A 214,981-nucleotide genomic window follows, 5' to 3' on the forward strand; every position below is an offset into this window, starting at 1 on the left:
TGCCATAAGGGTGGTATCATCTACATCTCTGAGGTTATTGATATTTCTCCTGGCAATCTTGATTCCAGCTTATTCTTCATCCAGCCCAGCATTTCTTATGATGTACTCTGCATATAAGTTCAATAAGCAGGGTGACAATATCCAGCCTTGACGTACTCCTTTTCCTATTTGGAACCAGTCTGTAGTGAGTTTTTTTTCTCTCAACACTTTAAATATTTCAATCCACTAATTGTATGGTTTCTGAGAAGTCAGATATAATTCTTATCTTTGTTCTTCCATAGGTAAGGTATTCTTCTGACTTTTTGGCATTTTTAAAAAATCTTTTATTTTCTGTAGCTTGAAAATGATATGCCTGTGGGTAGTTTTTTACCATTTATCCTGTTTGGTGTTCTCTAAGCCTCCTGTCTGGGGTTTGGTGTATGACATGAATTTGGGGAAATTCTCAGCCATTGTTATTGCTTTAGATAGTTCTTCTGCTTCTTTCTCCCTTTATTATCCTTCTCATATCCATGTCAGATGTATTGCACCTCTTGTAATAGTTTCACAGACCTTTATTTTGCAGTCATTTGTTCTTTTTGCTTTTCTGTTTTTTTGAAGTGTATTGATATATCCTCTAGCCCATAGACACTTTCCTCAGCTGCGTCTAGTCTATTAATAAGCCTGTTGAAGGCATTTTAAAATTTCCTTTATGATTTTTTTCTATTATCTAGGATTTATTTTTGGTTCTTTCTTAATATTTCCATCTCTCTGCCTACATCGCCCATCTGTTCTTGCATCCTGTCTGCTTCATCCATTAGAACCAATGGCATATTAATTGCAGTAGTTTTAAATTCCCAGTCTGATAATTCCAAAATCTCTGCTGTATCTGGTTCTAATGCATATCTGATTCTTCATATTGTGTTTTTTTGCCTTTTGGTATGCCTTCTAATTTTTTGTTGATAAGCTGGACATGACGTACCAGGTAAAAGGAATAGCTGTAAACAGACATCTAGGTATGTGGTGGTGAGGTGTGGGAGAGGGGAGCATTCTTTAGTCCTATGATTAGGTCTCAGTCTTAAAGTTTATGCCTTTGAACTGCAAACTTTACAACTATTTGGATTTTTTTTTCTACCCATGTAAGTGGGACAGAATAGCTAGAGTTGGCTGGAGCTCGGTATTCCCTTCTCCAGGTCAGTTAGGCTCATGAAAATAATCCAGCAGGTTAGGCTCTAGTTTACTAGTTTTTCCTGATGGTGGGCCTTGTTAAGAATGAGTTCTCTGGTATATTTCAACATGATTCCTTTTTTCTTCCTGCCAGAAGCAAAAGGGGATTTTTCCTCCACTATTTACTATGGGAATGAGGTCAAACACCTGAAAGTTAATCTCACAATATTATGGGGCTACCTATAACTGGGTCCCTCTGGAGTTTTCAACTCTCTGAGTTGTCCACACAGAGTCTTCAGCAGTTTGGTGGCTACAGTTCAGGTTTTCCTAAACCAGCACCTGTTTCAGGGGTAGTTTCTGCTCATGAATCTCTGCTCCAGTAAAACATGACTCCCTCTGTTCACCTGTCTGACTCTCCAATCTTGGGGGCAGTGGTTTGCTTTGTGTTCTCCCCTCTCTTAGGATTCCAAGAAGACCTGTTGCTTTTTCAGTGTATTCAGATATTTACTTGTTAGGTTTGAATGTTGGCTCTGTACATGTAGAACTGGAAAACCAGAAGTCTCTATTGTTTCATATTCTCAGTTCCATTCATTTCTGCCCATTTATTATTTCCTTCCTTCTGCTTGATTCTTTTTTTTTTTTTTTTTTCTGGCCATACCTCGAGGCTTGTGGGATCTTAGTTCCTCAACCAGGAATTGAACCTGGGCCCTTGGCAGTGAAAGCATGGAGTCCTAACCATTGGACCGCCGGGGCATTCCTTGCTTATTGTTTCTTAAGATGGAAGCTTACATAATTGATCTGAGATCTTTCTTCTCATCTATTATAACCTTTACGGGTTTCTCCTGTGGCTCAGCAGGTAAAGAATCCACCTGTAATGCAGGAGATACAGGAGTTGTGGGTTCGATCCCTGGGTTGGGAAGATCCACTGGAGGAGGGTATGGCAACCCACTTCAGTGTTCTTGCCTGGCGAATCCCATGGACAGAGGAGCCTGGCAGGCTGTAGTCCATGGGTCACAAAGAGTTGGACACCACTGAAGTGACTGAGCATACACACACATTACATTATAATGTGTAATATAAACACTACTGCTAAATATTCTAAGTATGTACAGTCTCCCACAAATTTTGATGTATTGTTTTCATTTTAAGACATCTTTTAATTTCCCTTGTGACTTCCTTTTTGACATAAGAGTAATTTAATTTTAAAATATTTGGGGGATTTTCCAAATAGTTTCCATTATTAATTTCTAGTTTTATTACATTGTGGTCAGAGAACATACTTGGTATGACTGCAGTTCCCTTAAATTTGTTGAGGTTTGTTTTACGCCCTGGAAAACAGTCTTCCTTTATTAATGTTTCATACGCAGTTGGGAAAGAAAGGCTTTGAAACTGATTAAAATTTTTACCTGAATTTTTCTTAACCTCATTGTAAGATGACTTGGGTCTTTCTGTGTGTCCTGCTATAGATGACCAGTACTTGCGTTCTGTGTCCTGGGAAAAGGCCTGCTACTGCTGCTGCTGCTGCTAAGTCGCCTCAGTTGTGTCCGACTCTGTGCGACCCCATAGATGGCAGCCCACCAGGCTCCCCCGTTCCTGGGATTCTCCAGGCAAGAACACTGGAGTGGGTTGCCATTTCCTTCTCCAATGTATGAAAATGAAAAGTGAAAGTGAAGTCGCTCAGTTGTGTCTGACCCTCAGCGACCCCATGGAGTGCAGCCTACCAGGCTCCTCCGTCCATGGGATTTTCCAGGCAAGAGTACTGGAGTGGGGTGCCATTGCCTTCTCCGGGGTAAAAGCCTGCTTTTCCTTAATTACAGGCTGCTTGATTGTCCTGCAAACTCAGTGCTCTCCTGGGCTGAAGGGAATTATGATTTTATATTTCATCTGGATTTTTATTGCTGTTAATGTGGGAGCAATGAGCATTTCAGTTTTTTTCCCCCCAGTTCCTATATTCTAGGAACATGTGAAAATCCTAAAATTACAAAAAAAAAGGGGAGTGGGACTTTTAGGACACCAAGATACTTAGGCAATCAAAGTGTTTTTCCATTGCTCCTTTATTATCTTCCTAATACAATATTTAAAATCATTCAAATTTTTCCTCATATGTCTTTTAGCTCCTGGCTAGTGAGATTTCTTCTTGGTTGGCCTAGACATTCTGGAATACCAACTTTTTGACTAGGAGCAGATGCACTGGGTTTTGCCTTCTGAGTTATTTTATTACCATTCTTATGGCAGAAATAATTGGCAGAGATGATACCTAACCATAACTTCTGTGATCTCATTTGAGACTGGGTCAGTGGGCAGATTTCTGCTTTTTTTTTTTTTTTCCAGTAGCAACATTAACTAATAAAAAAACAACACATGGTATTATATTTGTTGAAATATTTGAGACCTGTCCTCTCGGAAAGATGCACACACAGGTTAGGGCGACTTACTTCAGAACTATTCATTTCATTTTTTCCCCATGGGGGATATACAAATCATTAATAATGTGGTGTTAATGTCCTAAAGAGAGGAGTGGAGCAAGGATTTCCAGAAGTGGGCAGTACATAGGGTTATTATCATAGCTCTGTGCACTGCACACTGTCAACTGAGAATATATTATGTTTTAGTGGTCATAGTAGCTGGTTCCCTGTTTCTTTCTCAAACTTCATCTTAATCCATTGCTCTTGTTAGTGGTGAATCTGTCGGAGGAAACATGACCCATCCCTGGCCTTTAGTACATGAAGAAATCTGTCCAGGGACTTTTAAGAAAGGCTTATTGCTTCAAAGGAGACAAAAAGAGATAGCCCTTTTCTTTTTCAGGATATTGTTATCTGGATGTGATACGAACTACTAAAAAACACTGTAGTCACAAGAGTCAGATCTCTACTGCTGCTGCTGCTAAGTCACTTCAGTCGTGTCCGACTCTGTGCGACCCCATAGACGGCAGCCCACCAGGTTCCTCCGTTCCTGGGATTCTCCAGGCAAGAACACTGGAGTGGGTTGCCATTTCCTTCTCCAATGCATGAAAGTAAAAAGTGACAGTGAAGTTGCTCAGTCATGTCCTACCCTTAGCGACCCCACGGACTGCAGCCTTCCAGGCTCCTCCGTCCATGGGATTTTCCAGGCAAGAGTACTGGAGTGGGGTGCCATTGCCTTCTCCACAGATCTCTACAGTGAGGGGAAAAGAACTGAAAACATCCTTGCTTCTCAGTGCCAACACTTGAGCACCTGAATAAACAGTCCTGAGGCCACCCTACCTCTGGATCCCTTGCATGTGCAAGCATAGACTTCCTTATCATTTAAGCCAATATGGTTATTGGTGTTGAAAGCATCCTCACTGATACCTAAAAATAAATAATAGTTTTCTTCAAATATAGATACATAATAAGTAATAGCATTCTCTAAATATATGTAAATGCTATCATGAATAAAAAAATACAAATTCATTTTTAACATTATCAGAGTCAACGTAGCCCTCTGGCATAGCCTAATTTTCCAACCAGTTGATTTCAAAAGTACAAGTATCATGATATAAAACTCTACAAAATATTCTGACCTTCAGAGGAGATATTTATATCTCCAAGAGTTGAGAGTGACTCACGTAAATGTAAAGGCTCAAATGTACCTCCCTCATTGTGAAGGCCACACAGACACCTAGTTTTCACAAGTACCATGAAGAGATTAAACAGTCTCAGAAGAACGCTAGACTCTGAGATTAATTTTAGTTAAAAATGGGCATGGTTCTAATATTCATATCATAAAATCTTGGAGCTCAAAGAGGTCTTAGAGATCAACCAACAATGATGCAAGTGAAAAAATTGATAATCAAATAGACTGAATAAGTTGCTGAAGGTAATTAATGGTAGAATCAAGACTAGAATACAGATCTTTTGTTTGCTTCTTCATGCTATGGCATTTGAGAAAATTGTTTAAGATGCTTTTAAGTATCCTAAATACTGAGGAACTTCAAGAATCACCCCCAAATTTGTGGCCCAAATCTATGCTATTAAAATCCTGTGAAAGTTCTAACAATTCTCAATTATGAGGTTAAACAGAATAATCCTGCTTTTGCTAACTTTTTCCACCCACTATTTTCTCTGGGAAGAAATGGGCTCAGATCTCCTTCATACTAACAGGTTATTTGAAAGGGCAGGATAACTAGTGTGGCATAAAATCAAATGTGTTGTATAAGGTAATGTTTTTGCAACTTACATGTATCAGACTTGTATGCATTTCATCTATATTAAAATAACTGCTGCAGGAAGAGTACCTGAAATGGGGTACTAAAATTTAATAATTTCTGATTATCTCAAATACTCAACCTCTCTGGAATAGCTAAAGAACTCAATTAAACTTTTCAATGGCAAAAAGGTAAAAATCCAGAAGCAGTCCTTCTTTTTCCCTAGAAGCAACAAGAAGCAACATTAACTTCAATATAAGTTTTTCATAATAATCCTATGTAACTTGCAAGAGTATTATGAGGTTCAAGAAGTAATCAATTAACAATATATCATCATAACTTAAACAACATTTTTTTAAAATAACATTTTAATAGGTAGTTTTGAAAGGAAGTCACCAATCTAAACTGAAAACCTGGGAAAACAAACCCAGACTGAAAAGAAATATCCCAGTTGATGGCTTGCCATATTGATTTACTATATATAGAAGCCTTGCCAATATTCAAGCCTGTCTGCTTTCTTAGGGATAATTCATGGGTAGAGGATAAGGTTCTTGGCACAGGAAAAGCACAAAAGGGGACTTTTCCTTAAAGGGATAAAAATGTAGCAGGTATGTGACCTTTGAGTTTCCACTCTTGGTTTGTCTGGGTTAACTCAGGCATCTGAGAAACGATTGAGTGAGTTAAGTTGTTTACATGAAACTTAACTTATTCAATCAACCTCTGAAGATTTTTTAGGTGAGGAGAGAGACTCGAATGGAAGACAGAAGAAAAGAGGAGAGTTTTCTCTGATGCTCAGACAAATGGGGCTGGGGGTGGAACAGGGTGGGAGGGAACTTGCATTAGTTTCAAGATCTGATAAGTTAATACTCAAAGGGGATTTTATCATAAAAGCTGGAAAGTCTGAAACAGAAAGTTAATTTCATTTGATCTCACACCACACAAAAGCTCCACAGTAATGATCTACTTGTACTCCCAGTTCTTACAGCCCATCGGATTGCCAGCTTTATCATCCCAGAATAGCCTCAGGCTTGTTCTAGGGCCCAGAAAACTCATGGGAAGAGATGTAAAGATATCATTGGCTATTTTGCAAAATCAGTATAGTGTTAAGCCTGACAATAAAGCTAAAGAACCTAAGCTTCTTTAAACTACTTGGAGAGAAGGTGTTACAGGTAGCCATGGATTTCCTCTCCCCATATAAAGGTGGAAACTGTTCTGCCACTCCGAGATCAGTACCCAGTTAGAGAAAGAACACAAATCAGAAAAGCTAACATCCCATGGGTGAGACTGGGGAAAACAATTTGATATCGATTGAGCCTCAAGGGCCAACCTCAAAGTTTAATGTCTATGGACACCATTCTGGCTGTTCTGCTTATTGAAACTGAGAGTCTTGACTTGACCCTGTTCCCCTATGTGGGGTACCTCTGGCCACTTGTCCTGTGTGTGTCTTCAGCATCTGCCCATTTTTTTTCTCTCTGTCTCGTAACAGTTGGATTTTCTTAAAATACTTTGTTTTTTTAAAGTCCTTGGAGAAATGGGCCAAGTTTTATCTTTTCACTGTGTTCCTAATATTGAACGCGGTGCCTGTAGTATAAGGGGCATTGAATAAAACCCCTCTCTCTCTCTCCCTCTCTTGCTCCCGATTAGTATTCACAATGACTCCTACTTACCTCCACAGAAGCCCTGCTGCATTTAAACTCACCGTATTAAAAGCCAGACTTGTTACTTCCCCTTCTCTCTCCTCAGTCATAGTCGTGGTCTACAGGGCAGGCCCCCTGTGACTGTTCAGAAAATATTTAAAATGGAATGAGGAATGAAACAGGAAAAAGAGAACAGAAAGCAAGTATGAGGGAAAAGTAGTAAAATAAAGAGGGGGTTCATGAAGTTAACAAAGAAAACGAAAGAGGGAAGAGGAGAGGAGGACAGTGGATGGGATGATGATAAGTGTATTTTAGATTGTTTTTCCTCAAATTGGGAGGGAGTGGATGCATCTAGAGCCCTCCACGGAAAAGTCAGAACACGTTTCCAGCTTAATCCTCTTCCCTTCCAATGTTGTATTAACAGCTTCCAATTTGGGTTAGACTCTGAGACATACTCTGAGCGTGATGAGAGAAGCGACTGAGGGGCATGTTTCCATCTTTTAGCCATTCCTGTACATGCAGATAATAGGAGTGGTCAGGCCATTTTCCACTATGGAGCATGATTCTGTATACCAGCTGACAAAAATAGAAAAGGTGCTTGTTCCTAACCTCCTAGTTCTCAAGATGAAGCTCTGAAATGAAGCTCTGGGGTTGAAGTTCATTTGTTTTTCCCATGGGGAGTGCTTCCCTATTTTCTCTTAAGTAGGTAAAGGGACAAGATCTTGCTTGCTCTCTGGTCCTGGAGTTTTTACAATCTTGTAACTTTTTGTGTGTTTTCTTTTTGGGTTCTGTTGCCAGCTTATTTTAAGTCTGATGCTCTAATCTCTTTGAATGATGACATGTCATAACTGTAACCCCAAGACATTTTCAGGTAAAGGCAAGATGCAGGCACTCCTTGATTTTATTTGTGGGAGGTACATTCTAGCCTACAGGGAAATGTGTAAGAAATATTGTTATTGTTAGGGGCTTGGTAAAATCATGCTGACATCAGGTAGTTTTGAAGGGTGCTTAGAGCTATGAAAAGAACATTTTCCAGAAAAATTGTTTTCAACAGTTGTTCCAAAAAGAGGCTTAAAGGACATCTGTGATTTTTTTTTTAAACTAGTGAAAGCACCTGTCATAGCTTTCTTGGCAGGAAAGCCATTAAAAATCTAGACAGTGTGTTGAAAAGCAGAGACATTACTCTGCCAACAAAGGTCCATGTAGTCAAGGCTATGGTCTTCCCAGCGGTCACGTATGGTTGTGAGAGCTGGTAAAGAAGGTGGAGTACTGAAGAATTGATGTCTTTAAACTGTGTGCTGCAGAAGACTCCTGAGAGTCCCTTGGACAGCAAGAGGATCAAACCAGTCAATCTTAAGGGAAATCAACCCTGAATACTCATTGGAAAGATTGATGCTGAAGCTGAAACTCCAGTATTTTGGTTATCTGATGCGAACTGACTCATTGGAAAAGTCTCTGATGCTGGGAAAGACTGAGGGCAGAAGGAGAAGAGGGCATTAGAGAATGAGATGGCTGGATGGCATCACCAAAGCAATGGACATGAACTTGGGTGAACTTCAGGAGATGGTGAGGGACAGGGAAGCCTGGCGTGCTGCAGTCCATGGGGCCACAAAGAGTTGGAAATGATTGGACAACTGAACAACAACATTTCTAAGGCAGCTGCCTTCACATGCTGAGTTTCAATCTGTACACCCCAGATTCTTGGCATCCCTGGCAGAGGTTTTTCTATTGGAATAGAGAATTTCAAGATGTTGTGAACTAACTCCCTCAGTCAGCAATGAAGCAGGATGTGAACATTAAAGGTGGTCCCTTTCAGGTGAGACCCTGGCCCAGAAACTTGAGGCATATTCTTTTTTGCAATCTTTTAAACAAAACAGTATGAGCACTCAGAGTTGCTTATTCACATGCTATAGACTGTATTAAGAATTTTCTGTGGGTTTCTAATATCAGTGAATACTGAAAACACAATTCAGCTTATTGCCTTCAGGGATGCTGCTCACAAGGCAATTAGGCAACATTATTGACTAGGGCTCAGTACCTCCCCATACAACTCAAAAAGTTGTCCTAAAAATTTAGAGTTCAGAGCCAACAGTTATTTTCATGTGAGAAGAACAGTGCATTCATTCTTAAGGCAGATGACATCCACCACACAGTAAATGAAATGAGCACACAGTTTATTTTGAGATGAATGTGATATTCCACAGGTCATTAACTCTGTGGATGGACCCTGTTTACCTTCGTGCAGTTTTAGTCACCTAAAGACAATCGGGAAAGATGTTCCCATTCAAATGCAGAGTTCCAAAGAATAGCAACACGAGATAAGAAAGCTCAGTGATCAGTGCAAAGAAACAGAGAAAAACAATAGAATGGGAAAGCCTAGAGATCTCTTCAAGAAAATTAGAGATACCAAGGGAACATATCATGCAAAGATGGGTACAAACAACGCTAGTGGAGGTGATGGGATTCTAGTGGAGCTGTTTCAAATCCTAAAAGATGATGCTGTGGAAGTGCTGCACTCAATATGCCAGCAAATTTGGAAAATTCAGCAGTGGCCACAGGACTGGAAAAGGTCGGTTTTCATTCCAAACCCAAAGAAAAGGAAAAGCCAAAGAATGCTCAAACTACCGCACAATTGCATTCATCTCATCTGCTAGCAAAGTTCATCCTTGCTCAAAATTCTCCAAGTGAGGCTTCAACAGTATGTGAACCATGAACTTCCAGATGTTCAAAATGGATTTAGAAAAGGCAGAGGAACCAGAGATCAAATTGCCAATATCCGCTGGATCATTGAAAAAGCAAGAGAGTTCCAGAAAAACATCTACTTCTGCTTTACTGACTATGCCAAAGCATTTTTCTGTGTGGATCCCAACAAACTGTAGAAAATTCTGAAAGAGATGGGAATACCAGACCACCTTACCTGCCTCCTGAGAAATCTTTATGCAGGTCAAGAAGCAACAGTTAGAACTGTACATGGAACAACAGAGTGGTTCCAAATTGGGAAAGGAGTATGTCTAGGCTGTACATTGTCACCCTGCTTATTGAACTTTTATGCAGAGTACATCATGCAAAATGCTGGGCTGGATGAAGCACAAGCTGGAATCAAGATTGCCAGGAAAAATATCAATAACCTCAGATATGCAGATGACACCACCCTTATGGCAAAAAGTGAAGAAGAACTAAAGAGCCTCTTAATGAAAGTGAAAGAGGAGAGTGAAAAAGTTGGCTTAAAACTTAACATTCAGATAACGAAGATCACGGCATCTGGTCCCACCACTTCATGGCAAATAGATGGGGAAACAGTGACACACTTTATTTTTTTGGGCTCCAAAATCACTGCAGATGGTGACTGCAGCCATGAAATTAAAAGACACTCCTTGGAAGGAAAGCTGTGACCAACCTAGACAGCATATTAAGAAGTAGAGACATTATTTTGCCAACAAAGGTCCGTCTAGTCAAAGCTATGTATGGATGTGAGAGATGGACTATAAAGAAAGCCGAGTGCCAAAGAACTGATGTTTTTGAACTGTGGTGTTGGAGATGACTCTTGAGAGTCCCTTGGACTGCAAGGAGATCCAGCCAGTCACTCCTGAAGGAAATCAGTTCTGAATATTCCGTGGAAGGACTGATGCTGAAGCTGAAACACCAATAGTTTGGCCACCTGCTGTGAAGAACTGACTCATTGGAAAAGACCCTGATTCTGGGAAAAACTGAAGGCAAGAGGAGAAGGGGAAGATAGAGGATGAGATGGTTGGATGGCATCACCGGCTCAATGGACTTGAGTTTGAGCAGGCTCTGGGAGTTGGTGATGGACAGGGAACCCTGGCATGCTGCAGTCCATGGGGTCACAATGAGTTGACACCACTAAGCGACTGAACTGAACTGAATTGAAACACATCTGAGAACCTTGCTGTTCATAAAGCAGCTAATGCCATTCACTAGAGGACAGATTTGACCTCAGAATGGGGAAGCCTACTGGTATCTCAGTGACTTTCTCAGCCATACCTGAACCAACAGGTCATGGTGTATCACTAGGCAAGAATTTTGTCAGTAAAGAAAGAGATGTCTATATATGTGCTGTTTCTAAATAACATTTATGATCTGGTGGATAGAAACAACAAAGATGAGTAACAGAGGAAAAACATATAATTCATGATATTTTGAGAACTCACATAAGCTTGAAGTAAACAAGTATAATATAGGAGACAATCCAAATGAATGAATGTAAAAAGTTCACCCTTGCTTTGCTGCACCTCAAATTCCAGTAACACACTGCTTGGTCGTAGTGGTTGAAGACACTATGTTATTGAATAGGTAATTATCATCATGCTTGTAGGTATACAAGTAGATTAAAAAGTGTTGAAAATGGTTTTATTTTTTCCAAATAATTCCCCATAATTTTCTCATTTTAATATTTCCCATGAAGAAAAGTTTCATTAAACCTCAGGTCATTGCATATCTATCCATTCCTTCCTAAAGTTCTAATTTAGAAAAATTAGTGTTATAATGAGACTGTACCAGTGTAATTTTGGTATTATCTGATTTAAAATGTTAGTGAACCCATCCATCTCATGACAATGAGTTGCCTTGGATGTGACCTTTGACTTTCATTATTTCTATTTGGGTTTCATTAGTTCTATCTGGGGATTGTGTTTATGTGACAAGTTTTTTGGTTGTTTCTGAACACCTGTGAGTATATCTGCTTTCTCTTCTTTCAGGAAATAATCAACACTCCCAGTATGTTGTTCTTTTCAATGACTAAAAAAGTGGATGTTTTTCTAATCCAGTATCCATAATTACATATCCAACAAAGTTCACTCTAAGGCCAAAATGAAGTCTTTAGATTTCCCCATTGTCCTGCATACCTGCTAGAAGCTACCACTATACTGCTTATCCTTAGTAAACTAAGGCAGGAAAGAACAGTTCTCTTCCCTTCCTGACATAACATTAGTCATTTCTGAGGCTCTGCCCTGGGGAATGTACAGGGAGGAGAGGAGAAGAAATCTGCTGTCCAGATCCTCTCCAGGTGAGTATGATTTATGTTCATATGGTAACATGTACTAAGCTTTTTGAGATGACTGTTCCAGGAGCAAGAGCTGACACATCCTGTCCCAAGTCTTGTGTTGATTCAGAGTGTGACTCAGTGAACCTCACTGTGGGGACTGAGGGTAGAATGGCCTATGGCAAGTCTTCCTTGAAACACTATAATAGAATCTTTCACCAGAATGTTGACACATCTAGCTGCCAAGGACAAGTGGAAGGTAGGCTATCCCTAAAATTGTGGGCCTGGGAAGCAACTTCTTTTGCCCAAGTTCTTAACCCTAAAACCTTAACGTGATATTACCTAATTCAAACCAATGGCTAATGGCATAAAAATACATTTACATCCTATCAGGAAAACAGCTGTAATTAATAAAGAAGACAAAATCAGTCAGCAAGGGGAAAGAATAATTATTACAGAAACTACATGAAGCTAAGAAACCAAATATCAACTTAAACTAAAATTAAATTTAAAAATCCATTCAACTGTAGTGGTGGATATACTTCATTACACATTTGTCAAAGCTCATGGAATGTACACCCCAAAGAATGAACCCTCATGTAAACTGCAACTTTAATAATAATGTTTCAATACTCTTGCACCAATTGTAACAAATGCACCACATCAATGACACTAGCTACTAATAGTAGAGGAAAATATGTTGTTGGTGGGAAGAGGAAGTGAGCAGGTATCTGAGATCTCTTTGTAATTTGTGCTCAATATCTCTGTAAACCTAAAAGTGCTCTAAAAATAAAGTCTATTCATACAAGGATTTTAAAAAATTATATATAGTATTATACCTTCCCTGGTGGCTCAGATGGTAAAGAGTCTGCTTGCAATGCTGGGGACCCAGATACAATCCCTGAGTCAGGAAGATCCCTTGGAGAAGGAAATGGCAACCCACTCCAGTATTCTGGCCTGGAAAATCCCATGGATAGATGAGCCTGGCAGGCTACAGTTCATGGGTTGCCAGGAGTCAGACATGACTGAGCGACTATCACACACATGTAGTATATAAAATTTAGCTAAGACATAGAAGTGCTTGTTACCTTAACACTTAAGCTTTTCTTATAAATCCAACTGAGGTCTGGGTACAGAAACCTTGGTAAGAGAGATTGGTATTCCTCATTTTTTTCTTAGCATTTCAGATTCCACTTCACAGCAATGAAGTCAATCCTTGAGATAAGCAGTTAGCAAAATAACAATTAATTAAAATTATAATCATGACACATCCTTGAACGTGAAGCATTACTTGCAAAATGCAGCTTGACTTGAACTGAAGTGTTTCTCCAGGGCTTGCTTCAATAGTATGAGTCTATGTGGAGAAACCTAGACTTGGGTCCCAAAATTCATGCCATGTTCTTTGAGCCATTTTATCTTTGAATAATGAGATTTTCAAATACTTTTCTTCTATGCCTCTGGATAAACATGGTAGGGTCAGCAGGATAAACGTGCAAGAAGTAACCCTGCAGCCCCACCAAAAGATGAGGGCTGCTCAAGGCTACTCAGCAGACTGGCTTCCTGCAGTTCTCAGCAATCAGTCATGCCAGTCAGTGCCTAGAAATGTGCTAGACTCACCTACTTGTCAAGAGTAAGCAACAGACAAGTTACTCTGAGACTCAGAGGAGTTCTGAGAGGAAGATGAGTCAAGATTTACTCATCTGTGTTTTCCAAATTTGAGCACCCACCTATTCAATCATTAACTGTGAGCTTCACAGTTCTCTCCACTTGAGGATGACTGATAAAGAGCACAGGCTAAAATAGGACATGCTTCTTTGACATTTCCCATTTCCTAATCTAAATCCTTGGGATATCCTCCTATACAGTGACTCCAGGAGGTAGAGATGTACTTATTCATTCACAGCCTTTACCATAAGTAACAGAAATGTGTAACAGAACTTTTAAATTCTGTATTTATAAGGTAGTGTTTCTCTAATATAAAAGAGAGTTAGGAGATGAATGGTTGGGTTCTCCTTGGGTACTTTAGTAAAGTCTAAATTGTGCCCTAATAACCAGGACTCTAGAGCTTCAGACAAAGGGATGCTGGCAATAACAGACCATGTGCTTCTGCAAGTGGTGCAGCAGGGGGATGCCATGGTGGTTTGCAGATTTCATGCTTTTTGCAGAATAGCATGAAATAAAATCACATTTAATTTTGGCACTAGGAGCAATAATATCAGCAAGAAAGTGACCAAACTACATGTTTACAAGTCTTTAAAAAACTTATGAAACAATCATTTGTTAAATATTGAAGGAACATGTAAAACAAATCAATTTACTGATGTTTTTTCTTAATATGAATTTTCTACCTATCCATCCTGATATCTGTCATCCATTAACAGATGCTGAAATTTTAAGATGAGTATACAGAAAAAAAGAAACTGGAAGCATTCAATTCCTTATTTTAATTTTTCCTACATATTTAAAAAAGATTACCCTAATTTTGATTTTACCTGTGAAACACCTCAGACCAGCTCATAGAACACTAATGTTCTACTGGAGCACAGTGTGAGAAATTCTGGCTAAATGAAACAGATGAGGAAAGTTCCCTTATCAAGCATCTCTCTTGTGCTGCCCCTGCCAGCTGCTTCCATCCTCAGCTTTCAAGTGGTGACTTCAGGCCATCACCACCTCCACCGCCAGCACTACCACCTCCATCCTTGTGTTCAGGGTTCCTGTCTGCCACATTCCATATTAAGCACTTCATCCACCTCACTAGATTTAATGGCATAGTTGTTGTTACCCCATTTTATACAGTATGAGGAAACACTTTTAATGAGAGCATGAGTTAACATGGATTATAAAGGCAGAGTTGAGATTTAAGCCCTGGTATGTCTGACTCTACTATCCATTCTCTTTTTAACTGCTACCTATGCTTCCTTCATGACTTGATATACAGCAACAAGGGTGGAAAACAACAATCCATTGTATTTATAAGCCTGTCAATAAGCCCTTACATCAGGTATTCAAAAGTTTCTCAGTCACAATCTATCACTATATTATTACCCAAGGTGTCTCTGTGTCCTGTAATTGGGTTTATACACTTACAGAATATATTTAACAGAATTAGTTACAAAAAAAAGATGTTGATTGAAAAGTAGGAAGGAAGATCTATCTGGATTGTTGTGAAGACAATAACATATAGCTAAAATACCATTTTTCCCCGTGAAGGTTTCCTTGACTCAACCTTCTGGGAACTCCTTAAACACTTTCCCTGTACCCTTAGCATTTTATCTCCCAGTTGAACCCCCCCAAAGTCTGCTAAGTCTTCTGTGCAGGTGCTGGGGATATAGAGATCAAAGACACGGTCCCTGATCTGAAATTCTTGTGATGATATATGTATTATGAAACCTACTGGGTGCTGTAAAAGAGGAAAAACATTTAACTTTAGCTAGATGACTTGGGCAGAGGAGGAGAACGTGGGTTAATGGGAAGTGAGACAGAAAGGAGATTTCGACTCTGATCCTAGTGAGGTGGGAGGAGAAATCAAACAGAAGGAGGTGCATATGTGTTCATAGGCGTGCTTGTGTGCATGCATACACACATGCCTGTGTTTTCCAGGCAGAAGAACCAAGTTAGATGAAAAGCAGGAGAGGAGCCTGGCCTGTTATGGTAACTGTAAGCACATGATTCAAGAAGGCTTGTGTACAGGGTGTGCGCTGAGAAATGGTACCAGCTCAAATCGGAAAGGTATGTTTGAGTGATTTAGTGAGGAATTTGGATTTTTATCCAGAAGAGGTCTGGGTGTCACTGGAAAATTTAAACATCTCTGGAACAATCATCCTGGCAGTAATGTAGAGAACAGATGGACCTGGTAAGTGAGATGCACAGAGAAAGCAGGGTGCAAGTCTAGGAGTCGGATGTGCAGGCACCCAGGCTAGAGCTTGGGCAGCGCTATTGACGCTGAGGAAGAGGAGTGAGAGACAAAATATATTTAGGCAAATAAAATGAATAAATGGGACAAAATAAAAGCAATCTCAGTTTTTCAGATAAATAAAACTTACTTACCTTCTTCTGTTGTCCCTGAAATGACTCACATTTCTTCACTTTTTCCAGAGGTTGTACTATTGGTAAAAAGCACAGTTAGCAGAATGAATAGAATTAGTGTTCTTTGAAGCAGCCCAACATATATCCAAGCCAGGCTTCAGCAATACATGAACCGTGAACTTCCACATGGTCAAGCTGGTTTCAGAAAAGGCAGAGGAACCAGAGATCAAATTGCCAACATCCACTGGGTCATCGAAAAAGCAAGACAGCTCCAGAAAAAACATCTATTTCTGCTTTATTGACTATGCCAAAGCCTTTGACTGTGTCAGTTCAGTTCAGTCGCTCAGTCGTGTCCAACTTTTTGTGACCCCATGAATTGCAGCACACCAGGCCTCCCTGTCCATCACCAACTCCTGGAGTTCACCCAAACTCATGTGCATCGAGTCGGTGATGCCATCCAGCCATCTCATCCTGGGTCGTCCCCTTCTCCTCCTGCCCCCAATCCCTCCCAGCATCGGAGTCTTTTCCAATGAGTCAACTCTTCGCATGAGGTGACCAAAGTATTGGAGTTTCAGCTTTAGCATCATTCCTTCCAAAGAACACTCAGGACTGATCTCCTTTACAATGGACTGGTTGGATCTCCTTGCAGTCCAAGGAACTCTCAAGAGTCTTCTCCAACACCACAGTTCAAAAGCATCAATTCTTCAGTGCTCAGCTTTCTTCACAGTCCAACTCTCACATCCATATATGACCACTGGAAAAACCATAGCCTTGACTAGATGGACTTTTGTTGGCAAAGTAATGTCTCTGCTTTTGAATATGTTTCTAGGTTGGTCATAACTTTTCTTCCAAGGAGTAAGTGTCTTTCAATTTTATGGGTGCAATCACCATCTGCAGTGATTTTGGAGCCCCTAAAAATAAAGTCTGACACTGTTTCCACTGTTTCCCCATCTATTTCCCATGAAGTGGTGGGACCAGATGCTATGATCTTCGTTTTCTGAATGTTAAGCTTTAAGCCAACTTTTTCACTCTCCTCTTTCACTTTTGTCAAGAGGTTTTTTAGTTCCTCTTCACTTTCTGCCATAAGGGTGGTGTCATCTGCATATCTGAGGTTATTGACGTTTCTCCCGGCAATCTTGATTCCAGCTTGTGCTTCTTCCAGCCCAGTGTTTCTCATGATGTACTCTGCATAGAAGTTAAATAAGCAGGGTGATGATATACAGCCTTGACGTACTCTTTTTCCTATTTGGAACCAGTCTGTTTTTCCATGTCCAGTTCTAACTGTTGCTTCCTGACCTGCATATAGGTTTCTCAAGAGGATCACAATAAACTGTGGAAAATTCTGAAAGAGATGGGAATACCAGACCACCTGACCTGCCTCTTGAGAAACCTATAATAGAAAGAGTTGTAAACATCAACGTATGTCATTTGCATTCACTAAAACTTGTGTTCAGACAAAAATCCCAAATGCTTCCCCATTTTTCCCAATTTAAACTGACAACCCAAGATTATATCATGTTTAGTACAGATGCAAGCAACCTCTCCTTCACAGTTTGTGACCACAGCCCATTTCACTTGCAATTCACTGCATACAGCAACAAAAATCAGCAAATAAAAGATTTGGAAGGCCAAAGAAAAATCCAAGTAGGTGAGGTCTGTGGCTTAACAGCTTTACTAATTTAAAACTTCACCTATGGTAAAATGTGGCTTATCTCACTTATAATATACAATCAAGTTTAACATGATTATTAGGATACTATATCAGCCCTAAGAAAGTACACGTATATCTACTAAATTCATGTTTACATCATAAAATGTTAATCATAAAATCATGAACTTCCAAATCCTTTTTAGTCAGTTATATCAAAGGCTCTGAAGAACACGAAGGATGCTTTTCTCGTTAAGGAGGAAATCATGATTTTCTCAGAATTTTGCCCTAATTAAGTGGGCTCAGGTCTCATGGTGTTTGATCTGCTATTTTGATCTCAAAACCCAGGTTAAATCTGCAGAATAATTTGTAGTATGGAGTAAACAAGCCTAGGAATTGGTAATCTGTTATAAAAAATTGTGTTTTAAAATACAGTTTTGTTTTGCTTTTTTTTAAGGGCAAGAAACACATAGTAAAAATATCTCACTGCCTTCCCTTTCTCCTTCCCTCTCCTCCTACATAATTCTTGGCAGTCAATTTTGAGCTCTTGAGGACAGCTTCAGTTACCAGCATAGTGGTCCAGAAGAGCTTCCTGTAATATTAGCTTGAGTATTGATTGAAAGGTGATGCATTTGGAAGGTTTGCCTTGAGAACTGCTAATTAGTATTTGTAAATTTGAGTCTCATAGGTATTCTCAATAGTCCACGTGTAATTCTTACCAGTAGTCTTTCAAACCTGTGGTAACATGCTACTTTCACTCCTTAAAATCAAGTGACTTCAGGTACTGGCTCACCATATCTTGATATCATTGATATTCATGAACTTCTTTTTCTGAAATGGATTCTCTTCCTAGAGTTTACTTTGGGGACTTAATCCCATTCTGAGTGCAGAAGAATCTACCTAGATGAGGGGAACAGTAAATCTGATTCTTTCAAACTATAAAAATAGAAAGTATTTATAGGGTTGTATTGGTGGGTAAAACTGGTTGATTGATTCATCCTAAAACCTAGTGAATGAAAATAAATTGCTATCCTTGTAGACAGTTATTGGAATGAAATAAAGTCAGGTTTACATACCTTCAGAACCTCAGGAAAATAGATCTGAGTGAAAATAATATGCACTGGGAAACTGCTTTTTTTTAAAAAGAGGAGCATCTTGCCAAAGATTCAAACTCATTACTTTTGGGGTAGCTTAATTGCACAAGCTTTATGCTAATTATTGTTATATTAAAATATTTGGCAGCTTAACAAAAATCTTAAACTTGTACATGCACGTTCAAAATACCCTGTTTCAATGGCCCAGAGTTAGACTAGGAAAGCGTTTCAGAGAATGCCAACCCATAGTAATGTTGTTGTTGTTGTTTTTCCTTTAAAACTGCAGTTTATAATTTATAATTTCTTAGGAACTTGCTTAACAAATATGTACGTGATTAGTTGCTTACCCTCCAAAACCCAGCTCCATGTTCTTTGGTATCAAGGGATGCTTCCTGCCAAATGACAGGCTTTCAAAAGTCAAGAAGACCATCTTTGCTGGTGAGTGTTTTCCTACACTTGGTATGAATTTCACTCTCAGCACATCTTTGGCAGCATAAAGGTTGAGTTATCAATATCCAGCATTTATAAAAAGGTACAGATTCACAAGTTATAAACAAGTATGAGGAAGAGAGTAAAAACAGTACAATGGAGTACTGTGGAGTATTGACAAGAATTTAGGTAACTTTCTCAATGATTTAAAAAGAAGATAAAAGTTGGAAAGTGGCTACAAAGAAAAGGATAATTTGACTCAGAATTCGTAACTTACAAAAAGTGAAAAATAACTGAGGTGATATAGGCACTTGATAGCTGCTATAATAATAACCATAGTGACATATGGGGAAATTTTGGGAGGTGGAAAGTTGGGAAGACCTTGAGCTAAAAGTGTACACTGTTGAATGAAAAGCATTACCTGTCTTAATCTTCTGTTAATAAAGTTTAAATAGCTGAATGAAGTCTTGGAGAAACATGTGAGGGTGAATATAGGCTCTATTCTATGCTCTTTTTCCAAGATCCTTTCTATGGGAGGGATATTTTTTTACTACAAAATATAGTGATATCGTTTGCCAAATGTGGGTCATCAACATCATCACTAAACTTCATACATTATTTTTTGGAGAGCCACAGATGTGTGATAGAGGTGGAGAGCTGGGCAATGTTGATATCACTGGCAAGCAGTGTAATTTAGACACAGTGTGGGATTAGTGAGCACTAGCCATGATTTTGGAGGTGGAAGGGAGAGGATCAGGAAGAGGTGCTTTTGTCAAGTTGTCTTCCTCACCTTTGACCATGCTTCTCCAAGGGATCCTCCCTGGGGAGTCAGACCTCATGGTCAGAGGTTCTGGCATTCAGTGGGTTTTTTATTGCTCATAAACGTCCATGATGAAAATAGAAGACATCTTATGTTGCCTTTGGGAGCAGTGGCAAAGGGATCAAGTTTCAGTCTAGCTCTTAGATCCTGAAAGAAAGTGAAAGTGTTAGTCACTCAGTCATATCTGACTCTTTGTGACCCCACGGACTGCAGCCCACCAGGCTCCTCTGTCCATGGAATTCTCCAGGCAAGAATACTGGAGTGGATGGCCGTATCCTTCTCCAGGGGATCTTACTGACCCAGGGATTGAACCCGGGTCTCCTGCATTGCAGGCAGATTATTTACTGTCTGAGCCACCAGGGAAGCCCTTAGATCTTGAGCTGAACCAGAAAATTCCTGGTTATACACTAATTCACAGATTTACTCTACTGCTACAGATAGCGCTAGTGGTAAAGAACCCACCTACCAATGCTGGAGACAGGGGTTCCATCCCTGGGTTGGTAAGATCCCCTGGAGGAGGGCATGGCAACCCATTCCAGTATTCTTGCCTGGAGAATCCCATGGACAGAGGAGCCTAGTGGGCTACGGTCCACAGGGTCACAAAGAGTTGGACACAACTGAAGCAACTTACCATGCATATGTACCATCAAAGTTTGGCAAGATGTGGAAAAGCAGAAGCCAAAAGGTCGACAGTGTCCTAGAACATGGTAGAATGGTCTCTTAACTCCTTATTTTCCTGGTACTAACATAGATTCTTAAGGCATCCCAGGAGGCTCAGTGGTAAAGAATCCACCTGCCAATGCAGGAGATACAGAAGATGCAAATCAATCCCTGGGTCAAGAAGATCCCCTGAAGGAGGAAATGACAACCCACTCCAGTGTTCTTACCTGGGAAATCCTGTGGACAGAGGAACCTGGAGGGCTACAGTCCATGGGGTCCCAAAGAGTTGGATACAACTTAGCGACTGAGCAATGGACATTCTTACTCCTCCATCTTAAAAAAGCATCACCAAAAAGAAATCTTTTATATTCTCAAGACTAAAACTGTAATAAGAGGTGAGAGTAGAAAAGTGAGTTGACTTCTTTGTCAGCACTTCAAACAGATTTCAATACTGTGAAATTATCTTGGGAGTTGTTATCTCTCAAACTTCAGGTGGTTGAAGATGATTATAAGACATGTTCTGTTGCTTGAGGATTTGCTGACATCTATTGCCTTTTTTTCCCCTCTGAATAGGTGTAGGGGTGACATTTCTGAGTTAATAAAGGATTTGAGAAAGATGTGGCCTTGAGCAATACTTTTATTACCATTACTTTTCCACAATCTAGCTCCTCTGCCATGACCCTCCCACTCACCCACACCCTACCCCCTTCCTCACAGGTATTAATCTAACCTGAATCACTCTATTCTTCTCCAAGAGAACACACCCCACTAATAGCAGTGAATCAGAGACTCTTACTTCTCTAGTCTCTAATGCACTTGACAAATGCCAGATCTAATAGAATAAAAGGACAGGAACTTCATGTGAAAGGATCTCTTTAGGTTCTTGTTCAGTATACTACCCTCAACATTACTTACCAGATCAATTTTCTGGTTGCCTGGTGGTAAACAGGTTTTTATCATTGATCTTCCACATATCTCCATGCTTGAAGTAGTCATTCTACTCAGTGAGGCAACCATTCAGGCATGCCTAATATCTAATTCAAGGGCTCTTCCATCTTGAAGCTGAAAACAAAATCCTCTCTTTTTAACCTGATGAAAAAATATTAAAGAGTTTACTCTCAAAGAACACCCTTTGATAACAGTCTTCAGTGGTCTCTGCAAGTAAATCAATTAAACATTACAGAATTCCATTTAAGATATCTAAGCAATAGCAAAAAGAAATAGAATTAGTTTCAAAAAAGAAATAGTCTGTCAATTATATAAAGGGAAATTTATAACGGCACACTAAAACACCTATCTTCATCATGGATAGGTCTGTAGGATGAGACTTGAATTCATGGCAGGAGAAACCTAGAGTGTTTTAAGTCAATTTTTATTGGAGTATAGTTGCCTTGCAATGTTGTATTAGTTTCTGCTATTCAGCAAAGTGAATCAGTTATATGTATACATATATTCCCCCTTTTTTGGATTCCTTCCCACTTGGGTCAGCACAGAGCACTGGGTAGAGGGGTAGAGCTCCCTGTGCTCAGTAGGTTCTCGTTAGTTAGTTATTTTATACATGGCAGTGTACATAGGTCAATTCCAATCTTCCAGTTCTTCCCACCCTCACTTCCCCCCTTGTAGCCATATGTCTGTTTTCTATGTCTGTGTCTCTATTTCTGCTTTGCAAATAAGTTCATCTCTATCATTTTTCTAGATTCCACATATAAGCGACATTGTATGATATCTGTTTTTCTCTTTCTGACTTACTTCACTCTGTATGACAGTCCCTAGAGGAGAGTCTTTCAACTTATATACCAGTGTCATAAGAAATATTGAACACTAGTTGAGAGAATTTAGTAGACCTTCTTGTGAGTGTTATACAGTTTAACTTGTTCTAATGTACTTTACAAATCAACTTAATCATGTGGATTATATACATTTCTTCACCCAAGTGAATCTGAATTCTGGTTTTAAAAGTGTGTATTTATATTTTAATTGTTAAAAAATACCTATGGATACTAACTGTGTCTACATGATGTGAACTTTGTTGTCAATAAGAAAAGTCAATGGAATGGAATCTAGGTCATCCAGAGGTGACTGTTAAGATTATTATTAATGTTAAAAATTACAAAAAAATAGTATAATAAAATTTTAAATCGTAGCTTAAAAGAGTGTGAGTGTATGTATGTGTGCTTTGCTGTACGGAGAGACAGAGAGACTATTCATTATTCTCTTTTTGCTATTAAAAAAGAAAAAACCCACATAAAGGTTTTTAGGTTTATGTCATTATCTCACCAACAATAATCATAGACAAGAATGGACAGAAGCATTTTACCACACCCTGATGAATAACAAAGTGGTGAACAGTAGCCTTGGGTATGAAATTTAAAAACACACAGAGAAAGCCTGCCTTAGGTTAATATTAATTACTATCATCACTGAATTCTATTGCTCAAATTGTTCTCTATGGTGGAGTAGGAGCCTTGCCTTCTGGTTCTCTAGGGCAGGATTTTTCCTTGCCTGAAGTTTGAATACAATAAAACATACTATGTCTGAAACATACTATGAAACATACAATGTCATGTGTGGGAAACAACTACTTACAGGCCAGTAAACTTCAGGCTCTCAAAGACATGGAAATGATTGCTAGGCCTTATCTCAAGATACAATGAAAACTATAGAGGCTATATTCCAGATCCCTTACAGTAAATTGAGAGTGAAAGTTCTATTTCCACTTTGGTATGTAATGGGAGTAAGTAAAACTTGTGCATGGGAAGATCGTTCAGTTCTAACAACACTGGAAATCAGAGATGTAGGTCAACAAATGCACATTTCTGAAATACAGGTTCTTCTGAGTACTCCTTCTAAAGTTCTTTGAAAATCTGGCCAAAACAATCCCATTTAATATACAGGTTCATATAGTAAGCAAGTCAGAACATTTGCTAGGCAAGATGTTTTCATTTATGGAGCCAGCAAAAACACAGTTCTAAGCTTAGGTTATAATGATAAAAGGGTTTTGGAGCAGCTGATTTTAGGGAATCATAAAAACAACCCAATGTTATGCCCCAAGGTGTAAAGAATATGCAGAGTGTGCATTGTGCTTTTAGTGTCAGGACAAATCACTCTGCTTTTTTCAGTGTAACTGATGCCAATGGATGAGTAAAGGGAGAAATAAACGTACAGACTTGGATCTGTGGCTTAGCAAGCCAAAATCACAAGTTCTCACTTTCATTTTGTAAATTCCTTGAGATTTATATAATTTTTGAAAATTTTAAAAGAATCATAATACATTATTTAACTATATGTGGCAGCTCCAAGTTTTCTGCTATTTATGGCTTACGTCCTACAAATCATTGCATCTTTTAAAAATCTGCGGCCTTTTGAGGGGAGATAAGGGATGGATGAAAGGATTACATGATGCGTTCCTTTAGATCAATTAGAGAGTGATGACTATATTGTAGTTCCTTATATAACAACTTTTGAGTGCTTCCTAGATACCTATTGCCGCTTTTCACTGCCTATCCTGAACTCTCATTTAATTCTTCAAATCCTAGGAGGATTGATACTAGTATCCCTTTTATGGATGAGGAAGCTGAGACACAGACACATTCCATTACAAACAACACAAAGGCGCTGGGATCTGAACCTAAGCAATTTGACTCCAACATTTATGTTCTTAATCACTGCATTAGGTGGTCTTCAAGTTCTGTAGATACATTCCACTGTTTAGCACTCAGTTATTCCTTCTGGGTCCTTGCTACTTTTAAGCCATTTATATCAGATATTAGTAAAAAGACAGTGTCAACGTTTAAAATGGATATTCCTTAGAATTCAAAACACTGCCCCGCTAAAATTCCCAACTTCCACGTGACTCAGAAATTACTCAACTGTCTTTTCCCAAACTCAGTGCTCCACCCAATTAGTTCACTTTGTTGTTGCACAGCAACGGAACCTCGCTACACAGGAAACGAGGAGGGTTATTTTAGACCGAGGATGCCACTGCCCAGTATTCAGCCAGGGTTTGGACCAACCTAATCTTAGTCATTGTTCTGCTTCCTGTATTGCACCCCAACGACTTTCCTTGGGCTACATTTTCTTTCAGGTTTGACGAAAAGATTCGGAGCCAAGCTAAGAAATCTAAATTTTCAGATAGATTCGCCAAAAGAAGGAAGAGGAAAACAAACAAACAAACCACCCGTGGCGGGACCGCAGACTTTGAGGCAGCAGTCTAAAAGAAGCTCTACTGCTTCCGCTGGGGTTCTTACATTTCTAATGTGTCTGACTGTCAACGGGCCATTGACCCATCTTTTTGTAGTCTTTGCCTTTGGAGTTTACAAGCTGTAAATATAACACACAGCAGGCCCGGAGTCTCTGGGTCCCGTGGAGTCTGAGAAAAGGCCTTTGCTGTGGGGAGCGCGAAGAGACTGACGGGAGCTAGGAGAACAGGAGGGGCATTCTCAGGCGTCCTTTAGAAACACAAAAACCAGGAAGCAGCAAAGGAAGGCGGTATAAAAAAGAGCGAGAAGAAGCCGCGAAGAAAAGCGCGCACCTCATGGGAACCGTTAGTTGCTTTAAAGCTCTTCCCAGCAAACGGCCGCGCGCGCAGTGCCGCGACTCTCGGGCGCTGGGCGGAGCAGAGCCGCGCGTATCGGTCAACTCGGCCAATCACGCGTCACGACCCCTCCGTTTCGTCCTGCCCCCTTGCGGAATCTCGAGGCCGCGCGCGCGCAGTCCCGCCTCTCCGGGCGCTGGGCGGAGAGGAGCTGTGTGTCAATCAATCTGGCCAACCGCGCGTCTCTTCCTCCTCCGGCGCGGCCCGGCCTCTGAAACGGCGCAGCGGCTAGCGCGCTCTTTGTGCAGTGTGGGGATGGCTGAGGGAGGTACCGTGCGGGGTGTGGAGTGGCTGTCTGACAGCTGAACTTCTTCGGGGTTCGGATGGGGAATTGAATAATGCTCCCTTTCCGCGGTCAAGGCACCTCTCAGCTCCACCTCAGGTTTTGGGTGTCTCAAGGGCTCGTGTGGGCCTTCTGTAGTGGCTGCAGGGGAGGGAGGGCTCCTCTGGTATTTTACCTTGTAAAGTTGATGGCCTTTGAGAAACTTCAGTCTCTCCTTTTCACGGTCTCTTCGCTATTTAATTGAAAACGTTGCAGACAGGAGTAAACTTACCTGTGCTTGTGCTCCTTATTCCTCACCCCCGGGGGTCGTTAGTTTTAGGCACACAGCTTCTAGGATTTAGGGTAGTGTAACAGGTCTGATTATGTTTATTCAAGTGGGATAGTGGTGGGAAATAGGAGAATGTGATCCGTAATCAAGAGGAAGAGTAATCAATAGATAAAGGCATAAGATGAACTCAGTTTAAACACCGACAGGCACTTTAAAGAAGTTATAAATATATATTTTTAAATTTTAAAATATTGGGCTTCCCTTGTGGCTCAGCTGGTAAAGAATCCGCCTGCAATACGGGAGACCTGGGTTCGATCCCTGGGTTGGGAAGATCCCCTGGAGAAGGGACCGGCTACCCACTCCAGTATTCTGGCCTGGAGAACGCCCTGGACTGTATAGACCATGGGGTCGCAAAGAGTCGGACACGACTGAGCGATTTTCACTTAAAGCGCTAAAGGATTTCAATTACATTTTCCTTCATTGTGAAACTGGCTTAATGAGATTAAAGAATTCCTGAATGTTATTCTCCTCCCCGCCTACCCTGCCCCACCACCATATGGCAGGTTTTGAGACTTTTATCATTATTTTATCAGTCAGTAAAAACGCATGGAGAGTTCTTTATATGAGATGCTAGCTGGGTAACTTGTCATGAAAAAACTAGTAGTCACCATAATGACCAACAATCTAATTTAGGGAAGTAAACAGAAAATTGCACACAAAAAAGCAAGAATGAATCACAGCTAAGTGAAAGGAAGTTGTTTAAAATTGAATATATAGAGGTGTGGGTGAATTTGATTTCTGTCTTGTCATTATTTTTTGTTTTTTAGAAGTAAAGCAAGATTTCAAGATGGAAAGTCCATCAAACTCGGCTTTGATGTTACCTAGCACTCCACAAGCTGGTGCCAGTCCACCATCTCCCCATTCAAGTAGTTCAAGAAAACAAGTATGAAAATCTTAGTTCTTTCATTGGATGTATATTTCTAAGTATTTCAGTAATGGTGGTTTTAAGTCTACTGAACATTGTTAATAGTGTGTAGGTTAATAAGTAAAATTTTTGTTAACATCATTTTAGGTGTTTCCTTTTAGAAAATGTATTGGACCTTCCCCTTAGATTTTCATCCTGACTCAATTATTTTCATTTATTTTCAGTTCAGGTTATTACAGCATTCCAAACAAAAAGTTTGATGTCATGGAGGTCTCTGGTGGAAAGATCTTTTTCCTTAATTTGTAACTAAGCACCTAACCATATCAGGCTTGGACTAATTGCTGAACAAATGTTTGTGATTACTGAGATAAGTGTCTCAGTGACATTTTAGAAGAGTGCTGGCTTAAAAAGAGAATAAAACTTAGTGGAGCTTCCAGAAATTGAAAGATATTTTGTGATGGTTACTTTAGATACATGGAGACAGAAAGCCATCTAGTGGTGTCTGCCACAGAAATGTAGTCTTGATTCCTAGTAGATTTATTTATAACAAGAATGTTTTTCTTGATTGACATTATTAACATTTGATGCCTTTTTCAGCCTATGAGTGCAATCCTTAGAGAACGATTAAGGAAAACCAGATCTTCATTTAATTCCTGTTACAGTGTGGTAAAACGGCTTAAAGTAGAGAGTGAGGAAAATGATCAGACTTTTTCACAGAAATCAGCACCTTCGACAGAAGAAAACTGTTTGGAATTTCACGAAAAATTTAAACACATAGATAGTGAATTTGAAGAAAGTACATATTTGAAAGATACCTTCAAGAATATCAATGTTTGTGAATCTAAATCACTTGATACTGAGCCATGCAGTGATCTCCAAAATGACTTTATGAATGAGAATCTTGCCAAACATGAACTAAACAAAGAAAAAGCAAAATTGATGAAGCAGATTCACGAGAAAGAAGACCTTCTTCGGAGGCTGAAGCTAGTCAAAATGTATAGATCAAAGGTGAGAAGAATTTCAGAGCCATTGCCTAATAATTTTTTTGTTTGTTTGTTTTTAGATAAATGGTAGGAAAGTATTTCAAAAAGAAAATACAACTTTATTTTACAATACTTAGAAATAAGCCAATTACCAAGAGACCTGGCTTCCAACAACTTTAACTCAAATATAAGTCATAGATTTAGAGAAGAGGCCTTAAACACCAGGTATACATTTTTGAAAGCCCCAGCCCACATTTAATATGCAGTTGAAGCTTTTCTCTCTAGTTTCCATCCCACAGCAGTATTAGAAGTTTCAAATGTTAGCTGCAAATTGCAGTGAGAACAGAAGCAACAGTGACAGTGAAGAGAAAAAGGCTAAAAATGGGCCACAAAGTACAATAAAAAGTATTAGTAATGATTTTGTGTAATTAAATTATTACCAACAAATTATTTAAATGTTTCATGCATTTTCTTTAAGAAAACAACAAAAATATAATAAATTTTAGATCTCGATCCAGGTAGGTTGAAATGAATAGAATTTGGGCACTTGGAAGATGACCCTTATTTATCTGCATTATTCATTTATATTGTAATTGCTCTTTTGCAGTGTGTAATCAGTGATGGAATGCTATACCTTATTTGCTCTTTTGAATTTTTAGGATTTCTCTAAATACAACTACTTGAGTTTTATGAGATTGTGACACTGAAAAATATTAATTTGAATATAAGTTTTAAAGTATAGCTATAGTAGAAAAAGTAGATATTTTTAACCTATATTGTAGCTTCTTTACATAGTTTTGCCTTATTTTTTTCTCTGAAGGTAAGGTTTTTACTTAAAACCATTTTTCTTTTTTTCTGGGTAGACGTCCCGTTCATGTCCAAATATGTTACCCTTTAAACCTACTATGCATTGACTGATTTAACAACTTTCATTACGTAAGTTAAAATAGGATGACATACATTCATGCCTTTGTTTTGTTTCTGTTTCAGAATGACCTGTCTCAGTTACAGTTGTTAATAGAGAAGTGGAGAAGCTGTAGCCAGCAGTTGCTTTATGAGTTGCAGTCAGCTATGTCTGAGGAGAACAAGAAACTAAGCCTTACTCAGCTGATAGACCATTATGGGTTAGATGATAAATTGCTACACTATAACAGAAATGAAGAAGAATTTATAGGTGTTTAATTCATAATTTTATTCTCCAGAATATCTTTGTGAATGACAACTTAATTAAAAGATACTTATACATTTTAAAGGGAAGATATAAACCATTAGGGCTTGGAGAAAGGTATCCTGGTGAACCTGGATCAATTTAGGGCCTATATTATATAAATATAAACAAGTTTCAAAAATGAAAATTTAGTGTTTTGAATAAATTTCCCAAAGAAAACTTGCCAGTTAAAGAAAGGTGAAAAAAATTTTTAATTAAATCATGTTAAGATTTGGAGAACTGTGGAAGTGAGTTTTAATACATTGTTTTATTTATTGTGGTAAAACATTTTGTTTTAAATGTTCACTAGTCCATCTAGTGAATGTCTAAATGTAAACTTGTCTAAAAATACTTGCTTCCCCTAAGTTTATGCCTCTGCTTTGTTTTCACCCATTTACCTCATGTTTATCTGGATGGTATAGCAGGTATTTAAACTCATGTTCAAAATTATATTAGTTTCTGTCTCTTCAAATTTGTCACTTGTATTCTGTATCTCATTTAGTGAAATGATCATCTATTCTTTATAAAACCACATATGCTCATTTCCCACTTCAAGGCATGGTATACAGTTTCTTTTACATTCATCTGCCTTTCCAATCATATCTGTGAAAAAGGTTAAAGTTGGCATATCTATTCCATTAATAGGCTTCCCTGTGGCTCAGCTGGTAAAGAATCTGCCTGCAATGCTGGAGACCTGGGTTCGATCCCTGGGTTGGGAAGATCCCCTGGAGAAGGGAATGGCTACCCACTCCAGTATTCTGGCCTAGAGAATTCCAGGGACTGTATAGTCCATGGGGTCGCAAAGAGTCAGGCACTACTGACTTTCACTTTCACTCCATTAACAGTGACTCAGCCGAAACCCACCTTCACTGGGGGTGGTACCTAATCTGTTATCCTGGCCATAGGTAGACATATGACCCAACCTGGCCCAGTCCTTGAGAATCTGAAACTAAAGAAAAGAAAGCCCATCTCTTTTTGTGACCAGAGCAGTTGTATGTGAGCTTGGAAGCAGAAAAGCTTGTGTGTTTTAAGTGTGCCCTTACAGGGAAAGGCAGAGAGAGAACTTTGTGAGTCAGTGGTTTCTTGGTTCAGTCTTCCTGAGGACTTTCTGGGATTTCTGTTCTTGGGTCGTTTTAAGGGCTAACACAGCTTTGCTTGGGTTTTTTTGGTTTTAGTTTCCCCCTACCCCCAACCAAAAAAAAAAAATTCTTAAAAAAAAAAGTACTTCCCCTGCTACTTGGTAAATAGCTGTTACCCTAAGCTCCCCCTGCCCTCTACGCCCAAGTGCTCCTTTTTTCAGTCCAGTCCTTCCCCATGAGCCAACAAACTATTAATGTTGGCATATCAGGATTCTGCTCTTGTATGCATTCTGTTAGTGCCCATGTTCCTTACCCTCCCCACCCCCTCCCCAGTTCTTACCTTCTAGACATTGCCATTGTCACTGGCTTCTGTGAATCCAAGAGGACTGGCCCAGTCCTCACATGAGCCTTCCCTGGCTCTAGTATTCCCAGATGGGCATCCCTGGGAAGCTATGTTGCCTAGCCTCCACTGCTTCTTACTGCTCAGCCTGAGGTTCTAAGTGGGGCTGGGGAAGTGGCTTCCCTGGTGGTGCTGGCATTTGACTGCAGCTGCCCCACTGCTGATTAGCACATCTGGAGTCACCCTCAGATATTCACTTGGAAGAAGTACAGCATCAGTGAGACTCTGGTTTGGGAGAGTTGGGGAGGAGGTGGGGGTACAGTAAGGGGGATTTTTAAGGCCTTGGCTGAGGGCTCCAGCAGCTCAGTGGGCATTTCTACAAGCGGAGGGAGATCATGGAGTATGGATGGGGCTTATGGGAGAGGTTGGGGCCTAGGGATGCCCTTGAAGCAGTCCCCTTTTAAATAACTTGTTAATTTCACCTCCATTTAATAGGATATCTATTTTTAAAGAACTAGTGAATAAGAACTATTTTTATCCATTAAGATGAAAACTAACACTTAGCACTTGCTTAGACCATATTTCTAAATATATGTTAACTCACTTGAGTATTATAATTACCAAACACTCCAGTTTTAAAGATGAGGAAATTTTAAGATCAAGTGGTTATTTATCCCAAGGAACCCAGCAACAGACTCGTACTCTTAAGTCCTATCCTCAAAACCATGTTATGTTTGACCCAGTTAATTATATTACTACTTGATAAAATAGATAATATTTTAAAGGGCTATAAAGATATGAATATAACTGCTGTTAGTTCAGCAGAAGCTGAGAAGAATCAGAGAGCATTGGGTTGCACGACCCATGTGCCTTTCCAAAGCACCTACCAACACCCTCAAACCAGAAGATGCCTCCTGTTCCAAGTGCTGCTATGCTACTAGAATTCATCCTGGGGGCAAGAGACTTGCTAATTTCCATTCTATCTATGCCTCAAAGATGAGGCATTTAAGCAAGGAGCATTGCAAGATCACTCAGGGTGGACATTAAGAAAGAGAAACCACACAGGTTGTGTTAAGTCCCAGCAATCCAAAGAGCACTGTCCAGTGATATTTGTGGCCTTGACTAGTAACAAATGGAGGCTCCAACAGTTAATTTAGGTGACATGGAAACGTTACTAATGGACACTACCATGCTTAATAAGCCAAACTGACTAGGACTCATTCTAGGTCTAAGAAGGGGAGTTGTCAAAATGATACTGACTCTTATTTTTCTTACTATTCCCACTAAACTGGTGATCACTGAACAGGTGATCAATTATGGTACTATCCTGGCAGTTTTTAAACAGAACTTTTTAAAACTTCTAGAAAAATTTTTTTTCTAAATATAATATTTTATAATTCCTCTCTTGGCTTTACCTACACCAGTGTACACTGGATATGGTATTGCAGATTAAACAACAATTAATTCACGAATTGCAGAACGATGAGACATTGATTCCATTTGGAGATTGTGGTCAATGATCCTTCTGATTATCATCCTGGAATGCAGTCAGTCCATAGGCTATGGAAAGGCAAAGCGGTTTTCTGAACAGTTAATCTCATTACTTATCATCATCTACATGAATAAAGTGATAAACTATTTCATGGAAGTATAAGAATTCTTATCACCAAAGTCCTTCGCTTGTGGCTGTGTTTCTCCACACCAAACAATTCTCAAACACTATGTGGATGTCCTATAATACAATTCAACTCAGTTCTGACATCTATCTGGAGATAGCATCAGATTCCACAAGTTAAGGTCTTAGTCCCATAAGACTGCCCTCCACTTTAGATGTCAACTGAAAGCCTACATTGTCAACTCTGCTTCTGACCCACTGGCAATAAATAGGTTCCCGAGACTCTCCTTCCTTGGGTTCAATTAATTTGCTAGAATGGCTCACAAAACTCAGAGAAACATTTACCAAATTACCATATAAAAGGATCTGACTCAGGAACCTCCAGATGGAAGAAATGCATAAGTCAAGGTATGGGAAAAGACTCAGAGCTTACTTGCTCTCAGCACTCTCTCCAAACCCTGCCCTTGTGGGGTTTTATGGAGACCTCATTACATAGGCATGATCGATTAAATCACTGGTCATTGGTGATCAGTTCAACTTCCAGTTCCTTTACCTTCCCTGGAGGTGGGGGTGAGGGTGGGAGTGTGGGGAGGGTGGGTAGGTGGATTGGAGGTTGGGACACAGCGTTGGTTCGGGCAACCAGCCCCTATCCTTACGTGTAGTCCAAAAGTCACCTCATTAACAAGATACCTGTACCTCTCTCATCACTTAGGAAATTCCAAGTGTTTTAGGACCTCTGTGCCAGGAATGGGGTCGAAGACCAAATATGTATTTCTTCTTATAAATCACAATGTCACAAAATGAGAAGGCGTGTTTTTTCTGTTTACTAAACTCTGTTGAGTGGGACACAAAGTTAAGTTCTGTTGTAATAAATATGAGATAAAGATGATTATGTCATGTTTATGTAGAATGCTTACGTAGAAAATATCTTGTAATTTACAAATGATTTAGGGCTTTTAAAAAGTAAGCCACTTTGTTCACATTGACAGCAGAGGGAATAATCTTTAACATTCTATGAATTTTTTTCCAATTATAGAGAAGTGCTTACTGAAGAAAATGGGAAATACAGAAAAATATAAAAGATAAAAATCATAAGCATAATGTTTCTGGTAATTTTATAAAATTAGAAATGGCAGTAGTGGCTAAGAATAATTTTTTGTCTTTAAGACTGTCTATACTACTACTGTGAAAATATTTTTGATTAAGACAAAATAGATCTTGAATATATTCTAAGATAAAATCTTGTTCATTCTTGAATAAAAATAATTCATGTTATTTTAGACATTTATTCATGCAGGACAAACATTTTTATAATGATTAAGACTAAAATCAAAATTTGCTATCAAAAATATGACACTAAGAGAAGATTCTACTTAAATATTCTGATATAAGAGAAACAAATCATTTTAACCAAATGAAATTATTTTTAAAATGATTGATTTGGTCTTACGTTTTCCACAGTATTTTTACATTTGAACAAGAGCAGGAAATGTTTTCATTCTTAATCTTTCAACTTCAGCCTGTAGTATTGAAATCTGCTCAGCTTGTTGTTTTGAAATTTTTGTTAACTTTTGTTGTCGCATCATGTTTTCGTATCGTTCTTTGGCAATCTTTTCACAAGTCAGTTTAGACCCTATCCCCAAAATGAAGAAGATGGAATTAGTTGAATTATTATCTACATTTTAAAATACAGAAACAGCACTCTGAAATAGTTAAACATATGGAACATATACTGGTAGCTTTATAAACACTGTACAGATTTTAGGAATTCTGACTACTTTTAAACAAACGGACAGTTAATTAAAGAAAAAAAAAATCTCACCCATTGCATTACAGATGTCTTTTCTCTCTGAGACAGCCACCAGCTCTTCTCGTAAGTTGCAACCTAGGGTATAATTTGCTATATCTTTTTGATTGCTGTACCTTCTCAGTTTTTTAAGCAGCTTTTTGCAGTTCTCCACATTCTTTTTGTGTGTCTGAAATTTTTGTTGCCAGGACATCCCACAAAAATAATTTTGAAAGAAAATGTTTTATAAAGATATTCTTAAATTTTAAATACATTGTCATCATTAAGATATCTTACCACCATACCCCTAGTGCTTAGCATAATGGCCACACACAGTAGGTACTTAAATTATTTGTTGAAAGATAGAATGGTCTGTTAATATACATTTTAGAAGAAACTTTATATATTCTTAGAAATGAGAGATTTTAAGAACACAGCCTGGAGAGTACTTTGTTTCCATCTTATATATGTTAAACACTCAAAACTGAGTGCTCAGGCAGTTAGGGTAAAACAAAGCCTTTACAATGCCAAGGAAAGACTATCAACACTTCTACTACATAAAATCATAACCAAATGTGAAACAGGAAATTCACCTACACTCCAATAGCCCCAAAGGATGTTGAAGTGCTTCACAACCTAAATGTCCCTTAACAGATGAATGGATGAAGATGTGGTACATATATGTATAATGGAATATTGCTCAGTCATTAAAAAGAATGAAATAATGGCATTTGCAGCAATATGAACAGATCTGGAGATTATCATACTAAGTGAAGTAAGTCAGACAAAGACATATCATATGATCTTGTTTACACCTGGAATCTAAAGAAAATGATACAAATGAACTTATTTATAAAACAGAAACATACACATTTAGAGGACAAACTTATGGTTGCAGAGCTGGGGAATGATGGGAAAAAACAGAATGGAAGGTTGGGATTGAGATATACACACTTCTATATTTAAAATAGATAACCAACAAGTGAAGTCACTCAGTTGTGTCCAACTCTTTGTGACCTCATGGATTGTAGCCTGCCAGGCTCCTCCGTCCATGGAATTTTCCAGGCTAGAATAATGGAGTGGGCTGCCATTTCCTTCTCCAGGGGATCTTCCCAACCCAGGGACTGAACCCAGGTCTTCTGCATTGCAGGCAGACTCTTTACTATCTGAGCCACCAGGGAAACCAAGAGGATAACCAACAAGGACCTACTGTATAGCACAAAAAACTTCACTTAGTATTCTGTAATAACCTAAATAGGAAAAGAACTTGAAAAAGAATGGATACACATATATGTATAACTGAATCACTTTGCTGTACACCTGAAACTAACACATTATTCATCAATAATACTCCAATATAAAATTAAAATATTTTTTTAAAGTCCTTCTGGCTATCACAATGGTTATGGGTGCAAAGATGCTATTTAGGGACCTCTAATTACATCCATCCTAAAGGAAATCACTCCTGAATGTTCACTGGAAGAACCAATGTTGAAGCTGAAACTCCAATTCTTTGGCCACCTGATGCGAAGAACTGACTCATTTGAAAAGACCCTAATGCTGGGAAGGTTTGAAGGCAGGAGGAGAAGGTGACGACAGAGGAAGAGATGGTTGGATGGCATCACCGACTCAGTGGACATGAGTTTGAGTAAACTCTGGGAGTTGGTGATGGATAGTGAGGCCTGGCGTGCTGCAGTCCATGGGGTTGCAAAGAGTCGGACATGAATGAGCAACTGAACTGAATTACATCCTGAATATCATTATAAAAGACCAAGTTTTGGTAGGTTCTATTTGAATTCATGGTTTGAAAACTATTACTTTGTTCATATCATTCACAGATACTGGAAATATAATGATCAATATCTTTGATTCCTACCTTATCTAAAACAGCAATAGTCTGCTCCATTATTCCAATCTGAATGGCAATCAGAGTCTCATAGTTTGGTTCATTTAGGTACTTTGAGAGGAAAAAAGAAACCACAAAGTAAGTATATTTTTCTCTATTTTTTCCAAGAGATAATTTTATAAAGATTATCTTAGTTTTGGAAGTTCCTGTTTCTCATAAAAAATGTCTATCCAAGTGAGGATTGATTTGACTTTGTGCCATAATATTTACTCATGTTTAATTACTGATGCACTCACCTATATACTAATAACTACCAATGCCTACTTTATTTTCTCATTCATTCATTTATTCAACTCACCAGATATTTACTGTGTTTTACTTGACAGTGTCTCATGAGTTCCATATTAACAACATCCTACTAATAGTTAAAGATACTGAGGGAGATAACAAAGATAGATAACATGACCTAGACATCAAGAAGAAGAGAATAAGTAATATGATTAGTTGCCAGAAGATACATAAGTGACATGCAAATTAAAAGGTGGTTTGAGATGGGCTATGATTTCTCTGAGCTTGGGAAATCAAAAGGCTTTATGGATTAGGTGGCATTTGAACCAGACCTTCAAAAGTAGATAGATTCGGGATGTGAAAAAAATTGAGGAAAAATATTCCAGGTAGAAGAACCAGTATTGCAAAGGCACAGAGACAGAATCCTAGAAAATAGAATCTGTTTGGTTTGAAAATATTGATGTGTAAAAGACTAACAGGGGGAATGAATCTGAGAAAGATTGAAGGACACTCAGCACCACTTAAGAACTTGAAAATTCATTGGCCAGGTAAGAAGAGGAAGTTTAAAATGGAGCAGAGTAGGAATGTTATTAGAGCTGAATAGGAATGTGAATCTATAGATGAGATAGAGAAAAACCCAAAGTCAAGAGACTTGTTAGAAGATTGTTATAAAATACTAGAAACCATTGAAAGGGAAGAACTGAAGCAAGGTAAAGGCTAGGGGCACAAAGGATGAGGGAATATATGGATACACTAGATAAGGCTTGGAAGACAAGGGAAGGAGAGGAATCAGAGGACAGCAACTTTAATCCCAAGTGAATGGCTGAAAGAACAGAAATAAGCAAAATAAGAAGAGGACATGGAAAGAAACACAGAGCTGAGGGCAGAATCTTAATCACTATCCTTAAGAGGTGGAAATAAAGAGAAGTCAGGAAAAGAGGCAGAGTGGTTTGACATGTTGGAAGAAATACAGGAGAAAGGAGGGATGATTAAAACCAAAACAACAGGCAATATTAAAAATGAAGATGGACCTCCCAGGAGAGGTCCAGTGGTTAAAACTCTGCTTCCACTGTGGGGGGCGGGGGAGTTTGTGGGGAAATGTACGTATGATCCCTGGTTGGGGAATTGAGATCTCACATGCTCCTGGCCAGAAAGAAAAGAAAAAAGAGAGAATGAAGACGGTCAATGGTCAAATACTACAGGGATGGTGATGACTGGGAAAGGGATCACTAGATTTGACAATTGGGAAATTCCCGGTGAATTGCAAGATAGAACTATACTACTGACTGGGTCACAAAGAACCAGAGGCAGCAAATATAAACTAAAGAAGAAACAGAATCCACAGTCACATTATGAAATACTATGCACAGGATATGCTTGACACCACAGAGCATCTTATTAAATATTGGTTGAATGAGTGAATACATTAATGACTGAAATTAAAATTATATAGTGGGGCACAGGGAGAACTTACCTTTTGACGATCTTTTGAAAAAAACAGCATCTGAATATCCCAAGCCTTCTGATTTAGATCTTCCATTTCCATCTCCATCTTCTTATGTTCCCACTCAATCTGAAATATTCCTTTATGGACTTCTTTACTTTCCATCATGCTAGCAACCTTCTTTTGTCCTTGAGTCTTAAAAAAAAAATCACACACACTACTGGCATTCATATAACATTCTGCATTCAGAATAGTTGAAGCTGAATGCTTTTCTTAGAAAACACTTGGAATGCAGAGATAATTCTATCTTCTTTTAAAAATGTAGCAGATATTAGAAATTACTTCATGGGCACAATCTGATCATGATATAAAGCAAGATAGTTACTAAACAGAAAGGATTATAAGATAATTTGAATGGCATAGCCAGTTTACTTTTATGTCAATGATTAGGCAGAAATTCCTTCGACCATCATCAATCTGTAAGTGTTTGTACCCCTATTCTCCCCTGCTTCTTGACACTAAAGATAAAGGATTGTAGTTTAACACACTAGGCACAATAGTATCTGGTTGGTAGCTAGTGAGAAAACAAGAAAACTGAATGGGTTAAATATGATATTTAATAATTTGGATGTTCTATACTTCATTTCAAATGGACTACGTGAAGTTCAGTAATATTTTCATGAAACTGTTCCCCCAGATTGCTAACTGAAACTACTAAGATTCTACAATAAATTTGTATGTGAGTTTCATCAGTTAACATTTTATATTTTTCCTCTCTTCTCCTTAGAGAACTTAGCTTTTTCAAGATCATGCCATTAGACTATGCCAACTGCTACTCTCTTTAAAAATTATTTTTATCTTTTGATCATTGCTTGGCCTCAATTCCTCGAATTTCTCACTTTCAATGATATTTTCTCTGTTTGCTCAGCCACCCAGCTCCCATGACCATACCCTTGATCTTGTCAACACCAGCTCCCAAATCTTAAGGTCAAACATTTCTCTGCAGCAGTACCTCTCAAATGGGCATAACATTGCCCCACCAGCGGACATTCAACTACATTGGGAGGTATTTTGGCTGACAACCGGAAGGGGAGGCATTGCTAATAGTAGGTAGAGGCCAGGGGTGCTTCTAAACTCCACATAATACATAGCACATGAGCTCTCTCCAACAAATAACCATCCAGCTCAAAAGTCAGTAGTCCTGAGGTTGAGAAACACTTCTGTCAAACTACTACATCTCCTCTCTGCTTTCCTTTCAGTCAACTTTTTCATAAGATTTATTAATAGTCCCAGTCTCAACTTCCTCACTTCATGTTATTTCTTCAGCCATCGCCATTTGAGCTCCTGAACCAACACTCCGAGTGTTGACAACCATGCTCTTGTCAAGTAATTGATATAGTGCATGGTTCCCTCTTCTGTGGAACTGTTTATTTCATGGTTTTTAAGTATATAGAAGATCAATATGGAAATAAAGGATTTGAACGAGACCTAAGAGACATACACAGAATGCCTCACTCAGTACCAGCAGAATACACACTATTCTGTATTCTCAAATACAGACCATATGTTTGGCCATAAAATGAATCCAAATACATTTTAAAAGATGAAAATCATACAAAGTGTCTGATATGACCACAAGGGAATGAAATTAGAAATCAATAACAGAAAGAAAACCGGAATATTTGCAAATATGTGGAGATTCAGTCATATATTATTAAATAATCAATGGGGGCAAAGAAGAAATCATAAGCAGTATTAGAAAACACTTTGAAATGAATGTAAGTGAAAATAGAACATACCAGAACTTATATAAATCCTTCTCAAACACTTAAGAAAAAAATTGAAAAGAAGGGGATACGTCCAAACATTTTATGAGGGCAATATTTCCCTGTTATCAAATCCAGAAAAAGACACCACAATAAGAGCAAATTATAGGTCAATATCCTTGATAAATATGGATGCAAGAATCCTGGACAAAATATAATATCAAGCCAAAGTCAAGAATACATTAAAAGGATCATACACACACACACACACACACACACACACACACACACACCCCTAGACATACGTTCAGACTGCTGAAAATCAAAGATAAAGAGAAAATCTCAAAGGCAGACACACTACATTAAGAGGTACAAAGATTAAAAAGATACAGTAGGCATCTTGTCAGAAGTTCTGTAAGCCAGAATAAGACGAACAACTTTAAAGTGAAAAGACTGAGAGACAGAGACAGAGTCTGTCAATCCAGGGAACCCAGCGAAATATCTTAATAATAGAGGTGAACCAAAGACAATTTCAGACAAAGGAAAACAGATTTCATTACCAGCAGACAATTCAGTTAAGTTAAAAGAAGTTCTTTAAGCAGAAGGTATATAATACAAAACAGAAACTTCAATCCACACAAGGAAGGATCTCTTGAAATAGTGAAATTGAAGGGAAATAGAAAATCATTTCTTCTTTATTTTTAATCACTCTTAAAGACAACCGACTGCCTAAAGGAACAATAGTAATGCAACGTGGGTTACGAGCAAGTAATACGTGTAGCAACATTAGCACATAATTTCCAAATAGCCCCAAGTCCCCAAATATTTGGAAATTAAACAACATACTTCTAAATAACCTATAGTAACTTCTAATAGGAAGTTACATGGGGAATTAGATAATATTTTAAATGGAAAGAAAATAAAAATACGAACTATCAAAATTTGTAGAGTGTAGCTAAAATAGTGCTTAGAAGGAAAATTTTAACATTAGACGTTTATATTAAAAAACAAGCAAGATCTGAAATTAATTATCTAAGCTTATCAAACTTATCATTAGGTGAGGAAATTGACTCTAATGAAATGATGGTATATTAGAATGAACATTTAACTCTATGGTCTTGAACTTCTTTTTACCTTAAAAGTATCTGGCAAGCTTTTAAAAAATATATCCATGTCTAGAGGTGGGGCCTGGACACATGTGTGAACTTCTTCAGGGTAGGAAACACCTACCCCAACTGAATGACAATGATTTCCCATAGAAATGGGGGAACATGAAAACTATTTGGCACAGCAGGTGACATGTTGTTTTTTTCTTTTTTAAAATGCTAATTACCCGAATCACAGAATTCAAGTCTTCAATTATTATCTTGTTGATGAGGATTGCATCAGAATAATCCAGCATTAACTGGAAATTCTCCAGTTCAACCTGTCCTTGTTTAAGGAGGATTTGGATCGTCAAATTCAACTGGAATTTCACTTTGTCTTCCTGTAATCTAAATTGAAAAAGACTTCAAAATAAGTAGTTGTGACATATTTACATTCCAAAGTTCACCTATCATTTGATATATACATTCAATAAAATATGTATGATATAAAAATTGAATATAAAATTCAAAATTAATTTTACTTAAGCTGAAGGGAAACACACTGGAGATTAATGTGGAAAATATTTTTCCAATGACAAGCTTTCCTAGAGATCTCTGTGATACTTCTTTTCTTGAGGATATGGAATTACACTTGGGCTGCTTACAGAATGGTATGCACAGAAACACATTCATAAAGTGTTACTTCATGATTAAGAAAAGATCAATATGCTTTTGAACATAAGTGGAAAAAAACAGAGACACTACCAAATAACAAATCTTTAGGTAGATTTGTTCTGACTTCATGTATTGATCTCTGATATTATATTAACAATGTTTAATCTGCATGCTACTTATCAAATCTATTTTTAGGTAATCCATATTCTTGCTTATTACCTAGATCTGAAAATGATGTTTAATGATGAATTTGGAGACATCAGAGAAGTATTTATCAATGTGGCTATAATATGGCCAAAAGTGAAGCAAGGACAGAAGACAGTATCTTAGTCACTCAGGAAAATGCAACAAGCTCCCCTGAAGAAAAATATTAGCTTATCAGGCATATAGATGGAAATTTCTTGGATATCTGCTTAAATTTCCACACTGTTTGCTTCTGTGGCTTGAGCCTAAAAGTACTTACTAGCAGAAACATATTCTTTATATTTTTATGTGGAAGGAGATTAAAATAAAAGCCTTTCCCCAAACTTACATGTTTGTTAAGTAAGTCACAGGGATATAAGGTATACCATAGGGAATATAAATATAGTCAATAATATTATCAGAATTTTGTATGATGACAAATGCTAACAAGGCTTATCATGGAGATCACTGAGTAATGTATAGCAATATCAGATCACTATTGGTGCATCTGAAACTAATATAAGTAAATTACACTTCAAATTCTGAAAAGGATTCTAAAAAGGAAAAACATTGAAAAGTAAAAAAAGAAAAACTTGATGGTTTGCAGTAAGAACAGGGAGCATGAAGGTAAATTTCATTCTGCAATAAGGTCTTACATAACAAAATACACTTCTCAAAGAGAAGCTATAAAGCATGAATAGGTAAAGTCAGTGCCAGCTGTAAACCAGTGAGTCAGCACTCTTCCCCCATGATAACACAACTTAATTTAGCCCTAGCTTAGATTTTGAAAACATGAACGTGAATGAAAGGTTCAAATTACAGGATGAGCTCATGGAACACTTTTTCAATTTCATGTTGCACCTTCTCATCATCCTCAGTTCTTCTTCGGAGGAAAGCCACCATTTCTATTAAGCCAGCAGCTTTCTGCTTTACCTGAAGAAATCAAACCACAAACATCTCAGAACATACAGAGCTTTAGAAATAAAAGCAAACTAATTTTAAAGAACTTGAGAAATATACATCTTTTAAGTTTGTTACAAAACCTTAAGTCCAACTTCCTAACAAATTAGCAAAAATTTAAATCCCTGCCATTATGTAATACAAGAAACTTGAAACTTACATGGCACATCCCATGAATAATTAGAAAAGTATCCCCCAAAAGTGTCAAAATTGCTTCTCACTGAAAGACAATATGCATGCAGCTAGGATTTTTCTGATATCTTATTATCTTAGACAACATTTTACAGTCATAGATACTTCAACAAAAATATGACAGCCTCATACATGTGGCACCCAATTTAGGGAATCTGGGGGAGTGGAGGCAGGGTGTGGTCAAGAAGCAACAACAGGAAGGAGTTTTTCCCCAATTAAACACACTCTCAAATTCCTACTGTTTTTTTACATTAACAAAACATTCTAGCAAAACTATAAAGTTTGTTCTGGTTGGTTCGGGTGAAATATAATTCTAGTCTATGCAAAAGGAGATTAACACTACTCAAGACCAGAGCAGACAGAAAAAGCTGTGTCTACAACAGTGTCGTCCAAGAGAAATGTCATGTGAGCCACCAATGCCAGCTGCATACATAATTTTAAATTTTGTAGGAGCCACGTTACAAAAGTGAAATGAAACAGGTGAAATTACTGCTTTATTTAACACAATATATCCAAAACATTATCATTTCAACCTGTAAAGAATATAAAAAATATTGGGACATTTTCCATTCTTTTTTTCATACTAAGTCTTCTAACTCTGCCCATATTTTCCAGTAACAGCATGTCTCAATTAGAACTGCCCACATTTATTTCACACAAAAAAATAACCGTGTCTGGCTAATGGCCGTCATTTTGGACAGTGGGTCTACAAGTAGGCCTGTACTTAGCCCTCAATCAGACTAAGGTTAATATTTTATTTCTTTATCATTATTATTAATATTACTAACTGCTAGCCTAGTGGGAAACCTAAATAATTAGATTTTCTTAGAAGGACTGACCACCATAAACTATATATTTGACACTAGCATACTAAGTGAAATGAAATAAAATAGAATGATAAAATGTTATATACTTTCTGTTCATTTTCCACTTTTGCTCTTCTGGCCATGCAGAAATGTTCCCAGATGGAGGTGTCCAAGCCTTCTGGCATATTATTAATACTGTCCAAGTCATCCATGGCTTTCATTAACTGGGCAAAGGCATCCTGATTCAATTTCCCAGATCCTGGTCGCTCTCCGAAAGGCACAAGACTGGTCGTTTCTGCGTGAATTTTGTGTTTGTGAATCCTGGTATTATCAATAAAAGCCCATCAATGTTTCATATTTTCACATACAAAACAATCACTGTTAAATAATATAACCTTTAGCAGAGGTGTGACACTGCATGGCACTTCCCTGTGGTTAGTGGGTGGATTACCCCAAAGAGAAAAGCACCTGCTGGGACCTTTCAACATCTCTGGGATCCTCAGACATGACCTTAAGTGGACTACAGATGTCCCCCAACTGCAATCAGCACTGGGAGCTTTAACTGCATGAGAAAATGTCTCCGTTCTGGGCATTTTAAGCAGGCAAGTTAAATGCCTGAGAGAAGTACGGGTATTCCCTGGTTCTGACCCACACACCCTCTGCTGATGTCCTTGCTGCAGGTGAGTAGCCTGGAATATGTTCAGCTAAATGTGCACCTGGAGAAGTGCCTCTTTTTTTAATCTACATTATGGATTGGTTTTTTTGCCTGGGCTGCAGCTGGGAAGAGAAGGGTACTGAGATTTGTACCAGCACTCACTCTCAAGGTGCCTCACAATATGCTGTGAAGTTACTATGCTAAGTCGCTTCAGTCGTGTCCAACTCTGTGCGACCCCATAGACAGCAGCCCACCAGGCTCCCCCGTCCCTGGGATTCTCCAGGCAAGAACACTGGAGTGGGATGCCACTTCCTTCTCCAGTGCAGGAAAGTGAGAAGTGAAAGTGAAGTCACTCAGTCATGTCCAACTCTTCGCGATCCCATGGACTGCAGCCTACCAGGCTCCTTCGTCCATGGGATTTTCCAGGCAAGAGTACTGCAGTGGGGTGCCATTGCCTTCTCCGTGAAGTTACTATAGTTATCGTCTTTTTCTAGAAGGAAGTGAGTCTCTGAGAGAAGTGACTGACCAAGGCCACAGGTCTGATAGGTGTGGAGTCAGTATTTAAAGCTAATGCTGCTGGACAATACAGCTTGTACTTTTTCCACTACTGCCTTTTGATAGGTCTCACTTCTTTCTTCATAGGCATATATAACTCACTCCTTTAAAAACAGGGAAACCAAGATACAAGATTTGTTCTAGGCTGAATTTCTCAGGTTGCATATAATCTGTCAAAAGTGAGAGAATCAGTTTGTATCTTAGACACAGATAAGCCTACACCTTTGTGACAAACTCCCTGATTACATTATGTTTGATTAAAAATTATGGAAATCTATATAGGTAAAAATTTGGAAATCTGTGAAATTAATTGTTTGGTACTCTCAAGTATCAAAATCAGATGTTTTAGAACTATTTTGATAATGGTTATTGTCAGTCATTCATACTGGCATTTTTCAAACTTTGTCTTGAACACAATCACATGAGATGCTCTGAGGAAAGGGTCTGGAAAACACGCCCTACTCTATTTCTCACATGGGATGCAAAGGCTACAGAAAGTTCTGAAATGTTCTTCAGTAAAGAAAATTATGTATCTTTTTCAACCCTGTATTTCCTTACACTTATTTTGTCCTGGAAGCCTTTTATGTGTAATTCCAATTCACACCGCAAGGGATGCATATGTGTTAGAACACATCTTGGGAAAAACAGTTTATAAATCTGTCTGCCATCTATATCTTGTCAGGAGCTACTTTCATGTATAAAACAGAACCTATAATAGCACTATGATTACCTAGACACTTAATTTTTAAATAATGAAGTTATCAGTCTTCATTGCCTACTGTTAAGATAAAATAATCTTTAAAAAACTGAGTTAAGATCAAAATACTTGGACATTTTCATGTAAATGATGTTACACTGAATATTGTGAAATAATTGGGAGAAAAAGCTGAAATCTAATAACAATTGTTTTTTCTCAGAAACATGATAACAAAGGAGAAACAAACCTTGGTCGGCGTTTAAAAAGTTTGTAGAGTATATCCACCTGATGACTGGGAATTTCAGAAAATTCCTTTTTAAAGCTGCGATCCAGAACCTAAAGAAAAACATATCATTCCCAGGATTGCAACTTTGTTCAGAAGGCTTTTATCTGTGACAATACTCTCTAAAATATTAATTGTATCACTTTGATTTTTTAAAAATCCATGAATACTTGGTTTATAACATAGACTTGTTAAAGGGTGACCACTCACTGTGCAAGGATTTCATAAAGATTTACCTTAAAGAAGAAGCACCTCAGTAAACTAAAAATATTATTTCATATAAGAGGTCTTAGAAATCACTTAGAACTGAAGTGAAGTGAAAGTGAAGCGTTCGTCACTCAGTAGTGTCCGACTCTTTGCAGCCGTATAGACTGTAGCCTTCCAGGCTCCTCTGTCCATGGGATTCTAAAGGCAAGAAACTGGTGTGTGTTGCCATTCCCTTCTCTAGGAAATCTTCCTGACCCAGGGTTTGAACCCAGGTCTCCTGCATTGCAGGCAGATTCTTTACTGTCTGAGCCACTAGGGTTTTATTTAGAACTGAACTTTCACAAAATAATATTTATAAAACAGACAAGGTACCTCTATTTTGTTACATTCCATTCTATTCTTCTGTTTGCTTTTCTATCTTAGTCTTTTCCATTTATAAATCTGCTGGTCATAGCCTACTTAATTGATTTCATAACCAACTAAGGGAGATTGCAACCTGAAGTTTGAAAGGCTCTAAAGTCTAGATGAGCTCTCTCCTTTTTTGTGCAAGAGAAAGCTTAAACCAGAGAAGTTTACAAAAATTTATTTTACACAGTGATTTTTAGAAATACACAATGACATAGAATGGAGTTTACCCATAACTGAGAATTACAGTAGGAGAAAATTCTATGAGAAGATTAGACTGTATCCCTTTTAATCTTCCCCAAATCCAGGCAGCAGCAATGCTATCACACTGGGAAGTGACTGAGGCAACAGCTCTCACTTTGTCTTCCGCCAGTAAGTTGTCATAGTGTTCCTTGTACATATCCAGGTCTTCTCTAGACTTCCGGATGGCCTCCGTGGTCTGGTTCTAGAATAACATCAGGAATAGAAGATCAGAACAGGATAAATACAAATATTGAGCATACTAAAAAGAACAAGGAATTCCCTAGTACAAGATTAATGTAAATTGAAGTATCAATTATAGATAACATTCATAGAAGAAAGTAAACCGACTGGAGGCTTTGAAAGGACAAACATCCCAATCACCTGTTTCAAAGTGTAGCCAGCTCTGTACATGAGTGTGTAAGTGACCAGGGAGCATACTACACCCCTGGCAGAGCAGTATGGGTGGTGAAATTGTACAGGCTTGGGAGTCATGTGGGCCTGGGTTCTGAGAGACTGGATATATATTAGTAAATGGAGGATGGCCAGGCCATATATAAAAATAGAACTGACTCACAGTCTGCAACCAGCCAGGAATTGAAACCACAACCTCTGCAGTGATTGGCCCCTAAACTATCAGAACTTGGTCAATAACTTTCAGCTTTCCTAATTTTTGCCACCATTTTCAACTGAGGACCAATCAGGGAACCCCAAATCTGCTTCCCAAACCAAACACATAGGTAGCCCAGCTTCTAAGTAACTTGCCCCAGGCTTCCCCATGCCAACAACTCCTAGTCAGGATACAGCTGAAGCCCTTTCTTATTTTCATTAAATGGCTTTCTCATCCCCCTGCTAGCTTTTGAGTGTCTGGCAAACACAAATGAATGTCATATGATACTTTAAATCATTCATTCATAAATGTCACTTATTAATACTATTAATAAAACCTGACATCTTTTGAAAATTCTGTGACAAGCATTTTGTATTCATTGTCTCTTTCATGAAACATATCTATTAGCATTTTTAAAAATATTACAGCTTTTCATTCTATAAGCTAACCCATTACTTACATATTTAGTGAAACAGAGTGCCAAATGGTCCAGAGAGAACAATACACCCTAGAGAAGAGCTTGAAAATAGCTTTAATGGTTATGTCTTGTCCAAGGTCCCATAGCCAGTCAGTGGTTAAAAGTCCCAGACAGGGAGCCAAGGAACACACACACATTTGAGAAGGAATGTAGAAAGAAAGAAGGGGCCAGGCAGGAGTGTGGACTCTTGTCAAGTGGGAGCAGTTGGTCAGAAACTGCTGATACTCAGATATCAGACACTGTATTTACCCTCTCCTCCTGCTTCCTTGCAAGGTAGTTGTTCAGGAATGTTTCTCTGGAGCTTATTTCTTCATCCAACAGCAAAGAGAAAATAAGGTTGTTTATTTTCAATTCCTCCTGCAGAAATATTTTAAAAGGGGAAAAACGATCAATGTGCCCACCTGGGAAAGGATTTTCTATTGAGGGTCACAGTCTTGGCACTCACCAAGCAAGTTTATGACACACAAGAAAGAGAAATTCTTTTCAAGAAAAAGGGAATATAAACTTGCAATAACGACTCAGTTGTTTTTACCTTTTTTCAATTTTCATTGCAAGATACAACATATACATAGGAAAACACATAAAACAAATGTATAGTTTAATGAGTTATTATTAAGGCAAAACACTGTTGTAATCACCACTCAGTTCAAGAACTGGAACTTAACCAGAGCCCTTCCATATGTCCCCATCCTAATCTCAACTCCAATAATAACCACTGTCTGGACTTTTACAGTAATCACTTCCTTGTGTTTCTTTACAGTATCATTACCCAAATACACATCTTCTGAGCACTACTGTATAACTTGTCTGTTGAAAAAACTGTCACATTTTGAAAGCCTATTATTATCCACAGGTTCTCGTTCAGCCCTTTCTTTCCCTCACATTTATTTGTAGTTATCTGTAGTTTCACCTAGTCTGATTTTTGCTCATTGCTTACTTATGGTGAGTTCAACAGAATCCTTTACCCCATGTGTTTCTTGAAAATTTGCAGCTGGGTCAGGGGACAGATCAGACCTATGTCTGATCCTTTTAAAAGACCATAGGGGACATGGTGTTTTTTGATCAGGAAACACGTAGTGTCAAATTGTCTTTCTTTCTGAGACGTTAGCAGCTATAGATCTCAGGGCTTAGGTTCATTAATCCTTTGAGAGCTGCAAAATGGTGATACGATATTTCTATCATTCCTTCTTCACTTATTAATTGAAATCCTTTCATAAAGGCATGCTTCTCCCTATCTGCTATATGGTTACCTGGTGGTGTAGTTCATACAGAAAAGCAGAGTAAATTCTTGACACTTTATTAGTTTTTAGATAGTAAACTGGTTTTTATCCTTTGAAGGCATTTTTATTTTTAAAACATCACAAATTCATTAACCTAATAAATTTGATTGGCTTCAATTAATTGCAATTGTTATCATTGTTGAATCTTAAATTGTCCCATTTAGGGGATCTTTTAAAGTGGACTTCTTTTGATAGTAGCCTTTAATAATTTCCTCATTGTCTTGTATGAAAATCTTCCCTGGTGGCTCAGATGGTAAAGCATCTGCCTACAATGCGAGAGATGCGGGTTCAATCCCTGGGTCTGGAAGATCTCCTGGAGAAGGAAATGGCAACCCACGCCAGTATTCTTGCCTGGAAAAACCCATGGACGGAGGAGCCTGATAGGCTATAGTCCATGGGGTCACAAAGGGTTGGACATGACTGAGTGACTTCACTTGTATGAAAGGATGTTTTAAGTATGTCTTTAAAAAAATAACAGCTTTATTAAGATGTCTTTCACAATCCATACAATTCGGTTCTTTAAAGTCTGTAGTTCGATGGTTTTTTAAAGTTATATTCTCAGTTGTGCAACAACACCACAATTTTAGAATATTTCAGCACTTCGAAAAAAAATCTGTTAGCAGTCATTTCCCATTTCTCCCCACACCTTCCAGAGGTCTTCCTGCCTCCACCCCAAGGCAACCGCTAATTAACTTTGTCTCTATGGATTTGCCTCTTCTGGACATTTCCTACAAATAGAATCACTCAACATGTGGCCCAGAGTGTCTGGCTTCTTTCACTTAGCATGCTTTCCAGGTTCATCCATGTTGTAGAATGTACTAGTACTTTTTATTGTTGAATAATATGCCATTACATGAATAAACAACATTTTATTTATTCATTCATAGTTGGACATTTGGGTTATTCCACTTTGGGGCCATTATGATTAACGCACTCTTATGACTAATGCTGGAGCACTCATTCTCAATCTCCCTCACCAACTACTCTATGCACACATTCCCTCCCTCCTGGGCCTGTGACCATGTTCTCTTTGTGGCCACAACTCCCGAGGAACAGCCCCTCTCCCATGGCTACAGGTCTTACTGGGTCCTGGGAATAGTGCCCTTCCCTTAGCCATACTGGCTTCACGTTACCTCTAGTCTCTGGGAGTTTTGCCACTCTTTGCTGTTTCCCTTAACCCTGCCCATACCTCAGTTAGGAGTCCCTGCATCCCCCGCTCTTATATGTAACCCTTTCAGGGTATTTTTCCTGTTGGGACCCTGACAGTACAGACACCATCCAGGAGCTTTCTTAACTCCTCTCATCTTTCTTGGTCGATACCCTTTGCTTTGGTGAGATTCATCTTCCATTAACTTGCAGAGAATGGGTGCTCAAAAATTTTTGAGACCTTGCATTTCTCAAAATATCAGCACTCTCTTTTTATATTCAGTTAATAGTTTGGTCTGACATAGAATCTGTTAGGAATAATTTTCCCTCAGAATTTAAAGGCTTCATTCTTTGTCTTCTTGTTTTTAAGTTATTGTATACTTCATTTACATTCTTATTGCTGAATCAAAGTAAGTCAGATTTTTCATCTGATTTTTTGGAGCATGTAGACTATTCGGTCATTCCACATATAGGATGAGCCCAACCCTTTACCAGTTTCTGGTATACCAATGAGTATAAGGATGAACAGGAGAGACTCAGTCCCTACCCTCATGGAGCTTAGTCTTGGGAACATTAAAAAGTAACTCAATAAATTAAAATTCAGTTGTATTAAGTGATAGAAAGTAAAAGAACAGAGTATATAACAGGAAGATCTAACCTAGTTGGGACCTGACAGATGGGTAAATATAGTGCAGGAAGCAAAGAGGTTGGAAGAGAGTATTATTGGCAGAGTTGGGAGCAAGGAAGTGTGAACCAGGTGGCAGAGAGCGGAGCATGGCAAGTGAGGGGGAGGGTGGCACAGATGAGGCTGGAACAGGATGCAGGGCCAGCAAGTACAGGGCCTTCCTGCCAGACAGGGTGTTGCTCTTTATCCTGAGAAGAGTGAAAGGCCTTGGAGGCTCCTTAAAAGAATGTCATATAAGTGAAGCTTTTATTTACCTGGTTGACAACCATCTCTGCCTTCACTCTCCTTTCAAACAGTCTTTTCAAATGTTCATCAAAATTCTGTGTGCTTTCTTGAATAGAATTTTGAAGTTTCTTCATTTCTGTTTCTAAAGACTAAAAGGAAATCAGCACCAAAGTTAACATGTAGGAACATCAGATGTTCCTAGGGAGTGATTGTTTACATTTTGCCAAAAGGAAGGGGCAGGTGGAGGGCAGGCCTTGTGAAGTATTCTGGGCTTCCCCTTCAGCCACAGATGTTACTCCTGGGTCTGTTATATTGTCTCTCTACTTTTACATATGTTTGACATTTTCCATAATACAAAGGTTTGTTTTTTTTTTTTACAAACCTTCAAAGGAGTCTTTTTTCTTTTGTAAATATAAGAGATGTATACAACATGTAAGACTACAGCATGCATCTATGGAAAAATCCAGTAGAGAGGGGCAAACTTATGCTGCAGGGAAATGGGGCAGATGGCTGGAGCGACAGCATTAAACAGATGGATGGGACGGGACCCAGTGCATGGAGTGAAACATGAGGTATGGGTGGCTACAAGGCCATTTTATCCGAGAAAGGCAAGAAGGATCTATGGATTCAAGGTGGATGGGTGGTAGATGTGGTGGGAGAAGGGTAAGGAAAAGCTCTTCTAGTTGCTCCTCTTCTCTGAGCGAAACTAAGGGGAGAGTTGAGGGTCAGGTGTCAGAAGTCTGAGGACAGAGGAGAGCACACAGCATGGTCCTCTAGGATCTTGCCACTTAAAGTGTAGATCACCGACCAGCAGCAGCAGCTGAACCATGTGGCTTCTCAATAGAAAAGTAGACTCTCAGGGGCCTTCTCTATCCTCAGAATGAAAGAATCTGAATCTGCATTTTAAAAAAGATCCACCAGGTTAAACCAAGGGGAAATTGAAACCTGGGGGGAGAGGGGATAGCATCGTTGAGCAACTTTAAGAACCCAATAAGGACTAATGTCATCAGAGTGAAACCATGGAGCATTTTTTCTTTTCTTTTTTTTAATGATCTCACGGTGATTTAATTTTTAAATTTTTTTAATACTATGATTGTGAACTATTATTTTGATTCTTTAAATATAGCTAACATGGGGTCATTTCCTGAGTTTGGGGGCAATGCTAAGAAAACTACAGGTATTGCCTTCTTGCATTCCCACAACAGTACAGAAAGAAGGTTCCAGAATGCCCATTTTACAGATGAGGAGACTGAGGTTTTCAGAGATAATAACATTTCCATGAGCCACACTGGATTCAAACTGTCCAACTCCAAAAGCAAAACATATAGTCACTTAATTATATTTCTTCACCCACTGCATGGTGTGAATGCAGAGAAAGTTGAGTGCTGGTTTAATCAAGGCTGACTTTTTACCAGGTGAGCATGGTCAAGGGGCAGGGGGTGAAGGTGTAGGCAAGAGAGTATTTTACTGTGCAAGACCATGAAGTAAATGCCACCACTTTAGGCATCTGAATTCTGTTAACTTCTTGACATCTTTACTGCACTCAGAACTACTCATTTTGGATAAAACGCAAGGGCACTGTTAGAGGATGCAGTGAATAAAAACAGGGACAAGTTAACAATAGGTTCAAAGGAGTTGTTCATAAAATACAGCCTCTATAAAGCTGACAAACTGTCCTGCCTTGAATGATAGTATGATTTTACTTTCTTCACAGAAGGAGAAATATTAACTTGGTTGTATACCATCAACTTTTACATCTCTATTATAATGGTAAGCAATTCCAATGTTGGAATGTTTCTTTACGATGGAAGGAGAAAAGTAGGAGTCGGGCATTTCAGAAATCTCAAATTAGAATTCTGTTGATTGCGTCATTCTTCTTTCAAGTCTTTTCCTTGAAAGTGAGAGCAAATACAGCAAGAGCATGCAGCTTAAATTGATGGAGGCAAGAGACAGCAGTACCTTGAACATACTGTCATAGGTGTTCATTAAACATCTGAAGAATGAATGAAGGACCAAATGAATTGTAATGATGTAACATGGGAAATCAATAAGAACCTTCAATTTTGCTGTGTGTCCTTATTGTTTAAAATTGTTCTAAGTCTTTATATTTATCTGTACTCACTTCCTAAAATTCTCTTGAGAATTTAAGCTGAAACAACATCCTGAGGATACTAAAGGCACTTGAGAGAATGCCTTTTGAAATGTCATTTAAAAAGATACTGAAACAAAACCCTTGGTAAGGTAGGCCATAGTCTCTGCTCTTCTGACCTTTCTATACTTATCTCTTTCTTCATTTAACTCCTTGACTTTTTTCTCATACTCTTTGAAGAGTTTCCTTTCCTCTTCAGACCACAAAGCATCAGGTTTTACCATGAATGGAGGCTGAGGAATCACCTGAAGAAATAAAGAAAAGCATCTAGGTTAAATATAAATGTAAAAATAGAGTAAAACTGAGTTACTGATACAGTTTTTAAAAAGAGCCCTTTAAAAGGGTATAGTTCTTCACATTGGCAAGATAATGACCTAAGATTTTGACCAAAGGATGTGAAAAAATGTTACAACTGTTTTTCTGTGACTTAAGCCAGGGTGAATAGTTTGGTGAATAGTTTGGGATGAACCCAGACTCTGAGCTGACAAGTTCAGACATGCAAGTTGATATCCTCATAGCTAGAACTATGTCAGTGCTCCAGGATACCTATGTCAGGTATCAAAGGGCATACTCCTCGGTATATCTGGAGAATTACAGGTGAAGTTTTATCCCTGCTTTCTGTAGAGACCAAAACCACTGTAGTTGCTTTTTTAGTTGTTCATTTGTTGGCTTTTTTTCAGGTTGGAGGACAAGCCTGTGGTTTCAAACTTATTTGCCTGATACATGTTTATAAGCTACTGAGTGAAGTCAAAGTGTTAGTCACTCCGTCATGTCCGTCTCTATGCTGCCCCATGGACTACAGCCCGCCAGGCTCCTCTGTCCATAGAATTCTCCAGGCAAGATTACTGGAGTGGGCTGCCATTCCCTTCTCCAGGGGATCTTCCTGACTTAGGAATCGAACCCAGGTATCCTGCATTGCAGGCAGATTCTTTACTGTCTGAGCCACCGGGGAAGCCCTTATGATGCACTGGGGGCGGTATATTTATTGTTGTAGAATTTCTAAAATTTAGGTTCACATAGGAAAAAATGGTCATGGTTAAGTAGCTTGCTCCATCCCATTCCACATTCCATAAGGATGGCCAGGAATCTCACCATTCTCAAAATGTCTTCCTTCTTGACTTCCAGAACTCCTCCCATCATGTCCATGAGGGCTCGGCGTCTTGAGTCAGGGCCCTTGGGAAAGAGCCAGAGTCAGAGAGGGTCACTGAGACAGAGACCACTCCAGTGGCACCAGGGACAGCCCCACCCCAATATTAGACTGACTGTATTTAGGATTGGGGAGGGCGGGCAGTGGCATGCATGGAGGGGAGAAGAGGCCACTGAGATTCCAGTGACCTCTGACCACGACAAATGCTCTAATGTCTGTCTCTGCTGAAGTACAAGTACAAGACTATTCAGCCAAGTTAGGAACAAGCATACCTAAAAGGAAAAAGGGTCTTAGGCACCACCAGAGGAAAACTGCATACCCGTGTCAGAAGCAATCGCTCCATTTCACGGGTCACAAGCAAGTCTGTTTTGGCTTTTTGCCACGGTTTAATATGTCTTTGAGCTGAAATCTGAAAGAGAAAATGTAGTTTCCTGCTGTTATTCTTACAAAACCCAAACTTTCCTTCTACACACTGGGACGGGGTTAGACAGAATTAGGGGGATAGAGGGAACACCCAGGTTTTGCTACCAATTTCCTATTTTGGAATGAAGATGCGATCCAAAATGAGAGAGTTAGAAAAATAGATGATTACTTTCAACAGGGACTGTTAGTGTTACTATTACCTCTAAGCAACACTTTTATCTTTTGCCCTGAAGTAATCAGGATCGTTTCATGAGAGCAAGGGTATTCTCTTTGAATCACTTCTTATAAATGAAATATGGTTATATTTGAAATGTTCTCTTTAAGTATTTAATTGTAACTGTCTCAGTGCCAAACAGATTTTAAGAAGGCTGTCCAGTGAGCCCCTTCCTCTGGAACCCATACTGTTGTAATGGCTACATAACTAATGGAGCTCCATCAGTCTCATTCCCATGATGTGATCCAACCTCTACGGCTATAGGTGCTGGGCCCAAGTTGGCCCAAGGAGCCCCTTTCCAGGCAAATCTGGACCTATGACTAAGAGATTATAGTTTGGACCAGATGCTCCCTAGAATATAGGAGATATAACACAGAAACTACTAGAGGCTGCTGAAATGCAGACAGAAGTGAATCAAAAGATGAAGAAAGGGCACTTCTGGTCTCCTCACAAGGCTCTGGTATGTGGTTCCTGCTTCTTTCTAGGCTTGGCGTCCAAATCTTCTCTGGACTCCATGGGATTCATAAAAGAAATCCTCATTATTTCTGGGGCTATGTTAGCTGATTTTGTTACTTGTAACCAAGATTTCTACCTTATACAGTTGCTTCTAGCAGCAAAAAGAAGAAGAATAAATAAGAGCCTGGAAAATGTCATGAGAAAGAAGGTGAGAGATGATACACAGAGAATCATACCTCACTACTTTCCACAACAAGGGTTCTCTCTGGCTTTTCACAGTCGTCAAATTCTGGTTGCCAGACTGATTCTTCCAACTCCAGATCTAAAATAATTTCTTTAATCCTTACATTTTTTTCCTTCACACGTGCAATTTCAATCTCTTTTTGTTTATATGCAGCATCAAACTCACTATTGAAAACTGTTTTTACCTTGTAAATAATATCCTGAAATATCAATGTTATAAACACATCCTGTATTATACCCTTACTGGCAACATGGGCCCACATTTTTACTTTTTCTCCAAAATCATTTTACAAATTATACACAAGTTAATCTAAAATACTGTTTGCATTAAGTCATTTCTTGGTTCAGTAATCTATAGCGGCATGTGACCATGAGCAGGATTAAGGCAACAGCATAACTGTTACACCACAGTGTATATCCAGAAATGTACATTGTAATTCAGTGTGCAGGTATGTTAACAAATGCTGAAGTGGATAATGGATACGTGGAGGCTCTTTGGACTTTTTTATCTCCTTTTGGGTATGGTTTTTTTTTAAATCCATCGTAAGAACATTTGAAAAGCAACATTCAGGATTTGGGCTTCCCTGGTGGCTCAGATGGTAAAGAATCTGCCTTCAATGCAGGAAACCGGGGTTTGATCTCTGGGTCAGGAAGATCAACTGGAGATGGGAATAGCTACCCACTTCAGTATTCTTGCCTGGAGAATTCCATGGACAGAGGAGCCTGGTGGGCTACGGTCCATGGGGTTGCAAAGAGACAGACACGATTGAGCGACTAACACTTTCATTCAGTATTTAAGTTGGAAAATGTCTTTTTTTTGGAATCATGTTTGGGTAGATGAGGTGAAGAGAAGATGCACTGTAGAGGTTGTTTGGAGAAGCTCCCACAGAAGTACAACCATGTACAATATTCTTCCTCTGTACAGACAGGTCATTTTTAACTAGAAAGGGAGCCCAATCTAGCTAGTTGGATCAGCCAATTACTAAGGTATCTCTGGTTTGGCAACTGCTCTGCCCCTAGCTCTACTAATGAGTAGAATGATGGGTCAAACTAAAAGTAGACTTTATTTTATCATCAGAGTTCAATCTACATATCTATTCTACTGAAGATGAAACCATTAAAGCAGGGTGGAAAATGGTCTTAACAGCTGGCACCAGAATTTCTCCTAGCCTGAAAATACTTTCTGTAGGGAAAAGGTTTTAATAAAGTGGCAGGAAGGTGGGACACTGAGGGCATAAGTCAGCAGAAGCTAAGCAACCAAAGAGATAACTAAACAGTTCTCAGAATAAATGTGTAGGAATTTCAGGTATTGGAGGAGATGAAGGAGAGAAAAAGATAGGAAGAGACAGCAGAATAACATAGTAGGAAGTTAGAACTCAAATTGCAGACAGGGCTGAAAGATTTTCAAGAACAGGGATGAGCAAACATTAAATATCAAACCATCTGCATTGGTGCAATCTCAAGTTACTGGGTTTTCAAAAACCTTCAGTTGGCTTGTATAGGTGGTGTGTTCTGAAGCTGACTTGTTGGGTTGAAAGCAAGGAGGAGCTTAGAGCTTGAAGGACACCATACCTTATCACTGAGCCCCAGAACTTATAGAAATCTTAGAAAGGAAATTGTATTTCCCCAGGTTAAGAAGATAGATAAGCAATCACATCTTGATCTTACAAGGAGTTCCTAACTGACATCTGGGTTACCTAGAAGGTGGCATTCAAGGATTTCTTTTATCTTTGAGCTTCCCGAAGACCTTTGTAGAAAGATGGTTTGTGATGTTAGCCAGTGGAGGGCGCTCTTTACAAAATCTGGTATCAAAGAACCCACTCCACATTGATGAAAACAACTCTTGTCCATAAGCTCTGTTTAAAGACAATGGAGCTAGCCATCTGCATGTTTCTCTGTGTACTTTAAAGACATCATTTGATTGGCATTAGATTTCAGTTTGAGCCTTTGCAGGACACTTCACGGAAAGTTTGAGGTTTTCAAAGATAAAGAAAAAATTCACCCACTTTCAGCAATATAATTTGGTTGATTTTCTCCTCTCTGGAATGAAGTTCCAATTGGCTTGACAGTAAAGAGGTATGTACCCTAAAATCAGTACTCAGACTGCCAAGCATGTAATTGGGCAAGCTGGTATCTTTCATTGTCCCATCTTCTTCCTCTTCTTCATCTTCCTCTTCATGATGCTTTTTAACCATGGGAATTGCAGACTGAACCTCTACAATTTCTTTCCGTAGCTAAATATTGAAAAAGATGAGATGAGAGTTATGCAATAAGAAGAATTCTCTAAAGAGCAAGTTTGAGACAACCTAATTATTTCAACAAGTGTTTTAAAATGTTAATTGTCTTGCCAGCAACTGAATTTAAAGTGATGGATAGTTCTTGAACCTGCTGAAGAGAAAGCTTCAGAAACTGATAAAGTGTGGATAAATCATGAAACTAAAAAATGTTCTTGATAGTGTATAATATTCATATTCTTCTGTCAGGATGACAGCTGCTTATAAATATTTTCAGTCTTTCTTGGTACTTAAGCATTAAAAAATATACCTTCTCTTCATGTTTTACAGGAACTTATTCCCATAGGACTGTTATGCGTAGGCAAGAAGAATTAAGCATGCCTTCAATTTATGTGTCAGAAAAAGAATGAATGCAAGGTTCTGGCCGAAATGAAACTATACCAATTGGACAGTATTTTTAAGTGGTTTGACAGAGATTGTTGGGAGGGAAATGCTAGGATTACTTTAGGAAAACCATAAATCCCATCAAAACAGATTCTACTTCATCCCTGGCCAACTATCTTAAAATATAATCCCCAGCGATAAGAGATGATAAAAATGAGTTATGAGTGGATGAAGAACTCATGACCAGAACAAGAACAAACTCCCAAATATAATTTTTAAAAGTATATCATCATATTTGAGGGATAGGCAAAGTTGTTAGGATATAGGTTCTAGACTTACTATTTAGATATAGGCCTACAAATATAAACAATATATACAAATATAAACAAACATACAAATATATACAAATATAAACAAACAATATCTAGACTTATCTTAAGTAGTATTCTGACTCAAATCTGTATGAAGGAAATACTGAAAGAGAAAACATCATAAATAAACACACATATATATTTAAAATTGTACTTTAAGACACTCTGTTTCAATCTTCTTTTGCTGCACAACTCTCTTCAATTCTTTCAACTCTTCATCAGTGCGTTCTTTCATTGGGAAGTTCTCAACCACATAGGGGATGTGAAAGCACTTGGGGGTAAAAAAAGCAAAATGAAAAAAATACATTGTCAGTACAATTATGTGTATCTGGGGCACTGCGGGAGATGTTTTCTCTGATTAAAACTAATTCATAGGCTACCATCATGCATGAGCAAAATGGCTGATGGAAGTTTTTTAAAAAGAACAATGCATGCCATCAGTATTGGTGTAAACTTTGTAAGAAAATACTGTCCTTCTGTGAAAGATCTATTTCTAGAGCAGTGCTTCTCAACTAGAAGTGATTTTGCTTGCCCCTGTCCCCATCTTCTTCAGGCCCCCAGGGATGTTTGGCAAAGTCTGGAGACAGTTTGGACTGTCACTAATAGGCGTGGTGGATACTACTGGGGCCTAGTAGACAGAGGCTAGGAATGTTGCAAAAATCCTCCAATCCATAGGACAGCACCCATAACAAAGAATTATCCAGCCCCAAATGTGCTGTTCTCAAGAAATCCTGTTTTAGAGCAATACTCAAGCTCATAGATGTAGGGTGACCAATACTTCATGACCTAAACAGATGGCATATTTGAAAGTGAAAAAGGTGCCGTTAATAGTTACTCCAGGATCACAGGCATAAATTGGGACTTTCGGTTACCCTAGACAAAGAGGGAAACTGCATTGGGAGGAATCTTAATAAAAAGGCACAAAAACAGCCCTTTAGAAAATGTGAAGCTAGATACAGGTAGAAATGTGAACATTATTAGATCTAGTTTTTAATCTGTGTGGAATGTGAGTGAGGTGGCTTTTTTGGAATAGACAGATATTGAGACTTGGATGCAGGTGGTGTCATAGAGGAAAGAGAGAAAGAGGTGTAAGACAAATCTTGAGAGATGCTGGTTTAGAAGCACATGGGGACCGAGCAGAGAGGGAAAATAAGACCCAGAGAAAGTGACACATGGAGGTGGAATTCAGCACAGGAAGGGCCAAGGCATGGTTTGCTTTCCTATATATGGACTTTCCTGCACTTTTTCTTTTTTTTAATTTAATTTTTTAAATTTTTAAATATAAATTTATTTATTTTAATTGGAGGTTAATTACTTTACAATATTGTATTGGTTTTGCCATACCTCAACATGAATCCGCCACAGGTATACACGTGTTCCCCATCCTGAACCCCCCTTCCTCCTCCCTCCCTGTACCCTCCCTCTGGGTCATCCCAGTGCACCAGCCCCAAGCATCCAGTATCATGCATCAAACCTGGACTGGTGATTCATTTCATATATGATATTACACATGTTTCAATGCCATTCTCCCAAATCATCCCACCCTCTCCCTCTCCCACAGAGTCCAAAAGACTGTTTTATACATCTGTGTCTCTTTTGCTATCTTGCATACAAGGTTATCATTACCATCTTTCTAAATTCCATATATATGCGTTAGTATACTGTTTTGGTGTTTTTCTTTCTGGCTTGCTTCACTCTGTATAATAGGCTCCAGTTTCATCCACCTCATTAGAACTGATTCAAATGCATTCTTTTTAATGGCTGAGTAATACTCCATTGTGTATATGTACTACAGCTTTCTTATCCATTCATCTGCTGATGGACATCTAGGTTGCTTCCATGTCCTGGCTGCACTTTTTCTTTTTTAAATTTTCTGCCATGAGACTTTCAATGAAAATTTTCATTGGCTAAGATGTACTTGAGGTTATATCTGTTACCTTAAGAGCTCGGCCTTTCACAGCCATTGAATTCCAGCATTCTTCTTTGATGATTTCAGCCAAATATCTCTTGGCTAGGTTTTGCATCTCAACATCCTTTCTTATCTTAAAGAACACAGAAGGGAAAAATAATGTTGAAAATGTGGCCTCAAAGAAAATAGCTTGACTGTATAAATTCCTTAATCAGATGCACTTGGAGGGGGTATTCCCCTATCTTTGAGAACCTAAGGTTTAGTCTACAGGCTTAGGATTTCCTTCCTTGAGGACCAGGGTGTCAACATGAACACCACTAAGGGCAGGCAGGTCCTACACAGGAGCCAAGGCAGGTGTACGGGCCGTTGCACAGCTGTGTTAGCTAAATAGCCATACACACTTCACAGAGCTGGCTGGCTGGTGCAAGGTGGTGAAGCAAACCCACCGTGCCAAGTATTCTTATTTTATTAGAAAAGTTTGAAACAGCTAAAAATGTTGGCTTAATTCTTGTCAATGTATATCCGAAGCGCCAGTTTGTGACCTCTCCCTTGGGGTCTTTACTCTACTAAAGTCTTCTTTTCTTTACATCTACCATGAAATGAATGTTCTACTACTCCTGGGGATGTACTTTTTCCCATTTAGGAACATATGTTACCTCAATTAGTTTTTATCTCCTTAACTGATTCTATTACCTAATATTTAAGTGATGAAGTATTCTTATTTCAATAAAATTTACCAAGAGCTAGCCTGAAAGTGACACCCAACAATCTTTAGTTGTTAGGGTCCTCTTCAGAATCTGTTTTCAAAAATTTTTTTTTACTGAAGTGTAGTTGATTTACAATGTTGTACAGACCTTTTTTTTTTTTTTTTTAATTTCACTTTGTTGGAAGAATTATTAGAAAACTAGCTGAGAATAGTATCTCTCAGATTCATTCATTTATTTCCATTTTATTCATTGTCTGAACAAATATCATGTTTAATTTGTATTTTGTTTTTGATTTTGTTCATTGAGTTAATGGCTAAAACAGTTTAAAATTACTTTTTGTTAAATAAACAGCTCTTTTGGCATATCAGTTGTCAGAATCTGACTGATTTCTAGGGCCCTTCAGGCTTTCCCTTTACTACTTCTGAGGCTACTTGATCAACCCTTTCAGAAAAATATTAATACTGTGGGACAGTATTACTATTACACATTAATTAATATTAATTAAATGTCCAGGTGGTCATTATTGGGCTTTGGTCTCTTCCTTATTGGTGGGATCCTGGCCAGAGCTGGCTAGTAGCGTGGTTTCTTTAGCACAAGGATCCCTTGCTCTCCCCAGGGACAAATATTCTGCTCCCAGGTGGATTAATGGTGCCATCTGCTAACAGCATTCTGTCCTGGACTGTCGGGTTCTACTATCACATCCAGTGTAGGGCTGATATCTCCTCAAAAGCCCAGAGTTCAGGAAAAATAAACAACATGAGGGAAATGAGCATGTGAGGAGCTTATCTGTGTACCAAAGTCTGAGTCAGAGGATCAAGGAAGCTCCTCGAGGGAGGCACAGGAATTTGATAAGAAACAAGGAGTGGGGCCTCTGGGGCAGAGGCATGGGTTGGAGTCGAGTGAGCACAGTGGCTGCATCAGTGATCGGGCGTCCAGAGGGGCAGGTTCATGGGGCTGAGCGGTCAGACGTGAGCTTAAAGAAAGAAGCAATGAGAGGATGAGGACGGGAGCAGGCATCTAAGCCAACTCATTTTAGGGTGGTCAAGATGAACGGCCTGGGAGAAGCTGGTGGTATCCCAGGCCTGAGCGAGGCCAGGGCCAAGGAGGATGAGCCAGAAGCACAGAGGGCAAGACCAGGACTGCTTCCTGGCTCTGCCTCAAGTTGTATTCTCTTAACCAAGTGAATACAGTGACTTAACCAAGTGACTGAGGCTCTATGACTTAGTTTCCTTAAGTGAGGAAAACAATAACCTACCTTTTTGGGTTGCTACAACAATCAAATAACATTCAAAAAGGCCCTAGATTGGTTCCTATCTGTTGTAAAAAGAAAAGGGGATACGTTGCTAGTCTTCTCCAACCACTTTCACAGTGGCTATCGTGTAGATGGTGCTCAAAGATTAGAAGAATCAGTGAGTACAGCGAGAATGATTTCAGCTCGAATTAAGAAAGGGCTTACTAAACAAAAAATGTTTGAAGTTGGTTTCAGGTGGCTGAGGAGACTTTCAAAAATGTTCAAATATATGGCAGAAGATGGTGGGCATAATGTCATGGTGAAGAGACAACAGGCGTCTGGCTGGACTAGATGCTTCTCTTCCCCATAACTTCTCTGACTCATTCCATTTATATGCACTAAGTCTGCTCTATTCACGTTATGGTAGAAAAGTTTTATTTTATTTGCATTATTCTGGAAAAGTTCTCCTTCCCATTTTCTTTTTACTTTCTTTATTAAATCTTTATGGTGCTTAAATAAAGGTTTTCGTTACCTTTTCGACTTCTTGCTCATTTTCATTATGCAGCCTCTCCAGTTCTTCAAGATCCAGGCCAAATTCTTGTTGCTCTAATTTTGCAATATCATCTACTGCTTCATTTTCTTCCATCATGTCAAGAACCTGAATTTTCAAGTAGGAAAGCTTGGAGATGAGTAAACAATTAAACTTTAAAGAGACGTTTCCTTGAGTCTCTTCAGACAGCAACCAATAAAAGATAGATATTCTGTTTATCTAAATGTAACTGTCAAGCAAACAATTAGGTTAGAGGGTTAATTCATAAACAACAAAAATATGTACTGATATTAAGAAATTACAGATATTTAGGTATGCTAATGGTATTCTTCTTAAGTATTTTCAGAGTTCTTATCTTGTAGATACATACACTTAAATAATTAAAGGTGAAATGATATGAAATCCAGGATAGTTTTCAAAAAAAATGTCCTGGAGATATTGTATATGTGCATGGTGAGAGGGGCATGGGAGAGGATGGTGTATATGCATGCTCAGTCCCTCAGTCACGTCCAACTCTGTGCAACCCCATCACTCCTCTGTCCATGGGATTCTCCAGGGAAGAATACTGGAGTGGGCCACCATTCCCTGCTCCAGAGGATCTTCCCGAGTCAGGGATCAAACCCAAGTCTCCTGCGTCTCCAGCACTGGCAGGCGAGCTCTTTACCACTGAGCCGCCAGGGAAGCCCTAGTAGACGGGTATAGGAAACACTATTGGTGATCAGATTAGATTATTATTCCCTCTATTTATACACATATTTGAATATTTGTATAATAAAAATATCTTTAGAAGTTTATAGCTTCAAAAGATTCAGAGACAAAGGACACATCAGTTCGTTCAGTTCAGTCGCTCAGTCGTGTCCGACTCTTTGCGACCCCATGAATCGCAGCACACCAGGCCTCCCTGTCCATCACCAACTCCCGGAGTTCACTCAGACTCACGTCCATCAAGTCAGTGATGCCATCCAGCCATCTCATCCTCTGTCGTCCCCTTCTCCTCCTGCCCTCAATCTTTCCCAGCATCAGGGTCTTTTCAAATGAGTCAGCTCTTCTCATCAGGTGGCCAAATTATTGGAGTTTCATCTTCAACATCAGTCCTTCCAATGAACACCCAGGACTGATCTCCTTTAGGATGGACTGGTTGGATCTCCTTACAGTTCAAGGGATTCTCAAGAGTCTTCTCCAACAACACAGTTCAAAAGCATCAATTCTTTGGTGCTCAGCTTTCTTTATAGTCCAACTCTCACATCCATACATGACCACTGGAAAAACCATAGCCTTGACTAGACAGACCTTTGTTAGCAAAGTAATGTCTCTGCTTTTGAATATGCTGTCTAGGTTGGTCATAACTTTCCTTCCAAGGGGTAAGTGTCTTTTAATTTCATGGCTGCAGTCAACATCTGCAGTGATTTTGGAGCCAAGAAAAATAAAGTCAGCCACTGTTTCCACTGTTTCCCCATCTATTTCCCACGGAGTGATGGGACTGGATGCCATGATCTTCGTTTTCTGAATGTTGAGCTTTAAGCCAACTTTTTCACTCTCCTCTTTCACTTGCATCAAGAGGTTCTTTAGTTCTTCTTCGCTTTCTGCCATAAAGTTGGTGTCATCTGCATATTTGAAGTTATTGATATTTCTCCTGGCAATCTTGATTCCAGCTTGTGCTTCCTCCAGCCTAGCATTTCTCATGATGTACTCTGCATATAAGTTAAATAAGCAGGGTGACAATATACAGCCTTGACGTACTCTTTTTCCTATTTGGAACCAGTCTGTTGTTCCATGTCCAGTTCTAACTGTTGCTTCCTAACCTGCATACAGGTTTCTCAAGAGGCACATCAGGTGGTCTTGTATGCCCATCTCTTTCAAATTTTCCACAGTTTCTTGTGATCCACACAGTCAAAGGCTTTGGCATAGTCAATAAAGCAGAAATAGATGTTTTTCTTGAACTCTCTTGCTTTTCCCATGATCCAGCGGATGTTGGCAATTTGATCTCAGGTTCCTCTGCCTTTTCTAAAACCAGCTTGAACATCTGGAAGTTCACGGTTCACGTATTGCTGAAGCCTGGCTTGGAGAATTTTAAGCATCACTTTACTAGCATGTGAGATGAGTGCAATTGTGCAGTAGTTTGAGCATTCTTTTGCATTGCCTTTCTTTGGGATTGGAATGAAAACTGACCTTTCCCAGTCCTGTGGCCACTGCTGAGTTTTCCAAATTTGCTGGCATGTTGAGTGCAGCACTTTCACATCATCGTCTTTCAGGATTTGAAATAGTTCAACTGGAATTCCATCACCTCCACTAGCTTTGTTCATAGTGATGCTTCCTAAGGCCCACTTGACTTCACATTCCGGATGTCTGGCTCTAGGTGAGTGATCACACCATCGTGATTATCTGGGTCATGAAGATCTTTTTTGTACAGTTCTTCTATGTATTCTTAACACCTCTTCTTAATATCTTCTACTTCTGTTAGGTCCATACCATTTCTGTCCTTTATTGAGACCATCTTTGCATGAAATGGTCCCTTGGTATCTCTAATTTTCTTGAAGAGATCTCTAGTCTTTCCCATTCTATTGTTTTCCTTTATTTCTTTGCATTGATCACTGAGGAAGGCTTTCTTATCTCTCCTTGCTGTTCTTTGGAACTCTGCATACAAATGGGTATATCTTTTCTTTTCTCCTTTGCTTTTCACTTCCCCTCTTTTCACAGCTATTTGTAAGGCCTCCTCAGACAGCCATTTTACTTTTTTGCGGACACATATTACAACATATATGACAAAGTATTAATATCTTCAAGATGTAAAGAGCCATTACAAATCAACCAAAACAACAAAGACAATATAATAGAAAAAAATGACTTCAGTTTCAAAATGGACTGAGAATGGGCTTTGCAATCTTCCTTTCTTGCCCAATACATAAAATCAAGAGAAAGAAGTGTGTAATAAATCAATAAATCCAATACTGCGATCAAAAGAGGAAGAAAGAATCCTTCACAGAATGGGAATTGGTTCTAAAATATGAAAATCAGTTGGATCTGAATGGTGCAGCATAGCCCAAGGGTCCATGAGACAGTATTCCGGCAAAAGGTAGACTGGAATTATCTGCTGAAGTTAGATCTCCTACACATCTTCCCAAGCTTGCTACACTGTTGTGATGAAATTATAACAGGGAATTTCAATTATAAAGATGAGCATGCAATAATCAAAAAAATAGATCTCTAAATATTTGGGGTATAACAAAACCACTGAAGAGAGACAATAAATTTAGTAAGCAGAAAACTTGTTATGCAAAGAAAAAGAGTTCATCGAGCAAGAAGAGCAGAATTTCACAGTAACTAGGGATGTAAAATATTGCATCATCAAAATAATTAAGAGGTCATGGAATTGAACAGTTTAATCTTCAAAACAAACAGAAAATTCAATAGATGGGCTGAATAGTGAAATGGACACAGTTGAAGATCGGTAAAAGTCAGCTAAGAATCCCTGTGTATAACAAAGGATAAAAAGATGAAAGTGTAAAAGGAAAATCAATCAATGTGTGTGACATATCTAGAAGTACCTGTTACTAATATGACTTTAAGAAGAAGAGAATAGGAGAACTGGGGCCACAATGTTTAAAGAAACAATACGGAGAATTTTTTTAAGACACAATGAAGCATGAAAACTCAAGATTTAACAAACAATCCAGGACTAGAAACAGATTGTATGGAAACAAGAAACAAATCCTAAACATTTCCAAAGAGGAAAAAGAGTATCACAAAAATTGAAGAATAAGACCAAGAGAAGAACCCATATCAGTGACACTGCATTCAAGAATACAACGGATCAATAGTTTTGGGTCAAAGTTTTAAGAGGAAGAAAAACTTTGAATCTCTAATTTTATAGTCAACAAACCATCATTCAAGTGTGAGGTCAAAACAGAGTCATTTGTAAAAATTCAGGGACCCAGAAAGTTCACTAATACCTACCCCTCTGAAAGGATTATTAAGGATATACTGAAGTCAGAGGAAATTCTCACTAAGTCTAAACAAGAGTTACACATTTTTAAGAGTTAAAAAAAAATACCAATTTAAACTATAATTCTAACTGATACCAGTGAGACAAAGTGGGAGAAGCATAAGGAGCTGAGAAAGTAAAAAGTAAGAGCAAAGTAAGCACACTGGACTCTAATCTGGAGGGCAGGTATGATATGACATGGGCTTCCTGGATGGCGCTAGTGGTAAAGGACCTGCCTGCCAATGCAGGAGATGTAAGAGACATGGATTTAATTGGAGGATGGCATTCATGGCAATCCACTCCAGTATTCTTGCATGCAGAATCCCATGGTCTGAGGAGCCTGGCGGGCTGCAGTTCATAGGGTCACAAAGGGTTGGACACGACTGCAATGACAGCATGCACACTGTGTGACACACACTAAACCAGAGTTTCTCCAACTCAATGTGCCTGTGAATCACCTGGGGATCGTGTCAAAATAGCAGATTCTTATTCAGGATATCTGGGATGGGGTTGAGATTCTAGGCAGTGTCAATGCCTCTGTGCTCTATACTATTGAGCAGGGAGGCACCAGGTAATGTTACAAAAAAAAAAAGTAAGTCAAGCACGTGGGCTAGAACTTGATTTTTTTTTTTTTTTGGCCACATGATGCAGCATGTGGGATCTTAGTTCCCCAACCAAGGATTGAACCCTTGTCCTTTGCATTGGAAGCGAGGAGTCTTTAACCACTAGACACCAGGGAAGTTCCATAGAATTGAAAAAAAATAGAATTATGAAAAAAATAGAAAAGTCCCAAAATGGTAAAAAAAAAAAAAAAGAAGAAGAAGAAGAAGAAAGAAAGAAAAGAACAACAATAACAAAAAATGCACAAGCAATCCAAACAGATAGGGAAGAAGGAAAAAGAAAAAAACTTGGAGATTAACAGAAAACCCAAAGTAAAATGGCAGGGATTAAGTTAAACATATCAATAATTATAGTAAATGTGGCTAACCTCACCCATTAAAACTCTTAGATAGGATTTAAAGAAAGTAGTCCAACTCTATACTAATTAGGGGACATAATAAAGTTGGAAATAAAGCAGTTGAAAAAGATATATAAATAAGAGCTAACAAAAGGAAAGAGAGCAAAAATATTAATATAAAAATCAAAGTGTACAGTCAAAAACATCCAAAGAGGCAAATATAAATATTTCACAAGGATAAAAGGAGCAATCTATCAAGGCAATCTGTCATGCACGTTTTTTCATCTAACATAAATATGATAGAAATACGGGGATAAATTGACAAACTGCTTATCACCTAGAAATCAGTTTAAATAGCAAAAACATAAACTTTACTAACACCATTAGATTGATCTAATAGAAATTTAAAGAACATTTTACCCATCTTGCCCCCAAAACCCAGAAAACAAAATATTCTTTACTAACACATGAAACATTCACAAAAAGGGACTAGGTACAAGGTCACAGAGATAATCTCAACAAGCTTTATTTACTGAGCATAGTGAAATAAAGTTCAAAGTTAGCAACAGAAAGATATGCAATACAATCTATAAATAAATAAAAGACAAAACAATCTGGAAATAAAAAACAGGAAAATACATACATTTTTGTAGAAAACCCTTTGGTTGATATGTTCAAAATGGAACTAGAAATATTTACAACTAAGCAATAATGAGAAAGTTGTATATAAAAATCAATGCAATGTAGTCAAAGTGGTACACAGTGGAATATTTATGGTCAAATGCACAGTATAATGGAAAAAACTAGGAAATAAACCACACTTCCAACTAAAAAAAGTAAAAGAGGAAAAATAAAACTGAATGAAGCAAGGAGGAATGAATAAAATTCTAAATTGATCAAATCCTAAATTTATAAAAGGTGTAGGTATAAAGTATAATGTTATCTCAAAATAAGAGAGTCAAATCAATACAACCATACCTGATTCTTTGGAAATGTTAATAAAATGGAAATTCTGCTGGATAGGGTGATCAAGAAAAAAGATGAAAGTCACAAACATACAGCATTAGGAATAAAACAGGACTATAATGCAAAAATCAGAAGAGACTTAAAAAGTAGACTATTACATAATTTTATGCATTTAGACAGTTTTCTAAGAAAATATAATTTATTAAATCTATACGTGAAAAGAAATAGAAAACCTGGTAAGACTGATAACCATAGAAGAACTTGAAACAATGGGAAAGAATCAACTCTGCAACAGACATCAGACCCAGATAGTTTTACATGTATGTGGGGGAGGGGAGGAGGGGGTTGTTTATCAAATCCTTTTTAAGGAAATGGAGAATCTCCATTTTATATAAACTATTCCAGAGAATGGGAAAAAAAGTAGAAAGCTACTCAAATCACTTGATAATGCTGTTCTAACTCCAATATCATAATTAGACCAAGAAAGTATATGAAAAATAGACCAATATTATTTATGACTAGAAATACAAAAATACTAATAAAACATTAGTAGCAAGTTGAATCTGGTGTACTACTTAAAATGACCAAAGTCTATCTGAGGAATACAAAGAATACAAAACATCTGATAAATTTCACAATAAAATTAACAATAAAGACTCCTATAAAACAAGGCATAGGAAGGGATTTCTTTTAATTTGTAAAAGGATATCTAACAGAAAAATAGCAGGCATTGCACTTAAAAGTTAGAAATGTTCCCATTAAGGTTAGTAGACAAGCATGTTCTCATACTATTACATTAGAAGCCCTTACCATAAGATAAGAAAAATAAAGTAATATAAAGGTTGATAAGAGACACATGATTTTCAGGAGATATTGATAGTCTACTTACACAATCTAAGAGATTCAATTGACAAAGCAACAGAACTAAAAAGAGAATTCAGAAAGGTAGTCATATACGAAATTAGAAACATTCACATCCAGTAGTATCCAGTCAGAAAATGTAATACAAAATATTCTACCCACAAAGGATCTAATAAGAAACATACACAAAGTCACTTATAGACTATGAAACTTCACTAAAGAACTTGTTAAAAATTTGGAAATATATATATATTTATTGATATGTTATATATTATATAAAAGATTTACAACATTTATAACATAAATCTTAATATATATAAATATATACATAAAATTTCAAAGATGGCAAAGAAATTCTTCTCCAAATCAAACTGTAAGCAGTTATTCTCAATTAAGATGGGGAACACATGTACACCCATGGCAGATTCATGTCAATGTATGGCAAAACCAGTACAATACTGTAAAGTAATTAGCCTCCAATTAAAATAAATAAATTTATATTAATAAATGAAAATAAAATAAATCAGAGTTTTTTACAGAGCTTGACAAGGTGATTTTAAAATTCAAATAAAAAAGTGTGCATAAAGAGGCCAACATTTTCCGAAAATGAAGAGCAAAGGGAGAATTACTTTTAAGATATAACCACACTTTATAAATCTATAGCAATCAAAATAGTTTGGAATTGGCTAAGGAAAAGATCAGTGCTCAATTTCAGAATACAGACTGTCTAGAAACAATTCCATATTCATGGGAATCCGGGGAGGCACTGCAAATCAGCAGGAAAAGGATGGCCACATTCAATAAAATGAATTGGTAAAATGCGGTGTTTATTTTTTTAAAAAGTTAGATCTATGCCTTAGACAAAACAGAAAAATATTTGGAGTATATTTGGCTGAATTTGATTGCTATAAAATAGCAATCTCTGTGGTTCAGTCTAACAATAGTAAGGGCCACCTCTAGATTTGCCCAGTGCATGCCTCCATGCTGTTTCCCTATTCCAGCTGAGTGGGATGAAATCAAGCAAGGCAACCTTAGAAGCCATGTGCTAGAAATAGCAGAGTCTCTGTCAGCCTGGGTTTCTGAATGACTGCATGGAACAGAGTAGCCACCGGCCTAAACACCCACCCAGAACCATTATATAGGGAAAGAAAGAAACACTTCATCCCTATGCCATTATGTTTTTGGAGTCTGTCATCACAGCTTAGCTGTGATATCACAACACTTACAGTTTTAGCGAGTGCTTTGATTCCTCTTTTTATCTCTTTCCTTTTGTTGGAAAACAATTTAACCTCATTTTTGATGGCCTGGAACGGAACAAGTCCATCATTTAGGTAAGTAAGAGATCAGAGATACATGTGTATGTATATAGATACACAGATAGCACTTCTCTAGAAAAATAAGGGAAAAAATTAAAGACTAATAATATAAAGTATACATGGAATAGTAATAATACCACTGCAATACTTATGCTTAAGTCTGAACTGTTGCTATGTAAGCACTTGGAACTGAAGCAAGTTGGAACTGAAGCAACTTGGAACTGAGGTCGATGATAAGGCCAACAGTAAGAAAACAGTGAAAAATTAAACAGAGTAGCTGATAAAGGAAAACCAGTCTGCTATTTCCTTGGGTCTTGCGCAAGAGCAGACTAAATCCAGACATGGCTGCCACCTTTGCCAGCTTTCTGCACGTCTAAAGCCACAGTGTCTCTTCTGTTCCTGATCCACCCCTTTCATGTAAGTCAACCTTGCAGCATCCTCACAAACGTACTGCAACATGAGGAGTCACAGTTCACTCTTTGCTTTGGCACACCTGGACACTTTTCTTTGGTTTCACATTAGCCTAGGTACAGTGCTTAAAGCACATATAACTTAATCTAGAAAGACTGAGCTGTGTTTGGTGTGCTTGCTTACTTTCAGGAAAGTTACACTTATACAATGTAATGCTCTGCCAAGCAGTATCTCTACTTTCTAACTTTCCAATGGGTTTTCATAGGAAATGAATCTACCTGGCACACCTACAAAGCATTATTTCAAACCTCTTTTATATTTTATGAATACCTCTTGGCTTTTTTGTTGTATCCATGGAATTTCTTCTATCTTATTAACTTTGACTAATTCCTCTTGTGATGAGTCAGTGCTTAACTGCATATTCTCAGTTACCTTAGAAGAAGACAGATATTTCTTAAATTAAAAATTCATCAAGTTCTCCTCCTACCCTACTTCATTTCATTGCTTGAATCCCTCTGCACTTGTTGCATTAAAAAAAAAATGTTAATAAGCACTTTGCCTGCTCAAGATGTAATGCTTAATTTTATTCCTTCCAATCTGTTCTTATATCAGCCATGCTTCTTACCGAGAAAGCAACAGTGATCACCAAATCACTTTTGGCCTTCTTCCTCTTCCTGTAGACCAGATGCTATGGCCTGTTAAGGCCTGCCCCACCATTTGTGCTTAGGATCTTAATATTTTCTTCCTTTTCGAGGCCTCTGCATCACCCTTCTGCATCATCCATTTCCGCCTTCTACTGAATCTTTCCCAACAGTATCTAAACATACTCTGGAACCTCCTGTCCCAAGAAAGCTACTCTTCACTGGCCACCAGATTCCCTTTTAGTTGCCACACGATTTTTGTGCTCCCTTTTGTGGCAAAAAGTCTTGAGAGAGTTTGGGATGTCACAGTCTGTTGGTTCTCCTCACTGGCCGCTCCTCACTGGTTCTTCTCAATCTCCTTTGCCTCCCTGAACTCTTCTCCTGGTCTCTAGAAGTCGCTCTGTCTTAGTCCCCCTTGTATTCTCACCATCCACTCTTCCATGATGATCTTACCTAGTTACCCTCTACTCTCAGATGAACATCTCGCATCCTGGACTCTCCCCAGAACATCTATACAGTGGCCTACTTGGTATCTCACTTGGCTATGTTCTCATGCGAACAGTGTTCTAACAGTGTCCTCATGCTCAGTCTGGGGATTTTCTTCTTTCTCCCTACAGTGGCTCCCCCACCATAGTCTCTCGCTTCTCCGTGCGTGGTACCCTCAAGTAAAAGATCTAGGCTTCATCCTTGAGTCCTTTCTTTCCCTTTCCCTCTAGGCCCAACTCATCGGAAGTTCTGTTACCTCTAGCTGTGCAACCTGCCTGGAATCTACCCCTTCTCCACAACACTCTTCCCCCTCTGCTGCTGTTACCTGAGCCTTCTAACTCCTCGCTCTGTCTGCTTCCACTCTTAGGCCTATCTGCTGCCTATCAAAGCAGGCAGAATCATATTCCACACAGCAGAAGCAATCATTTAAAAAAGTGTAAATAAGACCCTGTAAATCCTTTGCTCAGAACACTTTAATAGGTTCTCACTACATGTAAAATTATGTCCAAATGCTACCTGGTTTACAAAGCCCTTCTTTGCCTGTTCTATTTCCCATCTCAAGGACCTCAGCTCCTATCACTTTCCCTTGCTCACTTCAACTGCACAGGTCTTTTTTATTTTTAGGTCTTCAAATGTACTAAGCTCTTTCTCCCTCTGCCCTGAGTACTTGCCCTCCCCCACCCATCTGCACTTTTTTTTAAGTCAAGTCACAGACCTTCTCCTTGGAGGGGCTATTCCAGCCAGTACTATCACACCAACCCCTTTGTATTCAGTAAATAGATCTTGTTACTATTTAGTTTTTCTTATGTATTTGATTATTCATTTGTCTTTCTCTGCTCACCCCCAAACCCCAACTGGAATGTAGTTTCCATGAACGCAGAAATTCCCCCAACTGTTTATGGCTATATCACCATAGCTTAGCACTCTGTAGGCCCTCAATAAACATTTATTAAATGACTGAGTGAATAAATGTCCTCTGGGTAGACACATTCTAAATAATGCCCATGATGCAAAAAAAAAAAAAAAAAAGTACAGAGAGACTAGTTTGAACAAGCACCAGAATTGTAACAGATTTCTTTTTCCAGATAGACCTTGTACTATGGTCTTAAATAAGGTCTGAAATGTAATATTTGTGATTTTGCTTTGAGAAAATGTAGAATATTTTTCTCTTAAATGTAGTGCATGCTGTTTTTGAAAATCATGGGATATCTGGATAAAGAGGAATGTTACTAAAATATCTGCTAAAAGAAAACTATAACCTGAAAACTTACCAATTTAGGAAGGAAGGAAAGGAAGGAGGGAGGGAGGAAGGAGAAAGAAAGCTATATTGAAACTCAACTGCATGTTCAGATTCTGATTCCAAATCCAAGGATTCTCTTCTTGTTATACTTAAATAATCATTCTCTTCATCCATGATGGTCTTTAGGTAAGTTGTAAGTTGCTGGCTATATTCAAGAATATCATTGGCTAAGATTCCTCCAAACCGCCTATATTAATAAAAAGGAAAACACATAGGCTACAACATGACAATTTGTAAAAGACACATTTAGCAGTGTTCCTTACAGGCACCTATCCATTTCTACACAGAGAAATATGCGGTCAATTCTCCACAGTGTCCTGAAGCTATTAGGACTCTGTTTCTTAGAGGACAGCACTCTCATGGGTTGCAGGACACAACAAGCTTCTTGACCTTCCTGGGGTCAGCTCTCCCCAGGCTGACCCCATCCCTTACCCTACAGGTCCTCTCTGCTCACCCAGCCTGGCCACTGCTCTGGTTGAACCTTCGGAATATGCTAGGTGCTGTGCTGCTTCACGCTGTATATAATCACCTTCCCCTGTTCAGTCCTCATAGTCCCTGCCCCACACTGAAGCATTATTACTTCCACTCAGTACACCAGAGCATCTCAAACTTCAGGCATATCAGCATGGCCTGGAGGGCTTGTTAAAACAGATTCCAGGGCCCACCTATAAAGATTCTGACTCAAAAAGTTCGATGAGGCCCAAGAATATGCATTTCTAACAAGCTCACAGGTGCTGCAGATCCCACCTTGAATAACATGGTTGTAGATGATTTAGAGGGGTTGTCAGGTGCCTAAGTAAGTTTTATTACTGTCTTGCTTACAGGACGCACTATGAAATAGTATTTTTGTGGAAACAAATTGCACATTGCTAAGCGGTATCCGCTGGCAGATCAAATAAGGTGACATTTCAAGTCCAGGGCATTACCTGCATGATCTCTATGCCCTGGCCATTATCTGTATGTTTGGCGATTATTTGTTTATTTAGAATTTTAGTTTTAGTCTAAGCAAAGTCTAAATTAATTTAACATTGTCTGATTAAGAAAGCAAAGTCTAATTAGGAAAGTAAATCTGTATGCATGTACAGAAACGCACATACCTATGTCAGGTTTTTTAGGGATAAATAGGAGTTTTAAAAATGATCTACTGTTCAGAGTTGTCCTCATTCCTTGTGTTCTTCCAACAGATGTTATGATAGGGAGGACAGAACACGTCATAGGTCTTAACTGTGTCTTTTTACCTTTTGTATTTTGATACTCTGACATCTGGGGTCTTGTCCCTTCCAGGACCACCAAGTCATAGAGATAGTAAACAACCTACCTGGAGCTCACCTTTCAAATGCAGACCCATAAGCCCACAGCCCCAAGCAAATCCTCTATTGGTCTTTCAAACTTGGGGCCATTATTTTCCTTTCCTAGTAATCCCTAGGTCAAGTATTGGACAACCAGCAGCAGCTCCTATGGCCCAGAACCCACTGAAGTTATCCAAACTAGCCAATCCTAAGCCCGGCTGCTCCTCACCATGGAAACCAAAATGAAGACTCTTGCCCATATTTTCCCTGCTCCCTCTGTCTCCTAGCCCTCCCTGGTGCCTCCCTATATGGCCCTCACATAGCATGGCATCTTTCCCTCTCTTGGGATCGTTAGTACAACAGTTATTTCAATGGTAGTTGTCTCCAGTTATGTTGGCCCTGCCATTACCTAAATAATACCATCTACATTTTAAAACACCATATTATGTGAGATTGCTTACTGCAACCTGTACTTACCTCCATCGTAGGTTAACCAGTGTGTTGTCATCTCTTCCATTCACCAGAATGCTTTGTCCATCCATTGAAATTCTCACCGATTGAATCCCGTGCCCCTGGTGAGAATGACTCCGACACCGAGTAAATGTTTCCTTAATAGTTTTAGGAAAAAAGTGCAGAAATTACAAGTGCAACTTTACCACAGGGTTTTTTTCTAAGGGGGTTACATGCACTTTTGCTTATGGATAAACCTTTTCCTATTTGTTAACAGCATTTTAGTTGGTATGGAGTAGCCTCTTAGTACTACATAGAACTGAAAATTACTAATACAAAATACATTCAACAGTACTGATTTGTTCTCCTTTCTAGGTAATATGGAAAAAGAGGAATTATTGTCACCGATAGGGAAATCAGATATGGAAAGGAGAACAGACTTGCTGAGAATGGACAGTGCAGGCAAATTCAGATGTCTTCAAGGATTAAGCAAATCCCCTTGCTGTGCAGAGGCTGAGTGTCATGAGAGGAGGCGATGGGCACTGAGTGAAGAATGATGGAGGAGGCCAATTAAATCAGTTTAATTAGAACCCATACACATCATTAGTTGGTACACAGTGCAATGGTTTAAATTATTTGACCAAAAATGGATTTCTTTGTTACACTAGTTATCAACCATGATAGTTTAAAAAAATTTTTTTTAAATTTTTGAATAGGAAATACATTCAAATGTTTCAAAATTAAAAAAAAAAAACTATAAAAGAGTATGCAGTGAAATCTCCTTCCTTCCCCTTCCCCAATACTTCCCAAAGGCAATCAATATAATTATACCTTAAATATCCTTTCAGAGGATTTTAATGTATATAAATAAATTTTTATACAAACAATTTTTAATATGAAGTATAACATGTGTATTACACACTTTGCCTTTCTTACTTATTATAATAATATGTCTTGGGATTCTTTCCATATTGTTGCATAAAGATTTCCTTATGCTATTACAGCATAATATTCCATACTTTATTTATGCACTGTTTCTGCATGATTATTTATTTATCCAGTCCTCTGTTAATGGATATTAGGTTGCTTTTACAAGCAGTACTGCCATGAATAACCTCCCATACGAGGCACGTTGCACAGAATCATCCAGAAAAACTCTGACATCTTGCCATCGTGCCACTATCAGTTGTAGCATACATTTACAAATCATTGAATAAGAGAAAATGTACCAGTTTGCAAACTATTCATTTAAAGATGATTCGTAAGACATTTAAGGTCTTTCCCTATATAATATGAAAGAATTAAATTGTACTGATAACCAGTACAACTTGAGCTCAAAACCTAGAAAAGGATCTTTCACTTGGGGAGAAGAAACTATTTTCATTTAAACAGAGATCTGAGAACAATGGAAATCAGAAGTGGTGGTAGGACGGGTGGTCCTGAAGTCTGCAGGGGTGGGGGAGGGCTCGTGCGGGCCACACCCTTTGTATTCTTCCAGCGTCACAGGAAGACGCAGCCTGGGGGTGGGGGAGGGTGGCAGCAAGCAGGCTAGAGGCTCTCCAGGCCGGGGAGCTAGCAGCAATCATCCCAGATTTGCACAGCAATGCACTGTTTCCAAAGAAGTTTTGCATATACCCTCTCCTTGGCTCTCACCAGAATCTCACAGGGTGAGAATAAGCAAGGCCTTCCTAATATCGCAGAGGAGCAGTTCAGTGAATTTTCTCGGCACACAGTAAGTGGTGATGGAGATGGACTGGAGCTCACCTACTGCCCCAGGTTCCTTCTTTGCAGATCTCAGTCTAGTGGCCTGCATTTCCTCCCTTAGAGACTCAAACCTTGGCACATAAATACAGCTAACATTGAAGTCAATAACACCATCAGTGGTAAATAAGTTATGACTCGATTTACTTAACAGTTCCAATTCCTTTCCTAAGAGCTTTTGTTCCTTATATGAGATCAAGATGCAAATCCCATGAATAGAGGAAAAAAAAGGAGTTTACCAAAGTATGAATATCTCGGATATACAGAATTCCACATTTAGCTATTGTTATGAGCCACAATCCATGTGGAGACAGAGAGAGCATTCCAGGTCCATATAGTTTGCTTTGTATTTTTTGGTATGGCTTAAGAATGTGAACACCACTATGTTCCTGCCGATCAAAGAAAATGACCATATTATAGAAAAGATCAGGGGAGTGGCACCTTGCAGTTATGCATATATAGTCAGATGCAAATCCATAAACATTGTCATTGGAAATAAACTGATACATGATAAAGTGGACACCTGTATTTGCACCACATTTTAAAATCTTTGATTGCAAATAAATGTTCGTTTCAGCTGACTAAGAAAAGTCCCCTCTGTATATCAGCTACCATTAAAAATCCTAGCCTACAATTGACTATCTTGATTTTTTACTAATCGTTTCCAAATACTCCTATCCTCAAGTCAACATAAATGAGTCAATTTCCACCACCACCATCACCGCTCCCCCCTCCCCGCCACACACACACATTTCTCGCGTATTCCCACCTTCAAACTTCTGCATGTGTTGTGACTTTTACCTGGAATGCTCTTCCCCATCCCATGCCCACCTATCTGGCTTCCCTCCCTACTTCAGGAACCCCACCTCCCTGCCAAGATTATACACAATATTTCTCATGTCTAAATCTGAACTATTCTTCAAAGTCCAGTTCAACTATGACTTCTACCAGGAAGCTTTTCTTAAATCCTCCTTACTACAAACCATTCCTTCCTTCTTTGAATGTCTTTGTTTCAGACCTTGCTGATATTGGCTGCTCTGAGAGAGAAGGCTTTTGATTGCAGGATTTAGAAAAAGAAGGGTGATATAATCTGGGTCAGTGTGTATAGCAGGAAATGATGCAATATGGAAGAAGTCTGAAGAGTATGATGAAAGGATACTAGAAGCATAGAGGCATTTTGTTTGCAACTTTCTTTAAGACTCAAGTATAAAGTTCCACTGAAAATCATCAACGCTGTAGCTCCTGAGCCCTGTAGAATAGACTTTCTAATGATAGATTTTAAAAAAATAGTCTTGAAAGTCACTAAACTAATATTGTGTCATCTGCATGTTTATCTGACAAGTATTAGGTTGCTCAAAAATATTTTATGATGAATTAACAAATCATGCTAATATATTTAATTCAAAGAAGTTATTTTACTATAATAAAGACATTTTTTAACTGGACTAGATTGTTAAAGCGTGGATCATGTCTAATGAATACAATGTACCAATCTTGAGTGCTGAGAAAAATGACAGAATGCTTAAGTTTCGGCATACTTTTTCAGGAAGAAGATAGCTGCAGATGTATGGCACTTGGTTACAGAAGCCATATACTCGGTTACTATGCAAGTTCAAGACCGCAGAGGACAGAGTGTGCTCTGTCTCATACACAAACTTATGAATGAATTCATCTCTCAGCCTCCCTCGTTCATCAGCAAAGCTTGCAGAAACTGTAATATTTGGGGAAGAAGATAGATAATTTGTACCATTTATTGATTTAATTTTTTTAACTGTTATGACAACTATGAAAAGCAAAATAAAAAATTAAATGCTCAGTTAATGTATAGACTATTACGGGATAAAAATGATTGGAAAACAACTTGGCTCCATTAGGAATACTTGAGCATTAAATGACTAACAGTAAGTAAATTATATTTTATAAGACTTTTGTTAATTTTATCAGTTAAGTAGAGACATGATGAAACTCATGATGATCTAAACAGTCTTAATTAAGACATAAAAGTACCTTGAGGTTTTTTACTTTCTTATACTCTATAATTAAATAATTGCAAAATAGCTACCCAGATATACTTGTTATTTAAAACAAAGTGCCTATTTTATCAGACCTTTTTATCCAGAAAGCTTTCTTATGATTTTATCAATGAAAGTAACTACATAATAACATATATGAATTTGACTCTATATTTAAAGCTACAAAAAAGAGTGGAGAAGGAAATAGCAAGCCACTCTAGGATTTTTGTCTGGGAAATCGCATGGACAGAGGAGCCTGGTGGACTCAGTCCATGGGGTCACAAGAGTTGGACACAACAACAACAAAAAGAGACATCACAAACTGACAAATCAACTCAAAAAAGTGACAGTTGATCCTTTTTTTCCTCTGATAATAAGATTTGTATGAATGACAGGATCTAGTGACAAATAGATTCAAGGGATTAGATCTGATAGACAGAGTGCCTGAAGAATTATGAATGGAGGTTTGTAACATTGTATAGGAGGCAGTGATCAAGACCATCCCCAAGAAAAAGAAATGCAAAAAGGCAAAATGGTTGTCTCAGGAGGCCTTACAAATAGCTGTGAAAAGAGGAGAAGCGAAAGGCAAAGGAGAAAAGGAAAGATATACCCATTTGAACGCAGAGTTCCAAAAAATAGCAAAGACAGATAAGAAAGCCTTCCTCAGTGAGCAATGCAAAGAAACAGAGGAAAACAACAGAATAGGAAAGACTAGAGATCTTTTCAAGAAAATTAGAGATACCAGGGGAACATTCATGCAAAGATGGGCATAGTAAAGGACAGAAATGGTATGGACCTAACAGAAGAGAAGATATTAAGAAGAGGTGGCAAGAATACACAGAAGAACTATACAAAAAAGATCTTCATGGCCCAGATAATCATGATGGTGTGATCACTCACCTAGAGCCAGACATCCTGGAATGTGAAGTCAAGTGGGCCTTAGGAAGCATCACTATGAACAAAGCTAGTGGAGGTGATGGAATTCCAGTTGAGCTGTTTCAAATCCTGAAAGACGATGATGTGAAAGTGCTGCACTCAACATGCCAGCAAATTTGGAAAACTCAGCAGTGGCCACAGGACAGGAAAAGGTGTTTTCATTCCAATCCCAAAGAAAGGCAATGCTAAAGAATGTTCAAACTACCACACAATTATACTCATCTCACACACTAGTAAAGTAATGCTCAAAATTCTCCAAGCCAGGCTTCAACAGTACGTGAACTGTGAATTTCCAGATGTTCAAGCTGGATTTAGAAAAGGCAGAGGAACCAGAGATCAAATTGCCAACATCCACTGGATCATCAAAAAAGCAAGAGAGTTCCAGAAAAACATCTACTTCTGCCTTACTGACTATGCCAAACCCTTTGACGGTATGGATCACCACAAACTGTGGAAAATTCTTCAAGAGATGGGAATACCAGACCACCTTACCTGCCTCCTGAGAAATTTGAATGCAGGTCAAGAAGCAACAGTTAGAACTGGACATGGAACAACAGACTGGTTCCAAATTGGGAAAGGAATATGTCAAGGCTGTACATTGTCACCTTGCTTATTTAACTTATATACAGAGTACATCATGAGAAATGCTGGACTGGATGAAGCACAAGCTGGAATCAAGATTGCCGGGAGAAGTATCAATAACCTCATATATGCAGATGATACCACACTTATGGCAGAAAGGGAAGAACTAAAGAGCCTCTTAATGAAAGTGTAAGAGGAGAGTGAAAAAGTTGGCTTAAAACTCAACATGCAGAAGACTAAGATCGTGGCATCCGGTCCCATTACTTTATGGGAAATAGATGGGGAAACAGTGGAAACAGTGACAGACTTTATTTTGGGGGGCTCTGAAATCACTGCAGATGGAGACTGTAGCCATGAAATTAAAAGACACTTACTCCTTGGAAGAAAAGCTATGACCAACCTAGACAGCATATTAAAAAGCAGAGACATTACTTTGCCAAGGTCCATCTAGTCAAAGCTATGGTTTTTCCAGTAGTCTTGTATGAATGTGAGAGTTGGACTATAAAGAAAGCTGAGCTCCGAAGAATTGATGCTTTTGAACTTCGGTGTTGGAGAAGACTCCTGAGAGTCCCTTGGACTGCAAGGAGATCCAATCAGTCTGTCCTAAAGGAAATCAATCTTGAATGTTCATTGGAAGGACTGATGCTGAAGCTGAAACTCCAATACTTTGGCCACCTGATGCGAAGAACTGACTCCTTGGAAAAGACCCCAATGGTGGGAAAGATTGAAGGCAGGAGGAGAAGGGGACAACAGAGGATGAGATAGTTGGATAGTATCACCGACTCAATGGACATGAGTTTGAGCAACCTCTGGGAGTTGGTGATGGACAGGGAAACCTGGCATGCTACAGTCCATGGGATCACAAAAAGTCGGACATGACTGAGTGACTGAACTGAACTGAGAGGAAAGTCCACATTTCACATTATTTAGCAGTCACATCACCTTTACTTTGTAAGACACAGAAAAGGTTTTGGCCATTTTACCTCTTCACATTAGAATTAAAAAAAAATGCTATCACTGGAAAAGAAAAATAAAAAGAAAAGAAAGCTATAGCAACTATTCAACTGGGTGCCCAGGACAGAATTGCTTGCTCACTTTTCTTTACCTTCTGGTAGTATTTTAGGCAGAGAAAATATTTCCAGCCTGCTTCTTCTTGTTTCTGGAAGTGAGGAAAGCACCATCACTTCTACTATGTCTGTTTCCAAAGGAGACACAGTGGATATTTGTAAAATGCCGTTGCCCATCTCTGAAAGCAAATGGAAATCAACACAAGTCATTATTGATATGCTTATAGAAGCTTTCATATTTCCAGGTAAGATATCACATTATAGGCCTGTCTTAACTAAATCTTTTGATCCAAATTTACTTATCGGATATTTAAGTGATCTTTGAACATAAGTGGTAGAAACATTTTTTGATGAACAGATGGGGGATTCTCCCCATGAGTCGTCTCAGTGGGCAGATTCAATGCAGCTGGGTGGGACTCAGCCAGAGGGGCCTCCAGAGTCCGCTGGCTCTACCCTACCCAGCAGCGCCCACAAGCTCCGGCCTCTTGAATGTCCACTCCAGCCATTTGCCCATTCCCAGTACTGAATAAACATTTTTGCCACAGTCAAGGTATCGCAGGTGTGGTAGGAATACACTTGCTGTTATGAGTTTGTCCTACAGTAAGCCAGCGAATCCCACTTCTGCAAGGGGCCTTGCCTGCAGCCCACCTTGGAATCTCTCCAGCTCCACTACTGCCACTCCACACAGCTGCTCTGTGTGTGTCCACCATCCTGGGCCCCATCTCAGCCCCTCCCCTCAGGTGTCTACAGGGTATCCTTTCCTCTCACTAAACAAGGAAGACAGAGAACATCTGACATAAACTTGACTTCACCTTCCTCGTCCTGAATCTCACATTTTCTGTTCTTAGCTTCCCTCTTCATTTCTTGACATTTTTAGGAATAAAATGCAACCCTTTCCATCTGTGATTTTGAGCCTACGCCTCCAATATATTATTACACCATGTGCTATTAATTACCTCTTTTAATTTCCTTGGGTCTTTTATGTCTTCTCCTACTGAGGCCTCAAGACTCCCCTATCTTCAGATTAGAATGTTCCTTCAACCCTATTTCCCCACCAGTTACAAATTCTCTTTTTTCCACTGCAAACATCTGAGAGCAGAAACTGCTGGTTACCAACTTCCTTTTCTGACTGCCGTTCCCACCTGAAACTCTGTCTCTCTCTCCCAAAGGAGTAGCTCTCCCTGGCCTCACACAGTGACTGCCTCATCCTCACCCTAGTGCCACTGACACTTCGGCCACAGTCCACCATTCATACAGCCTTCCTTCTTCAAGCTCTTCCTGGTGCGGGTGACTCCCAGTCCTCTCGCCCATCTTCAGTTTTCTTCACTGCCTTGTCCTCTCTGCCTACAACTTCAGAGTAAGTAGCTTTTCCCATCCTATACTCTGAATGACAAGATATGTTGAAAAATGGAACATTTAGGCAGGACTGGTACCCATTCTGAGGTCAGCCATCAGTCCTATCACACTCCATGCCATCTAATTTACATATATAAGTTACCTGTTTGACCTCATTACACAGTTGGGTTTGCTTCAACTCTGTCTTAAACCGTCTCATGAGCTTCCGTGATTTCAAGATCAGAATTCCATCGTTAAACTTTGAACTACGAATCTTCATTTCTGAATTAATGGTAAATATCTCCAAATGAAGATCATATTGGCTTCAACTCTACAGAGCTTGTCGGCTCACCCTATCCCTCAGCCTCCATAACTTTCTTTTCCCTTGAGTTTTTACTTCAGCTGATGACAGCACACACTTCCACCATCTGGGTTAGAAACTTCAGAGTCGTTGCTGATCCCCTCCCTTCACATACAATCACTTATCAAGCTCTACCAATCCCATCATTCGTAGCTGTCCACTCCTTCCCCTTTCCATGACTGCTGCGTGATCTTGTACACTGTGGATAAGAGCACAAGCTCTAAAGCCAGACTTCCTGAGCTTGAGTCCTGGCTACCTGCGTGGCTTTGGACAAATACTTCACTTCATCGTGCCTCAACTGCCTTATTTTTAAACTGGGCATAACAGTGGTCTCTCCCTCACAAAAGTTGCCTATAAGAATTAAATGAATTAACACACGCCAAGTACTTAGAATACTGGATATTACATGATAAGGACTCCTTCAATAAATGTTGGCTTTTGTTATGACTAACAACATTTCTTGTGTGAGTTACTATAATGTTTTTCTGAATTTTTTTATTCCGTTCTCTTGCCTTTCTTCTCCAGCCTTCACACTGATGCCAGAGTCGTCCTCTAAAAACCAAATCAAATCACACTAGTCCCATCTTGAAAACGTCTGATGATGTGTCATTAACTACAGAACAAAGTCCAGACTCCTTGGGATGATGTTCAAGACCCTCCACTTTGTTTCAAACCTTGTCATCATGGTCATAATCTGGTAAACTCATATACTTGTTATGCCAGACTTCTTACCATTCCAAGTGCCATTGCTCAAACTTCTGTCCTGAGCTAGAACGTCGACAAGCCCCATCCTCCACTACTTTAAATCCTTGGAAAATTCTCCTGCTCTGTATTCTCTGCCTGCTCTTCACCTCCACTCCTTTCTTCACACCTGAGAATTAATTACTTCTTTTCCTGAGCCTACACAGCACGCTGCTATTCCTCCTCCACTAAATTTCTTCCTTGACATTTTCATGCTTCCACAGGGCCTAGGTTCCACATTTTACACTTAATAAACTCAATTTTTAAAAATCAGTACATAGGGGCCTGGGGCGGGATGAACATGGCGGCGCGTCGGGGCCAGGGGTTCCCAGTTGTGCTCTCAGGGCTCGCCATTGCAGCTGGGAATGCTCGTTTCGTGGGCTCCTGGGTCCCCGTCAGTTGGCATCCAGTGAGCAGAGCGGAGGGCTGTGGACCACAGAACTTGGGCTCTGGAGCATGCAAACTTCAAGAGTTGTTCAAGGGCTTCGTTGCCTCTGGGCGTGTGGAATCTTCTACACAGGAATTGAACCCGTGTTCCCTGCATCGTAGGTCATCCAGAGGACCCAAGACATGGTGGTTACTAATAGACTTCCCACAGTACTGCTTCATTCCACGTGGACTCCTTCAAGGGCAGTGAGCATCGCAGCTTCCCTTGAACTTCGTCTGGATTGAATGACAACAGGCTCAACTTTTCATTCACTTGTATGACTATGAGCAGTTTGACCAAGTTGAAGAAGATGACTTGTTTGTAGTCTTCCTCATTAGCTCATTCCATCTACTGGCTTTAAAATCGTTTAGTACAGAGCTCACCGTCTAGGTGTTCATCCAGTGTTTTGTTTGCTTATCATGCAGGATCATTTTAAAAGGAAAAGTATGTGTGTATGAGTTAGAGCTCTGATCCCAAGAGTCCATGTAGAAGCTTCCCCTGAGAAATGTATCGTTTTTGCACCAATGCTACTGAAATGTGTGAATGTGGTATACCACGCATCCCAATAAGTGTAAACAGCTTCACATGCTACTTATTTGAAACGACCAGTACTCATGACATTCCATTCATCTGAGGACTAAATATAGCCAACTTAGGCTGTGTTTGCCAAACAGACTTTGAAGCATTCTTCACACAGTCCTTCATCGACGCCAGTTTTCAGATCGAAGAAACCCTTGCTCCATGAAGTTTGTGAACACATATACTCATGTTTTGTTTGAGATTTTAAAGTCATTCTTCAGTTTTGTTGGAGGAATGGTTCTGTATATGCCCCGTGGATCCCCAAATCCACTGATGTTCATGTGTCTTGGGGCTTCCCAGGTGGTTCTAGTGGTAAAGAACATGCAGAACATACCCATGCAGGAGACATAGGAGATATGGATTCGATCCCTGGGGCAGGAAGATCTCCTGAGGGAGAGCATGGCAACCCATTCCAGTATCCTTGCCTAGAGAATCTCATGGAGAGAGGAGCCTGGTGGGGCCTAGTCCATATGATCCCAAAGAGTTGGACACAATGTAAGTGACTTAGCACAGCACATGATTCATTGTCATAGCTAATATAATGGAGATGACATAAAAAGAAGCACCAGCGGGCGAAAGTCAATATCCATCACTTTTAAACTTTGGAATGTATTGTGATATTTTACATCCATATTTGTATGACTTGATAGTTGGAGAATCGATGCATATGAAGGCCTGATTGTGTTATATGTATGTTGAGGGAAGATATATTTTTATGTGGTTTGACATATGGTCCCATTTCATTTGTAGACATGCATACTCATCACTTATCATCATTTTTTTTTGAAAAGGCCATTGTTTGGAAAGGTTGTTGTCTAACCATGAAAGATGCTTGAATTCTTGGGCTCCTTAGAGGAAGAATTCAACCCGGGGCCAGTGATGAGGCTTGATCACTCAGAGCTTTTGTGTCCCAACGTTTTATTAAAGTATAAAAGAGAGAAAGCTTCTGACATAGACATCAGAAGGGGGCAGAAAGAGTGCCCCCCTACTCATCTTTAGCTGGATGTTATCTAGCTACTAGCAGTCTACTCATTAGAGAAAGGAATGGCAGCAGACCCCTCACCCACAAGATATATGGAGATCACCGTGGCACCAGGTGAGTCATCCTGGGCCATAAAACGATTGATATGAGCAAATAGATAGCTTCATTCACATAGATCAGGAGAACCACGTATGAGTAAAGCATATTGGTTTGTCAAGTCAGTTCTGAGCCTTTAGGCAGAACCTACTTGAAGATAGAGTCTAGGGTAAATACATAGTACATTCACATAGCTTAAGGCAAACCTTTCCATAAGAAAAATGCCTTGGTCAGCTCAAAGTATGAGAAAAGTGAAGTTCAGGTGGAACCAGGTGTCATTATAGCAACACAGAATTGTAAGAGAAAACCTCTTTTTAAATTTGTATCGAGAAGGGGGAAAAAGAGAACAGCTTGTTTCCTCCTGCCTCGGAAGTGACAGATAACAACTGTCTGACACTTGCACCCCGTTTCCTCCCTTTGGAGACCCCTGGCCTTCCTGGCTGTTACCCTCTCAGTTTCATTCATTGAGTGTTTTCTGCCTTGTGAAACATTGGGCATAGAAGTATGTGTTTATTTAGGGGTATTTCATCCAATTTCATTTAAATGCATATGTGAATTAGAAAGTTTGACATGCTGTTGCTTTGTATACCGATTGGGAAATGTGAGTCTCCAAGTTTAATTTAGTTTTTCATGTTCATTTTTCTTTTTAGGGGTACAAAGAAAAATAATATGACTGTTAAGATCAGCTTTTGTATTTTTTGCCAAATATGAATTGAGATCACATCGATCGGAGATGAGTCTGTGCATGAAAGCCCTAATAACTAAGGTTAATTGACTTCACTACCATGGGATGTTTTCATATCTATTGAGGATTTACTTCATGTATTTCGATTTTAACTTTCTGTCTTACAGCCTTGTTTGTAGATCAAAGCTATTTGAAACTGTCATCTGGTTTTCAATGGCTTGTGAGGTTATTCATGAGTGGTTTATAAAACCGAATGGATTGTACGTAGCCATACTTTGTTGTCATTCTATGAATTTGAAGAATGTCTGAAGAATGTCTGCAGTTATGCCTTAAAGATTCATACAATTGATGTCCAATATTTATCTCAATAGACTTGCTTTCAATTTGTAAAAAAAAAAAAAAAATCAGTACATAGATTTGAAAATTTACATTTACATTTGGTATATAAAGCCAGACAGAAAAGTGTTGGTTATTATTATTTATCACCAAAGTGCTATCTTGCCTGTCAGTTCTGTGGTTTACATGGGCATTTGGACACACATTACTGAAAAAGCTGAATGTCATTAAAAAAAAATTTTTATTCATTTATTTATTTTTGGCCACACCACATGGTTTGTGGGATCTTAGTTCCCCAACCAGAGATTGAACCTGAGCCCTCGGTTGTGAAAGCACGGAGTAAAGATGCATGTGACAAAACATTCTTTAGATATCTTAATTAAATAGAGATCAAATGCTATTTAAAAAGTTATTTCAGGACTTCCCTGGTGGTTCAGTGGCCAAGACTCCACACTCCCAACGCAGGGGGCCTGGTTCAATCTCTGGTCGGGGAGCTGGATTCCACATGCTGCAGCTACAGATCCTGCACGCCACAGCTAAAGATTCTGGCAGCACAGCCAAATACATAAATAAATTTTTTTTTAAAAAGTATTTCAGGGATAAACCAACTCAACTTCCGTTTGCAGTAACATTAGAAACATTTAGCCATTTCATTAATTCATCAACTGATTCAAGAAGAGTTATTTAATATCAACTGTATACCAAGTAGATGTACCAAAACCTCTAAATATGATATGGGAATTCTCCTTAGTAACTTTGAATAGCTATTTAAATGTTTTAGAAAACATGCTACAAGTAATTGCTTCACCATGGCCCCATTTTCACAACTTTAAATTCTTTAGAATAAATTGACCAATATCTTAAGTTAATAAGCATTCTATGGCAACTTTCCTGGCGATCCGGTGGTTAAGACTCCGTGTTCCCAGGGTAGGGGGCCTGCGTTTGATCCCTGGTCAAGGAACTAAGATCCCACATGCTGCCCAGATTGGGGGAAAAAAAAATTCAGTGTAAGTACCTATGAATCCAAGAATCTCAAATAAACTTGAGGGTTTGGCATTGATAACAAAGATGTGTCCTTCTGATGTTCCAACTAATACATACATTCCTCTTTGGTCATACCTAGAAAAAAAGAAATCTGATTATCAGATTCTACTTGTTTCACTAATAAGATGGTAAACAAATTTATTGAAAGACATCATGGATATACATCCCAAACAAATTATTCTTATGGTTTATGATTTTTAATATTATCAGATCTTATAAAAGGTAAGTGATTATACATAAATGTAATCATTACATTTTAGGCTAATATTGTTTCTAAATTGTAATTTATAAGTATATGGTCAAGAAGATTCACTAAAAACAGTCAACTATGTCATCATAAGTGAACAAAACATGACAGCAAAGCTTTCTGGTATTTCAGGTGTACATAAGCAATTCTCAAATTAGAGATGAGTGGAGCAGTCCAATGCCCCTCAGTAAAGTCCTGGCAGAAAGAAGAAGAATGCAGCAAAATGTTTCTATAACTTTGATCAAATTAGAAAAAGTGGGAAATGCAAATTAGGATAAGAGACAAACATCTAAGAAAGGAGAGGTGCCAAAAAAAAAAAAATGATACAGAGGAGTGGAACGTAAACGGAGAGAGATTACAGATCCTTCCCTACAGAGGCACAGAGCTCGTAGGAACAGCTGTGAAGCAGGGTAAAAATGTAATTTCTTGTTAATATTTAGTATTATGATAAATTAATCAAAGATATAATAATAACAATATAATAAGTTTAAACTCAGTGTCTCTATGCCGTCTCCTAAAAAGTACTGTTTCAAAAAATTTGAAATCATCTAAATGTCTATCAATATACTGTATTAAAAATTATGGAATATATTTCATGTGATGGAATACTATGTAGCCGTAAAAAAGAATGAAGGTCTTCATGTGTGGATAGAAGACTTTCTCTAAGATATACCATTAAGTAAAAAAAATTGTGGTGCAGAACATTATATATGGTTTGCTACCCTATAAGAGCAAAAGCAAGGACTCTGGAGCCCAATTGCCTGGGTTCAACTCTCAACATTTGCCATTCACAACATGTGTGATATTGATTGTTATTTAAATTATTTGTGTATCATCTGCCTTATCTTTAAAAGGGAGACAATAAGGATACCTATCTCACGAGGTTAATACAACAGAAGTTCCTGGTACACTCTAAGTGCTTGATACACATTCATGCAATTAAAAGGAAGTACTTATTTTTCTGCTTGTTTGTGAATAAAATATGTTCAGTAAAAAGACACAAGAAACTAGTAACAAGCTGTCTCCAAGGAGGAGAACTGGGTATTTGGGGATAACAGTGGGAAAGTGTATTGAACTATATACATCTCTGTATTTCTTGAATGTAGAACTGAGCCAATGTACTAATTTTCAAAACAACCCATGTAAAACCTAAAAAAAGTTAAAACTTCAGTGGAATTCTCAACAGACAGGCCTGACAAATTTGCTGCCAGAAACAGGCGGTACTTACAGGAGGTGCTGCACGGGTGATTCGGAGAGAAAGGACTTATGAACCTCATGAGGGGATTCGACATCTCGGACGTCGAGGAAGTAGACATGGCCAGTCTCGGTCCCCACGGCCGCAGACAGGGAGGATGGAGAGCAAGCCAGAACTGTTGCCTGTTTAAGATAGATGCAAAAAGAAATAGACTCACAGATATGGAAAAGCAAAGGAGAGAGAGGGGGGCAGGGTGAAATAGGGGCATGGGATTAGCAGACATCAACTACTAGATATAAAACACATTAGCAAAAGGGTACGCTGTATAGCTCAGGGAGTTATACCCACTAATCTTATAATGAGCTGAATTGAGTACACTCCACAAAAATACTGAATCACTATGCTGTTCACCTGAAAAATTAATGCAATACTGTAAACCAATTAACTTCAATAAAAAATAAAATAAACCCCAGGTTCACTGCACCAGAAAATGAAGCCTGCTTTCCTACACTTAAGAGTTCTACAGTTTATTTGAAAAACCCGCAGAACGAGAAGAGTGGCAAGTGTCGTGTGGTATTACAAATTATACACTCAACATTCTTCAGCTAATCAATCACATAAGAAGTCATAGGAATCTATATATCACACTCTTTTATCCTATAATTGGAATGAGAAAAATATGAGAAAGTTGCCTGAACTTTAAACCATGGCTTCATTTTTATCCTTAATTGATTAGAAAATGATTATACCTGATAATAATGAAAAATAAAATAGGAAATTTAAAACATATTCCTAGCATCTTTTGGACATCTTTATTGAATGTTAGTGATTTTTTAAAATCAGCATTCATCTGCTGGATAATAGTAGATCCTGGGATGCTGGTATAACTGAGGAAGACTTCAAAAAATAACTGTATCATGGAGCACGTGGCCTGTCACCAAAGAAACGCATCACAGATTCCTGCTTATCCAACAGTCATTTACAGAAGATAATATCTAAGAGAACAAATTTGTGGTCATGTTAGTTAAGGAATCGGATTCATTTCTCTATAGTTTTCACTGACAAAGCCCACTGGGGTGCCCCAGAAGAGTCAGATGAAAACTAGGTGATAAGGTTGAAACTCTTCATTTGTGCTTCAGTCTAATTTCACCTGCTCACAGGGTACATATGCAGCAGTCTTGTCCTCAGCACTTGAGACCAGAGTTAGTGTGAGACCGCTGCAGCACCTCAACTCTGTGGCTGTGTGGAGACGTGCTGCCAGTAACACCTCAGTTCAAGACTTAGGATGGCAGCAGGGGTGGCTGTGCACAGAGATGCTGCACCCAGAATTTGGATCTCAAGGGGAGCAGCACGGCTGGACTGGCCCCATGACAACTCTGCCCTCCCCCAAGGAGAACTCTATAGAGCAGCCTAAGCCACTCCCTGTGACAAAAGCATGCGCTCTAGAAGGAGAGCTCCCACCTCTCCACCCTCTGATCAGAAAATAAGATTTTCCTTTGCTGTTGAACTGAACTCAGTATTGCTCTATTGGCACAAGAAACACCAGAGAGGGGGAACCCCTGTAGGTAACATAATTACAATCTGGAGGTTGTTTTGAATAAAATAACAGAATGTTAGAAATGGAAAAGATCTTGAGGTCATCCTTTTGCAGGTTAGAAAGCAAGGGCAAAGGAAAATATAGCAATTTGCCCCCAGGATCCCAAAGATGATAACAAAGCTCAGAGGAAAACTCAGGGGTCCTGCCTCATCCAGTTTCTCCATTGAGCAGGTTTTTATTTTTTAAAGTGAATTTTCTGAGGCTTAACCAGGTTGAGTATATTGGTATCTCAGTATGAACTGGGAACAAAATGGTGAGGGTTTGGGGGTTTTTTAGCTGAAAACCTTTATGGGAGCTCTTAGTGTGTGTGTGTATCTGTGTTTCTTCAACACAATCAGTTGAAATTACCCTCCGTTCCAGGGCAATAGTTGACTAGGCTAAAAATATATAGCAATATTTGGAGAGATCTTAGTTACCCTGGCAGGTAACATCAAATGAAAGTATTAGTGTTTGGGCATCTTGCCATCATCCTGCTAAGCAAGGTTCTCTGAGGACCACTACCTAAAACGTTCATGGAGAATACAGTCCTGGGCATAGGCAGGGCGGTCTAGCCTCTGTACTGCTGGATCAACCCACTTATCAGTTCTCCAGAGGGTGGCAGTAATCTTCAGTAAGGAAAGATCACTGATTCTCCCCACAAAGGCTGATCTACATGAATGTACCATGCTTGGTTTTGAGCTCAATGAAAGGATGTCTGCTTAACTGTGACAGTTGCCCAAATCTCTCCCTTCTGGTCAGGGGAAAGGAAGATATCTGAAGCAGAAAGAGGGTCTTTTGATGGTAACTATATCCCTCCCTGGACTTCCCCTGCTCATTTGGTACAGAATCCACCTGCAATGCAGGAGACCCTGGTTTGATTCCTGTGTCGGGAAGATCCGCTGGAGAAGGGATAGTCTACGCAGTCCAGTATTCTTGGGCTTCCCCTGTGGCTCAGTTGGTAAAGAATCTGCCTGCAATGTGGGAGACCTGGGTTCGATCCCTGGGTTGGGAAGATCCCCTGGAGAAGGGAAAGGCTACCCACTCCAGTATTTTGGACTGGAGAATTCCAAGGACTGTATAGCCCAAGGTATTGTATTGGTATACGGGAAAGAACAAACTTTTCCTTGGTGGCAATTATTTCTGAAACCCTAGTGATTTGTATCTCACTCATGCTGCAAATTCATTGTGGATTGACAGGATCTCTTTTCCCCCAGGGTCTTTCAGGGAACAAAGCTGACAGAGGCTCCACCAATTAACAGGGGCTCGCAAAGAGTCGGACATGACTGAGCGACTTTCCTATCCCTCCTTAGCCAGGAAGTGCAAGGTAAGTTCTGATTATACAAACCCTTAGGTTTGTATGTATCTCATCTGTAAAAAGAGGTGTGATCAGATGAACTTTTAAGATTTTTCTAGTTCTAGTAATTCTAACAGAAATGAATACATGTAAACCTTTGCCACACTGATTATGGAGTCTACACATATTCTTTTAGGTAAGAATTTTTATCTTTACTTTTTAGGATGAGTTTACCTATCTCATTGAATTATATATCTTTTGCATCTTGTATCCTCTTATATGAAGTATGATGCTTCATCTTACATTATTAATTGAGATTTTAATTTATAATAGAGAAGGATTGTAACTTTTCTCACTACTATCTAGAGCCATATCTCATTGAGAATTATGAAATACAGAAAAAAAAGATAATTTAAGAAAAAATAGCCTTACCATTATTTTGATCTTTTTATACTTTTAAAATATTATTTTATGTGCACCATGACCATGGTGGAAAGAATGGTATCACCTTATGGTAGGTTATGCTTAGGTTTAAGTGAGCAACTGTAGTTTGCCACCCAGCCTACATGTACCTTCCTTCTGGAAAATTTCTTGAATATCCTTTAAGAAACCATCTCTCTTCTATTGTCAGTTGAGTGGAATAGATCTAAGTCTCATTTCCAAGGCTGATTTTAAGCCAACTAGCATTTCTCATGCCCCTGTCCACAGTGATTAGTTCAGGGGTGTTATTAGGATATTAGGATATATTTAATAAGCCTTCTGAAAAGGAGAAACTTCTTTTCTCCTCCTCCTCCCATTGTAGGAGGTTTTCTTCCCTGATGATCTGATGTGAGGTTGGTATTTGTGGCATTTGGGAATCACACGAAGTCTTAGATGAAATTAAGACGTAGTACACAGACAGCAAGAAAGACGAGATCCTTGGTAATACCATTTGAGTTGCTGGATAAAGCCACAGCTGAGCCCAGAGAAGCTCTATTCTTTATAGTTAATTGAGTCAGTAGCCCACACTTTTTCATTTTTGGCTCAAGCTAGTTAGAGTGGCACCTTTCTTTCATTTCTAACTGATCCCCTTGAGGTTAGATGGGGCCATTCACCTAGTCACGGCCAAGGAATGTTTAGTTTTTTATTAAAAGCACTTAATCGCTAGTTCAAGACTCTCCAGAACTCTTCCCATCCCATGGTGTGCGTGCATGGTCAGTGGCTCATTCGCTCAGTTGTGTCTGACTCTTCGTGACCCCGTGGACTGTAGCCTGCCAGGCTCCTCTATGCATGGAATTTTTCAGGCAAGAATACTGGAGTGGGTTGCCATTTCCTCCTCCAGGGGATCTTCCCAACCCAGAGATCGAACCCTCCTGCATCTTCTGCGTTGTCAGGCGGATTCTTTACCACTGAGCCATGTGGGAAGCCCATCCCATGGTACTGAGGAGCTATTAATTGGTGGAGCCTCTGTTGGCTTTGTTCCCTGAAAGACCATGGGGGAAAAGAGATCCTGTCAATCCACAATGAATTTGCAGCATGAGTGAGATATAAATCACTAGGGTTTCAGAAATAATTGCCACCAAGGAAAAGTTTGTTCTTTCCTATATACCAATACAATACCTTATGTTCTACACTCTGGGCTGTGGAACATACTTTATACACAAGAATTATTCTAAACATATAAGGTAAAATACATTAACATCTCTGTAACAAGTATTTCCACAGACTGTTGACATGTGAACACAAGAAGGTAGGTTGGATTAGAATTCAATATTTTTTAAAAATCCATTTATAAGGCACACTTACTTGGATATTCAGATAAATCCTGCTAACACAAGCACCATCCTCTATACCCCAAACACAAACTTCTCCTGACTGTGTGAGTGTCTGTAAAAGAAAGAAAAATAAAACTCAAATGGAAAATAAGACTGTTACGGGACCATGTTCTAAATTTCTTTCTAGTATGTCAATCACTGATGATTGAAAATAAAATTTCATTTTATTTATGTGGATTAAAATCACTTTACAATCTCAATGTTAATACTTCTGAACAAATATTAATACCTTTCAGTTCAGCTCAGTTCAGTTGCTCAGTCATGTCTGACTCTGCAACCCCATGAACTGCAGCACTCCAGGTCTCCCTGTCTATTACCAACTCCCAGAATTTACTCAAACTCATGTCCATTGAGTCGGTGATGCCATCCAACCAGCTCATCCTCTGTCGTCCCCTTCTCCTCCCACCTTCAATCTTTCCTAGCATGAGGATCTTTTCAAATGAGTCAGTTCTTCGCATAAGGTGGCCAAAGTGTTAGAGCTTCAGCTTCAGTATCAGACATTCCAATGAATATTCAGGAGTGATTTCCTTCAGGAGTGACTGACTGGATCTCCTTGCAGTCCAGGGAGATCTTCTCAAGAGTCTTCTCCAACACCACAGTTCAAAAGCATCAATTCTTTGGTGCTCAACTTTCTTTATAGTCCAACTCTCACATCCGTAATGACTACTGGAAAAACCATAGCTTTAACTACACAGACCTTTGTTGTAATGTCTCTGCTTTTTAATATGTAAAGTAATATGTAAATATGTATTTAACATGTATTAAATGCATATTAAATAATATTTAATATTTATTAAATGCATATTTAATATGTAAAGTAATGTCTCTGCTTTTTAATATGCTGTCTAGGTTGGTCATAACTTTTCTTCCAAGGAGTAAGTGTCTTTTAATTTCATGGCTGCAGTCACCATCTGCAGTGATTTTGGAGCCCAAGAAAATAAAGTCTGTCACTGTTTCCATTGTTTCCCCATCTACTTGCCATGAAGTGATGGGACCGGATGCCATGATCTTAGTTTTCTGAATGTTGAGTTTTAAGCCAACTTTTTCACTCTCCTCTTCCACTTTCATCAAGAGACTCTTTAGTTCTTCTTCGCTTAATATGTGTTGGTGTAAATTTTTTTGGTATTTATCCTTCTAGTGCTCTCTCAGCTTCCCAGATCTGTAGTTAGGGATCTGACATGAATTTTGAAAACTTCTCAGCCATTATTACATCACACATTTCCTCTGTTCGTTCCTTCCTTTCTCTATTATGTGTATGCTAAACCTTCTAAAATTGTCCCGTGTTCTTGGATATTCTGTTCTTTTTTATTCTTTTTTTCTTTCTGAATTTCAGTGTTGAAGGTTCTACTGACATTTCTTCAAGCTTATTGATTCTCTCTTCTGCAATATTCAGTCTACTGATGAGCCCACCAAAGGCATTCTTCATTTCTGTTACAGTGTTTTATATTTCTAATATTTATTTTCATTCTTCAGGTTTCCATGTCTCTACTTATATTTTCCAATCATTCTTTCATGTTGCCCACTGTTTTCATAAGACCCCTTAGTATATTAATCATAGTTGTTTTAAATTTCTGGCCTGATAAATTACAATATCTTTGTAATTATTTTCAGATACAACAATATCTGAGTCTGGTTCTGATGCTGTCTCTGTATCTTCTAACTGTTACTGTCTTTTAGTATGCCATATAATTTTTGTTAAAAGTTGGACATAATGTACTGGGTAAAAGGATATGAATTAAGTAGGCTGTAATATGGGGTTTTATGCTTATCTGGCTAGGAGTTAGACTGTGTTTATTGTCTGCTGCAGCTGAACATGTCAGAAACTAAAACTGCCTCTAGTGTCCTTGTTTTTGGTCTGAGATGTGCAGATTCTCCCATTGTAATCCCCCTGGGTACTGGCTCCAGGCCTGGTTTCTGCTTCTGGGTATCTGCTCCAGTAAGCTATGATTCTTTGCATCTGCCTGTCTGTCTCTATAATTTTGGGGGCAGTGGTTTCCCCTATGACCCCAATTCTCTGATGGGTCTGAGAGGAATGGTTGATTTTAAGTTTATTCAGCTTTTCTTTCCCCCTGATGTAAGGTTCTTTACATGATAGACTGGAAACCCAGAATTCGTCTTGTTCATTTTTCTTCTTTCACAGGATCAAGACTGAAAGCATTTTAAAGTAACTGCAACGTGATAGTTTAAATTCTGTTTCTTGAATAGGAGGGAGTGAGTACATGATGTTGTGGATCAAGTATCTAATTCTAAACGTGAAAATCTTGTATTAAATTTTTAAATTTAATTCTTATCAGAGAATATCTGAAAGAAAAAGCATATAATCAGAATCTGACAACTGGAAGAACTTTTAAGTGTTACCTATTCCATAGTTTATGTATCTTTTTATTAATATTTGCTAGAACTCCCAAAATCTTAATGGATTTGTTGATGAATCATATGGAAAGTGAATTATATTTCTTGAGATCAACTAAGGGTAAGCAGTTAATCATCAAAAAAATTTTTCTTTTCTAAATGTAGAGGGTGGTTTTTTTTTTTTTTAAGTAGTTTGAATACATGTTTTATGCATGGCAACTATTTCATTTTCATTTTCAGATGGGGCTGGATCACTCTGAAAAAGGGTAAACACTAACAGTTTAATGAGCGTTGACAACTCAGCAATGAATGTGTTTAAAGATATGGCTTGGAAAGCTTGGATGGTGAATACAAACAGGATGGCTGTTAAGATTTTAATTGCTTTGGTCATGTTCAGAGACTTAATGTTATGAAGTCACAACGTGATGATGTCATTTTAACTGGGGAGTAGATCTAACGATGGAACTGGCCGGCATTCCTACTGAATCTTCGAGTACACTCTGCTTCCTATTTGCAACAGGTTGCATGTGAATTTCCAAATCTCATCCTTAAATCCTATTGTGGAACAAAGACAATATTCCTTACCATGCAGTATTCATTTCCAGGTGTGATAAAGTCTGTCGCCTGAAATTTCCCATCACAAGCCTCTAGGACTTTTTCAAAGGTTGGCTCCTCACCAAAAGTATAAATAAAAATAGACCCCTGTAAATATACCAAAAAGAAAAAAATAATGCAATTGTTGTGTGTTCTGTTGAACAAATAGTTATTAAATGTTCACTGTAAGTAATAAGACACTGTGTGGGAAAATGTGATGGGAAAGTAGAGATAAACTCAGTAAGGCCCTGACCTTGAGGAGCTTAAAATCTAAACACTTGTTTTACTGATTCTTGCATTCACTCATCAATTAAAATATTCAATAAATAAGACTTCTTTCCGCCATTTCCAGGCATTTGTTTTTTAGATTATAAAACATAATGAAGCACTTTTTCCTGACTTCAAAAATTATGTTTATTTATGCAGAAAGTTTGAAGAATGTGGAAAACCAAAAAAGTTGTTGCTGCTGCTGCTGCTAAGTTGCTTCAGTCGTGTCCGACTCTGTGCGACCCCATAGACAGCAGCCCACCAGGCTCCTCCATCTCTGGGATTCTCCAGGCAAGAACACTGGAGTGGGTTGCCATTTCCTTCTCCAAGGCATGAAAGTGAAAAGTGAAAGTGAAGTCGCTCCGTTGTGTCCAACCCTTAGCGACCCCATAGACTGCAGCCCACCAGGCTCCTCTGTCCATGGGATTTTCCAGGCAAGAGTACTGGAGTGGCTTGCCATTGCCTTCTCCAAAAAAGTTGTTAAGATGAACTAAATTCTATCACATACTAGACCATGATGGGTACTAATGAAACTTAAAAATAAAATTTTGTGAAACTTGTAGAGGTGTGTCTGAAGCTGTTACTTTAAAACTTGTTTATCATTCTCAGGTTCCAAATTCACCTCTCCAAAAAGAAAAAAAAAATCTATCCTGTACCTTATGCATCTCTGCCAAGTAACTATACTACGGTATGGTTACTAGCAATAAGAAGTCTGTTTTAAACTGATCACAAGTTCTTCACGTTTACTTGAGTTAAACATGAATGTTTTTATTCTTGTTTATGTAAAAAAACACAACTCTGTAAAGTCTAAACTTTGGTAGGTATTTACTGATTTTATCTTTCATTCATTCCTTCAACAAATATGGAGTGGACACACTGTGCCAGACACAGCTCTGGATGCGGGGGCTACATCAGAGGACAGAACAGACAAAAATTCCCTGCCTTCATGGAGCTTACATTCTACTGGGGGATTCAGTCAATAAATAAGATATCTAAATAATATATATTATAAGTTAAAGAGCAATAATTATAGAAAGAAAAAAATTAAGCAGGGAAAGAGCATATGACATGGCAAAATAAGAGGGTAGAATTCAAACCTGTGTGTCCAAGAAACACTTTACTGAGAAGGTGAGTTTAGGGAAAAGACCTGAAGGACATGAAGAAGGTATTCATGTGGACTCTGTGGGGAATGCATTCCAGACAGAAGGAACAGCCAATGCACTCTGAGGGAGGAGCAAGCCTGGTGAGCACAAAAAGCTTACATGATGGCCAGCATGACTGAAGCAGGGTGAACAGGAAGACCAGTGGGAGATAAGGCCAGGGTGGGGAGTGGAGTCCACATCATGAAGAACCTTGTAAAGCATAGTGAAGATTTTGGCTTTTACTCAGAATAACATAGGCAATCACTGGAGGGCTCTGAGTAGTAGAGATGCTTTTCTCACCTTGGCTACTGTGTTAAATAGACACATTTATTCTATTAAGTACTGAGAAAAGTATATTAAAATCTGTTGAGATTATGACTTTGCTTTTCCTTGTCATTTTGTCATATTTTGCTTTATATATTTTGAAGTTATTTTATTTGGTACATATATATCTTAAAAGTTTATAGACTTCTAGTGAATTTAACCTTTTACTATTCTAAAATATTAATAAACTCATTTATCCTTAGGAATGATTTTTGCCCAAAAGTCTATTTTGTCTAATATTAATATATCTCCCAAGACTTTCTTTTGGTTAGTGTCTGCATGATATATCTTTTCCTATCTTTTTATTTACTTTCAATCTTTAATTTGCTTTCAATGTTACTATATTTTTAAAAATTTACTTTCAATCTTATGCTTTAGATATTTCACTTGAAAACAGTGCATAGTTAGGTTTGGCTTTTTTATTTTTTTTATTTTTTTTATTTTTTTTTTTATTTTATTTTTATTTTTTTTTAATTTTAAAATCTTTAATTCTTACATGTGTTCCCAAACATGAACCCCCCTCCCACCTCCCTCCCCATAACATCTCTGTGGGTCATCCCCATGCACCAGCCCCAAGCATGCTGTATCCTGCATCAGACATAGACTAGCGATTCAATTCTTACATGATAGTATACATGATAGAATGCCACTCTCCCATATCATATGGAGGTTTGGCTTTTTTAAATCAAATATGCTAATATTTGCCTTTTAACTAGATCAACTATTCTGTTTTGCTTTAATTGTAATTACTAGTATATTTGAGATTAAACATTACACTTTAATTTATGCTTCCTGTTTTCTTCTCAGTTGTTTGTATATCTTTATTTCTCTTTTCTTTTCTTCTTTTGGGTGGCTTTTTTGAACGCTTCCACTTTGCCCCTCTATTATGTGGAAATTTCATCTGATGTTTCAGTTCTTTTATGGTTACCTTACAGGTCAGAACATGTATACTTAATTTATAAACATCAGAAGAACTTAAAACCTTTCCTCTCTCAGCGGGTGAAAGAACCTACCTGCCAGTGCAGGAGACTCAGTTTTGATCCCCGAGTCTGGGTGATCCCCTGGAGAAGGAGATGGCAACCTGCTCTAGTATTCTTGTCTGAAAAATCCCATGGACAGAGGAGACTGGCGGGCTGCAGCCAAAGGGTTGCAAAGACTCAGACACAGCTGAGCGGCTGAGCACACAGCACACGCCTTTCCCTCCAGCTTCACATTATTGTTGTTGTTTTATACAGTCAGTCTTCACTTACATTTCTCCACACATTTACTACTGTTTTTCATTCTTTTTGCATCACAGTCTTTCCTTCTGGGATCATTTTCCTTCTGCCTGAAGAACATTCTTTAGAATTTTCTCTAGTGATGACGTACTAACAAATGCTCATTTCTAAAAATGTCATTTTTCATCCCTATACTGTAAAGTATTTTCCCTGGGTATAAAATTCAGTGATAGCAACCTTTTTTCACTAAATCAGGGGTCAGCAAACTTTTTCTATAAAGGGACAACCAATAAATATTTTAGGCTTTGCAGGCCGTGTAGTCTCTCACAACTACTTAATACTATCATTGCAGCGTCAAAGCAGCAGTAGACGATACATAAACAAGTGGGGCTGATTGTGTTCCAGTAAAATTTTATTAACAGAAACAAGCAGGAGGCTGGTTTTGACCCAAGGGTCCACAGTTTGCTGACCCCTGAACTACATGGAGGATATCATTCTATTCTTTCTTTCTTATGTTATTGCCAAAGAAGTCAGCTGTTAGCCTAATTGAAAGTCCCTTGAAATAATCTGGTTTTCTCTCTGACTACTTTTAAGATTTTCTCTTTGTCTTTAGTTTGCAACAATTTCACACTGGTAAGTCTGGGTGTGTATATCTTTTTATGTATCCTGCTTGGGATTCACTGCACCTCCTGAAGCTGTAAATTCATATCTTTAATCAGTTCTGGAAAATATCTCCTTAAATATTGCTTCTGTCTGACTCTCCTCTTTGGAATTCCAATCAAGTACATGTTAGATCTTTTCACTATATCATTCATTTCTTTTACCCTCCCTTCTATATTTCGTATACTTTCATCTCTTGGGTACGTTCTGAGTAACATCTTCCAATCTATCTTCATCTGTTCTCTCTTTGGCTGCGTCCAGTCTTCTGTCAGACATATTCATTTCATTTTTACTTTGTAAGTATATTTTTCTTTTGTATGATTTCTATTTGTGTCTTTCTCCCTTCTCTTAGGTTACATTTTTTATTGTTTTCTGTCCTCCATAGATACTTCAAGTTTTTCATTTATTAAAACATCATTAACACAGTTGTTTTAACTTCTGGTAATCACAGAAACTTAAGTCTTCCCATATTTTAGTTTCAATTTCTTTTAGGCAAAAAATCATTCAATTTTACTTGTAATTTATCTAAAATCATTGCCCAACAATATAAACTGCTATTCCCGACTTAGGAGTCTTCCTAACAGTATAATTCATGTGGGCATTTGATTTTATCCTGCATTTATTTCCCTCCCTTCTTCTCTTACAGAACCTATACTCTTCTTAGTGAACCACCCATTACCACAATCTCAGTTTATGTTTGAGTAGATGACAGAGGATGAGATCGTTGGATGGCATCACCGACTCAATGGACATGAGAATGAGTGAACTCTGGGAGTTGGTGATGAACAGGGAGGCCTGGTGTGCTGCAGTCCATGGGGTCACAAAGAGTTGGACATGACTGAGCAACTGAACTGAACTAAACTGAGATGACCCTACCTAGGCTCCAAGGTTAGACGTGTGACCTAAGCCTGGTCAATGAGAGTTTAGAATCCCTCTGGACATAGTAATTGACCGAGGGGTAGAAAGGTGACCCAAGTTAGTACAGTAAGTCCAGGTTACAGGACATTTTTTTCCCAACTGGTATCTTTCTACTAAGGTCACCAAGACATTTTTTTTCCCAACTGGTATCTTTCTACTAAGGTCACCAAGAGGATAAAAATATAAAACTGGAGTTTCAGGACGTTCTTTTGACACTATCTTCATAGAAAGGGAGGAAGTAGAGAGGAAACAGAGCTAAGATATGGCAGAAAAACAAGGCTAATAGCAACACGGGAGTGCCCAGATTTATATCAATTCCTTGCTTGCTTTCAGTTATATATACACAAAAAGCAGAAACAAACACTCACGTGTTTCCTGGACTTTTAAATTGGCTGATTTTTCATTCGCAAGCTAAAGAGTCCTGACTAGTAATGGATCATTATGCAGCACATTCTGCCCTTCATTCCTATCATGCAATGATAATAATAATATCTGAAAACTTATCAAGAAATCACCATCTAGCATACCTTGTCTGTCTGAATCAGCAACATGCTGTAACTAGGAGAAAACATCAAATGTTCCACTGGCCTTTCAACCTCAAGAAAATCCTCTACTTTGTAATTTGTATCTTTAATAAGTAAAGAATACACAAAGCCATCCTAGAAACCAAAAACAATGAGATAAATGAAAATTAGTCTCAGTCCATGCATAGTATACTTTCCTCATCAAATCAGCTAAGATTTATTGATTAGTATCTACTGTTCATTTTTGGAAACATCATCTATGTTTACATTATCTAGAATGTTCTGTCTTCATACCTTTATTTAGCCAATTTTTAACCATGTTTCCTGGTCAGTTTTTAATTTTATCTTTTTTTCTGACTCATTTTCATTTACCTAAAATTTTACTAATCTCCCCTTTCTTTGAACTTCTTTAGTATTTATCACCTTACCACATTCTTCTTGATAAAGGACTTGGGGTAGATGAGGCAGGGTTTACTGTGTGGCTAGTATCCAGCAGTCTCCTTACTTCAAAGGACCTTAGCCTTAATGTATGTTCTTTAATCATTATTGTGTGCATTTCTTAAATCTCTAAATGACTCAAAGGTAGGGAGTGTGGTGTTTATTTCCTTTGTATTCTCCTTTCAAGTTTTTCACACAGTGCTAGAAACAGGGCAAGTATCCAGTGAAAATGGGTTGGTTAAATGTTGATCAGTAAGTTGTAAACAGTTTTAGGTTAATTTAACTACTTTCAAGAAGAACTTAAGTTATTTTTACAGTAATGAAAAGATTTTGGGCAAACTCAGGCATCATTTCTAGGTTAGATCCCCTAATGACTAAGAGGTATTTGTGAGATGGCTTGGTTCAGACTTGGGACCTGGGGAAAAACGTGCAAGGTGCTTTCTCCAAGATCATCATCACTCTCCATCCCTCACCAGAACAGATGCTCCAAGCTTTCCTTTAAACTAGATTAAAAACAAAAACAAAAACAAAAAACCCACCAAGGGTGACTTGAAAAGGACAAATGCAGACTAAGTGTAGAAGGAGGTAGTCCATCGCAAGGTTGGGGAGCGGAGATTGTGAACTAGATGTAGGTTTATGTGCTCCAGACTGCTTCCTGTTGGTGGGGCTTTCATTCTGACAGCATTTTGCAGCTGCCCTTAGGTTCCTAGAGGTGTGATTTGTGGCAAAGGAAGAGACGAAGCTAACAGTGGTTTGGGACAGCTACCAGTAGACCAGAGATTTTACTGTAGGTCAAACCTTGATTACAACCACATGGAAAAGTAACATGGTCTGGCCCCTTTTCTTACTTAATGAAGCTGTGTGCCCTAAAAAATGAGAAAGGACTTTGGAGTTTACCATGCTTGGGTTCAATTTCCAGCTTCTCCACTTACTGGTTGGTAAACTCTGGAAGACTTGACTCCTTTGAGTGTGTGTGTGTACGTATGTTTTGGGGTGGTAGATTTTTAAGTTTTATTTATTTGCAATAAGACAGACATATGATAGTTCACTATAATGTTTTCTATAATTTTGTATATATATGTATATATATATAAAATTTGTAATAAAAGGTTTTACAATAGCATCCCCTGAAAAAACAATTTTAATTAATAAACTGACAGAACTTGATATCACATATTATGGTTCATCATAGTAAATGGCAGTAAATAGAAATTTTGTATATTTTATTTTTCCATTTGACATATTTTTTAACCATTTTAAACTGAAGTATAGTTAATTTACAACATTGTGTTAGCTTCATGGGTTTATATATTTTTCTTGAAAGCAATTAATTTTGAAGAAAAAAATACATTACAATTCCAGAAGCAAGCACGCCTCCCTTCTGATATGCCATGGTGACTGGACTGAGGAGATTTCTTTCAACTTTGGGAAAGAAAAACAAAGTGAAACAGGTGACAGATAATTAAAAGTGCCATATAGAGTGATTAGTCTCACTTGCTTTCCTAGGGCTATTGATTTCTTTGTAATTCCTTTTTCTACAGATCAACTTCCTATCAGAATACATGCTATGATGCCTCTCAAACAATAAAGAATAAAAGCTACTTTGCAATGGTTATTGATGATAATGATAAATTAATAATTAATGATAAATCACACAAGTTTTTTTTTTTTAATGTTCTGTATCATCAGATCTATGGGAGTAACATTGTGGAATTATATAGTAAATATATTTCCTTTTTTAAGGAAAGAAATTATCAGAGATTTTAAGAGGCTGGGGGAAAAAAGACAAAAATGATATTATTATTAAACTGTATACTTAAGATTTGCATATTTTATGGCGTGTAAATTTGTACCTCAATAAATAAAACATGGTGGATTTTTAAAAGTAAAAATAAAAAAAGATTTATAAGATCTTTGTTATTAATAAAATATTGTCCTGGGGGAATGTCATAAAAAGCACACTAGCTTTTATGTAGATAAACTGCAAGAACTACAAGATCAAAGGCTCAGAGACACCTGCCAGACTTTTATTTATCGCATACTACCTGCTCAGCATTTTGCCAGATGCTAAGACACATAGTGCCCTTTCCTCCAAAGACTGTTCACCTCCCAGTAGCTTCTTCTCTTTAATCCACCTGCCACCAGAATCCATTGCTATGAACCTGGCCTAGTCTAGATGCCTGCTGCTTATAGCTGCTCCTTTCCTAAACTATGGATAATTTATGTCTGCAAGCACAGTTCCAGTTGGGGTACATCTCCACTCAGCAGTTGATGTCATTCTACTGTCAGATAGATTAGGTATAAACACCTTAGTCAGATTCAAGGTCAGATGTGGTATCACTTAGATGTCCCTTTATCACCACTATTTCTGCATAACACCTGATGCTCCAGACAAACTGAACAACTTCTTGTTTCTCAACCTTCCCCATGTTTTCTCGTTTACATGGATACCATTGTCCAAAATTTCACCTGCCCTCATCTCTGCCTGTGAACCTATCCTTTAAGGGCTATTTCAAATGCCACCTACAACAGGACTTAATTTGGCATTTTTCCCTCATCTGAATTCCCACAGAGCTTTATGACACTTTCCTCACATCTTGATTTTTCTGGCTGCAATTATCTGTCAACTTGTCTTATTCTCTTTAATAAAATATAAATACCTTGAGGCTATTGATTACGAGTTTATATATTTGCCACCTATATCAACTCAAAGGTAGCAGTGTCCTCCACATTGTAGAAGACAGAAAACATTTATTTGGAAGTATTTTAATATATGTATCATGAAAATGATAAGAAATAGTATATAGGATGGAATTAGTGAGCAATAAAAGACTACATACAGGGACTTCCCTGGAAGTCCAGTAGTTAAGACTCTCAACTTTCACTGCAAGGGGTGCAGGTTTGATCTTTGATTGGGGAACTAACATCCCATATGCTGTGCAGTATGGCTAAAAAAAAGACTATATACAACTAAGTCCTAAACTGTATAAAATATCGTAAAATAGGAATTTGGAAATGAGAAATACTGTTTATAATTCACTTTACAAACACAAAGAGGTGCCAATTTACCCTCTAGCAATCTCTGGGATTAAACTATAGAGCCAAAGTTGAAGTCACTGTTCCTAACTTCAGAGTTGATGACTAGTGGGAAAGACAGTCTTATTTAACTTATATGCAGAGTATATCATGCAAAATGCTGTGCTGGATGAAGCACAAGCTGGAATCAAGATTGCTGGGAGAAGTATCAGTAACCTCAGATATGCAGATGATACCACCCTTAAAAAGTGAAGAAGAACTAAAAAGCCTCTTGATGAAAGTGAAAGAGAGTGAAAAAGCTGGCTTAAAAATCAATATTCAGAAAACTAAGATCATGGCATCCAGTCCCATCACTTCATCGCAAAGAGATGGGGAAACAATGGAAACAGTGACACACTTTATTTGGGGGGGCTCCAAAATTACTGCAGATGGTGACTGGTAGCCATGAAATTAAAAGATGCTTGCTCCTTGGAAGAAAAGCTATGACCAAACTAGACAGTATATTAAAAAGCAGAGGCATTACTTTGCCAGCAAAAGTCCATCTAGTCAAAGCTATGGTTTTCCCAGTAGTCATGTATGGATGTGAGAGTTGGACTATAAAGAAAGTTGAGCGCCAAAGAACTGATGATTTTGAACTGTGGTGTTGGAGAAGACTCTTGAGAGTCCCTTGGACTGCAAGGAGATCCAACCAGTCCATCCTAAAGGAGATCAGTCCTGAATATTCATTGGAAGGACTGATGCTGAAGCTGAAACTCCAATACTTTGGCAACCTGATGCAAAGAGCTGACTCATTTGAAAAGACCCTGATGCTGGGAAAGATTGAAGGCAGGAGGAGAAGGGGATGACAGAGGATGATATGTTTGGATGGCATCACCAACTCGATGGACATGAGGAGTTTGAGCAAGCTCTGGGAGTTGGTGATGGACAAGGAGGCCTGGCGTGCTGCAGTCCATGGGGTCGTAAAGAGTCAGACACAAATGAGCAAATCAACTGACTGACTGGGAAGGACAGTCAGGCACAGGAGGCATTATATTTTGATAACAGCAGAGGATGAGGCTCTAACAAAGATGTGAATCTGATGGAACCCCAGATGGGGCACCTGAGTTTGCCTGTAAGTTGGAGTGAGGACACAGAGGCTCCACAATGGATAATTTCACTAGGTAGAGAGGAAGACATGGCATCCTAGACAAAGGTAACTCCCAATGCCTGCAGGCAGAATTTAGAGAGAGTACAGGAGATGAGAACTTCTATGAGGCTCAAGTGGGAGAGCTGAAACTGGAATGACAGGCCAGAAGAGAGACTTATTCTTTAGAGAGCTGAGGGATGGCATTGTGAACATAAGACCAGAGGGTGGCCCAGGCCCGGAGAGTCCAGATGAGAGTAATGGGAAGAGTGAGGTGGGGGGAGTGTGGCAGGCTGGGGTAGGAAAACTGAACCTAATGGCTTTACTTTCACAGTGGAGGGTGAGTCAGGAAACGGGAGAGGGAGTATGTGAAGACGTGTAGATGGGGAAGACTTGCTGTAGGATGTGGTGTTTGAGCTGCAAACTGGAGGATTCAGAGTGAAAGGTGACAAGGGAATGAGCTGGCTGTGAAATGTCTGTGAAATGATGGGAAGAAATGACTGGCTAGATCAGAAAACTCATACTGGGGAGTAGTCAGAAATAATATTAATGGTACAGGTAAGAAAAGATCAGAGAGGGCTTGAAATTAAGCCATAGTCATCCTTGAGTTGTTCCATGCCCAGTTCTAACTGTTGCTTCCTGGCCTGCATACAGATTTCTCAAGATGCAGGTCAGGTGGTCTGGTATTTCCATCTCTTTCAGAATTTTCCACAGTGTATTGTGATCCACACAGTCAAAGGCTTTGGCATGGTCAGTAAAGCAGAAATAGATGTTTTTCTGGAACTCTCTTGCTTTTTCCATGATCCAGCGGATGTTGGCAATTTGATCTCTAGTTCCTCTGCCTTTTCTAAAACCAGCTTGAACATCAGGAAGTTCATGGTTCACGTATTTGCCGGGAGCCAGCGTGAGGAATTCCACCTGTGACAAGGTCATGCGGCAAGAGCTCTGATGGCAAGGCTAATCAGACCTCAGGTTTTCCCCCTGGAATTTCCTGAACATCCACCCCCCCCAAAATAAGAATCTGCCGGCTTTTGTGCTCTGCTTCTCCACTTTTGTAATATTCTCTGGAAAAAGTCCACTCAGGGTTTTAGTCTTCTGCATTTGAAAGGGATGTTTCAGTTAACCCCCCTCTGCTCTCTAGCTTGCCTAACAGGTTCCCCGGACCTCTTACAGCTTGTGAATTGCTTACAGCCCCTCAACCGCGAGAGGCACAAAGCTTGAAAGCATCTGAAAGATACAGAGCCTTTTCTAAAGAGTTAAAAATTATATTGGTAGAGGGTTTTCACTGTTGACTCAATGACTGCTGCCAGGCCTCCATATTCTTGATCTTTTAGGCACCTGGAAGGATGTTACTCAATGTAAGCAGGATGTAGAAAAAGATACATAGTAGTTTTGATGTTAGCAACACTAGACTTTTGAGTTAATTGCTCCTCTTCTGCTGTAAAGCGCCGTACTCCCTCTACTTGTTATAAGTTGCTATATCTTTGCTGTGTAAGAATGTAACTTTATTTAGTGCTTTCTGAGAGTGGCACCAGACCTTGGGAAGATCAACACAAATAAGTCTTCTGGTTGACAAATCCTTATCAGAAAAAAGGCTGTAAAATGTTAATTGGCCCTTTTGGCTGGAAGATGATGTAAATTACCTAAGACTTGTGTATACAATTAGGTATACAGAGAGAAAAGCCTGGTTTTGATAAGAGTTTGGACTGCTAACGCTGCACAGCTTTGTGTTACCCATTGATCTCCATGTTTTATCTAAAGTACAAAAGGCCTTCTGAACAATAGAGGACGGAGCCAGCCGCTGGACTGGTTTCCCCTGTGTCTCTCTCTTTCCTCTCCTCTTCACTCTAATTTCAGGCTGAATTCCCATCTGGGGCGTGGAGGCTCGCCAAGTCTACTTACTTGCCCTGGCTGTTAAGACCCGCGCGAAAGGGAGCCTAAGGCAAGGCACCCTTAGATATTCAAGCGAGCACCGGTGGCCCAACGTAGATGGTGCAAATTCCTTGTCTGGAATTTTATTGGCCTTCCATGTAATCCAAGTTATTCAGCCCTCTTCCTCCACTTAATTCTCCTACTACACTATTTCTTCCTAATCTAATCTTATATTAATAAATAAGTTTTCCTCGCCGACTCCATCTACCCTTCGAATTCCCTGGATCCACCGGGGCTGGACCCCGGCATGTATTGCTGAAGCCTGGCTTGGAGAATTTTGAGCATTACTTTACTAGCGTGTGAGATGAGTGCAATTGTGTGGTAGTTTGAGCATTATTTGGCATTGCCTTTCTTTGGGATTGGAGTGAAAACTGACCTTTTCCAGTCCTGTGGCCACTGCTGAGTTTTCCAAATTTGTTGGCATATTGAGGCCATATGCAGGCCAGGAAGCAACAGTTAGAACTGGACATGGAACAACAGACTGGTTCCAAATAGGAAAAAGAGTACATCAAGGCTGTATATTGTTACCCTGCTTATTTAACTTATATGCAGAGTACATCATGAGAAACACTGGGCTGGAAGAAACACAAGCTGGAATCAAGATTGCCGGGGGAAATATCAATAACCTCAGATATGCAGATGATATCACCCTTATGGCAGAAAGTGAAGAGGAACTAAAAAGCCACTTGATGAAAGTGAAAGAGGAGTAAAAAAGTTGGCTTAAAGCTCAACATTCAGAGAACAAAGATCATGGCATCCGGTCCCATCACTTCATGGGAAATAGATGGGGGAACAGTGGAAAGAGTGTCAGACTTTATTTTGGGGGGCTCCAAAATCACTGCAGATGGTGATTGCAGCCATGAAATTAAAAGACACTTACTCCTTGGAAGAAAAGTTATGACCAACCTAGATAGTATATTCAAAAGCAGAGATATTACTTTGCTGACTAAGGTCTATCTAGTCAAGGCTACGGTTTTTCCAGTGGTCATGTATGGATGTGAGAGTTGGACTGTGAAGAAGGCTGAGCGCCGAAGAATTGATGCTTTTGAACTGTGGTGTTGGAGAAGACTCTTGAGAGTCCCTTGGACTGCAAGGAGATCCAACCAGTCCATTCTGAAGGAGATCAACCCTGTGATTTCTTTGGAAGGAATCATGCTAAAGCTGAAACTCCAGTACTTTGGCCACCTCACGCGAAGAGGTGACTCATTGGAAAAGACTTCGATCTTGGGAGGGATTGTGGGGAGGAGAAGAAGGGGACGACAGAGGATGAGATGGCTGAATGGCATCACTGACTTGATAGATGCGAGTTTGAGTGAACTCTGGGAGTTGGTGATGGACAGGGAGGCCTGGCGTGCTGCAACTCATGGGGTCACAAAGAGTCGGACACGACTGAGCGACTGAACTGAACTGATCCTTGAGTTAAATGTGGAAAATGGTCAAGAGGGGCAGTGTTGATGTATGGCAAAACAAATACAATATTGTAAAGTAATTAGCCTCCAATTAAAATAAATAAATTTAAATTAAAAAATAATAAAAATTAGAAAAAAAAGAAAGAAGGGCAGTTTGGCAGGGATGGGATGCCTGGTTTGGGTCAACTATGGATTAAGCTCAATAAATCAGCTCTACGGCTGCTGCAGAAATCAAGGTGTGAAAGAATAAGAAGAATTAGAGTGGAAAGTGCATTGGTCAGGTTGGAGATCTTGCCCTGGTGAGACACCCTTCTCAAAGTGTCTACATGTAGCTTCACACAAGGTGATACTGGCTTCTCTGACCCAGGCCAACTCTGATGGGACCAAGAGTGGACACTTGATCTAAGGAGAACAGATCAGATTCTCTCAGAAATGCTAGTGAGGTAATGGAAAGTAAATTTTCAAGATGGCGGTTGGTCCTAAAGGAAGGTCTTGTGGAGAAAGAGTTACTGTGGAAGGCAGGGAAGGGCATATTAGCTGATTAAACACGCATATTATGAAGAGGGCTTCCCAGGTGGCGCTAGTGGTAAAGAATCTGCCTGCGAATGCAGGAGACGCAAGAGATGCAGGTCTGATCCTTGGGTGGAGAAGACACCCTGAAGTAAGAAATGGCAGCCCACTCCAGTATTCGGGCCTGGAAAATTTCATGGGCTGAGGAGCCTGGTGGACTACAGTCCACGGGGTCACAAAGAGTCGGACAGAACCGAGCAACTGAGCACCTATGTATGCAGAAGGATACAGCATAGTATGAACTTGGACTCTGAGGTCTTATTGTCTGGGTTCAGGTGTCAGCTCTATAGTTTACTCGTTATGTGAATTTGGGCATGTTTCTTAAATTATTAATGCCTCCATTTCTTCATCTATATCATGAAGATAACAATGTATTTCCTTATGAACTTGTTTTAAGTCTTATGTGAAATATGTAGATAGAGGGTAGAAAGTCTAGAGCATAAAACACTTAATAGCTAAAAGAAACATCCAGAGGACTTGGTAACTAACTAGAGGATAAAGAAGAAGGAGGAATCAAAGATGTCTCTAGAAAGAGAAAAATACGGAACAAAACATCCATCGTCAAGTGCAAAACCATCACCAATGGCTACACTTCTGGGAAGATGAAGCAAAGCAGTTTCTTACCCCTTGGTGGTCCGTCTTCTATCTTATTAAGCACAGTTACCTTCAAGTTTTCTCCATTAACCATTAAAAGGTGACCCTCTTCACAGCCAACGTACAGGTCACTTGTTGGAGTCCAGCAGTGCATAGTCGGGTGAAGCAAAGAATACAGATCATCTTTAGGCTTCAAGGAAAGATTTAAAACCTTGTGTTAAGACAACAGTCATGGCTTAAGAGCCAGAGAAATACTCAACAAAAACAATTTCCAAGATGAAAACAAATTAATATGTCTACATGCATTTATTGGTCCTGCCCTTCACCCAGAGCTAAATGAACTTCTTCCTGCTCCATTTCTCTCTCTGCATTTTAATTCCCTAGGAAAAATATTAGAGGTTTTTGCCAACATATTGAGAGTTCTAGTGTCATAGGTTTTTTGCAAAAGTCTTGAGTAATAATTTGTACGCTGTTTCTTGGTGGACTTTTTGATATCTTGGATCTAAGAAAGCCATTGTTTAGCGAAAATCACCCCCTTTGAGGAAGATTTGGGTCAACCTTTTCTTTCCTGGTTCATGGCAGGGGGCATGAATGTGATTTTTCTATGGAGTGGTTGGCCTCAACCCTCTGCTTAGTTCTCTGTAACGGAGAATGGGAAGAGGACCCCTGGTCTGGTTCTCAACGCCTCTCTAGTTCACGAAACATCCTACCTGACTTTGATTCCATGGAAAACTCAAGAGAGAAATGCACAAAATCTGTGGATGTACCTAGAAGAAAAACTGGCTTTGGGAACTAAAACTAAGGGTCTGTGGCAAAATTTGCCTGTAAAGGACTAGGTAAAAAATAAGCTTTGTGGACCACATAGGTCTCTGTTATATTCCTTTCTTTTTTTTTTAACACTTAAAAAATATGTAAAAGAACAGTCTTAGCTTGCTTGAAGTCACATAAAGGCAGGTGATAGTTTGTTGATCTCTGCCTTAGATGATAATATCTCAGTATTATGTCCCCTATAGCTTTAAAACACTCTGTCCAGCAGGGGAGAGGCCATTCCCTCTTTCTGTCCACACAGAGCAGGCCTCCTTGTAAGTCCTGGACCACCTGGTTATCTTCCCAGAGGTAAAATATTTTGGACACGTGCCCTCACCTCTGCCCCCCCAGAGCACTGATTAAGATTCTGAATTCAAAGTCCTATAAAGTAAAATAGCATGGCATTCTTTCCTTTCTATTTAAACAAGTCAAACATACTACACTTTACTTTTATTTATCTATTTACATATTTGTTTATAACAAAACATTTAGTACTATCTTGGGTTTTTTTTTAATGCTATACTATATTTAGAATTGCATTAGCTACAACATAATGTCTTTGTTTTCTTTAGGCATCCTTATAGCCATAAGAACAGAAAACATTTTTAATAAGCTAATGGCCAAATTAATAGAATTGTTATATTCTTTGAGAGATCCATATTTATTTCATTCATTTATTCATTGATCTACCAAATATTTACATATTATGCACTGTTCTAAGCACAGGGAGGTAGCAATGAACAAAACAAACAAACAAACAAACAAAATCTACCCTCATGGGACTTAATCCTGGTAAGGGAAAACAGAGCAAAAAGAAATTAAGGAAAAAGAATTATATATACATACATAAATAAAATATTATGTGTTGAAAGCGCTGTGAGAGAAAAATAAAGCTGGGGAAGTTGGAATAGGTCTCGTGGTGGGGGAATATGGTAAACCCATGTAAATAGCCATTTTTTCCATTCAAAACTTGATCATGCAGGCCACCATTGTAATAAATACTCAGTTATTTAAATAGCATATATTGCTCTTTAATTTAGGAAAGGTAAAGCAGGTGTAGCCCTGCCAAAGTAATTATTCTACTGGATTCCCAACTGATACAAATTTTTGCATGTTAGTATTTCCACAAACATTTACTGGGTGTTGATTATATACCATGTATTGTACCAGAGAGATCACTTGTATTACTAAGATTATCCCTTTTCTCAATAGGACAATCACCTATTGAGCGAGAAGTAGTATCAACAAACATCAGAATCAGAAAACATGGTAGTTTATAGCAGAAGAGTATTTAAATATTACAAGAGAACCCACAGGAAAGCAATTTGTTCTTCCTGATGGAGTGAAGGAAATGGACAGAGAGAGAATTGTCATTTGAGATGGATCATGAAATATGAAAGCATAAGTGCTTCATATATAGAAGCACTTCTCATTATAAGTTTTTTAAAGGCTAGGTCATCTTGTCATCTTTAATGTATGGTTGGTCTATTTCATGCCCTCATAGCCTTGAATCCTTAGAAAATAAAACTTGAGTCACAATTTAGCCACCCAGTGGGCATAAAAAAGGGACAAAATCACTCAAAAGAATTAAACTGTTGCTGATAAATGACGTTTTTGTGGTATCTGAGATTTGACTCAGAGGGAAAAGAGTTACTGACTACCATTATTTAATCTTCATAATTTAAAAGTTCCCTGGTTGTCTTGATGACATTTGACTATAAATCACAAAAAGAAAGACTCTTTCCTAGTATGGCAATGAACTTGAAAATTTTTTAAAAACCACACATATCTGGTTCTCATAATGTTAGTGAACATATATGCCTCAGAGGGTGAGGATTAAAACTTGGAATTTTCTTGCCTTAGTATATTAAACTAGTACTGTGTGCAGTTTTATTTAAGATAAACCTGGGCTTGTCTTCCTATTATTTTTTTCATCAATAAATATGTTCTGTGCCATTTAAAAATAAATGTGATATTACATGGTGTAAGCAGAAATAATAATTTTCAATTATGGAAATTGAAAATTTTAAAAGAAAAGGTGCCAACAAGTGTTTAAAAGTATTTGTTGGTAACACCATATCCTTGCTCAGTCCTCTGGAATCAAACATTTTGATCACTTGAAGACCAAACATAAAATACTCAAGCCCAACTTAATATTGCTTTAGAAAATGTAAGCATCTGATTATGTGTCAGAATATTTGAGCTTTAAGAGGAATTTCCATTTAGCAATTTTTTTCAAGGTCGCTGGAAAAAGAAAACTGGACACTTCAGATTAAATTCACCGTCTTGGATACAATTTCTGCCCAGATAACATCTGCCTTTGATTTCCCCCATGCTACTACTGGATACTATTTCTAATGCCCCAAATAAGTTGTATAATGTGATCCTTGCCCATTTAAAGACCTATTATGTGCTTTTCTACTCTTAGCTACAAGAGAGATAAGGGGACTATTTAATATTTGTAATTTTATAAAAATCCACATTTGTCAATTTTTAAGACCTTTAAATAGGTCAAATCCTTACTAAATTTCTTTGCCATTGGTACTGGGCCACAAGAAACTTCATTCAAAGGAAGAGAATCAAGACATTTGAGATCGATGTTTAGTTACACTTTCACATGTATAGACATTACTCAATATGTTAGCAATGTTTTTCACCTTATTTATCCATAAGATGAAAGAATTAAATAGTGTCAAAATTGACTTCTAATTTAAATGTAAAATAAATGGCTTTAGTAACAGTCCCTGTATAATTTAGAGATGTCAAACTTAAATATTAAATTTCTGTTTTCAGGAAAAAATTGCAATGTACTGAGTTACAAAAGTCCTAGGAAAGAAATATGTCTGTTTATTATGAGCATTTTTTAAAAATGGTAACTCCATATTTAAGTATTTAAAGAAGGCATTTCTGTACTGTTAAAAGTATAGGCATTTCCTGTACTATTAAAGAATTAGCTATTTTCTATAATTTGAAAAAGTGAATAATCGTCATCTTTTAGAGGAAATACTAAGAGCATACAATCTTTTCTCTTACTTGACATTTTTTAAATGATAAGAACAATTGCCTGAGTTTTAAGTGCTTTATGTAGGATCCATGAAGTTGGTACACAGGGTGAATGATGCGGTTGAAATAGTTGAAAATGCGGCTTCTTTGGTATCAAAAACTAAACATAGAAACATATTTTCCAGTTGTAAATCTTGAAGGCTGAGGTGTTTGTTTTTACTCTGCTGCCCCACTGTGGCTGAGTGTGGTTGCATTTCCAAGGTAAAGACTTATACTATTAACAGGAATTAGTTATCTTCTGTAATCAAGAAAAGTGAATAATTGTCATCCTTTAGAAGAAATACTATAAGCATACAAATTTTGCTTGCCAGAGACTTTTTCATAAACCAATTATCACATGGAACTATTTGAAATATCTGTAGCCTAACGCTCTGCAGTGGTCAGAAGCATTTGGGAACCTCTACTTCCGTTCTCCTTGGCTTGGAGCTTTCACACAAGTGTTCACACAACGCAGGTTCCAGAGGCGCAGCAGAATCCAGCTCCTTACTTTCACCCCAAAGACCCTGCAGGTGTCACTCTCTGCCCCCGGCCTCCTTCTTGACCATCACTGTGCCTTACTCCCCAGCTCCCTGTTCACTGTGCTCCAGCCACAGGATTCTCTTCTCAGCTCAAGAATACTGAATTCTCTTCTCTCCCAGGGCCTTCGCACATGCAGTGCCCTCTGCCTGAACACCCTTCACCCTGCTTATAGCAGGAGGAATGCCCCCTCGTCCTTCAGAGTCATCCCTCCAGAGGCCTTCCTTGAGCAGCATGTTGATCTCTCCCTCCCCTCCACCCCCATCTCCCATTTATCCTTTTATAACATTTGCCACATTTTGCAACGATTTACTGTATCTCTTTACTTTTGGTACTGACGTCGTTGTCTCTCTCCCTAATAGAATGGATGCTCCGAGAGGTAGGCCTATGCCTGGTTGGTCACCACATAACCCTGTTGTCTAAAACTGTGCCTGTTATACACAAGGAGCTTGATAAGTATCTGTTGAATGAAAAAAAATGAGTAACTGTTGGCAAACTCCCTTATGAAACTTTCTTCCACTGTTTTCCAGGGCCTCATTCTCTCCTGGATTTTCTCCTATTTCTGTGACTGCTTCTCCTCAGACTCCGCTTCTTCCTCCTGTCTTTTGCAGACATTTTCGTCTCTGGCTGTCTTCCCTGACACCCTCTCTCTCCTTTCCCTCACCCCCTACCCATTCCCCCACCCCATGCTCCATGCTCCCACTATCCTCTCTGCAGTAATGACTCCAACTTATTTCGTCCCCAGCACTGCCTTCTCTCCGACGCTAGGTCCACGTTGCCCGTGTCCACCTGTTATCTCCACCTGGATGCCACCCAGCACTCCAAAGTCAGTATGTCCAACTCTGAAATCACAGCTGGGCCTCCTGCTTCAGTTAGCAAGGGCCATCATCTTCCTAGTCACTCAAACTCAAACTCAGAACTCCGGAGCCTTCATCTCTCATGGTCTCCAGGGTTAATCTGTAATAAAAACCAGGAAGATCCTCTCTATCTTGCCTATCTCATGGGATGGTCATGAAAGCCAACAGGCACACAAGGAGAGGGGCCAGGTCATTACCCTGAAAGTTTCTGCCTCTTCACCCACGAGTCCGGCAATGGCTGACACAGGGAGCACAGGTCCATAGATAGGGTCCTTGGGCAATGACTGGGGAAAAATGACATCTGTCTCATTAAAAAATGATCCATCTTCCAAAGGCAGTTTTACTGACCTGTAGGGGCAAAAAAGAGGTCAGAATAATCAGATTAACAGAAATTAGTCACTGATGGAACTGCTTCATACAAGTGGTAAGCAAAGTGGGAGGTGTTACAACTCATTAAAAAAAAAACAACTAACAGAAACCAGATAAAAGAGTAGATTTAAAACTATTTATCGTAAAAGGACAGATAATACACAGTCATGAATCAAGCACACAGGGATTTTTCAAACATTTTAAAAGTTAGTGTCCAAAGCAGCAATTGGAAACTTCAACGCTGCCAGGGGTTAGGCTAGTGCTGAGTGACCGGGTGGGACTGTGGCAGATGGGAAAGTATTTTCCCTCCTGTGAAGGAGTGGAAAAAATATATATAGGGTCTCTACCTAGTTTCCGGGCACAGAGTTCCTGACACTCTTATAAGTTCCTAAGTGCGTTAGGAGCTTCTTTTGTTCTATTGAGGCGATTCTGGGTGGGCTCCTGAAAGGCTCCTGAATGGGTACTGCTCACCAGAAAGACCAAGCCATGACTAGAGGCTTGGAAGTTTCAGCTTCTACTCCCATCTTCCAGAGAGAGCAGAGGAGCTAGAAATGGAGCAAACTGATCATGTAATGGTAGGGAGTCGGGAGAGCTTCCAGGTTGGTGAACACGTACACTGGGAGGGTGATGCGGTCTAACCAACTCCCAGAAATGGGACAGAAATTCCTTCATTCGAGACCCTCCAAGACCTCACCCCATGTGTCGCCACCTGGCTGCTCGTCTGCAGCCTTCATCATATCCTTCAATAAACCAGTAAACGTCAGTAAGTGCTGTCCTGAGTTCTGGGAGTTGTTCTTGCAGATTAATGTAACCCCAGGAGAGGGTCATTGAAATCTCTAATCTGTAGCTGGTTAGTCGGAAGTACAGGTAACAACCTAGTCTGCAGCTAGCATCTGAAGTGGAAGGGGGAGGGCAGTCTTGTAGGACTGAACCCTTAGCCTGTGGAATCTGGTTCTATCTCTAGGTAGAGTGTCAGAATTGAGTTGAATCATAAACACCCAGCTGGTATCATGGAGAATTGTTGGTGTCGGGGTGGGGGGGGCGCGGTGTGGGTGGGGGCAGGTGGGAACTTCCTCCACAAACGTCAGAAATGAAGTGTTCATTGTGATAGTAAACAAAACTCATGAAGAAGAAAAACACAGCAGGGAAGAACTAGGCTTTTTCTGACAAAGAAACAGAAAATCTAAGAATTTTTTCTCTGTACACACCTCCTAAAGCTGGCAGGTGCCACTCAGTTCTAACCAAGAGGGTTTGCTGGATTGTGAGAATTTTGATTTCAAAATTTCAAGAGAATATCAGAATCTAGAATTGATGAGAAATTTCTCAAATTTTAAATATTGGTAACTAACTCAAATAAAAACACATGGACCAAAATTAACATATATGTAGATTAAACTCAGCTACCTTTACAACCTCTGGTATCAGGAATTTATTTTCAGATTTACCATATATTTACTTTTAAACTATAACATGGTTATAAAGATGAGTTTAGAGAACTCACGGCTTTACGTGTTAAGTTCCAAACGTCCTTGGTTCTGTTTTATGAATGATGAATAATTTTGAAAAATCATCATGCAAAAATAGTATTTACCACTCAAATGTAAGGCTTAACTAAGTATTTTCAAATCCTGCTTGTTTTCTGATCCAGAACAATCCACTTACTTTATATTTTCTTATAGAAAAATCACAACTCAACATTCAGAACTGGAGAAGAATATTCAAGGGAAACAAAACAAAATGTGATAAATTGCTTGTCTGCCCTGGCAAAGATCTGATAGAGACATTATCCACTTTATGAAAAGGTACAGTGTTGTCAACTCTGCCCTGAGACTGATTTGGCTATTCAGTGGATTCTCTTGAAAATGAAATTGAGACATAAAGAATACTGAGGAGAAAGAAGTGCCTCTCTTAGGGTTCTCCAGTTTGAAAACTTTATTAACTAGCTTCACATTTCTCTTTAAGAAGGCAGGTTTTCAAAATCTGCAACTTCAAGAATGTGCATGTCCAATGTCCCCTTAGTCTTTGACTTTGGGGAGTGTGCAGAGAATGGTAGGCTCAGGACCACCTTAAGTCTTTGGACTCTTTTCAACAAAGGTACCGTGATCATCAACTATCACCAGGACATTGGTCTTTTAACTTCTCTTTGACCCAGTCCTATTGAAATAGGCAATTCCATGATTTCACTACATGCGATGACCCTTTTGTTTATAGACAATGTGGCTGAGAATATAATCTATACATTTCCCATATCTAAAATGTTCTTATTTTTGAGACTTCAATTGGGTATCAAAATAATAGGAACAAAAAACACGATCTTTTAGAAATACATGTATATTTAATACAATAGGCATACTTTGAAATGGCGAGAGTAAATACAATTTTGGAAAATTAAACCATGTTGTAATAAGGTTGATATTTAAACTCAATGGGAAATCAAGTTAAAGAGAATCCCTTCAAAATGCAACCAACCACTCCAAAGTATGGGAAAAGATGTTTTAACATGTGTGTATAAAGCCATTTAATTCACCAAATCGACCCAATCTCGTTACATGAATGCAAACAAAACTCCCCATTTTGCTAGGTTGTAATGAAGTCTCTTACTTTGCTTTGAGATAATGTTCCTGGTTACTTCTTTCGATGGTCCACACAGTTACTGCACTTGGACTTGACAAGCACAGCTGGTGCCAATTCATGGGGTTAAAAGTCATCTGGCTCACATCTACACCAGGTTGTGACTTCCTGCACAAAATGACACCTGATTCCCAGTTCCTGAGACAAAATTGAGTTTGGTGAAAAATACTTCATTTGAATTTCATGTCTTGAGAACATATATCTAATTATTGGGTTGGCCATAAAGTTCATTCAGGCTTTTCCATAAGAGAGAATGAAAACCTGAATGAATTTTTGGCTATTCCCAAAACTTGAAAACAACTTACATAACTTGAGAATTTATTATATAATTTATTAATCTATTATCTTAATATCAAAGTTAAAATAATCATGCTTATAATTATAGTGTACCCTCCTAGGGAAGCAAGACAATTATTTTAAAATATTACTCTGCAATGTGCTAATAAGGCTGTTTCATGCTCCTTATCAAATCTGGATTTGACCCATTTATATCTAGAAAGTGGAAAGTACCATCACATGTGCTGAAAAGTGTAGGTGCCTAAATCGCTTAGTACTACAGATGAGTACTCCTTATGAGTTGAGATGCCCTGTATGCACTGATACCAGCTGATCATTTACGGAGTTTTAAAAATCACAGTAGGCTTCCCAGGTGGCTCAGCACTAAAGAATCCACTTGCCAATGCAGGAGATGCGGGTTCAGTCCCTGAGTGGGGAAGACCCCCTGGAGAAGGAAATGGCAACCCACTCCAGTATTCTTGCCTGGGAAATCCCATGGACAGAGCAGCCTGGCGGGCTACAGTCCATGGGGTCTCAAAGAGTGAGACATGACTTAGGTACTAAACCACTACCACCTGTCCCAGGAAGAGCCCATAGGGTTATGCTCGGTTACATTGTTTGGGTTTTGCCCCTTTAACAACTAACAAAAATCATATTACTAGTAGTTTGCTGCTACTGCTACTGCTAAGTCGCTTCAGTCATGTCCGACTCTGTGCGACCCCATGGACTGCAGCCTACCAGGCTCCTCCATCCATGGGATTTTCCAGGCAAGAGTACTGGAGTGGGTTGCCATTGCCTTCTCCTGTTTAAACTAGTAGTTTAAAACAGATTAACTCATTTACCCACTTGAGAGAATATCTTGAATGCCTATCATGAGCAAGGTCCTTTGCTAGATAAAATAAACAGAAGAAAAATTCACGTGAGCTGTCCCCTCATAAGGAGCCAGAACTCCACTCAGGGTTGTGAATTGCAAACTAGAACTAAATTGTGTGGAGTTCACCCTGTTTCTTGGCTCCCTCCTGCTCCCACCTCCTTCCATCCCCATCACACAGGTCCCATCCATCACATTAACTAATCTCTTGCTGGTATCACTGATTCCCTGGATTGTTTTTACTTTCTGCCTCAGATGCCTGGGAAAACACATCAACCCTGGATGGATATGGCTGAAAACCTGAGCTGCTGAAACAAAAGAACAAATATCACAGGACTATGTTTGTCGGTGATATTATAAATCCATATTTACCACCAACGAGGACCCTCATATCCTCCTTTGTTTCTCTGGTTGGTTCTCTTTCCTACTCTCTAAAAGTGCTGATTTTTAATATTCTCCATTTTCCTGAAGGCTCTAACTCCTCCGGCTCCTTCTTACTCTCAGTAAATGGCCTTGACTTCAATGAAGAAAAAAGAGGTTATCAGCTGAAAATTCCTCCAAATTTCTGAGATCGAGTGTGACAACCTGCCAAGTTCTGTATCATTCTTTCCTTATCCTCTTCTGTTACAATGGAAGACATATCCTCCCTTCTGCTTAAGGCCAGTTTTACCACCTGTGCTTTGGACCCTATAGCTCTTGACTTCTTAAGAACATTAGTTTACCCATTATTCCTTCTCTTTTGCACCTTTGGGCTCTCCCTCTGTCCTGACTCCTCTCTGTCAACCCTGAAGTGCTCACCTGTACCATCTTTTAAAAAAGGAGCCAACCTTCCCTTGGAGCCAACCTTCCTGAGTGAGTTGTTTAAACTGTGTCCTCTTCCTCACTCCTGTTCTCCCCTCATCCCAGGATATCTGCACCCCATCGCCACCATTCCACTGACACAGATATCTGTCTCTCATCTGTCTGTCTCCAAGACCCACTGACATCCACCTTCACCCCAAACCTGGCAGGCTCTTTTCAGTCCTTGTCTAACTTAACTTCTGCAGGACTGGACTCAGCTCACCACAACTACCTTCTGGGATGACTCTTGGACTCTCTGTCAACAAAGCTCTTATGTGAAACCGCTGTCAGCCCCATGCTGTTTCTGGGCCCTGGATCACCTGTTCTGCCTAGCTGACTTGGTGGCTGTCTAACTGCATAGGTTTCAACTAACTTCATGGGCCCACTTTGCTTGCACCTCATCTCATGCCTGCTCTACACACCCAGAGCCTCAGGTTGCACTAAGTCTGAAAGTGGGGCGGAGTTAATACCCTGTGCAGGGGACTTTTGATTGATGGGGTAACAGGAGTGGTGGGCAAGTTCCCATATCTTCCTCTCCCCTTCCCAGCCCTTTGTGTCATAGCCCAGGGACTGTCCATGTTCACAGTATTCCACACGGCCTCTCAAAAGACCACCTGTGGGACAGAGCAGCTAAGTGGTGCCCAGTGAATTCATGTGTGCTCACATTGGCTCTCTTCCTTCCCTCCCTCCCCCTTTCTAGCTTGCCTCCTTCCTGGAACTGTACTCTCTCCTAAAGAAGGGGCATGTGAGTTTCTGCCTCAGGCTCTGCTTTCTTCAGAATCCAGGCTCAGGTGCGTTTTGGAACCTCCATTCCTCTGTCCGTCCTCGCTCCATGACTGCTCCTTCTGAATGTCCTATGAGGCCCTTTTCCCCTTTCAGCCCCTTTTATTGGCGTTCCTCTAGGTTCTGTTAAAGGTTCTCTTGTAGGGGCTCTATCCACTTTCAGCACTCTGACTACTAATCTAACAACTCCCAAATGTTAACCTCCAGCACTCTCTCCTGAGCTCTGGTCCTAGCTATCTAGGACAGAGGCAAACTGCGTCTCTCAAAGTCTATTCTCCATTTCTCCTTCCTAGTAACAGAATCCCCTAGTTTCTAAGCAGGTACATGGTCACCCACAGTGAGGACCATATTTCCCAGCAGGCTTTGTAGCTCCATGTGGCTTGTGACCAAAGTGGCCAGTGGCCTCTAAGTGGTAGTGATGCGTGCAGTTCCCACGCTTTGTGTCCAACAAAGGTTTGTTCTCTCCCCATTATGCTTTTCCCTTCCATGCGGCTCCCCAAAATACATGGCTGGCGCCCCACTTTAGACTAGAGATGAGGGCAACACCCTAGGAGTGCGAGAGCAACAGAATAGGGGAGACAGATCCCAGATACTGGTAAGCCACCAGATCAGCCACAGGCTGCTCATACCCAAACTGCTACACGGGAGAAAAAAAAACCTCCTGTCTTGTTTACATTATCTCTTTAGGGTGATTTGGGTTTCTGTAGCAGCAACTGAACCTTAATCCTAACTGATATATCAACTGCCAACTAAACATCACCATTTCTTTATCTCAGGCACCCTCAACTCAGCTTGTCCCAACTCATCTTCCCCAATCGCCTCCTCCAGCCTCCCTCCACCCAAGCCTTCTATATCTTTCTGAAAGGCACCATCATATACCCAAGTTTACCAAGTCACAACTCTGGGTAAAACCCTCAACTGTCCCTCTCGCTCAGCACCATGCCCAACATTCAGTCAGTCACCAAGCCCAATGGTGCTGCCTCCTAAACACCTCCCAAATATCTCCATTTTCCTGCATCCCTATGCTCACTATTCTAGTCCATGCCACGACTATCTCTCATCTGGACCACCAAAGCCTCTTAATTGATGTTCCCTCCTTGATGTGACCAGAAGATCTTTATATGCAGACTGATCATGTTATTTTCACATTCCTGGTAAAAGTCCTTAATAGACTCCCGCTGCCTCTATGATAAAGGATGTGCCAACTTGCATGACTTATACAGAGGATGAGTATCCTTTTGCATGAGTTATTAATAACATACCCCTTTCATTCTCACATGTGTCCAGATTTGGATGATAAACTCCATGGTCTCATATTTACAAGGCTGATCACACACTGGCCTCACACTGTCCCTTTGGGCTTGCCTCTCATGGCTGGTCTCTCGTTTACGGCATTACGACCTCTTAATTAAATCTTCAAATTTGCCATATTTTCTGACCTTATGGCCTTTGTGCATGCCTTTTCTCTGCTTAGAATCTTCTTCCTTCCCTTCTTCACAAATCTCGTTCCTACTCATCTTTTAAGCATTGGTATGGATGTATTTGTGTCTCCTACAATTCATAGGTTAAGGTCCTTACCCTCAGTACCTCAGAGTGTGACCTTATTTGGAAGGAGGGTCTTTCCTAAATGAAATGAAGTCATTTAGTGTGGCCCAACTCCAATATGATTAGTAACCTTATAAAAGGGGAAATTAAGAGGCAAACACAAACAAGGAGAATACCATGTGAACACGAGGACAGTTATTCACAGTCAGGAACAGATTCTCCATTATAGCTCAGCAGGAATCAATCCTGCTGACACCTTGATCTCAGATTTCTGCCCTCCAGAACTGAGACAATAAATTTTTGTGGTTAAACCACTCAGTTTGTGGTACTTTGTTAATGGCAGCCCTAGGAAACTAAAACAATCATTAACAGGTGGGTGAGTAAACAGATTGTGCTATATACCATGGAATACAAAGGAATGAGCTATTGAAACACACAGCAGCGTGGGAGAATTTAAAAATAACTGTGCAGCATGGAAGAAGTCAGATTAAAAAAAATAGTATATAATGTATATGCAATTCTATAAAATGCAAACTAACTCAGAGTGAGAGAAAATACACCACTGGCTCCCCAGGGGTGAAGGCAGGGAAGCAGTGGTGTACAGGTATGTGTGCCCAATCACTCAGTCATGGCAGACTCTATGAGGCCCCATGGACTGTAGCCCACCAGGCTTCTCTGTCCACGGGATTTCCCAGGCAATAATATTGGAGTGGGTTGCTGTTTCCTTCTCCAGGGGATCTCCCCAACACAGGGATCAACCCTGAGTCTCCTGAGTCCCCCGCATTGCCAGGTGGATGCTTTACCCTGGGAAGCCACATGTATGTGTGGCACACCTGGATCCGAAGGAGCACAGGAAAACTTTTGGAGATTATGGATATACTCATCATCCTGACCATGAATATGGATATATTCATCATCCTGGTTTCATGAATAAGTCAGAAGTCATCAAGTTGTATATATATAGCTTATTATACGTAAATTATATCTCAGTAAAGTTTTATTTTTTTTTAAGTAACTCTACATAAACTAAATGTTGTTCTCTGAATCTAGATTATTACATTCTTCCATGAGAAATGCTGGTGTGCGTGTGTGTGTGAGCACTCAGTGATGTCTAACTCTTTGCAACCCTATGGACCAACACCCACCAGGCTCCTCTGTCCATGGAACTTTCCAGGCAAGAATACTGGAGTGGGTTGCCATTTACTTCTCCAGGGGATCTTCCCTACCCAGAGACTGAATCCAAGTTTCTTGCATCCCCTGCATTGGCAGGTGGCTTCTTTAACAGTTGAGTCACCACAGAAGCCCTGAGAAAAGCTGGTATGTAAGGGGTATTCTCAATCATCTTTGGAATATTCCATATTTCACCTTAATAAGACAGATTTACCCCAGAAGGAGTCTATATTATGGATAGAACGGTGAGTGCATCTTGAAGGTGGCCACATGAAGTGACCCAGCAAAGACCAGACATGTGTCTTATTAACAAGTATTTTCTTTACAGCTGGAAAATGGGGTATGATGTTCTACTCTCTGAACATATAATTGTTCTAATGTCCCTAAAAATAATTACTTCAAACTGAGCTCTAATATAGAGACATCTTAATTTCAACATTATTGGAAAGTATAAAATAATTCAAAGGTATCATATGATTTAAGAAAGGATAAAACTTTATGTAATTATCCATGAATTCTTTACCTGACAAAGGAATATTATAACACATTAATAAGAAGAGAAAGACAATAATTAATCTGTTAGCTTTTGCCCTGCCAATTTGCTGCCTGAAAGTGGTGATTATATTAAGCTAATGCTTAGGACTGTTATTTGTTCCACTTTTCCTTGTTCCAGATTTTTCATGTAGATGTCCTTTGATACAATCTAGAAGGGCAAGATTAAAATGGGACCCAAAGAAAAGAATTCTGCAGGAGGCTGCAACTTACCAGAGGGCCAGTTCAAATTCTGGAAGGGAGGAGTAACTAGCCAGGTAGGTGCCACAGTAACTGAAGGAAAGTAAAGTGTAGTCTAGGAGAACGTTGCCTGTAATATAAAAACCCATTATAAGGATTTAATCATGTTCAGATTAACCATAGTCTTATTGTTTAATTTCCCTTATTTAATAATTTTTACATAATTCAAAAGCTTTGGCCCCTAGAATAAGAGATGTCTTGACTGACATCTAACACTATTAATAGAAAGTTATGAGCAAAGTTAAAATCCATTTTAAAAAGATTTTAGAGTGAATTAAGCCATGAGGTCTCTGTCTCGTGACTCCAGTGCAAAATTGAGTACACTACACCATGTATGTCCCCATGTGACTTGAAATGGCCCAAGAATAAATACACAAAACATGGTAATTAGAAAAGTTATTCATTCAAACAACTTGAAAAACCTTGAAGAGCTGCCATAATTCTAGCTTGCTTCCATATATCTGCCCCGTAGGTCATATCTGGCCCTTAGCTTAATATCTTTCGGTCTTTAGAACAGCTAAAAAAGTTCTTTTCTCATTTGTACCTGCAGCTGAAGAAATGAAACATGACTTTAAAAGTCTTAGCAACATGTTTAAAATGTGCATAGTGAGGATGCTAATACAGGGAAGTATCTGCTTCTGCCTTCCTTATATGTGAGGCTCTGGTTTCCCCTCCTTTAGCTGCTGCTCCTCAGTGTGGTTCCATAGATGCAAGCTTTGCCTTCTATGTTTGTCCTCTTTACATTCATGTCTTTGTATCACTTTTTACCTCTACCTTCAACAACAATAACAAAAATGTTATCAATTTAACACTCTGCCTAGCAATTATAAGCTTTTAAATAATTGTGACCTTGATAAGCAGAAAAACTTCATCTCAGTTTAAGAAACTCTTATAAATGAATGTTGAAAAATAAATAAAATGAATATTGAGACGGAAGACTTTATGCTTTTGGACATTGCTAGTCTTGTGGTTTGGACAAGTTCTTTTTCCACTGCTCTATCAGAATATCTGTCTTTTTTCCTTATCAGTTCATAAATGGTCTGAAAATACTTGGTCATATTTATTCAAATATTTTCCTCACTTTGTTGTTTGCTTTTTAATTTTTATGGTATTTTAGATGTTCACAAGCTTTAAATTTGTATGTAATCAAAAATATGTCTATTCTAAGTTGCACCCTTTATGTGAAAAGTTCTCTTCCATCCTCAAATTATTTCAGTTTTCCACCACGTATTTTCTACTTTTTGATGGGTTTGTTTTTTATAATGAGCTCTTATTTTTGTTTGATATAAGTTTTGGTGTACAGTATAACAATGAGTACATAACTTGATACTTTTGTTCTAATAAGTTTTCTTAACACCATCATTGAATAATCCAGATCATCTATTGTGTGTGTGTGTACATGTCTGGAAGCATCTTCATCATATACTTAGCTTTATAGATCCTAGAACCTGTCCCCAGCCTTCAACTCTTCCACTGATGGAGTGATTCCTATACCAATACCACAATCTACCTGTCTACAGCACCATTATGCTAAGAGGGCCCTTGGCCTTGGCATCCACCTCTTTCATATTATTCTCATTCTCTACTTTTTGTTCTGGAAGAACATTTATTCATATACTCCTGGCTCTCTAAAACATGATAAACCTATGATTTACAATCTGTGAAGAATATGAGAAATATAGTTATAATAACTATAATTTTCATGCAGAAATATGCTTCTTTATGTTTAAATATTTTATATCCATGACTTTTATGTTTTTCTTCATTGAGGTCAGTCATATTTCTTCCTTGAAGCATTCCTAAGCGTTTAAATCTTCCAATTGCATGGATATTTATTTTGAAATCAGCATCTTACTGGCATTATTTTATTAGTCTTAGCACACTGTTATCTATTAACTCCTTTTCCATAGGTATAATTTTTCTGTTTCATATTATGTTGCATTGGCTGGAAACTCCAAGTTGGTTTTAATATTAGTGGTAACAACAGGTATCCTCAGTGACTTAGACCTAACTTAATTGTAAATGCTTTTAGAGTTTCATTATTTAACATGAATGCTGGCTACTGGTTTGAATTAACTTTCATTGCTTGAACAGGGTAACAGCCAAATAATAAAGCTTGGGGAAATTTTAAAGAAGAAGGGTAGTTACATTCATGTACTGCCATACTTTGGAGATTATGGGTTTGGCTTCAGACCAGTGCAATAAAGCAAATATTGCATAAAGAAAGTCACAAGATATTTTTGGTTTCCCAGTACATATAGAAGTTATATTTAAACTATATTGTAGTCTAGTAAGTGTGCAATAGAATTATGTTTTTAAAATGTACCTTTCTTAATTTTAAAATATTTTATTACCAAAAGATGGGGCCTCCTTGATAGCTCAGCTGGTAAAGAATCTACCTGCAATTCAGGAGACTCTGGTTCAATTCCTGGGTTGGGAAGATCTGCTGGAGAAGGTATAGGTTACCCACTCCAGTATTCTTGGACTTCCCTGGTGACTCAGACTGTAAAGAATCTGCCTGCAATGTGGGAGACCTAGGTTCAATCCCTGGGTTGGGACAATCCCCTGGAGAAGAGATTACCAAAAGATGCTAAGCATCATTTGAGCCTTTAGTAAATAACAATCTTTTTGCTGGTGGAGGGACTTGCCTAGATGTTAATGGCTGCTGACTGACTGGGGAAGTGATTGCTGAAGGCTGGGTGGCTGTGGCAATTATAGTAAGACAACAATGAAGTTTGCCACGTCAAAGTCTCTTCCTTTCACGAATGATATCTCTGTAGCAGGCAGTGCTGTTTGATAGCATTTTACCCAGTGTAGAACTCCTTTCAAAACTGAAGTCAGTCTTCTCAAACTCTACCATCACTTTATCAACCAAGTTTATGTAACATTCTAGGCCCTTTCTTGTCATTTCAACAACCTCATAGCATTGTCACCAGAAATAGATTCCAACTCAATAAATCACTTTCTTAGCTCATCCATGAAAAGAAACGCCTCCTCTATTTAAGTTTTACAATGAGAGTGCAGCAATTCAGTCACATCTTCAGGCTCCACTTCTCATTCTAGTCCTCTCGCTATTTCCGCCACATCTGCAATGACTTCCTCCACTAAAGTCTTTTTTTTTTTTTTTTGAGTCTTGAACTGCTCAGTCACCCATCAGGGTTGGAATCCACTCCTTTCAAACACCTATTAGTATTGATATTTTGACCTCTTTCAATGAATTACAAATGTTCTTAGTTGCATCTAGAACGGTGAATATTTTTTAGAGGTTTTCAATCTATTAATACTTTGCCCAGACCTACTAAAGGAGTCACTCCCTACGGCACCTACAGTCTTACAAAATCTATTTCTTGAACAATAGGACTTGACTGGAGAAGTTACTCCTTGATCCAGAGGCTGCAGAAGGGATGTTGTGTTATCAGGCATGAAAACAACATTAATCTCATTGTACATCTTCATCAGAACACTTAGGTGACCAGCTGCACTGTCAATGAGCAGTAATATTTTGAAAGGAATTTCTTTTCTGAGCAGTAGTCTCAATAGTGAAATATTAAATTATTAAACATTAAATATTTTACTGAATATTAAAATATTTAGTAAAACATGCTGTAAATAGATATGCTCTCATCCAGGATGTGTAGAGTAGAGATAACAGGATTTGTAGAGTACACACAGAGTAGATTTACCATAACTTTTAAGAGCTCTAGATTTTCAAAATGGTAAATAAGCATTGGCGTCAACGTCAAGTCACAAGCTGCATTTATCTCTAGCAAGAGTCAGCCTGCCTTTGAAGCTTTGAAACCAGGTACTGATATCTTCCTCTATTTCTTTGCATGGATCACTGAGGAAGGCTTTCTTATCTCTCCTTGCTATTCTTTGGAACTCTGCATTCAAATGGGTGTATCTTTCCTTTTCTCCTTTGCTTTTTGCTTCCCTTCTCTTCACAGCTATTTGTAAGGCCTCCTCAGACAGCCATTTTGCTTTTTTGCATTTCTTTTTCCTGGGGATGGTCTTGATTCCTGTCTCCTGTGCAATATCATGAACCTCCATCCATAGTTCATCAGGCACTGTGTCTATCAGATCTAGGCCCTTAAATCTATTTCTCACTTCCACTGTATAGTCATAAGGGATTTGATTTAGGACATACCTGAATGGTCCAATGGTTTTCTCCACTTTCTTCAATTTCAGTCTGAATTTGGCAATAAGGAGTTCATGATCTGAGCCACAGTCAGCTCCTGGTCTTGTTTTTGCTGACTGTATAGAGCTTCTCCATCTTTGGCTGCAAAGAATATAATCAATCTGATTTCGGTGGTGACCATCTGGTGATGTCCATGTGTAGAGTCTTCCCTTGTGTTGATGGAAGAGGGTGTTATGACCAGTGCGTTCTGTTGGCAGAACTCTATTAGCCTTTGTCCTGCTTCATTCTGTACTCCAAGGCCAAGTTTGCCTGTTACTCCAGGTGTTTCTTGACTTCCTACTTTTGCATTCCAGTCCCCTATAATGAAAAGGACATCTTTTTTGGGTGTTAGTTCTACAAGGTCTTATAGGTCTTTATAGAATTGTTCAACTTCAGCTTCTTCAGCATTACTAGTCGGGGCATAGACTTGGATTACCATGATATTGAATGGTTTGCCTTGGTAATGAACAGAGATCATTCTGTCATTTTTGAGATTGCATCCAAGTACTGCATTTTGGACTGTTTTGTTGACTATGATGGCTACTCCATTTCTTCTAAGGGATTCCTGCCCACAATAGTAGATTTAATGGTCATCTGAGTTAAATTCACCCATTCCAGTCCATCTTAGTTCACTGATTCCTAGAATGTCAATGTTCACTCTTGCCATCTCTTGTTTGACCACTTCTAATTTTCCTTGATTCATGGACCTAACATTCCAAGTTCCTATGCAATATTGCTCTTTACAGCATTGAACCTTGCTTCTATCACCAGTCCCATCCACAACTGGGTATTGTTTTTGCTTTGGCTCCATCTCTTCATTCTTTCTGGAGTTATTTCTCCACTGATCTCCAATAGCATGTTGGGCACCTACCAACCTGGGGAGTTCATCTTTCAGTGTCCTATCATTTTTCCTTTTCATACTGTTCATGGGATTCTTAAGGCAAGAATACTGAAGTGGTTTGCCATTCCCTTCTCCAGTGGACCACATTCTGTCAGGTCAGAAATGGTAGGGATCTAACAGAAGCAGAAGATATTAAGAAGAGGTGGCAAGGATACACAGAAGAACTGTACAAAAAAGTTCTTCACAACCCAGATAATCACGATGGTGTGATCACTCACCTAGAGCCAGACATCCTGGAATGTGAAGTCAAGTGGACCTTAGGGAGCATCACTACAAACAAAGCTAGTGGAGGTGATGGAATTACAGTTGAGCTATTTCAAATCCTGAAAGATGATACTGTGAAAGTGCTGCACTCAATATGCCAGCAAATTTGGAAAACTCAGCAGTGGCCACAGGACTGGAAAAGGTCAGTTTTATTCCAATCTCAAAGAAAGCCAATGCCAAAAAATGCTCAAACTACCACACAATTGCACTCATCGCCTGGTGGGCTACCACCTATGGGGTCGCACAGAGTCAGACATGACTGAAGCAACTTAGCAGCAGCAGCAGCACTCGATAGTAAAGTAATGCTTAAAATTCTCCAAGCCAGGCTTCAGCAATACGTGAACTGTGAACTTCCAGATGTTCAAGCTGGTTTTAGAAAAGGCAGAGGAACCAGAGATCAAATTGCCAACATCCGGTGGATTGTGGAAAAAGCAAAAGAGTTTCAGAAAAATATCTATTTCTCCTTTATTGACTAGGCCAAAGCCTTTGACCGTGTGAACCACAATAAACTGTGGAAAATTCTGAAGGAGATGGGAATACCAGACCCACCTGACCTGCCTCTTGAGAAACCTGTATGCAGGCCAGGAAGCAACAGTTAGAACTGGACATGGAACAACAGACTGGTTCCAAATAGAAAAAGGAATACGTCAACACTGTATATTGTCACCCTGCTTATTTAACCTATATGCAGAGTATATCATGAGAAACGCTGGGCTGGAGGAAGCACAAGCTGGAATCAAGATTGCCGGGAGAAATATCAATAACCTCAGATATGCAGATGGCACCACGCTTATGGCAGAAAGTGAAGAAAAACTAAAGAGCCTCTTGATGAAAGCGAAATAGGAGAGTAAAAAAAGTTGGCTTAAAGCTCAAGATTCAGAAAACGAAGATCATGGCATCCGGTCCCTTCACTTCATGGCAAATAGATGGGGAAACAGTGGAAACAGTGTCAGACTTTATTTTGGGGGGCTCCAAAATCACTTCAGATGGTGATTGCAGCCATGAAATTAAAAGGCGCTTACTCCTTGGAAGGAAAGTTATGACCAACCTAGATAGCATATTCAAAAGCAGAGAGATTACTTTGTCAACAAAGGTCCATGTAGTCAAGGCTATAGTTTTTACAGTAGTCATGTATGGATGTGAGAGTTGGACTATAAAGAAAGTGAAGTGCCGAAGGATTGATGCTTTTGAACTGTGTTGTTGGAGAAGACTCCTGAGAGTCCCTTGGACTGCAAGGAGATCCAAGCAGTCCATCCTAAAGGAGATCATTTGGTGTTCATTGGTAGGACTGATGTTTAAGCTGAAACTCCAATACTTTGGACACATGATGCGAAGAGCTGACTCATTTGAAAAGATCCTGATGCTGGGAAAGATTGAGGGCAGGAGGAGAAGGGGATGACAGAGGATGAGATGGTTGGATGGCATCACTGACTCGATGGACGTGAGTCTGAGTGAACTCCGGGAGTTGGTGATGGACAGGGAGGCCTGGTGTGCTGCGGTTCATGGGGTCGCAAAGAGTCGGATACGACTGAGCGACTGAACTGAACTGACCTCTTCTCTCTATTAAAGTCCTAGAAGACATCTTCTTCCAGTACAAAGCTGATTTATCTAAATACAGTTAAAATCTGTTCCATAGTCTAGCCACCTTTATTAATTATCTTAGCAAGATCTTTTGAATGACTTCCTACAGCTTCTACATCAGCACTTGTTGCTTCACCTTACACTTTTATATTATGGAGATGACTTCTTTCTTTAAACCTCATGAACTGATAGCTTTGAATTTTTCTTCTGCAGCTTCCTCAGCTCTCTCAGTCTTCATAGAACTGAAGAGTTAGGGCCTGGCTTTTGAATAGGTTTTGGCTTAAGGGAATTTAAAGCTATTTGCTCATCAGTTCAGTTCAGTTCAGTTCAGTCTCTCAGTTGTGTCCAACTCTTTGTGACCCCATGAATCGCAGCACGCCAGGCCTCCCTGTCCATCACCATCTCCCGGAGTTCACTCAGACTCACGTCCATCGAGTCGGTGATGCCATCCAGCCATCTCATACAGATCATTAAAACTTTCTCCATATCATCAATGATGCTATTTTGCTTTCTTATATCTGTGTTCACTTTGAATTTCCTTTAAGAACTTTTCCTTTGCATTCACAACTTAGTTCACTATTTGGTGCAAGAGGCCTCGCTTTTGACCGCTCTTGGCTTTTGACATGTCTTCTTCACTGAGGTTAATTATTTCTAGCTTTTGATTTAAAGGGAGGGCTGTGTGACTCCTCCTTTCATTTGAACACTTAGAGGCCATTGTAGGGTTATTGTGCTGTATGCTCAGTTGTTTCAGCTGTGTTCGCCTCTTTGAGAGACCATGGACTGTAGCCCGCCAGACTCCTTCCATGGGATTCTCCAGGCAAGAAAACTGGAGTGGGTTGCCGTTTCCTCCTCCAGGGGATCTTCCCTACCCAGGGATCGACCCACATCTCCAGTGCCTCCTGCGTTGCAAACAGATTCTTTACCACTGAGCTACCAGGGAAGTTATTAATGGCTTAATTTCAATATTGTAGGGTTATTAATGGGCTTAATTTCAATATTGCTGTGTCTCAAGAAATAGAGAGGCCTGAGGAGGGAGAGAGAGAGACAGGGGAATGGTTGCTAGTGGAACAGTCAGCACATAACAAAAGATTTAGAGATTAAGTCTGTCATCTTATATGGGTGTAGTTTGTGGCACCCCAAAACAAATACAATAGTAACTGTATTCTATTGAATAGGTCACTGATCATTACAACAAATGTTATAATAATCAGAAAGCTTGAAAAATTGTAACAACTACTAAAATGTGACACAGAGACACGAAGTGAGCAAATACTTGTTGTAAAAATGGTGCCAGTAGACTGGCTCAATGCAGGGCTGCAATGAACCTTCAATCTTTAAAAAATACAGTATCTATAAAGCACAATAAAGCAAAGCATAATAGAACAAGATATGCCTGTAGATAGTTCCCAATGTGCAATAGGCCAGTCTGTGACAGTTGTGTCTATGAATGAGTTAATAATAACTCAAATGGTAGGAAACATTGATTGACATTGTATATATGACATATGGAGAAGGAAGCGGCAACCCACTCCACTATTCTTGCCTGGGAAATTCCATGGACAGAGGAGCCTAGTGTACTGTCCATGGGGTTGCAAGAGTCAGACATGACTAAAAAACGTGTGAGATATATATATATACACACACACATATATACATATATATACATATATTTTCACAGACATTATATATTATGCAATTATGTTATATATAATTTCATTTGTTAACAGAAGATACCATTATCTTCATTTCATGCATAAGGAAATTGAGGCTCAGAGACGTATCCTTTAGAAGTTATATGATATCCATTGTTAGATTTTCAATAAATCATAAGAAAATATTGTTCTGAAAAAGGTTTACAAACAGCATTTACTGCTATAATAGAGTATTCTAATCCAGCACCTTTCAAGTTTAATGTACATATGAATCACCTAGGGAATCTGGTTAAAGTGTAGATTACAGTTCAGTAGGTATTGGATGAGAGCAGAGTTTCTGCATTTACAAGCATCCTAGGTGATGCAATGTTGATGGTAAGCAGAACACATATTGAGTAGCAAGGCTCTATCCTACTTAATTAAATTCTCAGTGATCCCCCTGTTTCCTTCCTTATAAATGTGTATTCCCAAAAAACAAAACGAAAACCACCAAAACTGAAAAAACAATCTTTCAAAAAAAAGGAAAGAAAGAAAAAAAACTTTCATGTATAAGAGCTAGATCTGGTCACATCTTAAGACAAAATCTTTCAGTCATGTCAGAGGAAGGGTCTTGTAAGATACCTTTTAATTTGGTCCTTCTGGTTAATCCAGGAAAGTTGTATATGTATATGAGTGGTCTTAGCCGTCGATCAGAAAAAGCCACAACTTCATAAGGAATGTTAGTTGCCACGACGCCCACAATTCCATTCATACACTGGAGTACAGTTCTTTTCTTGGTTTCAATATTGATAAATATTACGAAATTCCCAGAAGGGTAGCAAATGGTGCTGTCGTTGACAAAATGAACATTCTGCTTGGGGAATCCTTGCACCCATCTTTGGGAAAAAATAGGTCACATCAGTAGAATAGAATACATTTCAAATACTTTTTCTTTCTTTCTGTTTTAAACAAAGCAAACAACAGATCATAAACAGTTTTGAAACTCATCTATTCTCTTTTCACCCCCTTTCTGCCCCAAACCATCTCTCAGATGAAAGAACACACAAGGTTGCTGTGAGACCAGTTCCAGCTCAGGCACTAAAGAAACTTTAGTGTAGACCTGAAGTTTCACAGGTTTTGAGAATCTTCTTCAGAGAGTTTTCTAGTGAAGCACAACCTCTGTTCACACCTCAAAGAAAATCTTCCTTCTGAGAAAATCCCAGAAGGATTTCTGAGGTCTTGTATGCATGGAAAACAAAAAAAGTAAAAACAAGAGAGAGCAAAAAGAGCTTGATCCTAATAGAAAACAGGTGCATCCTCGGCCTTACCTTTAAAACTAGTTTTGATTTAAAAAATAAATGTTTAAAAAAGCTTTAAATAAGATAGCCTGGATCCACCTGAAACTATCACAAGGTTGTTGATCAGCTATATTCCAATCTAAAATGAAAAGTTAAAATAAAAAAAGAGAGAGAGCCTGCTTAGTGGTTCAGAGCCAAATAGGAAAATTGCTTCTTTACTAAGATGGAGTGTGTGCAGCTATGTTTTAGATCTAAAACTAGAGATAAATGCACAAATTAAAAGAAGTAAGTAGACATTAATGACAAGGTTAGAACACAAAAGTAATATATTTTTAAGTAAGGAGTGTGTGGTGAATGTTAAGCTAGAGGAAGAAGACAAAGACGAGAGTCTGAAATGAGGGGAGAGTCTACCTCTATTTAAATGTTAAAGATAAGCTTAAGGATGATGGAGAGGACCAGAGAAGGACACTGGTTCAGAGAGAAGCTTCAAGGGAATAGGGAGTACAGCCAGGACCGGTGAAGGATGCTGTGTGGAACACAGTGCAATTAACACTCCAGAATGTGGAAGGAAAGCAATGCCCACTTACACCTGCGCAGCGTTTTATGTTTTTCAAAGGCCACTACAGGTGCAAACAAATCCAGAGTCGGTGGATAGAAGAGAGAAGGAAGGGACTGATGGTCCTAAGTACGGAGAAAATCACCAAAGACCATTAGGGTGGAAAGAGGGCTGTCACTGGGATGGGTGTGGGCGGTGGGGAACATACATGAAAGGAAAAGGTTATTGAAGGTAATAGTCAGAAAGAGGAGGCAGAAATTAAAGAGTGTAGGAGAGCAGTACTGGGTAAGACAGCGGCGGGGTAGGGGGTGGGAGGTGAGTTGTGGGGGACAAGGAGGAGTAAAAAGAGATGGAACTGTTGTCATTGAGTAAGGAAATGAGGGGAGCGAAGTCACAGAGAAAGGATGTCTGCAGGAAGGCGTTGGTGGCTGAAGAAGAGGTCGAATTTGTGGGACGGCACGTCTACAGGACAAGAGGAAGCAAAGGGTAGGGAGAGGTTGTAGTTCTGAGGGAAGAATTTCCGCGAGAGGAGTCAGTCGCAGGGACGCCGCACCTCACGGACAGGGACGCGCCAAGGGCGACGTTGTGGACTTCATCTCGCTCCCGGCCTTGTGCCATGGCCCAGATATTTCTCAGCCGGCCGGGGGCAGCCAACACCTGACCCAGGCCAAGGTCTGCAACGGTTACCCTAAGGTCCCTGGCTGCTGGGCGGGCAGAGCCACCACTGTTTACACCGTATCCGGGATACGGTAACTCCTGCGCCCATTGGTTCTGCCCTTTCGGCTGCTCTCTCTTGAGCCAAGCGGATTGGTGGGAGTGCTGAGCTGTCTCAACCAATGGGAGAGCGGAGGGCGAAACAAGGGGCTGGCCCCAGGGTGGGTGCTGGAGTGATCCAGCCTCGGACAAGTAATTACACAAATAATAAATAGCAATAACAAGCTTTAATATTGAGTGCTGACCGTGCCAGACGTTGTTCCAAGGGCGGTTCAGATTATTTCATTTAATATTCAAATCCTCTATCAGACTCATTTTGTAGAAAAGGAAAGCAGAGTAAGAGAAGTAATTGCCCAAGACTACAAAACTGAGACGGACTTAAAGCCAGATCGAGTCTAAATCTAGAGCTTCAAACCTTTGATTACTAATTATATACTCTAACATACCCTCCACTATTCCAAGGAGGCATACAGCTTCTGGAAGTAATGGATCAAAAAAGATTCGCAGTTTGTCCTTGCTTCCTCCCTTCCCCTTCCCTCTCTTGCCCTCCACCCCCCCCCCCCGCCCCCCTTTACTTCTCCACTCCTTCCCTCCCTTCTGGTCCTCTTTCTTCCCTTCTTTACGTCTCTCCTTCTCATCTTGCCACCTTCTCTCTTCATTTCATTCGAAAATATTAATATTTACTGAGTATTACTGTGCATTGTGCTAGTCGCTTGGAACAAAATAGTGGGCAAACCAGATACTGTTCCTTTCTTTGTGGAACTTAGAACTTCCTTCTTAGTGGGGCCCAACGAGTGAGGAATAGACATCCATTTCATTACATAAAGGTAGAATGGTAGACTGAATTAAGAAGAAAAGAAAAACGATATTATGAGGGCTTATGGTGTAATTCTCTCCTGGTTGCATGGGCAGTGTCAGAGCTGATTGCTGTGTTCATGTGCTGTTTTCACTGAGATTTAAAGGATAAAGAGTGATTGCTGAGGGGAGGGGATGGGGAAGGAATAGAGGACAGTTTTCTTTTAAGTATCAAGGCAGGATAACAGATGGTAAGAACTGGGAAGAGCAGTGTTATTGAAATAGAGGAAGGTCAGTAGAAAACACTGAAGGCTGGAGAAGGAGCAAGGGCCAGGTAAAGAATAAGTTGTGAATGCTGGTCTTTATCCTAAGAGCCAGGGAAAGACATTAAACGGTTTTAAATAGAGGAATGACAAGATAAGATTTATGTTTATAGAAGATCATTCTGCCTGGAGGATTATCATTTGGGTAGGAGAGTGGGGAGAATAGAAATAGGAAGATCTGTTAGGAATTGATTTCATGATTCTAACAAGGGAAGCAAAGCAGGGTTGTCAAGCTGAGCACTACTGGCATCTGGGACTGGATATGGGGGTAAGTCTCATTGCAGGATGTTTAGCAGCATCCCTGTTAATAGCACCTCCACTGTTGTGACAATCAAAAATGTCTATGGGGACTTCCCTGGTGACTCAATGGTAAAGAATCCGCCTGCCAGTGCAAGAGAAATGAGTTTGATCCCTTATCAGGGAAGATCCCATATGCTTCAGAGCAACTAAGCCAGGGAGCAGCAACTACTGAGCCCATGTGTGGCAATTACTGAAGCCTTGGCACCTTGGAGTATGAGCTCTGCAACAGAAGCCACCGCAATGAGAAGCATGTGTACTGAAACTAGAGAACAGCCCCGACTTGTTGCAACTAGAGAAAAGCCTGCGCAGCAACAAAGATCCAGCACAGCCAAGAATAAGTAAGTAAAAAAAAAAAAAAAAAGAATAAGTAAGTAAGATAATTTTTTAAAATGTCTGTGGATATTGTCAAATGTTCTGTTGTGGGGTGGGGGCAAAATAACCCCCTAGTTGAAACCATTGATGAGGTAATGTGTTAAAAATATTTTAAAGGTATAAACCTATATCAGGACTTTCCTGGTGGTCCAGTGAAGAAGACTTTGTTCCTAGTGCAGGGGGCCTGGGTTTGATCCCTAGTCAGGGAACTAAACCCCACATGCCGCATTTAAGAGCTTATAAGCCACAACTAAAGATCCCACATGCCACAGTGAAGATCAAAGAGCCCGCATGTTGCAACTGAGACCTAGAACAGCCAAATAAATAAATAAATTTAACAACAACAACAACTATGGGCTTTGGTGATGGATTGATAAAGAGGGGTAAGAGAGAAGGAAGAATCCAGGATGCTCCTGGGAGTCTGATGATCACAATCAGAGATGGTGATGGACTTTGCTGACATGGGGTGAGGAAGGAGTGGAGCTATGTGTTTCTGCCCTGAAGAATTTCTTTGCTGAAATGTGAGTGCCAAACACAGGTGGTGCTTGGTGTTAAGGGTCTGCACTGATTGGCTGACAAAATCCCACATTGCTGAGTCACAGAGAGAAGTGGCTTGGACAACAGTCAAACTTTCTTCTCAAGTATTGCTTAAGCTCTGGATAGTTTCTGTTGCCACTCCCTCACTAGTTGACTTATTTGTGTTCCATCAAGCCCTCCCTGCACCCCCACCCCACCCCCAGAAAACACAATATTCCTTTAACTACAACTTGAGCATTTTAAAGCCATCACTAGAAAAGAAGGTGAGGAGGCAAATCTTGCTACTGCTCCCAGAGTAAATGGCAGGTAGATGACAGAAGGTGGGAAAGAAGTGTGAATTCTAGGAAACAGATACTGATCTGGGCTGGAATCAGCCATGACCTGAGATGCCGAACCTGCCCTGTGCTAGAGCAAAGGAGAAACTGAATAAAATCAAATTGAAAAAGCAGTGGAAAAGCATTTCTCTCTGCAATCTGGGGTTTAGATGAAAATGGAGGTCTCTAACTGGGTTTCTAGGGAATATCTCTTGCTGGTATTCAGGTGGAGATGCCATGACCTCTGCACCATGCAGATCACAGGAAGCAGAGTGCTCTTTCTTTCTTAGTCTGGAAGGTGAAAGACAGACTATCCCAGAAATGGACTCGGAGGGACAATTGAGGAAAATGGGTAAGTTCTCACTGTGAATGATTTTTGATATTAGAAATAAAATCTAAGACCCATACATTAAAAAAATCTAATCAGTGATGCAAGAAGCAGCCCCGAGCTTCCAAAGATGATAAGCAGTGTGTTTCACCGTTTTTAGGAAGCGCGCAATCCTCCTAAACCCACTTTACCTCTCTCAACTTTCTTTCCTTGCAAATATCCATCCCAGCATCACTAGACCAGTCCTGGGCAGATTAAGCCTAATCCTCAACTTGAAGTTTTATCCCTTTGTAGATCTCAGCTTGTCTTAAAGGCCAAAAGAGCAATGGTCTATTCGAGTTTATTGAGCTCTAAAACCCAAAATCTGTCCAGAACCATCCACAGGAAAACAAAACAACAACAAAGGACATTTATTTTCCACGAAGAATTCATCTCACTCCCAGCTTCTCAGCTTTTCTTGGGTGTAGCCAAGCTCTGTGATATCTGAAAGATGATTTTTCTCATCTTGCTAAAATGTTCACCCATAAAAAATAAAATAAAATAAAATAAAATGTTCACCTATGAAGCAGGTTTTCTAGGATCTTTAAACATGGAAAAAGATTATACAGCATATTGGAAATTACTCCATTTATTAAGTAAATGTATCAATGACCTTCTGTGTATTAGACAAGTATTTGCTTTTTGTGAAAGGCAATGTGTACAAGAAAATTGAGAAAGCAACATGTGAGCGTCATTTCTCTGGATAGAAAGATGTAAATAATAAAAGTTTTTACAGGAAAGGTAAGCAGTTGCAACAGAGAGTATATACTTATTTTCCTGTAATTGATCCGTTTTATAGGAGTCATAATAAACCTCAATTTATTGAGCTCCTACTATGTATTAAGAACTTAGTAAAAATCGAATCCTTCCAACAACCATACTGCAGAAGAAACAGGCTCAGAGAGGGTGAGTTTAAGACTCCAGTTTTCACATGTACTGCAAAGGCGCCTGCAGTGGGAATATTGGCTGTGATCTCCCTCCAGGCACCCAGGCTGCGGTAGCTGGGCCTTCCTTCTTGAAGAGGGTGGGGAATCCGCCTGCGCGCTGGGTCGGGTCGCCCAAGGGGCTTCTGCGCTCAGGTTTCCTTTCAGCGCCCGGGCAGCGCGGGTCCCTGTGCACACAGCCTAGGCCGGGCTGGAGTCTGCCGCAGCCTGGCGCTTCTGAGAAAAATAGGGGAGGGGCGACAGACTTCCTGGTTGAACTTTAAACTCCATTGGGAGCTCGGCCTGTGCTGCGCTGCAATATCCGGCGGAACCGTCAGGAGCCTGGGGAAGGGTGAGGCTGCCCTTCGCGATCTGCAGCGGGGATCTGGGCGACCCTCGGCCGCGGGTCGGGGTGCGGCTGAACCTCCTGGGAAGGCACCCGCCCGGGGCCGCAGCGCGCGGGACCTCTCCACCGCTGGGTCCGGTGGACACCTGGAGGCTGGGGGTCCCTGCCACTCTCTGGGCTGTAACTGCGTCCGCTTCTCCCCACAGGAAGCGCGCCCCCGGGGCCCGTCCCCGAGGGCCTGATCCGTGTCTACAGCATGAGGTTCTGTCCTTAGGCCAAGAGGACGCTCCTGGTCCTGAGGGCCAGGGGAATCCGGTGAGGACTAAGGAGGGGGCTGCTCCCCAATTTGGCCATGAACCAGCTGCTGAGGAAGGCCTCAGTGGGAAACTCTGGCAGGACCCATTTACTGCAAAATAAACTATTTTAAGCCTTTCCAAGATAGAGCAACTTAGGGACCCTATCCCCAAGGTAGGGGCGGGGCAGGGGCGCTGATGCCACAGACTCCACCAGTCTGGGACATTCCCTTCAGATTAGCCATTTTATGGATCAGAAACGCTAGACCTCCAGAAAAGCTAGACCTCCAGTAAAGCTCGTGGTATGCAGGGATCACAGCAAGTGTGCTCACAAGCAGCAGCTCTTTGAGCTCTGGCAGATCCTGAGTGCAGCTGTATTGCCCTATATCCCAGTCCGTAGTCCTGGCCTTGACACTCCTCTGGGCAGAGTGCTGAGTTAATTGTACTGTGCGTATTTCTATAGTTTGGGTTATTGGTTGAAGCAAATAAAGTGTCTGTGCCTAAAAATTCACGCTTTGGGGAAGCCACACAGCAAGGTTATTGACATAGGCGCTTTCCACAAGAAATATGCAAGTCACTGGTTTTTCTCTGACACTGAAGAGCCACTGGAACCTTCTCCCTAACAGTGACCTTTGGAATCTGTTGAACAAACATTAGATGCATGTGGTGTGGAAGTTTTAAGAGATAGTTCCCATTCCAAAGAAATTTTCTATCTATGTGCTTAGAATGTATAAACTTCTTTTAGTCTTCTAGAGGGAGAATTAAGCAGGCAATTCCTTTTCCCTAAAAAAGGTAAGATATATTCCAAAGGGTAAAAAAATATATATATATTTATCAATTAGTCATCACTTCAGTAAGATTTCCACCATATTCTGGGTGAAACTGATTCTGAACACATAGCAAAATATTCAACATTTAGTAACATTTATCAAAACATTGTCTTATCTAAATATTGTAATATTTACTGTATTAGTCAGAATCTCTTATTGCAATTAACAGATATCCAATTCAGTTGGATTGGAAAAAGACATATCTTGTGCTCATACAGTTGAAGAATCTAGAGTGTAACTCCCAAACTAGAATGTAACTCCCACTCCACAGCTAGAGAAAGCCTTTGCACAGCAACAAAGACTCAGTGCAACCAAAAATTAAATTATTATTTTTTTTTAAAGAAAAATCCTCTGGACTTCTAGGTTGAAAACAACCCTATTTTACTAGCACAGTTTTCAAAGGGAAACGGGATTGATTTACCATAAAAATGTGTGTATGGGGGTGAAAGGTGGTAACAGCTGCCGGGCAGTGCAAACAACAGAGGTCTACTATGTTCATGGATTAGTTTACCTCCCAGGGGACTTTGATTAGAGAGGTAGCTGACTTTACTATGGGGCTTCGCAGGTGGCGCTAGTGGTAAAGAAACTGCCTGCCAATGTAGGAGACTTAAGAGATACAGATTCGATCCCTTGGTCAGAAAGATCCTCTGGAGGAGGGCATGGCAACCCACTCCATATTCTTGCCTGGAGAATCTCTATGGACAGAGAAGCCTGGTGGGCTATACAGTCCTTAGGCTTGCAAAGAGTCAGACATGACTGAAGCAACTTAGCATGCATGCACGCTGACCGTATAGCATTATCAGTTCAGTTCAGTCGCTCAGTTGTGTCCAACTTTGTGACCCCGTGGACTGCAGCACGCCAGGCTTCCCTATCCATCACCAACTCCAGAGCCTACTCAAACTCATGTCTGTTGCATCAGTGATGCCATCCAACCATCTCATCCACTGTCGTCCCCTTCTCCTCCTGCCTTCAATCTTTCCCAGCATCAGGGTCTTTTCAAATGAGTCAGTTCTTCGCATCAGGTGGCCAAAGTACTCGAGTTTCAGCTTCAGCATCAGTCCTTCCAATGAATATTCAGGACTGATTTCCTTTAGGATTGACGGGTTGGATCATTATAGAATCTACTAAAGCCTGGTTTTCTCTAAAAGGCACATCTTCCAACTTGTTGCAGCAGGTATATTACCTTGTTGGCTCATCATGCCAGATTACCAAAATGCATGTGTGTTCTGAGAACCTTCTTTATTACAAAAGCCCAGAATTTACCTTTTGTTTTCATAGTATGAAATTTCAGAAATCTTGATAATTCCTTGGCAGAGAGCCTCATTATTCTTGCAGTGGCTTGTATATGAGTGTACAGTAATCTGTCAGCAGACAAACCCTTTAATACATACACACAAATGCCTCTATTCATTCTGGCTGTTCCTTTCTTTCTATGGGAGAGAGGGTAGGATTATGTATTTAATCCTCAAGCTAAATGATTTTGTAGCTACTCAGGTGGATGGGATAAAGGAACAAAAGATGTTGGGATGTATTTTTTCTGAGTAACTAATCGGTTCTATTGAATACTTACCCAGCTTTGACAATGATATGGACCTGAGACCTGACTTTAACAATTATATGAAACTCCCCTTCCTCTTAGTAAGTAAGTAAAGTCACTCAGTCGTGTCCAACTCTTTGTGACCCCGTGGACTGCAGCGCACCAGGCTCCTCAGTCCATGGGATTCTCCAGGCAAGAATACTGGAGTAGGTTGCCATTTCCTTCTCCAGGGGATCTTAAATCTTTCAGGCAGGACAGAAATCAGATCTAAAAACAATCTTAATATAGTTCAGACTTCATCTGTTTCTTCTTTATGGGTTTATTTAGTGTAATTTACTCATGTGCCATTTTAAAAAAATATCAATGCATGGAAATTTAATCTGAAAGCTTATTTTGTGGATGAATTTTTTGGATTCCTTAATATACTTGTAAAAATTGATGACCTTTCTATTCAGACTAGCAAAAGAAACTGAATTTTATTAATACCATGTTGATTCTCATGTAGTGAGACCTGAACAAACTCAATTAGTTGGCTCAGATATTTTTACAATTAAGATACATCTTAGTCCCAAACGGAATATCTAATTGACAGTCTTGAAGAATTTCCACTTATTTATTCAACCAATGTGTGTTGAGTACCTATCCAAAAATGTTTATATATCTTCATACCATTTGAATCTATTTCAAACTTTGCTCATTTACATGTTTGTTTATGACTATGACCAAGACACATAAGCAGATCACTGCTTTCATGGAGCTTACATTCTAAGGAGGTGACATAACAAATATGTAATTAAGTTAGCAAAGTAACTTCAGATGCATATCTTAAGTTCAATGAAGAAAGTAATTCAAGAGATATAAAAAAGGCCAGTGTGGTCAGATCATAATGACCAAAGCAAAAGTCAAAGGAAACAGATGTGACAGGTAACCTAGGGCCAGATCACATGGCATAAAAAGGGGTTCAGAGTTTATCCGCATTGCAGTGAGGAGCAATTGTTGTAAATAAGCAGGAGGGTGGCCTCATCCAACTTACCTTTGTATATGGAGAGTGGGGACTTCCCAGGTGGCTCAGTGGTAAAGAATCCACCTGCCAATGTAGGAGATACTGGTTCAATATCTGTGTCTGGAAGGTCCCCTGGAGAAGGAAAAGGTAACCCACTCCAGTATTCTTACCTGGGAAATCTCATGGACACTGGAGCCTAGTGGGCTACAGTCCAAGGCCATGCGGTTGCAAAGATTCTGACATGACTTACCAGCTGAGTACACGTGCGTGAGTAGAGTGGCTGACTGTAGGGAGGCCACAGTGGAAGCAGAGGGGCCAGTGGGACTACCGTAGAGGTCCAGGTGGCAGGTGATGTCTTGGACGAGGTGGCAGTGTTAAAGCTGAGAAGCAGATGAAGCCAGACTGTGATTTGAAGGTCTAGCTGACAGGTCTTGCTGATCCAGATGATTTGAGGAAGAAGGGGTAGGGGGAAGGAATCAAGGCCACGCTGACTCCAAATTTTGGGGTCTGATCAGCTAAGTGGGTAATGGGACTGATGACATTTTATTCGGGAATACAAGAAAAATGTTACTGTCTTCACTGTCTTTTATATGTTCTTCAGGCATGAAGTCATCAACATCAACCTGAAAAATAAGCCTGAGTGGTTTTTCAAGAAGAATCCCTTAGGCCTAGTGCCGGTTCTGGAAACCAGTCTGGGTCAGTTGATCTATGAATCTACCATCACTTGTGAGTACCTGGATGAAGCATATCCAGAGAAGAAGCTGTTGCCAGGCGACCCCTATGAGAAGGCTTGCCAAAAGATGGTCTTTGAGTCCTTTTCTAAAGTGCATGTTTAAGAAATTTCAGCTCCTGTTTAAAATGTCTTTGTTTTTAAAGCTGAATCAGTGCTGTCACTCTTGGTTCAGTGATTTGGGAGGGAAAGAAACAGGATTATGCTCTTGCCGGCTCTGACATGTCCTATGCGCCCTTTCATGATCTGAATCCTATTTACTTTCCTAACACTTTATATTCTTGTCATGCTGAAATTTTTCCCAGACTTGCTACCTTCTTCTCTAGTCTTTCTAGAAGACTCTTCCCCCTTCTCACCTTGCCTGGTTGTCTCAGGTTCTCTTTTGTGCAGTCTGCACTCCTGTATGAGTGGAACCATAGAGGCTAAGGGCTGACTATCCTGTGCCGATTTATATAAGGGGTTTGAGCATTTAGATTTTCCTATCCGAGGGCGGGGTGTCCTGGAACCCAACCCCCACCTCCACCCCCACCTTGCCACCCCCAGCAAACACTAAGGAACCACTGTACCTGTCCAGAGACTGCTGTCTTCCAGAAGCTTGTTAGTGCCCAGCTCTGTTCCCACATGTGCTAACTTTCCTCCGTGGGGACTGCTGCCTTCTTGTATGTAAGTTGTATGCCTGTGTGTTGTACCAGGGCTGTGAGCTTCTGAGGATGAGAGCCGTGTTTCCTAGGCTCACTGCATAGGCTTGTCACCAGCCCTGCCACTTCTTAGCTGTGTGACTCTAAGCAAGTTACTTATTATTTACTTCTGTACCTCAGCTCATGTATAAAATGAGTATAATAAGGGTTCCTGTGCCACTGAAAAAAATCAGTTAATATAGAACACCTGAAGTCCGATACATGGTAAATACTCAGTGTTAGCTCTTGTTCTTCTAGCCACAGTGTTTATCTGTGAGCATCTGCTGTGTGTTGGCAACAGCTCCTTATGGGCTGAGTAATGGCATTCCTGTAGAAGTACTTTCTGTGTTTGAATTAGCATTAGTATTAGTTCAAACAATTAGTATTAAAAAAGAAATGACCAACAGTGGACCATGTGAATAGCCACATCAGGTTATATCTATATAATATCTATAGAATTCTGATAGTTCATCAGGATATATGTCAACATAATAGGAAACATGTCGTCTCTAGGGAAAGAAATGGTAAAAAAATATATATATATATCTAGAAAGTGAGACTTGTAGGAAGAACATATTGTTTAAGGAAACACTGAAAAGGGAAAAACCAGTGGGGAAGGAAGAGGGAGTCTGGCTTAGCAGAATGAAAGTGATTGCCACTGTCAAAGATGATAGACAGGGAATATGGTGTTTACAAGACAGATATTGGAGAATTAAAGAATCGTAATACTGAGATTCCTTGTAGTCTAGAAAGAAAAGGAGCTAACAGCAGGAGATGCCCACCGTTTCTTCCCTGCTCACACTCAGAGAAGAGGTTGGCTTAAGTACCACATGACCCCATCCTCCTGACCACAGCTCAGCAAGCCAGAAATGCCCCAGCTGTACCCCAGACCAATAATTTTTTTCCTGAAAACTTGGGAATGAGACGCAAACTAAGACAATAAAGATATTGAGGTTTTGGAGCTGTATGTTTATATCATTGGAGACTTAACAACCCAAAGACACACAATAAACGAATTTTTAGGAAAGCAGAGGTTAAGAACATTGCAAAGGGAATTGACATTTGGCAAACAATATGAAGCAGACATTCAAGGAGAAGCAGAGATGAAAGACCATCTAGACCCAGATGGAAATGTGGAAGGAGTGGCTGCCTGCAAACCTTCAGTTCCAATGAAGGCAAGCTGTACCAACATGGACAGGCTTTCTGGACATTCTCCTGTACTGTTACAAGGGCTTGCTTACTTACACTGGGACAAGTGGATTTCTGTCTCTTGCAGTGAGACAGTACCAAAGACAGCATTAAAACACAAACACCTCCACCATAAGCATTAAAGCATCTGCTGCTACACCTGTCAAGTCTTCAGGTTGTCAACCACTTTGAGCTGTCTTCTCATGCTTGTCCCAAGGTAGAGATCAGGAAAATCTCCTTCCCAGCTTTCTTTGCAGCTGGTGCCAAGGCCTGGGACCTAGGCTCTTCCTCTCACATGCACACATGGTAGGGTTCAGTTCAGAAATGAGACATGTGGAGAAGTAGGCATGGGGTGGGGCACTGGTTCTGCTGATGAGAGTGGCTGGTGGCAGAGCTCCTGGCTTTCAGGAGCTGGGATGACTGCAAGATTCAATTCCAGCCTGGCATCACTAACCTTATAGTCCAGCATCTGGCAGGGGCACAAACCGTAGCGTTGAGTGCTCAGTTCACTGGTGGCAAAGAGTGTTTCCCATCAGGTCAGTTTCGAGCATGATTTTGGAATGGTCCAGTTCAGTTCCAGACCTGTTTGTTCAGCCTCTCAACAATTCAATGAGCAACAATTCTATCAGTGTCCTTTTAAGATATGTTTGACTCAAACTCAACAAGAAGCCTTCTCCTAATCACTCCTTATACGATCTTGACTCTTACAGCATCTTAGGCCACAAAACTGTTTTTAAGATCAGTACCCGACCTCTCTGAGTACACAAACTAAAGTTTCTAGAACACCTTGATTCTGGGACTATAAGGGTTCTGTGGGGCTTTTATATGAAGGGGCTGATATAGTTAGCTTCACACTGATAAACTAAGAAATTTTTCTCTGTCTAGGTACCATCTTTGATGGTAAGCTTTCTTAGAAAGCAAAATAAGGAAGATTGCTGTGGCCTAAAAGAAGAACTGCATAAAGAATTCAGCAAGCTGGAGGAGGTAATCAACCCCTTCTTGATTTTATGGGAGTAATACATGGTATCTATTTTTTTCTTCTATTTTTTTTTTTCATATTCCCATCTCCAAAATCACTTTAAGGTAATTAGTGATAACACCAAAAAGGAAATTTTAGTTTACAACAGATAGCTATAAGCTGTTGTGTTTAGGATATAAATGAAAACACCTAAAAATGTTTTGTCATGGACTTGCTTTTAGAACATTTTATTGCATTGACATTAAAATATCAAGGAAAAATGTCACCCGCATTTCCAAATTTTTCTATGCTTGTTCTATCTATATTTTTAAACATTAACCTAACCGTAATCAGAGCATAAATCATTTGTGTTCTTTTTTCTACTTAATATTATATAATAAACATTCCCCGCCACAAAGAGATGCCATGAATTAGACACTTGGGGAAGCCCAGATATGGTTTACCTGCTTTGCAGGAGAGCTGCCATTTGGACTTTTACACAAGAATTCCTCTTCCATTCACACTGAGCATTAGGTTTTTACTGAGGGAAGACACAGTTCCTGTTTCATATGGAAATGCAGGCTTTTATCAGTAAGTATGAATTTTGCTGCAGATTATTTCAGAAACCTTTTTTTTTTTTTTCCATTAGGAAAGTTCTATTACTCTCTCTCTCTCTAGTCACTAAGTTGTGTCCAACTCTTGCTACCCAATGGACTGTAGCCTGCTGGACTCCTCTGTCCATGGGATTCTCCAGGCAAGACTACTCGAGTGGGTTGCCATTTCCTTCTCCAGGGGATTTTCCCAACCCAGGGATCAAACCCGGGTCTCCTGCACTGCAGGCAGATTCTTTACCAACTGAGCCTCGAAGTTTGCTGTTTTTTTTAAAGCTGTGAATGAGTGTTCGATTTTATTGAATGCTTTGTCTGTTTCTATTACATCTTTTCAAATGTTCATAAAAAATGTTTCCCTTTAAACTGAAGAGTATAGTATAACTAACAGATTTTTCTGGTGTTGAACCATGCTAGCATTACTGGGATAAAACCTAATTGTTTTACATGGTTTTCATATATATTCTAAAATTAGTTAATATTTAAAGAACATTTGTATATTTGTTTATATAGTAGATTACTTTGTTATAATAGTATCTTTATTTGGTTTTTTATATCAAGGATATTCTCACCTCATAAAATGAGTTGTTACTTTCTCTGGATGTCTAGGCTCTGAAACCATTTGATATGTTTTGGCTATTTCTGTAAAATATTTGAGTCTGGTGTCTTTTATGTGGGTAGAGTTCAATTTTTAATGGTAATTAATTTGCAGGGGTGTTGTATTTTTTCTTAAATCAATTTTGGTAATTTCTATTTTTACTGAAAATTGTCCATTTCATCTAAGTTTTCGTATATGTGGACATGAAGATGATCATGTTTCCTGATTTCAAAAAAAATCTATGTACAACTATAGTTGGCCCTGAACAATGTGGAGGCTGAGGGTGCTGACCTTTTGAGCAGTAGAAAATCCATACACTTCCTGCTAAATTTGGGGTTAGTTGGGAGGCGTATAAGTTTCTTCCCATCTGTGCTTATAGACTCCCAGTTAAAGACTCATGCTTTGAAATGAGTATGATCATTTCCATGTTTCAGGCTGCTGAGAGGTTATTTCCTTCTGACTGAAACTATAATACTTACTTTATTATGCACAATATAATTACCAGTCACTACAGTTTTAAGGACAGCTCCAAACAATATTGATTCATTGTACCATTCTGAGTACCTAATAATTCAAGGTACTCTGCTGAACAGTATGGGAGGTAGAAAGTGATAGACAGTTCATACTATGCAGATGGTTAATTTGGTGGTAGACCAAAAACATATTCAGGTAGATATAAAGAACCTGTTTACAATGCAGAATATTATAAGGGCCCTGAAAAAACCTATGGATATCTTATAAATGGCAGAAAAGTTTGGTGTTAATTAGCTAGATAATAATCTCAGTTCTTCTCTTTGTAAAACCGTAATACCAATTCACCTTCTTAAATTTCAGGCATACACTTTGGTGCTTGGTTTTCAAAGAATTGTACTTGGCATCTGTTTAATAATTAATCTAGTTATTTCCAATATATTTAAGTAAACTTTTCTACTGAAGTATTACATGCAGAGATTTACCCAAAGCATAAGAGTATAGCTTGATGAATTTATAAAGTAAACACAACCATGAAACTGGCACCCGTATCAAGAAAGAGAGTATTAGTTTTGAATGCTTTTTGTACTTCATACAAATGGAATCATAATATTCACTCTTTGGGGTCTGACTTCTTTCATATAATATCAAGTTTCTGAAGTCCATCTATAGTGTGTGTAGTTAGTTCATTCCTAAACTTTGCATAGTGTTCCAGTGTATGACTGCTGCTCAATTTATTCATTTTAGTCCTGATGGACTGTAAACATTTCCGCTTTGGGGTTATAAAATAGTGCTGTGATGAACATTCTTACACCTATGTTTTAGTGACTATATGTTCACATTTTCAAAAAGTAGAATTACTGGGTTATAGAATATGCATGCACTCAGCTTTAGTAGACAATGTTAAAAAAAAATGGCTAAACCAATTTATACTCCTGTCAGCAGTGGGTCCACAGAGTTACTAACTTCATCTTGTTCCTTTTAGCCTTTCTGATGAATGTGAAGTGGTAGAACATTTTCATTTTACCTTGCATTTCCTGAATGACTCATGTAGCTGAGCACTTTTTCAAATAATTATTGACCATTTGGAACTTCTCATTTGTGAAATTCAAGTCTTGCCCAATGTTCTGATGAATTGTTTGCCTCTTTCTTATTGATTCCCAGGAGTTCTTTCTATATTCTGAATACCAGTCCTTTGTTGGGTATGTGTATTGCAAAGATCTTGTATTCTGTGGCTTGTTTTACTTTATTCCCCTTTCCAGTAAAATAGACTGTTTTGCATTATCCCAAACCAAGAGATTCTAAAGCTTAAGCTAATCAGACAAACCCCAACTTGACTATGTCAGGGCAAAAGTTGCTACTGTCACTTACTTGACTTGCCTTACCAGATGCAGAAATAAGAAGTATTCTTATGCTGTTTAATGTTCAGGTTCTGACTAATAAGAAGACAACCTTCTTTGGTGGCAATTCTCTTTCTATGATTGATTACCTCATCTGGCCCTGGTTTGAATGGCTAGAAGCCTTGGAGTTAAATGAGTAAGACATTTGAATTTTTTTGCATAATTTAAGATAATGATAACTGGAATTGTATATACTAACCTTTTAATGGACAAAATTAATGTATCTCATCAAGTAGATTAATGGGAGCAACCAACAGAAGGATACTTTGACTTTCCAGGGCATGTCCTATACCTACACTCATGATTTTCTCCCATCTCTGGGGGTGGGCAAGGGTGGGAAGTTCTGTGACAGGTAGTAAAATGTTTGAAAAATGATTTACTCCTTCCCTCTTGGTTAAAAATCCATAAGGATATACATTTTCATAAGGATGTCAGGCAGGATTGTGTGACCAATGCCATCTCCCATTTACCAGCAAGAGTCCCACACTGTTATCCAAACTCCATGTTTTGCAGTTTAGCAGCCACCTTAGCTTAGTCCTACTTCCTAGAGCTTACAGTTACTATTAGTCACAATCTGATCAGAGAGTAATAAATATGTAATGTTCTCAATTTAAAAAAATAGCAGTCTCAGTTTGGACAAGTTCTTAGGTTAACTGAACAATTCACTTCACTCTAGTTTTAGATTCTTCTTCCACAAAACAAGGACCTCTACAATATCTTTCAAATCTCATATTTTATGATTATGCCTATCTTAAAGAAATATTTCTAAAGGACTACTTGAAAAGATTAGAGGAAAACAATATGAAACTGGTGAGTTACAGGAGCATTTGCAATGCCTTCCTACTTGGCCTTGTTCATCCCTTCATTCTTTCCATCTCCCGCAGGTATGTAGACCATACTCCAAATCTCAAGCTCTGGATGGCATCCATGAAGAATGATCCCATAGTATCATCTCTCCCCATCGATGTGAAGACCCTTCAAGGTTTCTTCAACCTCTACTTGCAGAACAGCCCTGAGGCCTGTGACTATGGTCTCTGATGGAGACAAGAGTCAGCAATGAAGACACAGCTGATGCTTTGCTTCACTAATATGAATAATACCATGCTTTTATTTTACTAAGTGTTCTCATGTCTTATTGGATCACCTTCTCTGATTTGACATCAAATTTGGCTATACTGTGGGCTTTCCTTAAGACCCTCCTGCAGAAATATAAAACATATTTCCTGTCTCAGAATGCTCAAATGACTAACGGCTATCACAGTCCATGCTGATAGACTGGATGATAAACTACTTATTCTTATAGCTGATCATGAGCTGGCCTCAGACTGTCCCTGTGCTTGCCTCTCATAGCTGATCTCTTGTTCACATCATTATGATTGCTTAATTAGATCTTCAAAGTTTTCTGACCTTATGGCTTCTGCATATGCTTTTCCCCTGCTTGGAATCCTCTCCCTTTTCCTCATCACAAAGCTCATCCTTTAAGTATTGCTATGAATTGAATTTTGTCCCTCAAAATTTGTAGGTTGATGTCCCCACTCTCAGTATCTCAGAATGTGACTGTATTTGGAAGCAGGGTCTTTCCTAAATGAAATGAAGTAATTTAATGTGGCCCTACTCCAGTATGATTAGTATCCTTATAAAAGGGGAAATTAAGAGACAGATACACGCAGAAGGAGAACACCATGTGAACACGAGGACAGTTATTCACAATCTGGAATACATTCTCCGTCATAGCTCAGCAGGAATCAATCCTACTGACACTTGATCTCATACTTCTGGCCTCCAGAACTGAGACAATAAATTTCTGTGTTTAAGCCACTCAGTTTGTGGTACTTTGTTAATGGCAACCCTAGCAAACTAATACAACCATCAAGAGGTGAGTGGGTAAATAAACTGTGATATATCCATACCATGGAATAGAAAGGAATCAACCACTAAAACACAGCAGCATGGGAAAATTTAAAAATAATTGTGCTGCATGGAAGAAGCCAGACCCCCCAAAAAGACTATATAATGTATGTGTAATTATTGAAAATGCAAACTAACCCAGAATGTGAATAAGCACATCAGTGATTCCCTGGGTGTGAGGGGCAGGGCTTCAGTGGTGTACGGGTATGTGTGGTGAGAGCCAATAAGGAAGGACCTGAAGGAGCACAGGAAAACTTTTGGAGATGATGGATATACTCATTATCCCGATTATAGTGATGCTTTTACGGGTAAGTCAAAAGTTATCAAGTTGTTTATATACATATAAAGTTGTTTGTATATATATATATATATATATATACATACACACACAGTGAATTATACATCAATTATATCTCAGTAAAGGACTGGAAGAAGCACAAGCTGGAATCAAGATTGCCGGGAGAAATATCAATAACCTCAGATATTCAGATGACACCACCCTTATGGCAGAAAGTGAAGAGGAACTAAAGAGCCTCTTAATGAAAGTGAAAGAGGAGAGTGAAAAAGCTGGCTTAAAGCTCAACATTCAGAAAACAAAGATCATGGCAACCAGTCCCATCACTTCAAATAGATGGGAAATAGATGGGGAAACAGTGGAAACTGTCAGACTTTATTTTGAGGGGCTCCAAAATCACTGCAGATGGTGATTGCAGCCATGAAATTAAAAGATGCTTACTCCTTGGAAGGAAAGTTATGACCAACGAGATAGCATATTAAAAAGCAGAGACATTACTTTGCCAACAAAGATCCATCTAGTCAAGGCTATGGTTTTTCCAGTGGTCATGTATGGTTGTGAGAGTTGGACTGTGAAGAAAGCTGAGCACCGAAGAATTGATGCTTTTGAACTGTGGTGTTGGAGAAGACTTTTGAGAGTCCTTTGGACTGCAAGGAGATCCAACCTGTCCATTCTAAAGGAGATAGTCCTGAGTGTTCTTTGGAAGGACTGATGCTGAAGCTGAAACTTCAATACTTTGGCCACCTCATGCGAAGAGTTGACTCATTGGAAAAGACCCTGATGTTGGGAGGGATTGGGGGCAGGAGGAGAAGGGGATGACAGACGATGAGATGGCTGGATGGCATCACCGACTCGATGGACATGAGTCTGAATGAACTCCAGGAGTTGGTGATGGACAGGGAGGCCTGGAGTGCTGCGATTCATGGGGTCACAAAGAGTCAGACACGACTAAGCAACTGAACTGAACTGAACTGAAAGTTGTTGTGGGTTTTTTTTTATTTTTATTTTTGGCCGATTGTGGGATCATAGTTCCCCAACAGGGATCAAACCTGTATCCACTGCAGTGGGAACATGGAGTCTTAACAACTAGACCACCGGTAAACAGTAAAATTTCTCTGCACAAACAGTAAAGAAATTCTGCATAAACTAAATGTTATTCTCTGAATCAAGATTGTTACATATTTCCATGAAAAATGCTGGTATGTAAGTATTCACAATCATTCTTGGATTGAGAATATTAAGTATTTCCCCTCAATAAGACAAATTCCCCCCAAAGGAGTTTATATTATTGGATACAACAGTGAATGCATCTTTGAAGGTGACCACATGAAGTGATCCAGCAAAGACCAGACATGTGTCTTATTCACAAGTATTTCCTATACAGCTGGGAAATGCGGTATAATGTTCCAGTCTCTGCACATTTAATTGTTCTAATGTCTCTAAAAACAGTTACTTCAAACTGAGCTCTAATATGAAGACCATCTTAATTTCAGCATTAGTGGAAATAATGAAAATAATTCATAGGTACCCTTTGAAGAAAAGATGAAACTTTATGTACTTATTCATGTATTCTTTACTTGACAAAGGAAATATTATAACACATTAATAAGAAGAGAAAGACAGTAATTAATCTCTGTTAGCTTTTGCCCTGCCAATTTGCTGCCTGAAAGTACTGATTATATTGAGCCTTATGATTAGGACTTTTATTCCTTCCATTTTTCCTTGTTCCAATTTCTCACGCAGACGTGCTTTGATAAAATCCAGAAGGATAAATTAAAGTGTGACCCAACGAAAGGAATTCTGCAGGAGGCTGCAACTTACCAGAGGGCAAATTCTGGGAGGGAGGAGTAACTAGGCAGGTAGGTGCCACAGTAACTGAAGGAACGAATAGTCCAGGAGAACATTGCCTATAATATAAAATACAGTGCAAGGATTTAATCATTATGTTCAGGTTAACTATAGCCTTATAGTTTAATTTCCCTTATTTAATAATTTTCACATAATTCAAATGTATTTGCCTCATGCAATGTCTAGGCTGGTTTCTAACACTATTGACAGAAAGCTATGAGCAAAGTTAAGATCTGTGTTTAAAAGATTTTTGAGTGAACTAAGGCCATGAGGTCACTGTCTCATGACTTCAGTGATGAATTAAGCACACTGCAGTATATATGTCCCTGTGTGCCTTGAAATGGCCATAGAACCATAACATATTCCATAAATATATGAAACACGGTAATTAGAGAAGTTATTCAAACAACTTGAAATACACTGGGCAGTTGCAATAATTCTAGCTTAATTGCATGTCTCTGTCCCTTAGGCCATATCTGGCCCTTAGCTTAATATCTTCCAGTCCTTAGAACAACCATAAAAAGTTATTTTCTCATTTGTACCTACAGTTGAACAAATGAAACTTGACTTTAAAGTCTTAGCAACAATGTGTTTAAAATCTACATAGTGAGGATGCTAATACAGGGAAGGGTCTGCTTCTGCTTCCTTGTGTGTGAGGCTTTAGTTTCCCCTTTTAGCTGCTGTTCTTCACTGTGGTTCTCCTATGTCTTCTCCTATGTCTGTCTTCTTTACATTCAATTCTCTATTGCTCATTCTGCATATTTTTGCCCTGTTCTCTGCATTTTCACACTTTTCACTTTAATTGAACTTACTATTCCACTAAAGTTTATCATTTATTGGGTTTATTTAGCATAGTCTGATCAATAAAAACAGCTTGTATTTTCTGAGCATCCAATGCAAAAATAAATATAATTTCTTGTTGGACAGAGGCTTTAATGGAATAATTTTCTATCCTTGCTAGACAGACACTTCCTCCCATCACTGAAGATTATTAATTGTATACTTTCTTTATATTTATTTTAAATTTACAAAACACAAGACTTTTGAAGAAAACACACACACACACACACACACACACACACACACACACACACTAGCCATCCAGAAAAGAAAAACAAATGCTCCTTAGTTATACTACAAAATCTGATAAATTTGTTTTTGGTGTTTTCTTGTGTTTTTACTTATAAAAATACTTTTTTTGTTAAATATAGCTTTGCTCTTTATAGCTATAATAATCATGGATTAAATAAATAGCCTACATAATAATTCATTTCAGAAACGGAACTTGGATCATATATTCCATGACTTCTATTGAATTTTTTTTTGCTTGTTTACCTTGAGCATTTTATCATTAATAATTTTTCAAAAATGTGAATTTTAACATTCGCATAGTATCTCTTTATGGGATCTTTAACTTATTTAACCATACACAGATTACTGGAAATTTAGGTTGCTTCCAATCTTCTGCTATTGTGACAGTGCTTTTAATTCTTTGCACACAAATGAGTGGCCATATTTCTGATTATTTCCTTTAAACTGAATAGTTCTTGAAGTGGATAAGAGTAGATATTTACTTCTCAGGAAGCTTGTCTGAATTCATATTCCCACCATTAGGAAAAGAGTGCTCCCAGTTTCACTGCACTCTGTGCTAGCAAATATGAGCTTTAAAAGAATTGTGACTTTGATAAGTAGAAAAACCTCACCTTTGTTTAAATGACACTTTATAAGATGAATATTCAAAGGAAACATTTTTTATGTTTTTGGTCATTAGTAGTGTTGTGGTTTGGGTGAGTTCCTTATCCATTGTTCTAATGAGATATCTTTTTTCTTATTTCATAAATGGTCTGAAAATATTTTGCCATATTTGTCCCAAATACTTTCTTCAGTTTATTATTTGCCTTTTAACTTTTCATGGTATTTTCAATATTCATAGGCTTAAAATTTGTATATAATGAAATGTGTCAATCTTTCTATTTTCACTTTTTTCCTTTGTGCCAAAAGTCCTTCCTCATCCTTAAATTATTTCCATTTTCTACCACAGTTTCATCTATTTTTCAATAGGTTTGTTGTTTGTATTCTCTCTTACTTTTGTTTGATTTATGTTTTGATATACAGTATAACATAAGGACTTAACTTGATACTTTTGTTCTAATATTTTTCTTAACACTATTGTTTAATAATAATTCATATCATCTACTGTGCATGGGTATTATTCTGGGAGTGTCTTCATCATATACTTAGCTTGATGTATTCCAGAGCCTGTCCTCACTCTTCAACTCTTTCACTGATTAAGTGACTCCTGAACCAGTCCCACACGCTATATGATGACAGCACCATAATGCTAAGGAGGGCCTTCTGCCTTGTCGTATTCTCTTTCACATTATCCCCATTCTCTACCTTCTGTTTTTCTAGATGAACCTTGAAATCATTCATTTAAGTACTCCTGGTCTCTAAAACATGTGATAAAACTATGAATTTCTTTCTGTAAAGAATATCAGAACTACATGTATGATAACCAGACTTTCCATGCAAGAGTATGTCTCTATATGTTTAAATATTATGTCAGTGATTTTTGTAATTTTCTTCACTAGGGTCACTCCTAAGTATTTAAATCTTCTAATTGTAAGGATATTTATTTTGAAACCAGCATCTTACTGAGCATTCTTTTATCAGTCCTAGGAGATTATTATATTATCCATTATCTCTTTTCCCCTAGCTATAAGTTTTATTATGTTCATATTTTGTTGCATTGACTAGAACTTCCAAGTTGATATTAAATAACAGTAGTAACATTGTATATCCTTGCTGATTTGATCCTAATTTTATTATGGATTCCTTTAGAGTTTAATGATTCAACGTGAATGTTGGCTACTAGTTTGAATTAACTATTAATTCCTTTGATAAGACTATACCAAGTAACCAAACTGGGATTATTTTAAAGATGAAGAGTAGATACAGTCCATATAGGAGCATATCTCAGAGATATTACAGGTTTGGCTCCAGACCACAGGAATAAAGTAAATATTGCTATAAAGTAAATCACAAATTTTTTGGTTTCCCAATACATATAAAATTATGTCTACACTGTAATATAGTCTATGAAATGTGTAATAATGTTTAAAGAAATCATTTATACAACCTAATTTAAAAAATACTTTATATCTAAAAATAATAACCATCAGCTGAGCCTTTAGAGTCATAAGCTTTTTGCCGATGGAGGGTCTTGCCTTCTTGTTCATGGCTGTTGACTGGGGTTGGTGATTGCTAAAGGTTGGGGTGGCTGTGGCAATTTATTAAAATAGGACCACAATGAAGTTTGCTTGATTTACTCACCCATTCATGAACGATTTTTCTGTAGCATGCAATTCTGTTTGTCAGCAGCTAGCAACAATAAAACCTCTTTCAAAACTGGAGTCAATCCTTTTAAACCCTGTCACTGCCTTGTCAACTAAGCTTATTTATCTAATGTTCTAAACCTTTTGTTACCATTTCAACAATCGTCATAGCATTCTTGCCAGGGGTAGTTTCCTTCTCAAGAAGGCACTTCCTGTGCTCAGCAATAAAAAAACAACTCTGCATCCATTCAAGTTGTATCGTGAGATTGCAGCAATTCAGTCACATCTTCAGGCTAAACTTCTAGTTTCAGTTCTCTTGCTATTGCCACTACGTGTACTGTAACTTTCTCCACTAAATCTGGAACCTCTCAAAGTCATCCATCAAGGTTAGCATCAACTTCTTCTAAACCTCTGTTAATACTGATATTTTGACCTCTTCCAGTGAGTCATGAATGTGCTTAATGGCATCTAGAGCAGTGAACCCTTTCCAGAGATTTCCAATCTACTTTACCCAGATCTAGTAGAAGAGTCACTACTTATGGCAGCTATTGTCTCACAACAAACACGTCCTAAATTATAAGACTTTAAAGTTGAAATTACTCTTTGATCCGTCGGCTGCAGAAAGGATGTTGTGTTAGGACATGAAAACAGCACCAATCCCATTGTACATCTCCATCAGAGCTCTTGGGTGACCTGGTGCATTGTCAATGAGTAGCATTTTGAAAGAAATCTTCTTTTCTGAGCAGTAGGTTTCAATAGTGAACTTAAAATACTCAGTAAACTCTGCTGTCAACAGATGTGTTGTCATCCAGGCTACGTCGTTCCATGTATAGAGCACAGGTGGAGGAGATTTATTATAATTATAAAGGCCCCTGAACTTTCAGAATACTAAATGAGCACTGGCTTCAACTTCAAGTCACGAGCTGCATTAGCCTCTAACAAGAGAGTCAGTCTGTCCTTTGAAGCTCTGAAGCCAGGAATTGACTTTTCCTATCTAGCTAGGAAAGTCCTAGATGATGTCTTCTTCATCTTTTTCATATGAGGCTATTTTGTTTACACTGAAAATCTTTTCAGTGTAGCCACCTAGTTAGATCTTATGGATAACTTGCTGCAGCTTCTACATCAGCACTTCTTGCTTCACCTTGTACTTTTATGTTATGGAGATAGCATCTTTCTTTGAACCTCTTGAGCCAACCTCTGGTAGCTTCAAACTTCTCTTTTGCAACTTCCTCACCTCTCTCAGCCTTCATAGAATTAAAGACAGTTAGGGACTTGCTCTGGATCAGGTTTTGGCTTAAGGGAATGTTAAGGCTGGTCTGATCTCCTATCCAGAAGAAATATAAAGTTTCTCCATATTAGCAATGTAGGCTTCCCTGGTGGTTCAGATGGTAAAGAGTCTGCCTGCAAAGCGGGAGACCCTGGTTTGATCCTTGGGTCAGGAAGTTCCGCTGAAGGAGGAAATGGCAACCCACTCAAGTATTCTTGCCTGGAGAATCCCATGGATGGAGCAGCCTGGCAGACTCCCGGGGTCACAAAGAGTTGGACACGACTGAGCGACTTCACTTACTTACTTGTATCAGCAATGAGACCTTTTCACTTTCATATCATTTGTGTGTTCACTGGAGTAACACTTTGAATTTCTTTCAAGAATTTTTCTTTTGCATTCATTCCTGCCTAACTATTTGGTATAAGAGGCCTAGCTTCCAGTCCGTTTCAGCTTTTGACATGCCTTCCTCACTAAGCTTAATTACTTCTAGCTTTCGATTTAAAGTGAGAGATATGCAACTCTTCCTTTCACTTGAACACTTAGAGGCCACTGTCAGGTTATTAATGGGGCTAATTTCAATATTGTTGGGTCCCAAGGAATAGGGAGACATGAAGAAAGAGAGGCTGTTTGATGGAACAGTCAGAACATACAAAAAAATTAGAGATTAAGTTTCCCCTCTTATATAAGTATAGTTCATTGCCTCCCAAAATGAATACAATGGTAACATCAAATATCACTCATCACCATAACAAATATAATAATAAAAAGTTTGAAATATTATAAGAATTACCAAATGGGACAGAGTCACGAATTGAACAAACGGTGACAATAGATTTGCTCAGTGCAGGGTTGTCACACACACACACACACAAATGCCATATTTGCAAACAATAAAACAAGGTATGCCTGTAGACATACCTTGTATTGCTGCAGGGAGGAAGCCAATTCTGACTCCATGTTGGAAACTGTCTCTTTGACTTGCTTTTTCATTGCTATTATTATTATAATCATACTTAATGGCGTGCCTGGAGGACCCTGCTCCTCTGCTTGACTGTAAACTAAAGTGCCTTTGTTCAGCACATGGAGAGAAACTTTGTCCCTACCCACCGGTGAAAGGAGAGATTAACACACCCCTTCCAAAGGCAGGCCATTCCCTTGGAGATGTTTTGCAAGACTGAACACCCTTTCAACTTTACTTCCCCACCGCATCACACTCTCTATTCTGCCTTTTGACTTGAGTTCCTCATTGCTTCTTTCTTTCTGATCTATAAAAAAACCTGGCATCCAGACCCCGATAAGATGGTTATTGTGAGGCTCTAGCCTGCCATCTTCTCTGTCAGCTGGCTTTCTGATTAAAGTCTCTTCCTTCCCTCAGCACAACTGAGTGACTGAACAACAAAAACACTGATTGACGTAGTACACAAGTGACATTATACATGTCATTTATATGTTAACATATATGTTAATTATACATAACATAGTAGGTTATATGTTATATATATAATTTCAATTTTTTCAGCACAGTCTTGACAGTAGATTTATCTTTATCATAGAAAAGGAAATTGAGGCTCAGAGACTTATCTTTAGAAGTTATACACATCTCTTCAGCCAGATTTTCAATAAATCATCAGGAAAGAAAAAACTGTTCTAAAAAAGGTTTTTAGACAGCAGTTAGTGCTCTAGTAGTGTTCTAGTCCAGTGCTTCTCAAGTTTAACGTGCATATGAATTAACTGGGGAAATACTGTTAAAATACAGATTCTGATTCATAGGTCTGTGATGGGTGCAGAGTTTCGGCCATCCTAGGTGAGGCAATGTTGACTGTAAGCAGACCACACTTTGAGTAGCAAGGCTCTAGCCTACTTAATTAAATCCTATGTGATCAGCCTGATTTGGTCCTTAAAAATGCTTATTAAAACAACAACAACAACAACAACAAAAACCCCAACCAGTCAAAAAAACGCCAAAACCCTACATTTATAAGAACTAGATATGGTCACATCTTTAATACCATCCTTTGGTCATGGTAAAGGAAGAGTCTTGCAAGATATCTTTTAATTTGATCTTTCTGGTCATTTCAGAGGAAGTTGTATATGTAGATGACGGAACAGAGCTGCTGGTCAGAAAAAGCCACAACTTCATAAGGAACACTAGTTGCCAGGATGCCCACAATTCCATTCATACACTGGAGTACAGTCTTTTTCTTGATTCCAATATTAATAAGTACTATGAAATTCCCACAAGGGTGGCAAATGGTGCTGTTCTTGACAAAATGAACACTCTTCTTGGGGAATACTTGCACCTACCTAGGAAAAGATACAATCACCATCAATAAAATACATTTTCAATACTTTTTCTTTTTTTTTTTTAATAATGCAAGTGTCAGGCGAGTGTGCGCTCCTCGGTTCTGTCTTGTCTCAACAAAGATTTGGAGTGACAGACATTAAAGCCCTCGGTGAGTCACAGCCCTCGGGTCTTGGACAGACCGTGTTATAGCTCTTAGACATATCAGTGTTACAGCTCTGTTTTATTTAGAAGTTAGCAGGAGAACCCATCCTCCAAGCGTGGAAAGTAACTGGAAAGTGAAGTCGCTCAGTCGTGTCTGACTCTTTGCGACTCCGTGGACTGTAGCCCACCAGGCTCCTCCGTCCATGGGATTCTCCAGGCAAGAATACTGGAGTGGGTTGCCATTTCCTTCTCCAGGGGATCTTCCCAACCCAGGAATCGAACCTGGATCTCCTGCATTGCAGGCAGATGCTTTAACCTCTGAGTCAACTGGAAAGGGCATACCAAAATAAACAGCGCACCCACGCGGGGGGCAGAGACAGAGAAAGTGCTTTGGCTCCTCTTTTGATATGTTTTTTCCTCCCCCTGGGCCTGCCCTATGCAAACTGGGCTTAGCCAGGGGTGCTGTTTGTTCTATCTGAGGTCTTCACTCAGGTCCTCGGACCTTCCTTTGTCCTATTTTCGTGGGCTTTTCCCTTCCTCATCTTTTAGCCACGGCCATTTTGGACTCCTTTTCTCTATTCTAACTACCTAACACAAGCAATAGATCATTAACATCTTTGAAACTCATCTATTCCCTTTTCACCCCATTTCTGCCCAAAACAATCTCTCAGATAAAAACACACGAGGTTGCTGTGTGTTCTGAACTGGACAGTTCCAGTCCAGGCACTATAGAAATTTAAATGCAGACTGAAAATTCTCTAGGTCTCAAAAGCCTTCTTCAGAGAGCTTTTCCAGTGAAGCACAACCTCTGTTCAAACCTAAGAAAATTTGGGAAGGATTTCTGAAGTCCTGTATACGTGGAAAAGAAAATGTGAAAACGACAGAGAAAAGAGCTTGATTCTCAAAGAAAACAGGGTGCATTCTGGGCCTTACCTTTAAAATTAGTTTTAATTTTAAAAATAAACTTTAAAAAATCAACTTCGAATAGGACAGCCTGCTTTATGGTTGTAAGCCCAGTAGGAAATTCTGCTTCTTTACAAAAAAGGAGTGTGTGCAGCCATATTTTAGATTTAAAACTTAGAGATAAATGCAGAAAGTAAAAGGAATAATCATAGGACATGAATGAAAAAAGTGAGAACACCAAAAGGAATATATTTTAAAGTAAGAAGTGCATGGTGAGTGTAAGCTAGAGAAAGGAGAGGAGAGTCTGAGAGGAGGGGAGAGTCTACCTCTATTTAAATGTTAAAGATAAGCTTAAAGATGGTGGAGAGGACAAGAGAAGGACACTGGTTTGGAGATAAACTAAAAGGAAATAGTACATTCAGGACCCGTGGTGGATGCTGTTTGGAACACAGTGCAAGTAACACTCTAGAATGTGGAAGGAAAGCAATGCCAACTTACACCTGTGCAGCGTTTTATGTTTTTCACATGCCACTGTAAGTGCAAACAAATCCAGAGTCAGTTGGATAGGAGACAGATGGAAGGGACTGATGGCCCTAAGTACGGGGAAAATCACCAAAGGCGGGAAAGAGCTGTTATTAAAGTGGCCACTGAATAACTGGACGCGCTGCGGATGGGAGTCGGGAGGGGCGGGATAAAAGTTACAGAGAAAGGAAGTGTGCAGGAAGGCACTGGGGGTTGACCGGGAAGAGGTGGAATTTGAAAGTGAGCAGGTCTAAGAAGCGGAGGGAAAGGAGAGGATGTAGTCTGAGGGAAGAATTTTCTCAAGACCAAAGTGTGAGCGGCGAGGCCGGGGACACCGCACTTCAGAGACGTGACGCTGTAGGCCTCGCCTCTCTCCCGGCCTTGCCCCAAGGGCCCTGTGTCTCTTAACCCGGCCGGGGTCCGTGAAAGTCTAACTGTTACTCGGAGGCCCGGGACTGCCCCCAGCTTGCAGACGGGAAGCCTCCACTGTTTAGCTTCCCATGACCCCTGCGCCCATTGGTTCTGCCCTTTCGGCTGCTCCTCCTCGAACCAAGCCGATTGGTGGCAGCGCTGAGCTGTCTCAACCAACGGGAGAGCGGCGAGTGAAGCAGGGGGGCGGGCCTCCAGTGGGTACTGGAGTGGCCCAGCCTAGGGCAAATAGTTACAATATTAGTAAATAACGACAGTCCGGTGCAGGTATAATTTCATTCACTATTCAAATCCCCAATTAGCCCCATTTTACAGAAAAAGAAAGGGAGGATAAGAGAATTTCCCCAAGATTACAAAGCTGAGTAATTTACGAATTATAAAGCTAATTTAAAAGACTTTAAAGCCAAGTCTGAAATGCAAAACCTTCAATTACTGTATTACACTTTGTGGTGTACCCTCGGCTATTTCAAGGACAGAGAGCTTCTGGAAGTAACTGATAAGACAGGTTAGCAATTTGCTTTACTTCTGACCTTCCCTCTCAGACTGTTACTTGCCCTCTCTTCCCTTCTTTCTTCCCTCTCCTCCAATCCTCCCCTCTTCCCTTCTTTAGGGCTCTCCTTCCTGTCTTGCCAAATTCTTACCTTCATTCCGTCAGAAATGTTTATTGAGTTTCTCCTGTGCATTCTGCTAGTCAGTTGGAACTGTAGGGGGAAGTACTCAATAAACCAATCTATTCTAGGAATAGAAAAGAGGTTTTTTAAAAGCCATACTGAGGATGAAAGGCTGGGAGACAGATTCAAGAAGCACTTGAATTGTGTTCCACCAGACAACCACCCCTGCTCACACCTTGAGCTGGGACTTCTTGCCTCCAGAATTATGAGAATAAATTTCCGGTGTTTAAGTCACTCAGTTTGGGGTATTTTGATAATGGCAGCCCTAGCAAACTAAGACAGGCATGGAATCATAATCAAACTCAGGCAGGAAGGCTCCAAGATGGATGTGTTTATTAATTACCACACTCTGCTCCTCCAATAATAGAGCTAATAAAAAATAAAAACACACCCTGCCTCTCCCTTCCCAAATAAATGGAACAGTTCAGTTCATTTCAGTTGCTTAGTTGGGTCCGACTCTTTGTGACCCCATGGACTGGAGCACGCCAGGCCTCCCTGTCCATCACCAACTCCCGAAGTTTGGTCAAACTCGGTCCATCAAGTTGGTGATGCCATCCAACCGTCTCATCCTCTGTCGTCCCCTTCTCCTCCTGCCTTCAATCTTTCCCACCATCAGGGTCTTTCCCAGTGAGTCTGTTCTTCGCATTAGGTGGCCAAAGTATCAGAGTTTCAACTTCAGCATCAGTCCTTCCAGTGAATATTCAGGACTGATTTCTTCTAGGATTGACTACTTGGATCTCCTTGAGTTCAAGGGACTCTCAAGAGTCTTCTCTAATACCACAGTTCAAAAGCATCAATTCTTCGGCGCTCAGCTTTATTTTTTAACAATAATAAATAAATGGCACAGTAGTCAAAGAAAACATTGACTACTCTTTTCCAAAGAGAGTAGGAAATAGCAATCCACTCCAGTATTCTTGCCTGAAAAATTCCATGAACAGAGGAGCTTGGCAGGCTACAGTCCATGGGGTCGCAAAGAGTCAGACAGGACTGAGCGATTGAGCACTCTTTTCCAGTATCTGTATTATGTGCTCTCGAAGCCCCTCTTTCCTAATTAAGAGGGGGCTGAATGAGTGGATGACCTGGCCAGACAATTTTCATAGACCTATAGACTAAATCCACTAACCTACTTGACTCTGAGCGTGTACCCCTTCTAGGGCTTCAAAATCCCCAGAGTTAATAGATTTTTGAAAGCAGCAACATCCTTCAGATATTAGTAATATCCAAATTTGTGCTGTTTCCTTTGGGTTAAAATTAAAAGGATGCTTCCTAAGTGTGACAGTAGGGACAGCAACCCTCCCAGTAGTCATATTAGGTTAGTCCAGACAGAGAAAGGGAAAAGGCTCTCCAGGTGGTTGTGCGACTGGCCCTGGGCTATGGAAAGGAACCTTGGGAGAGCATGTTCTGGAATCTCGAGCAAGCACTGGAGACTGGCCCAAAGGCCCTGAAGTATTGGAAGCCTTGGGGTAGGAAGTTCAGTTCAGTCGCTCAGTCGTGTCCAACTCTTTGCGACCCCATGAATCGCAGCATGCCAGGCCTCCCTGTCCATCACCGTCTCCCGGAGTTCACTCAGACTCACGTCCATCGAGTCCGTGATGCCATCCAGCCATCTCATCCTTGGTCGTCCCTTCTCCTCCTGCACCCAATCCCTCCTAGCATCAGAGTCTTCTCCAATGAGTCAACTCTTCTCATGAGGTGGCCAAAGTACTGGAGTTTCAGCTTTAGCATCATTCCTTCCAAAGAAATCACAGGGTTGATCTCCTTCAGAATGGACTGGTTGGATCTCCTTGCAGTCCAAGGGACTCTCAAGAGTCTTCTCCAACACCACAGTTCAAACGCATCAATTCTTCAGTGCTCAGCCTTCTTCACAGTCCAACTCTCACATCCATACATGACCACAGGAAAAACTAGATGACTAGCCTTGACTAGATGGACTTAGTCAGCAAAGTAATGTCGCTGCTTTTGAATATGCTATCCAGGTTGGTCATAACTTTTCTCCCAAGGAGTAAGCGTCTTTTAATTTCATGGCTGCAGTCACCATCTGCATTGATTCTGGAGCCCCCAAAAATATAAAGTCTGACACTGTTTCCACTGTTTCCCCATCTATTTCCCATGAAGTGATGGGACCAGATGCCATGATCTTTGTTTTCTGAATCTTGAGCTTTAGCCAACTTTTTTGCTCTCCTCTTTCACTTTCGTCAAAAGGCTTTTTAGCTCCTCTTTGCTTTCTGCCATAAGGGTGGTGTCATGTGCATATCTGAGGTTATTGATATTTCTCCCGGCAATCTTGATTCCAGCTTGTGTTTCTTCCAGCCCAGCATTTCTCATGATGTACTCTGCATATAAGTTAAATAAGCAGGGTGACAATATACAGCCTTGACGTTCTCCTTTTCCTATTTGGAACCAGTCTGTTGTTCCATGTCCAGTTCTAACTGTTGCTTCCTGGCCTGCATACAGATTTCTCAAGAGGCAGGTCAGGTGGTCTGGTATTCCCATCTCTCTCAGAATTTTCCACGGTTTATTGTGATCCACGCAGTCAAAGGCTTTCACATAGTCAATAAAGCAGAAATAGATGTTTTTCTGGAACTCTCTTGCTTTTTCCATGATCCAGCGGATGTTGGCAATTTGATCTCTGGTTCCTCTGCCTTTTCTAAAACCAGCTTGAATGTCAGGAAGTTCACGGTTCACGTATTGCTGAATTGGAGAATTTTGAGCATTACTTTACTAGCATGTGAGATGAGTGCAATTGTGTGGTAGTTTGAGGATTCTTTGGAATTGCCTTTCTTTGGGATTGGAATGAAAACTGACTTTTTCCAGTCCTGTGGCCACTGCTGAGTTTTCGAAATTTGCTGGCATATTGAGTGCAGCACTTTCACAGCATCATCTTTCAGGATTTGAAACAGCTCAATTGGAATTGCATCACCTCCACTAGCTTGTTCATAGTGATGCTTTCTAAGGCCCACTTGACTTCACATTCCAAGATGTCTGGTTGTAGATTAGTGATCACATCATCATGACCATCTGGGTCCCGAAGATCTTTTTTGTACAGTTCTTCCGTGTATTCTTGCCACCTCTTCTTAATATCTTCTGCTTCTGTTAGGTCCATACCATTTCTGTCCTTTATTGAGCCCATCTTTGCATGAAATGTTCCCTTGGTATCTCTAATTTTCTTGAAGAGATCTCTAGTCTTTCCCAATATGTTGTTTTCCTCTATTTCTTTGCATTGATTGCTGAAGAAGGCTTTCTTATCTCTTCTTGCTATTCTTTGGAACTCTGCATTTAGATGCCTATATCTTTCCTTTTCTCCTTTGCTTTTCACCTCTCTTCTTTTCACAGCTATTTGTAAGCCCTCCCCAGACAGCCATTTTGCTTTTTTGCATTTCTTTTCCATGGGGATGGTCTTGATCCCTGTCTCCTGCACAATGTCACGAACCTCTGTCCATAGTTCATCAGGCACTCTATCTATCAGATCTAGGCCCTTAAGTCTATTTCTCACTTCCACTGTATAATCATAAGGGATTTGATTTAGGTCATACCTGAATGGTCTAGCGGTTTTCCCTACTTTCTTCAATTTAAGTCTGAATTTGGTAATAAGGAGTTCATGATCTGAGCCACAGTCAGCTCCTGGTCTTGTTTTTGTTGACTGTATTAGAGCTTCTCCATCTTCGGCTACAAAGAATATAATCAATATGATTTTGGTGTTTGCCATCTGGTGATGTCCATGTGTAGAGTCTTCTCCTGTGTTGTTGGAAGAGAGTGTTTGCTATGACCAGTGCATTTTCTTGGCAAAACTCTATTAGTCTTTGCCCTGCTTCATTCTGCATTCCAAGGCCAAATTTGCCTGTTACTCCAGGTGTTTCTTGACTTCCTACTTTTGCATTCCAGTCCCCTATAATGAAAAGGACATCTTTTTTGGGTGTTAGTTCTAAAAGGTCTTGTAGGTCTTCATAAAACCGTTCAACTTCAGCTTCTTCAGCATTACTGGTTGACAGAACGTGGTCCACTGGAGAAGGGAATGGCAAGCCACTTCAGTATTCTTGCCTTGAAAACCCCATGAACAGTACGAAAAGGCAATATGATAGGATACCAAAAGAGGAACTCCCAGGTCATTAGGTGCCCAATATGCTACTGGAGATCAGAGGAGAAATAACTACAGAAAGAACGAAGAGATGGAGCCAAAGCAAAAACAATACCCGGTTGTGGATGTGACTGGTGATAGAAGCAAGATCCGATGCTGTAAAGAGCAATATTGCATAGGGACCTGGAATGTCAGGTCCATGAATCAAGGCATATTGGAAGTGGTCAAACAAGAGATGGCAAGGGTGAATGTCGACATTCTAGGAATCAGCGAACTAAAATGGACTGGAATGGGTGAATTTAACTCAGATGACCATTATATCTGCTACTGCGGGCAGGAATCCCTCAGAAGAAATGGAGTAGCCATCATGGTCAACAAAAGAGCCCAAAATGCAGTACTTGGATGCAATCTCAAAAATGACAGAACGATCTCTGTCCGCCTCCAAGGGGTAGGAAGAGCTGCAATTAAGTCGGAGCCACGTGACTGCGGCCAGGGCTCGCCATCGGGGGCCGCGGGGCGTGGGAGGTCAGGGTCTGGGTGGAGCGTGGATCCACTCGCCTGTAAAGTGAAGCCACCATCCTTCCGCGTCAGGGAAGGGCTCTGACGATTTTGAGAGTCATTTGTGCACCTCGATATGTCAGCACCTCTTGGGCAGCACGATGAACTCTGGCACAGTCGCCACCTGAGGTGTTCTAATTAAGACTTGAAAGTGAAAGTGAAGTCACTCAGTCGTGTCCAACTCTGTGATCCCATGGGCTGTAGCCCCCAGGCTCCTCCATCCATGGGATTTTCCAGGCAAGAGTACTGGAGTGGGTTGCCATTTCCTTCTCCAGGGGATCTCCCTGACCCAGGGATCGAACGAACCCAGGTTTCCCACACTGTAGGCAGATGGTTTACCGTCTGAGCCAATAAGACTTCATCCCCACCAAACTCGGAAGGCCGGCGCTGCCTCAGGGCATACGGGGTGGCTCCCGGCCATGATCGCCCACCCGGCGAGCGGGCTGCGGCGTTTTCCTTCTTGCAGAGGGTGGGGAATGTAGCAGAGTGCGGGGTGGGGCCGCCCCGGCGGGCTTCTGCGCCCGGGTTTGGTTTACGTCTGCTGGAAGGGGAGGGAGGGAAAGAGGGAAGGCGGGGCGATCACTTTTTAATTCGCCTGCAAACCCCGGCGCCAGCTTTATCTGTGCCGCGGCGAGATGTCCGGAGGATCAGCTAGGAGCCTGGGCAAGGGTGAGACCTGCCGACCGTGATCCGACGCGTGGTGGGGGGTGAGGGGGGTGGGGTGGGGTGTTCTGCTCCGGAGCTGAACGGCCCAGGAGACTTCACATTCGCGGAAAACCGGACGCCCCCACTGCGGTCCAGGCTGTAACCGCGTCTGCTTCTCTCCGCAGGAAGCGCGCCCCCGGGGCCCGTCCCCGAGGGCCTGATCCGTGTCTACAGCATGAGGTTCTGCCCGTATGCCCAGAGGACTCGCCTGGTCCTGACGGCCAAGGGTATCCGGTAAGGACCGAGGCAGGGGCCGCTCCCAGCCTGCCAGGAACCAGCTGCTTGGGGAGGCTTGGACAGGCCCAGGGGCGGGGGATGAGAATCTCTGATAGGGTCCTTTCTGCCAAATAGAGTATTCTCAGCCTTCTGCGGGGTGATAAAGGCCTAGTGGTAAAGAACTCGCCTGCCAGTGCAGGAGACATGAGACTCGAGTTGGATCCCTGGGTTGGGAGGATCCCCTGGAGGCGGGCATGACAACCCACTCGAGTATTCTTGCCTGGAGAATCCCATGGACAGAGGAGCCTGGCGGGCTACAGTCCACGGGGTTGCAAAGAGTCATACAGGACTGAAGCGACTTATTGCATGCATAGAAAGCTATGAACTCTGTTCCCCTGGTGGGGAGTGGAAGGAATCCCACAGACTGCACCAGCTGACATCTCGTTTAGATTAACCTAACCGTTTTATGGGTCAGCAAAGCTGGGGCTCCAGTAAAGTTGGTGGTATGCAGAAATCACTGGAATGGGAATCACAGGCAAAGGCTCTTTTAGCTTTGGCACATCCCTGAATCCTTTTGTACTGCCTTCTCCTTCATCCCACTTCATTCACGTCCTATTTATCTATATATTGTTTGCTTTTATTCTGAGGATATAGCCCTTTCCTGACCAGTGGATAATTTACGCTACTACAGAGTCCAGACCTTGACTATCCTACTGGTAGAGTCCTGAATTAACTATATGGTGCATTTTCTTATAGCTTGGGTTTTTGAATAAAATAAAGTGTCTCTGTTTTAAGATTCAGATTTTGGGGAAGCCCCACAGAAACTAGTTATCTACAGGAAATATCCAAGTCATTGACTTTTCCTGACTTGAACAGCCATTGGAACTGCCTCTCTTCCAATGACCTTTGAGATCTGTTGAACAGACATCAAATACCTGTGATGTGGGAGTTTAAAACATAGCACCCATTCCAAAGAAACTTTCCATCTATATGCTTAGAGTTTTTAAATTAATTTTAGCCTGCTAGAGGGAGAATTAAGCAGGCAATACTTTTCTCTAAAAGAAGTAAGCTATATAGTCTAAAGAAAGAAAAAAACAAATTATTTTTGGATTAATCACTTCAGTAACTCTTGTGTCTTTAGATGAAACTGATTCTGAATACATAGCAAAATATTTAGCATTTAGTAACATTTATCAATACATAGCAGATATCCAATTCAATTGGATTGAAAAATGACATACCTTGTGCTCATACAACTGAAGAGTTCAGGATCAAAACAGCTGAATTTGGAGGCACAGAGTTCTGGGTTAGTGCCCCTCTGGAACTCTAGATTGAAAACTTTAATCTTTCTGGGACAGTTTTCCAAAGGAAAATTAAAGTGATCTTAAAGTGCATGTACGGAGAGTGAAGGGTGGTAACTGTTGCCTAGCAGGGCAAACAACAGAGGAACCTGGTGGACCGCAGTCCATGGCATCGCAAAGAGTCGGACATGACTGACCAACTGATATACTATGTTCATGGGTTCGTTTTGAGTCCCAGGAGACTTTGATTAGAGAGGTGGTAGACTTTACCACATGATACAATCTACTAAAGCACGGTTTTCTCTCATCTTCCAACTTGTTGCAGCAGGTATGTTGCCCTGTTGGCTCATCATTACCAAGATACCAAAATGCATATGTGTTCTGAGAGCCTTCTTTATTATAAAAGCCCAGGATTTACCCTTTCTTTTCACAGTATGAAACTGCAGAAATCTTGATTGGCAGGGAGCCTCATTGTTCTTGCAGTGGCTTGTATCTGAGTGTACAGTGATCTGTCAGCAGACAAACCCTGTAATACGTACACACAGACGCCAGTATTCAATCTGGCTATTCCTTTGTTTCCATGGGGGAGAGGGTGGGGTTGTGTATTTAATAGTACCTCAAGCTAAATGCTATTGTAGCTTCTGAGGTGGATGGGGAGAAAGGAAAGAAAAGATGTTAGGGTGTATTATTTCTGAGTAACTAATCTGTTCTGTTGAACACTCATCCAGCTTTGACAATGATATGGATCTGGCTGTAGCAATTATATGAAACTTCCCTTCCTCTTATTTCCCCTAAAATCTCTCAGACAAGAGAGAAGTTAGATCTAAAAACAATCTTAGTATAGTCTGGACTTCACCTGTTTCTTCTTTATGGGTTTACTTAGTGTGATTTACCCATGTGGCAGTTTTAAAAAACATCAGTGCATGGAGATTTAATCTGGGAGCTTATTTTGTGGTTGAATTTTTTGGATTCTCTAATATTCTTGTAAAAAATGACTAGCTTTCTATTCAAATTAGCAAAAGGAATTTAGTTTTATCATATTGATTCTATATAGTGGGTGTGGACAAACTCAATTAGCTGGCTGATTTATTTTTGCAATTAAGATACATCTTAGTCCCAAATGGAATATCTAATTGACGATCTTAAAGCATTTCCACTTATTTATTCAACCAGTGTATACTGAGTGCGTATCTGAAAATGTTTATATTTTTTCGAAGCATATAAATCTGTTTAAAACTTTGCTGATTTACATGTTTGTTTATGAATATGACCAAGACACACAAGGTCACTGCTTTCCTGGAGCTCATATTCTAGGGAGGTGACATAACAAACACGTAATTAAGTGAGCAAAGTAATTTCAGTTACATATCATCGGTACAATGGAGAAAGTTATTCAAGAAATATTGAAAAAGGTAATTGTGGCCAGATCATAATGACCAAACTGGAAGTCATAGGAAACATGTGACAGGTAAGCAGGGGCCAGATCACATGGCACGGAAAGGGGTTTAGAGTTTATCCTCACTGCAGTGAGGAGCACTTGAGGGGCATGCGAAGAGTTGACTCACTGGAAAAGACTCTGATGCTGGTAGGGATTGGGGGCAGGAGGAGAAGGGGACGACCGAGGATGAGATGGCTGGATGGCATCACTGACTCGATGGACGTGAGTCTGAGTGAACTCCGGGAGTTGGTGATGGACAGGGAGGCCTGGCGTGCTGCAATTCATGGGGTCGCAAAGAGTCGGACACGACTGAGCGACTGAACTGAACTGAAGTAAGCAGGAGGGTGGCCTCATCCTATTTACTTTTGTAAATGGATGTGTAGAATGAACTATAGGGAGGTCACAGGGGAAGCACAGGGGCCAGTGGGACTGCTGTAGAGATTCAGGTGGCAGGTGATGTCTTGGACGAGGTGGCAAGTGTTAAAGCCGAGAAGCAGATGAAGTCAGACTGATTTGAAGGTCTAGCTGACAGGTCTTGCTGATCCAGGTGATTTGAGGAAGAGAGGGTAGGGGGAAGGAATCAAGGCCACGCTGACTCCAAAATTTGGGGTCTGATCAACTAAGTGGGTGATGGGACCAATGACATTTTATTCAGGAATACAAGAAAAATGTTACTGTCTTCACTGTCTTCTATGTTTTTCAGGCATGAAGTCATCAACATAAATCTGAAAAATAAGCCTGAGTGGTTCTTCAAGAAGAATTCCTCAGGCCTGGTGCCGGTTCTGGAAACCAGTCAGGGTCAATTGATCTGTGAATCTGCCATCACTTGTGAGTACCTGGATGAAGCATATCCAGAGAAGAAGCTGTTGCCAGGCGACCCCTATGAGAAGGCTTGCCAAAAGATGGTCTTTGAGTCCTTTTCTAAGGTGCGTGTTTAAGAAATTTCAGCTCCTATTTAAAATGTCTTTGTTTTTAAAGCTGAATCAGCACTGTCACTCTTGGTTCAGTGATTTGGGAGGGAAAGACAAATAGGATTATGCTCTTGCCGGCTCTGACATGTCCTATGCACCCTTTCATAATCTGGACCCTGTTTACTTTTCAAAGTTACATGTCTTCACTCTTCTCCTAATACTTTATATTCATGTCATGCTGAATATTTTTATTTTTCCCAAACTTGCCACCTTCTTCTCTGTTCTTGCTAAAAGACTTTCTCCTTCTCACTTTGCCAAATTGTCTTCAAGTCTCTTTCATGTACAGTACATGCCATGCAGTGTCCTTTTAAGATATATTTGATTCAGACTCACCAAAATGGCTTATTTGCAGCTTATAAAATCCTGAACGGTACAACATCTTTGTTGACAAAACTGTTTCTAGGATCAGTATATAACCTCTGTGAAGAGGAACTGGTGCACATTTCACGTGTATAGAATACCCTGACACGGCCTGTGAGGGTTCTATCCTGCTTTAATGTGACAGGGTCAGTATGGTTAGCCTCACACTGATAAACTAAGAAATTATTCTCTGTCTAGGTACCACCTTTGATATCGGGGATTGTTAGAACACAAAATAAGGAAGACTGCTCTGGCCTAAAAGAAGAATTGCGTAAAGAAATCACCAAGCTAGAGGAGGTAATCAATCCCTTCTTGATTCTTATTGGATTAAGTGATATATTATACCCACACTCATTTCTCCTCTTTTCTTCATACTCCCATCTCCAAAATGACTTTAAGGTAATTAGAAATAACATCAAATAGGAAATTTTAGTTTACAACAGATAGCAGCTGTAAGCTGCTGTACTTAAGATACAAACCAAAATACCTAAAAATGTTTTGTCATGGGCCTGCTTTTAAAACTTTTTATTGCACTGACACCAAAATATTAAGGAAAAATTTCAACCAAATTTCCACAGCTTTACACCTGTTTGTTTTTCTATGCTTGTTTTCAGTCCTTGAACATATATTTAAAATGTTAACATAACTATAATCAGAACATAAGTCATTGTGGTTTTTTCCACTTAGTATTATATAATAAACTTTATGGATATAAAATTATTTTATACATTAAAATGTAAATAAAATGATATAAAAATGTTTATTATATAATGAACATTTCCCACAAGTCTGCCATTAGACAGACACTTGGGGAAACCCAGATGTGTTTTTTCCTCCTTTGTGAGAGAGATGCTATTTGGACCTTTATATGGAATTCTCTTCCATTCACACTCAGCCTTAGGTTTTTACTGAGGGAAGACACAGTTCTTGTCTCCTTTGGAAATGCATCCTAACCTTTTATCAGTAAGTTTGAAGTTTACTGTAAAGTGAGTGAAGTCACTCAGTTGTGTCCAACTCTTTGTGACCCCATGGACTATAAACCACCAGACTCCTCTGTCCATGGGATTTTCCAGGCAAGAATACTGGAGTGGGTTGCCATTTACTGTAGATTTTTTCAAAGCTTTTTTTCCCATTAAGAAAGTTCTATTACTAGTTTGCTAATATTTTTTTAAAAGTCATGAGAGTGTTGGATTTTATTGAGTATTTTGTCTTCATCTATTACATTTGATGAAATGTTCACTGAATATTTTCCCTTTAATCTGATGAATAGGTATGGTAGCATTGACAGATTTTTCTGGTGTTGAACTGTGCCAGTATTACTGTGTAAAACCCACTTGCTTTCAATGGATTTTCATATATATTTTAAAACTAGTTGATATTTCATTATTGCATATTTGTTCATAAAAGAGACTACTTTGTTATCATATCTTTGTGTGTTTTTTTGTTGTGGTGGTGGTTGTTATTTTGGCCATGCCAGGAGGCCCCTGGCAATGAAGGCAGAGAGTCCTAACCACTGGACCCCCAGGGAATCCACTATTTGGTTTTTATATCAGGGATTTTCTCAACTCATAAAATGAGTCAGGTTACTTTCTCTGGTTAAGTTCAAAATCATTTGATAGGGTTTGGCAATTTCTGTAAAACATTTGAGTCCAGTGTCTTTTATAGGGGTAGAGTTTTTATCAGTTCAGTTTCCTTAATGTTAATTGATTTTCAGGATTTTTATATTCCAGTTTTGTAATTGGATGGTAATGAATTGTAATTCATTTGTAATGAATCGGTTTTGCAATTTATATTTTTCTTTACAGTTACATATTTCATATTCTCATTTATGTAGACAGAAAGAGGATCATGTTTCCTGATTTAGAAAAATCTCTATGTACAACTCAGAGAAGGCAATGGCAACCCACTCCAGTACTCTTGCCTGGAAAATCCCATGGATGGAGGAGCCTGGTAGGCTGCAGTCCATGGGGTCATGAAGAGTCCGACATGACTGAGTGACTTCACTTTCACTTTTCACTTCCATGCACTGGAGAAGGAAATGGCAACCCACTCCAGTGTTCTTGCCTGGAGAATCCCAGGGACAGCGGAGCCTGGTGGGCTGCTCTTTATGGGGTCGCAGAGTCGGACACGACTAAAGTGACTTAGCAGCAGCAGCTATATACAACTACAGCTGGCTCTTGAACAGGGTAGAGGTTTAAGGTGCCAAGTCCCCAAGCAGTAGAAAATCCACATACTACCTACTAAATTTGGGGTTAGTTGGGGGACATATAATTTTCTTCCCATCTAATTTCAGACTCCAGGTTAAGGACTCATGCGTTAAAGTGAGTTGTACTATTTCCATGTTTCAGGCTGCTGAGAGAGTATTTCCTTCTGACTGAAACTATCATACTTAATTTTACTTATGCATAATATAATTACCAGGCACTACAATTTAAGGACAGACCTAGACAGTATTGGTTTATTGTACAATTCTGAGTGCCTAATAACTGCAAGGCACTCTGCTGAACAGTATGGGAGGTAGAAAGTGAGAGGCAGTCCATACCATTCAGATGATTGGTTTGATAGTAAACCAAAAATAAATACTCAGGTAGATATAAATAATCTGTCTACAATGCAGGATGTTATAAGGGCCCTGAGAAAAATCATGGATGTTTTATAAAATGCTTTGGTGTTTATTAGCCAGATAATATTCTCAATCTTCTGTTTGCAAAACCATAATATTAATTTACCTCCTTAAATTTCAGACATATACTTTTGTACTTGGTTTTCAAAGGATTTTATGTGGCATTGTTTAACAGTTAATCTAGTTATGTCCAGTTTATTTTCAGTAAAGTTTTTATTGACGTATCATATGCGGAGACTTACCCAAAGCATAAGAGTATAGCTTGAATTTACAAAGTGAAGACAGCCATGAAATTGGCATCCGTATCAAGAAACAGAATATTAGTTTTGGATGATTTCTGTACTTTGTACAAATGGAATCATATACACTTTGGGGTCTGACTTCTTTCATACAGGATCAAGTTTCTGAGGTGGTATATGCTGTGTATAGTTCATTCCTATTCTTTGTATAGTGTTCCAGCATATGACTACTGCACAGTTTATCCATTTTAGTCCTGATGGACAGTATTCTTATGCTGTTTAATATTCAGGTTCTGACTGCTAAGAAGACAACCTTCTTTGGTGGCAATTCTCTTTCTATGATTGATTACCTCATCTGGCCCTGGTTTGAACGGCTGGAAGCTCTGGAGTTGAATGAGTAAGACATTTGAATATTTTTTGCATGATTTAGGACAATGATAACTGGAATTATGTATACTAACCTTTCATATAGACGAAAATTAATGTATCTCATTCAATTGACATGAATGGGAACAAGCAGACAGGAGGAGACTTGGGCTTTCCAGAGCATGTCCTATACCTACACTCACCATTTTCTCCCATCTCTGGGCTGGGCAGGGGTGGGGAATTCTGTAACAGGTAGTAAAATGTTTGAAAAGTGATTTACTCCTCCCCTGGTTAGAAACCCATAAGGATGCACATTTTAGTAAGGACGTCAGGCAGGACTGTGTGACCAATGCCACCTTCCATTTACCAGCAAGAGTCCCACACTGTTTCCCGAACTCCGTGTTTTGAAGTTTAGCAGCCACCTTGGCTTACTCCCATTTCCTAGAGCTTAGAGCTGCTCAGTTGCTATTAGTCACTGTCTGACCACAGAGTAATAAATATGTCATGTTCTTGATTGTCTTTCACATTTTCATTTTAAAAAGCTACCAGTCTCTTAGTTTGGACAAGTTCTTAGGTTAACTGAGCAAGTCACTTCACTCTAGTCTTAGATTCCTCTTCCACAAAACAAGGACCTCTACAGTATCTTCCAAATCTCATATTTTATGATTATGCACATCTTAAAGAAGTATTTCTAAAGAACTCTTTGAAAATAGAGGAAAATGATATGAAACTGCAGAGTTAAAGGAGCCTTTGCAATACCTTCCTACTTAGCCTTATTCATCCCTACATTATTTCCATTTCCCACAGGTGTGTAGACCACGCTCCAGCCCTTAAGCTGTGGATGGCAGCAATGAAGAAGGATCCCACAGTATCATCTCTCCTCACTGATGTGAAGACCTTTCAAGGTTTCTTCAACCTCTACTTGCAGAACAGCCCTGAGGCTTGTGACTATGGTCTCTGATGGGGACAAGAATCAGCAATGAAGACATAGCTGATACTTTCCTTCACTAATATGAATAATACCGTGGTTTTATTTTACCATGTGCTCTCATGTCTTATTGAATCACCTCTGATTTGACACCAAATTTGGCCAAATTGTGGGCTTTCCTCCAGGCCTCCTACAGCAATATAAACACATTTCCTGTCTCAGGGTGTTCAAATGACTCTTAAGGGTTCTATCACACTCCATGCTGAAAATTTCTAAATCACCTCTAGTGAGAGCTGGAAGTCCATCTGGATTTTTAACTGCCCATAGGACATTTCCACATGGATACTGTGTTGTCATTGCAAGAGATGCCCTTTCAAGTTTGTCTTCTAGGTTCTGAGTTAAGAACTTTTCAATTCCTCATTTCTTTTCCATGTCTGACTCGGTTTCATGCCTTTTATACAACTGCTGTTGCCACTGAAGTCCAGACCCACATTATTTCAAAGCCAAGTGACTAGGTGGTCTCCTATTGGTTCTCTCAGGCTTCAATCACTAACCCTTTCAAAATCCTTCCTACCAAATCCTATGCTGCCCAGCGCAAAAGGTGTTCCATGTATATAAGTAAATGCTGAGAAGGCCACATCCATTCTAAAGCTGGATGAGTAATTCGGCAATACTAATGTCGTCTTTATACACTTTAGCTCATTAGGCTTCTCACTATTCACTTTCTATCATCACATCACCTCCGTGAGAAAGTAGGTCCGGAGAGCATCATTTCATTCTACAGATGATTCAGTTAAGGTCCTGAGGTTAAGTGAAGTCTTAAGATGCTGGAGGAAAGTGCTGCAGAACATACCCAGTACAGGGCTCTTATATCAGAACTAGGGAGCGGGCTTTCGACCTGCCCTCATACTCTCTTAAAAGTAAGAGCGCCTAGAAATCCCCCAAGGCTCACCCCTGGATTTCCAATTCGGTACGTCCGGGTGGGCCCAGGAGTACACATATGAAATGGGCCTTTCGCCCTATGGTGATGCAGGCGACCTGGGGGCCGCACCCTAGGAGGCAGCAGCGAACTGGTTGACTTCACAAAAGGTCTCCAGCCGCCCACCTCCGCCGCCACCAATGCCCACGCTCGGAGCTGACCCATCTCTGCTGCCGTCCGCCTGCCCCACCCAACAAGCCCGGGTCCGCTGTGGGCGGACTTCAGTCGGATGTAGACCCGGGCGCTGAGGTGCCACGACCAGCCACTATTCGGCTTCCACTTTGGCCAGCCACAGACCCGTTGGGATCCAAGATTCCGGTACCCAGGAGCCTGTAACGCGGCCGCCCATTAGCTCAGCTTTGTACCGCTCGGCTGGAGCGCTTCCAAAGACGGAAGATTGGTGACGCTCCGGGCGCCGCGGCCAATTGGCGGATAGAGTCGCGTTCTAAGGGGCGGGTTCCGCCTGGGCCCCGCCTCTCTCTGCGACCACCCCCCCCCCCCCCACCTCCGCTCCATATCCGGTTCCGTTTGCCGCCGGCTGGGAGGTGCCTCGGGGCGTCTGTCATTTTGCCTGGGTGGGTTGCTGGGGCCTGCGTAGTATTGAAGGGGAGAGGGGTTTGAGGTCAATTCTGAAACTTGAGATTTTTCACGAATTTGGGGACCCAGAATGGGGTTGCCGATTTTTAATTTTGCGTAACACTTTCAGAGGTTAAAGGTCTGCCTGGAATGCGGGAGACCCGGGTTCGATCCCTGGGTCGGGAAGATCCCCTGGAGAAGGAAATGGCAACCCACTCGAGTACTCTTGCCTGGAGAATCCCATGGAGGGAGGAGCCTGGTAGGCTACAGTCCATGGGGTCGCAGAGAGTCGGACACGACTGAGCGACTTCACTTTCACTTCAGACGAAAGCCCAACTACGGAAGCCCAACTGTCTTCACCAAGGTTTCATCAAAGATTTTAACATTTTAAAAAAAAGCTACTCTGAGGATAAGAAGCAGGTCTTTAAAGCGAATGCCTTTAACTTAAAGGGGGGGGAAAGTCCATTTTCTGATTTGACTGAGACAAGTAAACATGACTCCATATCACTGATTGTCAGCCCTGCATTGGGCACCGCTATTTTAGCTACATTGTAGGGACCTGGGTTGGGAAGATCCCCTGGAGGAGGGCATGGCAACCCACTCCAGTATTCTTGCCTGAAGAAGCCCACGGAAAGAGGAGCTTGGTGGGCTACAGTCCATGGGGGGTCACAGAGTCGGACACTACTGAGCGACTAAGCACAGCACCGCACAGGGCACTGGCAGTTTGGGGCATTTGGTCCCCAGAAACGTTCTGTCTTGTCAGAACCATGGGTCTTCCATGCTACGTTCAAATAATAAAAATAGTAGCTATTGTCGAATGCTTACTAGGTAATAGAGGGATCCTAAGTAATACAGCTTGTCATCCACTGTGAATTTTCTCTGCAAACCACATGATGTATTGGCACCATTGGCTCGGAATTACACATGAGGACACTAAGGCATAGAAAGTTGCAATATGTCCAGGGTCACCCAGCTAGTAAATGCTGAAAAGGAGATTCAAATCCAGCCTGAACTCATAGTCATTCAGATCATTCTGAAAATAAGAATATACTTCTGCCCCAGACTCTTCATTCATCAACTTTTAGGTTTTAGACAGTGAGCTGGAAGAGGACTGTATCTACCTTTTTGACACACCACTATTATGCCTGGGCTATATCAGAAGTGTTGACATTCCTTTTTGAAACCCAATGTGTTTTGTTTGATTTTACAAATGTTTGATTTTGGTTTATTTTAGGATCTTGAAAATCTGCCATTGCTTATTCAAGTGGAAAATTGTTAATTTTTTCTTTGATCCCATAAGTTATAAAATAGGGATATGAAAGGAGAACCAAGTACTTAGAAAGTCTCCTTTGAACCTGCCCCATTGCAAAGAGGACACTTCTCCCACCGATAACTTTAGTAATCTTGTTTAATGTCCCAGAGACATTAGAACACAAGATTCTCTATGATCCTAACTTCTTGGAAATGAGTCCTAAATCGGCCCGTTTGAAAAAGAGCCTTTTTCCTCACTTGTCTAACTCTTTGAACTTGCTGAATAGTGGAACTCTCAGTAACATAATCTGTCATGTAAATCAAGCTTCTGAAATATTAAGAGGAACGTCTTCCAAGTTCTTCCACTATCTGAGATTAGTATGACAATACAATTTTGAAAAATTGCAAAATGCAAACCCCGTTTCCTCTCCTCAAAACAGAGACTCATGTAAATAGAGTGAAAAGATTATTTCTGTGGTGGCACTTTTTTTCCTAGAAAGCTTAAGATATCTTCACCCAGGACTGAAGATCTCCACATTTTCAAAACAGATTCCATCATATTTCAGGTCTCTAGAAACCAATTTGGAGTAGGTTTAATGTTGCCTAATTACCATTTATTCCTTGCTTGAGTGACTCAGTATAATAGAGGTATAAACATGATATAATAACAAACAAGGGAAATTTGTAAAGAGGATTTCCAAGCGGTACTTACTGAGTCTCAAAGAGAAAATAGGGTTAAACTTATATGTCACAATTAAAATCTTTCTAGGGTAACCATATTGTTCAGTGGTAAGATTAAAAACTGAAATATAACCTGCAGCATTCAGGCCATTCAATTGTTGTTAAATAGGTAACTGGTGAAATAAGCATTCTGAGTTGAACTTTAATTCTGCTGTACAAGGCAAAGCTCAATTATAGTGCATTTTATCTTTTTGTATATAAAATCAGAATGTACTATACTATTAAAAATGTGTCCTTATTCACTAGGATTAATCATTAATTTTGAAGTAGACTAAACTCTTACTATACTGAGGATAGCCACCTGAACAATTGCATTTAATACTCGAAACCCATCGAGTAGGTACTTAGTGTTCTCATTTTATAGGTGAGGAAGATGAAGATCAAAGAGGTCAGATAGCTTGCCTAAGTGCCAAGGTCAGGGTTTGAATACAGTGCCAAGTGAGAAACTTGACATAATATTCCTTCCCTTCAGAGGAAAAACAGTCCACCCCTTTGTCCATTCTCCCCTGACTATATCAAATAGACCTTTGCCCCATGACTTCCCATATATTAATACAAGTATACAGTTGACCCTTGAACAACATAGGTTTGATTTGCAAGGGTCCATGTATACATGGATTTTTTTCACTGAATACATGCTACAGTACTACATGGTCTGCAGTTGGTTGAATCTGCAGGTGTAGAAGCACAGATGTGAAGGGCTGACAGTGGTGGACCTGCTGCTGCTGCTGAGTCGCTTCAGTCGTGTCCGACTCTGTGTGACCCCATAGACGGCAGCCCACCAGGCTCCCCCGTCCCTGGGATTCTCCAGGCAAGAACACTGGAGTGGGTTGCCATTTCCTTCTCCAATGCAGGAAAGTAAAAAGTGAAAGTGAAGTTGCTCAGTCGTGTCCGGCTCTTAGCGACCCCATGGACTGCAGCCTACCAGGCTGCTCCACCCATGGGATTTTCCAGGCAAGAGTACTGGAGTGGGGTGCCATTACCTTCTCCGGTGCCCTGAAATCTCTAGTTGTTCAAGGGTCAGCTGTATTTTTAATAATATTTACCAGCTCTCAGAGTTGGTTTTATTGAAAAGGTGGGAATAAGGAGACATAACATGAAAATATATTCTCTTCTAGTGTAGTAGAAAGATGGACCCAGGAATCTTTTACTTTTCAAATGGAATCCTCAGTTTGGTTGCTAATCCAGTCATTATCAGTGTATACCAGGGATGGGCAAACTAAAGCCAGTGGGTCAAGTCAAGCCACTGCTCATTTCTTTGCAGTTCAAGGGCTAAGAATAGTTAGGGGAAAACATTTCAGTGAAGAAGTATAATTTGTAACATGTGAAAACTACATGGACTTCACCAAGAGTGAGTCCTAATGCAAACTAGACTTTGGGTGATAATGATGTTTCAATTTAGATCCATTGATTGTAAGAAGTGTACCACCCTGATGCAGGATGTTGATGGGGAGGCTATGCATGTGTGGGGATAGGTTGGTTGGAAACTTCTCTATATTCTGCTAAATTTTTCTGTGAACCTGCTCTAAAAAGTAGTCTGTTAAAATATACCTGTATATGAAGTTCAAATTTACTATTCATAAATAGTGGTTTATTGGAACATAGCCAAGCCCATTTATTTATATATTATCTATGGCTATTTTCACCTTACGAGGGTAGAGTTGAGTAGCTGAGACAAGATGGCTTGAGAAGCCTAAAATGTTTACTCTCTTGACCTTAACAGAAAAAGTTTGCCCATCTCTGGTATAGAATAAGATTCCAGATGGAGTGACTTGCCCTGGAAATCAAACTTCCAGGCTTCATAAACCTCCTTCCACCTCTTACTAGTTATCAGGCTTTTGACAAGTGACTTAACCTTGCTAGCCTCAGTTTACTTGTCTTTGAAAATGAGGTAAGAAGAGAATCCTTGTAGGATTATTTTAAGGATTTAGTGAGTTAATACACATAAAGCATTAAATACATGTTAGTATAATTTACTTTGAGTTTAGAGAGTTTCACATTCCTCATATGGCCTTTCCCTTTAGAATCTGTTTATGTGAAAGTCAACTATTTGAAATACTATACTTCCTTTATGTGAGTGTCACATTTACCTGATCAGGAGTCATTTCCTTGTCTACCAGAAGCTCTCACATGACATGAGTATGTTGACTGTTTCCTTTTTACGCACCGGTCAGTTCATTTCAGTTCAGTCGCTCAGTTGTGTCCGACTCTTTGTGACCCCATGGACTGCAGCATGCCAGGCCTCCCTGTCCATCACCAACTCCCAGAGTTTATTCAAACTTATGTCCATTAAGTTGGTGATGCCATCCAACCATCTCATCCTCTGTTGTCCCCTTCTTCTCCTGCCCTCAATCTTTCCCAGCATCAGGGTCTTTTCAAATGAGTCAGCTCTTCACATCAGGTGGCCAAAGTATTGGAGTTGCAGTTTAGCATCAGTCGTTCCAATGAATATTCAGGACTGATTTCCTTTAGGATTGACTATTTTGATCTCTTTGCAGTCCAAGGGGCTCTCAAGAGTCTTCTCTAACACCACAGTTCAAAAGCATCAGTTCTTCGGTACTCAGCTCTCTTTATAGTCCAACTCTCACATGCATACATGACTACTGGAAAATCCATATCCTTGACTAGACGGACCTTTGTTGACAAAGTAATGTCTCTGCTTTTTAATATGCTGTCTAGGTTGGTCATAACTTTCCTTCCAAGGAGTAAGCGTCTTTTAATTTCATGGCTGCATCACCATCTGCAGTGATTTAGGGTCAGAGCAAAGGCTAGTTACCCCCTTTATCTCACGTGGATGGAAGAGCTATCCAAGTGACCTCTGTATTGCTGGGCTGTTGGCAGTATGTCCTTGGTAATTAAAAAGGGTCTGCTTTGAAATGTATACTGGGAGTTGAAGAGAGCGCACAGATTTGTCTCTGCCTCTAGATATCTGGTTTCCTATTCATTACTAGTTTTTCATAACTTGAGTAAAATCTCAAATAAGGCTGGAACTAGAGTAGTGAGGACATAGAATTAAAGGAGACACTTTAGGGTCGTGCAAGATCTTAACACTAAGTTTTTCTTCTTATCTGCTAGATGATGAAAAAGTTTGGCCTTATTTTATAATTTATTTAGGCTGTACTGGGTCTTCATTGCTGCATAGATGGCAAGCAGGGGGTTACTCTTTAGTTGCTGTGCCTGGGCTTCTCATCGATGTGGCCTCTCCTTGCCAAGCACAGGCTCTAGGGCACATGGACTCAGTAGTTGTGGTTCCCAGGCTCTAGAGCACAGGCTTAATAGTTGTGGCTCATGGGCTCAGTTGCTTCTGGGCATATAGATCTTCCCTGATCAGAGATCCAAGTCCTGTCCCGCTGAGCCACCAGGGAAATCCTTGGCCTTAAGATAAAGTACACTCATGTACAGAGTATGGCCAGGAGGGAGGGCTTAGAATGAGAAAGAAAACGTTAGTGTCACCCTGGTCAATTTGTATTAAATTCCCTTGGAATAAGTGGAATTCACATGCCCGTTCTTCGCAGATTCTTGATGCAGAGAAAAGATCGCGCAGGATGTTGTGAGTTCAAAGCAAGGGGTACTTCTCAGGTTTGTTTTTCCCGCTCCTACTACGCTGGCTTCTGAGTCTGGGGCTCTGTCTCTTCAGGTTGAATTATCTTAGCTGCCGTCCTGGATCACTTCCCTACGACCCCGCCACGGCCCTGTTGCTCCAAAGTTGTATTTGGGGCCAGCGGGGCGCGCCGGAACGCTGCTGTCCTTGGACCCTGCGCCGGCGGCAGCAGGCCTCACGGCGAAGAGTGCGAGCGTTGGTCGTTGCGCAGACGCCGGGAGAGCATGACTGACGACGCGACCAGGACCTTGGGGAAAGGTGAGTCCTCTTGACAGTTGTCCGCGGGCTGGGGGTGCCGGCTGGCTGGATATTGGCTCTGGAGAAGCTGTTGCTGGTCCTTGGCTCGCAGACCAGCGCGGCAGCGAGGAGGATCGCGGTTCCTCCGCCAAAAAGCCACGTGCGAAAAAAAAAAAGTGTCTTCTCTGGGACCCGGGAGGAGGAGGACCGCGGTCCTCGTGGGGTCCTGGGAAGGCGAGTGAGCCCCTCTCCACAGAGGGCTAACCCGCCTCCCCGTCTCCCCCTCCACCCGCAGGGAGCATCCCCCCAGGGCCGGTCCCTGAAGGCGTAATCCGCCTCTACAGCATGAGGTTCTGTCCCTACGCGCACAGGACGCGCCTGGTCCTCCGGGCCAAAGGCATCAGGTGAGCGGCGGGAGGCCCCATAGGCGCTCGGGAAAGTTCACCATCTAGGGCGCCCCGCTTAGCTGTCACAGGCTGTCTGTCACTTTCTTCTGAGACGAAGTCAATAAACGGTTAGCAGAGGGCAGGTGGGTTCTTGAGTGGGCCATCCTGAAACGCAGAATGAGGTCTCTGCAGGAAACTGTTAGGACCACTCGGAGCAAACTGAATGATGGCTCTGGTGAGCTGGGTTTCTTCCCTAAAGTTTGTGAAAGAGAGGACCGCGGAGGCTACCGAGGCCTTCTCTGACAGCTCTATGAAATGCAGCCCAGACCCCACCCCAGGTATATTCAGGTCAGTTCTATTCCCCTTATTGCACTAACAACGTTTCCTTACTTACCTGTTTTTCCTCCACACTCCCCAGCCTCACTTCCATTGCCCCTCCACACACTTTCACACACACTGTCTGTCTGTCTGTCTCTCTCTCTTTTGCACACACACAAATGTATGTTCCTGAAGGCAGGGACTTTGTCTTTCTTATTCATGGGCTAGAAGAGAACCTGGCCAATAATAGGCACTTAAAACTATTTTTTGAATGAATGAGCAAATAGTTCCAAACAAAGAAGCAGAAAGGACTGCTATCAAGACGTTTCCCACACACCTGAAAAATGGGTGCACACTGGTCATAGAAGTAATTTTGCAAGACTAGCTCCTGCAAAGGAGGTCTGGATTTTGAAGGCAGAGCAACTTTACTGGAATGGGGAGGCTGCATGGAGCCAGCTCAAAGCTAAAGTGTTACTCAAGCCTCCAATGTGTATCATTAGGGGATGACTTCAGAGTTTTGTGCTATAGAGATGCAGAGACTATTGCAGAGACTTTAAAAAAAGAAAAAATTATGTAATTCTGCTCTGTGGATTGTCTATGGCTTTCTCCCAGGTTATTCCCTCTTGCTCAATCCTAGTTGGCCCAAAGGTTACTTTTTAAAAAAAGAAAAATAACAATAGATTGATGTTTTACCCACAGTGATGAAGTGGCAGCTTGAGAATTGATAGAAGTCTTTCTTTAGGGCAGAGTTTCTCACCCTTGGCGATGCTGACATTTGGGGCAGATGATTCTTGGCCTTGTGTGTTTGGTGAGGAGGAGGAGCTATCCTGTGTGTTGTTGGATATCTTGCAGCGTCCCTGGCCTCTGCCCATTAGATGCCAGTAGAATCCCCCTCCCTCCAGTTGTGGTGAACAAAAAAATGTCTCCAGATATCAGATTTGTACTTTCAGACTTTAAAATGTACTAAAATCTGTGGTGCCGTGGTTAAGCTTGTGAGCTCTGAGTCAGACTGCCTGGCCTTCCATCTTGGCTCTGCTACTTCCTGGTGGGGAATATTGGGCAAGAGTTGGAACCATAAGGAGCCTTATTTCTCAGAAGGGATGTATTAAATGATTTCTTTGCCTTCCCTTGTTTGCACCTCATCATGATTCCCTAGTTTATCTCATGGGAATCATGGAGAGCGAATGGGATAAGGCATAGAAAACAGCAAACACATCCTACTGTTGAAAAGAAGAATGATGTTGTTATGTACTTTTCTTTGCACAAACCTCAATTTAAAAAACTTATTGCAAATTTTAATTTTATAGATTGATTGTTTCTGCTTTCAAGATGAGTGTCTGGGGATTTCCCTGGCAATCCAATGGTTAAGACTCTGTACTTGCACTGCATGGGCACAGGTTTGATCTCTGGTCTAGAAACTAAGATCTCACATGGCGGGGAGAAAAAAAGATGAGTGTCTGCCTAATCCTCTCATTTTTGTTCTGTCCTGTTTTCCCTTTGCTTTATAAGACATGAAGTTATCAACATTAACCTGAGAAACAAGCCTGAATGGTACTTTACAAAGCATCCTTTTGGCCAAATTCCTGTCCTGGAGAACAGCAAATGTCAACTGATCTATGAATCTGTCATCGCTTGTGAGTACCTGGATGATGCTTACCCTGGAAGGAAGCTGTACCCATATGACCCTTATGAGCGAGCTCGCCAAAAGATGTTATTGGAGCTATTCTATAAGGTATATCCATTAAAAAATAAACAAAACACTTAACACTCTATTTTACTTTATATGTCTTTCTCAACCTCCAATCCATCTTAAAAGTCAAATCATGGGTGAAATTGATTTGTTTTAATATCTGTGTGTGCCTTAGGAGGATAACTGGTGTGGAATTATAGTAAAGCTGTGACCTCTGATATTAAAGGTTAAAGTCTTTGCCAATAGGTACTTTTCCAGTGGAACGAGCAGTCTCAAGAGTTATGATTATGGCATAGTTATGATTGTGTAACTTGAGAGAAGGAATATTGAACGAGTGGAAAACTGGTGATACTTTGAAGGAGCTATTTCCAAGGTCTCAGGTGAAAAAAATATCAGGGTGTGAAAACAGTAATGCACAGAAGGAGATTGCCCTTTATGGGGAACAAAAGGGCCAACTGCCCAGGAAATGTGAAGAAGAGAGAAAAGGGGACAGCTGTTGATATTGGGAGAGAATGTGATGGAGAAATTTTATGATAGCTTTTTTTTAAAGAAACAAAAATGACTCAATGATATTAGTGACTGATGTCTACTGAGCACTAGTGATGTGCCAAGCACTGTTCTAACTATTTTATAAAGGTTAACCTCTTTAATCCCCATCACTGCCCTCATCAGGTCCCACCCTTTAAGGTGGATACTATTCTTGTGTCCTTTCTTCAGATGAGAACACTGAGGCTTAAAGAAGGAAAATGTCCCACCTAAGATTGTACAGTATGGAAATAGCTGAACAAGTAAGGCGTACCAGAGAGCCCCCTTTAAAGCACCTTGTTTAGCTGTGACAAGTGGATTCCTGAAACCACAGAGATCGCCGTCAGGTGGCACTGTGGACAGAGTGACAGAGCTCTGGCTGCATTGTCAGGCAGAGCAGGAGCACGGAGTGCCCTCAGACTTCTCTGCTCAGAACCTGTGTCCTCCGATCAGGTCCCACATTTGACCAAGGAGTGTCTGGTAGCATTGAGATGCGGGAGAGACTGCGCTGATCTGAAGCTGGCCCTGCGTCAGGAGTTCTGCAACCTGGAAGAGGTAAAAATGGGGCCCTCTCCTGGCCAGATGTGGAGGATAAAGTGATGCGGGTCCACACCCTGGTCACCCCGATGCCCTCCACTTTCACAGGCTTATATACTTTTCGTGTCAGACTTTGATAAGTTCAACTACTAGTCATCTGACTTGTGGATACTTGCACTCCCCTAACCTCCTCTGGCGGAGAAGGCAATGGCACCCTACTCCAGTACTCTTGCCTGGAATATCCCATGGATGGAGGAGCCTGGTAGGCTGCAGTCCATGGGGTCGCTAAGAGTCAGACATGACTGAGCGACTTCACTTTCACTTTTCACTTTCATGCATTGGAGAAGGAAATGGCAACCCACTCCAGTGTTCTTGCCTGGAGAATCCCAGGGACGGGGGAGCCTGGTGGGCTGCCGTCTATGGGGTCGCACGGAGTTGGACATGACTGAAGCGACTTAGCAGCAGCCGCAGCAGCAGCCTTCTCTGGAATTTTTCTTGAAAATCTGCCAAGGGGTAAGGGAGGGCGTGTGATGAACTTGTTCCTTTCCCAGAATCACCACATTCCTGACCTGTCTCTGCACGGATTCTGTAGCTTCTGCTTCTGAGTCCAAGGTCAATATTGGTTAGGGATTGTGTTTGGCTTCTAGTATTGATTTAAAAAATTATAAGGATTTATTCTTTCACACACATACACACAAACCTAGAGGTACAGTAGTATAGGGCCGTTTTGATGGCTCCTTTATGAAGTTACCAGGGACTGAGGTTTTTTTTTCTCTTCCTGTTCTGTCATTTTTCAGTGTGAGGCTTACATCCTCAAAATAACAAAATAGCTGCTGGAACTTCAGCTATCACATCCAAGTTCCAGGTTATAGAAAGGACAACAGAAAGGAAAAAACTGGCAAAAAGCCATACTCTAAAGGCTTTGCTAGAAGTTCTGTCCAATGATTACTTAAATTTCATTGACTAGAACTTAGTCATCAAGTTATAAGTGTCTGCAGGGGAAGTTGGGAAATTTAATCTCTTAGCTGGGACCACTTTGCATAAAATCAGAGTTCTATAATTAAGAAAGAAGGGGGAAAATCTTCCCTGGTAGTCCAGGGGCTAAAATTCCATCTTCCCAATACAGAGAGTTCAGGTTCTATCCCTGGTCAGGGAACTAGATCCCACATGCCACAGCTAAAAATATCTCACATGCCACAACCAAGACCTGAGCAGCCAAAGAAATAAACGTTAAAAAAAAAAAGAAGAAGGGAGAAGTGTCTATGGGTAATCAAAGAGCAATCTTTGTTATCAGATCCTCCAAGTATCTAGCAGTAATAGGGCTACTTACCCTGCACCTCTCTTATAGTCTGGAAGGTGGTCCTTTGACGTCCTTTGTCTTTGTTCTAGAAACTGATAAATTCCCCTATGGGTGGGCTGTAATTCTTTGGCAGCCAGGGAACGCTATTTTTATCCCCTTAAAAGAAGGCTGATTACTAATATTCTTCCATCTGACCTTTGTGAAGTGGAAGCTGTTAAATTTATTTACAGTTACAGCTGCCTGTCTCGGATGTATATAGTTTTAGCATTTATGGATTCAGCATTATGTGTAAGAAATGTCAGCCTTTGGTCCTGAGAACTCAGACTGCGGTCTTAAGTTTGAGGAGGCAAGTAGGATGAGGTAGAAAGAGTCTTGGCTCGTAGGCTTGGCTTTATAGGATTCCAGAATCTTCATCAAGGTTCTGGACCTCTCTGTGCTTTCGTTTCCACATTCATAGAACGAAAGGGTATTTTAAAAGGTGTATTCACAAGTTTTGCAGAGGGACGGCCCAGTGAGAGGAGGTCTGCTGGTGGTTTTAGCGCCTGCTTCAGCCAGACCAGCCCCGCTTTCAACACTGTGTTTAACAAAACATCTAATAAGCTTGAATTTGAAAAGGGAGGGGGACCTTGCTTTCAAAAAGAAGTTTGATAGCTCTTGCCCATAGAGAATTTTTATGGTCTTTATTTTCAAAGATTAACTGAACTGACTTTATCATGTCTGGTTACCTTCTTACAAGTTAAATGCTGGGCCAGGGAAAGGAGCCCTGAAACAAAATCTTTTAAATTCAAAGATAATTGAAAACATATGTTGACCTATCTCCTTCCTACTCTGCAATTGAATGATGGATGAACTTTGAAAATTACAGATTGCTAAGTAAATGTATAATATTACAATGGAGGCGCAGTTCCTTAGTTTGGGTTCTTCCAGGGAAGTGAACCTGTATTTTTGTGCTGGGCATGATGCTGAAGTTGCTTTGCATACTCCTCTTATTTAATCTTGCCAATGACCCTCTCAGATGTAATAAGTAGCATCAGTGAAATTCTGGCTAGTTAAGGGCTGCTGCTGCTGCTACTGCTAAGTCGCTTCAGTCGTGTCCGACTCTAGCCAGGCTAATTAAGGATCTGTGAGTATGCAGTATTGTTCCAGATTTGAGTTGTTTTTTTGTCCCATAGAATGTTAGTAGGAATTATAAGTACAACATAGGTAATATCAGAATCTGAAAGATGCCCGCTGGGCTTGAATTATTTGATACATTCCTCTTGATACCAGTGTATTGACTCTAGGAGATTCTAGTGAAATTGAAACTTGTCAGAATAATTCTAATAGAAATGTTTTCTCTCTGTTAATAGAGTTGATGTGTACAATTTTTTCTCCATGGTTTTGTACAATCAGGATTTTCTGTGAGTTGAAAATATCTTAAATATCTATGGATTGTCTTGAGTGATAAGCAACTCAAGAGACCAGTGTATAATATTCCATGTTATCTGCAAGCAAACAGGTCAGTTTAAGTTGGCAACCTTATACTCTAACGTTTTCTTCTTTTTAAATAAATGCCGTTTGACTTTTATATTTTTCGTTCAAGCAAGTATCATCAAAATTGAAGGTTTATTTGTGCTTGTTATATAACCTCATTTTTCCTTGTTATTTTTATACTTCTTTGAGATACATTTTTTTGTTGTTCAGTTGCTTAGTCATGTCCGACTCTTTGTGACCCCATGGACTGTAGAAGCTGTCCTTCACTATCTCCCTGAGTTTGCTCAAACTCATGTCCATTAAGTCAGTGATGCCATCCAACCATCTCATTCTCTGTCACCCTCTTCTCTTCCTGCCTTCAGTCTTTCCCAGCATCAGGGTCTTTTCCAATGAGTTGGCTCTTCGCATCAGGTGGCCAAAGTATTGGAGCTTTGGCACCATCCTTCCAATGAATGAATATTCAGGGTTGATTTCTTTTAAGATTGACTGGTTTTATTTCCTTGCTGTCTAAGGGACTTTCAAGAGTCTTCTCCAGCACCACAGTTCTAAAGCATCAATTCTTCAGTGCTCAGCCTTCTTTATGTTCCAACTCACATCCGTACATGACTACTGGAAAAACCATAGCTTTGACTATATGGACCTTCGTCACCAAAGTGATGTCTCTGCTTTTTAATATGCTATCTAGGTTCGTCATAGCGTTTCTTCCAAGGAGCAAACATCTTTTAAGTTCATGGCTGCAGTCACCGTCCACAGTGATTTCGGGCCCAAGAAAATAAAGTCTGTCACTGTTTCCATTTTTCCCCCATCTATTTGCCATGAAGTTATGGGACTGGATGCCATGATCTTAGTGTTTTGAATGCTGAATTTTAAACCAGCTTTTCTACTCTCTTTTTGCACTTTTATCAAGAGGCTCTTTAGTTCCTCTTCACTTTCTGCCATTATGGTGCTGTTATCATCTGCATATCTGAGGTTATATCAGTTCAGTTCAGTTCAGTCGCTCAGTCGTGTCCGACTCTTTGCGACCCCATGAATAGCAGCACACCAGGCCTCCCTGTCCATCACCATCTCCCGGAGTTCACTCAGACTCACGTCCATCAAGTCCATGATGCCATCCAGCCATCTCATCCCCGATCGTCCCCTTCTCCTCCTGCGCCCAATCCCTCCCAGCATCAGAGTCTTTTCCAATGAGTCAACTCTTCGCATGAGGTGGCCAAAGTACTGGAGTTTCAGCTTTAGCGTCAGTCCTTCCAAAGAAATCCCAGGGTTGATCTCCTTCAGAATGGAGTAGTTGGATCTCCTTGCAGTCCAAGGGACTCTCAAGAGTCTTCTCCAACACCACAGTTTAAAAGCATCAATTCTTTGGCGCTCAGCCTTCTTCACAGTCCAACTCTCACATCCATACATGACCACTGGAAAAACCATAGCCTTGACTAGATGGACCTTAGTCGGCAAAGTAATGTCTCTGCTTTTGAATATACTGTCTAGGTTGGTCATAAGTTTTCTTCCAAGGAGTAAGCGTCTTTTAATTTCATGGTTGCGATCACCATCTGCAGTGATTTTGGAGCCCCCAAAAATAAAGTCTGACACTCTTTCCACTGTTTCGCCATCTATTTCCCATGAAGTGATGGGACCGGATGCCATGATCTTCGTTTTCTGAATGTTGAGCTTTAGGCCAACTTTTTCACTCTCCTCTTTCACTTTCATCAAGAGGCTTTTTAGCTCCTCTTCACTTTCTGCCATAAGGGTGGTGTCATCTGCATATCTGAGGTTATTGATATTTCTCCCGGCAATCTTGATTCCAGCTTGTGTTTCTTCCAGTCCAGCGTTTCTCATGATGTACTCTGCATAGAAGTTAAATAAGCAGGGTGACAATATACAGCCTTGACGTACTCCTTTTCCTATTTGGAACCAGTCTGTTGTTCCATGTCCAGTTCTAACTGTTGCTTCCTGACCTGCATACAGATTTTTCAAGAGGCAGGTTAGGTGGTCTGGTATTCCCATCTCTTTCAGAATTTTCCACAGTTTATTGTGATATGCACACATGTAAATAAACGCCTAGAAAAATGTCTGGAGAGACTCAAATCAGACTCCTGCTGGTGCCTACTACTGGAAGGGGATTAGCCTGGGGGTGGGAAAGAAAAGTGGTTAAGAGCAAGGATAGGAAAAAAAAAAAAAGAGCAAGGATAGGAAGGGAGAGCCTTTGCTTTCTATACTGCTTTCTATGTTTGAATTTTTGTTTAATAATGAGAATTTTTTCTCTATTAATGTGTAATTATTAAAGATGGAAAAAAATCACTTTTCATTCTGCATAATTTGCCATATGCATAAGCCAGAGTTATGTGTCCAGCACACTCATTAGGGTTATTTAGATTATTTCAGTTGCTTATCATTATTAATGATGCCTCCCAGAAACAGCAGCTCTTTTGCATAAAAAGCCCTTTCTCTGTTTTAAAATATGTCCTTAGGCCAGACTTCCAGGAACAGAATTACAGGATCAAAGGGTATGACCATTTTAGAAGCTAGAGTGGAATGTTGCTAAATTGCTTCCCCCAAGACTTGTGCTGTATACCCCCTACCCTCCGAGAGTGTCGAAAATGCCCTTTGAACCAATCCCTTTTCACTGTTGAGGGATTTCATTTAAAAAGATACTTGCCTGTCTTGAGAAACGGTAGTTTCTCATAGTTGCTTTAATGTATATTTCTTTGATTGATAGTGAGGTGGTATATTTTCCCCAAAGTATTCCATTTCTTTGTATTTTATTCGTGAAAATGGTCTGCTACCCATCTGTTTGTCAAGATCTTCCTGATTTTCCATGTTAATTTTTTTAAGAGTTCTTTATATGTAAAGGATATTGGCCTGTTTTTAAGATACATTGTTTTGTTTTAACTTTTTGTCCTTTTTGTACATATAGAAATTTAACATTAAAAACATTGTGTGATCTTTCCTGCTGTGATTTCTTCCACTGCTTTTGTACATAGGAAATCCTTTCCCCCTTCAGAAATTTGATAATATGCTTTTATATTTTCACCTACCACCCATCACTTTAAAGATATTTGACTTGTCAAGCCTTGTCCCACTAACTTTCCCCCACTATTATCTTACAGTATATATTTCAACAAAAAGAATTAAACCTATGAAAGGGATTCCAGGATAGAATTTTCAGAGTGGTCCTTTGATTACCTGCCAAATGTTGACAGGTTGCATTCTGAATCTTCACAGGAAACTCCTGGTTCTAAGTGGTGACCAGCAGAAGGGGCGTGTTTAGCACAGACCCTGCTTCTCAGGCTTCTTTCCAGAGAAGTGGGTTTTATGTATACTCTAAGTTTGTTCTATATCCTTGGTTTGTTTTAAAGGGAATCCGTTAATCTTCATTAGCTCAGCCTCAGTTATTGAATGTCAGTGGAGCAGACACCTGAAATTTGAAATCTTGAGAATCTTCCCTTATCTTGTATGAACTCAAAAGATATCTGCCCTGGAGTGGATTGAGTATTTCTGCTTCTGGTTAGGGTCTGCATTGCTGATGTAACAGCAGGTGGCTTTGTGTATTTTATAGGAGGGGACTGGTTCTGCTTCATAAGAACCGTTTCCTTCGAGAAAAACCGCTTCCTTCCTCCTCCAGCCAGGCCAGAGCCAGCATGTCCTGGTTAGAGCCAGGAGACTTCTCTGTGTGCAGGGCAGGTGGTCTTAACCAAGTGCAGTTATTGACGCTGCACTTGAGCGCCCGAGACTGTAGACTGAAGAGTCTTAGGATGTCTGGTTGGAGGAAGTCTGGGCTTCTCTTTATAATCTTGTCCCTCACAAAAAATTTTGCAGATTTCTTTTCCTCCTTGGTGAACCTCCTAGCTGGAGAGCCTTGGCCAGTGCGCTTCACCACGATGGCCACGAGGGGGAGCCCAGCGCGCTTCTTCCTTCTACGTGCGCGCTAGCGGGAACCTCTTTTTGTCCGCCTGGGGGAGCCCAAGAGGCCTTCGAGGCAGATAAGCGGCCCTTCCAGGGTTCAAGTTCAGGGGTGTAAACAGCGTACTCACGTGTTACCAGCCAGTCTCTCCCTCTTCATTTGCATGCTCATCCTTTTTTCTGAGTCACATCCAGAAGCAAGAGAAGGATCTGTAGTCATTTTTCAGTGAACTGAAGAACAGAGAATTTTTAAAAAGCGTTTTCTACTATTCCAGAACGTCAAATGGCTTTTTCCTAAAATAGCTCACGTCTTAATCTGAATGCAAGATGTGTTAATACATTAAGGAAATCCCAGGGCTTGAAGCTGGAGGTTCAGTTTCTTCCCCAGGCTATGTGTGGCCTTCTGGGAATGCCTAGGGCCTTGGTGGAAAGTATCTTCTCTAAGAAGATACTGCCATCTTGAAGGGCAGTACTTCTGAGAATGAGAGAGTCCATTGTGAGAAAAGTTATTCAACATTAAGAATGACCAGTATCACTATATGTGGCAGGTGGGTGACAGAAATACCGCAAAACAGAGGTTTTTTTTTTTTTTTTTTTTCCAAGATGTTGGCTATTAACATAGCCACTGCTCAGTGGGTGGAGGCAAAGCTGCAGCTTCCTGTTCTGATGACAGAACATTTAGGAAAGATAAGACATAGGAAATTAAGACTGTCATATTATTTTACTTCTGACTGTCCTAAATTTGTCAAGATGTGGGAGTTGGACCATAAAGAAGACTGAGTGCCAAAGAATTGATGCTTTATTACTGTGGTGCTGAAGACTCTTGAGAGTCCCAGGACATAAAACCAGTTAATCCTAAAGGAAATCAGCCCTGAATATCCATTGGAAGGACTGATGCTGAAGCTGAAGCTCCAATACTTTGGCCACCTGATGCAAAGAGCCGACTCATTGGAAAAGACTCTGATGCTGGGAAAGATTGAGGGCAGGTGGAGCAGGTGGCAAGAGGATGAGATGGTTGGGTGGCATCATCGACTCAGCAGACATGAGTTTGAGCAAGCTCCAGGAGATAGTGAAGGACAGGGAAGCCTGGCGTGCTGCATCCATGGAGTCGCAAACAGCTGGGCACGACTGAGGGACTGAACAACAACAAAAGGGACTTGGTTTAAACTGAGAACACAGAAGAACTGTTTTGAGTCAAGTTTCCTGAAGACTGTCTTATCCATGGAATGAGAGAGGAAGGAGAGAATTTTGAAAAGCTCTTTTGCCGTGATTGTATCTCACCTCTCCGTCAGTTAGTTGCCTGACTGAGAGAGATTGAGAGAGAGGAAGATTGCGCGGCGGGGGTCGGGGGAGTCCTCACAGAGGGACTCTCAAAGCTGGGCCAGTCCTTGGCAGAAGGAAAGAGGGTTTCAGAGTTTGCTGATTCTGAGCTTGTTGCTGATACTTAAGGAACAGACAGAGAATTCACAAGCGACTTGGGAAAGCCTCTGTGATTACAGTCCTCACACATACATATTGAAGTTGACACAGGGTTCACACTAGTCCGGGACTTAGGAGAATGGTGTCTTTGTCTTAGCTCTGGCACTGACCAGAGAGCCCTCTTACTTCCCTGGGACGGAATTTCCTTCTCTCTAAGCAAGGGTGTCTTCCACACAGGAGACAAGAATCAGCTCCCTAGCATGCTTTCCTCTCTGCTTGAACTGCCAGGAAACTCGAGTCAAATTCAAAGCTTTATTTATTAAGGAACTCTGCAGGAGCCTTGGCTTGATATCTTGAGACCATTTTCCTTCCTTATTTTGACCTTATGTTCTAACTTTTATTTTTCCCTTTCTTAGCATGTTGTGATTTTTCATATTTAATATTTTAGTGGACACATTTTTATACACTGAACCTCCAATCCTTTGTCTAGTGAGCATGGTATAAATAAATGGAAAAATGAAAGGGGTAGTTATACTAGATGAATCCAGGGGCCCTTCCAGTACGGAAGTTTTGTGATTCTCAGGGAGTAAGTCATTTTACATGTCTGGAATGTCTCAGGTTTGCGGAGAAGGGAGCTCTCCTACTGAAGGTTCTAAAGATGGTAATGAGCTTCCAAAGAGGCCTGACCAGGATGTGCCCCTGGGTCACTGTGATGTGTCTGTAGAGAAGCTGGCACTTTGGTTTATAGGAAGACTGCTTTTCTACTGGGATGTTTAGACTTGCTTTGTATGAAATCTGGTGGAGAAATGCCTGTTTGAGGCAGGGCTCAAGAATCTGCAGCTGTATCAATAACTCCAAGGAATTTTGATGTCACGCTTGGATTTAAGAAAGTCTGAGGGAATGTGTAAATGTATCACAGGGGCAGGGGAGAGGCTGGTGGAAGACATCAGTTTCATCCATATACTTGTCTTGACTTTTTATTGTAATGAATACCTTGATAAAGGTTGAATTACATTATGAATGGTTTCTTTCTTAAGACTCACTGTTTTTTTTTTTTTTTTTTTTTACTACACTGCATGGGCATGCAGGATCTTAAGTTCCCTGACCAGGGATTGAACCCATGCCCCTTACAGTGGAAGCGTAGAATCTAACCACTGGACAGCCAGGGAAGTCCCTATGAGTGTTTACACGGCTGAGGGTAGTTTTACAAAGATATTCCTAAAAAACAGAGGACAGACTTCCTTGATAAATAGAAGTGAGACAGTTTGGATGGTTCCTAATGTCTGAATGAATAAGCATACCATTCTGTTAAAAATTAATTGCATCTATATGATGATATGTATTCAAAGACATACTCTTACTTTGAGTAAATGAAAGGTTTTAAAATGTACTAAATAAACATCAATTACTAAGCAGTTATTCATTTTCAAAATATCTCATCACCTTAACAAAAGACTTATCATGGGTTCTAATAAATGCCCATATATGGTCTGTTTTGATAAGGACTTTCTCAAGAGCATCTCTGCTCTGTAAAGGAGAAGAGTTATACAAAAGTTCCAGAGTCAGTGGGTTTAGATTCAGTTCAGATTTGTGCCATGAAGGCCCATAATAAGCTGGACATATACGTTTCAAAGCCAGTGATAAATGTTTGGGTAATTATTATCTGATCCTGAACATAAAGAACGTAGGAATTCGTGAAAACTGCTGCTGCTGCTGCTAAGTCACTTCAGTCATGTCTGACTCTGTGCGACCCCAAAGATGGCTGGATGGTTCCTTTTCCTTGTAAATCAGGTCTTACTACATGCGATCGAAAATAGCCTCTTTTAAATTTTCATTGCCCAGGCTCTGCCATTTTAGTACCATCGTCTTCAAACAAAATGATGCCACCTAATATTATTTCAGATTAGTCAGGGGAACTCCCCTATGCCATCCTGGGAGATAATGAAGACGTAGACTTTAGGGTACCAAGATTTGCTTTCTCTTCTGAGAAGGGTGGTGGCCAAGGATTTACTTCCTGTAGATGTAACCTCTGGAGGTCTCTCTGATTTTTCATCAAGAGAGCTCACATTTATTGGTGCATGATTCCATCATTCCTTACTGTAACCTCTAAGGTGGGCAGTAACATTACCACCATTATACCAAATGAGAGCATGAGGCTTGGAGGAGAAGGTGAGTAAATTGTCTGGGTTTCATGTTGAATGAGAGGCGGAACCCAGGAGAGGACCAGATCTGCCAGCCCCAGAGTTCATTCTTAACTCCACCCCTAGACCTCCTCATAGAAGCAACAAGCTGGACTGAAGGATGAAGAATCAAGCCTGAGAGACAGGAAGTTTGAAATCTAGGTCAAGGACGTGTGCTCAGTTGCTCAGTCGTGTCCAGCTCTTAGTGGCCCATGGACTGCAGCGCTCCAGGCTTCTCTGTCCATAGAGTTTTCCAGGCAGGAATACTGGAGTGGGTTGCCATTCCCTACTCCAGGGGATATTCCTGACTCAGGGATCGAAACTACGTCTCTTTCGTCTCCTGCATTGGCAGGTGGATTCTTTACCACTAGCACCACCTGGGAAGCCCAGATAAAGGATATAGGAATCTAGATAAAGGATATAGGAATCTAGATAAAGGATATAGGAATCTAGATAAAGGATATAGGAATCTAGATAAAGGATATAGGAATCTAGATCTTTTGCTACAGGAAAGTATTTAATTGATTTATGTCAGTCAAAGAGAGTCTTTTGTTTGACTTAACTAGATAATTGGCATCATACTTTTCTCAATGGGAAGAACTGGCCCAACAATAACCTCTGCTAAATACTATTGCTTTTTAAATTTTCAAGTACCTCCCCATCCCCCACTCCCCCGCCACCACTGTCTTTGGTTAGCTCTCCGTCAAGAGTTTGTTTTCTTGATGGTTCATCTGTCTGTGTTGATTTGTCCCGTTTGGAAATGAGAACTTTTGTTTTAATGTAAAAATTTGATAATGTTGAGTGACCAACACATATGAAGTTCAAAAAGCTCAAATAAAAAAGGAAAACATGATAGAAAGATAGTATTGGGATTTGAGAGAGCCCATCAGATAGCCCTGCTCTTCCTTGCCTTGGTTTTGAATTGGCTGAAAAATAAGGCTAAAGAGGAAGACATGTGGAGACTATGGTTTCCCCTTTATTACAGATAAACTGGATCCTGGAGAATGGGGGGCACGACCACAAAAAGTGAGGTTCCTTATGTGGCCCCTCCCTCCCAGTAATGCGCAGTGGTGGTCAGAGGCAGGGACCCCTCTCTAGGGGCTGAGCCCTAGAAAGCTTAGAACAGGGAGTAGCCTGTTCTAGGCTGAGAGAGGCAGGGCTGTTCTTCCAAATCCTCCCATCAGATGAGCCACTGGGGTACTCCAGTGTTGAAAGGAGGGCAGGGGTAAGTGTGGCCTGGAGAACAGATCCTAAAGGAGATGGAAGAAACCTCAGAAAAAGGGAAGAAGCATTCACCTAACCAAATGGAAGACAACGCCAAGCCTTGGGTCTCCTTCTTTGGGAATTAATTTGATTATTTGTATTTAGTGCCTATAAATACATTAGCAGATGGGTTAATTAACTTGCTTTTGCTCTGTTTAAACTTTCAGATTCTTGGCTATCAGAACACCGTCTTCTTTGGCGGAGATTGTATATCCATGATTGATTACCTCTTTTGGCCCTGGTTTGAGCGGCTGGATGTATATGGAATAGCCGAGTAAGACATTAAGCTGTATGGTCATAGATTCCTAGGGTCACACTGGTAGCAGTGCTTCAGATGATCTCTGTGCCATCTGTCCACCTCTGGACATGCTTCTCGTGAATGTGGAATGTAGAGCTTTAAACGGTGTGCCTCCTTGCTCAAAATGCACCTGTGCTCTTGTGGCACTAACTGCAGACACACACTTCATCCATGTTGCTGCTGCTAAGACTGCACCCAAAAGCCTCCCTAGTGTTTCAGAGCCGCCGGCTGTCCTGCCCAGCATCCAGCATAGCCAGTGGTGAGTGCAGAAGCAGGTGGACGGCCTCAGTCACAGGGTTTCGGTGGCTTGTCTGCAGCTCCATCGGTGGCCCTCTACCTGGCCCAGGCGTGTCGCCCTGTGGACCTCACATCCCTTACAGGGCGCCTTAGTTACTGGAGGAATCTTTCCCCAGATAGGCATACCCTTAAAAAACAAATGATTTTTGAAGTCATATATGCTTGATACTAGAGAAACAAAATGGCCGGCCACACACCACACGGGTGTAGGGATGCTTCAAGTAGAAGAAATTGCCCTGGAGGCCAGGGAGACCACACAGGGGCCCCGCACAGACACGTGCTTTGTTCCCACGACACTCACGGGAGAACGTGAACTTGTGCTGGCTCTGCTCTCACACCAGCCGGTCACATGGGTGGGTGCTGGACCATTCTGGTGTTGGGGAATGCAGTCCCGCCGAGGTGGAACTGCGTCTGGACTTTTATAATGCACACGCTTGAGTTTACCCAGGATTCATCTTATGAGCTCCTCACTTGGGGCAGGTCAGATGTCACAGACTTGGATATTTTAAACCATGTCAGAACATAAACCTCGCCAAAACCTGTCTCCTCTGGGGACAGAGCTTGAACCACACATTAGGAACCCTCTCCTCCTGGATTTTCCATTAACAAGTTTACTGTCTGGGCAGGTCGCTACAGATCCGAGACCTACACGTCCTGATCAGTCCCTGAAAGGGCCCAGTCAGCTCCGTTATTTCAAGGTTTCATAATTGTTTTACTCATTTCTTTAAAAATGTGTTCTTGCAAACTTTTTTTTTTTTCAATTTTCCAAAAGTACAATCTGAGAATAACTGAAGAATGTGTCTTTTTGTTGGTAAACAGTGAAAAACAGATACCTTATTTCCCCAGAGCACTCAGTCCACAAGTATTTTAACTGCAGGGTTAAAAATAACAACTTTGATGATTCTAAAGACACACAGCCATTTCAAGTCAGATTTTCCTCTAGTAAGTGACTGTGCTCAGTTGATAGGAAGGTAACTAAGATAGCTCTGTTGCCCCAATAAACTCATCTCTTGTAGCTTGTAGTCTAAAAAGTGACTTGCATCCCCCTTCACCTGCAGACCGGCTAACGCTTCTCTCCTGTCCTGCAGCTGTGTGAACCACACCCCTGCGCTCCGGCTCTGGATTGCAGCCATGAAGCAGGATCCCACAGTCTGTTCTCTTCTCACAGATAAGAACACCTTCCTGGGCTTCTTGAATCTCTATTTTCAGAACAACCCCGGTGCCTTTGACTACGGGCTAAGTTGCTGAGCCTTGCAGTCCACCCCTTCACCACCCAGAATTCCCAAGCCTGTCTTGATTCTGCACTTCTTTTGGTGGGGCAGTCAGTCTCTCTTCATTTTCTTTAAGGTTTCAAATAAACATGGAGACAGAATCATTTCTGATAATCATTTTATGACTCCTCTAGCCTGTAGCATCTAGTGATTCTCTAGAAATCTCAGTGTTAATGTCCAGAGATGTTTAGGGAGACCGTGTGCCTCCCAGCTTGATGACCTTTGCCCCAGTTTGACCTCCAGGTTATTGGTGCTGATGCTGATGCTGAGGTTCAAGGCCGCTGCCCCATCACTGATGCTGTCACTACAGATTGGTGCCCTGCATATCTTCCTGGTGAGAGAGATGAGAAGGAAGAAAGCACTTCAGGTCCACATACTCTCTATTTGGCAATCTGCAGTCCTTGTGGGCGTGCATGAGTCTCTCTCTGGCTCCAACTTTTTGGCTGTGGGCCTGGGAGACACTGAGGTCTTGTGACGGAAAGAATTCCAAAGCAGGAAATGAAACACCCAGTATCACCCTGGACTAATGACGTCAAAATATCACCGGTGCTCTTGGCACTCAGAATGGCTCACAAAATGTTCTAGAGTTGACATCCTGCCTTGAAAAATTACACAGACCCTAAACCCGGTCTCAGGCAAAGGTCATTCTATTGGATTTGTGTCACAGATGCTTTCAATTCACCCCAACACATGCCCCTGATTGCCTGTTGTATACCAAGCCTGGGCCACGTGAGTGATAAGGATGACAAAGACACCAGAGCTCCTGATCACTTTTCCTGGTTGAGATTTTAAACCTAGAGCTTTGGAGCTGCTTGCCTTGTAGTGGGAAGGCTTCTCTTTTTAAAAAAGGTTGTTTAAACTGGAGTATAGTTGGTTTACAATGTTGTGTTCATTTCAGGTATACAACAAAGTGATTCAGTTATATATACATATTCTTTTTCAGATTCTTTTCCATTATAGATTATTACAAGATACTGAACACAGTTCCCTGTATTATATAGTAGTCCTTATGGTTTATCTATTTTATGTTCAGCAGCATGTATCTGCTAAGCCCATACTCCTAATTTATCCCTCCCCCATTTCCCCTTTGGTAACCATGCTTGTTTTCTATGTCTCTGAGTCTGTAACTAAGTTCATTTGTATTGCATTTTTAATTCCATACATAAGTGATATATAGTATTTGTCTTTCTCTGTCTGACTTACTTCACTTAGTATAATAATCTCTAGGTCCATTCATGGTGCTGCAAATGGCAATATTTTATTCTTTTTATGGCTGAGTAATAGACTCTTGATGAAAGTGAAAGAGGAGAGTGATAAAGTTGGCTTAAAGCGTTAAGATCATGGCATCTGGTCCCATCACTTCATGGGAAATAGATGGGGAAACAGTGGAAATAGCGTCAGACTTTATTTTTCTGGGCTCCAAAATCACTGCAGGTGGTGACTGCAGCCATGAAATTAAAAGACGCTTACTCCTTGGAAGAAAAGTTATGACCAACCTAGATAGCATATTGAAAAGCAGAGACATTACTTTGCCAACAAAGGTCTGTCCAGTCAAGGCTATGGTTTTTCCAGTGGTCGTGTATGGATGTGAGAGTTGGACTGTGAAGAAGGCTGAGCACCAAAGAATTGATGCTTTTGAACTGTGGTGTTGGAGAAGACTCTTGAGAGTCCCTTGGACTGCAGGGAGATCCAACCAGTCCATTCTGAAGGAGATCAGCCCTGGGATTTCTTTGGAAGGAATGATGCTGAAGCTGAAACTCCAATACTTTGGCCACCTCATGCGAAGACTTGACTCATTGGAAAAGACTGTGATGCTGGGAGGGATTGGGGGCAGGAGGAGAAGGGGACGACTGAGGATGAGATGGCTGGATGGCATCACGGACTCAATGGACGTGAGTCTGAGTGAACTCCGGGAGTTGGTGATGGACAGGGAGGCCTGGCGTGCTGCAATTCATGGGGTCGCGAAGAGTCGGACACGACTGAGTGAACTGAACTGAACTGAATATTACTCATTACTCTTCCTTGGTGGCTCAGTGGTAAAAAAAATCCATCTACCAACGCTGGAGATGTGAGTTCGATCCCTGGGTCAGGAAGATCCCATGGAGAAGGAAATGGCAACCCATTCCTGTATTCTTACCTTGGAAATCCCATGGATAGAGGAGCCTGACAGTCATGGCATTGCAAAGAGTCAGACACCAGTGAGCAACTAAACAAGATGTGGTATATATATATATATATATATATATATATATATATATATATATATCTCAGTTCAGTTCAGTCGCTCAGTCATGTCCGGCTCTGAGACCCCGTGAATCGCAGCACGCCAGTGTCCACACTTCAGTTGCTTCTATGTCTTGGCTATTGTGAATAGTGCTGCCATGAATATTGGGGTGCATGTGTCTTTTCGAAGCAGAGTTTTCATTTTTCCCAGACATATGCCCAGGAGTGGGATTACTGGATCATATGGTAACTCTATTTTTAGCTTTTAAAGGAATTTTCACTTGTTCTCCAGGGCAGCCACACCAAGATATTGGAATGCTTCCATTGGCCAGGCATGGCACCTCGGCGGGCTCTGTCCAGATGTGCCCTCCTCCAAAGATGATAAGGAGCCCCAGAGGATGGCCAGGTGTGACGACAGGTGCCTTAGGAGTGGGACAGGCCTGGCCAACACCATTTTATCTCAGGGTCTCAGGATCAGCCTGTGATCATTTGCTTTGTTCACGTGGGATCTTTTCCCAGCCTCTAGCCACGCTGAGGCCAGGCAGTGGCAGGAGTGGTGTGGAGCGATGTTCAGACTTGTCAGTGTCCACGGAGGAGCTGTCTGCTACTTCTCCTCTGACTCAGCCCGAACCCGCCCATTACTCCCCATGTCTCATCCTGACCTGGCCATCTGCTGCCACTGGGTGGATTTTGACTCATGTAGATAGTTACCAGTGTGACTCCGTGCCAGCTGGACAGAGCGAGCCAGCTCAGGGAGGTAGCCAGTCTGCCAGAGCAGGCACCATGTGACCGGGCAGTCTGCTGTGCCATCTGCTCAGGATGGGGTGCTCTGTTGCCATGGTGCCTGAGCCAACGCAGAGTGAGGTCTGCGAGTCACATTTCCTTGGGATGCTCGCTCGGCTTCTGTGGCTCTCCTGGGACTCAGGGACTGGTCATCTTTGCGGGTGTAAATCCTGTGTGCTGGCCAGCATTTGGCACGGGACCGAGACTGCTGTTGAGACAACAAAAAAGATATTCTCTTCAGAGGCTCCAAGTGCTAATTTAGAAAGCTTGGAGAACCAGGAAATAAAGGATGGAGGAGAGTACCCGTGGGGAAGTGCGCAGGCTGGGCCTTCGACAACTTCCTTCTCATTCCTTTATGTCATCTGTCTGAGCCACAGAGGGATCTGAATTATGGACCTCTGGATGAAACTAGGCTCATTTAGCCTGGAGAAAAGAGACAATTAAAATAAGCCTCCATGAGGAGCTTTCAAAATAACCACTTATTTTATTGGTGGGGTAGGGGAGGGAGAAATAATACATCAGGATTAAAAAAATTTCAGTGAAAGAGAAACAGGAGTTTGTGCATCATCCTACCTCCCAGAGAGAACCACTTTTGATAATTGGAGAATATCTTATAAAAGCATGTTGAACTGTGGATTTAAGGTGAAATCTGTTCTCTACGTCCAGCAAATTAGAACCGAAAGAGCCTCATTGTCATAGATGATGTTAATATCAGAGCTGATGACCAGAGGAGTCACGTGGACTTCTTTTCTTCACGGTTCTGGACAGAAGCCCATCTGGGCTGAGTCCAGTTACATCCTGACACAGTGTTGGGGGAGTGGTCAGGATAGCTGGCTGTGGTTATGGTGGTGGGTGGGTGGTGGGGATAGTCAGTAAGGGTTACTTGAGATTCCTTCTAGCTCTAAACCTTTCTGATGGCAGACAGCAAGCAGAGTGGCTGGGTTAGAGTGGATTAAATCTAAACGGTCAAGTCCAAGGTGGAGCATCTTCACTGTCACAGGGACCCCTCTCAGGTGCCTCCACATTTCTCCACGTTGGAGCTTTGGTGGTTGGGGTGGGGTGTTTCTCTCCCTTAAGTTCTCACCTTGTGGACCACCTGGTCCACACCTCCTCTGTCAGAGTCAATGGTCTTGATGGAAGGGGACATCACCGCTCTGCCTTAGGCTCCTCTGGTTTATGTCCGTTTGGTTCTGTTTGTTATCAAAAGTTATACAGTCAACCATCCAGCCCGAGGGGCTTCTCACTGATTAGCCTTCAGCCCCTTCTTCCCCTCACACACACAATGAACACTGGGCCCACCCAGGAGCCTCCCTGCCCCCCGTTTCCCTTTCATTCACATCTGTGAGTCCCTGGAAAGCTGAGCATCTGGTCTTTACCAACATTTTGCTTGCCTCTGCCTTGTCAGACCTCTAGAGCCTTTGCAAATGCTGCTTCCTCCATTCTCTAATCTTCCTCAGAGCAGCCTCCTGGTGCTTTTCTGCAACTAGATTTTCTCTTGCAAAGTTCAGATAAGAATTCTTCTTTGGGCAAACAGGTGGTATACCATAGAGGATAAGAAGAGGCCTGTGTGGTCAGATGAATGGGTTCAAATTCTCAGTCTGCCACTCATTAAATTCCATGGGCAAGTTGCTCCAGCGTTCTGAGCTTTAGTTTCTTATCTGTAACACGGGACCACTAAGGACCTGTTCCATAGGGCTGGTGAATAATGATGGAATCATCCATGTCAGGACTTAGCATCTGCCAGGGAAATGCTCAGTGAATGGACAACAACCCTAATACCATGGTGAATGAGGCTTCTGCAGATGGTCAAATATGAACTCTGAGTTCATTCTCCCAACACTTCACCAAACAGGATTGCACACAGCTTGATCCATGGTTTAGAGTTGTTTTCAGGTGGCTTTGGGGCTTCCCTCATAGCTCAGTTGGTAAAGAATCCACCTGCAATGCAGGAGACCCTGGTTCGATTCCTGGGTTGAGAAGATCCACTGGAGAAGGGATAGGCTACCCACTCAAGTATCCTTGGGCTTCTCTTGTGGCTCAGCTGGTAAAGAATCCACCTGCAATGTGGGAGACCTAGGTTCAATCCCTGGGTTGGGAAGATCCCCTGGAGAAGGGAAAGGCTACCCACTCCAGTATTCTGGCCTGGAGAATTCCATGGACTATACAGTCCATGGGGTCTCAAAGAGTTGGACAAGGCTGAGTGACTTTCACTTTCACTTGGGTGTGTAGGTTTAATCTCAAATGCTCCCTTCCCCCATTCCCATTCAGTACATCCAAAGCCCAGTTTTAATATCGTGCATCTTGGAACCTTACCATGTTGCTGATGATGGTAAAATAAATATTCTCTCCCATGTTATGGAGGAGTACTCAGAATCCTGCTTCTCTACCCTCTTGGAGCATGTTACCACCTTACACAGGTGAAAGTGTTAGGGGTTTGCAAGGCCTGCCCAGCTACCAGACAGCTTGGATGTTGCGTGGAACACAAAAGCACCTGGGACCGTGTTGTTAATGGAAAGGATGATTACCACGTGCTCCAGACAACAACTGTGGGCTACTCTGCCCAGTCATTTCCTCCCAAGGATCCACCACAACCAAGAATGCCTTCGCAGACAGCAGGAGTCCCCAGCTCACTTTGTTAGTAGCAGACAGCCTCCTCAAAGGGTGTGGTTGGAGAGCAGCAGTCAGCTCCCTGGCTTGGAGCCAGCGGGAAAGAGCCATTCACAGGCCCATCCGTCGGCCACACAGGACAAGCAATTGAGGCAGGCTCCATGCTGCCTGCCCTGGGGAGGCTGATTGCGGCACCCCTCCCCCAGCAGCATAGGACTGAGGGCTGAGAAGCAAGGAGGGTGGATGTCTGCTAGCAGGGGTGTGTGTGCTAAGTCACTTGGTTGGGTATAACTCTTTTGCAACCCCCGTGGACTGTAGTCTGCAAGGCTCCCCCGTCCATGGGATTCTCCAGGCAAGAATACTGGAGTGCATTGCTATGTCCTCCCCAAGGGAATCTTCTCAACCTGCGGATTGAACCCATGTCTCCTGAATCTCTTGCATTGGCAAGTGAATTCTTTACCACTCGTGCTACTGGGAAGCTCCCAGACTTTGCTAAATCTGGGTTTATACTTCCAAAGCTGTGGAATATTTCATTTACACTTCATGGGTTTAGGAAAACCTCTCAAAGTATGTTTGTGTGTGTGTCTATCTGGGTATTTCTGTTAAAGGAGGAAAGTAGCAGGATGAATACTGAGAAGACTTATAAATGATCAGAGCAGGAGATAGTTAAATTCTATCCTGAAATAAGTATTGGCCATTCACGTGCTAAATAGAAAGGCCCCGTTGGGGTCTTTATCTGGGACATTGTCCTGGTAATCTGTTGGCAGCAGGGGGTGGGGCACACATAGTCTTCCCAGGTGCAGCGACAGGGGCACTGCTGAGCCTGGAGCCAGGGGAAGAGTTACCTCTGAGGCTCTGCAGACGAAGCGCTGGAGGAAGCTCTCATCTAAGACTGGCTTTGGGTGTGTGGAGGAGGGAACTCAGGGTAGAGCCAGACAACAGAAAATCTTCCATTTACTGAGTGCTTGCCTGCCATATGTCAGGCACTTTACATATCCTAGTGATACCTCACAGTCTTTGAGGTAACTGCTAATTACCCCCATTTTGCAGATGGGTAAACTGAGGCTTTGAGAGGAAGTAACATGTCCAGATGTCACATGGCCAATAATGGGTGAAGTCCAGGTTTGAATGCAAGAAGTGGACTCCAGATGCCATGCTCTTAACCTCTGCACTCCTCTGCTCCCCCTTCACCCATACCCACTTGCCTCCTGCCCTCCTCTGACTTCTCCTTCTGCTTACCTCTCTAGACTGGGAGCTCTCTGAAGGTAGGAATATTGTCTCACTTCAATTTTGACTTCCTAGCAGCTAGCACAGTGCCTGGCATATAGTAGTGATAGCCACTCAGTGTTTTGTAAAAGGGCAGACGTGATTGGATGGATGACAGAATGCAGGGGTGTATGGATGACATAGAAACCTGCACCCGCTTCCAGGAGCTGCTTCCAGGGGGCTGTCATAGCTGACTCCCCTCTTTGCTGTCCAGAAGAGCACCTGCTCTCCCGAGAAACAGGGATGCTCTGCCTGGTACCTTCTCTCTGGCTCTACTGTTTCTATGCAACTGCTGGTCTGAGCTCTGGTTGTTCTGCAAAGGGACTAAGCAAGCAGAGGAGGCAGAGAAGCCAAGCAAAGTGCCCCAGACACTATGGTAAAGTGCAATTTCTGAGCATGCGCCTGGCCCTAAGGTGGGTGTGAAGGAAACAGGTCCTACAGGTCCCACGGTGTGTGCTGAGCGAACCCAGGGAAGACAGACTCACGTGGGGAGAGTGGGTACTTAGGGACAGCCTCATCATCAGTGGGGGAAACACGAAGTCGGAATTTGGCTGTAAGGAGCCCTCCTAAGGGCAAGGGTAATAACTGCTGCTGTTTTTGTTATTACTCTTCAAGCCCTAAGCTAAGTGCCTCCCATGTGCCCTGTTCACTCAGCCTTCTCGACTCCACGAGATGGGCAGCATTATTCCCAATTTGCAGAAGAGAGGGAGGCAAAACCATGGCTCGTAGAAATTAGTTGACTTGCTGAGCAGGACGTGGCACTGCTGGGACTTGACTGCAGAGCCCAAGCTCGGCCCCTGTGCCATCTGCACTGTCTGGAATCTCAGTCTTATTGGTTCTTGCATGGCTTTGTCACAGAAATCCAGGTCTCCCAGGGGCAGAACCTCACAATGGTGTGAGCAGACACATGGAAAGGGGGCAAGGGGAACTCCTTCCTGTCTCTCTGGTTGCTTGAACACTCAGCTAAGCAATCTTACTGCTTGAGGTCTTGTTCCGTCCTGGAGGGGTGCGGCCTCAGTAGTTTCCCTGTCGGAAGGATTACAGAATACTGAGAGGAGACAGATATGTGGAGAGAGCGTCTCAGGAATCCTTCCGGTGGGAGTTGTGTCGTCAAGGGGGCTGGATGCCACCCACCTCTCTGGCCTTGAACCTGGTTCCACTAAAGTTTTTTGCTGTCACCTCTGCTGGCCCTGATTCTGGGGGTATCAGGAATTGGGGGCATGTATGGGTTAATTCCTTGTCTCTGACAGGGAGCTCTTGAACCTGAGGTTCAACTCCTGGGGGCTGATTCAGCACTAGCCATGCCTTTTGGGAGAGATCCAAGGCCATTTTCAGCCTTTGGAGGTCCAACCAATGTCCCAAGAGACCTTTGGTCTAACATAGCTCAGTCGCCTCCAGCAATAGGTGATAAATGAGGCTTGGGGGCTGTGTGAGTCATCTCCGGGAAGACAGGCCCAAGGGAAGCTTGTAAGAAGTGGCAGGAAGTGGGTCTCTGCTTTCTATTTCAAATAAACTGACCCTAAGAGAAACCTTAAATATTACTGATTAGTGGGTTTTAAAGAGACAGATGAGACTGAATTCTTTCTGACTCCCTATCCCCACCCCCATCCCTGGCCTGAAAATCTCACCTTGCAACTTCTAAGACCTACCTGTTCTGATCTAGAAAGAAAGAAATATCTTTGAACATCACTGAGATTTATGTGGTTCCATCTTGGTGGGAGAGAATTTGTTGTTGACAGTTTTATCTTCTGGTTTCTTTGTGGGGCTGTTGAGAAACACCAAAGGGACAGAAAACACCACTGTCATCTCTAAAGCAAGGGTTCCTAATTGTGCAGGAGAAAATGAACCAGCCCCAGGGCTCAGGTGAATTTAGCACAGGCATTTGGTGCTGGAACGACAATTGTACGGATTTGATTTTCTTTGGGGAGGCTCTTCACATTTTCCTGTGTAAAAGGACAAAGGGTCTCACTTGCACTTTGTTTTCCTAGCAGCTGGCACAGTGCCTGGCATATAACAGTGATAGGCACTCAGTGTTTTGTGAGGGGGCAAATACATGAACATGTAACTGGATGAACGATGAAGAGATGTGTGTTTGTCTTAACAGCTCAAACCCTAAGCTGATCCAGTAGCTCTCATATTCCTGTCTTCCTGAACAGGCCTCAGAGCCGTACTGTTTCACTTTCAATTACTTACCAGTCTTCATTTTTCTCTGGCTTACTTTGTGAACATTGTTCTTATCTTCCTAAAAGATCCAGTTCCTTGGGGAAAGAGCCCTCCCCTTGTTTTATATTTCTGTTCCCTACAGATCATCTGACCTAGGGTGGAACACAAGCTGTTACTCAGTCCTTGGTTAAAAAATAAAAAAAGCCCTTTCCTCACTCCAGAGTCATGACGATTAAATAAATCCCAGAATAAAGGGATTATTCTTAAGTTAAGATGCTTAGTGGTAAATCCATATGCAACAAGTTGGTGAGTACAGATCATAGCAATTATTAGCAGAGGTTCACCTCAAAGCAGGTTTAATACAGGGATGTTCAGTGCAGTGTTGTTTAAACAGCAAAAAAAAAAAAAGTGAGGCTACTTAAGTGTTCCTCAGGGGAGGGTGGGTAAATTAGGGTACACGTATCACACAGGGAGACAGCAAACAGCTATTTTAAAGACTAAGGTAGATCAAACAGTCAACAAAGATGTCCAAGAAAAGTTAAGATGCTGTGGTGCAATTTACGTGAAAAAGAACAAAAGGCATACTTCCCCTGTGGTCCAGTGGTTAAGATTTCACACTCTGAATGCAGGGGTCATGGATGTGATCCCTGGTTGGGGAGCTGGGATGCTGTAGGCAGAAGAGCGTGGCCAAAAGAAAAAAAAAAAAAGGGTTGCATCCACACAGGTGACATATACATACAAATCCATACATGTGACAGGAAAATGTGCTTCCCAAGTGGCACAGAATCCGCCCACCAGTGCAGGAGACGCAAGAGAAGCTCGATCCCTGGATGGGGAAGCTCCCCTGGAGGAGGGCATGGCAACCCACTCCAGCATTCTTGCCTGGAGAATCCCATGGACGGGGGAGTCCAGGGGCGGCTATAGTCCAAAGGGTCACAAAGAGTCAGACATGACTGAAGTGACTTGACACGCATGCACCCACACAGAAAGATGTTGGAAGGATACACAAGTCGCTTCCTATTCATTAACACTGGGGGAAATGGGTTGAGAAGTCAAGAGTAGGGGCTTTTATCTGTTACTTCATTTTTCTGTCAGTGGCTGGATTTTTAAATCATGACTACCTTGTTTTTGTTTAAAAAAGAAAAAACCCAACCATGAGTTAGAAAAACAAGCTATCTTTGGATGGCAAGGAAAAATGTTAACTCTGAAAGATGTCCCTCCAGGGTAGTGGGAGGGGGTGAGGCGGCGAGGCAGGGGAGGGGGCGGGGGAGGTGAACTGAAGGCCCAAGCCCTGTCACTGGTTCTTGGCTCTCTCTGCTTGTCATCCACTGGCCAAACCAAACAATCTTCCCGCTCTGTCCCATGGGCAGAGACCAGACAGGGCATGAGAATGCTCTGAATCACAGTCTGCAGAATGACTTCAGTTAGAACTTCCGGGACATTTGCTGACTGCTGCCACCAAACCCACTCTGGAAGGGTGCTTGGTGCACAGCAGGGGCGGCTTAAATGTTGCCTATGTCCGTGGTGCTTTCCTGAGAGCTTTCCTGGTTGGTGGCTCACAAAGTAAAGAAAGTGCCTGCAATGCAGGAGACCCAGGTTCAATCCCTGGGTCGGCAAGATTCCCCAGAGGAGGAAATGACAACCCACTCCAGTATTCTTGGTTGGTGAATTCCATGGACAGACGAGCCTGGCAGGCAGAGTTGGATATGACTGAGCAACACACATGCGCGCACACACACACACACACAAATGGTGCAACACACATGCACGCACACACACACACAGAAATGGTGCAACACAGACGCACGCACACACGCACGCGCGCACACACACACACACACAGAAATGGTGCTTTCCTGCTCTCATTCCATGGTTCTGGCTGAAATGCTTCTCCTGGTCAGTCCTGCCCAGCTTTGAGAAACAGTCTCTGGCAGTGCCTGACCGTGAGGCCTTCCCTAATCCTCCAGTTATCAGCCTTCTTGGTCTTCCAGCATCACTTGGGGAACTTGGCAGAAGGCAGATTCCTGCACTGAACTCTTAAGAGACTCCACTGAAGTCTGCTGTGTGGCCCAGGAAGCCACGCACCAGTGATACCCAAACCTGACCTACCAGAAAGGAGTGCTCACCAGCTTTGCCTTCTGCATCCTCTCTGCTTCTCATACTAGTGTATTCTCAGAAGCCTGTGGGGTGCCAGATTCCCCTTGGACCACAGATCCCAAGCAGGCTCCTTGGCTCCTACCAGGTCTGTGTTCTAAGTCTTGAAAAGGAAGTGAAAAGCCATGCTCAATCAACTAGGGGGTATCATCAGTCACTTGAGGGTGCTTTAGGAGCCTTACCTGGGTGCCCTGTAGGTTCTAGTTGGTGTCTGGGCATTTGACCTAGCTCTTCATGTTATTCTGATGACAGCCTTGATTACAAACCAGTGCTGGATGATTACAAAGCAGGTTCTCAACTTAAGCTGTGCTTTGAAAAGGTAGAGAGAGGGGTTGGGGTTTTGAGGAGGGAGGAGGGGGTCCTCCTTCAACCTAACCAACTTTGTGGCTTCAGGCCAGCCCTACTCATTTCACTTGCCAAGATGCACAGAAAAAGTCCTAGGCATTTGGCATAGCAAGTGAGCAGACACTGGGTAAAGTCTAGCATCCTTGGGAAGAAAAGAGATTCCTTGGAGAAAGTTGTCCTTAGTGAAAAGGCCTAAAGTGCCCTACAGGCCTAGAACTCTTCTGTTTATAAGGCAATCTGTTTTCTTCAAGCCAAAAGCTTCAGGTTACTCCCAGGCCCCCACACTCTCTGCACACAATGAACTGTGTGAAACAGGGTTTTGTGTTGA

The 214,981-nt window shown here is 40.4% G+C and overlaps 5 protein-coding genes across 7 annotated transcripts; 4 read left to right on the top strand and 1 right to left on the bottom strand.

The window, feature by feature from the left end:
* The first annotated feature begins 25,360 nt into the window (after window positions 1-25,360).
* Window positions 25,361-29,353, top strand: SFR1 (SWI5 dependent homologous recombination repair protein 1). Of its 2 annotated transcripts, none has more exons than XM_052661057.1 (4): window positions 25,361-25,483; window positions 26,594-26,709; window positions 27,289-27,699; window positions 28,665-29,353. In XM_052661057.1, the coding sequence occupies exons 1-4, from the start codon at window positions 25,471-25,473 to the stop codon at window positions 28,854-28,856; spliced, it is 732 nt and encodes a 243-aa protein (XP_052517017.1). In that variant the 5' UTR covers window positions 25,361-25,470; the 3' UTR covers window positions 28,857-29,353. The 2 variants fall into 2 exon arrangements, with proteins under 2 accessions (XP_052517017.1, XP_052517019.1); XM_052661059.1 differs by having other exon boundaries at window positions 25,474-25,597.
* Window positions 29,354-33,381: 4,028 nt separating this feature from the next.
* On the bottom strand, window positions 33,382-136,803 carry CFAP43 (cilia and flagella associated protein 43). Its single transcript, XM_052661087.1, has 38 exons — window positions 136,739-136,803; window positions 134,974-135,227; window positions 125,754-125,850; window positions 119,474-119,641; window positions 116,701-116,851; window positions 111,291-111,450; window positions 103,951-104,018; window positions 102,162-102,293; window positions 97,098-97,214; window positions 94,132-94,212; window positions 89,510-89,658; window positions 88,006-88,109; window positions 81,487-81,627; window positions 78,390-78,562; window positions 77,091-77,240; window positions 75,118-75,248; window positions 73,391-73,538; window positions 71,255-71,356; window positions 70,424-70,501; window positions 62,413-62,538; window positions 59,971-60,075; window positions 58,188-58,304; window positions 57,051-57,278; window positions 55,038-55,244; window positions 54,028-54,117; window positions 53,654-53,734; window positions 52,681-52,806; window positions 50,442-50,561; window positions 47,326-47,433; window positions 46,107-46,193; window positions 45,101-45,189; window positions 43,054-43,267; window positions 41,809-41,921; window positions 40,379-40,538; window positions 37,310-37,474; window positions 35,578-35,658; window positions 33,738-33,891; window positions 33,382-33,548 (listed from the first exon to the last, which is right to left on the bottom strand). Exons 1-38 carry the CDS (start codon window positions 136,801-136,803, stop codon window positions 33,382-33,384), a joined length of 5,007 nt encoding a protein of 1,668 aa, XP_052517047.1.
* Window positions 136,804-141,086: 4,283 nt separating this feature from the next.
* On the top strand, window positions 141,087-153,205 carry LOC128067834 (glutathione S-transferase omega-1-like). The gene is given in 6 exon segments (XM_052660921.1): window positions 141,087-141,182; window positions 141,383-141,491; window positions 145,441-145,663; window positions 148,320-148,418; window positions 151,499-151,605; window positions 152,354-153,205. Coding segments are annotated over 5 exon segments (642 nt in total). The 5' UTR covers window positions 141,087-141,182; window positions 141,383-141,432; the 3' UTR covers window positions 152,508-153,205.
* A 17,104-nt stretch (window positions 153,206-170,309) lies between these two features.
* On the top strand, window positions 170,310-178,976 carry LOC128067836 (glutathione S-transferase omega-1-like). Of its 2 annotated transcripts, none has more exons than XM_052660923.1 (6): window positions 170,310-170,395; window positions 170,557-170,665; window positions 174,090-174,312; window positions 174,916-175,014; window positions 177,870-177,976; window positions 178,753-178,976. In XM_052660923.1, the coding sequence occupies exons 1-6, from the start codon at window positions 170,362-170,364 to the stop codon at window positions 178,904-178,906; spliced, it is 726 nt and encodes a 241-aa protein (XP_052516883.1). In that variant the 5' UTR covers window positions 170,310-170,361; the 3' UTR covers window positions 178,907-178,976. The 2 variants fall into 2 exon arrangements, with proteins under 2 accessions (XP_052516883.1, XP_052516884.1); XM_052660924.1 differs by having other exon boundaries at window positions 170,364-170,395; window positions 170,561-170,665.
* A 7,269-nt stretch (window positions 178,977-186,245) lies between these two features.
* Window positions 186,246-203,110, top strand: GSTO2 (glutathione S-transferase omega 2). Its single transcript, XM_052660981.1, has 6 exons — window positions 186,246-186,279; window positions 186,554-186,662; window positions 188,472-188,694; window positions 189,631-189,732; window positions 201,414-201,520; window positions 202,930-203,110. The coding sequence occupies exons 1-6, from the start codon at window positions 186,246-186,248 to the stop codon at window positions 203,087-203,089; spliced, it is 735 nt and encodes a 244-aa protein (XP_052516941.1). The 3' UTR covers window positions 203,090-203,110.
* Window positions 203,111-214,981: the final 11,871 nt, after the last annotated feature.

Source organism: Budorcas taxicolor, chromosome 23, assembly GCF_023091745.1.
Source record: "Budorcas taxicolor isolate Tak-1 chromosome 23, Takin1.1, whole genome shotgun sequence".
Lineage (NCBI taxonomy): Eukaryota > Metazoa > Chordata > Mammalia > Artiodactyla > Bovidae > Budorcas > Budorcas taxicolor.

Bases quoted from the DNA above. Each gene is read 5' to 3' on its own strand.
- SFR1 (XM_052661057.1), top strand. The intron at 26,710-27,288 runs GTATGAAAATCT...TGCCTTTTTCAG, and splicing joins CAAGTAGTTCAAGAAAACAA to CCTATGAGTGCAATCCTTAG. The intron at 27,700-28,664 runs GTGAGAAGAATT...TTTCTGTTTCAG, and splicing joins TCAAAATGTATAGATCAAAG to AATGACCTGTCTCAGTTACA.
- CFAP43 (XM_052661087.1), bottom strand. From the start codon at position 136,803: ATGGCACAAGGCCGGGAGCGAGATGAAGTCCACAACGTCGCCCTTGGC. The intron at 57,279-58,187 runs GTACAATTTTAA...TTCAATATTTAG, and splicing joins TTGAAACAGAGTGTCTTAAA to CTACGGAAAGAAATTGTAGA. The intron at 54,118-55,037 runs GTATGATTCTCT...TTTCTCTTTCAG, and splicing joins TTGTTGTGGAAAGTAGTGAG to ATTTCAGCTCAAAGACATAT.
- LOC128067836 (XM_052660923.1), top strand. From the start codon at position 170,362: ATGTCCGGAGGATCAGCTAGGAGCCTGGGCAAGG. The intron at 175,015-177,869 runs GTAATCAATCCC...TTTAATATTCAG, and splicing joins AAATCACCAAGCTAGAGGAG to GTTCTGACTGCTAAGAAGAC. The intron at 177,977-178,752 runs GTAAGACATTTG...CATTTCCCACAG, and splicing joins GAAGCTCTGGAGTTGAATGA to GTGTGTAGACCACGCTCCAG.
- GSTO2 (XM_052660981.1), top strand. From the start codon at position 186,246: ATGACTGACGACGCGACCAGGACCTTGGGGAAAG. The intron at 188,695-189,630 runs GTATATCCATTA...TCCTCCGATCAG, and splicing joins TATTGGAGCTATTCTATAAG to GTCCCACATTTGACCAAGGA. The intron at 189,733-201,413 runs GTAAAAATGGGG...TTAAACTTTCAG, and splicing joins AGTTCTGCAACCTGGAAGAG to ATTCTTGGCTATCAGAACAC.